This window comes from Sturnus vulgaris, chromosome 17 (genome assembly GCF_052056855.1).
Source record: "Sturnus vulgaris isolate bStuVul1 chromosome 17, bStuVul1.hap1, whole genome shotgun sequence".
NCBI classification, from domain to species: Eukaryota; Metazoa; Chordata; class Aves; order Passeriformes; family Sturnidae; genus Sturnus; species Sturnus vulgaris.
Genome location: NC_142259.1, coordinates 13,238,382 through 13,463,698, shown reverse-complemented (window position 1 = coordinate 13,463,698; position 225,317 = coordinate 13,238,382). Strand labels below are relative to the sequence as shown.

General features: G+C 44.0%; 3 protein-coding genes and 1 long non-coding RNA gene across 8 annotated transcripts in view; 3 read left to right on the top strand and 1 right to left on the bottom strand.

Annotated features, from left to right (window-relative positions):
• The first annotated feature begins 10,026 nt into the window (after positions 1–10,026).
• On the top strand, positions 10,027–45,732 carry BCAS1 (brain enriched myelin associated protein 1). Its single transcript, XM_088175226.1, is given in 15 exon segments — positions 10,027–10,100; positions 10,191–10,266; positions 18,079–18,132; positions 18,135–18,184; positions 18,186–18,385; positions 20,514–20,532; positions 23,440–23,592; positions 24,557–24,601; positions 26,177–26,317; positions 29,558–29,593; positions 29,834–30,034; positions 34,409–34,576; positions 37,509–37,577; positions 41,082–41,330; positions 44,630–45,732. Coding segments are annotated over 15 exon segments (1,605 nt in total). The 5' UTR covers positions 10,027–10,031; the 3' UTR covers positions 44,705–45,732.
• Positions 45,733–71,310: 25,578 nt separating this feature from the next.
• On the top strand, positions 71,311–124,309 carry LOC148221837 (uncharacterized). Its single transcript, XR_015807306.1, has 3 exons — positions 71,311–71,417; positions 124,014–124,098; positions 124,204–124,309. It is a non-coding gene; the product is annotated as an uncharacterized LOC148221837 (long non-coding RNA).
• A 13,394-nt stretch (positions 124,310–137,703) lies between these two features.
• ZNF217 (zinc finger protein 217) lies at positions 137,704–164,974 on the top strand. 4 transcript variants are annotated; one of them, XM_014876101.2, is made up of 6 exons: positions 137,704–137,807; positions 151,650–153,470; positions 155,748–155,873; positions 156,705–158,288; positions 161,548–161,671; positions 162,841–164,974. In XM_014876101.2, the coding sequence occupies exons 2-5, from the start codon at positions 152,072–152,074 to the stop codon at positions 161,655–161,657; spliced, it is 3,219 nt and encodes a 1,072-aa protein (XP_014731587.1). In that variant the 5' UTR covers positions 137,704–137,807; positions 151,650–152,071; the 3' UTR covers positions 161,658–161,671; positions 162,841–164,974. The 4 variants fall into 4 exon arrangements, with proteins under 4 accessions (XP_014731587.1, XP_088031243.1, XP_088031244.1 ...); XM_088175117.1 differs by lacking the exon at positions 137,704–137,807 and adding an exon at positions 138,311–138,489; XM_088175118.1 differs by lacking the exon at positions 137,704–137,807 and adding an exon at positions 139,416–139,506.
• A 9,644-nt stretch (positions 164,975–174,618) lies between these two features.
• TSHZ2 (teashirt zinc finger homeobox 2) overlaps positions 174,619–225,317 on the bottom strand; it is a 209,788-nt gene continuing 159,089 nt past the window's right edge. For both annotated transcript variants that reach the window (XM_088175113.1, XM_088175114.1), the window contains exon 3: positions 174,619–183,661. Coding sequence is in view for 1 of the 2 variants with exons in the window: in XM_088175114.1 (XP_088031240.1) it covers positions 183,660–183,661 (2 nt within the window). In the remaining variant the exon portion in view is untranslated. The remainder of the gene's footprint in view (positions 183,662–225,317) is intronic.

Below are 225,317 nucleotides of genomic sequence, written 5' to 3'. Positions count from 1 at the left end.
AGAGACAGAAAATTCCTTTTCAGGAGGGGGGAAGTGGCTGGGAGTGCCTGGAAAGGTTTGGAAGGCACAAGGCTGCTCCAGAGAGTCCCAAATGGCCAGAAATTTAGAACTGAGGTTGATTATCTTAGCACATCTTCTGGCAGGGAGGAAAAGGGTCAGAAAGTTAAGAGTGAGGTTGATTATCTTGTGGCACTTTCTGCCAGGGAAGAAAAGGCAAGGCAGGAATGTTTTCAGCCCTGGAAGTGGCAGGACACAAATGGAGTTGTGTAAATAATGGCCAGAATGAAAGGAAAAAGGAAAGGAAAGGAAAGGAAAGGAAAGGAAAGGAAGGAAAGGAAAGGAAAGGAAAGGAAAGGAAAGGAAAGGAAAGGAAAGGAAAGGAAAGGAAAGGAAAGGAAAGGAAAGGAAAGGAAAGGAAAGGAAAGGAAAGGAAAGGAAAGGAAAGGAAAGGAAAGGAAAGGAAAGGAAAGGAAAGGAAAGGAAAGGAAAGGAAAGGAAAGGAAAGGAAAGGAAAGGAGGATTAAATTAATTTCCCGTTTTGGGGTAAAACGCTGGGCTCAGCGCACTGAGCATCTCCTCGCTGAGCGCGGCTTAACGCCGCCACCTGCTGACACTGGCGGGCATCTCGGAACTTCCATGGGTATCCCTGAGCATCCCTGAGCATCCTGGAACATCCCGAAGCATCCCAGAGCATCCCTGAATTTCTCTGAGCATCCCGAGACATCCCTGAGAATCCGGAACAGCCCTCAGTATCCCGGGACATCTCTGAGCATCCAGAACTTCCTGAGCGTCCCGGAGATTCCAAGGGTATCCCTGAGCATCCCAGAATTTCCCTGAGCACCCCTCAGCATCCCTGGGCCGTCTCTGCCCGCTGTTGCTGAGAATGTCCGATTTAAAGCTGCAATTGCTTTTTACAAGTGAGTAAAATGAAGGGAAGAATGAAATGTTTTATGGGAAGGGCAAAAGCCTCGGCCATGGAGCACAAGTCAGGTCCTGCTCAGGAGTGGCACCGCTGGAGAGCTGCACTCACACGAGCTCAATCTTCTCCATTTAAAGCTCAAATGTCACATTTGGGGTTGAATCCAGGAGCAACTGCTCCAAGCTGCATCAGCCCTAAAAATCTTCTAACGTTTTTATTTTTTTTTAGCCAATTCTGAGTTCAGATGGGATGAATTAAAATGAGGGGTTTTTAGCTCCTCACCTTCTTTAAGCACAGCTCCCACTTCTGCTTTTGAGGATTACACTTTTAAATATTTAATTGAGTCACGAAGTTCCTACTTGGCAATATTATCCCCTCCAAAACTGTAGGATATTGCTGGATTTGGGTATTATTGATTTTACTGCCAGTGAGTTAGGCTGTAGATCCTCGAATTGCACTATGAATTCTGAATATTTGATATCTCCTCTTTGCCTCTTTTTGCAATATTGACAATTTTCTCACAGTGATAATTATTTTTTTAAACCCAAACCTATCAAAACACTTCTAAATGCACTCGAAGCCAGGCACCACTGAAATCAATAAAACAACAAAATCCTCAGGTGCATAAGTTTTTTTTTCTTTTTTTTTTTTTTTTTTTTTCTCCATGAAACAGTGGTTTCACGAATCCAGGAGGATTCCCAATTTACCCTGTGCTGCCTGAAATTCCTGTTTTGTTTGTCCCAGGATGTGCTGCTGTAATGTCACTGCCCGCCAGGGAGCTGTGCTGAAGGACAGGGCTGCTCAGGAATCCTGGAATTCTCCTGGAATTCTCCTGGGATAAAGCTTTGGCTCTCAGCAATGCAGAATTGCTGAGTAATCCAGCAGAGTTCAGAAAGGGAAAGGGACAGAGCTGGCACAGCTCCTGGATCATATTGCAGTGGCAGCAATAAAATGATATCAAATTCTTATCCCTCACTAAGATTAATGTTTCCTCCCACAGCTTTTATCCCTTCATTGGACTGGAGCAGGGATATCCATCCTTGCCTTTCCACTCGGCTGAAGTTCAGCAAATCAGATTTTCCCAAGAAGAAAAACCGATTCCTATTGCCCTAATTGGCAAATTTCCAGGGCAAAAAATTAGCTCTTAAAAATTGTCCTAATCCTGCAGTGACCTGTGGGCCTCTCCTGTGCTGAAGAGGAGCTTTAACCCTGAGCTCCAGGGCAGCTGCAGGAATTCACAGCTGGAATTGCAGGGAGGCTCCTCCCAGGTGACCCTGGTGAGCAGGGAGCATCAGGGCAAGGTGCCCAAGGCCATCAATGCCTTTTTTTGGGAGAAGTCCTAAGAAAATTGAAGAAAATTTAGACTTTTTCCCCATCCCAAATCCACGAGGGTGGGGAAACAAGGGTTTGAAACCAGCCCGTGGCAGGAGGGCAGCAGTGTGGACGTGGCTTCAGCCGTGCCCAGCTGGCACCAGGGATGTGCCAGGACAAAGCTCTGCTGTTCCCACACCCCATCAGAGCAGGCTCAGCCTGGCTCAGGACAGGACAATATCCTAGACCTGACCACGTGGATCAAACACCTCCCAAAAATCATCATTCCCTTCCCCTGCTGCAGGTCCACGCTCATGCACCTGCTGCTTCCTCGCTAAAGGCAAGAATTAAATACAGAGTTTACAAGAACATTTTTTTTTTTTTCACTTCTTTTTCTTTTTAGTAGCTGCAGCTCCTTAAATTTTCCATATTTCAGGCTTGGTATTGGGAAAGGTGAAGCACTGACAGGGGAAAGCAGAGCCAGCTGGGGAATGTTGTGAGCCAGGATGTGCAGGAGCTGCATGAAGGAAGGGAATATTTGACATAGTGTTGTTATCGTCGCTGCATTTTTGATAGAGACTTAAAATGCTCCTACAGGAGAATAATTGTGGTTCAAATGCCTGTTCCACCCACTGAGGCACCACGTCTACAATAACTCTCTGTCTCAATCCTGACACAGGAACCTTTTATCTGTTCTAGAAGCTCCCACATGGAGAAATAGCTGGTGTAGAGTCTGTAATTCTCCCTCTTTAAAAACAGAAGAATAGTGGCAGCAGGAACCTGGGGGGTTTTTGTGATGGGGGAAGAAGAGACAAGCAGATCAGCAGCTCCCTTCCTACATCAGCACCGTGACTCACAGTCTGCAGAAACTCGAGGCTGAAATATCATTTAAAAACGCTGTTCAGGCATCTCTGGGAAGCAGAATGAGGGAATGTTTCCCATTGAGCTCCAGCTGGAGTGTGTGAGCCAGAGGCTGCTCCCAGCCCAGCGTGGATCTGCAGGGATTCCTCTGGGTTTGGGGGAGGTTTGTTTGCAGAGCCAGACCACAGGAACGGGCTGCAGCCTCACCAGGGCAGCATGGGAATAATTAGGGATGGTGCTGCTTCCCCAGAGCTCCTGCACTGCTGCAATTATTCTCTCCTTTTCATTACCCAGTCAGAGCACATTGGTGAAACACGAGACAGATCCAGCCATGAACGGGAGCTCTGGAAGAGACAGCAGGAAAACCCGACTTGCTGAAAGCATAACTGGGGCAATCCCCAGGAAGCACCAGCTGTAAAGGAGCCAGACCCAATAAAGCTCAGAACACGAGCAGAACTTAAGCAGAAACAGTTTTCCCTGGAACTCGGAGCCAGGCTTTTCAGGTTTGCAGGGACACGAGTTCAGATGTGCTTTCCTTCCTCACCAAAAAGGATGTTTGTGGTGCTGGGGTGATGGGCATGACTTTACCTCTGCACCAGCCTCCCAGCTCGTGGCTCATGGTCCCAGGGATTATGGATTTTGTGATGGATATCAGGAATTTAGGAGTGCCAGCACCTTATTTTGGGGCCTGTCAGCAGTAGAAGCCCCAGCTGTGTAACAGCATCAGTCACTGCACTGCCTGGGATTTTTTGGAAACGTTCTCTAAGTAGGTGGAACCAACAGTGTGACCCTCAGAGGTGCCACTCAGAGAGTTTTAGGAATGCAGGCTCCATGTGAAGAGCCCGACCCTGTGGATCTCAGAGGCCCAGGGCTGGGCTGGCTCTGGGATTCAGGTGGCTCCCACAGCTCTCCCTGCCCAGGATCCAGGATCCATCAACCCATGCAAATGTTGGGAAAAAAATCCGTGATTCACTCCATCCATCCTCTTCAGAGTGAGACATCAAAACCTCATTTATATTTTGTTCCAAACTGTCAGAACTCCACTGGAGTGATGCCTAATTTTGCTTTTTGCTCAGCTCAGGTTCCTTCTGTCCCTCCTTTCTCGTGCTGCCAGGGGGGTTTTGTTGCTCTGCTGAATAAACCTCGACAGCAGCTGTTGGAGTCAATAAGTCAGGAGTCTCTGAATTCTTCAGAGAGAGATCAGAGTGCAGGGATGGAATTAAAGCCTTTAGATCGATTGAAGTGTGTTAAGCCACTCACACATAAAGTAGAGGTTTAAGTTTAAGTTTCAGTATAAGCAAGCTTAAGTAAATAAGTAGAATGGGTTTAAAGTGCATTTAGTCAGTAAAAGGTCTTAGATACCAGTGTAGAAGTTGGAGTTCTAGTGAAGGTTGAAAAGCAGTCTTAGCTATTAGGGGTTCTGTGGAGGCTCCAAGAACATTGTTTTAAACATAATAAAGCTATGGTAAGAATATTGCTTACATTTTTAAAATAGAACAAGATAGACCATATGTGTAGTTTATATGTAACCTGGAGTGCTAAGAAACCAGAATTCTAATAAATAGGTTAAACAATAGTGGTTTGAATTTGTGTCTTAGCCTGTTGGGAAGTTTCTATGTAAGAACATGCACTGGGAGAGCTGCTGCATTTTTGCCATTACATTTTTGCCATTGCTTTTGCCATTGCCTTTTGCTTTTTGCCATTGCATTTTGCCATGGCTTTTTGCCATTGCCTTTTTCTTTTTGCCATTGCATTTTTCTTTTTGCCATTGCATTTTACCATTGCCATTTCCTTTTTGCCATTGCATTTTACCATTGCCATTTCCTTTTTGCCATTGCATTTTTCTTTTTGCCATTGCATTTTGCCATTGCTTTTTTCTTTTTGCCATTGCATTTTGCCATTGCATTTTTCTTTTTTGCCGCTGATTTTTGCCATTGCCTTTTGCTTTACTTTGCTTTTTCCTTTGACACTGTTTGTTGTTTTTGCAATAAACAACTTTATATCAACTATGAGCTGCTTGGCTCATTAAAGAAAACAACCTGACAAGTTGGATTTAACCTCCCAGCAGCAGCCAGATGGGAACCCTCCCCTGCCATGCTCACACCAGCCCCTCTCCAGAGTGTGGCAAAAGCAGATGCAAACACAGCCCAGGAGTCATCTGCTCCTCGATTGTCAATATTTGAATGCTCTTGGCTCTCGTTCTGGACAGCAATAAAAGAAGCTGGTTAATCATTGATAATTGCTCCGTGCTATTAATGAACAGGAAGTTTTATGCAGCTGTCAGATGCACGAGCTGAGCATTTCCTGCAGGGGAGGGAGGAAGATTTATTTGGTGACAGCTTCGTTGGAGATTTTTAGGAAGAAAAAAAATAACATTTTGAGTGCTGAAAACTCAACTGCTTTCAGCAGCACAGTTTCATCTGCTTTGGAGATGATTTTCTGTGGCTGCCACCCAGCTAAATAATTCCCAGTTTGGGAAAACAAAACTCACCATGTGCCACTCTGGTCTGCCCTTGATGAAAACATGGGATGGCTTTGAAATTACTGGAAAAGAAAATTAAAGAGTTGAAAGACACCTCAAAGAATGGACGGTTCATTGTCCACACAACTGGGAAAAATTAATCAGGATAAAGCTCAGTTCAAGGAAAAGCCATTTTTTGAGGAAAAGGAGCACTGTTGTTCTTATATTCACAGCTGAAGGACATGAGAATCCAAATATTTCTTCATTATGAATATTAAGGTTTTAAGGCTGAATTTGAAGACATTTTAGGAGCAAATAGATCCATGGAAGGCAAAATATGGGGCAAACTTACAGTGACTTTAATGACCACCTCTCACAGAAATGAAACATTTCAGAATTAAATATTTACCTCTTGCATTTCAAAATCACTTAACAATAATATTTTAACCAGGGGAGAAAGATGAAAAAATAAAAATAAAAAGGACAATTAGTCCAGCACTATTGCATGGGTGAGTGATTTCCCAGCCAGGCTGGGATTTTGTGCCTCAGCCCAGGGATAAATTCTGTTCCCAGCACAACATGAACAATCCAGAACCATTCCTGAATCATGTTCTGTCCCTGGGTGGGATTTTGAGGCTGAACTCCTGGGATATCACCTGAGCTTGTAGCAGACAGGAGAAAATGAGGAAGATTCATGACCCAGTGCTGGAAAAAATGAAGGAATCAGGATCTCCCCTCCCTCCCCACGCCCTGCTGGGGTGCTGGGTGCAGATTCCTGCTCTGTTCCCACCCCTGCAGGTTCCTCAGCATCCCTGGAACACCTGACACCCTCCTCAGCCAGCACAGCCCTCGTGACAGAGCTGTTTTCCTTGCTTTGTCATGATTAATAACAGAATTATACCCAAACCTATAAAGCTGCTCTGAAATAAAAGTGCCAGCTGGATGATGCAGTCAGGAATCAGATCCCAGGGATTGCTCCTTTCAAACCCTAACTTTGGGAATTTTCTCTTGGTGTTTCGAGTGCCTGTGGAAACCTCCCTTTCCAAAGGCAGGTTTTATTGACTGGGGTGCTGTGAAACAGAATAAAAAAACTTTCCCTGCTGCAGACACCCCCAGTGTGAGTGTAGGCTCTGTGACTCACCTGAGGCAGCACAAATCGTGACAATGGCTTGGAAATATCAGCACTTAGTCAGTGTGCACACTGCGGGGGGATCAGGAACAATTTGACAACAGCGAACAGTCGTGCCAGCAAAAGAACTTCGGGGTTTTTCTGCATTTTGGGAAAACTGCACATTGGGAAGGGGTTTGTGGGTGTCCAGCACGATGTCCCCATCCCGAGGCAGTGTGGTGAGGGGCTGCCCCCCAGGCAGGGATCCTTGGAGCAGGCTGGGGTGGCCGGAGAGCTCAGAACAGAAAACACCTGGAGAGGGCTGGGGAGGGGCACGGGGCTGCTCCACCCTGGCTGTGTTTGCACCCAGTGTTTGTGAGCACTCCCTGGGCTGACTGTGGGGCAGAGCAGGGACAGGGACAGGGACAGGACACCCTCCTGGGGGAGCAGCACCTCACCTGGACCAGCTCCGGCTCCCAGAGGCTGTCCCGGCCCCTCTCCCCCAGGTAACTGCTCCATATTCTCCAAATCCTTTATATCCTTCATATCCTTCATATTCTCCATATCCTTTATATCCTCCACACCCTCCTTTCCCTGATGTGCAGCTCTGCTGCTGCTGCTGCTTTGGCTTTTCCCGTGTTCTGCTTTTGCAAAACCATTTTTTGCGTTTGCTTTTTGCTGCTCTGTCCCAGCTGCCCTGCCCGTGCTCGAGGACCTTGGGAGCTCCTGCAAGTTTTGTTTTCTCGATTTGGGCTTGGCCGTGCCTTTTCCTGCGGGAGGAACAGCAGAGCTTTGGGGCAGAGCCTTGCCCCCAGCCAGACTGGCACAGATTGTTCACCTGGTGCCATTGTGGAGCTGTCCCCTCCCTGAGAGCCCAGGGCGTGAATATTTGAACTATTCCCCTTCTCCCACTTGGCTCCAGTGTGGAGTGGCTGAAAGAATTGTATAAAAGTGTCCCAAGAGCCTCAAGGGCTGTAATTCAGCCCGTCCTGCATGCCCAGCCCCTGCCAGGCTGGACTCGAGGTGTTCTTTTGGGTGTTCCTTGTTTGCCGTAGCTGACTCATCCCGAGCCTTCCTGCTCTGTCCCTTCTGCTGTCCCCTGTGTCCCCTGCTGTCCTCAGCTGTGCCAGGGCTCGGAGCCACCTGGCCCTGCTCTCCCCATCCCCAGCACGTGGCCCAGGAGCCTCTCCCTGCAGGACAAGGCAGAGCTGAGCTCCAGGTAAGCAGAATTTCCCAACTCTGCCCCATTTTCAGTCCTTGCTTTGCTCCGCGTCAATCAGAGCTGAAAATTCTGCTTTTAAACCTGGGTACGGCCATGTCCTCAACCTGGGTTCTAAGGGCAGGAAAATCGATTATTTTCTGTGATGTTTAAATGCAACATATGGTAAGTTTTAGTGAGGAGTTAACTGTGGATTTTTGGCATTAATAGACACGGGTGATTGCAATATTTCAGGCTGGTCAGTGCATCAGGAAGGTGAGGCTTGGCTGCCTTAAGCAGCACACTGCACATCATAGATTTTGCTGTAATTTTCTCTCATATTTTCAAAGCTTTTACCATTCTGCCAGGACCAAAGCAATGATTTTTTGAGAGAGTGAAAAAGGAGGATTTTCCCAAGCCTTGAACTTGGCACGGTACGGTTCACATAACACTAAAACCAATTAAAAATACATTTATTTTCCTTTTGAATTATTTTCTGCATTACAATGGAAGCAGTGAAGCCTAATTTGGGAAAGGGATTGTTTCAGAGCTGGAGAATCTGGTAGTTCATGTTCCTTTTGGAACCAGTTGGGCTGGATTCCAGCTGGCCTGGGGGAGTCCCCACAAGGACAATATCCTTGGAACTTGGTGCAAAACCTACCTAGAAGGGAAGCCCAAGGATAGGAATTATCCAGCTCCTTCTGACTTTTAAGGGCTTTCCTCTCTTTTTGAAAAATGTTCTTGTATCAGAATCATCTCTTTCCCCTCTCAGTCCTCAAAATTTGTCTTCTATAAAAATTGTCAAATTTTCTCTCACAATGTGAGGAAGAATTCTTCCCACAGAGCCCTGGGAGAGCTCCAGGGAGAGCGTGGATCTCCCTCTCTGGTGACATCCCAAAGCCACCTGGGTGAGGTCCAGTGTCACCTGCTCAGGTGACCCTGCCTGGCAGGGCTTGGACTGGGTGACCTCCAGAGGGCCCTTCCAACCAAATTCCTCTGCAATTCCATGATTTTCTAACTCACAAACACGCGTGACAGCTCCTTTATTTGCCACAAAACCTCTTTGCCTTCACTTGGAACAACTTCAGCTTCAAGACACGGTGTATGAAATGAGAGAAAAATAGATCTGGCCGTATAAACACTCGGGGAAAAGCAATTCCATGGGAATTCCAGGCTGGAGGTGCTGGTTTGCAGAGGGGACAATCAGCTGGCAGAGCTGTGACATCACCTGCCTGGCAGCTGGAAACGCTGCCAGCTCCATCCCATCCTCTGTTTTCATCAGCGTTTGCTGCTCTGCTCACATTTGTCTATAGGTGGCAGTGACCTGTCATTTTTCTTTAAAATTGGGCAGAAATAGCACACACATGGATATTTTCTGTATCACTGAGTGGTTTGGGGTGGAAGGGACCTTAAAGCCCATCCTGTCCCACCCCTGCCATGGCAGGGACACCTCCCACTGTCCCAGGCTGCTCCAAACCAAATCCAACCTGGCCTGGGACACTGCACAGCAGACAACAGAGTTTGGTGTTTTGGGATCATATTTAGGATTGTGTAGCAAGTTTTCTCAGTTTTAGCAAAAGAAAGAGAAGAGAAGAGAAGAGAAGAGAAGAGAAGAGAAGAGAAGAGAAGAGAAGAGAAGAGAAGAGAAGAGAAGAGAAGAGAAGAGAAGAGAAGAGAAGAGAAGCCCCAAATATATTTGAAATTAAGAGGAAAAGACAAACCAAACAAACCCCCAGAAGATTTATGTGAATTTGTACACAGGCTGCAGTTCAGGATTTCCATGTGTGATGCCTTTCCATGCTGCCTCTTTTCCTTCTCTCTGCCTTTTATTAAATAAAAACCAAACAAAACCACACAAATCTGCTGTAATTTGTGCAGAGATTTTGAGCCTTGTTCTGCTGCTGTCCCCTGAGCCCTGAGGAGCTCTGCAGGTGTCACTGCAGCCAGTTTGCCTCCACAAACAAGAAAAGTTGGTTGCTTTGTGCCATTTTTGGGGAGCAGCTGTGAGCCCTGAGCACCCTGGGTTTGGATCAGGTTCCTTGGGAAGGCAGGTGGGATTTCAGGGGTTTGAACAGCCTGGCCCCATTGGCTGTCTCTTAACCACAATTAGGCAGTGAATTCATATTAATGACATAAAAAGGGTGATTTTGGTGTTTTTTTTCTCCCAGGAGCTATGGGGAACACCCCGAGTGTGCCAGAGGATGCTGAGGATGACAACACCTGCACAGTGAAGAGCTACCAGGTGAGCAACCCCATCCCACCTCCCCTGGCTGCTGCCAGGGCCATTTCCACCCCCTTGGTGTCCTAAAAACTCTGTTCTTTGTTATTTCAGCCTCTGCCCGAGTCTCCTGACAGTGTTCAAAATGGATCTGTGGTGTTTGCTGGTTCCCTGGCACTGAATGGTGAAGGTAAGGACTGGGAAAGGGGTTGGAAGTGCCCTGGGAAGGTTTGTACTGAAGGAATAATAAATATGAATGCATGGCTTTGAATTAGGGGATGTGCCCATGTTTCAGCTCTCACTTGTAAATGTGCTTCTGCAGAAGCTGGGAAGTTTAAATGCAACAAAAAAGAAAAAGAAGGAATTCTTTCCAAAGTTCTCTGGATGCTGGTTAATAGTTCTGGGGATTTGGTTCTGCCCTGACCCCCCCAAAAATGGATTTACAGAGGGAAGGGTTGGTTTGGTGCTGGTCCCTGCCAGCTTTGTGACAAACTCTGCCCAGGTTCTGGGGGAATTCCTGGTGGGATTTGTGTCTCCAACAAGCCTGGGGGGAATTGTTGCTGCAAGGAGCCCAAATTTAGGCCCTTGGAAAGGACAAAATGCAGCAGTGGCAGCAGCAGGAGGGGGATTATGGACTCTTCTGGAGGTTTGGGGTTTCTGGGGGACACCAGGAAATGTTTTACAAGAAGAGAACAGTTCATGTGTTGGACAGGGCTAAAAAAAAACCCATGTCCATGATAAAGTCCTAGAAACCATCTCTGCATTTTTCTATGTGAACCCAGATTTCTGATCTTCTCAGCAGCAATTTCCAACAACTGAAATTGTAGAGAAGCCTTACTCGTGATAGAATCCTTATCCATCTGAACATTTCCATCTCATTCTCTCTTTTCTGGTCCTGTGGGGCATTGCTTGGACTTAAAACATATTGAGCAGCTCTTTATTAATAACTAAATATATATAGGGAAAATTTTTCTGTCTTGTTTTAAAACAGTGATTGGCTGGGAAAAGCACCAGAGAGTGGCAGGAATTAAAGCTGCAGTGAAGTTGTGAAATCAGAATTATATTTGGCCCCTTCTGATCCTCAGCTGAGCCTTAGTGAATATTTAATGTACAGAAACCATCCTTGCTCTCATTTTGGAGGCTGCAGCCCTTCCTGAAGAGAGCAGGGTCCATCTAAAATCCCCAGGGAGAGCTTCATAACAAAGTTCAGCTATTTAACAAAATTCAGCTATTTAACAAAATTTAACAGAATTCAGCTCCCGAGCTCAGATTCTAGAGAATTTAGAATAAAGCAGAGTAATTTATTCTTTCCCTGCACACGAATGAAATAAATTCAGTCCCTTTAATGGATGAACTGGGTGTGGGACAGTTGATGGGGTGTGAGGAAAGCATTGTTTGGGAGTTAATCCCATTTCAGCCCAGTTTGGGTGGGCTCACAGGGGTTTGCAGCTGAGCCCCCTCCCAGCGCTGCCACCCCAAAATCCTGCTGTGAACTGCATGGCCTGAGCATTAAAAATTCTTTTCCAAGTAGTTCTGAGAAGTTATCGCCACAAATTCAAGGGCAGTCGCTCTCATCCACATCCACGTGGCTCTTGTTGTTTTTCAGCACCTCTTGAATTCCAGCAGCTCCACCCCTGCTCACAGCTCTGAAACTCAGCCCCTCTCGCTGTCACTCCAGTTTCTTTTCTTTTCGGAATAAATAAAACCCAACAGTTCCTCTTCACCCTTACGAGGAAAGAAAACGCTTTATTATTTCAACGCTGAGAGAAATATTTTATGATTTGTTGTTAAGAGAATTCGCTCACTCTGTCACAGGCACTTGAAAAATCTAAATTTAGGTTCAAATCATCAAAAGCTGGTGTGGGGATGTGCAGATGGTTCTGATAACAGCTCAGAATCTCTGTTCCATGGCCCAAATTTCAGTGCCATCCCATCATAAGTGACTTTAAGCAGTTACCTACCAGCAAAGCTTCTCTCTGTGTTTTTTTTCTGGTGTAAATCAGCAGCGTTCTGAGGAGGAAATAAAAGCCAGATGATTTACACTGCCTGAAGACCTAGAAAATACATGGACATTTTATTCCTCATATGTCAAATGAAGCATATGGGACTGCTTTACTTAAATGGATTACCTAATTAATGTAATTGCTAAATCAGTTTAAGTAGCAAGTTGAGAAATTAAACATTTCTGTGTCGATGTTTCTTGGATTTTAAGTTTTTTTCCTGTTTGAAAAGCAGTGTAACTCATTGAGAGACAATTGAAATCTCCATGTTTGTGCAATGTAATCAAAGTTTTGGAGAAATAAAAGTGATAGAAGTTATCACTAGGGGAAACATAGTCGGTAGTATTTCTGAAATGAAATACTGCAATAAATAAATAGCTTTTTTGGGGGCATAAAGTGAGGATTTTGGATGGAGCCAGAGCTGAAAAAAGGGAACCTTTGTATGCTTTCAGCAATAAAAGCACTCGGTGAGCAACAGGTGAAGGGGCAAGGTCAGAGCTGGAGTTTTGTGTCTCTGATTTTCACTGCACAGAGCACAAATGCAGCAGGGGCACAAAGCAGGAACAGTTCCGTGTGGGGTTTGGGTGGTAATTCCATGCAGACCTGCTCCTAAAACCAATTACAAAGGAGTTAAAGAGATGACAAAAGAGAAAAGTTGAGTGAAAATGCAGCTCCTTTGTCCCAGAGGATAAATCCCATTCAGCAACTCCTGCTAGCAGCCAGAACCCAACAGAAATCCTGATTGCAGCAGCTCCTGTGCCTGCAGGGCCTGAAATGTGAAATATTTCAGGGATGTTTTTAGAGAATGATCGTTGCTGTTCTTTCTGCTGGCTGCTCTCCCCCTGTTTCCATTAATTCCTGGAAACTTGTGGGTAAATAACAATGCAGGTGAAATTAGTGAAACAAGATTATTGGAGCACAAACTTGATTTGCAGGGAATGGTAGAGCAAGATGGCAAAAGGATATTAGTGTATTCTTTATTTTATTTTTTTTTTTTAAAGCAGTGGCAATGTTTTATTTTGGATTAGTGTTTGGTGCAGTAGTTCATTCAGGGCTGGCACTGCTGGAATTCCTGGTGCCAAATTTTGCCTTGTAGCAGCCAGAACCCAACAGAAATCCTGATTGCAGCAGCTCCTGTGCCTGCAGGGCCTGAAATGTGAAATATTTCAGGGATGTTTTTAGGGAATGATCGTTGCTATTCTTGCTGCTGGCTCCTCTCCCCCCTATTTCCATTAATTCCTGGAAATAACAATGCAAGTGAAATTAGTGAAACAAGATGATTCTTGGAGCACAAACTTTATTTGCATGGAATAGTGGAGTAAGATGGCAAAAGGACATTTGTGTGTTCTTTATTTTTTAGAAAAAGCAGGGGGAATGTTTTATTTTGGATTAGTATTTGCTGCAGTAATTGATTTAGGGCAGTTGTACCCCCTGTGCTGCCCTGCACTGCTGGAATTCCTGGTTCCATTCTAATATTAGGATTCTTGGAGGAAAAAAAAAAAATTATATTTGCATGGAATAGTGGAGTAAGATGGCAAAAGGATATGGATGAATATTTATTTTGGATTCATATTTGTTGCAGAAATTCATTCAGGGCTGTTGTACCCCGTGCTGTCCTGCACTGTTGGGATTCCTGGTGCTAAATTTTGCCTTGTAGCCCTTAATGGTTTCTTCATGGCCATTAAAATATTTTCTCCATGATTATCTGAAGATCAGGGGAGAAAAAAAAAGTGTTGTGTGGCTCTAATGCCATGGCTGAGCAAAATATTTGTTTGTGGCTGGCTTGTACTCAAAAGAGAGGAATGGGATGAGCTTTGAGGTCCCCTCCAACCCAAAGCATTCCATGATTCTGTGATATTGCATTAACCATTGATCTTCTCTATTTTTTTCCTCCAACCCAAACCATTCCATGATTCTGTGATATTGCATTAACCATTGATCTTCTCTATTTTTTTCCTTAAGTCAAGGAAAAAAAAAATTGGTCTGATTTACCAAATTCCAGAAAAAAAAAAAATTCTCCTTGAGTGTTCTCTTACAGAAGAGGGACTTCATGCAGCCACGAAATTTCCTTTTTAGCACACCCTGCTGAAGGGAAGGGGAAAGGGAGACAACTCTTCTGGAGTGTGACTGCCTTTTGTTAAAGAGTTGAAAGGCAAATGCCCGAGCAGCAGTAGCCTGAGATGCAGTCTGGAAATTGTGTATTGATTTTCATTTCAGAGCAGCTTTTCATCTCAGCCACAACGAGCAGCTTTGATCTGCTCAAAGACCTGGCCTAGAATTTGGGGTTTTTTTTGCTTATCATTGAGATTCTGCCTCTGAATTGGGGAATAAATCTGGGGAAAAAAAATGGCACTCGTGTGTCTTTAAAAACAAAAATATCGTGTGCTTTTCACCCAAATATTGGAATTTCAAGGCTTTTCTCCCTCGGTTTGTGTGCCTGTTCAGTGCAGCTCAGCCCAGCCCTGGTGGGATCTGCTGTGCCTCTGGCTGAGGCTTTGCTTGGAGCAGCTGGAGCTGACACAACACACACGGAGCCCATGGCAGTGACATTGTCCAGGGCTTCCATTCCTTCCATGATAATCAGAGATAAAAGGAGCTCCACAGGCTCACGAGCTGCTGCTTGTTTAGCTGGTTTTCTTAATGCTGAGCTTACATCCCTATTTTTGTGCTGAAGCCACTTTTCCTGTGGTTCATTTGTTATCTGTTACATAAAGCAGAAGTTCAGCATCTCTTACAATTCTTTTCCAGTGAATATTGTTTCTCCTTTCTTTAGCTGGGGAAGTGTTTTTGATTTTTGCTTCCTTCCCAAGTTTCCAACTATAATTAGAAGTTCTTTTTCAAACATTATTACAGGAGGCTCAGGAAACTACAAGAGATCCTTAGTGGCCCCAGCTGAGTATCTCAATAGGTGCTGGAGTAGCTGTAATTTGTATTTTAACTGTGCCTGTCAGGACATTGAAACTGAAACTGGTGCTCATGAAATATCCCAGGAGGATATTGCTGGCCAAGGATTTCTGCCAGTGGAGTTGCTTCCTCACAGGAACAGCAGAGGAAGAATCCAGGAAATAAAATTCTCACGTGTGGCCAGAAACTGGGAATCTCTTTGCCTGCCACAACAGGTTGTGCTCAGGAGCTCTGGTGCCCAAAACATGAAGAGGGAGCAAAAGGCACATTAAAAATGAAACAAGGGGAGGAGCTGGGAGCCAGGTCCTGGCAGCTGTGGGGTGCTGGGGTAACTGTGGGGTGCTGGGATAGCTGTGGGGTGCTGGGGGAGCTGTGGGGTGCTGGGGGCAGCTATGGGGTGCTATGGCAGATATTTGGGTGAAGTCCCTGCAGGTGATGCTGGCACATTCCAGCACTGCCCCACTGCAGCCCCAGCACAGGGAGGAGCTGGAGCTGCTGGAGGAGGCTCCAGGATGATGCCAGGGATGGAGCAGCTCTGCTGGGAGGAAAGGCTGGCACAGCTGGGATTGTTCACCTGGAGAGGAGAAGATTTGGGGTGAGCTCAGGGTGGCCTTGAAGGAGCTGCAGGAAAGATGGAGAGAGAGGATGGACAGGACACGGGGAATGGCTTCAAACTGCCAGAGAATAGGTTTAGATTGGATTGTAGGAAAAAATCCTATTTTCCTAAAGGGTGCTCAGAGAAACTGTGGCTGCTCCTGGATACCTGGGAGTGTCCCAGGCCAGGCTGGACAGGGTTTGGAGCAGCCTGGGACAGTGGAAGGTGTCCCTGCCGTGGCAGGGGTGGGGTGGGATCGTCCCCAAGGTCCCTCCCATCCCAAACCATTCCATGGTCCTGGGCTTTATGGAAAATCCCACTTGCTGCTCATCAGGACCAACCCGGGCTGTGGTGCAGTGGGGACACTCAGCCATGGAATGAAGGTTATGGAAAAAAGAATCTCCTGGCTGAGCCCTGGGCTCTGCTCTGCTGCTGGTGTTCCCAGGAATGTCCCAGGATCCCTGGGTGCTGCCATGGGAAGACACAACCTGACACATCAGCCCAGGACCTGCTGGTGTTTTGTGGGATTGTCCAGAATCCCTGGGGAGGTGGGAAAGGAAACTGGGAGAATTTTTCTGTGAAAAGCCAAGGAGTAGCTTTGAAAGCTGGGAGCTAAAATTGTTCTGTTTTCCTAATCTCAAAGAATTTCAAACTGAAGATCTGTGCTGTGTGGAAGACGTGTTTCAGTCAGGAGTTTTGGTATCTGGGGTTTTCTTTCTCTTAAAGGAAAAAGTGAAAGGCATAATATTGACTAGACTATTACAATTATAATTTGAAATCATTTCAATTTTGCATTGAAACTGACAATTTTCCTGTTTGAATTCAGCAAGCTGGTTTGAGCCTGTCAGTTTTCCACAGTTATAATTAAATAGATCTGAATTCATCCTTGAAATGTGGTGATGACTGACAGGGAAATCAGATCCATATTCCAGTCCAAGTAAGGAGGAGAAGCTGAAGCTCAGGGGGAGCTGTGAGATTTACCTCTGACAAGACCCTTTATTATTGGGGTTTCACACCACATCATGTGTGGTTCTGCCTCCCAGCCACAAAACAGATCCAAGCAAGATTATTTTTCTTTTGTCTCTTGTTTCTTTTGTCTTGTGTAAAGCAGGAGCTGCATTTTCCTGTCTGTGAATCCCAGACCAGGGATTTTCACCTCAGCTGTGTTATCAAAGAACCATTGTTTTATAAAATCATAAAATATACTTTTAAATCAAAAGGGTTTTTGCATCTAAGGTGTGATGGCCACATGTGTACACACGGAGTGATTTGTGTGAGTTTTGGGGGAGGAAATGTGATTCTGAGCCACAGTTTGTGGGTAAAGAGAAGAAATGTAAAATGTAAAGAGAAAGATAAGGATAAGAAACCTGACTGGGATGTGATTTCTCAGTATTCAAATCAGGTTTAAAATAACCCTCAGGCGAAGGAGAAGTGCAGGTAGGAGCTGCACTGAGGAGAGCAGGCAGCAAGGCGAGGAAAAATGAATGAAATCAGTTCTGACTGCACAGAGTTTGGTGAGCCAGGAAATGGGATCAGTCCTGCTGCTCTTTGTTCTTTTTGTTCCTTTAGTTCTGACAGAGGACAGGGTGATAAATTGATATATAACCATCTCGAGTTTTACTGGGCTGGCTTTTATGGCATATCACTAATTTTAATTTGCTGTCCACTGGGTTGAGGAGTGCCAAACGGGGCTGGCAGCTGAGTTTGACACTGAGAAGGGATTGTGCAGGGGGTAAAACTTGCTCTGATTTCAGTGAGGGATGGCAGGGGAGTGAAATCAGCTCTGGGGGATGAGCAGAGGGGAAAACTTGCACCGATTTCAGGGTGCAGGGAAGCAAAAATCAGCTCTGGGGGATGAGCAGCAGCACCTGGGTCCTGAGTGTGCTCTTCCCCATCTCAGAAGTGGCTCAGCACAGCCTGAGCAGCCGTGACTGCTGGTGCCCCACGGCTGGGGGATCATTCCCTGTGTCCCCACGGCTGGGGGAACATTCCCTGTGTCCCCATGGCTGGGGGAACATTCCCTGTGTCCCCATGGCTGGGGGAACATTCCCTGTGTCCCCATGGCTGGGGGATCATTCCCTGTGTCCCCATGGCTGGGGGATCATTCCCTGTGTCCCTATGGCTGGGGGATCATTCCCTGTGTCCCCATGGCTGGGGGATCATTCCCTGTGTCCCTATGGCTGGGGGATCATTCCCTGTGTCCCCACGGCTGGATGATAACTCCCTGTACCCCATTACAGGGGGATAACTCCTGTCTCCCGTTTCTGGGGGATAACTCCTGTCTCCCGTTTCTGGGGGATAACTCCTGTACCCCATTACAGGGGGATAACTCCTGTCTCCCGTTTCTGGGGGATAACTCCTGTCTCCCGTTTCTGGGGGATAACTCCTGTCTCCCGTTTCTGGGGGATAACTCCTGTCTCCCGTTCCCGGGGGATAACTCCTGTACCCCGTTTCTTGGGGATAACTCCTGTACCCCGTTCCCGGGGTCTCCCCTGTGTTGCAGAGGATGCCCAGGCAGCTCCTGCCCGGGATAATGCCGCCGTTTCTTCGGAGCCGAGCACGGGAGCGCTGCCAGGAGGGCTCTGCCAGCTGCCAGCCCCCGCTCCCTGCTGGCCCGTGCCCGGGGCTGTGCCAGGGCGAGCCGAGGGACCAGCAGCATCTCCATCCCCTGCCGTGCCCGCTCCCGGTGCCCTGGGGCTGCGGCAAGCCCCGGCTGGGGGCACGGAGGGCCAGAAATCCCCGCTGCAGGACACCCAGCTGACGGGGACACCCCAGGGACGCCATGTGGCCACCCCCCAAAGGACAAGCCAGTGACATTCCTGGACAGGATCTTCAGGCTGGAGAAGGGCAAGGGGGGAACACGAGGGTGACCCCGAGGGAGGGCAGGCAGGGCTTGGAAAGCGCCCAACGGGGTCCCTGCTGGGCAAGGCAAGTGCTTCGTTAAAAAACCAATTAATTTCATTTTCGCCCATGGAAACTCTTGGAATGTTGGCGGAGTGGGATAAGTCCATGGGGGTAGGGGAGTGAATCAGTGCTGTCCCTGCAGTGACCACAGGTAACACCTCAAAGGTGTGGAAGATGAACCTGTGGCCGAGGAGGGAAGCTCTGTCTCGTGACTTTAATTTCATTTATAATCCCCCAAAAGGTTTGGGCAACACAGCTCTGGCTGCCGGGAGGAACAGCTGCCAGCTGCAAATGAAAACAAAAATACCTGAAATTAAAAACAGCTTTTTGTGCTTTAGGACCTTGGCCTTTGACACTGGGTGATTCTCTACAAGTTCTTTGGTGTGTTCGTGCCGGTTTTTAAAATAGTCCTGCTCCTCCAGCAATAGATGCTGAATAGCCCATTCACCAAAATAAGGAATATTATGCAGCAACAATGTTTGTACTCCAGCTTATTGGGATGTTTCTAGTCAAGGAAAATTTCATTAGAAATTATTTTACAGGATGAGGAATGTGATCTAAGAAATTCTGGATCTTAACTGAATGAGCACTCTGGTCAGAGGAGCTGAAAGTTAATACGAGTTTAGATTTTGTGCTTCCTGCTGAGTCTGATGTCAGTAAGGGAGTTATAAAATTATGTTTCAGGTAATTAACTACAGCAAAAGGAAGGGGATAATGGTGTAACTCTGAGTTCTGCTGGAGAGCTGGAATACAGGAATTGGTGATCAAATTGAAACTCTGTCTAATGTCAGGAACAGGAAGGAAAAAGCAATGTGTAACTAGCATTTTAATAACTGCTTTTATTGGCCAATTCAGGTTTACAAATAAGAGGGTGATCATTGATCTTTTGAGTAGTGTTGTACTTAACTCATGAGATACTCACTGCTTACACTGCCAGCATTGCAAGTTGCCCTGAAATTCTTTTATTTTTAATCTTCGTCTTCTCTATCTTAGACCTTTTCAAATTTAAAGATCACGTTCCTTGTATAAATGTACACATTGTAATATTTTTCTGAGGGTTCATTTTTAAGAAAAAACAGTTGCATTTTTCAACCCTGCCCTGCTCCCATCGCTGGTGTTTCACACAGCTCAGGATGCACATTTAAAGAATCCATAAAGGCATTCAGCACCTAAGCAGAACAGAGGGGATAATTAGAAATTAATCCTCTGTCCAGGGCACACTGGCACTTCTGTGTTCAGCCTCTTAGAATGAAGCTTTTCAACACCCCCCAATTCCTGCAGATATTTTTGACAATCACACACCCACAAGCCTTCCCCGTGGCTTGCAGGAGTTGTCTCTTTTTCCCACTAAATGCCAAATTCTCGTTTTTGTTTTTTTTTATTTCACTGTCACTGCAGTGACACTGCTTTCATTGACAGAGTGGGGAAGGTCACAGCTGAGGGAATGGGGTGAAAGTCTAAGGAAAGAACAGTTTGGAGCAGTTTTAACTAAAATTCAGAGTAAGACATTGCTGGGACAGGCAGTGCTGTTGGAAGCTCAGGTGAGGCAGAGCTGTATGAGCAAGATCAGGCACAGAGCAGAACCCAAATCATTGTCCCCAGTTCAAACAGGGCAGCACTGCTCATCAGATCAAGATTTATTCCATCAATAACTGCATTTCTTATTAATTCCTGCTGATTTGCAGTTCTGCCCCAGTCCCCCCCTTGTACCCATGGACATCCTGGAGATCCCTGATGGAATGACTTGGAAATCCCAGGCACTGCTGAGCCATGGGTGGGGTTGGGTCTGTCTGGGGGTGTCTGCAGGATCCCAGCAGATTTTGGGAATCCAGGAACATTCTGAGGGACAGGTCTGGTTATCAGAAATGCCTCCACATCTCTTAGGGGTGTTCTTAAAGCTGCACATGGAAATCTTTGAGGACTCACAAAATCAGGGACCACTGTGTAAATAAGTGACAGATCTGCATCACAGGGAGAGGAATTTTAACCTTCTGCTTGAATTGTTGGGCTATAATTTTGTCCTTGGTTCTTCAGATATGAAAAGGAATATATGGTGAGGGCAGAGAAGAGTTAAGCACCTTTTCTGGGGAAAATACATCAGCTAAACACTGCAATGTGGTGCCAAATTTAACTCAATCCCTAAAAACAAAGGCTGGGGCTCTGCCTTGCAGCACAGTTGCCTTCTGTTCCTCTGAAGTTCCAATTCTCCTGCTGGATGGGAGAATGACCAAGCCTAATTTAATTACTGTTACTGTAGTAACTACAAACTGTTACCAAATAATCATACTAAAAATCAAGATATCGCTGCCAACAGCTCCTTTTTTTTTTTTTTTTTTTCTCTCTCTCTCTCTTTTTTTTTTTTTTTTCCCTTTGTGGATTATGACTTGTAGTATCTGTAAATGCTAAAAGCAAAGTTTCCCCTGCACTGAGTGCCCAAGACAAAACAAACAGCGTTGCTGGTGAGTAAGAGAGAGGCTCCACAGTTGTAGCTTAAGAGCTGCACAAACATTCTGTGTTTGCTGAGCCACTCTTTATTTTTGTGGTCTACAAAACTACATTCAGAGAGCAGCATAATTAAAACAAGGCAGAATTCATGAATTCATGAAGCATTTACTATGTAAGCCCAAAGAAAAGATAAATTATATGCCTGAAATGTTTCACTGAGCCGTGATTCATGCAAACAAAAGTGCTGGCAGGAATACATTCTTTTGATATGTTTGGGGTTGTTTTTTTTTTTTTCCTGATGACTGAACTGAAACTACAGTATATTTAAGGTGTTTATTACCCCCAAATTTAGCTTTTCAAAGACATGAAATTGAACATTTACATAGCATCTATTAACTCCTAATACTGATCTTCTGTTATTCCTGGGGTTTCTTTCATTATTTACCCCCAGGGCTTTGAGCAGGGAGCTGCCACAGAGGCTTTTGTGATTTTTGTGGCTCAGCAAACGTGATTCTGTGGGGCTGTGCATTCCGTGTGCCTGATTGCTGTGCTCATGGTCCCAGCCTGTGCCTCCTTCCTGCAGGAATATTCCCATGGGAGCACAGGATGGATCCCAGCCCCTCTCCAGGGCCAGATTTGAGTGATTCTCTGTAGCCAAGGGGAGCCTTGGCTTGGGAATCACAGAGAGGGATCCTGGAGCAGGGCAGGGGTCATTTTTAGTGGGAAAAAAAAGAGAATAAAAATGTTCTAAAAGAACCTTTCCCTGTTCTGGGTGATTAAAAACAGCACCATAATTGTATATAATATGGATTTATTTCTGTTACCAGTGGAAGGAATAGGCTTTAAATGCTTTAAAACTTCAGAGGGGTCAGGAGAGCTGGGCATGGGGTGGGCAGTGCCAGCACTGGGGAACACAGGGAGTTAAAGTGTACCCTGAAATGGGCACACCAAATGGGGGCCCATCTCACTGGGAGGCTGGAGCTCAGGGATTTTGGGATGGCCCCAATTCTCAGGATCTGCAGTGCCTTTCTCTTCAGCGTGCCTTTGTGAGGGAGATGTCCTGGATCAGCCAGAGGTGCTGCAAACAGCTGAGTGCAGCTCTCTCCTGAAATGCATCCCAAAGCCAGGGCTTCGGGCTTGTCTAGAATTCAAAAAAAAAAAATTTTAAATCTATTTATTTCTCTGGATAGCACCCAGCACTAAGGAGTTTGTTGGCACCAAGCACTTGGGCTGTAAATCTGATGTTGTTTAGCCCCACACCAGCCCTCCTCCTTGCCCTGCCTCCCTTGTTCCTGGAGCACGTGGAGCAGAGCCAGCATTTTCCATGGCACCAGAGCTCTGGGATGCCATGGCCACGTGTGTCCTGCATGGGACAGATTGTTCCTGGGGCCACCCTGGGGCTGGCAGCTGCACACAGTGCAGTGTGAGACCCTGGAGCAGCCTGCTGGCCATGCCAGCACTGCTCTGCTGCTTCCTGGGCCAGCTTGGACCACTTGGTGGGTGGGGGAATTGCACAAAGTCCCTGCTGGCATCCAATGTACACTTTAACTCCCTGTGTTCCCATGCCCAGCTCTCCTGACCCCTCTGAAGTTTTAAAGCATTTTAAAGTCTATTCCTTCCACTCTTGACATTAAAAAAATCCATATTATATACAATTATGGTGCTGTTTTAATCACCCAGCGCAGGGAAAGGTTCTTTAGAAAGCTTTTATTCGAATATTTCCCCACCAAAAAAAAAGCGCTGAGCTATAATGGGCTGGTTAGGGAAAAAAACTCCTGATGTACCTTAGACACTCTTTGATGTCATTCTCTCCTGCACAAGGCAAAAGTGGGCCAAAAATGGAAGGTAAATTCAACGTGAGAGTGCCAAACTCTCCAAAACTGGTTCAAGAGCTGTTTTTTTTAAAAACCAGACCCTTGTCCAGGTATCTAAACAGAAAACCTTATAATAATTAAGTCTCTTAGTATTACCTACTTGTGAGCACTGGAAAACTTTCTGGGGCTCTGGGAACTGTAATTCCATGAAGAGAAGAGGCAGCTCCATCTGGTTCAGGAGAATTACTTCGATTTATTGCCTTTTTCCTCCTTTTAATGTGTGTCATGTTTGTGTTTGATAATAATAAAATGTTTCCTGGCGTGGCAAACTAGAGAATCAGAAGGCATCTTTGTGTGGTGCACTCGGCCACGGAGCTGGCAGAGCCCAAAATCTCAGCATTTACTCACATTTTTCACAAGTTCAGCCTTGAAAAGAGGAAAAGTGGGAGTTTGGGGGCTCGCCCTTGTGCTTGTTGTGGCTGAGAACAACATTCCCCCCGAGCAGCAGCAAGTGCTGAATGCCTGAGGAACGAGGGGATGGAGAGGGATAAATGCTGGATTGTTCTGAGCCCGTGGGCTGGCCAGGAATGGTTGGAATTGCTGTTGTGACTCCCAGCGAGTCACAAAAGTCACTTCTGCATTCCACGCGGCAATCGGGCAAGCTGGCACCGAGCAACCTCTGTCCCCCCTTTCTTTTTTAGGAGATCGATGAGTGCACCCGAAAGGAGCTCGGGCAGGACTCTGCAGGTGAGGAGGGCCCGGCTGCTGCAGCACCTGGCGGGGCACAGGTAGAGCAGGACAGTCCCCAGGCAGCTGCAGGACAGGGCTCAGTCATGAGCTTCCTCAAAACTCTGGTAAGTTCTGCCCCTTTCCTTTCCTTTCCTTTCCTTTTCCTTTCCTTTTCCTTTCCTTTCCTTTCCTTTTCCTTTCCTTTCCTTTTCCCTTTCCTTTCCTTTCCTTTCCCTTTCCTTTCCTTTCCTTTCCCTTTCCTTTCCTTTCCTTTCCTTTCCTTTCCTTTCCTTTCCTTTCCTTTCCTTTCCTTTCCTTTCCTTTCCCTTTTCTTTCCTTTCCTTTCCTTTCCTTTCTTTCCTTTCCTTTCCTTTTCCTTTCCTTTCCTTTCCTTCCTTCCTTTCCTTTCCTTTCCTTTCCTTTCCTTTCCTTTCCTTTCCTCTTCCTTCCTTTCCTTTCCTTTCCTTTCCTTTCTTTCCTTTCCTTTCCTTTCCTTTCCTTTCCTTTCCTTTCCTTTCCTTTCCTTTCCTTTCCTTTCCTTTCTCCTTTCCTTTCCTTTCCTTTCCTTTCCTTTCCTTTCCTTTCCTTTCCTTTCCTTTCCTTTCCTTTCCTTTCCTTTCCTTTCCTTTCCTTTCCTTTCCTTTCCTTTCCTTTCCTCCAAAAGTCCCCCATGGGAATTGAAAAAATTGTATAAATTATATAAAAATATAGAAATAAATGTAAAATATTCTGTGTCCTGGACACTGGATGAGGTGAGGGATGTGGGACAGTGCAAACTTCATTTCTGATCTCACAGATCTTTAACTGCCTCAAAGAGTTTCTGCTCGATATTCCTTCTGTATCACCTCTAAAAGTTCATTTTTATTAATTGATTATAAGCTTGAATAGTAAATATTCAATCCAGGAGTTTTTCATTTTAGCCATTGTGCTGTTCTCAAGAAATATTTGCATTGTCATTTTTCCCACTCCAGGGAAGCAATATTTGTATTTTCCCTTTGTGCAAATGAAACCTGCTGATTTCAAACTTATCTTTTGGATCCTTTGAAAGGCTGGGTTGAATGAGTCTTTTTTTTCTCAAATTCTTTTAAGGTTTCCCCAAGCAAAGCTGAAGCCAAAAGTGATTCTGAAGACAAGGTAGGCAGTTCCTGGTTCACTGGTCATTATGTGCTTTTCACACAGAGATTTTCTCTTCATTTTGTTGTGGTTTTTCCCAAGCTGATGTCATGATTTAAAGTAATTTCAAATATTTTTTCCCCTGGATAAATTGAAAAGGAAGAGACTAAACAGTGCAGTTCTTAAATCATCTATTGCAACCAAAATCTGTTGTGTTTTCTGCAAGCTTGGTGATGATTGGTGTCACTTTTGGTTATTTCTTTGACTTGTCCTTAATCTAAAATTTCAGTGAAAACGTTGAGTCCACAAAAAATTCTTGTTGCTCTTAGAACAGTTTTCCTTTTGCCTTGAAAAAACTTTATTAAAAAACAAGGAATAAACCCGAAAAATGGAAGTGTTTTTTTCCATGCAGATATTAGCCAAAATCACAACATTTTGGGGTTTTCTCCTATTTTTTTATTCTTTTATCCTATTCAACGATCAGTCTTTGCAGCACTCTTGGTGAGTACACGAGGGATTTAATTCTGGAGAAATCTGAAAATTATTCTCAGTAATTCTGAATAACTCTGAAAATCATCAAAAGGAGTCTCAGGGAGACTTGAACTCTTTCCAGAGGTGGAGAATAATCTGGTTTAGATGGAAATAATCCGGTTTGGATGGAAATAATCCGGTTTGGATGGAAACAACCCAGTTTTCATCCCTGCCCCAGTGCCAGGTGACTGCTGGTGCTGCTGTAATTGGGACACGAATTTTCTGGGTGGGTTTGGTTTGCTGGCACACCTGGCAGGGCAAATAAATCCAGGTGACTTGCAGGATGTGCAAACTCCTTCCAGGAGATTAAATGGGAGTTCTCTTTCCTGGGAATTCCTTTATCTGATATGGCATTTGTACTTTCATAAAGGGAAAATAGGTTTAGGAGGTTGATTTATCAGCTTCCACGTAGAAAAGCTGCAGATTTTTTTGCTGATCTGAAATAGTGTTTGGGTTTTTTTCCTCAAAAAAAAAAAAAACAAACCAACAAACTTAAGTGTGTTAAAGGTAAAGCTTTGCTATGTGAAGTTTTCCCAAGTTTCCCAAGAATTATCAAGGAATAATCCTTCATCCTCCTCCATGCCAAGTAATGAAAAGGATCTTCCTGCTTTAAACCCTGAGACCTTGAACAATTAATGAATTAATTTCAAGGACATTAATGCAAGCTTGAAATATTTTAGGCAGTGAGTATCATGAATATTCACACTGCCCTTTTCCTAAATAATGCATTATATAAAATGTTTTAAAGTCCCTATTATGCTGCAATAAAAAAGACTGAAGGTTCCTACAAAGATTTATATATTTGCCTGTTTTGAAATGATAAATCTTAAATTGCTTCTTCATGATGTGAAAAGACAGAAGTTTGTGGGATTTAGATTTCAGTTTAGTGGAGATTTTAGAGGGAAAGTTGTGATTTAATTTAGAATCAGGTGGATTGCCTTGACTTTTGTTTTGCTGAAGCTAAAAGGGAATATTTTCCTTTAACCCCACGCGTGTGAGTGATGGAATGATGTCTTTGATAAATCAAATACCCGCACTAAACGCTCACCTGCTGTTGTGCACAAGGGCTCCAAGGTGGAGAAGGGCCCTGGGGGCCAGCCTGGCCCGAAGGCAGCGGCAGAATCCCCCCCCAAAGGAGGCAAGAAAAAGAAGGCAGAGAGCCCCAGGCTGGGCCACGGCACCTTTAGCAAACTCTTTAGGCACAAGGTCGGTATGGAGGAGCCGAGCCCCGGAGAGCACAGCTGGCTGCGGGCACCGACACGGGGCAGCTCCCTGCGGCATCTGGCCAGATGTGCCGGGGGGATGGAAACCGTCCTGAGCTGCGGTGTTCCTCCCCCTGAGCCCGCTGTGAGCTCGGGGTTCTGCTGCCATTCCTGCAGCGATTCCTGCAGCGATTCCTGCAGCGATTCCTGCTGTAATTCCTGCCACAGTTCCTGCAGCAATTCCTGCTGCAATTCCTGCTGTAATTCCTGCAGCGATTCCTGCAGCGATTCCTGCTGCAATTGCAGCGATTCCTGCAGCGATTCCTGCTGCAATTCCTGCTGTAATTCCTGCAGCGATTCCTGCAGCGATTCCTGCTGCAATTCCTGCCACAGTTCCTGCAGCAATTCCTGCAGCGATTCCTGCTGTAATTCCTGCCACAGTTCCTGCAGCAATTCCTGCTGCAATTCCTGCAGCAATTCCTGCAACGATTCCTGCTGCAATTCCTGCAGCGATTCCTTCAACAGTTCCTTCCACAATTCCTGCAGCAATTCCTGCCATAATTCCGGCAACAATTCCTGCAGCAATTCCTGCAGCAATTCCTGCAACAGTTCCTGCAGCAATTCCTGCCCCGTTACTAACACTGACTAACCCCCCCCCCCATGCCACTAAAAACCAAAATCAAGTCAGAGGTGCTGACAAACAATGAATTGTGCAGAGCCTGGAACAGAGAGGTTTGGGAGCTCAGCTCAGGTCTGATATCATCAATGCACACCAGAACTTGGCTAAAATTGGCATTTTTGGGGCATCTGATACAGCACAGAGGAGGCTGGAACATGGAATTTCCTGTAGAAATAGGGATTTCTCCCTGCAAACAAGAAAATTAATTTTAGTTTACTACTTTAGTTGGAAGTAAAAAAAAAAATCTGGGTTTGATGGGTATTTTAAAGTGCTTAAAATGCACAGTCAAGCAAATGGTTGTTTCAGAGGATATGAGGTTTTATATTAAAACCCCAAAATCACCAAAACTCCAAAAATCACCAGAACCATTTGGTCTCAAGCTCCATATTTGGGGATTTCTGCATTCCCTGAAGATAATCATGGCAGGGAAGCAGAGAATTGCAGCTTTTTAACCCAGAGAATGCAGAAGCAGAGACCCTTCCAGTGGGGGAGGAACATAATTAATCTTGAATTCTCCCTCCAGACACCCACGTGGAATTTCTGGTGAGTAGGGGGCTTTATATTCAAGGACATAGAACATTCTTTAATACATTTAAAAACCAAAAATGTTCTTTCCACTACTTCATTTTTGAAGGGGGGGAAAAAAAAAGTCATCTGCAAATGACTGAAGGAATAATAATATTCCAAATGAATTAAAGTGTGCAGTTCTTGCCAATGACTTAAATCTGAGATCTCAGCTTCATTTCTTCATAAAATTAAAATATTAATTACTTGTTCATAATGAGTTAAGGCTTCCTGGTAAAAACCAAACCTGGCTGGCATTTTTAAAAGATTCAGTTCCAACAATTAATCTTGCAATAACTTGCAATGAGAAAATTCCTCGGAATATTTACTGGAAATTTAAAGAGTTCTTTGTCTGGAATGACAACACTTACCTTGAAGGAATGCAAGAGCAGTAAGTGTTTACACCAGTAAAATCCTTCTTATAAAATATCACTTTTAAAATAGGTTTTTTCTTGTTTCTACATTTATTCTCACAGGGTTTCTTTCCACATCCAAAATACAAAAGCAGGAACTTTATGACTTTATATCATTTATGGCCTATTAGGAATCAAGGAGAGGGATTCAAATGGTGCCAACAATTTGCTTGTAAGGCTGATTAAAATTGAGAATTCAACTCAGAGCAAGGATGTGACAGGCAGGCCCTGGAGTTACCACTTCTAGTATAAAAAAATAAAGTAAAATATCATTTATATCTTTAAATTTGCGATGCTTTCTGTGCTGTATGAATAGATAACCAATTCCTTTATTTGAAATGATGGTTTCAATAGATATATTTGTGTTTAAACACTTCACTGTCTCCTCTGACAGTGCTTTCTCTACCAAATACCCTTCTCTGCCTAAATCCAGCTTAGATTGGCTGGGAGTTCACAGAAATATTGTTTTTCAGGCTCCTGTGTTACGAATTCCTAACTTTAAAGCAGCTTGTGATGCTCTTCCCATCCGTGCACGTTGGCCCTTCATTCCATGCTGATTTTTGTAACTCTGCTGATGGGTGGAATTTTCCCTCGGAGGAGAAGGGAGAATCCCTCACTCCCAGCACTAACGCTGAGCCCAGCCCATGGAACCCTCACCCTTGTTCTCACCCCCTGTTCTGGATGTTGTTTGTCAGAGCTGACCACAAAAAAACCCAAAAAAAACCCCCAAAAACCCAAGTTCTTGGCTCCTGCAAAATAACTCCCCTGCAGAATATCTCACCTGCCCTGTAAAATATCTCACCTGTTCTGTCGAGAACTTCCCACAGTCTGTGCCAGGCTGCTGGATGATTTTTGATTTTTTTTTTTTTTTTTTTTTTTTTTTTTTTTTGTTTTTGTTTTTGTTTTTGTTCAGCTCAGGTAATTCTTCAGTGTGAGCTCTGCTAGATGAGAGATAACATCCCTGGCCAAGGAGGGATTTAACAGGATCCTCCTGGCTTTGTGATGGAATCAGGAGCCCCATCACTGAATGTTTTTACTGAAGGAAATCCCACCAGAAATAAGAGAGGATGGGTGGAACCAAGCTCCAGCACCTGCAGAGCTGCAGTTGAAACAGTGCAGCCCGAGCTGCTGTTCCGTGCCCTGGGATTCCAGGATTTCGTGTTTTGGATCCCAGAAATCCAAGCCTCCTGCTGGAAGGTGACGGGAGCACATCCCTGATGGTGATGTGGGATTCCCATAAAAACCACCCAGCTCTGCTGTCCGTGAGCACCCAGAAAAATCCGTTCATACCTTTAAATTCTCTGCGATGATTTACCTGAGCTGAATGGGAACGGGAATCCGGGAATCCATATATAAATACACGTATTTGTAAAGGACAAGTTGAGCACTACAAGCACCAGGCTGGTGCAGGTACAAGGATGGGAGCTGGCATCCCTCTTCCAAGGATCAGTTTCCATGGCTGCAGGAGCCAGGACTTGCACTCACATTCACTAAAAAATTAAATAATTGGTGCCACACACAATTCCTGGCGTGTGGAACTGCAGTGCTGCCTCAGACAGACTCATCTTTGTGTTTTGTTTCCCTTCAGGCTGCAAAAGAAACCCAGCAGACAACCAACACCAAAGTGAGTAGCAGGAGTGGAATTATCTGTGCAATGGAGGAAAAAGGGAATTCTTGCTGGCATGTTCAGACTCTTAAGTGTTTTAATTTCTTTTTCTGTGTGCTGGCTTTGCTGTGTCTTTTTGCTCAAGGAAGGGCAGGGATGCAGCTGAGTGGGGAGAGGTGATGCTCACCTGCCCCAGGTGATGCCTGGGAGTGCTGGATTTGTTCCCCATTTTTATTTTATTGTCATTTTTATTGCCAGAGCCCTGAGCAGCCTGCTGTGACCTGTGTGAAAGCAGACAGAAATGTCCCTCCCTCCCAAGAGCCACCAGCCAAGCAGAACCCAAAAATGCCAGAGACCACGGCCCCTGTGCAGGCAGTGGCCACTGAAACCCCCCGGGAGGCCACCAAGGACAAAGGCTCGGCCACTCCCCTGCCCCTGAGCAAACTCTTCTGGAAAAAGGTACCGGGGCTGGGAGCTGGGCAATCCCTGCAGGAATTCACTGAATTCCAGCCCAAGATGCAGCAAAGCAGCCAAAGCCACCACGGGCAGCAGATCCCACCTGTCCCCACATCAGGGACACGGATTTATCTCGGGTATTTTGATTGGTTTTATGGAGTCAGGGATGTTGTTCTCTTCTGTTAAATATCCCCCGGAGATCACAGCGTTCTTTATTAAAATTTATCATTAATAGAGATAAAGCTCTAAAATCTCATTTCATTTCTTTGCTTTTAACGTCTGGAAAGTATCAGATGCCCACCTGGGATCAGCTGGGTCTGTTCTTACCAACAGAAAATGTTCTGTGGCAGAGCAGATCAGCCTTGAAATTCGGGGTCACAATTGCCTAGGGAGGCACATTGTTCCTCAATTTAAAGAATGATTTTAACTAAATCTAGGGCCAGCTCTAAAACCACAGTTCCTGTTTCCACAATCCTCACGTTTAGAAGATAAAGTTTATTCATTCTTAATTTCATTTCACAGAAGGGCTGTATGAAACTTTACTGAGTCACTGGATGTTGAATAACTGCTTTTCTGGGCTTCTGCTCAAGCTCAAATCTCACAAATTTGCTGCTTCCAAACACCCAGATGCCTCTGAGCTGCTCCTGCAGCTTCTTTAGCTGTGTTTTCCCACTGGAGCTGCAGTGGGAATATTGCTTATTCCAAATATCGACTATTTAACATAAATTAAATATTTGGATAATTTATTTATGTTAATAAAAAAAAATTGAAGGTATATTTTGATACTTACAGAGAAAACATGCTTGAAAATAATCAAAGCTTTAAACATTTGCCACTTGGAACAGAATTTCCCAGGGTGAATCAGGTGCTTGGAATGAGAGGAAAGTTGGGAAAAGGGAGAGGGAAGATTTTTCTGTGGTTGTTATTGTTACAGAAACCTTCTCTGAGTAATCTGGGTTATTTGAAAACAGAGTTGGGGAGCAGGATGTGTGCTGAACATCAGGATGAAATAAGGGAAAGCAGAGGCATTCTGGCAGGCTGCTGGGTGTAATTTCAGTGTAAAGCAGCAATAAATCTGGTCTGAACCCAGTAATTTCATCATGAAGTATCAAGGTCTTTGGGAAAAAAAGACAAAACATACAAGAAGGGAAAATTTTCTTGCAGAAAAATAGTGAAAATCACTCCTGAGGGGGAGAAATCAGTGGGGATGGTTGGTTTAAATTATTAATCTGATAAGTTTTGGTAAGATTTCAAAATCTGATTTTGACATTTTAGACCAAATGAATTCTAGATATTTTTAGTACTGTATAATGTAGGCTCTGCTCACAGCAGCTCCTCAAATCTCAGAGCTGAAATCGGGCTTGGTACCTGCCCTGAGCACCTCAAACCTGTGAAAATCTTCAATTCTGGGCTCTCACAGCTCAGGGTAGGAACCTTGGACCAAAATCTTCTTTCACTGCTGTTAGTTGATAATGCTGGGTTCGATTTCTCCTACATCACCCTCAGCTCTTTATGTCAGGGCTTAGAAAGTTTTCTAGGGAATTCTCTACCCCTCCAAGCAGATTTGGTTGTATCCAGCAATATTAAGGGGTGATTAAAGCATTTCCACAAATGCACTGAATTACAATAGGCTGTGAAATCTGAACTTTGTTAAACGAGCTCCTTTCTGCTTACTTGGAACTTCTTGGGTCTGGGATCATGCTGAGACCAAATGTTTTTTGCAGAAATTCCCTCCAGAAAACTGAAGTAGAAAACTGAATTTAGTCCTAAGAATTTTTAAAAAAACCAAAAAACCAAACTCTGCCTGTTTGAGCATTACCTGTAAAAGGCTGATGTTGCTTCATTGAGTTTTCTTGGCAGAGAATAATATTTTATATTTCCTTTGATGAAAGACCTCGGTGAGTCAGTCAGCTCAAAACTAAATAAAATCAGGAGAGGTGAGATTGAGGTTGGCCTCAAACTCAGCTTGGTTTGAAGGTTCTGTGGGATCTTCTGCAGTGAATTTTTTTTTTTTTTCTGGCACATTTAATGCACTGTCCTTTTGCTAGAACAGAGAATCCAAACTCAAATAGGTGCAGAATTCAGAGTCTTTTGAACTCACAAACAGCAACCACAAGACTCACTAGACCCAGGATTCAGCTCCAGCTTCCCTTTCCAGGCAGTCTCTTAAATATCCATCTCCTGATGAGCTTTCACTTCAAAGTGCAGCTAATGAAGTGCCTGTCAACACGTGGCACTTAATGCTGCTGCTCTGCCTGCAGAGGAATAAATATGGAAAGGGAAAATGAAAAATTCCTTATTCAGCTTCTCAGCTGGGAGCCACTTTGTATTTGCACCATTTCCTGATCAGTCTTCACCAGAATTTTCACGACTGTTACTCAAATATTTGCTGTGCCAGCATTTTTCTTGGCTTTCTCATTTTTTTTTTTTTTTTTTTTTTTTTTTTCCCCAGAAGGAATACTAATAGGGAATTACAGTGGGCAATTTCCAATATTTGTGTTGGAAAGCTGCTTTCAAGGCCTGGTAGATATGTGATCAGGGCAGAGAAACATGATGCTCCACATTTATCTGATCAAAGCAGGCCAGGCCAGGGTGGAAGGTGATCAAGGCAGAGTTATTTACCCTGCTCTGGGATCTGTCTTTAAAAGCAGATGTGTTTAGTTAAAAAACTTGAATTTTAAGCAACTCTTGCCATGCAACTGCAGGAAAACCGTGCACTTTTGGCTGATGTGCAAACAGCAAACTAGTTAATGAGTGGGTGAAGCAGAATCCCAGACTGGTTTGGCTTTGGGGGATCTTAGAGCCCATCCAGCCCCACTGTCCCAGGTTCTCCAAACCCCAATGTCCAGCCTGGCCTGGGACCCTTCCAGGGCTCCAGGGGAAGCCACAGCTGCTCTGGAAAACTGTGCCAGGCCCTGAGCACCCTCCCAGGGAGGAATTTCCTCTGGGTATCCAACCCACATTTCCCTTCTTTCAGCGTGAAGCCATTCCCTGCTGTCCTGCAGAATGTCCTGAAGGAATGTGTAAAAAAAATCCCTGATGTTTGAAATAATCTGTGAATAGCTGACTAACCCTAATTGAAGTGGACAGTGCTTTTTGGAGCTTGGCATTTGATCCCAGGGTGCTTTTGTTGGTTGTGCCACCAGTTCCAGTGCAGAGCCCAAACTCCTTTGGGATGCAGCAGAGTGATCCCAGCCTGCCCTCTGGGAATGGTGAGATCCCTGGAGCTGAGCCCTGCTTTTCTGAGCCACTGTCTCTGCTCTGAGCCATTTCCTTCCAGCAAAGAGATGGGGAATTGATGATATTGGATGTGTGAAAAGCCAGAGATCCAGAGTGAAATTATTATAGATTGATTATCTCAAAGCTGTTCATAAATATAAATTAAATCTACAATTCCATGGGGATGTGGGGTGTGCTGTAGCCATCTCAGGGAATAAGGAATATTTATTCCCTCATCATTCTTCTCCCTGCTGCCCCACCCCCAAAATGTTGTTTCTTCCACAAAAGAGGAGTCAGGAACAAAGCAAAATCTCTCCTGCTGCTGCAGGAGTCCATGATGGGTCCCCTTCCTGAATGTGGAGTTCCCTGCAACTTAAAAATATGACAGAACTAAAAGGTGTAATAGAATACTGAGTCAATCTATTGGATGACTTGGACTAAATAAATTGGGATTTTATTTGCTCAGAAAGGGAAATGACAAGAGCACACAGGAAAACTGCTGTGAAGGGGAACAGGAAATATTGTCCACAATAAAAGTGGCAGAGGCCAAACACAAGAATGTGGTGACAAGTAAGAATAAAGAAGTGACAGGACAGGGGTAATGGCTTCAAACTGACACAGAGGAGGTTTAGGTGGGATACTGGGAAGGAATTCTTCCCTGTGAGGGATGTGAGGTCCTGATACAGATTCCCAGAGAAGCTGTGGCTGCCCCATCTCTGGAAGTGTCCAAGGCCAGGTTTCAGCCATTAACAGTGTCCATAGTGTGTTTTAAATAATCTTAATTCTGCTTTGGAGTGCAAATTCCTGAGTATGATTTTCCTCATATTTACTGGATTTACTGTAGCCTCATCTCCTCAGGACATGCATTGCTGTAATTTCATTTTAATTCTTTTGACATTGTAATCAAAGCTAGATTCTTGTGACTGGGAACCAGCAACTCAAGAAAGGTTATTTCTTTCATTTATATAAACTGGTGGGATTTCAACACTTATTTACTTCTTTTCAATTGGGATTAATCAAACTCCTGAAGCAACACGAGGAGAACAGTGAAGCTGAGGATGCTTTTATACCCGGTTTGATTGTAAAATTTTAAAAAACCCAACCAACTCCTCACGGATTGAGCCTGAATGTTTTTTCCCACGTTCTTTCCCAACTCAGAACTCCTCGGAAGAAGCAGAGGCCGTGAGCAATGAGAAGGCAGAGGTGGCTCTCGAGGCCGTGGCTCCCGACAGGGACGAGAGCAAGAGCGCAGAGAGCACCGAGGTGAAACCGCGAGGGGCGGAGAGCAAAACGCCCAAGACAAACCTGAGGAAGTTTTTTAAGCTGGTAAGAGCAGCTCTTCCCTTCGGGAGCTCGGAGGGTTTTGGGGAGGCGAGGCTTGGAAAACACTTTGCCCTTGTCCGGGAGGGCGCAGGGATGCTCAGGGATGCTGAGGGATGTTCAGGGATGTTCAGGAATGCTCAGGAATGCTCAGGGATGCACAGGGATGCACAGGGATGCACAGGGATGCACAGGGATCTGCAGGGATGCGCAGGGATGCTCAAGGATGCTCAGAGATGTTCAGGAATGCTCAGGGATGCACAGGGATGCTCAGGGATGTTCAGGGATGCTCAGGGATGTTCAGGGATGTTCAGGAATGCTCAGGAATGCTCAGGGATGCTCAGGGATGCACAGGGATGGGCAGGGATGCTCAGGGATGTTCAGGGATGTTCAGGGATGCTCAGGGATACTCAGGGATGCTCAGGGATGTTCAGGGATGTTCAGGGATACTCAGGGATGCTCAGGGATGTTCAGGGATGTTCAGGGATGTTCAGGGATGCTCGGGGATGCTCAGGGATGTTCAGGGATGTTCAGGGATACTCAGGGATGCTCAGGGATGTTCAGGGATGTTCAGGGATGTTCAGGGATGCTCGGGGATGCTCAGGGATGTTCAGGGATGCTCAGGGATGCTCGGGGATGCGCGGCTGGGATTTCTCCCCGCATCTCCCCGCGCATTCCCCGTCCTGCATCTCCCTCTCGCGGCTCCTCCCGGAATGTCCCCAGGGCTCTGGTGGCCTTTGCCCCGCCGAGGTGGCCCAGGGAGCTCCAGAGGTCACGACACTGAGGATGCTCCGCTTCACAAGCCGCATCCCCCGGTGGGATGCTCCGGGAGGAACCTATCTCCAAACCTCCTCCAGATCCATCTCCAAACCTCCTCCAAATCCATCTCCAAGCCCTCCTCCAAATCCATCTCCAAACCTCCTCCAAATCCATCTCCAAGCCCTCCTCCAAATCCATCTCCAAACCTCCTCCAAATCCATCTCCAAACCTCCTGCAAATCCATCTCCCGCTGGCCGTGGCACTGGCTGAGCTCCCTGTGCTGTGTCCTGTCCTGCACTCTCTCCTAGGAATTGTTTTTTTAGTGGCACAACTTTTTCTGGCAGTTTCTGTGGGTCCGGTAAACCCAAAGGGAAGGAGGCAGTCACTCCTCAAAGGTCCATCAGGTGGGAAATAGGAAAGGCAGAAAGTGGAATCTAATCCTGCTTCCCAGAGGAAAAAAAATTCCCAAATCATCTGCAGTCCCTGTGCTGCCCTACTTCCCCACATAATCAAACTTTCAGGCAATAAAGAGCATTTAGAATCGAGAAGAACTCTTTTATGTTGTCACAGATGCAGCGGGGTATTGGCTCTCCCCACCCTCCTCCATTTAAAACCATCCCAATCCCCTCTGCTCGCTGCAGAAAACTTTTTGGGAAGCCTTGGCCAGCAGCAAGCCCAAGTGACCAGAGGCAAGGATAAGAGGTCAGGAGTGCTCTGGAGAGAAATCCTTGGGGTTGTTTCATCCTCATCTCACTGGCAGCAAGAGGGAGCTTTGTCTAGACCTCAAGGTCTTTACTCTGTTATTTTTGGTTAAAAATAATTATAATAAAAATACAATGTGGATTAGAGAGGTTGGCTAAAGCAGAGCTATTTTTAGCTGGGTTTGGGGTGTTTGTAGGGGAAAACGTAACGCTGATCACAGATAGACCAGAATTTATTTTTTTTTTTTCCCTAAAGGCAATTGGGGGCTCGCTAAAACACAAATGCAGAGTAGATCTTATCCTCGTGTGCTCTGGACCGGGTTTGTCCCCAGCACAGACCACACTGAGCTTCCTCCCCTCCTTCTCTGCAGCTCGTGCTCAGGTAAAGCACACACACACCGGGCTCAGCAGTGCCACCTTCCCGGCACACCCCCCACAAAAGCCAGGAATTGCCAGGGAATGGTTTCATTTCCATTCCTGCTGCTGCCATGGATTGACTTTTGTGGTTTTATAGGAAAATCGGGGGCTGAGGTGCAGTAGCCCCACGTGTGGGATCAGGCTGGTGCTGTTGTGCTCCACGTTACAAATGCAGAGCAGCAGCAAACCACAATTCCGGCCGAGATAAATTTAGAACAAAAGTCACATCCTTTCATTGTTTTCATTGAACTTCTGCAATGAAAAATGACATTTAAATTTGGGCACTCTGAAATCCTGGAGTTTATTTTACGCTTTGCTGCTGAGCTCTGTGGTTTCTGTGGCACCCGGGAGAACACAATGAACCCTCCAACACATTTTTAAACGCTAATGCTCGTTCCTGTTGTCTCTTTTGTAGCACTAATTGTAACTTAAGCTTAACCTAATTCCCACCAAGCTTGTAATATTTTCTCAGTGTGGTCAAACAGTGGGTTCTCACTTTTCAATCTAGATGGAAACAAGGGATTTTACCTTAAAAAGATATTTCAGAGTCAAGGTTTGCTCTGAGTGACCTTCCAGTGCTGCAGCCTCAGGCTCTGCTTGGATTGTCCTGGCTGGGAAGTGTGGGAAGCAAGGAGAATTATTATTTAGAGATTTAAGGACTGCAGGAATAAACTGGAAAGCAAAAACCGGGATTAAATGGATGCTGATGACAAAATAGAAAAACACCTCCCTAAAGCTGAGTGGGCTTTAATTATTCACAGCACGTGCACTTAGTAGGGTGGATAAATAGACAGCAAATCCCACCAGGTCTTGTAGAACAGATTTAGATCTGAAAAGCAAGGAAAAGTTATTTCCTAGAAAATTCCAGCAGCAGGGTTGAGAGCAGGTTCTTGTTTAGTGGCTGAAATGATCCCTGCTCAGGCCATGGTGGGAAACCTGACTGGTGAGAAAAGAACCAACAAAATCCTCCCTGGAGATGGGAATAATTCCAAATGAAACCTTGATTCCTGTGAGTTTTCATCCCGACTGGATGCCTCAAACAGGACCCTTTGTTATTTTAGTCAGTCAAGGGTGCTGGAGGGACCCCCAGTTCAGAAGAGGGAGATGCTCCCAGCCCCAGGCACCACCACGTAAGTGGAACTTTTTATTTTTGGCCTGGATTTTTCCATCTTCTGGTGATGGGTTCTTGTCACCCCCTTCCACCCAGCTCTGCCTCTTGAAATGTAAAAATCACTGAGAGGAAAGTGCTACACTCACTGAGCTTCATATATTCACACATAACTTACCTGTTTCTTTTATCTATTCATATTAAACAAGATCTTAAAGAGTCAACATCATTTTTTTTTTTAAAAAAAGCTTTTTCTGGGTGTGTTCCTTTTCTTAAAATAATTAGTGAGTTTATGTTCAGTCTTCTTCCTCTCTCTTGCTGCTTTTTGACTTTCTGCAAGTACCTTGGCTCAGGCAGTGGAACTAAATACACACAGAATTATTTTTACTTTGTTGATTTACTTGTGTTCTGAGGAAGGAATCGTTCAGGTGGAAACTCTACAAAAGAGAAATGAAAGTGAGAATGAAAACTGGTCATTGCAATGTAACAAAAGCCATGAAAATATTTGTTTCTTGTTCTGGTTTTTTTTTTTTTTCGTTCTGTGTTCATAAAATCTAAACCCAACCTTTGGGTGTGCTATTTGCATTTTATTCTTCATGGCTTTCAAAATGCTTCAGAAAAATCACATTTTCATCAGAAATACAAAATCTGAGAGCCAAACCCTTATCTGCTGCAAGGGAAGATATTCAGAATTCATCTCTCAGTAATGAGAGATAAAACAAGGTTCTGTGTACAGACAGTTCCTTTAAGAGGAAAGCTGAAGTTGCTTTCAAAACTGACATTTCAGAATTTCCTTTTCTCAATAACTGTAAAATTATTTCTCTCTCTTCCTATTTTCACAATGTCTGATGACACCAAGGTTATTTTTTATGAATTATGTTGCTAAAAGCATCCTAAATATAGAAGGGCCTTGTCTTGTGACACTTAATCCTTATTTCATATACAAGAGTTTTGTGAAATGATGTGGCTAAGGCACCAAAAGCTTCATCCCTGGATCTATTTCATTATTTTCATGAGCAGCCAGCTTCCTTCCATTTTTGTAAATCAATTTATTGTTCTTCCTCCTCCTCTCCCTTGCCCTGGTGTAAAGCAGAACAGTTTTATTCCACAGAGGAGCTCAAGGAAAATTGGATCTGCTGCTGAATTCTTCCTTTTTTGGGGATTTCTTTGTAAAGGATTTCCTTAAATTCTGCCCTAGTGTCTCTGGAATGCTGTGATTCTTCTCCCCTTCCCATCCCTGCCCCTCTGCACCCTCCAGAAATTTCAGCAGCACTCCAAAACTCCTGGGCTTAAAAAATCAGCCTTGGACCGAGGTCTCCTGTAAGATAACAGGGAAAATATTGTCCATTTTTCTTTTTTTTTTTTTTTTTAATTTCAGTGGCACTGCTAATGTTGAGGGAAGACAAAGCAAACTGCCAGGAGCAGCTCCCCTTTGCAATAAGGAGCATTAACATCTTTCATTCTGCATTTCCTGAGCTGCTCCCATCAATATCAAATATGCCAATTTCCTGCCTTTCAAGGTTAATATGAAACACCTCAAAGAGATTATCTGATAGGGTTTGAGTTGGGTTTTTTTTAGTTTTTTGGGGTTTTTTTAGCCTGGAAAATGTATTATGGATATTTTTTAAAAAGTGTTTTGTCTGCCTGACATCAAAGCCCCCCCCCTGCTCTCAGCCATGGGGACCATTCTGCTTTGGCACGTGTGGGGAGGAAAACTCTAAATTTTACACCCACAGAGCAAAGCCACAGATTTCCCAGAGTGTTTCTGAGGGTTCCAGGCTCTTCTGGCCCCTTTGAACTCAGCTCTGTCTGGGCTCAGTCCCAGAGCTGTGGTTGTTGCTGCAGTGGAGGTGAACATTTACAATTCCACCAGAGAATCATTTCACAGGTGAGCTGAGCCAAATTCCAGTGAGAAGGGTCTTGGGTACCAACTGCACAACATTCCATTTGTTTTGTGTCCATCCTTGTGCTGGGAGAGCTCCTGAACCCCCTGGGCACTGCAAAATGTCATTTTCCAGGTGAGGAAAATGTGTCCTGCTCCCATTTTTTTTTTTATTTTATTTTTTTTTCTCCCTAACATATTTATGGACCCCACCGAATCTGCTTTGCTGAAATATAAATAACTGATCCCCTCCTGCACAAAGATTGGAATTTTTTAAGCCTAAGAGCAGATCAATCCAGGTGTGAGGAAATATTTACCCACATATATGGATCTTTGGAAAAAGAAATAATTCCAAAAGCTCATATTTAGTGGAGTTGAGTCTCCTGGTCAAGCCTGAATGCATTAAATGGGTTCTGTGATTTAAACATGGAACTTTTTAAAGACTGGGTAGCAAGAAAAGCTGAATTGAGTGAAAAAGGCAGGCAATAGGATTGTTGTCCCCTCTCATTCTTGTTTCCCCAAAATTAGACAGGCTTGAACATTTTTTTTTATTTTTAAATGCAAGAGGTGTATTTACATTCTGTTTCTCTAGAGTTTCTGTGTTGAGGGTTTTCTCTGATATCTGAAAATGTTTTTGTTTTGAATGAAAGCTAAGCACATAACCCCAGGCCTTCAGAAGAACACCAAATATTTCAAGACTAATGGTAAAATTCCCAAAGCTGGAAAAATACACAGCATTAAGCTTGGGCCACGGCCTGAGGGCAGATGTGAGATTTCCAGCTTTTCAACATGGCAAATTTGTGCTGTTTTAATGATGGTAATAAATAAAGCCATATGGAGGTTTTGGAGGTTTTCTTTGCATAAGAAAAAAGAAAATCCTATTTGCAAACACATTTCCTGGCAAAAACACCCTCATTTACTGCTTTCCAAACAGTGACAATTTCATTGGCTGATCCTCTGTGTGCCAGCTATAATTTTTCTTGTGTGCACTTCAGATATATTCTGAACTTCTCTGAGATCCAGAATCTTTCCCTTTACTCTAGACAGATGCCTTGTGATTGTGGTTTTTTTGGAAGATTTCCTGTCTCTTCTTTTGCACTTGAACATGAAATTTTCTGTGATGTTCTGGCCTTCCACAGCCAAACCCCGTGGTGTTAATTTTTGGGTGGAGTGTTGATCATTCACAGACAATTTCTTTTCATCCTTTGCTTTATGGAGTCTTTTGATTTTTTTTTGTCCTCTCTCAGATATTTCCCCTGCACTTTTTGGGTGCTTTCCCTGTTTGGGGTGCAGACTCTGGGGTTATTTCAGTGGGCAGTGACTCTGTGTGCCAGTTCTGTGCTCCCCCAGCAGCTCCAGCACACACATCAGTGGAGTTGTTCCACTCAGGGATGGTTTGATCTCTCAGTCTTTGCTCATGGAATTCCAGCAGGGCTCCTTCCCTGAGCCAACACTGCAGGAGCTCATCCCCAACCTCTGCAAATCAAAACCTGCTGGGCAGCAGGATTCCTCCCTCCCAGGTGGCCTTTCATTTTTTAATTTTTTTTTTTTTCAAATTCTATTTTTTCCCTCCCTAACATATTTACGGCTCTCCTGAACCCTTCCTATTCCTCACTAAAAATAACCTGTTTGAAACCTCCACAGACTTTAAACGCCACAGAGAAGCCTCCTGCCCCATCTGACAGCGACCCTGGGGGCCAGAGGAGCAAAGAAGGCTCCAAAGACAAGAAATCCACGCTGGAGCTGGGCAAGCAGAAGGGCAAGGAGCAGCCAGAGCCCCGGGAGGGACCAGCAGGTGACCCTGACTCCATCCAGAACGGTGGGGACACCAAGGAACCCCCCTACAAGAAGGCAGAGAAGAGGCAATCCCTGGGAGGCTTCTTTAAAGGCCTTGTACGTTCCTTTTTTTTTTCCTTTTTTTTTTTTTTCCCTCTTTTTGCCATTTCCCAGCTGCACGCAGGGTTTGGTCCGTGGGGGATTTGTGCTTCAGCTTCAACAGCAGGAATTGGGACAAAGAACAGCAAGGTTTTGGGAAAGGAAGGGAAATTCAGGCCTCGAGGTGGTGATTGAGGCAGGATGGGGTTTGGGGATGAGTCGGTGTTCCTACGAATTAATTAATTTGTGTTAATTAAGGGAAAGTGGAGGTGGGGCTGGGATATCCCTGCCAAACAAAATCCCTGCAAGGTCAAAATCAAGGGAGGTGATGAAAATCAAAGCTCCTTCGTGGAGTTGAACAGAAGACACAAATTTAGATTTATTCCAAAAAGGGAGATTTGGAGGAGTGAGGAAACACCTTCAAAATTCATGAAAGACACAGAGAGAGGCAGGAAAGGTGGCTTGGATTGAAAGGGCAAGAAAAACTTTTAGATCAAGGCAAGAGGAATTAAACAGAATCAATGCAGAGGAAGCAGAGATGTTCTGTAGGATTTCTTTTTCTTCTGCTTGCCCCAATTTGCCTGTGCAGTCCCTTATCTTCTGCTGCAATTATAGAGAGTGCTCCTGCAGCTTCCCTCTCCCATTAACTCTTAAAAAAAAAAAGACATTTTTGACCGCAGTAAAGTTGATTTGGTCAGTTTATTGTGCTCCGAAGTGGCAGCAAACCACATAACAATGAGGAAAACTTCCACGGAAAATTATTACCTGTCTTTGAATAACACCAAGAGCTCAGAAACTCATTCTGCAATGCTAAAAAAATCATCTCCTCATCTCCGAGTAATCATTGATCTAAAAGTATGAGATCACACACACGTCAGGATAACGGCTCGATTGTCCGGGAAGAAGTCAGCAGAAAAATTCAGCTTTTTGTTGATAAAATGGGAGCAGGAGATGTTGAAGAGGGGATCCAGCAGCTCCCCCAGCCTGTGCTCACTGAACAATCCTATTCTGTATTTTAACACCACCCCCTCCTGGATCCTGATTCCCCTGGGAGTGGCTCAGAGCAGGAGGATGTCACAGTGCAGGAATGCAGATTAAAACATTACAGCTCCAGCCTCGGCTCCCAGCTGAGTTAAAAATGCTGGAATTTTGGCTACAAATGCAGAAATTTTGGCTACAACTGGAGCCTATTTATGCAAGTAAACAGCATCACTGCCCAGCTGCAGGGCTTGAGCACAGATAAGGTTGTTCCTATAGTAAAAGAGATTAATTTATAAACTGTAGCAAATGTATTTAGGGAGTCTTTGAAAGATTAGATTAGAAAGGAAAAGAAAGGGGAAAAAAAAAGATTAATAACATTGTTTCCTGAGCTGGAATAACTCATAGTCCAGTTGTCAGGAGCTGGGAGTTCTCAGCACGTGGAAAATATTCGGATTTATTCTGAGTATGTGCTGCACTGACCCAGGCTTCTCCTGAGCAAAATCTGGGAAAAAAAATAAATACTCCAGCACCACGATGTTGCTGTGTGTGCACTTTAAAATGCTCTGCCCAAACCAGCACGTTCCAGCTTCAGTGTCACAAACCTGGGGGTGCCTGAGCTCCTGAATCCAAAACCACATCCCGAATCCCAGGGCAGAGCTGGAACCTGTTAAAAACGGCAGAACAAAGTTCTTTCATTCGCACAGGGCTTGGAAATTCCAGTTCAACAAGAACCATGGGCCGGTCTGATCTTCCTGCTTTAATCAGCAAGCACCTTGAAAATGGGTGCAGCAGGAGACTGCAGTGAGCAAATAGCAGTGACCTCTGCAAAATGAGTGCTAAATGAGGCAAAATGGGGATTATCTCCAAGGAGCCTCCTCTCCTGTCTGCTCCCTCCACCCTTTTATAGGAAGAAAGGCAAATTGTATCATCTTATTTATCAATTTATTAATTGTATCCCTTGATCAGTTTAGAAGTGACTTCGTTCATGCCCAGACAGGAGCTGGAGCTGCAGACCCCTCTATTCCTGTGATGTGGGAAATCTTTACCTGATGTGGAGGTTTTTAGGGTTTCTGGGGGAATTTGGAATGAGTAGCTCACTCAGTATAGGTTGGTGGATAAAGGATGAATTTGCTGCTGCCTGTAAATGGCCAAACCCTTTTATTCTGCTCCAGAGCATCCTCCAAACTCAACATCAGGGGAAGGAGAAGCCAAAGCACTGCAGCCAGCTGAGCTGCACGGGGTTACAATCAGTTTTAGGTGGGATTTGTCAGTCCACTGTGATTTTTGGCTACTTGGATCCTCCAAGGTGAAAGATTAAAAGAAGATCAGTGAGGTGGAGCCCTATCAGTGTAAAAACCTTGCTGGTTTTACTTCCTTAAAGGGGATGAGGGAACTGGAGACATTTCACTCTCTGTGTGTAACACAGAGCTGTCCTGAAGTGGCAACTCAGGGTTCCAGGAAAAGACAATTCACACATTATTCTGCCTGGTTCCTATCCCAGGGAAAGCACAAAGTCAGTCACCTTTAGCTTTTGTCATGCTGGATTTTCAGTTTACCATGGTTTGGGCTACAGACAGCACTGCCACCCCACAGTGGTGACAGTGACCTCAAACACTGCTTGTGGGTTTGTGTTGTTGAAGTTTTGGCAGCTTCAAGGCTACCAAAATTAGGCCAAGCACCTTAAACCAGAGCCAAGTTTTTATCAGTTAGTGAAAAATGTAGTTGGTATAGTTAGAGCTACACATTTCCTTCATCTAAGCTGGATTAGTGTCTTGGAGCAGTTCCAAACCCAGAATTAGGTTTGCAGTGTAAAAAAAGCTTTATCACTCCAACATTGTCGAATACCTGTCATGCATAAAAGTATTTAATGTTCCTTTAACCTAGAGCAGAGCAGGGCTGGCTATAATACACCATTCATCATGCTCCAAGGACTCTTAGCAGGGTTGCAGTGAAGCGTTTAGGGCAGGGAAATTTTAGAGAAAGTCAGGCCAAAACTCCAATACTACAGGCACACAACAGCCTGGCTCTGCTGTGTGAGCCCGGGTCCTGAAAACAATTGTTTCCACGCCCAATTGAGACAATTCTATTAAAATAACCCCCACGTTTAAGCAGAATCACAGGCAGGAACTCTGTGTGATTCTCGTGATGCAGATGGTGCTCGTATACTCGTGCATTTTAAATAAAGGGTAAATGAAGAGAAGCGGGGAGATTAAATCAGTGGGAAATATTTAAATCAGTGGGAAATACCTGGTAACAAAAGTCTAAGGCCCAGCTGCAGACCTGGCCGTTCTGAAACGCTCGGCAAGCTTTCTGAACGTGTGCCTCTCGTTGCACAGGGCTCCAAAAGGATGTCGGATGCAGAAGTGCAGACAGACCCCGTGTCCATCCTCCCTGCTGGCAAATCCAAGTAGAGCCCAGCCCTGGCTGCTGGGGGGAGGCTCAGCAGCTCTCTGGCAGCTCCTGGCAGCAGAAATGACTCCTTTCCCTTCCCCTGGCTGGCAGCAAACGCCCGAGGCTGAAGCAAACACCGGGGGCATCCCTGCAGGTTGTGGCTGGTTCGTTCCTCACCTGTGGGAAGCAGCTCTGAAGATTTCCCCAAGGAATGTGTTTAAAGGAAAGGGGTGTGCATGGTTTGGAGCGGGGAGAGTAAGTCAGGGCTGAGGGTGGCAGAGAATTCAATAAATGGCAGAAAAACAAAGCACGTGCAGAGGAGGGCACAGGCAGCGCTTTGGAGAGCTTGAAAGCAGCCGGGAAAACCAGAGATCCCCTTGGTTTAATCCAGGGGATAAATTTAATTTATTCCCCCGGGATAAATGTTCTGCTTCAACGCCAAAACAGCCGAGTCACTTCTGGTGGGGTTTCGACAGAGCTGAGATTGGAGCTGAGCCCTTCAGCCTGGCAGAATCCGTGCTGATCAACCCCTGCTTCCTCTTGGTTATTAATGGAAATTAAAACGCTAAAAATGCAAAGGCTTGACGTGATTGAGGCACTCCTCTCTTGGCCCGGCGGGGTGGGATAACGAATTAAAAGTTATTTAAGGTTCTAATGGGACACAAGAGGGCACCCACGTCCCCCAACGCCGGGCCGTGCCTGCCAGCCGGGAATTAATGTTCCTTAGATCATAGGAAACTTAGTTCTTCATCCTGATACTTGTTTATATCCCTGCTTGTAATTAATCCTAATTAAAAAAAAAAAAAAAACAACAACCAACCAAAATCAAAGCTGCCCAGGCAGCTCTCTGCTTCACAAGACTCCTGTAATAACTGTAGGTAATAAATTTTACAGAAAATTAAGGTTTCTGTTTGTTCAGTCCTAGCCTGTACAGGGAACCAGGGGCCTGACATTTTAATCCACACTGATCTTAATGCTACAATACTGTATATTTTGACATCCTTATCTTTAAATAAACTAATACTTATCATTTGAAACAAAAAAGAAATCAGTTGCTGCTTCAATTTTCAAACAAAGTTTGTTATTTATATCCCTGTGTTCTGGTGGTTGATGTGACATTAAGACATAAATCAAACAAACCTTGCCTGTGGAGGGAATAGTTGTTGTTTTCTCTTTATTTGAGTGAAGATGACACCTGGAAAGCAAAGGAGAATTCTGTAAATTCTGCAGAATTATGTTCCTAGCTAATCAGAGAGGACACAGGTGAGAAGCCCCTGCAGTTCTGCAGGATTTTTGCTCTGGGTTCTGCAAACCTGCAGGTTTGGGGTGTCCAACCAAAACCTGCTGCTGCTTCTGTGCATAGAGAGCACGGAGCAAAGGTTCTTTAGTTAAATTTCTATTTTCTATTCCCCTCCCTGGCACTTTGATGCCATATAAAGGGATACCAATCCTTGGGGATTGCTCACAGGTCTCCAGCCTGAATCACAACCCCCTGCTCGTCCCTCTGGGCAGCACCAGTGACTCCTGTGCATCCCCAGCCTGAAAGAATTGGGGTTGTTATACCCAGCTTTGCTCCACGAAAAGAAAAAAATAAAATAAAATAAAATAAAAATAAAATAAAATAAAATGTGTTTCCATGAGATGAGATTGAACTGAATAACCCCCGTGGTTACCCAGGGGTGTGGGAGTGCCAGATGTGAGACAGGGGCTGTTATTAGAGGAGAGGGAATAAATTATGTGATCAGCCTACTTCATACTGCTGTGATTAACTCAGTAGGAGTACTTAGGAAATTTTCAAATAGAAATCATGATCTGGGTACTCAATTATATTGGTATCATAGAGGTTTTGGGTTGGACATTAAAGCTCATTTCCATCCCACCCCTGGGGACACTTTCCACTGTCCCAGGGTGCTCCAAACCTGACAGGAGAGAATCAGAGGAGTTTGAGATAGTTCAAGAAGATCAACACAGAGGAGTTTGAGATATTTTAAGGAGTTGAAGGAGATCAACACAGAGGAGTTGTGGCTGTGGGGACTGAGCCCATGGAGGGGGAATAGCTCTGAATTCTGTACAGTCACCCACTGTGAGAATATCAGTGAAGAATCTGGATTTGTTATAGACTCCACCTCTTCTGGATAACACACCCTGGGCTTTACTGGCAACTTCATCAGCTCAGCAGTTCTGAGAACACAAAAACAGGAAATTCTGCAGCAGCCCCGACGGAGGCTGAAGATGCAGAAGGATTCCTTAAAGAAATGTCATTTTCTCAAAACCCATTATCAAAAAGCCTCGAAGAAGAACAAACCTCTTATCAGCACTCTTTGCTTTTACTTCATCATTTCCTATGAAATCTCTCACCTGCTGGAGGGCAGAGGAAAGAACCTCGTGCACGGGAAGCACCAGAGATTTGACTTTAAACCGGAAAGGGACAAAGTCCAAATTCCTTCTTTATCACAGCCAGAGGGAGCAGGTGCTGCAGAATCCAGCAGTGCCCCTTCAGCCACCTTTACACCCAGCAAGGTCCTTTATTTATCACGGGGCACGGGGAATAACCGGGACAGACCCTGAACACAACGGCATTTAAACCACAATTCCAATTCTGCAGACTCATCTTTGTTCACCAATTGCAGGGATGTTTGTGATTACTTCACTGGAGTTGTTTGGAAAACACAAGGGAAATGAGGATTAAGCTGAAGAATTTTCTTTTTTTAATTTTTTTTTTTCTGTCAGCAGTTTTGAGTCCACTGGAGAAATGGATTCTGTGCTGGTATATGTTGAAATTTTATTACTTCTGTAAATGAAACTGAAGTAGCCCAGAATGTTGGGACTCTGTCGTCACAGGAAGTTTTTTCTCTGCAGCTTTTGAGCCCTGCCAATGGCTGCCATGAGTGAAGGAAAAGAATTGCTTGTGAAAAAATTGCTTGCTTGTAAAATTGAGCTGAAGCAATCTTTTTTCTATTTTTTTTTTTTAATTAATTTTTAAATTATTTTTAACTACTGCTTCACATATTGAAAAGGCACATAATTATCACATGCCCTGTTCAGGAACCCTTCACCAAATTCAGTACTCAGGGCCAGATAACTTTATTACTCCCTGTTTATTGCCACAAAATGCTGTATCAATATTCACAACCCCAGTCACAGAGCAGAACCAGTCTCAGATATTACAGAAAAAAATTCCCTTTACCCCAAGAACCCAGGATTGAGCCACACCAGAAGGATTTTGGTGCTTCCAGCAGTGAGTGGAGCAGCCCTGCCAGAAACACAAATTTAATTCCAGTGAGACTAAATCCATGCAAAGTCTTTTATTGCCATTGTGACTACACTTGAAAATAAATTTTTTGCTCTTTTCTCCCACTTTGCTGCCTCCACACAGTCCTAGCACAGTAAAACTGCCAAGAAAAAAAAGAGATTTTTGTCAATCTGCTGAGGGGGGTCTGCAGGTGCCCAGAAGGGGTTAAGGACTGCACTGGGCTCAGCCCAGTTGGGTTCATTTGGGAGGTGATGAGAAGGTTTAATCCCCTGGGAGGGATGGGGAAGGGGGGCAGAACTTCAGGAATTTCACAGGAGCAGGTAAGAGCTGAGCCCAGGCAGCTCTGGGGTGGGTTTGGGTGGTTTTTTTGTGGGTTTTTTTTGTGGGTTTGGAGCCTTCTCAGCCTTTTTGTGGCTTCCCAAGGAGACAGCAGGGCTTGATAAGGGTTTATGGTTCCAGCTTTCTCTGGAGTTTGGGGGGTCATTCCCCTGGAATTTGTGGGGTGAATCCTCTGAAATTTGTGGGGTGATTACCCTGCATTTTGTGGGCTGGTTCCCCTGGATTTTGTGGGATGGGTCCCCTGGGGTTTTTGGCGGTGATTCCCCTGGATTTTTTTGAGTGGTTCTCCTGGATTTTGTGGGATGATTCCCCTGGTGTTTTTTGAGGTGGTTCTCCACTGGTTTTGTGGGATGGTTCTCCTGGATTTTGTGGGGTGATTCTGTGGTTTTGTGGGATGATTCCCCTGGATTTTGTGGGGTGATTCTGTGGTTTTGTGGAATGATTCCCCTGGATTTTGTGGGGTGGTTCTCCTGTGGTTTTGGGGTGTTTCCCCTGGCAGTGCTGTGCAGTTCCTTGGCTTCATCCCCACCAAACCCCTCTTTTGGGAAGTGCTGCCCACCTGTACCCCAGCACATCCCTCTCTGCTCTTCCACATTTTTGCTGTTAGCCAAAATGTGGCCTTGGCCACCTAATTCAACCCTGACAGCAAAAATAACTCTGACCTCCTTAATTATCTATTTAAAGGTGAATGGCAGTGCTAAAATGTGAATTTTAGTACAGGGCAACATTTATCACAGAAATACCAGGTTTTTAAAGTTGCCTTTCCCTGTAAAATGTGCTGGGAAGGAGAGGATGGTGACACTGAAGCCTCTGAGAGACCCAAACAGGGCTGGTATTGAGAGTTTGGACGTGAAAAAATGATGGATTTTGGTTCATCAGCATCAGAAAAGCTTTCTTGGTGAAGGAAACTGTGAAATATTCTTTCTTGGGTTAATCTTGGTGGGAGATTGTTTCTGTTTTATTCATTCTCAGCAAACAAAATTACCAGGGTCGCTTAAGTTTGTGACTGCCTTGATTAGTGCAAAGAGATGAAGAAATGGTGTAAAAAACCCTGAATTCTGCTTTCAGAGCACACAGGGGTTGTGGCAAGGTGAGGGTTAAGGGAAATCTCCTTTTTTCCCTGGTCCTGTGAGTCAGTCACAGAGCTGACCTGCAGTGATGTAACATAATATGGACATCGAGGCTTTTACAAATGTCACTTTGAAACAAAGCATGTGCTTTTAGAGAAAGTTGTTTGTTTTAACTGAGCCCAAAATCAAGCATTCATCATCTTGTCTCCTGTACAGCATATTGTTCTAGCTTGGAAAAAAAAAAAAAAAAAAAAGAAACTAAACCATATGCTGAAAGGGGAAGAATTCAGAAAAATTTCCTCACTTTCCATCCAGTCTGTGCCTCTTTTTTTTTGGTTTTTTTTTTTTTTTTGAGCTTCAAGGGGGGGGGAAAATGTAATTGCTGTAGACAGGGTAAAGATGGTAGTTGCTATTCCCAGTCCTTTACACAGAGTAGGTGCTTTCAAGAACTTGGAAACAAACATTGCACTAAAATTACTGCTGGTTCCTGGCAGAATTGCTTGTAAATGTCTGTATTGGAGGCTGGAAATAGAATTTAGGGGTTTGCAGAACGTGTTCCTCAGGCTTGTTGTTCACAGATGTAGCTTTGTTCTTACGGGCACTCGGCTGCCAAGAATTTCCTCAGCAACTACTGATTCTGCAGGCTGCAAATTCGGGGGGTTCTGCTGGTAATTTCTGCAAGAAGTGAGTGTTTTATAAATGCTGATTCCTTGGCATTGAGATGTGCTGGAGGTCACCCCAAATTGACATTGTTAGATCGTTTTTAACTTCACCTTGAATTTAATCCTAATTGACTCTTAGTAAGGCTGTACTGATGGTTCCTATAAAAGGTGAAAAAATATGATGTTAGTTTGGAGTCAAATCATTGTTTTTGTGGGATATTGTCTGTTTTCAATTTATTGTTGGACTCCACGTATCAACCACATTTATCTAAGTACTTTTTTTGTATCTGACTTCTTAATACATTTAGTTGATCTGTGCCCTGCCAACAAGAGAACACAAAGTACTCCTGGAAGATCTCAATTTGCAATCTGAGATAGTTAAAACTAATGTAGCAGCCTAGTTGTTATCACCAACAGCCATCTCAGATATTTAAAGATTTTTGTTCCAGTTGTTAGCCTGAATTTAAAATATGCTGATAACTGTGTGTAGAAAAAAAAAATTAAAATTAATCAGCAGTTTTTGCAAGTTAATGCAGTGTTGACTTCAAATCAGACACCTCCAGGAGGAGAATACTTTATTCTTCCTACACTTATTTATCCTTCTTGGATGCCTTGGAGTTGTTTTTACATTCAAGGCAGAGATATTTAGACAATAAGAGCATGCTTTGTTTAATTTCCCTTTTCCCAGTGTTTATTACACCTGAGCTGTTTCTCAGGCCAGCTTTGAGAAACCTGGTGAGATTCAGGTGAGAGATGCCCACACTCAGGCAAGACAAGCTTCTCCTTTTTTTTTTTTTGCTTTTCCTTTATTATTATTATTTTTTTTTCTTGTTGCACGTGTAACTTTGATCCTCAGGAGCTGTTTCTGGTTTAATATCGGGCCCAAGAGGAGGTTTAGGCTGGGCCAGGTGAGGTTTAGGCTGGGCCAGGTGAGGAGCAGTGTGGAAAAAGCTCAGCTCAGGTGCCCACACAAAACTGCTGCAGAACCATCTGCACGACCTGGTGGCAGTGAAATATTAAAGATCCAGCAGAGGAAACGATGCTGGCTGTTGAAAATCAGATTACTGCTGTGGTGAGTGTGCACTGGCAGGGCAGCCCTGCCACAGATGGACAATATTAAAGGCAGTAATCAAACACCAACATGTGCTCAGGCTCAAAGAGCTCGCTGGTGAACAGGGCAACGCTTGGATTTATTTTTATATCAGAAAGGTGAGCGAGGTTTGAAGCTTTTTTTTTAGGCTGCTCCAATGCTGGTTACCTGGAATTCTGTGGGATTCTCACAAATTCCAATCCATCAAATGCAAAATACAGCTGTTGGTTTGGATTTTTTTTCATTAGAAAGTCGAATGCATGGACCTGGGCTCACACGAGGTCCTGTCACTCTTTCAGGCAGGTTTCAGCGTGTGGCAGGATAATTTAGATGTCCAAAAGTGCCTTGTTTTTACTGTCATTAAATAAGTGTACACCAAAATTCCCCAAACTGAATCCAGCAGAATCCCCGAGTGCAGAACAGAAGCAAAGCTGCAAATCTCTCCCGGGACAATAAAATATTGCAGCCCCTTCCTGAATTACCTGGGCTATGACAATTCTGGAAGTGAGGCTGTGCAGGGCAGGGGAGAGGGCACAGCAATCCCAATCCCTCCCCTCGCTGCTGCCACAATCCCAGGCGATATTGTCACTTCCCGAGCTCTTCCTCGGCAGCTGAATCCCATCCCCTGCCTCTGGCCGGGCACTCCCCCGGCTCCTTTGTCTCGGGACTGTTTGGGCTCCATCCTGGCCTCAGAATCTGAAAAACATCGCTGCTCTTGTTACACCATTGGGAAATTATTCCCCCAGAATTGTATGTGTTTTTAAGCCTCAGTTTATCAAAGTTTGCTGCTTTTTTTATTTTTTTTATTTTTTTTTTTTTTATTTTTTTATTTTTTTTTTTTTACCATATCCCCGCAGTTCGTCTATAGTAATGTTAGTTTGCTTGGAGTTTTATGAAGGCAGTTGAGAGCATCCTGTGGATTACTGAGCTCAATAAAAACTCAGTGCCCTACAATTCTGTTTGACACAGAACTTCTCCATGCTGCAAACTCCATCTCAGCAATAAAATCATAGATGCTGCTTTTCTAACAGGTCAGGAATGAGTTGTTCTATGCAGAAATGTCTGCCTGAAACAGATTTTCCATGAATTGTTTTGTCAGTGTGTGCACACACTCACCATCCCAGCATTCCTGGCACCTCAGGGATTAAGTTCCCATAAGCATAGATGATATAATTTCTTCCAGGACCACATTCATGTGGTAATGTCATTGTTACACAACTCAGCTTTAAAATAACGACACGAAGTGCTAAATAATCAAAAAGATTTCTTCTTCCTTGCTTCCACCACTATTTTTTCCGATGAGAAATGGAAAAGGTGATTTTTACCTTTTTATTTTTTTAATATGTAAAAAAAGAAGAGTGATATTCTGTCCTAACACAGGCATGACATCAAAAAGGGTTTTATCTCCCTTTCCCCGCCCCCAACCAGTTTCACACCCCTCCTGACCCTGCTCTCACACAGCAAAATGTTCTTTAATCTGTTCTTATGTCCTGAGCTTTAGAGCAGCAGCCCAGCCTTTAACAGCCCCGCTGGCTGATCGGGGTTTTCAGCCATCCCCACGTTATTGAGTTTCCTTTGAATATTGCCTCACATCCCTTCCTTCCTCTCCTCCCTTTCCCCCCGCTCTCAGCCCCATCTCTCTCTCCAATGCCAGTAGAGGGCACTTGGATTTAATTTCTTACATGGTTCAGCCTCTAAAACTATTCCAGCAGTTGCACTTACAGGTTTTTTGGGTTATTGTCCTGTCATCCCATCCATAGAAACGTGGAGGGAAAACCCAAACCCCAGGCAATCCAATAATCCCAAAATGCGTGATCCCAGTTTAGGATCAGGATCCCAATTTAGGATCAGGATCCCAATTTAAGATCAGGATCCCCTGTGGAGCCCAGGGAGGAGCTGGGGGATGGCACTGCAGGGCTCACCTCAATTGTGGTGAATTCCAGCTCCTCTGTTTTCTTGGGGAGGATCTTTCTCATCCTGGGGGGAGGATAATGGGAGGCTCCTCCGAGATGTTTTTGGAGCAATTTCTGCACAGCTCTGGGTAAATAAACTTCTGCAACCTCAGCAAAACCAGGGCTTGTGCAGCTCAGCACCCCCCAAACTTCCCTGTCCTTCCTCTGTTTGCTCTTTTGGGATGTTTTGATGTTTTCCAGGATTTACAGTTCAGGCTGGGGGTTGTGCCTGGTAACCTCTGTTCAGGTTTCCTGTTCATCCTCCACTCCCTGATGAAGAATAAAGCAAAGCCCCAGGCTGGTTTAATCCCAATATCTGGCCCAGAACCTTTTTAATCCCAAAACCTAAATGTTTGGCACTGATGGGGCCTCACTGGGATTTCCTTTGGTGCCTTTGTTGGGATCCCACTGGTTAAAAGCTGATGTGGGGCAAACAAAAGCCAAGGAGTGATGGTAAAGGGGAAACGAGAGACTGATCCTTGCAAAAACTGATGTGCTTAGGGCAGAAAAAAGAAAATGCAACTAAAAAAATGTAACTGCACAGTGTGGGAGAATGCTAAGCAAGCACCACAGGAGTGGTTTTAAATTAAAAGGAGAGAGAATAAATGAGAATAAATGCCTAATGTATATAACAATATATATTCCCTGCTCCATTCTCCCTTTGTCTTTCAAATGCAGAAGAAACAAAAAGGTCAGGAGAGATTTGGTCGATACCATAACACGGAAGTGACTTTTTGTGCTGCTGTGAATGTGGTATTGTTCTTCTCTTACTGTCCCGTTCAGAGTCAGAATGAAATTAAAACAATGCTGTGATGAGAGGGACAAAGCCCGTGGTGGAGAGGAAACTGTGCTTACCTGAGAGCCTCAGCACAAGGCTTTGAAGAAAAACTGCTGCTGGTTCTCACCACAAGCTCCTCAGGAAGCAGCTTGCAATCTGCCTGAGCCCTGCAATCTCTCAGCTTTTTAACATTCCCTCCAGCACTGCCAGGAAAGCTGGAACCCCTGGAAATGACTGAAGGGTGTTTCATGCAAAACAGAAATCGTGTGGATGCCTGACAGTGGTACACGGTGAAGCAAAGACAACTATTTGTGATTTAATTGTGATTTACAGGCCATAAATGGATTTATTTCCACTTGTATAGTCAGGTGTGTGCCTTCAGCTCAGGTAGCAGTCAGGGAACTGCAGGGTTGCCACGGGAGATCCATAAATTTCTTGTTATGGATATAATTAATTAGGTTTTGGTGCAATCAGGGAATAATGGGATAACTGGGAGCCTTGAGTTACTGATGTGGGGTCACTGGGATAACTGGGATCTTTTAGTTACTAATTAAAAGGTGCACTTGGATAAACTGGGATCTTTAAGTTATTAATTAAAAGGTGCACTGGGGGAACTTGGATCCTTGAATTATTAATGTGGGGTCACTGGGATAACTGGGATACTTGGGTTATTAATGAGAGGTACACTGGGATAACTGGGACCTTAAATTATTAATGAGAGGTACACTGGGATCCTTAACTTGTTGTGTGTAACCTCAGCAGAATAACTCACATGGAATCAGTGGCTTTTAATAAAAAAGTTTTCTTCTCCTTCAGGCTGCACTGAACCAAAGTCTTCATAGTCCCACCCTAAACTGCAGCTGATAACTCATTTTCCAGCATTTTCCAGCGTTTTCCAGCATTTCCAGTGCAAACTCAGCAGGGTTTGAGAAGCACACTCTGCATTGGCAGTTATGTCCTTCCAGCACAAAGCAGAACTTCTCATCTCCCATATTTGCCATAAATTGGAGAAGGAATTTCTTGCTAAAATATCTTTTTCCCAGCAGTTCACACATCAGGGTTGGAGTTTGAGGCTGTGGTTTGGAGAATCTCTGAGATTTCCTGAGACTGGAAATAGTGAAATACTTCTAAACCTAATTTCTATTTCAGTTTATTAATGGAAAATGTGTATTTGGAACTGTCCCTTTAGAGGAGAGGGATGTTCCTGGTACCAGGGTCAGCATTCTGGTTCAGGCAGGGATCCAGATCAAATTTTGTATAAATGAGGCAAATCTGCAGGTTCTTTATTGGTTCTGACAGGCACATCACTGCTCTGAGATTTCTCTGGTGATAAAAGGCTCAAAACTTTGCTCTTCTTCACTTCAAATCTCAGTGTTGTCTCACTTTACCATTTAATACTTAAATCAGTTGAACTTAGGCACTGGGTAGTTTAGATGAAAAATAATATTTATGGAATAAGACAAAATCAAGCACTTAGAATTGACCACAGCCGTCATGAATAATCTAATTGAACCCTTTTTTTCCATTTAAAATCACCTGATTCAAATTGATTTATTCACAATTATTTGTCAAATAATTTGTGCCAACAAGCCCTGTGATTTTTTTTCTGTAGATGGTCCAGGAGCAGCTTCACATTGCTGAGCTTTTTGTCACATGATCAGCCACGAGTTCACATTCTGTTATTTCTGTTTCCTGTTCGATGACAGAAATAAGAGATTTGCAGGTCTGGCATATTATCTGATCTATTATGCAAATAAACCCCAGCTTCTGAGAACTGACCCAAGAACACTTTCTCTGCTTTTCTCTGCTGCCTGTTCCACCCAAAACGAGTTTGGCTCCAGGAGCTGCTGCTGGAGCTGCTTTTCCTCAGTGCCCTGGAGAGCAGCAGTGCACAAATCTTTCTTCTTTGCTTTAAAGCTCCATCTGAGCAGTTGTTTTGTTTTTTTTTTTTTATTTATCATGTTCATTTCGTGGATCCTGGGCCGGTTTCTTTTGTCTCCCTGTGCAAAAGCAGCTTGAGGATTCCATGGGAAGCAGCTCCGTGTACATTTGGGGATGTTTTGCCACTCAATTCACACACCAGCGTGGAATCAGGGAATGGGTTGGGTGGGAAGGGACCTTAAAGATCTCCTCAACCTGTGACAATATTTATATGTGAAAATCAACTCCTAGAAGAGATATATTTAATAATTCTGCTGGAATAACTCCTCTTTAGGAGGTGGCAGCAGCAGAGCCTGCAGTGGATTTCTCAGGCCTTGGAGCATTTCTGCATTTCAGGATCAAAGCTGTGCTGGGATAAGATCTTTATGGCAAAGCTGGGGCCGTGATGTGTTTGGTGTTGTTTTCTTTATTCTCTCCCTCTTTGGAGTGAGTTGGTTGCACTTGGAGAGCAGAAGGAGCTGTCAGCATCTCCCTCCTCTCCTGCTGGAGAGATTTTTAGGGAACTTTTGGAAGCTCTCGTGTTGCTGCCCAACCTTATTTCATCTTGTGCCAGTCTCTAAGGCTTACACACATCAAATATTTTAGGTTGTTGTCATATCCTCCCTTAGTCATGATCTAATCAAATCACACTCGTTCAACCTTTCTCTTGTTGTATTCTTTTGCTTTTTAATAGCTTAATTTACTTAATTTACTTAATTTACTGTCTATTCCCTGAATTAGCAATAGAGCTCTAGAAACAGATGGGTATTAAGAAGGGGGAAGGAGAAATTTTTAAAATCAAATTGAATTCATATTAAAAGTATTTTTAATTGAAAGTATTAAGACTGGGGCTTTTAAATTCTGTCTAAAGACTGCAACAGTTGTGCAAATTAATATTGGGGTTTTTTTTGGTACGATTTTGTTTGTTTTGTGTTTTTTTAACAATCCTCTCTCTACCCATTCAGACTCCTGGAAAGTTCTAAAATCAATCAGTGACTTATGTTATTTTTTTTTCCCGGGCTCTCTAATGGTGATTTAATTCGAGCACACTTATGATTTATATGAGCCAATAAATTGTCCCTTTCCAACAATGGCCTGGCTTTGGCAGATGATGCTGGAGGGGATGCCTGGAATTTTGAGCTGCTGCTGGGATGGTTTTGGGGCTGGCAGAGAGGTTGCCCTGCATCCCCTCCGAGTGGTGCAATTCCTGTCACTGGGAATTGTTCAGCAGCTGATGGCTCCAGAAATAGCCGGGAAAAGGAAATTCCTGCAGCAAGGAAGAAGCAGAAAGCTCCGAGGATGGAGCTGCGGTGGCTGCTGGCACTTGGTGGTGATTTGGGGTCGCTGCTGGCAGTGATGCGGGTCCCGCTCCCCATGTTAAAAAAAAACCAAAACAAAACAACCAAACAAACTACAAAGTCATCCTTTCTCCCAGAATAATCTTACCACGTTCTTGTCTTTTTTACAAACAGCCAGCTGTCAATTAAAAATCTCAACGTTTCTTCCATCGGTGGAGGAAATGAAATGAGGTTTTCCAGGGGGGAAATGCAGGAAATGCAATTTTCCAGGAGGGAAATGCAATGCAGTTTTCCAGGAGGGAAGTGCGATTTTTCAGGGGGAAATGCAGAAAATGCAGTTTTCCAGGGTGGAAATGCAGGAAATGCAATTTTCCAGGGGGGGAAATGCAATGCAGTTTTCCAGGGGGATACGAGAGGCAAACTTTACAGGCAGGGGGAAGGGAGCGACAACAAAGCACTTTATTCTTCCCTCTCCCCTCCCCCAGGAGAGGGAGGAAGCAGAGGAGTGGTGGTAGAAATAGGGAAGAAGAAAGGAATCAAAAAGTAAAGAAAACTTGAAAGCGGAGTGAGGAGAGGAATTTAAAGGGGAAACTGTGCGGTTTTAGCAGGAGGGCTGAATTCCGGCAGATAGTGACAGCTCCGCGCTTGGCCAGTTAATTTAATTTTAATTGACTTTGATTTTATTGTGCAGCTTGGATCCCGGGGTGGATGGGGAGTCAAGGTGTGGCCAGAAGGTGCGGGATAAAGCACAGGGGACATGGTTTGGATGGTGCGTGTGCCACCCCCGTGTGCCACCCCCGTGTGCCACCCCCGTGTGCCATCCCGGTGTCACACACCTGGCACAGGTAGCTCAGCAGAGGAGCTTTCCCAGCCTCGGAGCTGGGCGTGTGCCGACTCCGAGCGCTCAGAATGAGCCGGGCTTTGTGTGCCGGAGCTGGTTTTGGGGATTAACCCAACCAGCTGTGACTAAAACACGAAACTCGGGCAGCAAAACAACCCCGCACCTTTGGAGAGGCGCAGCTCGGGGGGAAGGATGGAGGGAACGTTTTTATAAGGGAACAAAACTTTTGTGGCTCAGCCTGGAACTTTTTCCCAGCTGCCAGCTCTGCAGTTCCTGTGATTTTTGTGCCCTGCCTTGGTGCACACACACACACGTGTGAGGACACATGAGCACACGCACTGGGCTCAGCCCACTGCTCCCTAATCCTGGCTCTGAGCGTGTCTGTGCTGCTCAGGCTGCTGATAAACAAAGTTTATGTTCCGTGCTTGAAATCACGTGTTTTTCCAGTTGTGGATATAAGTGCAGTTTAGAAAAAAAAATACAATGCATAGTATACAATACATAATATTCGATATATAATATATATTATACAATACATAATATTCAATATATAATATATATTATACAATACATAATATTCAATATATAATATATATTATGCAATGCATAGTATTCGATATATAATATTTAATATATAATATACAATATGCAGTATACAATATATACTATATAGTACATAATATATAATGTATAATATACAGTATATAGTACATAATCTATAATGTATAATATTGACCAGAGTGCTGACCCGGGGCAGAATCTCTCCTGACTGATTTTCCTCTTAAATCCTGGTTTTAAACGCACTCTTGTTTTGTCTGGTTGTAATCACTCCTGAGAACAGCTGCTTTCAAAAGAGAGGTTTGCAATTCACAAGGTTTCCTTTCCCTTTTTTTGTTTCCTCACTCATTTCCAACTCGCTTTGGGTCCTGGGAAGATTAAGGGTTTTTTTTTTAAATTTGGCTGCAAAGCAGCTCCAGAGCCCTCCAGGAATATTGACAAGGACAGCAGGGAAAAGGCAGGAATTGGAAAAGCAGCTGCCCCAGCCCTGGGCTGGACCTGCCCCAGCCTCGGTGCCTGCTCATCAAACCCAGGATGTTTTAAATAACACATCCCGAGCAATCTGGGATTGCCCAACAAAACCTTGCTTTGTCAGAAACTTTCTGCCTGGCTTGACTTTTGAGGAACGTGCTCCATCTGACTCAAGAGAGTAAAATCCTCTTTCTTGGGGCAGGGAGTGCATGAATAACTGATAGTGCACGCCCAAAGTTCCCCACTGCCTTTAGCAGCAGCCCATAAAAGTTGTTTCGTGAATTAGATCTGGAGCCATCATCCAGTTTTGAATAGAATCAAACCTGCTTTTACCACGTTTGTATTTGGGCCTGGATTTCTGTCCTGGGAGCTCTTAAAGCAGAGGCTCAGTGACAAAAGAGCTGAAAACTAAAACCAGGAGGGTTCCTCATTCCTTGTTCCTCCCTGCAGGGCAGAACATTTGGTTTTTGACAATGACCTGTACGAGCATACCTGCCTGTTTACTAGCTGTTGGAAACGGATTGTAGAGCCTTTGTACACGGACTTAGCAGCTGTAACAAGAGCTAGGGGCGTGTGGAAGCTCAGCCTCCTCTTCCTCATTCCCTGGCAAAGCTGTGCCAGGACACACTTGACAGCACAGAGCTGTTAGTGCCTCTGCAGCCTCAGGTTGGCTTTTCCCCATTTCCTTAAGAGCGAGGTTTTGGGTTAAAAGAGGAAATAAAAATGTGCAGCTATTCCTATCTGAAAACCAGACCTTAGCTCCCGGTGGTTCTTTTCCTTTCAAAACACGAGCAAGATTAAAAATAAAGAAGTGTCAGTGTGCTAATGTTTCAGTTTCTAATCAGTTCACAAATGGCAGGAAATTAACTGGCTTTTCATGAACATCTGTTCCACTTCTGGCTTGAAAGGTTGGAGGCAAATGCTATCTGTCAAATCTCATAGTGAGAATCAGCAATAAATACACTTTTCATTTTCCACCCCCATTTATTAGCCATTCAAAATAGTACATTGTAGCCAAATGCATTGGTTTCTTTTCCTCTTGGATTTTTTAGGGGGTGGTTGGTAATGGAGAGGATGATGAGCTGCCTCAGAATAAGGATCAGGAAAAGGTGGTGATTACAGCCCTGCAGTGCTGCACACCTGCTGGAGGTGTACAACCACACTCACCCCGAGTTCCTCTCAGGTGAAATGTGCTTTTTTGAACGTTTCACATGGGCTTGGGAAGCAAAATCTCTTTTTCCTGAAATTATTTAAGTGACTTGAGGAACTAAAGGTCTTGTTGCTGCAGCAACAATCTCTATGGGGATGTCACATCCAAGTGACTTTATTGAATCACCTTTCCATGCCTGGAGTGCCCAGGTTCTCCAGGCTGCAGCAGCAGTGCTCCACAGGACAGGCTGAACTCACTTTGAGCTTTGATATTCTTGATATTCTCGATATTCTTGATGAATATCCAACAAACCACTCTGGGAGTGCCTTTGTCCCCCAGGAGAGGCTTTGCTGCCACACTGCCTCACACTGGGATGGAATGCTGGCACATTATTCTCCTTTCAGTGCTGTCCCCTCCCTTTTAAAACTGGACAAACATCCCAGTTTTCCTGCTCTCAGGTTGATAGGGAACTCACAAGCCCAAATTATCTGGAGTTTGTAACAGCAGGGCTTTTCTTGGTGCCCTGCACAGACAGGGCTGGACAGACATTGGGATGTCTCCATTAAACTCCTGTAACAGCTGATTATTCCTGAAATTGGTTTCAGTAGCAATTCAAAGAAAAGCTGTTGTGGAGAACAGAGAAGCTGAGTAAAACCTTAAGCAATGAATAGACCACTGGGTTTTGAGCAATCCAGAGCTGAAATAGAGAATGACAGCCCAGATAATGCAACAAAATGGCCTAAAGAGCACCAAAAGCTTCCCAGATTCCCTCGTGGGGTCCAGAGAGGAGGACATTAATCAGGCCAGGCAGAGGAATCTGTAACCAAACAGGTTTGGCCATTTCACAAGAATACCACACAAACGTGAAACTGGAGGAAAAGATCTTTATCAGCCTCTTGCATGCAAAACCAAACAGGGAAATTCAGTGTTCTGTGCACTGATCCAGCTGCAGAGGGAGGTGGGACCTTGTTTTCTCTCCTTACTGCCAGCAAATCCTGGTCCCACATGGAACACTCAGTAAAAGTTCCCCTGTTCTCCTGCTCAGCACCAGCACTGCTTTTCCCACCATTCTGGGGGCCCAGATTGAAAAAGCACTGGGGCTCTATGGGGCAGACAGGCTCAAAGGGCTTCAGGACTGTAAATTTGTCTTAGGTAGAATGATAAGGTTTTGGAAAAATTGGTGCCCACTTTGACTTTGATGCAAGGCTTTGATTAAAGGCTTTGGTCTTTAATCACAGGATGAAGTTATTTACTGCTGACCTGCAGGGCTCAGACAAAGGGGCAAGGCTGGTTTGGGGTTTCAGGGTGCAGCAGGTGCCCCAAACTCCCTCTGCAGCTGATGCTGTGTGTGGCACCCATGGGAGCACTTCCCTGATTTGCCTTTTGGTTCTCCTCAGCCCTGTCCAAACCTCACATCACCCATTGGGATGAAACATTTCACTGCTGCTTCCACCCACCCAAATCCACACAGGAGCTGCTGGTTTCCAGTTGGAAAGACTTCCCAAAGAAGCCCTGTGGTGGAAAGGGGTGCCACTGGCAAAAGACACCCCAAAATGATGGGCAGTGCCACAGCCCTGCCCCTGCTGGGACCAAAATTCCACTGGGACTACAGAGGCAGCCATTCCTGTGGCCTTATCACGGTGTCTTATCACTGCCTGGCAGAGGTTTAAAAACAGAGTTAGTAATTTATTATTGCTCAGCTCTCAATTCTCCCAGCTCCCTACAAGGCTGGGGAATATTTGTCCTTGCCTGACTTGTGGGAAAGTGAAGTGGAGCAGATGTGCTGAGAGATAGAGATTTGTTCATGCCACCAGAGTCAGGTTTCCTCAATTTATTGAAGAGTGCCAGGCTCATATTGTTCTATCCTTAACAGTTAAAAAATAATATAAACTTGGTGCTGCATGGCTGCTGATTTATATATTCTTATTCAAACAGCTGCACAGATGTGGTTTAATGAAAGGACAAGAAATATTGTCTATTAATGAACTCTGAATAATTATATCACACTCTAAGCATTGAGTACTCAGTGCTCACTAGGGGAGGAAGAATCATTGGGCAAGAAAAATAATTGTCTCACTAGCAATTACCATTAAAGTATTAAAGAAACTGCTGTACTTCTCATTAAATAATCTCTCTGGAAGCTTTTGTTCCCTAATAAAGTGCTCATCTCATGAAGTGCCATCAGGAGCACAGTAATTTGATTTGATTATGAGCCTTTACCTGCTTACTGGAGAATTGCTTGTAAATATTAATAATGGATTCTCACCGGGGGAAAAGAAAGTACAAGGGACATTCTGAAATTAGGAAAATAAATCATTAGGTGCCCTCCTCATCCTCTCTTCTTGATGTCTTCATGACATGAAAATCACAGTTGTTACAGCACAGTTTTTCCTTGATTGCAGAGTTTATCCCTCTGAAATGGAGCTTTTTGATTTGCTTGTTCTTATCACCACGGGCTGTCTGCAGTTTGCTGCTTACACTGAGTTTTTCCACTCATTACCTTGAGTTTCTAACCTGCAGCTGGAGAATCTCCCACTGTGCTCCCCAGAACCTCCCAGACAGACTGGGTGCATGGGGAAAAGAGGTTTGCTCTGGCCAAAAATCACAAAATCTACCTTTTCCACCATTTTAAAAATCCTCAAGCACTTCAAGCCCGAGAACAAACACATTTATGCAAATCCAAATGCCAGGAGGTTTCTGCAGCTGCCCTCCAAAATGCCAAGGCTCTTGTCCCACTTTCTGAAGGTACCTCTGAAGTCTCCTGTGAGAACAACCTGAGAAACTCAGAGCTCGACACATTTGGTCTCCAGTTTCTGCTGTGTCCCACAGCAACCTGTGAGTTCTTCAAAAACAGCCCCAAAAATAGCAAGAATCTTGTAGTTTCATTTTTCAGTGTTGTAGGTCTGCAGAACGAGGATGCCTTCACAGGAAGCCTCAGAAGGAGAGATACGGGTGGATTTTTTTTTTTTTTTTTTTTTTAAATGTGAAGTGTTTTTTAATATATTAAAAGCTTTGTCTAGAAGGCAGATGACACATCCCTGTCCTTGCACACCCTGAGCTTTCTTTGGACTCTGCTTTCTTTGGACTCTATCTAACACTCAGGTGTTGATATGATCAGCTCCACCAGGAGCCTTTCATCCCTCCCATTTATCTTTATTTTATTGCACTTGGTGGCCATAAATGTGGGATAAGATGCTACATTTGTCCCTAAATTATATCAATTTATGATTTCATGCTGTGGGGGTCAAAGTTTGCTGGCTGGGTCTGTACTCAGTGTGGCCTTGTGGGGCCCTGAATGGCTCCTTTGTGCTGCAGTGGGAAAAACTTACCTGGGAGCTCCTGGAGCAGAAATCAAAGAGACACTGCTGGGTGCTGCTGGTTCTTATTGTGTCAGCCATTTAAACAGCTCTTTACAGAGAGAGAAAAAAAAAAACAAACTTATTGAAAAATAGGCAAAAAAACCAGGAATGTTTGTCTGGTTTTGTGTGGGTGAGGATTTCTAATGAATGTTCCTGGAATTTTTTTTTTGTGTCTTTTCTGTCGATTTTATTTTCTCATCACTTACAGGTGTTTTTTGACTATTAACTCTAACCTTTGTGACACCCACATCCTGGTATGCATCACCACGTTTTGTGTATGAAACACAAGAAAATCCTTACTTATTATCAGAAACGCACAGAACAATAATTTCTATTTTCTTTTTTTTTTTTTTTTTTTGACTGAAAAGGAGGGTGGGAGAGACCTGTCCTACACAAAAAACTTCTCTGAAAAAGAACTGTCCGTGGCACATGGGGTGTTCCTCAATCCATTTAGTGTGGGGGCTTTTCAGATCAAATTCTTCTTTAAAAATTGCAGCTCCAAGCCCATCCAGCCTGGCCTTGGCCATTCCAGGGATCCAGAACAGCCACAGCTTCTGTGGGAATTCCATGCCAACCCCTCCCCACCCTCCCAGCCAGGAATTCCATCCCAATATCCATCCCAAACCTCCCCCTTTTCCTGTCCCCACAATCCCCTGGAAACAGGAACAATTCCTTTATTTTGGTTTCTTCATTTCCATCAATCTTGACCTGTGGGCTTTGTCCTGTTTGCATTACTTTGGGCCAAGAGAATCAGGATTTTAGCTATGAATTTAATCTGCATTTACACCAGAGTGAGGGGGGAATACTATTATGGGATATAGCAGCTGCTGCTGGGCTTAGCTCAGGTAACACAGGTAAAATGATATTAACGTGAAAAGTCAGCAGGAAGAAAAATCCTCTGTATTCAGAATATTTTAAGGCTTTGTTCCTTCCCTTTTACACCTCTTCTTCCACCTGTGTCCTTGGAGTTCTGCTTCCAGGCCCAAGGAAAGAGCCAGGTAAGGCCTGGGGCACGGGATCAGCTCAGGGGGGTTTTCCTGACACTCCCAGCACACAGCCTGGGATGCAGATGGGATAAACGATACAGATAAAAATGATAAAGATAAATATCCAGGTACCTTGCAGGGGTCTGTGGTAAAGTTTTCCAGCTGTAAAATGAAGGCAGTGGAACTTGCTCAGCATTAACCTTTATGCAGGAGAGATGTGAAAACACTTCATGCAATTGCACTTCTGGAATTACAGCTACTCTGCAAAAAGCATTTAAAAAAAAAAAAAAAAGTTTTAAATACATAAAAAAACCGAAGTTACTAAACATGAGCATTCTATGAAACGTTGCAACGCCCCGTGGAATTTCAGAAATTTCATTTTATCCAGAAAACAAACAGAGGAGGGAGTGGAGCAGAAAGAACACAGTTTTTATCTCCACACTTCTCATTTCTGTAAGGGGGAGGTGTGCAGCAAAAACAAACCCGGGCCCTCCACCCTCACAAACGAGAACCTTCAACTCTCATTTGTAAAGCTTTGAATGTTTTGGGAAAGGTGTCCCAGCAGTGTTTTCACTCTGAATTCTGTGTGTGACCACAAACCAGCTGCCCACAAAGAGCACCCAGGATATTTAGTGAAGTCACTCTGCCTGGAGCTGGCAGAAATCCCTGAGGTGCTGCAGATTTTCTAAGAACCCTAAAGCTTTTTGTCAGTAATTCAGCACATACCTGACCCAAAAAAAAAAAAAAAAAAAAAAAAAAGAAAAAAAAGAAAAGTTGTCTGGCTGGTTTTTGTTGTTTCAGCTGTGCTGAAGGGGGAAGCAAACAAAGCTTCAGCATTTCAATTAACTTTCAACTCTGATGATATTTTCAAGTCAATATTTATCAGTGTTGCTGCCCCCTCCAGCAGCTCAGCTTCAGCATTTCATATTTAACAGATTCTTGGTTGCTATCAGAGGTAAGTATTTCTTTCAAGGGGGAAATGTGTCACTCCATCCTTCCCCAGCTCTGGATTTCTGGAATTTGTCCAGCAGGGGAGGTCTCACATCTCTTTTTTAGCACTTGGCCAGATGAATGAGTGGTGATATCAGAGCTCCCCACTCTCAATACAACCTGCAGAAAATGAAGATTCTTTTTTCTGCTCTCAGGAAGTGGCTGCCAGGCCCTGAGCTTCTTTCTGCTCCAATGGCAGCAACAAACACCAGAGGATGTCAGCTCCAACTCTCATCTCTCCCTTTCTACTCCTCTCTTAAGAATAAACTTTTTTCTTTGCTGTTTCCAGCTGATTTTAGCAGAAATCCACCCCAATGCGTCTCAGTGTTTTTCAATATTTTCACGAGATCTCCCAATTAACGGGTAATAATCCCCAATGCAGCACTCGGAGCTTTGGGGTTTATTGAGACTTGGCCACTTCAAAGTAGCAGCAGCCCCGAGATTATCCAATTGCAGTTCCTGGCAGCAGCTGTTAAATCTTAAATTGCTGAAACATTATCTGCCCTGCAGGATGATGGAGCCTGGCAAAATCCCGTGTAAATGTACAGGGACACACGGCAAACTTGCATCCTTTCATACTCCAGCAAAACTAAAAGTTAATTCAAGGGGGGGAAAGGCCTGAGGAAAGTGGTGATCAGCAGACAGCGTGGAGACAGCTTATCTCTTTGATCACAAGATACTGGTTTTAAATCACAGGTAAACAGGCTTTTGAAGCATTGCAGACTATTTAATCTCTAGCCACCAACATAAATTATTATTTTTATTTTTTTTTTTACCCGTTTTAATCAGGAAAAGTGACTATTTCAGCTTCCAGGGAAAGTGTCTTTAGCAAAGGTGACCCGGTTGTGCTGCAGGGTGTTTTACCACACCCTCTGCAGCGAGGCACTAAACACTGCTGAATAACTCCAAAAATACTCCTGCACTCCTATGGACGTGCCTGCAAGAGCTAGGAGTGCCTTTATTGGTATTTATTCAGCCCAGTTATTCAGTTTCTATGACTAAAACACGTGCTCATATTTCTGTATTTCCCTGCACCAGTTTAAAATCTGCATTTCTCGCGGTGAAAAACCAGCCTTGCAGAATGAGGGGTCAACGTGTGATCTTTCCTATCTCTTGGAGTAAATTTGCCTCTTGCTGTCCCCTCCCTGTGCATTCTTTTTGAGAGTGTGATTGTTGAAATCAGGGAGCAATCCTGGAAGGATTAAAGTTTGAGCTGGCCTTTGATTTGCATGCAGATAGCACCATTGAAACCTCTCTTTCTTACAGGTTTTTTTTTTTTTTTTTTGTTGTTGTTGTTGTTGTTTCCTGCTCTAAATCCGTGTCTATGGAAGTTTTAACAGCTCAGGGGAGGTGAAGTTGATTTATTGGAGGCTTAGGGCTGTTATAAATGCAGTTCTCTCTTTCAGGCACTCAGGTTTGAGGTCAGATTGGATGGGCAGCAGTTACAATTTGTCTGGAGTGATGAACTTTCATTATCTGAATATCCCAAGCAAGGTACCTGCTAGCAACAAAACCACTTCCTTTGTATCTCTGGGTGAAAAAAAAAAAAACAACAAAAAACAACCCTGGGTCTGGGTATTATTATCTGCCAGAGCTTTAAATCTGCACTTCCTGAAGAAAAAGGAGCAGAAAATGAGCTCGGTGCTCAGCTGGGCAAGAGGCTGAGTATTTGACAGGTTAATCTCACATTCTATTCGGTAAAACTCTCAAAAGTTAAATCATTTTTTTTTTTCCCCACAAAAGGAATGAAACTTCAGCAAAAAGGTGGAGGGAAAAAGCAAAAAGTAAATAGAAGAAAGTGTCAGGCAGCAGCTTGAGCTGGAAGATTGCTGTGATGGGAGAGAAGTTCTTTGGGGAAGAGGTTCAGGTCTGGCACGTGTGTAATCATTGCAAAACTTCTTTTGCTCGCAGTGAATTGAAATAATTTGATCCAAACCTTCTAAATTTCAAAAGCAGGCAAAAAGTATTTTTTTTTTTGCCTCAGGACATTTTTGCACCCCTAAAAATGCTCTTTGATTAGTTTAAGGACATTTTATGGTTTAGGTGCTGGGGTAAGAGGAGGAACAATGACCATTCTTCTGGCTCTGTGTTAAGATCTTTGTGGTTCTGTTTTGACTACAGCAATTAAATACTGCAGTGCTCAGACTGAAAATGTTATTTAGGATAAGAGCTGGGGAGAAAGTGAGAGATTTTTGAAGGTTAACCATAAAAGCTCTATCTAAAGGCACAGCACAGCAAAATTCTTCTTCCCAGGCTGTCTGGAATTTCGGATTCCCTGCTCAGCTCTGCAAGGACTGAGCAGCAGAAGGCGAATTTGGGGGTAAAAAGCAAGAGCTGAGAGTTTTGCCCTATAGCTTCAGGTGTATCTCAGAACAGAAATAGACACAGAGCTGTCAGTGCAGCAGGGCTGGGTTGTTTTTTTTTCTGCCCACAGATGTGGTGTGCACTGTCAAGTCATCTGTAAAGCAATTAAAAGCTTTTTGTTCCAGCTCAGAGCAAGGAAGTTTCTCCATGTATTTTTAATGTGGGAACAGATCCATTACACCCCTGATGTGGACAGGCACGAACATCCACTGGCATCTCAATATTGATTAAATATCAAAGCACTGACTATTTGTGACTGATCTCACTCGAGGAGCACAAAATATTTTGGTGAGACGGCTCCAATGAGTGACATTTGAATGGATAAAAATGCCAGTACAGCGTGCCTGCCATCACATGTAACACACACATCTCCCAAGTATTTGAATCGAAATCATAAACACCACCCTGCTTGAGCTGCACTGCTCCTTTCCTTTTTTTCTTTCTTTTTTTTTTTTTTTTTTTTTGAGCTGTGCAAACACAGAAGTAAAAACAGCTTGGTAAACGCGTGCCTGTGCTTCTGCAAACGCCTCAGCTCGGGGGCTGTGGAAATAACTTGCATTTTATTCTCTTTTATTGATTGTGGATTCCGTGGAGCAGTGGTGCAGCTGGAGGAGCTGGGGCTTTACATGTGCTCAGTCGGGGGAAAAGAGTGGAAATCTTCAAACAGGGCGGTGGGTGGCTCTGAAAGGAGAGTAAATGTCTTGCAAGGTTTCATTGTGCAGTCACCCATCTCTTTCCCGGGATGTTTTGGATTATTTTGACGACATTAGCTGCACAATGTCGTGAAAAGCACCTGGCCAAGTGTTGCTTTCCTGCTTTTCCCTCCTCCTCCCCAGTGTGCCCAGCCCTGGGAAGAAGCAAGGGGGCAAGGCAGAGCTTCATTAGGCTGCTGTAATTAAACCCTTCCAACGCTTCTGGAGCAACAACAACAACAAAAAAATAGGTTTAAAGCAGGATTCTTATTACTGAGCCCATTCCACACTGGAGGTTTCACTTTGTTCTTCCAGGAGATGCCCAGTCTCTCTCCTTGTAATATTTCAGTGTTTCAAGGGTATGGAAAAATAGGGAATTTCTAAATATCCCACTCAGCATCTTGTACTGTAAAGATTCCACTCAGCTTCCTGCAGTGCTGAGGTCAGAGCACCTGAGGGAAATGGATCCCAGGATGGATCCCACAATTAATCCCAGAATGAATCCCAGAATGGATTCCAGAATGGATCCCATAATTAATCCCGGAATGGATTCCAGAATTGGTCCCATAATTAATACTAGAATTAATCCCAGAATGAATCCCACAATGGATCCCACAATGAACCCCACTGTTAATCCCAGAATGGATTCCAGAATGGATCTCAGAATGAATCCCAGAATGAATCCCAGAATGGATCCCACTATGGATCCCAGAATTGATCCCACAATGGGTCCCACAATTAATCCCAGAATGAATCCCACAATTAATCCCAGAATGAATCCCACAATTAATCCCAGAATGGTTTGGGATGGGAGGGACCTTCAAGCCCCTCCAGCCCCAGCCCATGCAGGGACTCCTTTCACTATCCCACCTTGCTCAGTGCTCACAAAGGGAAGAGCCAAACACCTCCTGCAGGCAGTGACAGATGTTCATCGTGGGTTTTTTAATTATTATAAACTCTCCTTGCCAATTACAAGAAGATTTTATGAAGAATTGTCCCCGAAGCCATTTGTTAGTTGAATAATTTCAAATCAAGTGATTGTTTTTCTCATTAAACGAGGTTTTTCACTCGGGTCTAAAGCTCAAACTGTGCCAGAGCTGGGAGACAAGGGGCAAAGTTTCTCTTTCTTGCTAAAACCAGCTCAGTCTCAAATGTGCAGGGAAAGGAGCCTAAAGCAGCTCAGTGTGCAGTGAAGGAGGAATTGCTTAAGTGCACACAGTTCTTTGGGTCTCACTCGTATAAAAAAAGGAAATAAACCCAAATTTGAATTGTGAACAGTTGAGCACGTGGAGAATTTGATGAACTTTGATAGATACAGGTGGATGTTTGTCCCTGCATAAAATCCAGGTGTGGCTGTCCTTACATACCTGTGACAGACACCCTGCCCATCCTCCAGTGCCCCCAGGGAAGGAATTGCTGCTCCCTGTGCCCCAACTTTTAACCTGCAAACGCAGGAAAAACCATAAATTTCTAATCATGACCCACTGATTGTAAATGGTGTTTGCTGGTTAATTGGGAATAACAAATATATTTCGAGTAATTCAGATTTGTTTGTGATGAGCTAGAGCAGGTAGGAAGGTAAACCACATGCCTGGAATTGTTCAGCTCTGATAATTTCCATAAAATAGAAATGTTATCCTGTGTGATTAAGACATAATTTATTTGAAGCAATCAATCAACTGTAACTAAAACAAGTAACAACAAAACAAACCCCCAAACCCCCAAATGCTGGGCCATATTTGCTGCCATTCTAGTTGGTTGCTGTTGTTGATGATGGAATATTACCCATTTTTTTATTGAAGAAAATGAAATTCTTTTTAATGGAGAAGAGCACAGAAGACCCCAAAAGGAGCAGCTCTGATCTCTAATCCTGCTCTTTGCTGCTTCGTCTTCTATCACTGAAATTGGAATTAACTCCATGAAAAGCCAAATGAAATAAGTTTTTGTGGGTTATCTGAGCCATTCCTTTGTTCCAGGGGGTGCAATCTCAGTGTTTGGTCACTGCTGGCCCTGCCCATCTCCCTCTCCCTGCAGGACCAGACACTTTTTATCTGCACTGCTGATAAAAAAAAAAAAAAAAAAAAAAAATCAACTCGTCTCTGAGTTTCAAAGCTGCAGCTCAACGATAATTTTACAACTCTGGCATTTTCAGACTTGCTCAAGCAAAGAACACAATCTTTAAATCCAGCTGAATTCAACACTTGTATTTATTAACAAAGTGGCACCCGGCCAGAATTCCCAACACAGAACCTGTTTGGTCATAATGCTGCCTTTGTGAGGATATCTGAATTTCTGGAATTCAGACCCACCAATTTGCTCAATGAACCAGAAAGCATTTCTATTTCGTGGCAGGAGGAATTAGGAAAAATTACCAGCCTTGCTTTTTTTTTTTTTTTCTTCTTTTTCTTTTTTTTTTTTTTTCCCCGAGTTCTGTAATAAAATTATTTTTGAACTTTATTCTTCTGAGTATTGTGGTGTTCCTGTACATTCCAGTCATCTCAGGATGACTACGTGAGGAGAAGGAGGAAACAAAAAAAAAAGAACCAAAGCAGTACTGAAACAACAGCAAATATTGTAATTTCCTAGTTTCTTTTTCCTAGAAATAACATCAGAAATGCTTCCGAAGTAAAAATGGAGATTTGTTCAGGAGATTTACACAGTATAACTGAAAATACTCAGCAAAGACTGTCATTTTAGAATTTGAAAGAATAATTTTCTAAAAGTGGCACGAGGAGGGTTGTTGAGCTTTAGTTTGTGTTTCTTTTGAGAAGCAGGCACTTCTAAAAAGCATTTTGTCTTTAATTGTTTCTCTTTTGTTTGGTTTTTGTTTTATTTTCTTTTGAACAGCAACAGGGATTTTATCCTCTCTGAAGAAGTGTGAAAACTTTTCCTGTAATTTCTTGCATCACTCAAAAAGGCAGGAAAGTCTGGACAGTGCCAGAATGTCCCACCATTAACACGTAAGTTGATGACTTATTTTTGTTTAATGTTTAAAAAAAAAAAAAAAAAAAAAAAGAACCATTTCTTGTTTGTTGCTAAGGGGAAAATCCCTTCTTGACTTGAACTTTTGGTGATTGTGACGCTGTTCTTTCACTAGGGCTGAGCCTCTCAGTGTTTGTGTGTAGGAGTTGCATTTGTAAATAAAATTAAAGGATCCCTTGATATAAATATAAATATTTATATCGATATAATTTTTTTAGAAATAGCCCGTGTATCTTTTATGTATCCATGAAAATTCAGAAAAAAATTACTTATTTCAGCTGTCATAATCCTCATTGCTCTGTTCTTGAGGTTTGCTGATAGATTGAGAGGTGCTTGGAGAAGATCAGGGATCTGGAACCCCAAATAACTCAGGCTGACTTGAGGAGATGTTTTGCTGAAGAATTCCCCAATTCCTGGATTTTCTCTGCCAGTCATTCACCCGGATTGTGAAAGGTGTGGGATGTCTTAGGCTGTGCTCAGCCAAGTTCAGGGTTTCCAGGGGCTGTCAGAGCAGTTGTGCACTGAGCTGGGAGTTTCTCACACGAGCCCACAATTCCTGGTGATGGCCAAGCCTTTTCCAATGGTGCTCCCAGGAAATCCTGAATCCTGCTCCTCCCTGAACCTGTGATGACCCCACACTGAGCAGCCACCCCTGAATCTGCACCATTTCCATCTGAATGGCTCAGCAAATGCTGGCAGAGACCAATGCCATGTCTTAATTTTATTTTTTCTTTCGCTTCCTCTTTTGATTTCCTCCTTGGGCTGACTTGCCCTAATACTGGTTTGTTCCTGTGCATTTCACATCCTCCCAAATGTAAACGAAAAGCCAAAGATTGCAGGTGAGGAGCTGGTTCTGAGGCAGTGCCAGAGGTGCTGGAAGCTCAGCTCTTCAGTTTTCTGCTTAAATTGATGGTCATAAACCAGGAAAATCTTCTTTGAGGTGCTGCCCCAACCCAGCAGTCCCTGCCCTCCTGTCCTTGTCATCCTCTCAACTTCTCTAATCTTCATCTCATCTCATCTTCATCTTCTGGTGTCCCTGCTCCCCTTTTTTTCCTTTTTAATAACAAAATAAGGAGAGGGCTGCCCTAAAGATCTGGTGCCTGAACGTGGAGCAGAGCAGAAATGTGGATGAAAGGCAGGAGGAGGGATGCCCAAAGAACTGGGAGATGTTGTCCTATTTAACTGGCAGCAGGGATCTGAAGGAAATCATTGCTTTTTCCTCCTCCCCCCAAACTCATCCCTGACAATTGGTCATTTCATGGAGCCTGGGTGTCAGAGGAAATGGTTTGGGCTTGGCTGGTTCAGCTCCCTGAACAGATCCCTGGTGGCTGGAGGTGCTGGCACAGGGGATGGGAGCAGAGGGGTGATCCAGCTGTAACTGCAGTGTTTGGTAATTTCTGTATTTTCATATGAGAAGCCCTCCCTGGAAAACTGAATTTGTGCTGTTGGGTTGTTTGGCACAGCTCCAGCTGTGCTGATTGTCTTTTATTGGGCATTACAGATTTGAGTTGCACTTGATTAGAGCATCAGTTTGATTTCTTTGCCTGATGCTTCCAGTTCTCACAGGTTTTACTCTGCCAGCTCAGCCAGCAGCAGCAGGACACCGAGTGGCTGCATTTGTTCTTCCTCAGTAGCAATTTTCAAAGCAAAATCCATCTTTGAAGCAACCTTCTCTTGCCTAACCTCATTTCTTGTCTCTGCCCTTCTAAAGGACAGACCAAAATCTGTATCTCAGTGTGGTAGGAGGAGGCAAAGCAAATAATCAGAGTGGGACTCTCAGCCTGGGTTTGAAGTCCAGCCAGGTATAAAGGTGCTAAAGGAGAACCCTGTCCTGCCTGGCCATGGCCAGGGGTCCCTGGGAGGCCTTCAGGGGTCTGTCCTTAGGGATTCCATGTCAATAATATGATTTAAAGCACCACTTAACCCATCTAAAGGCTTATTAATGCAACACTACAAGGAGCAGTTGTTGGCTCCTACCATGGCCATAGAGCAGAGGTCAGAAGTAGGAGAGAGTCAAGTTTCTGCTTTTGATTTCATATGAAAATGTTTTATTATGGCTTCATTTCATGTCCAGGGATCCACAGTTGAATCACACATCATTCAGCCTCTTAATTTCCTGTAATAAAAATATAAGTGCTCAGATAAAGAAGTTCAAAGACCTTCACTTGAAAATCATGGGGACGAGGGAGAGAAAAATCTTCTCTTCTTGCAGCTCTTGAACAGGTCTGCACTGTCAGCTTGTGTTTGCTGGGTGTCCTCCTTTGTCACCACCTTCCCACCAGGGATTTTGAAGTTTGTGCTTTAATAGAATTGCTAATTTGCCAGATTCCACGTGCTGGGCTGGCTGGGGGAGGCACAGGCTGCCTGTGAGGGGAGCTGCCTGCAGTGCCAGGGGATTGGGATGGGATTGGGATTGGGGATTGGAATTGGGAACTACCCCATCCATCCTGCTGGTCTGCAGCCTGCTGGAAAAGCTCTCAGCCCTTCCTCAGCCAGCACTGCCCCTGGGAAATGGGAGATTTATCCCAAACTGCAGCAGCACCCAGCCCTGAGGGATGCTCTGGGCAGGTCTCTCTGTACCTGCTCACCTCCAGCTCCTGCCCCCAGCACTGCCAGGATCTTCCCCGGGACCCAGTCCCGGTGAGCTCTGCTGGAGCCCAGGGATGATCAGGATTTTGCTTTTCCCCACTCAGGGCTGTTTCTCATGGCACTCAGGAACAAATTCCTGATTCCCAAGAGCATCACAAAGGCATTGGAGCCTCTCTCCAGATCAGTCTCATCGAGGCCAGCCAGTCGTGGGGTTTGTGATGCAGAAACGATGAACAAATCACCCAGCCCGTGTTTCTGCAGCGTTTTCTGCTGTGTTAAATCCCACCAAGCAGGAGACAGAGCAGGAATAAAGGGAATAAAGCTGGGCTGCACAACCCTGCTTGATGTGCGGTCTCCTCTGATATCACAAACTTTTCCTATTAGGAAAAAGAAGCCAGAAGCCTTTGCCTACCAAAAAAGAATCTTTGATCTAAGTCTTTTATGTTGCTCTCCCCCCAGCCCCCCCTCACCCGGAGGAGCCATGCCAGCATTATAGAAATAGCATCTGCAAAACAATTTGCAAAGCTGGCGTGGAGTACATCTTGCTTTTCAAAAAAAAAAAAAAAAAATCTTTCACATCGTGTCATGTGGTGATTTTTGTGATGTCGCTTTTTTTTTTTTTCTTTTTCTTTTTTTTTTTTTTCTCGTGGCCTATGTGCAGAGGATGGATGTCAAAGAACATCAACCCAACAAACAACTGTAAATATTTGCCTTGAGAAAGCATGTGGTATATCCTGTAATTCTTGGCTCGGCCTCTTAATCTGGAGGCAGCTTAATTAGTTGTTAGTGGACTAAAGCAAAGAAAATCTTTTTAAAAATAAATTAAATAAACAACATGGGGCCTGATTTTTATTAAGTGCTATAGTCCACAGTGGCTTTTGTAGAACCTAAGTGTGCTCATCACTCTGAGAACTGGGCCTTTGAAAGTTAAAATTTTAGCTGCATTCTTGGCACTATATAAAATCACCCAATTAAGGGATTTCAGAAACCACTGGCAATGCACAGTCCCTTAATTCTATATTTATTTTCCTGCATTTGTGGCCATAACTTCAGAAATACTGAATTTCCTTCTGCTGCTGTTGTTTTTTGCTCCTAACGAGGAGATTGTGATTTGGAAGACAAAAGTGCCACAGAAATCAGTTTCCTTTTGTGAAAAACTCTGATTTTTGTTTTCATTCTAACGATATCTTTAAATATAACTAGTGATAGAAAATATGTTAACAATTCCATTGACATGTGGTTCCACAGAAAAAGTCTCTTTATTTTTTTTTCCAGTGAGCTCTTAAATGTGAAAAAATACGTGAGCATTATTGAGGGCAGTTTAATGGGATCTGTGTTCAGCAGTCGGGATTTCGATTTCTTCTTTAAAACCTTAGACTGTCTAAGGGCTGTGCTAGAAAATAAAATATAAAATGGTGATGCTGTGATATCAGCTGGAATATTTGGCTCAGTCCTATTTCAGCAAGAAATATTTCATAATCAAGGGGGGGGGGGGGGCTAAGAGATGAGTGGCATGTTCAAAATGGCTAAAAGGAATTTGTTTTTGTAGTGCAAGACCAATATTCCACGGGACTCATTATCACGAGATGTTCTGGAAGCCAGAGAGAAAAAAGTGAGATGTGTATCAGGAATAGCCATGGGGCAAGAAAAGGAATTACAGCTTCTCAGGGCACCCAGAGCAGAGGAGGGGGGTTAGGAAACAACTCTGATTTATGCTTTTTTTATCCCATTTTTAATGATTTTTTTAAAATCCCATTGATAGATGGGATATTCGAGGAGATGCTGGAGATGCCAGGCTCTGAACTGGCCAGCTGTAGGGAGGTGTTTGCTCAGGTTTAGCGAGATGGTGACTTCTGCACCTCCATGAAACAGGAATTTCTCCAACAATAAAGTGAATTTAGTACATTTTGAGCCATCTACTCCCATTTAGCTGCCTGGTTTCCCTCTGGAAGGCCGAGAGGATTGGCAGGGGACAGGGTTTTTTATCCCTGGAGTTGGTTTTTTATCCCAGGAGTTGGTTTTTATGCTGGGAGTTGGTTTTTGTCCTGGAAATCTGTTTTTATCCCAGGAGTTGGTTTTTATCCCAGGAGTTGGTTTTATCTCAGGAGTTGGTTTTTATCCTGGGAATTTGTTTTTATTCCAGGAGTTGGTTTTTGTCCTGGGAATTTGTTTTTATCCCAGGAATTTGTTCCCTGCCCAGCCAAAAGGGGTCCAGCTCTCCCCGGTGATTTACGGTGATATTTACTCAGACCCAGCCACTCCTGAGCACATGGGGTTTGTGGTGGTTTTTTGTTTCTTTTTTTTTTGCAAACACACCCCATCACATTAAACCCTAATTTAAGAATTTTCACTGCCGGTTTTGCCCGTGCTGTTAACAAACTGGAGATGCAAATATTGTTGCCGTTGCCTGACTCCTGAGGAGAGAGTTCCATTGATATGGAAATTTCTCCTTTTCTCTCCTTTCCATGACCTAAGATCTGAACAGCCCCAGTATTAGATACAGTACTGGCAGGAAACAAAAGTCATAGATCATTCCTCCTTCGAAACTCAACTTTCTCCATAAATATTTTCTTGAGCAATCATAAATAACGAGGTTTTTTAAATGCAAAGAAATGTAAAATTTACAGCTGTCATGTGGTTATTTCTGTCTTTCCATTCTTACAATTCTTACACTCTTAATCAATTCTTACTGCTCTTGCCATTAAATAGACATAATATAAATAAATAAATTATATCAAATATAAAAACAGAAAATAAATAAATTATATAAAAATATATAAATAAAAGGGCACAAATGTTAATTTTTGCTAGAAGTCCCATTAGTTTGAAGTGTTAATATGTGTGTGTGGGGGAAAATAATTAGACAGAAAATAGGGTGGTCACAACTGCAGAGAATTTGGGTGTTGCAATAAAGAAATAGGGTGGATATTTAGAAAACAGATCCCTGTGGAGCAGATCTGAGCAGAAATGTGGATTTTAGGAAAACATGCCCTGAGTGTGTGACAAAATATTCAGCTGGAATTTGGGAGAACACCCTATTCAGAATAGAAAAAGTGCACTTGGAACATACCAAATCGATTTTAAAAATAGAAACACACTGCTCGACAGAGCTGGTAATTAGCCAGGAAGTCTTTATGCTCCTCTGTGACACTGAGGATGAGAAAATCGCGTTTTCTGTGGTGTTTTTTAGGGCAGTGGTGCCTTCCTGCACACAAATGCTTCCTAAGCAAAGAGCCCAGCACCTTTTGAGGAACTGCTGAGGGCAGAGCAGCTGACGTCGAATAAAAACGTTGAAATTCAGCACAGCCCTGGCCAAAAAAAAAAAACAACAAAACAAAAAATCCAAAACAACAACAACAAAAAAAAGCCCAAACTCCGAGTTTTCATGCTCGCAGCTGAACGAATTGTAACATGGCTGGGAATGACGAAATTTCCTTTCCGTGGGCAGATGCTGGGGATGATAACAACGCTGCAGATTTTCCCAGCGAAAAATACCCCCCAAATATTTCAGATAGTAACAAGTATTTCCCAGTCAGAAATCCTGCCCTGACTCTTGTAACGAATTATAAAGTGCCCATTCTGCAGTGCTTGACACACACTCCAAATATTTTTATTGTAAGTCGTGGCTCCGGGGGGTTTTGTGTGCAAGAGCTCCAAATGAGTCATTAGGATGCTGATGGAGGGGGGGGGGGAAAGAAAGAGAAAAAAAAATATATTTAAAAAAAATAAAATCAAAGTTTTGAGTGTCTAAAAGGTTTCAGACAAGGCGTGGCCGACCTCACAAGAGCACAACAAGTGGAGAGTTTGGTCTGAGAGCATTTCAAAGTTTGCAGGGAGAGCGATTGTCTGCCGGAAATCACAGGGAGACCTTTCTGGATGTTTCTGGGTGGTTTTGGGTGTTGTTTCTGGATGTTTCTGGATATTTGTTTCTGGATGTTTCTGGGTGTTTCTGGATGTTTCTGGATGTTTCTGGGTGTTTCTGGATGTTGTTTCTGGATATTTCTGGATGTTTCTGGGTGTTGTTTCTGGATGTTTCTGGATGTTTGATTCTGGATGTTCCTGGATGTTCCTGGATGTTTCTGGGTGTTGTTTCTGGATGTTTCTGGGTGTTGTTTCTGGATGTTTCTGGATGTTTGATTCTGGATGTTCCTGGATGTTCCTGGATGTTTCTGGGTGTTGTTTCTGGATGTTTCTGGGTGGTTTTGGATGTTTCTGGATATTTCTGGGTGTTTCTGGATGTTTGTTTCTGGATGTTTGTTTCTGGATGTTTCTGGATGTTTGTGGATGTTTCTGGGTGTTTCTGGATGTTGTTTCTCGATGTTTGTTTCTGGATGTTTCTGGATGTTCCTGGATGTTTCTGGGTGTTTCTGAATGTTGTTTCTGGATGTTCCTGGGTGTTTCTGGATATTTCTGGATATTTCTGGATGTTTCTGGATGTTTCTGCCCCAGGTTTGGCAGTGCCAGGGCAGCTCTCAGTGCTGACTTCAGCAATTCTCATTTTTCAGTGTCTGCACCGGAGCTCCTGCATTTCTGTCAGCACACAAATGGAGTTATATAGAGATTTATGTGTAATTATCCACCTGGGCAACCAGTAAAAAGTGTGTTTTAACTGATGTAGAGCTGCTGGGTGGGACAGCACTGCAGGAGTGACAATTTTGGGGGCTGTGGAAGTTTTTTGTGCTGGGGTAGCAGCAGCACAGCTCTGGACAGGTGTAGCTCCAGGGATTTTTATTTAATTAATTTTTTTTAAACAATAAAAACCAGCCCAGGACAAATTTGAGGATGTTGGGATGGTGTTTTATATCTCCAAGTGGAATTTGCCAGCGTTTCAGCAGAGTTCACATGGATGCTCCCAGTGGGGCAGGTGTAGCTGTGCTGGAATTCCTTTGATTTCATCAAAGAATCACTCATGGATATCTCCAGTTTTTATTGCATTAATTATTCCCAGCTTCACTTCCGATATCCCAGCTCCAAAGTTGTGTATCCCAGAACACAATTATCCTTCTGATAATTAAGAATATTGTTCTCAAAATCACTTTATTTATGGAGTGGGCTTTTTCTCTGTTTTCTTTTTCTCTTCTTTTCAGGGAAAAGGAAAAGTATTCCTGGAAAGAAATGTTTGTTTTTTCCAAACTCGTGACAAAAATAATATCCCAGCAAAGTGGGAACCCTGGCCTCCCAAATCTGGGAATTTGGGAGCAGGATCTCACATTTGTGTGAGTGCTCTTCTGCTGATCCCCTCGAGCTCTCAAACCCATCCTGTCCTGCACATCTTTTAAAGCCACCATTGGAAAAAAAAAAAAAATCAGGATTTTCTTGGATCTGAATATTCCAGCCCTGAACCCTCCCAGCAGGAGCCAGGACCCACACAAGGAGGGAATATTAAGAATTCCTATTTCCCAACCTCTTTTTGTTTCATTTTTTGGTGTTTTCTACCTCTCCTTTCTTATAAATAAAAGCCCAAACCCTCGCTGCTCTTGAAAACAATCCCCCATCCCTCGGTGTAAAATAATTGGATTTGTGAATAAATTGCCAGAGGTTTGAGGCTTTGGTTTACATTTATCTTCCTGAGGAATGGCGTTTATCAACTCCTTGGGAGCTGTCATCACCTTCTGGGATCTGCTAAATACACCGTGTTCAGCAGAGGGCAGGAGCCTTGGCCATTGGGATTTACATATTCCTTGGAAATATTTCAATATTTCAATATCACCATTGGAAACCTTTCATACTGTCCTGCTGCCCGGGAGGGGCTCTTGGGATGAGTACTGTAGGAAAAAAAAAAAAAAAAAAAAAAAAAAAAAAAAAAAAAAAAAAAAAAATTATAATTATTATTATTATTTTTTTTTCTATTTCTATTTTTCACTTTTTATTTTTATTCCTTTCCAAACAACAACAACAACCAGCTCTACTGTCTTCGAGGAAATTAGAAAAAATAAGTTTTTTTTAAACTCCCTTTGCTGGTTTATTTATTTATTTCGTACCATTCTTTCCTCGAGGAGAAGAAGCTGCTAGGAAGGAGTTTTTATTCAAATCTCCCAATCAAACCTGGGCATTTTATCATCCGCCCTTGGCTGGGTCCGAAGTGAGAGGAAGAACCCTCAGGACAAAGGGACAGAACAAAAAAAGGCATTTGGAGAATGATTAAACCACAATCGAGCCTAATTGCTTCGTATTGGTTGGAAAAAATCCAACTTATTTAACTTTACCAGAGAGCTGATCTGTGGAACTGGTAACTGGTCTTCAAGAGGGTTTATTTTATTTTATTTTATTTTATTTGTATTTGTATTTTATTTTAAAATTTAATTTTAATTTATTTTTATTTTTATTTTATTTCTTTTTATTTCATTTATTCTTTTATTTCATTTATTCTTTTATTTCATTTATTATTTTATTCTTTATTTCATTTCTTATTTGATTCCATTTCTTATTCGATTCCATTTCTTATTTCATTTCATTTTTTACCACACCCGAGAACGAATATTTGAAAACTTCTGGAGCACATTTCTACTCTGAGCTATGGCACAATAAATCACAAACTCCTCTGGTTTGGGCTTGTGGCTTTTCCAATTCTGTTTGGGGACTTTGTGTTCAGCTAATAAATAGTAGAGCAATGACATTTGGCCTTAAATATGGATTTAAATGAGCGAGCCAGGCTGATTCCAGGGAAGGAACATTTCAGATGATTTTCAGAGGGGCTGAGTTGAACTTTTCTGCATTTCTGGTTTCAGGACTGGAACCTCTTTATGTGATCGGGGTGGACGTTCCTGGGCAGTTTTTGCCTTACAGGAAAGAGCAGAGTGAAAACAGGCACTGCAGGGAGGAGGAAGTGCCTGGATTTTATAGTTCATAGTTGAAAATCCTTCCCCTTTTCTGGAAAAAAAGGCATTTGTGAAATAGATTTTGATCAAAGGAGATTTTTATAAAAATTTCGTAATTCCTCATGCCATCCCATGAGCAGCTCTCCCCCATCTCACCAGGGCTCCGCTTTTTCTTCCCACTAAAACTTAATTTATTCTCATTAATTTGGCTGTCTGGGCCCCAGGTACCACTCCAGAACCTCTAAAATGTTATTATTGAATAATAAGAATGGAATTATTGAGGTGAAATTACAACAAATGAGATTTTTTTCACAATTCATCCCTGCTTCTCTGGGCTGGCACAGCACAGGTGGGCTGAGCCACGCCCACAGAAAGAGAGAAGTTTCTCAATTCTTAAATTTTTAATTTTTTTTTTTTTTTTTAAATTCCTGATAGTATAAAACAATTCTCAGAAAGGAGTTTCAGGGATGGTGTTGCTGTCTCCTTTCCCCAGCAGCAGAAGGGATCCCAGCTGGGAGATTTCCCTGCTGCCACCATTTCACAGCAGCCCCGTGCTAAAACCAAATGGTGGCACAAAGGGCTCTGCTCATCATTCATCCCCCAGCTGTCTTTTTGCCTCTGCCACCCTCCTTGTTCCCCTCCACCAACAAAACCTTTCACTTAGAGAAATTCAGAACAACAACAACAACAACAAGAAATAAAATACAAAAAAAAAAAAAAAAATCCTTAATCCCCCAATCCCTGCAACATCAGCCTCACAGGTTAAGGCACACTTCAATAGTTAAAGAAATTGAGACTTTCTGACAATGGGGCCTTTTTTTAAAAAAAAAATAACCCTCCTGTACATCTATTTATAAACCACCTCATCTCAAAAATCCCTTTTACCTATCGTGTTACTTGAAGTCGTGGACATGAAGGGAAGGGAGGCTCGGCATTCAATTATCCTGCTTGCTTTAACAAGGTGTGTATAATAAATGAGCAGTTCTTAATTGACTTCAATGCAATTTGACACTGCTGGAGTGGGGGGAAGAGGGAGCCAGAAAGAAAGAAGACATGCAGCTTAAAGATGTTAGACAACACAGTTACACAGAGCATGAATTTTGTGACGTTAAATTAATTAACCGGTATTCAAATTAACCATATTTAGTGTAAAAAGGATTGCAAGCAATGCTGTGCTGGTAATTGTGTTTTACGTGGCTTTGTGTTGTCAGAGATAAAGAATCATTGGTTAAAAGGTAAAATTCTCAAGGTTTTAACTGTCCTTAAAAAGGAGTGTGGGCTTAAAAATGTAATTTCCTATTTTATGGGTTGCTTTCTTCGAATTAGGCCTTATAAAAACAGATAATGCAATAATGAAATCCCTGCTCATAAATATTTGATCTGGGCAATGAAAGATGCAGACCCACAATCTCCAGATTTAGATAAATCCAGTTCATTTACAGTTGGTCTGGGGCAGGGCTGCAGGAGGGACATTTGTCAAGGCAGGTGTGACACCTTTGGGTGGCACTGGCAACGCTCAGGTGAGGCTCTGGGCTGTGGGTGAGCCTGGCACAAAGCTCATCCTCAAATCCCTCAATCCTGGTGGCTTCTGTGCCAGGAGGGCCAGGGAGGGGGTGTCCCCATCCCAGCCCTGGGAGCAGCACCTGCAGGGTCCCTCCAGGTGAGCTCTGCTCAGGTGCTGCCACACCAGAGGAGTTCGAATTCCACAGCCAGGGCTGAGGAACTGCCTGGAAAACTCCTGTGAGCCTCAGCAGCTCTGGATAAAATCCCTGCAGGATAAATCCAGGCAGGCAGGGCTGCCCCATGGCCCATCTTTCCCCCACAGCAGCACACAGCTGGAATTGCAGCACTGCTGCAGCTCCCTGAGCAATCCCTGCTCCAGGAATTTCACTGGAAAAGCAGCTCCCTCCTCCTGGCTGTGCCAAGCTGGGATGTTCTCTGTCCTCACTTCAAGCTGTTCTCTCTTTTGGGATAGCACTGCCAAACCCTCTTAGGGGAGGCCCTTTGCCTGCACTGATCTGTTTTCAAACTCATTTTGCTCCCTGGTGTCACCACAGATAATTTTTTGGCACCATTTTCAGGCACAACAGGCATTTTCACCGTCCTCCTCCACCTGCTACCGATTTCCTACCATTGCAACTCCAAACGTGTCTTGGAGCCTCTGCCCTCAGCAGGGCTGGGCCAGGAGCCAGGGTGCAGTCATTCTTATCAGAGGATCACTCCCAAACTTTAACCACAGCAAGAAGGTGTCACAGATTCTTAGATCTGATGAGGAATGCTCTTCCAACCCCAAACTTGAGCAAAGCCAGGCGTGTGAGAGCTCGGGAAAAACGAAATGCCAGGGGAGCAGAGGATTCAATCATGGGCTCTGTCAGCTCTTTCCATCTCTTTAGGTATGATTTGCATCACCATTTCCAGCTGCTGACTATTTACAGTTGCACAGCTATTACGTCTCCCATCAGCTGCTGAATGAACAGGTGTTTGCCATTGTGGGGAGGCAATGATGGATGGCAACCAACAGCCCTCTGATAGGAAAACTGTTCCCTGAAGGAAGCAGCACAGTGCTGGGGATGGATATAAATTTAGCTAAGTTGCCTAACAACCTCTAATTTTATTACTGACTTTTCCTTGGGCTCGGGTTGTGGACAAATGTGCTGCTCGGGCTGGGGCTGGGCTGGTGGATTCCTTGCCAGGGGCTCTTATTCCCTCTCTCCTGGCCACACAAAGCTCCTGTGGCCACTCCCAGCCTTAGGTGGGCTCAGTTTGGGATATTGGGGTGGGGAATTTGAAGATCCCCCCCAAAATGCCCTGCTGAGCTCAGACATCACACCAGGGAACCCCAGGATGTGCTGTAAGATCTCACTTTTGCTTTGGAAGGACAATTTAGGGGGACAGGGTGGCTTGGTCTGAATCAGTGGATTTTCCTTTCACTGCTTTTTTTTGGGGAGCCTCTTCCAAAAGTTGGATTTGAAAAAAAAAAAAGACTTTGGAGGTCTTTTGCAACTTTAATGATCCTGTGATCCCTGTTCCCTCATTTTGTGTGTTCTTCCCCACTCCCCACAGGGCTGTCCCTCAGGAATGTGCCAGCACCAAGCTCCAGGCTGCAGTGGAGAAAATAAACCAGCACTGGCTGCAGCTTCCCAATTAATAATGCTCTTAATGATGGAATTATTAATATTAATTAATCCACACATCACAGATCAGGAGCTTTTGAGTTGGACACTGTAAAATGCTGGAAGGAAAGGAGGAGTCCTCTCCCCAAGAAGCTGTTTGCCAACTCGGGGGGATGATATGGCAGCATGAAAACCACTTGGATTTGCCTACATGGGCAATTTTTCTGCTTTACTGAATTCTATTACACAACTGTCCTGGGCTGACGTTTTCTAAAGTGAAGAGTCATCAATGACTCCTCAATATTGATATAACCTGAGTGGTTTAAAGTCACCACTTGCTCCGTTTCAAGGATGTCACAACCATATCAATTAAATGTTATGATTTGTTTTCAGAAGAGCAAACAAAAACGGTATGAGGGCACGGTCAACATTCTGGGGGAAATTTATGTCACAAAAATCCAGTTTGCTTGTTGCAAAGCCAGAAGCCTTCGGTGTAGACAACGATTGTATTGTAGCTGGTTTGAGTTTAAAGGAACTTTTTTTGAAGTTTTCAGTCCATTTCTGTGTCAGTTCTGTGGTAACACAGCAATCTGTCTCAGCAGCTCTGCCCCTCCAAAGACGTGTGCTGAGCCAGCCCTGCTTCCTTGAGCACTTGAAACACGTGCTTAACTTTAAGCACATGGTTCACTGGGTTTTATTAAATAAAAGAGTAAAAAAAAAAAAAAGAATAATTGGCCCAGTCTCCCCAGTGCAGTTCCCAGTGCAAGCCCTGATGACAGTGACAATCCAGAGTGTGCTCTCAGCTCTGGGCTGGGCTCTCTGTGGGGAGCACACACAGCCCTGCTAGAAGTGGAAATTTATATCCTTGAGAGCTCTTCCTGCTGCCAAATTTTCAGGGGCCCAAGCAATGACAGCCCAGAAATCAGGAACAATTTCAGCAACAAATTTAATGGGGAGTTGTGATCCCATGTGGGTTTTATGCCTTTCAAAGCAGGTCTAAGGTAAAATAATTTCAGAGCTATTTCGCTCTGTTCACTTTTTTGTGCTGTTAAATGAACTTTTTAATTCTCTTCTGACAGCCAGCAGTGAACTTCACAGGAAGAAGAGTTCCCTTGATTATTTTGCAAGAGCTCTGTGGTGTCACTGCCTCTCCCAGGATGTTCTGGGAAAGGCTGGGCCCCACCTGAGCTGATCCCACTGCTCTGGGTGGGAATGAGGGAGATCCTGCACGTCCCAGCAGGACACAGGGAATGGGGGAATTGCTGGGGAGGGGGCAGGAAGGGGTTAAAATGACCCCAAACCCCAGAGTGTTCCTGGTGCTGCAGCCCTGACCCTCTGCAGGTTATTCCTTCTCACCTCACCAGGTTTTGTTATTTCTGCTCCTTTCTCTTCGTGCAGGTGCTGATTTTTTTTTTTTGTGAAATCTCTGCTCTGAGCCTGGCTCCTCACAGCACCTTGGGTTCTTCTGCCAGGCTGGGGGGCACTGCTGGAAAATCATGGATGAGACCCTTGGGAATGGGCTCGTTCTGCACCCAGAGTGCCCTTCACCCTCACTTTTGTTTTAATTTTTAATTTTCTGCCAGATTGACTCCGGAGCAGTCACACCCAAGGCACTCTGACATACCTGGCAGCTGAGTCAGGCTGCACCAGCCCATGCACTCAGTTTCAGTTGTGCAAATTAAAAAACAAAAAAAACAACAAAAAAAAGCCACTGAATAGAAGTCACCAAACCATCTCCCAGAGGGTGAAGAGTCACCTAGAGGAAACACAGCTGAACAATTCTATGTTTATTGTGTTTTTAGTACAAAACCAAGGAGCAACAATAAGGCAACAAATTAATTGGAACAAAGAAATCCCTTGGTGTAATGACTTGGATTCAGATATGAAATTATCAGTGGGATATCTGCAATATCTTAATTTCTTCATGCAGAGCTATATTCCAAGAATTACTTTCATGCATGTGATGAAAGCCAGCCCACACTGGCACCTCCTCTTTCTGCTCCTGTGCTTGTGTACCACTAAAATCTCATAACCAGCTGCAGTAACAGACATTCATTTAGAAATTTGGTTTTCCACCTTTCCAAACAGAAGGCCAAGCCTTGAGAGGAAATAAGGAGTTTTTTTGCAGTATCCTCAGTTTCTTTAGGCTTTTATCTGATCTGATCTTTTATCATTTACTATTTTTCATTATATTTGGGGGTGAACATGTCCTTATGTAAACAGCTTGCTTTACAATGAAGCTCACTAATTAGCCCCATAATAAACTTACTACAATTTTTGCCTGAAAGTAAATCAGGGAGTGTGTCAGAGCATCCTGGTGAGGGATGATGTTGAAACCTTCCTGGGGTGTATTCAGGAAAGTCAAGAGCAACTACCAGTATATGTATAGTTACAAAATGAGTTCTTTTATTTCCTTCTGATAACATCCTGCTAAAAAAAAAAAAAAAAAAAAAAAAAAAGAAAAACAACCTTGATTTCCTGCACGTTCTGGGCTTTGGCAGCTCCACAGAGCAGTGGTGCTTAGGTAAATACCTAGCACACATAAACTCAGGGGTTTATGACCATTGTGTTGACATTTTCCTCTCGAGCCAGCCCAGCCCCAGCTCTGTTTGCCCATGCTCTGCAGCCCTGGCAGGGCTCTCCCCCTCGCCTGTGCTCGCTGTTATTGTTTGCATTGTTTGTGCAGTTCCAGATTGCACAAACTGTGCACCAGGCTGTGAGTAAGGCATGTGTCAGCCCGGATTATCCTTGCAGGGTGTATTTACAGTGCTCAGCTGAGCTCCTCAGCATCACAGCTTCCTCCAGGATGGGGCTGGGATCTGTGGGGTTGGATGAACACGTGGTTTGGCTTGTAGGAACTCTTTGCTTATCTGTCTCCTGAAGAAAGCACACCCCAAGAAGCAGTTTTATATTTAGAGCCTTGGAAACTGCAGCACCTCTTGGCCAGCAGCTCTTTAATCTGGGTTAGGATTCTCACAAGGTCCTGGCTGCCAAGCTGGAAAAGGGAAATTTAGGTTGGATATCAGGAAGAAATCCTTCCCTGGCACAGGGTGCCCAGAGGAGCTGGGGCTGCTCCTGGATCTCTGGAAATGTCCAAGGCCAGGCTGGAGCAGCCTGGGACAGTGGGAGGGATGGAACAGGATGATTTTAATGTCCCTTCCAACCCAAACCTATTTGTAATTCACCACTGGGATTCCTCTGTAGTGCCCAAATCATGTCAGATATCACCACGATTATTTTCTTTCACGTAGGCATTTTCCAGGCTGGTTCTGTGGGATGGCTCATGGGAGCTCTGTATCATTTACCATCATTTTCCTTGATCCCTTTTTGGGGAAGGAAGTTTAAAAAAAATTAAATAAATAAAAATCCCTGTTTCTTGATATGTGCAGCTCTGAGCACTTGATTACAGTGTACAGTATGAATACTTGATTAATAGTTACTGTAAGCATTTGTAAGGAATTCGATGCATCTGGTTTGAATAAATATCACACATGTCTGAATTCAGCTGAAATTTCATCATGCTGGAAATACAGCCCTGAGGATGGAACCTGGCAACTGTGGGGATTGGTCTTTGGTGTGGATATTCTCCCTGTCCTCTCGAAATTAATGAGTTTTGCTACTGATGTCAAAGGAGTCAGGATTTCCCCAGAAGTTCCCATGTAAAATAGTAAAAATCAGGAAATCTGAAATCAGGAATTAACTCCCTGCTGTGTGGTTTGGGGCCTCTGCAGTTCTCACCCCATTTTACCCCGGTTTGAATCCCCCCCATCCTGCTGCTGTTCTGCTACACTGGGGCAAAAGAAAAACGCAAATTTTATTTTCAAGTGATCCATGTGTTCTGCTGGCTGTGGCTCCATTTCTGCTCGTTCCTGGTGGGGTCTGAGCACATTTCCAGGCTGGCATTTGCACTTCTGTGCAGTTGTGATTTAGATCAGGACATCACTGATAATTTGAAATGCTGCACCTGTAAACCCCAGCTTGGTGTCTCTCCTGTTTCCTTCCAGCAAATAGAAGTTTTTTTTCTGCTGAACATTAAGAATTATATCAATTCAACTTATAGCAGACTAATATTTTTTATTTTCTATATTAGGGGCAGTAAAACCTCAGTACCTACAGAAATGAGTCCAGATCTTAATCTTAGTGAAAGAAACCATGTTTGTATTTCCTGAAGTGGAAGCAGAGTTTCTTTGATTTCCACCTCAGACGCGAGGAGAGGTTTTCTGAGAGGGGAAGGGTTTCTTCCTACTGCTCCTTCTCGCCTCACTTCCCTCCACCCTCTTTTGCAATGATGAAATCCCTCCCAGGGCTTCAGTTTGCTTCTAGGATCAATTCATTAATTCACTGATGTGCTTTGCCTTTCTTAGGTGTGGCCACAAATTGCGGATCTAACCCTTGAAAAGTTCTGCTTTTGGTTTGAGAACTCTTTTCCTTTGTTCTTTTTCTTTTTCTTTTTTTTTTTTTTTTTTCCGGATAATGTTTTGTTTGCTGTTTTTCCTTGTTCTATTTGTCTATTAATACCCCAGACAGTTCTAGCTCACTTTTAATATGACATGCAACTTCCTTTTTATGGCTGCCAGCTCCTCCTGCTTTGCCAGAACAACTCAAACACTTTTTGCTGCCTGTAAAACCATTTGAAATCCGCCGCGGAAGAAGTAAAATAAGAGAAGAAATAAAATCCACGCCCGCATTTTCCGTTGACCCTTATCATGGGATCTCCTTGAATATACATAAATAATGTTTTTATCTGAGTTTTCCCTCGCGCTGCAGACAGTGAGAGCAGACACAGATCTGCCGATTCGAAAGGTCACGATCTGATTTCTTTGCATCAGGGCACAGCAGGAATATGCGAGCGAGAATTAACTCAGTCCCCAGCTCTGCCTTTATTAAACCGGTCCGGGACATTCCTCGGCGCTTTTGGGATGCGCTGGGTTGTTTTTTTTTTTTTTTTTTTTTTTTTTTTTTTTTTTTTTTTGCACAGCATCTTGCAAAGAAGTGAAAGATTAAAATTAAAGCAAAGCCCGAGGGGGAGCGATGAGCGTGGAGATTGTTCCTTTAATGGGTTAACTGCAGAAACTCGCCTTTAAATGGGTTAATTCGCTCAGGCCCCAGTGAATAGATAAAAGCGATTTAAGGACAGGTGCCAGCCCATCAGAGCCCTCAGCACCGAGGGTTTCAAAGGGTAACTCACTTGCAAATGTTGCTTTCAATAGGTGAGAAATTGAGAAATCCCTGCCTGGGATCGCTCAGCGCCCGCACAGAAATTCCCTTTATTTTGTTTGTTTATTACCCATCGCAGACTTTATCATTTACACCCCCCCAGGTTCTTTAGCGAGCTCGCATTTCTTTGTTCCGATCAGAGAAAGGAAATGTGTGCGGGGCTGGAAATGTGATTTTGGGAGAAGCCACAAAACTGGCCAGGCTTGTTTAGAGCTGGGCGAGTTTATTGAGTTTCCTGCTTTGCTTTGCTGTTTAGTTGTACTTGAGTGACTTCATTAAAAAGGAGGGCAGTTATTTAATCGTACAATCCACCCGCTGCTGTCATTCGCAGTTTCCTGTTCTATTCTTACTCAGCCAGCTGAACGCCAATTCTTCTCTCAACTTCTGGAGTTTTCATCTGGACCAAAATCTTCTTCTTGTACTGAGAGATCTCCTTCCCATCCTTTTTCTCGAGGGACCACGAAAAAACAGACAAACAACAACAACAAAAAAAAGAGATGCTTTGTGGGGAAAAAAAAAAAAAAAAAAAAAAAGTCACTTTATGTCTTTGTTTTAAGTTAATTAAGTTTTGGTGTGCTTGATGCCACTTTGGGATATCCCTGCACTCTTTGCCATTCCAAGGCAGGCCAGGAATCAGGAATTCCTCTGAAAAGCTGGGATTGAGTTCCCAGGTTCCCAAAGGGACAGCCAGGGTTTTGGGATGCTGTTCCTGCCCCGGAGCTGATGCTGGTGCCTCCCAGCAGAGGTGGAATTTTAGAAAGAATTGGGAGCATCGTGGCTGTTTCTTTTCTCCTTTTAATCTGGGGGTTCATTAATGCATCATTAAAACCTGCTGGCATCACCCAGGCACGGGCACAGGCAGCAATCAGGGCTTGGGGTCTGATATTTGACTTTTCATGCCAAGTTCTGGCCCTGCTTTTCAGGCACAAGCTTCAGTGCAAACTCTCGTTTAAGGAATTAATGTACCTCAGTTTTACATTTAAAAAAAACCCCCATATTCTGCCAATTTAACAGCAGACAGATTCCAATCCACACTCTGGAATAAATCCCAATCCACTGCAATCCCTCCTTTGGTGTCTGGGCAGGGGCACCTGGAGGAGGCTGTGGGCAGGAATGTGCTGATTAATGGTTAAATAAATAAAGATGGAATTCCACTTGCTTTTCCCCTTGGTTTGGGTGCTCCCTCCCCCCTTCCAAATCACCCATTTTTACATAAAACCCCCAAAGGGTTAATCACCACTGTGATGAATTAATCAAAAATCAATGAAGACATTTCAGCAGCTCTGCTAAAAATGATCTGGGGGTTCTGAAACTGTCAGTAAGGGATAGGAAGGTTAAAGTTAAAACTTTTAAAGTTAAAACACTTTGGTTCCATCAGGTGGAGGAGTTTGCCCCTCAAGTGTTGGGGCATTTATAAAATTTAACAACACAGAGGCATTTAGGGAGAGGAAAAGGCAGCACCTGATCGTGTGTAAGAACTTTCTGAGAGTAGAAAATGCACCTGGAGTTTCCTAAGTTATACAAAAATAGAACATTTTACAAACACAGTTATATAACAATAGGCTTAATGCACAGATTTTTGGGCCAGTGAAGCAAAAATATGATTCTAAATTGTCAAAAATACGGTTTTAAACATCCCACCCACATGGCCTGGCGTGGTGTCACTGAGCACCTGAGAGGAGCAGAGTTGTTAAAAAACATCATTTCCATCTCCTGTTCGGAGCTGTACCACTGCTTTCCACGTGCTGATTTATTTTTAGGCTTTAGTTCATGGCTCTGTAAGAAATCACACTTTGCATCTTGCCCCAGCATCATCCTGTGGCGCTTCTCTGTTCGTTCTGCTCTGGCAATTAAAAAGTTGCACGTAATTATCCCACGCACTTTTAGAGTGGCCTGGCAACAAAGGATGCTCAAGCCCTGTGAAAATAACTTTATTTCCATTTAAATATTGTAAACATCGTGTAAAAAAAAAAAAAAAGTTCAGGGTACGTGTGGGGTATGAGAGTCCAGGACAGCTTCATTTTTATTTAATTCATTTTTCTGCAAGCTTGAAAAAAAAACAAACCAAAACAACAACAAAAAAAAACCCCCAAACAAAACAACTCAGCCAACACTTTTTGCTCATAATTGGAAATATTATTGCCTGGTTTGTAGGTGTTTAAATGTTGTCACGAATCCCCCGTAAATAGAAGGAGGAGGAGGGAGGGGGTATCTGTTTGTAAGATGAGAAAAGGAACCACTGCCTATTGTTTGACCTGAACAGCTCCCTGATTGACTGGGAGAAGGAATATCTCCATGGGAACAGATGAATGTCTGGTTTTCATGTGGTGAAATCCCCAATCGAGCTCACAGTGGCTTCACTAACGTGCCCCTCTAAATTGGCTGTTTGCATGCTGCTTCCTACCTTTGGCTCAACTAAATCACAATACTTGTCCCGAACTTCTCTCTCCCAAATGCTAACAGCGAGATAAAACCACGGAACCAGCAACAGCCCCAATTAATGCGGTTGTTTGGTCCTGTTGTTGTTTTTTTTTAATTTTTTTTTTTTTTTTTTTTTTTTAGCAAAGCAGGCAAAATAATTAAATGAGATTAAGCATTCGGCACTTAGGGCCAGCCTTTTCAGCCAGCTCCTTTTGCAGCTTTGGGTGATGGGGAGCTGTTGTGATGCCTCCTCTCCACACAAGAATGCTGCTGGTTTGGGGGAATTTGGAGAACTCCTGAATCCATTGTGTCCGGGGCTTGTTCCAGCCATTCCCAACTCTCTGCTTTCCCTCCTAAAATGCCACTTGACCGCTGAATCTAAAAATAATTCATAAACAGATATTAGAGGTAACAAACGAACCACAGTAACGATAAAATAATAATAATAAAAAAAATCGCAATCCAGGTTGGGTGAAGGAGTGATTCCTAAATATTAAAGCCCCCGTGGTCTTATCTGGACCAGCTGCTTATAATGTCTGTGAGGAATGTGGCACATCAAGTGTGTGAACACTGCAGCTATTGTATCCTAACAGGCTGATTGAACCCTGGATAATTGGCATGTAACCTTCTCTATTAATAGTGCAGACAGATATGTGAATTAGCTGAATGCCTCAGACATATGCCATGCATTAACCAAAAGGGCTTACAATTCTCATAACAACTCGGCTAACTATTACACCAGTAATTATTCTTTAGGACTGGATCATATTCGAGCAAAATCAAGAAATGATTTGCAGTTTCGGGGCAGATTATGGCTAAGCAGTGGCACTGTAACACGATCACCAAGGGCTGGGCTGGGAGGAAGACTCCGGGCTGATAGTGGAGCACTTTGATGTTTGTAAAGGGGTCAGAGTGTGATTCTCTGTCTTTGTTTAGCTCTTGTAACTTGAAGGATTCGATAGGCATGAGAAACATGGAGAATAATCCCAGGATTGCTGTTCTTTCTGTGGTACAGGACATGTACAGACTTTGGAGAGACAATAGATTCTTTTGCTTTGTGAAATACTCTGTGGAGGGGTAAATATGGCTTCTGAGTTGTATTTTTTTTTTTTTTAATTACATTGTAGAGGGGTAAATATGGCTTCTGAGTTATTTTTTTTTCATTACATTGTCTCACAGTTCTGAAACTTCCCATCCTTCCACTGCAGTTGTTTGTCTAGAACGAAATGGCAAAGGCACCTTTTACTTTTTAATGAGGTTGTTCTTTTGCAAAAGTGATGGAGTGTATGATTCAGCGCTGAGTGATCTCCCAAGAATGCAGCATTACAACACTTTGAAGGCAGAGAAATATCAACCATGGGCAGAGAATATTGAAATGTGGGAGCCCCTAGAGCTGCACGACCTGTCTGAGAGTGTGGAGTAACAAAGTGCTCCAACAGAGCTAGGGAGATTTTTGTTATTTGAGAACCTTTCCTTTAATCTCTTTTTACAATTTAGTGGAAAATAATCGGATATTTTAGGATAGAAATTCGAGTTTAGATGTTCCAGCGTTTCCAACAATTGTGCTGTTGTTTTGCAAATGCTTTAGTCATTTAAATGCTCCTCTCAGTAATCCACCTGAGTCGGAATCAAATAAACACCGACATAAAAAGTGTTTTAACCAGCAACAAATACTACACAAACAGACACTTGCATTTCTGAGGAGGTTTTATTTACATTTGCCCCTCTTCCACAGGGGCTGAGCTCAAAACAAAGTGTTTGGAAGGTGTTCTGGTGTAAAGGCCAGAACTCAGCCAGCTTCCCACTAAAACACAAACCCCCGATCTCACATCATTCCTTGGCATTAAAGTCCCTCCATGCAGAAAGGAAAATCTTTATTGCCCTTGCAGTTGTGTCCTGAGCTCCCCAGCCACGGCAGCTCCCAGAGGTGTCACTGCCCTGCACCTGCTGCACCCCTTCTGCATCACCTGGCTCTCCTCAGGACCTGCTGGAACCTTTGTGGCTCTGCAGGCACCCCTGAGAACAGCACTCGTGTCCCAGCTTTGAGAGGAGTTTTCTTCTCTCAGCCCCCAGCTCTGAGAGCCCTGCCCAGCCCCAGCTGCTGGCAGAGCTGGGGGAGCCCCTGGACCAGGAATGTGCCCCCCTGGGCTGGGCAGTGCCAGCGGGGCTGATCCACATCCATCCATCACCCACACTCTGCAGCAGAGCCTTCCTTTGCTCTTGCTTGGGTTTTTTGCTCCTGCCAGCTCAGCCGTGCCTGGGAGGAAACTGAGGCAGCACAGAGGTTGTAAAAGCACCTTGGCAGTGCTGAAAAAAACAAAGAACTGGCATGGCAGGGGCAGGAATACCCTCTGTGTGCATTTCGCTTGGCATTCTTTCCCATCTTCCCAGTGGAAAGGATAAGAAAGAAAGAAAGAAAGAAAGAAAGAAAGAAAGAAAGAAAGAAAGAAAGAAAGAAAGAAAGAAAGAAAGAAAGAAAGAAAGAAAGAAAGAAAGAAAGAAAGAAAGAAAGAAAGAAAGAAAGAAAGAAAGAAAGAAAGAAAGAAAGAAAGAAAGAAAGAAAGAAAGAAAGAAAGAAAGAAAGAAAGAAAGAAAGAAAGAAAGAAAGAAAGAAAGAAAGAAAGAAAGAAAGAAAGAAAGAAAGAAAGAAAGAAAGAAAGAAAGAAAGAAAGAAAGAAAGAAAGAAAGAAAGAAAGAAAGAAAGAAAGAAAGAAAATAAATTAATGAGCAGCCAGTGCCCACCCAGTCACAAAGTCAGGAGCAGCTCCCAGAGCTCAGCTCCCAGTTTGGGCAAGGATCAGCTTAGAACTGGCCCTGGCCCCTGAGCCCTGCCCTGCCAGGGGACATTTCCAGGCTTTGGGGACTCACTGCCATGCCCAGTGGGACCAGTCCCAAACCCTGCTGCTGCAGGGACACAGAGCAGAGCCAGGGCAGCTCCTGCCCACCTTGCCCAGGTGACTTTCCTGGGTTTCAGCTTTGCCAGGCACGGGAGTTGTGGTCCTGATGTCTCACTCCCATTCAGTGCTTGCCTTCTGGTTCAAAAGGCATTTTATTCTGATTTGTTGGCAAGCAGAACAATTTGGTGAACAATTTGGTATGGTCCTTCACCAACTCTTGTGGCCATAATAATAATTTATAGAAATTTTTTTTTCCCTATATCTTGGCAGATTTGGAGAGTGCACGTCTAAGAAGACTTTAAATTATGCTTGCTTAAACTCAAATAGTGGTTGTGGTTTTTTAATTTTTTATTTTTTGATACCTCTTATGCTTTCATATGTCTAAACTGTGCCATCTATAAAATGCACACAAACTTGTTTTGGGAGAAGCATGTATTAAAATGTACATTCTTTTCCATCCTGCCTATATTAGGTACACTTTTACTGTCTCTGTGTACACAAAATACATAACTCAATAAGCCTGGATTTGTGCCTTTCTCTGGGAAATGCAGGAGGACAGACACCCAGCTCAGAAGTTCTCTGTCAGGTTTCATATTTTCCTCACTGGCAGACTCAGCAGCCAGGGAAAGACCAGGAGAAGCTGGCAGAGAAATGACCTTAACTAGGATCAATAAAAAAAAAGCTTCAGGAGCTCTAGGAAATCAAGCACTTTGAAGTAAAATACAAAATTGGATTTCACAAGCTTGTTTGTCACTTTGGGGAGGACTGGATGCTGCATTTAAAGTGTGCACAGAGGAGTTCAGAGTGAGCTTTAAAGATCACCCTGCCCATGAGCACATTGCTTCAAAGGCCCCTTGCTCTAGGAAAAAGGAAATAAACTGGAGATTCTGTGTGTCACAACTGGCCAGTGAACACTGAACTGAGAATTCATGGATTTTACAGCTCCCCTGAGCTGCAGGGCTGGAGCTCAGAGCTGCCTGTGGGTTTGAGCAGAGGCTCTCACCTGTGGGCACCCACCTGGCCTCTGGGCGCTGCCCATGGCTCTGATGGAAAATCAACCCTGTGGGTCAGGATTGTGCAGGTGGCACCTGTGTTAGGATTCAGCATCAGCAGAGATGCAGCCTGTATCTCAGTTTGGGCTGCCTGCTGTGTGTGCTGGGCTCAGCTGAGATATTGGGGCTGGTTTTGCTGGATTATTAAATCAGAGTGGGTGTTGGTGTTCAGGGTTGTGAAGGACTTCTAGTGAAAGGCCCCCATGGCAGGGGACTGCAATGAGATCATCTTCAAGATCCTTTCCAACCCAAACCATTCCAGGATTCTGTGACTTCAGGGATGACAATCCTTTACCCCAGAGATGAGGAATTTTTGCCTTTGTTCCAGTTTGGAGGACTGGGTTTGCCAGGCTGGGACAACCCAAGGAGACTCCTCAGCTGGAAATTGTCTGGTGGGGGAGGAATTCTTTGACTGAGCTGCTAAAGCAAAGGTTTTTGGCATTTGTCCATCAAAGTAGGGAAAAATGTTCCTGTTTTGGCCCTTAATGTCCACCCATCATCACAATTTTCTCTCCTGCTCCTGAGCAGGATTAGGTGAGGGGAACAGCAATCTGTCTTTTATTTAGAGACCTTACACATGGTTTTCTCTCTCTTTAAAGTACTGAGCAGTGATTTGCAACTTTTCTTAATCCTGAGAACACTGAACCTCGGGGTAAAGAAGTCCAAATTGGGTACAAGTTAAAAGAAGCTTTGGCTATATCCCCTATTTACTTTTTTTCCATATTCTACCTTTGGTTCACACTCATGGGAAGCTTTCCTTGGTTCCATTTGATGCTCCAAAGAGCAGAAGTGTGTGTGCCTGTGGCTGGAGAAAAACTGGAACTGATGCTCCTGAAACTGCCTGCTTGGGTCATGCAGATGGGTTATCCCAGGTGGGAAGAGTTATTAATGCAGATTTGGCTTCTGCAGTTAATCCAGATGGCCACTGCAATTAGCCACAATGCAGAGGAAATGCTTTAAATTGCTGTTGACACAGAAAAAAAGCACGAGCTTGCACAAGCTGTGGACCTGTCCCAGCTCAGCTGAAAGGGTGGTGAGATATTGGTGATAAAATCCTTGCACTCTGCACAGGAGAGAGGACAGGAATTGTCTGTGCCAGAGCAGGTTTGGGGGACAGGAACTGCTCAGTGCTGAGAATAATCCACAGCTGGCTGGTTTGGGCAGTGTTCTGAGGCTCCAGTTTGGATTCCTCTGGGATGGACATTGCTCAGGGGCAGGACCCACCTTCAGGTCACTGTTGAGATGTTTGTGCAGGGTGGGCAGGAGCCATTTCATATCCAGTTCCCTCCTGAAAACCAGGAGCCATAACTATGAGGGATAATCAAGAGCCTGTCTTTGTAATTCAGCATCAAAATCAGAAGGGAGACCAGAAATTCTTATTATTATCTTAGAGTCTTAGAGCAGAAATCCCAACGTTAATGGAGATTAGGCAAGGTATTGATTTGTCACAGGCCAGAAGGTTTCCTGTGTGCCTGACTTTTCTTAATTCTCCTGGGTTTGACAACATTGACTTAAACCTATGATGAAGGATAAAACAGCACCATCTGCTAATGCAAACATTTAAAACTTAAAAGAAAAAAAGCAAAAACCAAGATAGGATAGGGATAGAGAATAAAATCTTCATCATGTTTAAGATGATGAACAAAAAAAAAAATCCGAGTTTTTAAATTCAGAGTTCTTTTAAAGCAAATCCAAGAGTAGCTGAGGAAAAAGATGAATGGGTTACAAAGAGAAGTTGGCTCCTGATGAAATGCTAGAACTTGGTAGGCAGCAGGATGCAGTGGATTGAAACTGTGTGTTTTGGCTGCAGTGCCTCTGCCAGGGAGTTGCTGGAGCTGTGGCCCCGTTCAGTCACAGACAGACAGACAGACAGACAGACAGACATGAGCTGTCCCCAGACACTGTGAGTCACAGCTGGTCTCTTCCTCCTGCAAGTACCAGCAGCAGCACTGTGGGGAAGGACACCCAGAGTGAATCACCAGCCAGGTTTCATCACTGATAACATTCTGTGCCTTCACACTCACGGTTTGGTCTGGGGCATTTTGGAAATGCACATTTTGGGTGGCTTTTTGGTAACTGCTGCCAGCACAATTCCTGCAGATGCACATGAATGAAAGTTGTGCTGGTGCTGGGCAGTCCCTAACAAATACTGCTGCAAGCGATTGCTGAGGATGCTCTCCTGTGCCTGGGGGTGCTCCCTTGTACCCAGGAAGCTCTTCTGTGCCTGGGGATGCTCTTATGTACCTGGGGATGGTCTCCTGTACCCGAGGATGCTCTCCTGTCCTGGGGGTGCTTTCCTGTGCCTGGGGATGCTCTTATGTACCTGGGGATGGTCTCCTGTACCCGAGGATGCTCTCCTGTCCTGGGGGTGCTTTCCTGTGCCTGGGGATGCTCTCCTGTACCCAAGAATGTTCTCCTGTACCCACGGATGCTCTCCTGTACTCAGAGATGCTCTCCTGTACCCGGGGATGCTCTCCTGCACCTTGGGATGCTCTCCTCTACCTGAAGATGCTCTCCTGCACTCAGGGATCCTTTCCTGCACTCAGGAACGCTCTCCTGCACTCAGGAACGCTCTCCTGCACTCAGGGCTGCTCTTCTGCACTCAGGAACGCTCTCCTGCATTCAGGGACGCTCTCCTGCAGCTGGGGCAGGGCCACTGGGCTGGAGCACCTTTCCCAAGCCCACCTTAAGCGGATGTTGGAGCCAAGGCTCGGCTCTGTGCCACCCTGGCCCCACCGAGCACGGACACAGGTCGCTCCCAGCAGCAGGACTGGGGACAGGAACAAACTGGGCAGGAACTTCTGACCCTGCTGTGGCTCTATCTGGGCTCATCAGCCCGCAGCCCCGCGTTTTGTTGCAGCTGAACGCGATTGCAGCCTGTGTTGGCACATCTAAGCCGGGCTTAAATTGGGAAACCGGGGTTCTGATAACTGTAAAGATGTGAGAGCTCTGCAGGCCGGGCTCGAAGTGCAGTGGGGCTGCAGGGCGATGCTGCTGCCGCATCTCTTGGTGTTGCATCACTCCAACATGCGCGGGTAAATTGCAATTTAAGCTGCACTTAAGCCAGCCTAATGGCTAAAGGGCATGAGAAAGGATGGACTGAGGCTGCTCTGATTGCTGCATCAGGCTGCACATTTAAATATCCCGATTTTGTAAAGCCAGCATCGTTTGCACTGGTGAATCCTGCAATCACTCACTGATGGGCAAACATCCACTGCTCACCTGCGACTAAACCACAGAATCGCCAAATTTGGGCTGGAAGGGACCTTAAAACTCATTTCATTCCAGCTCCCCTGGGCAGGGACACCTTCCTCTAGACCAGGTTCTGATAACTGATCGTACTTCTGAATAAAAGTAATAACTCTTCTGAAAGTGCCTTGCCCAGTCACCTCAGAGGCTGCTCAGGAAGCAGTTTGTGTGTAACTCGTGAGTAAGAAGTAGGAACTGTTTACAGTGATAACCACAATTAACATCACACTCTTCCCTCGGAGTGAATCCGTGTGAAGGCTGAACCAGCCTGAGTTTATTTGTTAGTGAAAGAGCTCAGGTCTTGGTAAACATCTGCTTTTTTGAGGCTGTTGCTTTTAATTAAAGGAACATTTTTATCAAAAGAAGATGTATCGCAGCATATTCCTGTGATGATGATTCCATCTTTTCCCTGCCTCTCAGTCCACACAGGGCACAGCCTCAAACTCACCGGGGCCAATGGGAATTTTCCTTTGGATCGCAGCGATTGTGGCTCAGGGAAAGCTGCACGGGAGACCCTGGGAAAGGGCAGGACACCCAAATGAGAGGCTGCAGAATGTATTGTCGACATAAAAAAAGCCAGATTTGAGCAGTTCACAGCAGCCTGGGGTGTAACTGCAGGAATTCTTGCTACCTCCACTTCCTGTGCCTCTTGAGCGCACAGCGGAGCGGGAGGGAAATGGTTATGATAAATGAACTGGTTAAAATAAGAGTGAAGAAATCGAATATCACCGAGCTGGCTAATGCACAGACCTCACGCTGATTGCATGCAAAGGAATTAATTTCAGCTGCAGAAAAGAAGCATCTCCAGCCCAGGATGGAGCAGCTCCTCCTCCTGGGTGGGTTCCTGGCAGCACTGCGGGGATGCTCCGTGACGGGATGGCTCCAGGGCAGAAATTGGCTTTAAGGGGTAATTTGGATGGTCCGGGTTACAAAATAACCCTACAGACATTGAGATCTGCAGAAATGAGAGTGGGGAAGGCTGGCCCTGGCAGGAAAGAGGGGAGAGGGTGGAAAAGGGCCGGGGATGTGCTGTGAATGCTCCAGTTGAAGAAAACATTCAGATAACTCTCCACATTAAATATACTGATAAGAAAGCAATATTTAGCCTGGGCAAGTCTTTGGGGTTTTGTTTATTCGGGATAAATAATTATTACTTAGTTTATTTTCACAGTAGGAGAGTAATAATCTATTGTATTATCATTATATTATTAATTAATCTATTATTATGTTATCTGATACACGGTGAATATTAGCATATTATAGTCTAAGAACAGGGGCAACCTTTCCTCTGCACTTGGGAGGAAAAATAACTTCAGTGGGGATTCCAAATGTCCGAATCTGCAGGTTTGGTAAGAGGCAAGTCCAGGGAAAGAAAGAAAAAAAAAAAAAAAAAAAAGGAATGCTTATTTTCAGCAACCTTTAGGAAAATTCTCACAAAGGACGGGAAATAGAAGTCAGAAAATATAAAAAAAATAATTTTTTTAATGCCTTATTTGGGGTTGGGGAGGGATTCTCAGGCTCTGGAGCTCCAGGGCAGTGTTTCTCACACAGCCTCTAAAGGGTGCTTCCCCCAAATGTTTTTTTAATCAGTCGCTTTTTAAACAATGTGAGCTGACAGCAACCCTTTAATATGCATCGCCGAGGCTCTCGGAACTGCGAGCAGAAAGGACGGAGGAGATTTCCCTGGATTTCGGAGCGTGGTCTGGAATTTCATAGGTGCACAGAAAAGGCTGCCTGCCTTTGAAGTTGCCTGCTTTATATGCTAAACAGCGCTGTTGACTGATTTACTGCGATCTCGCGTTCGGGGGGTGGGCAAAAAGGAAAGCCACGACTTTTTGTGGAGTGCCATGAGGAATTATTGACAGATAGGGATACGGGTTCCACTTGCTCGCAAATTTGCTTTCAAAACCCGACAAGTTCACACGAGCAAGGGCTTGTAACAGAGCAATGCAACATTTAGGACAGCCCCGCCACATCTGGCCAGCTGCAAACATCACCTGGATTTCCGCAGCAAAGCTGTGCCAGAGGGGGAAAAGCGGCATTTGCAGGCAGCACAAATATATTTTTTTAATTTTTTTTTTTTTTCTATTTTCCCCCACTCTTTCGCTGGTGGTAGAAAAGCTCTTTTAGCCTCTATCTTTCTAGTGAATGTTTAGGATTCCTGGAATATTTTGTCTCCACCAGAAGATTTAACCAGCCTGATTATGCATCAGTGGCAGGGATGCATCCTCAGCAATAAATTCATATTCATGGGGGGAAATGAACTGTGGAGCATCTGTGGAGTTCCAAGACCAAAAACCTTTGGAACAAAGAAATTCCTCCCAAGGAGTGACCCAGTGAATTGTGCTCTGAACACTTGGGTTAGGAAGGATCTCTTCCCATGATTCAGGAATAAATGCCAGGCTGGATGTGGAAATACCGGGAGCACTTTGTACAGCCTGGTGTCAGAATGTGCAGTGTGGTTAAAAAAAAAAAAAAAAAAAAAAAAAAAAAAAAAAAAAAAAAAAGCAGCAATGATATGAAGCAATGAGCAAGAATTGAATAGAGGTTTTGTTTTAGTGCCTCTGAAAGGAAACTGTCTCCTCCAGGAGAACACTTCTTCCTCGATAGCATATCATTAGTTGCTTCTTTACATGCTCTGGAAAGATGTTTCTTTGAGTCTTTATGTGTGGCAAGAGGCAGAAAAGGGTGGAGGATAAAAGAGAGCTAAAAATAGCAGCAGCATCTGAATGCACAAATGCAGAACTTGTCTGCAAAACGGGTAACAAAGGCAAACATGCCTTAGCACATCAAAATATTACTTTTTGTTAGCGGGTATTTGTGTTCTCTAATGACATTTCTGTTGGGAAGGAAATTCTGCCTCCTCCTCTGGCAATAACCAGCAGGACAAATTTCATTCACTCCATTCCCCAAAGTGGAATTTGCTCCCTCATAGTCCCACTTAACCCAACCCTTCTGTGCTGTGGTTTCCTGTCTATCAATTGAATTCTCAGGATATTATTCGGTCATTTATGTGTTTTTAAGGCACTCGGATATCTCATAAAAATGATTGCATGAAAGTGCATTTACACTGGTACACTTCAATAACCCCAGACCATGCCAGGCACAATTAAACTCTTTTTTATGTCCCACCATGCAAATCTTCCCGTAGAGCTTGAAGTTTAACTTTCAAAGCTCAGCTGAGTTTATTCAACTGATTACTATCTAATCCACCCACCCATCATCCCACACTCCCTCAAAAAAATGTTCAAATCCTGCCCAGAGTGATATTTTTATTTTTAAACTTGAATGTCTAAGCATTCCTCACAGATGTGAGAAAACTTGAGGCTTAATCATTACAGCAAACCCGTGCTGGCATTAGACAGGACACAGCCTTCTGCAAAAATTTGGTGTTTTCAGGGATAAACTGCCCCAGCACAGCCGGTTTGAACACGACAGGAGCGTTGTACCTGTTGGTGACTCTGGGAAAAGGAGCTGCTGTCCCTTTTCCTGTGCCAGCTCCTGCTCAGGGTCGTTTCCAAACTTTGCAGCATCCCAGCAGGTGCTGCAGCCAAAGGAGAGCTCCAAGCACAGCAGCTCTGCCTGGACACTCGTTTGTGGGCTCAAAAGCACAGGAGGGGTCTGTGGGGAAGGAAAGGTGGGGCAGGCACTCACTGGGGACAGTTTTGGGGGGTACAAGGTGCCTGTGCCATTCCTTGTTGGAATTGACCCTCCTGGCACCTCCTCCCTTTCCTTCCTCACCCTCCGACCCTCAGGGCAGCAGCTTTTGGTTCTGTCTGAATATTCCACGTCCAGCACCTTTTTTTTTTTTTTTTTTTTTCCCAAGAGATAATTTCTTTCTTTTACTTCAAAAATGCCTGAGCTGGCTTGTTGGGACGGCAGGGTGACCGTGGGCAGGGCAGGCAGGGGCTGGCACTGCTGGCACAGGTGACTCCAGCATCTCTCAGAGGCTCTGCTGTGCAGGGCTCTGTCCCACCCAGCTGCTCTTTAGGAAATATTCCTTTGCATTGGGCTCTTTCATTCCCCGGGCTGGTGCAAACAAGCAGAACTTGTTGGTGCTCAGGGGAAGCCATGAATATTTATGGCTGCAGAGGATCCCCTCCGTTCTTTTTTAACTCAACTACACGAATAATTGCAGTTAAATATCAGCAAACCGTGCAAAGCCTCAGCATCTGTCAGAGCCAGGGCTGTGCTGGTGAAGGGGTCACACCCTGCACATTTTGGGGTTCAGCAGAACGGTGTTTGTTGTGCTCAGACATGAATTATCAAAGCACAGGCAATCAGCACTTTGGTCTCTCTAGGAAACTGCAGTGCCCGGCCAGGCCATCACAGAGGGCTCTGGGGGCAGCTCAGGGCTCCTGGACATTCCAGCACCTCTGGGGTTTTGTGGCCTGGGAGAGACAAAAATCTTGTTTTAGTGTGAGGACAGAGCAATTCCCAAGGTGAGCTCAGCAGGAATTCTTTAGGGCAGCTCAGTGGAAAACCCTCCTGAGGAAGCTCCTTAGACAAAACTTTTATTTTTATTTTTGTATTTTTGTATTTTTGTATTTTTGTATTTTTGTAATTATTTTTGTATTTTTGCATTTTTGTATTTTTGTATTTTTGCATTTTTGTATTTTTGCATTTTTGTATTTTTGTATTTTTGTACTTTTGCATTTTTGCATTTTTGTATTTTTATGTGTCAGTGCAGCTGTTGGGCTGGACCATCCATCTCTGGGTCCATACATTCAGATCCATTTGCTATAAAAAGGGCTGATTTTTACAGGCTGGAGAGAGGGAAGCCTCTCCCCAGTGATCAATACTCAGTCATTTGCAGCAGCACTGCTGGGTGATCAGCAGGCTCAGGCACTGCACACATGGGGTGTCAGGGGGGATTAATCCCATCTGGTTATGCACAACTTTTGGATCAGGTCCCATAAACCCAATTACAGTGTTCCAGAACTCACAAAACTCCAGGGACCCCTGCCAGGGTGCAGAGCTGGGCTGAGCACCTCTGGTGAGACAGGGAAGAGCCCCTGGCAAAGGCTGAAATCTGGGAAATCAGGGCTGCCACGAGTTAATTACAGGAATTAAGGGCCCATATGAAAAATAACAGATGTGATTGAGCAGCAAGTTTGCAAGCAGCGCTGTGACCAATCAATATAAAGCTGTGTTTAGCAGGAGATTATGCACCAAACATGGCAGGGAGATTAAAAAAAAAAAAAAAAAAAAAGCAAAACTCTTCCCACTTGAAACCAGATTTGAAATGCTGGCAATATGCAAAGCACCCAATTATGAAAACAGCGTGCTACCACTGCTGGGGGAACTCCTCCTTCTTGTTCCTACACAAGGTGATTTTTAAAAGCTTGGCTCATTTTCCTAGTTTTGTTTTCACTCAAGCCAGAACAAAGTGAAGCACAGGTAATAGAAGTGCCTTAAATAGTTACTTTGTTGGCAGAGCATAACTTCAAGTCCATTTTGCATTTCTATACGAGAGTGATTAATCTAAGCTGGAAAGGATGGGAAAAAATAAACATTAGGATAAGCAGATATGATATCAGGAGCTGGCTGTGCTTGAAATTTCTCTTGATTATTGCTGCTAATGCTCGAGACAGACAGGAACTGCAAATAAATAAATACGTTCTGTTAATATTTGCTGAAATTTTTGAACACATTCCCTTTGGCTCTGCTTGGATCCCGGCTCTCTTTTGCTTTTTGGGAACATATGTGTGATTGAGTCGGAGAACAAATGTTTGGAGAAGAAGTTCAAAGTTTCTAAAACTGGCCCACATTTGTATTTGTGTCAGAGATTTGTGCACTTTAACCCCAGCTCAGGATTCCTGCTCAGGACAGCACTGGCACCCAGGTAAATCCCTGTCCCACAGCCAGGGGCTTTGGATGGGGAAAACCTTCTCCCATTGTCCTTGATGACTTTTTTGGGGTTTTAATCCTTCCCCAAAACCCAGAAAAATCAATTAAATCAGTCCCTATTTGGATTTTAAAGGACTTTGCAGGATGCTCTCAGACAGCAAAGTTTTATGTGACTTTGCTCCAGCGCTGCAAACGCGAGGATTCAAAAATTTTGAAGTCGGGACCTGCAGAATTATGGCAAAATTATATTTAAAATTATAAATTTTGTTTTTTCTGCCTTTTTTTTTTCCTTGAACCTACGTGGTTCATCTTTCCCAGCTGCCCTGCTATGCTGGTGATTTAGTGACCCAGCTGCCAACTGCATTTCAAATATCAAATGCTGCAGATTACGATCAGCTGGCAAAAAAAATCTTAATTTTTTTTTTTCTTGCAGCAAGTTTTCCAAAACACTTTAGTCGATCCTGTTGAAGGAGCAAATCAAAACACTGCAGGAAAACTTGACTTTGATTGGACGTTTTGCCAAGAAACAAAGAGTTTAATATGAATTTGTGTTTATACTCGAGGATATTCCCTAGGCTGCAGCTGGGAGGTGTGATGTGAAAAGCCCTGAGTAAGTGTCCATATAAACACTTGGTGAATGCTCTGGATTTTATCCTGATTTATCCGGATTTTATGCCACCTTAGTTTTGGGAATCACAGGATCTATCCCAGGTTCTCTGCCAGGACCTCCCCACCCTCCCAGGGAGGAATTCCTTCCAGTAATGAAAATTAAGGGTAAAATTTGGCTTTGTACAGACTGGCCAGCAGAGCAGCATCACCTTTCTTTATCCACCTTTATCTTGTGATAAACCACACTCAAAGTTTCAGGTGTGATCCAAAAGGACAAAACTCCAGTTCTGGCTTGTGCCACAAGAAGCTCCAACCGTGTGACTTAAAACCTTTAAGTTATTCACCTATTTGTTAAAAAAAAAAAAAAAAAAAAGAAAATCAATGAAAAGTTTTCCTCAGGAGCAGGAAAAAAGCAAAACAAGCAAACAAACCCCGTGCCACAACGTCCCTGAGTTTCAGAGCAGTCCTGGCCTTTGATTTCTGATTTTTAGCTCAGAATCAAACCAGGCTCTGGGATGAGGTCAGGAGAAAAGCTTGGTACAGCATCAGAATTCTGCAGCCTTCTGAGGCTCTATTTAGGATTTAATGTTTCATTTTGTGGCTTTACAGCACCAAAGGGCTGCATTATTTGCAATTTGCAGGCTCACAAAGCTGTAAAATATGGTGTGCTTACGTTTTGGAATTAAAAAGCCATTTTCACCAATAAATCGAAGCAGATTGGAACCGATACAAAAATCTGTTCCTTTTGCCAGAAGAATTTGAACAGAAACTGGGCAAGGGTTCAAAGGCAGAGCACAGCCCAGGGTGGATTTGGGCTTGCAGGGATGCAGGCAGTTGTCATGTGCTCCCTGAGCATTAAATCAGTGCTGCTGAGGGGGCAGGATGGAATCAGCATTCCTCCTCTTTCTGCTCATTGTTCTTATCTCCTGGACAAGTTGATAAGGGGGAAAATCAAGCCAGGACATGAGTAATTACAAGGTCCAAGTGAGCTCCCTTGGCAGTGCTAGGCCAGATCTGTTCTGCAGGGAAAGGGACACTGGCTGAGAGAAAACTGCATTTTTCTCCATCCAAACAACCCAATCTCATTCCAAGAAAATTCCCAAGGAATTTCCCAGGGCCATCCAGCACTGGTTATTAAAAGGAAATGTGCTTTCACATTTGCTTTGGGTTCCTATCATGCCATCCAAGCTCTGCAGCAGGACAGTGACAATAAATGCAGTAAATCCTGTGCTGCACAACCTCGGCCATGGAAATCCATCCAAAGGTTGCATTTCCCCCTGGAATGGCAGCAGGACTGGCTGCATGCAGAACCTAAAGAGCTGATAACAGAAGTATTAGCTGCAAAATGCCTGCTAGGTTCAAATATTGCTTCCCAGAATCCTGAAAGAACTTTAATTCTTATTAAAATTAGCATCTATTTATTGACTTGCTTTTTTTTTTTTTTTTTTTTCTCCCCAGTAAGTTTGAGCATGATAAAGAGAATATTTCACTTGTCCAGGCAGGCCCAGGTCTCCTGCCATAGAGTTTGTTGGTTGATTAATTTTTATACAGTATGGGAAAAAACAAATAAAAAAAAAAAAAACAAAAGGAAGAAGAAAAGAAGTAGGGGAAAAAAAGCCTCCCAGAGATTTTCTGACTAATTTTGTTTCTGCCATCAGGGTGATTGTAAAAATGCTGTTGAATGTGGAGATGAATACCAGTCACCAAGCAACTAACGTGGGGAAAAGGGATGAGTGTTAGCAGGAAAACAAGGATATGAGTAAAGCAAAAGCAGAGTTCTGGTTGTTCCAGGAAAAAAAAAAAAAATCACTTCAAAACAAACTCCAAAACAAACAACACTTTTCACTTAGAAAATCCAAAGCAACACATCAGCATTGGAGTAATTCCTGCCATTGACTGCTTGCCTCTCACCCAGCACATATTCCAGCAGGAAATATCTGAGCTACAAATAAAAGACATCCAAGAATCTTTGTTTTCCTCTGAAATGCAAGGCCAATAACTTATCTCTTATTAACAAGTTCATCTTTTGTTTCCCCAAGGTGCTTTTTTTTTTTTTTTTTTTTTTTTTTTCCCCTCTGTGTGTGTGTGTGTGTGTGTATGTGTGTGTGCTCTTGGCAAAATTGTTTGGAACAAAAAGAAAGCAGCTTCCCCTCCCGTTGTTTTGCTGTCTTTGCAGGCATTTATTTGCAGGCAGACAAAGCTGGGTTTCCTCTATGTTGTGCTGCATGAAACGTCCCAACATTCCTATGAATGGAGGCTGCTAAAGACAGGCTGCTCTGTTTGCAAGTTGTTATGACAAAAATAGAAAAAAAAAAAAAAAAAAAAAAAAAAGAAAAAAAAGAAAAAAAAAAGGGGGAAAAAAAATAAAAGGAGGCAGCTTGTCAAATTAGGAATTACATGAGGTCAGCAAATTTGGGAACAAGCACAAGGGGAGGAGGGAGAAAGAGAGAGACCTAATTAGGGCTGGGGGAGGAGAAGGGTGGCCCTGCTGAGACCCCAGAGCTGCTTTTGATGTCCTGGCTCCCAGGGCACCCAGCACCAGGCTCCTCTGGGTTTGGTGGCCCTAAATGTGCCCCAAAAATTGCATCCTGCTGGCCAGCTGCTCTGCTGCCACGTGCAGGAGCTCCCTGGCTGGGTTTGGCCCTAAACCCCTCGTCCTTTCTGCCTTTTGGGGTTTTCCTGTCACATCCAGAGTGACCAGGGACAGCTCTGGGACAGCTCTGCAAAGGGAGCTCAGCCCCTTTGGGGCAATTCTGCATCACAGCACGATGAGTTTCATGATTTTAGTGCTTGCACCTTTGTCTGATGTCAGTGGGCACGGGAGTTTCCTCCAGCTCAGGGCAGAATTGTCAAATTGCCATCCAGAAATGGGTTTTATTCTCACCAAAATCTCTTGTTGCTCATCCAGGTAATTCCAGAGAGCAGAGAGAGCCCGGGGCAGTGCAGAGGGAGCAGGAGCCCAAACTCCCGTGCTCTGATCTTCTCCCAGTGCCTCCCCTTGCTGTTCTTGCCCAGAATAATTGACAATAACTGTGCTGAGCAGCACCACAGCTCCTGCAGGGCTGCCCAGGCTGCAGGAGATGCTCTCCCTCCCTCCCTCCACCTGTCCATTTTGTAATGCTTGACAAATCTCTGGATTATAGTTGTTGGGTTTTTTTTTTCCCCCAAACCCCGTTTATCAGTGTTCCACAGTTCAGTGTAAAAATTGTATATGCCTTAAAAATGGGAAAAAAAAAAAAAAAGTTTCTGCAGGTGTTATAGGGGGAGTTAAAATTAAAAGTAAGATTTCTAGACAGCCAAGGAACTTAAAAACAAACCAATAATTGTGTTTTCAAAGAGCATTATGACTCCTGGGCCAGCTGGAGGGTGAGGGTGAAGAGTGCCCTGCCTTGTGAACACTTGGGAATGGCATTCCCAGTTGTTTGGCCAAATCCAGCACAATAAACCATAAGGCAGGGGCTTGTTGAGCCTCTGCCTGGCTCCCAGGGCTGCACACAGAGCAGGGCTGTTCTTGCTGCTTGCCTTTGCTCACATGCAGATGCAGAATCCAAATCAGCAGCTCCCAGTTAACTATTTATTCAAATCAAATTCAACCAGCTAATTGTTCCCAAGCTTTGCCCCTGCACTATTTATTATTGGGGATGTACAATCAGTCCCCACGGGCCCAGCTCACATGACAAGGCTCTTTTTTGGGCCTGGGTAATTAGAGTGTGAAAGGATAATAAACAGTAAATAGCAAATTTTCCTTGCAGACACGAGCAGCCTCCTCCCACCCTGATATCTCTGCTAACAATCCCTCAGTCATGCCCACAGACAGCACTGAAATGCCGAGTGGAGACAGAAAAAGAAAAAAAAAAGTGCTTTGCAAATGTTTGTAAATCCTTCCTTGTGCTCTGGCTGATCCCTGTGCAGCAGCCAGGGACAGGGAGGTGACAGATCCCAGGACAGAATCACCTGCAATAAATGTGGCATCACTGCAGTGTCACACCTGGAAGTGGCAAATTTCCAGCTACATTTCCAATCCTGCAGTTAAAAATCTGTCCCAACTCTGCCTTGTCTGACTGGGGAGTTAAAAGTCCAACATTCTGATTTGTTAATTTTTAACCTGGGTATGGAAAAACATTCTGATTTTTTTTTTTTTTTAATGGAGATGTAAAATTAGCAAATCCACCCCCCCCCTCTTCCTGGTTTCTACACTCAAATATAAAAACACTCAGTTAAGCCCCACTGGAACCATCCAGTAATAACTAAACTAGATAACCTATTTGGGCTTAATCCAGCCTGAACAAAGGCAGCAGTTCAAGTTGAAACTGAAAGCCAATATTTAATATCTGAGCTGGTAAAGGCAGCATTTGGTGGAACTTTAACAGAATTGCCAAAGTTTAACAATTGGAAGGGGGCACGTTGTGAATTTTAACCTTCTGTTTATTGCAAACAGAAAGGAAACATTTTCAAACAGCAGCTGAGGAAGCTTACAAATGAAATTACATGAACGTGGCTCATCTGGGAAGGAGGAAGTCCTGCTCACATACATATGTTTTATGCAGCAGAACTGTTTACTTTATTTGTAAACCCTTCCAAACACTGTCCAAAGTTCAGCCTTTGTTCAAGGTAAGAATGTAATTGCACTGCCCTGAGATGCAAGAGAAGCAATAAAGTTAGGATTCACCAGAGGAAGACAATTTGGAATGAAGAAAAAGCAATTTAAACAATCTTAATGCTTCTCCTCCCTCCCCTCCTGCTTAATGACTCTCATCCCCTTAAGAAATCTTTGAAGGAAGGCAAAAAGCACGAGCAGTGTGTTTAAAGGTCGTGTGTGTGTGTGTGTGCTCTGCTCTCGCTGCAATGTGCCTTTGAGAATCCCACAGGACACTCCTGGTTTACATTTCCATCCAAGTTTCATTTTTAGGGAAGACCCAGCCATGCCCAGGCTTTGTACACAGCCTCTGAGATGTGTTTAATTTGGGTAATTAGGCTCTTGTTGGGACTTTCAACAGCAAGGCTTCTCTGTGGAAGTTCAATGGAGATTTATTTTCAAGCACAGAGCGTACTTAGAGAGAAATAAAATTAGGGAAATAGGAAGGCATATTGAATATAGGCACTCCTTCTGCGAAGATAAATGATTTAGTAATGAATAGATTCTTCAGGCCATAAAAAATCCATTTATTTTCTTTTGAATTTCAACCAGAGGTCTTGCACTTCCCCACTCAGTTATGATCAGAGAATGAAACCAGTGTACAGGCACAGAAGGCAACAACCACAATGTATAATAATAAATAGAAGCTAAATTAACCAACATTTCAAAAGAAGCAGCATTTACAGAAAGGTGCTGGTTTATTACCATTCAAAGGGGGAGGAAGATGAGATCTAAAACATACAACACTTACAAATTACCTGCCTCCAACAACAAGCTGCCACATCTCAGGCAACTCATTAAAACAGAGGCTCCACTTGACCTCTTCTGTAATTGTGGAAATGAACCAGAAATATAATTATTGGTGTTGGTAACTCCGAGGGCTGCTCCACACTGAATTTGCCTTATCAGGGAGCCTGACCTCACAGCAGTGTGGGCACAGGACATTGTGCTCCCCTCGTGTGCTGCTGGGTTTATCCTGACAGTGAGGACAGAGCTGGCACAGCCAGCACAGGATGCCCTTGGCTGCTGCCACCCTTGCATCCCTCATTTCCAGAGGGGCAGCTTGGCCAGGCTGCAGCCCCAGGATGGGGATTTCTGCATTTCAAAGAAAATCTTTGGGCAGCTCTCTGGCCTAAAAGCCAAATTCATCCTGGGCAAGCAGAATGAGCTCGTAGGGTTGAGTCAGTCCTGACTGGGTGGCTGGGCTGGAAATCTGCTCAGCTGCTGCTGCAGCATTTCCCCTTCCCCCTTTCATCTCTGTGCTTCTCAGGCTGAGCTTGAACAAGACATCTCTATTTTTTTTTCTGCTTAAATACAAACTGGAAGCAGATCTGGTGGTGCTACTGTTGAGTCCACAGGGACCTGTGCTGTAGAAAAGGTCCCACTGAGGTCAGCAGGGCCATTTGCAGGATTTACTGAAATAAGGCACAAACGTGGAATTTCCATCCCACCTGTGTATTTCACCTTCATATTGTGGTGTTAGGAATGGGTTGGGATGAGCTGGGTGATTCCAGAGCAGGGAGCTGGGACCCAGCTCTGCAGCAGCTCCATCCCCAACTCTGCTGCTGTTTCCTCTTATGTGAACAGGTAAAATGCAGCTGTCTCCAGGTGCAGTCACACCTCAACTCCTCCTGTCTGCTCCGAGTGCTGGATTTGCTTTATTTTCATTATTAGGAAGGAATTCCTCTCTGTGAGGGTGGGCAGGCCCTGGCACAGGGTGCCCAGAGAAGCTCTGGGTGCCCCTGGATCCCTGGCAGTGCCCAAGGCCAGGCTGGATCACCCTGGGACAGTGGGAGGTGTCCCTGCCATGGCAGGGGGAGCTGGATGAGCTTTAAGGTCCTTCTTCTGTGAATTGAGGCAAAAGGAACTGGGATTTGATCATCCAGAGATTTTCTAAAAGTTGTGAACTGTACTGGGATGTTTTGAAACCCTGCAGGATTCAGCATTTCTGCCTGAGCAGATGAACAACTGGGAAATTCTGCATCAACTTCCCTGGAACTGCATCCCGGTGTTCTTACAATAATCCATGCAGTTCAGAGATTAGGACAGAAACAGAAGGGAACAGAAATTGAGCTGAATAAAAGCTCAGTAAAAACTTCAGTTCTGGTTTTATCCCAGGGTTGTTCCCTGTCTTCCTGAGCTGCTCCTCATCTAAATAAACCCACAGCAATGACAGCCACACCTGTGTGTCCAGGTACCCAAAACCCACAGCAATGACAGCCACACCTGTGTGTCCAGGTACATAAAACCCACAGCAATGACAGCCACACCTGTGTGTCCAGGTCCCCAAAACCCACAGCAGTGACAGCCACACTCTGTGTGTCCAGGAGGATTTGGACCAAGATCAGGGCCAGGGCTCTGGGAGGAGCACCCAGGGAGCCTGGAGGCTGAAGCAGTGCTGGGACAGAGGTTGTGGGGCTGTGTTTGGGGTTGGTGCAGCCCTTTGGGGACCCACAGGCACCTCTAGTCCAGCCAGGGCACCAGGAGCACCCAGCCCTGGCCACTGGAGCCGAGGGGATTTGGGGCAGGGATGTGTCCACAGGGCCAGCTCACATCTGGCCTGCATCTGGCTCTGCTCACAGAATCACATTCTGGAAGTTTAGGCTCAAAAAAACCTCAATTTCTGAAACCTGTGCTGTGCCTCAGAAGCACAAGTCCTTTAGGATGGGCTTTCAGAGGAAATTGTCACGTTGCCATAAAAATATGCAGCACTTAATGGGGGAATGAAGATTTGCACCAGTGGAGAATTTGCAAATTAACCTCTTAAGGATAGATCATCAAAGTCTCCAAATACATTAAGATTTTCTACACCCAGCTTGCATTTGGGAGTGAGGAACCTGCTCCAGGCTGAGCTGGGAGCTCCCAAAACACTCATGGCAAACACAAATCCTCACCTCAGTTTGCTCAATAAATATATTTGTGCAAAAGCCACCCCCAAAGAACCTGCAGGAAGAGTGGGAAGATCCCATTTTGCATGTGAGGGGACAGAACAATTTCAATACCAGCTACAATTATTAATAATTAATAGAATTAAGTCTCTTAAAGCCTGGCCTATGCCACCTCCCTTTAAGGACCGACCCCAGCCTGTTCTGCATTGGAGATTTTCACTTCAGCAGGAATTTCACATCCTTAATTTGCAGCTCATTAAGTGCCCGTGAGTGTGGTGAAGAACTGAACACAAACCACCCCATTTATTGCAGAACCACGCTGGACTTTTTTATCCTGGCTTGTGATGAGGGGGATCAGATCCACTCACACCGTGATTTCCAGCAGGAAATCTGCCCAGGCAGCAATGAAATCTGTAACTCCACACACAGCTCAGCCAGCCCTGGGGGGAACCCCTGTGACTTTCGAGGTGTCACCTGAAAGGACCCAAGTGCAAAGGGAAGATTTGGTGGCTGAGGCTGCAGAAAAGCTGTTAAATGACACAGGTGAGAGAACTGCAATTTTCTGTACACCTTCCATGGCATGAGTGACAGTGCAGGTGGATTTATTGGGATGTGCAGGGGATATATTTGTCTCACAAAGGCAAGAGGATTTAAGTCACACATCTAATTTGTCACGAGGGCTCGGGAGCCATTTTAGAAGTGGAACAAGTGCCTCTGTGGTCTTTTTGCAGTGTCTTCTTTTTCTGCTCCTCCTCCTGCCTCCTTGAATCTGGCACTCCTCCCAAAATGCACGCCACATTCAGGAGAGGGAAAACACTAACCCTGTATAATTTGAATAAATGAGCTCTACATATATCCCCACTTACAGTTCAAATTATGCAAAAAAAATCCAAGAGAAACGAGGCTGAGCATAAAAAGGCCCTTAGTGTATAATTACAAATACTAAAATGGTGTATTTTTCCAAAACAAGAACTTTTTTTTTCCTTCCCATTTGCATACTCTGTCGACTTTTGACCCGCAATAAAAATGTAGCACAAGTTGGGAAGTGACTGAGTCAGAAGAGCACCTTCTGTTTGCATCATTCCTGCTGCCTTCTGGAGTCCCAATTTCCTCAGATTTATAGCCATGGACTGAGCAGCTTCAGTGGCTAAGCAAAAAGCCTTTGTGTCAGAACATGTCAATTGTCAGGTTAAAATGTAGAAGTTCCATGGGTCAGATTATAGATAATAATAAATAAGGATGAAACTTTGAGATGTTTTTGGGGCTCTCAGGTTGTGGTTTCTGGTCCAGCCTCGTGTTCCCATCTCCATTTCCTCCTGCACTTCCAGGTCATGAGCCCAGCTGGGTCTCAGGCTCATCTTTGGGAAATTGAGATTTTACAGGTCCACAGAACCCCACGGCCCTGCTCCGGAGAAAGGCTGTGATTAAAAGGATTTATTTTTTTTTTCCTTGCTAATAATGCACTTGTTATGGAAAGAGCTGAAGTTGAACTTCCATTCCTCAGGAAACAAAGCTGCAGTGTTCCTTTTGTGAGGAGATGGCCTGTAGGAGAGAGAAATAGGGGGGGGAAATAAAAATAAAGTAAAATAAAATAAAATAAAATAAAATAAAATAAAATAAAATAAAGCAAAACGAAATAAAAAAATAAAATAAAACTAAATAAAGTAAGATAAAATAAAATAAAATAAAGTAAAACAAAATAAAACAAAATAAAATAAAATAAGATAAAGTAAAATAAAGCAAAACAAAATAAAAAATAAAATAAAATAAACCGAAATAAAATAAAATAAAATAAAACAAAATAAAATAAAATATCAGCCATTCACATTTTACGACATCAAACACTAAATTGCAATTTATTTTTTTTTTTTACTTTTTTTAAGCACAGTCCCTGCTCTGCTTATTCCATTTCAAATTTTTTACCATCCCCTGCCATGCTCACTCCATGTCCATGATGGGCCATGCAGTTTGCCCGGGGGAATCCATGGAAAATTCCCTGTGGGAGCTGCCGGAGGGGCAGCGCTGCATGGCCAGGGCTGTGCGGGCTCCCAGAGGAGCAGAGAACTCGCGGTCCTTTGGGCGATGTTACGGGGCAGCTGCGGAGCTGGGATGCTCCAGAGCTGACTCATTGGGGGGATGGCGTGGAGGAGGGGCCCTGCAGAACAGCTCCTGCAGGAATTAACACGACTCCTAACCCCCAAAGTGGTGCTATTCCACTACAGAATTTCTTTCATTGAAAACTTCGGGTTTTTAATGACCCCCTAATTGATTTTTTTTTTTTTTTTTTTTTTTGGCTTTGCTTTGTTTCAACATAAAATCTATGTCACTCTGGCACAGCCTGCCAGTCTTTTGTCTGATGTTACAAACAAATCCAGGCAAACATTAAGATTCATAAGGGGGATGGGGGGGAAAGCACAGCTTCTTAAAGCCACATCAAGTACGTCAGAGACAAAACATTTAATTTAAATGGTAGAAACTAACACAAAACAGCTTCAAACTCAGTAAGCGGAGTCAGCTAAGCAGAAACACATGTTCTTTTGACATTTGTTTTCATGACAATTAGAAGCAACTAGTTTTCAGCTCGCATTCTTGTTCATCCCTTTGAGGCTTTGGCTGGGACATTAATTCCGAATTACTGCAGAACAGGTGCCGAGTGGAACATGCAACCCCGGAGTTTGCAAAGCACGGGAGCCAAGTCTGCTCCAGGCACGTCCCTGGCCAGCGATTCAGTGAGTCAGGCAAATGAGGAACACAAAACGCTCTCATTTTTCTGCTGCTCTGACCTCTGCGTGTGTTTTGTTGCGCTGTGTTTTGCATGCTCTGATCGCCCCCGATCACATGCATGTGTCTCATTCACTGCCTGAGCACCCAGTTTCTTCCCCTCTTTTGGAAGACAAAGCCCTGTGACAGCTTGCCGAGACAGGAACAGGTTTTTAAGTGCCATTAACCACTTGGGTTTGCTTGCAACAGTTTTAATGTCGGCCCAAAGCCACTGAGAGGATTAAATTGTCAATAGGCTCTTCCTACCTTTCTTTTTTTTTTTTTCAAATTTCTCTCCTTAGCCACTAAGTGAATCCTCATTTTGGTGAAGGCAGTGAAAGGGCTCAGAGTGATTTCAGCAGGCAGGAATTATGGATGTGGGGAGAGGGAGAGCTGGGCTTTCAGACAGCAGATGGGTCTGAGCGCCCTGCTGACAGCAGGGAGGTGCTGGGGAACACAAGGAGCCACCGAGCTGCCAGGGTTCTGCTCTAGGACAACTCAAATAAACCCCAAATGACATCCGAGCTGCTCACCAGCACGGCCTACCCCGGAATTTGCTGCTGCAGGAATAAAGGAGCACAGTTTGGCCAAGGCCAGGCTGAGTTTGTCACAAATGGGGCTGGGAATGGATGGGGAGAGCAGGGAGAGCTGTGGGCACGTTGGGCTGGGGTTCCTGGGTGCCCAAACCAGGTGAGAACACCTCTGCCGGCAGGAATATCAGCACCCAGAACATTTTCCCTGTGCAGCATCCAAATCCTTCCTCTGCCTTCAGCAGCTCCGTGCTGGGTCTCACAGGGAGGAGAAGGAGCAGAAGAGCAGCTGGAACAGGGACATGGCCCTGGGAACACGGACAGGAATCACATTAGAGCCTCTGAATGCGATTTTGGGAAGAGCTGCTGCTCCTGTCACGGGATTTGTCCTGGGAGTGAGATTTTCAAGAAATCCAAGCGGTCAATTATTGCTGTTGGCCAATTAATAATTATTTTCTTTCTGTTTGTTTGAACTGGTTTACCTGCTACTGAAAGACAGGAGTCATCTTCAACGACTCGCTAATGAGTTAGGAAATGCAGAAACACCACACCCTGCTCCTGCTTTATTTCAGTCATACAATGGGCTGGGATGTGATGAAGAATGCAGATGGTGTCACATGACCGACCCTTTATGCATTAAATGGATATAGTTGTGACCTTGGATTGCAGGAAAAAACAACAAAAAAGCTTGGCTTGATATCCTGAAATCTTAAAAATACCATTTTGGCACCCATATATGCCCTTGGGATACAAGCAACTGTATATAGAGGGCTGGCTTTTCTCCCACATAACATGAAAATATCCTAGAGGATGCCACAGACATGGATTGATGAAACTGATGGGTAATAAGATGGAAAGGGACTTTTATAAGAGATTGTAAGGACAGGACAAGGAGGAATGGATCCAAACCGACAGACAGACGGTTTAGATTGGATATTAGGAAAATATTCTCTGTGCCCAGAGCAGCTGTGGCTGTCCTGGATCCCTGGCAGTGCCCAAAGCCAGGCTGGACAGAGCTTGGAGCAGCCTGGGATAGTGGGAGGTGTCCCTGCCATGGCAGGGGGGGCACTGGAGCAGCTTTAGGGTCCCTCCCAACCCAAACCTTTCCATGTTGTCCCTCCCTCCCAAGTGCACAAAGCCAGCGTGTGGCTCCTGGGGACAAAATGTCATTGCCATGGAACACAGAGGTGATCCTACCCATTTTTGCCATAGCAGGGTGCTCATTGCAGAATCAAATGCTTTTACTTTGATAACTTTTAATTCCAATCAAATGCATGTGCTTAGACCACAGAGAAATCTCCCTTCATTCCAATTTGCTAAACCTGCAAAATGCTTCATAGCAACGGAGTGGATGTACATGTAAACACTGCCATCACCACGCTGTTAAATTCTGCCTTTTATCTGCTGATCCCGAGGAGTTTATCAGCACTGAAGGATGCCCTCACAGCATCACTGTGCATCTTGTAAATAAGTGAGATAATACAAAAGAATAGAAAGCTTTAGAACAGCCCCGTGCTTTTTAAACAAGCTGTAATAAGTCGTGCATCATCACAAGGTGCATAAACTCTACACAAATCCTCTCCTTTGCCTCTTCCTGGTGCATACGATTTCGATTTAATGTCACTTATTTCTGAAGTCTATTAAACCAATTGTCTTAATCTCGCTTATTCTGCAGTGTATTTGCTCCGTGTAGCAGGAGCATTAATAAAAATCCCTCTGTAAACACAGAGCAGCTGGAGCGAGCACCACAGGAACTGAGCAGGGTGACCCAGATGTGCAGCGTGAGCCGTGCTCTTTTTATGAGAGATAAACATTTTGTCTGGTCCCTCTCAGGAATGCCTTCCCCCTGTGTCCCACCCTCCCCAGCCCAGCCAGCAGCTGCACTAAATCAGGCTTTTTCCATCCCACTCCCCAGCCCATGAGGAAGGGGAAATTTCTCCTGCCCTCCTCTTTTCTCTGTGTTCAGCCGGAGGTGATAATCCCCACGGAATGCAGCATTTAGCACTTGTCAGGTATATGGTAATTGCTACATTCCCAGGGGATTAAATCCGTGGAATCTAATTACAGTGGAGGGAAACCTCCCCTATAAGAGAGGAGCTTTGCTGGATGGAAGTGAAAGTCTCTGGCAGAGGGCAGGCAGGGCCTTTGCCTCTGTCAGCATCACAGAGGTGCTGGTCCATCCATCCATCCATCCATCCCTTCATCCCTTCTGCAGGTCAGCCAGGGAAAGGCTCTGGACAGCCCTGGATGTAGTTCCTGGATATCCTGGACAGGGCAGCCCCATCTCATAGAATGGTTTGGGTTGGGAGGGACATTAAAGCTCCTCCAGTGCCACCCCTGCCATGGCAGGGACACCTCTCACTGTCCCAAGGTGCCCCAGCCTGGCCTTGGGCACTTCCAGGGATCCAGGGGCACCCACAGCTGCTCTGGGTACCTGTGCCACGGCATCCCCATCCTCACAGGGAACAATTCCTGCCCAATATCCCATTTAATCCTCCTCCCTTTCAGTTTGGAAACATCGCAGTGTGAAACACCCTGTTAATCAGGGCTTCATCCTAAGGCTGCAGAAATGCTTGGAATATAAAGGACAAGGTTGGTTTTTCCCTAGACAGGAATACAGGGCCAGGCTGGGACTGGGATGGGGATGGGGATGGGGATGGGGATGGGATGGGATGGGATGTGATGGGGATGGGGATGGGATGGGATGGGATGGGATGGGATGGGTTGGGGATGAGGATGGGGATGGGATGGGGAGGCAGCAGCAGAGCATTGTGACCTCCCACATCCTCAGGCACCAGGTGGGGTGAAGCCCCTCACAGCTTCCCTCACAAGGGTCATCCACTGGTCCTAATGGCCACAAACCTCTGCATTTCTCCTTAATTATCCCCACCACACCTTTCTCATCTCCAGCACTCCTCACTAGGGCTTGGGGAAACTCCTGCCCAATGCAATGTCCTCCTGGGTGCCTTCATCCTTCTTGCATTGAGGGTGGGGAGCAGCTTTTAGCTTTGGCCTCACTCCTGGGGTGTTTCATAACTTGATTATTATGGATACAGCCCCACTGAAGTCAATGGGATTTTATAATTGACTCGTAGGCCTTGATCAATCACGATTTTGTTAAATCAAATTGTGGAATGCATCCACACATACACCCCTATCCACTCACCTACACAGCTCCATAAAAACTGCTGTTATGGATAATCAGAGCCAGCCTAGGTTGCCACTCCCCTGTCACCCAAAAGATTTTAGTTAATTTTGGTGTGATGTCAGCAGAGCATTTTGCAAAGGGGAACAAGAAAATCCATTGCAGAGAGGGGAATGAAAATTCAAAAGCAGATAATAGGAATATGCTGATGTCTAGATGATACCAGAAGAGAATGAAGGAGGCAGGAATAGATTTCTTTATAGCAGGAAAAATCTCACTCACCAAAGATGGTTTTGTCAAGATACTGAGTGAGATGTTTGCTCTGTTTTATTCAGATTAAAAAAAAAAAAAAAGAACAGATGCACTGCAAGCCTGTCTGCATAAGCTGTTTTATTACATTCATTTTTCCAGTGAATAATTATATTTGGAGAGTGAAAAAAAAAAAAAGAAAAAAAGAAAAAAAGATATATATTAAAAAAACCCCCTTGATATCTGAAATCAAAGCCCCCTGCCATTGTGTGTGTGCCTGTGCTGAGGAAAGGGCTCTGCCTTTGATTACCCACCCTCATCTCCTCCAAAGATGGGGTTCAAGGAGAGCAGTTTCTCCTCTGTTCCAATCCCCACCTGCACACGCTGGAGCTGCCAGAGCACACGTGGAGAGATTTGAAAATGTTGCTGCCTCTGTGCATTATTTGTGTCACACCACCAGGGCTGGGTTGCCAGACAACCGTGGTAGAAATAATCACGGGAGTGATTTTCCAAAGCCTTGGGGTTTAAAAATACTGCCTCCATCTTATTTGTTTGGGATTTTTTGTGACTTTAGGTATTCTCGGTTCATATTTTCAAGCTTTTGTTTTCATTCAGAAAGAGCAAGAGAAATAAAGAATTAACTTCAAGAAAGTACTTGCAGTTCTCATGGAAACACAAGAGAACATTTCTGCTTCCCAGAACTGAATCTTAAAAAAATCCCCAATATTATAAGGCTTGGTGAAATTCCTGGAATTGACACACTATGCAAAACATCGCTTCTGTTGCCTTTGAAATATTATTTATAAAATAAAGAGATGTACAAACCGTTCTGCAACAGGAATATACAGAAAATATCCAATTCCTCCTGCCCGTTCTGAAAATATTTTTCTCCTGATTCTGGGAAATGTTGAGTGTTTAAGTCCCAGTAGCCACAGTTAAACATTAGTAGAAAATGCTCATATGAGAAATGGACAGATAAAATAATTCTTTATTCACCTATTCATAAATTATTGACCCTGGCACACCTATCAGCTGAGCAGCACAAATAATTTGACATTGCTCCACCTGCTCTTCACGATTTTCTTTCATTTTTTATGCATTTTGCCTGTGTATATTTAGAACAACATTTCGAGATGCAGCAGTGTCCTTTTGTGGTTTTGTTTTAAATATTTTATCTTCTTTATTTTCCTGTGGTCACCCTTTGTTACAGAGAACACCAATTTTAAACGAGAGGGTGCTGGGAAAACAAAAATGCCCATTCAAACACAGGCAGAAAATCAAGAGTGTGTCACAACCCAATCTCCATTAGCCCACAAATGACAAATTACATTGCAGTCACCCAGAATTTCCTCTGCTATTGCACTGAATTTTTTTTCTGTTATTTATGAGCTGTTGCATTCGACTCCAGAAGTGGCTGCACGTCCCTCAGTGAAGAATTCAGTGTGCAGTTTTGAAAAGCTCATTAAGTGAGCTCCCCTTAATTTGGTCTTTGCTCAGGGTCGGATTGGGTGTAAAACACAGCGAGGGGCTGGAGCTGGCTGGGATGTGCAGGGGGAAAGGGAGCTTTGGCTCAGAGGTGTCCCACAGGCACAGAAGGGCTCTGTGTGGTGTCAGTGTCACATCCCATGCCCTGGAGAGGGGCTGGGGGACACGGGGAACAGGAATGATCCCATGGGCTGGGCAGGTGGAGACAGGGCAGCTGCAGGAGGGGCTGGGAGGGCAGGAGCAGGCTGTGACATCCCTGCAGGGATGAGGGCAGGAGCAGGCTGTGACATCCCTGCAGCGATGAGGGCAGGAGGCTGTGACATCCCTGCAGGGATGGAGGGCAGGAGCAGGATGGTGACATCCCTGCAGGGATGAGGCCAGGAGGTGTTTGGTGACATCCCTGCAGGGATGGAGGGCAGGAGCAGGATGGTGACATCCCTGCAGGGATGAGGGCAGGAGCAGGATGGTGACATCCCTGCAGGGATGGAGGGCAGGAGCAGGATGGTGACATCCCTGCAGGGATGAGGGCAGGAGCAGGATGGTGACATCCCTGCAGGGATGAGGCCAGGAGGTGTTTGGTGACATCCCTGCAGGGATGGAGGGCAGGAGGATGGTGACATCCCTGCAGGGATGAGGGCAGGAGGAGGCTGTGACATTCCTGCAGGGACAAAGAGCCGGGTGCCACCGTCCCTCCATCAGCCTCCTCTGCCTGCAGGCAGGTGTGCCCTGGCCAGGTGTAATTTTGGGAGTGCTGTCCATGCTGTCCTGGCTCACAGCTCCAGCCCGGTGCCCTGGCCGGGTTTTGCTGGGCTCTGCCTCGGCTGCTCCCTCTGCCCATCCCCGGAGGATCCCGGAGCTCAGAGCAGTGCTCTGGTTTGTGCAGCTGCTCCTCTGCCAGCTCCTGGCATCTCTCACTCTGCTTCCCAGGTCACACCCTCCCACTTCCAGCTCCACACACAAAGCCCTGATTTTATATTCCTTTATAAACCATGGGTTTCATACACTGATTTTGAGCCCTTCAAAACAGAGTAACTCCATTAAGACCTGCCTGTGTTCAGGCACTGAAACTCCCTTTTAATATTGGCACTGTGTTTAACCTGTGTCCTTTCATCTCTCTGGGGCCAAAGCAGAGCAGTGAGAAGTTTTTTGTATTTCTCCACGCAAAAGAAGAGTAAGACTTAGTAATTTTGTGGATATCTTCACTCATTTTTCTTTCAGTGGATGCACAACTATTAAAAATAGTGGAGATTAAAAAAAAAAGTAAAAACACATCCTGAGAAATGATAATTTTTTTCCAGAAATCTTTTGTCCAAGCATCTTTTTTTTTTCTCCTTACTTTTATTGACTACTAAGCTATTGGCTTTGTGTTTGATTGATTTTATTTTTCATTTCATCTGAGTCATGTAACATTTACCAACAATAGCAGCAGAGCCTACTGGGGAAAAAGAACTGCATGTGAATCTAACCCAGAGGAATTCTGATTGAAAATTGTCACCTACTGATGGAATTGGTCTCTTAATTTAGTGGCTGCAGGAATTGCTGCACCTGAGGGCATCAGTGTGGCCAACTTTGCTAGAACCTGGTGAGGAAATCTGGAGATCCAGGAAAACACCAGGATTTGACCTCTCCAGAGCAGGTCAAAGCTGAAAGTGTTCAGTGGTAGGAGGCATTTCCTCCCTGTTCTATTTTTAGAGGAAGAACTTTATTTCTTAGGGTTGTGATGTTTTAATAAGTACTAGGTTGTTGTTTTTTTTTTTTTTTTTTTTTTAGCTTTTCTTCCCAGAGGATGAGCGTTAACTCAAGCAGAAATTTAATATCTGATTACAGATAGCTGGGAAGTGTGACCCAGAATTGTGAGAGCAGAGCACTCTGGAGGAGCCCTACCTCAGATGTGCACTTTTTTTTTTTTTTTTTTTTTTTAATCTTGAGGAAGCACTGGGAATAGGGAGTAAATTCCTGATTAATATTGGGAACACAGAGATGAAATTACCAACTGCCTACACACGGAACATGAATTCCCCACTAGGAAATGAGCAGTTGCTGTTGAGCTCGGGGTGGCTGTGAATTCAGAAGGTAAAATACAGAAAACCTGGTGTAGTCCAAGCCTCATTTACATGGAAAATATGCAGCCCAATGCCTGTCGGGAAACATCTCCAGATTTCAGCAGTTTAGGGCAAATTTGCAATGCAAGCTGTAATTTCTCCTGTGGGGCTGGCAGAGGAGTGGCCATGGGTGTTTAAACCTGAATTTCCAGCCATGATCCTTCACTGGGCAGCCCCAAAAATACCCAAATCTTCCCTCAGAGAATCCCAGGTGATGGAGATGCGTGCACAGCATTAGTGGGGGAAATGATGGGGGTGAATTATTCCAGGTGTTCACGAGCTTTGCTGCTGCTGCCACTGGAGATGGGTGCAGGATTATTGTAATAACCCCGAATTGATGTCACTGTGACACTGCATTTGTGGGGTTTTATGTTCCTGTTCCTGAAGAGTTCACCAACTTCTTCATCTCATCAGGGCCAACTCACAATCCTTTAGAAAATGAGAACAAAGGAAGCTCTTGGCTATTGCCAAACCATTCCACACTCTTGCCAAACCGTGAGACTTCTATTTTTTCAATGCTTGAAAGTGTATTCAAAAATAGTTTTCAATCTAAACTGAGTGGTGGAAACACGAGGCAAAAAGGAAGAATTCTTTTATTTGTCAAATGGAGCAGAAAACAACACCACATGGCAGGACACTGGTTATCAATTCCATATTTTAATAGATTCGTTTGCAGCCATATCACTATTGTAAGGTTATTTATTTATTGGATTTATTTTCCCTAAAACATCTCACAGGCAGCTCTCGTTCCATTCTCTCTCATCACTGCCTAAGTGCTTTGCTGGGAGTACACTGCTCTGTTTGCACACTGTATTTCTGCTGATAAATCTGCTGAGACGTTGGCTCAGCTCTGAGCACGATGCACGAGGAGCTGGATGATATTTCATGTACTGGTTTATATCTAAATTCAGACAATATGACCCTTATGTTCCTAATATTGAAAATGTTTCACAAATGTTCACAGAGTACCTGAAATGAAGTTCATGGCAGAAGTAGGAAAACCTTGAAGCTGAAAATAGAAAGAAAAAATTGCGTGCATTTAACTTCAGGTAGATATTGTGGTTACACTTTTTTTTTTAACAATACCTTAATGATATTATAATTCAATATTATAATTTTTTAAAAAAATCTGTATTTTTGACTTCTTTATTCAGTTCTGAATGGCATGTACCTTTCTGGCAGAGCAGTGGGTATTCACAGCTGGAATTCTGGAATTCTGAGGTGTCCTGAGGCTCCTGCAATCTCGAGCAGGTACAGCACTTAATTAGTCCCCCAGTGTGAAGTTTGCAATCAGGTGTTGAAGCAGTTTCAGTTACAGTGTTGTGGTGAATCATTTCCTTCTGATGCTTGTGGTGATCAATCATGTGGGGCCCTCGTCTCGATTTTCACACCAACTTCAAGACAAAAGACGTTCACAAAGAAAAACAAAATATTATCCATCTCTGGGTGCCCAGCGTGGATCTCGCCTCGCTTTGCTTGTTTTCAAACCATGAGGTTATCCAAACATTCTGCTTTTTGAAAATTTACATATTAGTCTGAGGCAGGCTTCATGAGGAAGTGACCTAGAAAAAAAATATCAGCCTAAAATACAAAAATTATATTTAGTTTTGAATTGGTGATTTGATTTTTTCTGCTGTTGTTGTTTTTGGGTTTTTTTTTAATTGCTGGCCTTTCTGAACATTACATATCCAGCCCATATAACAGTCGGGAAAATATCCTGCTTTTCCAGAGGCAGCTTTGAAACTGCAGAACACATTAAAAAACCCGAAATAATTCCATTTTTGGCCTGAAATAAACGGCAGCACAGGCCTGTGCTTGTATGACCAGGCATTTTTCCCTGCTTGCACAGCAAGCACGGATGAAGAATTTTCACCTGCAGCTATTTTGGAGAGATTGATTTGGATTCAGGAATGCATCCCTGGTGGAGCCCACACTTTGGGAATGCTTCAAGTTGGTCACGCACTTAAATGTGGTCTTGGGGAGGGAAAGTGGCTCTGACTCATGGCCTTTGTCATTGGCACCCAAACCTCCCTGCCTGGCTGCTTGAATGTCGAAAATAATTGTGTATATACAGAATAAAATGGTGTGCTGATGAAGATCTTCAGCCCTGCCACGGTTCAGTGGGAATTCAGGATGGTTGGAGGTGGTGGAACCAACAGCATTTGAATAAAAATGCACATGGGGAAATGAGAACATCAGCTAGATCATAATAACATTCCAAACTATTTTCAGTGTGTTCCCTGTTTTTTTTTTTTTTTTTTTTTTTTTTGAGCTGGCTGATATGTTCAGGGTGGGTTTTGCTAGAAATGTAAATTAACATGTATTTCCAAAGATAACGCTTTTTCCCCCCTTATACCTGATGGTAATAGATAATGGAAACAATTTTTAACTTTTCCCCATTGTTGCCTCCATTTCCCAGCCCCGTACCCTGGGGTCTGGGAAGATTATTAACTGTGAGGATTGCTTGCTTTCCTTTGCTACTTATAATTATCAAACGGTTAAATGAATAAAGAATAAGGAACGTGACCTTGTCACCCTGACTCATGAGTGATTGTCAAGTGAGGGATCCCAGTAGGTCAAACGCTGAAGTCTTCATTTATTTGTTTCATTTTGCCGTGAACTACAAATGGAAATGCTGATGTCCCAAAGACTTCGGTGCGTTGAGACTTTTCAGATTTTTTTCAACTCGGCGTGTCCCAGGAGGGGGACCCCAGGGAATGTGAAGTCCAGGCCGATGCTCAGCGAGGTTTTCCCATGCAGGATGGCAGGATCGGGTTCCTGGGTGACACAAAGAGAATTTTAGGCAGTGCTGGGGGTGGGGGGGGGAGCTCAGTGAGGAAATAATTAAAGTTGCAAGCAAAGTTCCAAACGAGCACTGCTGATAAAAGAGGCAAACTACGCCAAGGAAATGTGAAGGTTCCTGCTCTCCCCTCCTTTAATTCCCAACAATAAAGATCATTCCCCAAAGCAGAGGAGGGGGATGGGAGCATTTGCATTTCCAGGGGTGGGGGAGAGCACAGAATGGTGATGATGTGGATGTTATTGCCCCTGCTACAGGGTTTGGGATGGCTGGATCGATACAACATTGGCTGTCCTTGCAAAGCACAACAGGTCAATAAATAAGTTTGTCAGCATTTTTCTAGCTTGCCACGCCGGGAAATAATACAGGTTACTAAAGAATTGTCACCTTTGATTTATAAAGCTAATTAAACGTAGGTGCGTTGGATTCTCCAGAATCGTTTAGCAAATTAAAAGATACAGGGGAAAAAAATTCTCTAAATGAACCCAAGTGAGCCAGAGGAATACAAAGTACATCTGAATTCTTCTCAGCTCCTGGAGTGAGCTGCCCTTAATTCCTGTGACTGCTTTTAGCACCTGCTTTAGTGCTGCTTACCCCTTGCCTATTGACAAGGCAGAGTTTAAGATTCAAGGAATTCATTACAACTCCAGTCTTGAAACAACAGATATTTTTCCTGAGTGATCTCTTGCTTTTTCTGCACTTACTATTTCCAATTGTTTTACATTATTATATTAATAATACTTGGGTTTACATTTTCATTTCACGTGCAGACTGGCTGAACTCTTGTATTAACAAATAGTTCAAGACACATCCTTAGGGAGGACTTTGGGAATGCTACAGACAGTTTTTGTTGTGTTGTAAATGAGCAGCTCCTGCAAACTTAAGTAGCAGTTCTAGGAATTTATTTATTTATTTATTTTTAATAATGGAATTTCCTTGAGCACCTTCAGCTTGCAAACAATGAGAGAATCCCAGATAAGAGTTTAATATTTCACGACGTTAGGATTGCTTTGTTTCATTTTGATAAAAAATCTGGATTTAGGTTGTCTGCATGTGACTGCCCTGTGCAGTCCTTCCCAAGGAAAACAGCCGGGCTGGGGTTTCCTGAATTTTGCTGGATGAAGGGGTTTGGATATGTTCAGTCTGGAGAAACCAGGACAATGAATGGGGGGAAATGAAGCGCAGTGGTTAATGGAAATTTCTGATATTTCCCTGTGGGATTTGGCATTGGGGATGACAGGTATTGTCTCCAAAGCCATGAGTCAATCTATTCCTGCCAGCAGCTCCCAAATCCACTCAGCCCCTCCTTGGCTCTGAGGAGCTGACCTGGGACTGACAGATTTCTGTCTGGGAATCCTGGACAAACCCAGGCACTTGTGCTGTGGGATGGCACAGGGAGCAAACCCCACAATAAACCTGAGCTTATAAACCTGGGCTGCATCAGACTTGCTGCAGGAGTGTGATCCAACCCTGCACCGTGGGCTCAAAACACATCCAAGCCTTTCCCAGAGAGTGGCACAAGATCTCCACACCCATTCACAGATCAGGGAATTCAGGGTGTATGGAAATTCACCCAATATCACTGCACAGAAATTCTAATTGTGCTGCTCCTTTAGCCAGAAATCCCAGCTGAGGGGCAAATCCAGCCCTTGGATCTTTTTTGAATGAGGAAAGAAAGGACAAAAAATTACTTTCCCCATTTTGGTGAATAAAAACGGAGGTGTGTGCAAATATCCAAACTCGGAGCAGCCCTTCTAATCCCAGGGTTTTGCATCTTCCCATTCTCCATCTCCTTGGGCTAATTGTTTCCAGATCCATGGATTTGGTTCATTGGCTGTCACATGGCCATTGTATGGTATTCTTTAAAGGTTTTATTCCCTGGTTGTGTCCCACACTTGTGTCTTGGGGAAAATCCTGTGCCTTTGCAAGCCCTTTCTCCATCTATGAAATGGGTGTGGTGATGCCTCGCTGTGTTTGTACAGTGGTGTGAACACATCAATGTTTCTCTTGTTCTGTGGCCATCTCTGACTTTTAATTAAATCATGAACAGCTTTCAGTGAGACTCCTGCTACCTCTGCAGCCTGGGCCTCTGTAAGACACTCACTCCTACAAAATGTGGTTTCTAAAAGCCCCACAAACTCACATTGGACCTATTCCTGTGTCAGGCGTGACAGCCGAGGACGTTAACAGTGCTCCACCCTCTGTGAGCCAGCATCAAAAATGGGATATGTGCAGAAATATATCCCATCTATCTTCAAAAAAGTCTTTTTCCTCCCTTGAAAAAATGATCAAGTAGAAACAAAGGCCGTTGAGGTGACAAATGCTTTCTACTGAGAGTAATTTAAATCAGTGAAAATATTTATAAAATTAAGTATAGGTGAGTATAGTGAGCCTGCTGACTTTATGTAACTGGTTATTATATTAAATACAAGGTGCACTGTTACTACAGATCCATTAACATTCACTGTGTGCCTCCTTGTTCAAAGCAGTTAATGCAGTTACCAACCTGTAAAAAGAATTAGGGGTTTTATTGCCTTAGAAAAGGATTCTTCCCCCTTTATTTTACAAATTTACGATTTTATTTCTGAAGCTGAAACAAAGGGAAGGCTGTGCTCCAGCAAGGAGATGCACTGCTCCAGGCTGACAGCTGGAGCACTGGATATAGGATGGCAGCTCTTGATTTGTCAGCATGTTGCTATGGGATGGGAATCTGAGAGTGGAGTAAAATGCAATTGAGATATTCTGGGATCTCCCGGTGCTCCATCCCTCATCTCCACACTGGCTGCAACTTCCAGAAAGGAAAACAAATCCTCTTGGTGAACACAGAAAACACATCCTGCCTTTCCTTTCTTCTTTCTGCCTTTGTGCACGGGGCTAAAAACTGCCGGAGTGAGGGACAGCACTGAAAATGAGTTTGGGAAAGTGGGAATGGGAGGGAGGGAGAGCACAGCAAAGGCTCGTTCCTGGGGGAAGGGAAGGGAAGGGAAGGGAAGGGAAGGGAAGGGAAGGGAAGGGAAGGGAAGGGAAGGGAAGGGAAGGGAAGGGAAGGGAAGGGAAGGGGGGCTCAGCATGCTGGCATGGTCTGGGGCACTGAAACTGTGGGATCTCCTCCCTTCTCCCTCTGTGTGGGATCCAGGCACAGTTCTCTATGGGATCCAGGCACAGTTCTGTATGGGATCCAGGCACAGTTCTGTATGGGATCCAGGGGCAGTTCTGTATGGGATCCAGGGGCAGTTCTGTATGGGATCCAGGGGCAGTTCTGTATGGGATCCAGGCACAGTTCTGTATGGGATCCAGGGGCAGTTCTGTATGGGATCCAGGGACAGTTCTGTGTGGGATCCAGGCACAGTTCTCTATGGGATCCAGGCACAGTTCTCTATGGGATCCAGGGACAGTTCTGTATGGGATCCAGGCACAGTTCTCTATGGGATCCAGGCACAGTTCTGTATGGGATCCAGGGGCAGTTCTCTATGGGATCCAGGCACAGTTCTCTATGGGATCCAGGGGCAGTTCTCTATGGGATCCACAGCAGGAGACAGAAGATCTGCCTGCAGTGGAAATGCTCAGGGCACACACTCCTAGTGAGCTTCTCCCCTCTCTCCTGAGTGTCTGCACAGGTAAAAGCAAATTAAAATTTGCTCAATTAGCTGCTTCCATGTACAATTATCTGGTTTACATACTCGAATTAGAATAATTACATGCCTAAAGCAGCCATCCAGCTCCACACACATTTGCAATACTCCTCGAGTTCCTAATTTCTCTTGAAAATCCACCTTTTGGTCTCTACACCAGCATTATTATTGAGCCTTTCTGCATGAAACAGCCACATTCACTGTCACCAATGTCTGCTGGAGGTATTTATCTAAACCCACAGGCACAACAGCAGAGGACACAGCACTAGCAGGTTGCACATTCTTCTGGACTCGTTAAGGGCTTTAATTCACCTCTCAGCCTGCCAAAGAGTCAAGCCCTGAGCAAAGTGCCCCAGCAGCAGCAGGAAGTGAGCAGCAGGAAGGGTTTTCTCACTGCACAGCTTCTAGTGGCACCAGAAGTCCTTGATAAAGCCACGGTTGCATCTGTTGGGCAAGGATTTTTGTCAGCACCAAAAGCTGTTGTGGGAGACCTGGGAGAGAGGTCGACAATGCCACAGCTCCCCACTGCCCGTGTCCATAGCCTGTGCCAAATATTCTGCTTTCCTCATCACAGGAACCAGCTGTGTTCACCCACATCGTTACAGAAACTTCATTACTATAAAACAACAATGTTCTATAATGCTGGGAGAACACTCTCCTATTAAAAAGCCCCATATCAATTTTTTCTCCTATTTAACCTGCAGTGACACCATCTCAGATGGATAAACTGAAACTGTTTTACATTTGTCATTTCATGTTTGATCGTTTAATTTCTGCTTTTGCTTCCACAGAACAAATCACCTTCCTCTTTGTCTCTTGTCAGTAGTTTAAGCTAAATGTGTCCTCAGTTGGGTGTGTTACTGTCTTGTTTGAAAACATCCTTTCTAACTGGAGAAAAAATTCATTATGTTAATTTAACAAGAAATACTCTCAGCAACTTCATTATGAAGTAAGAGCTAATTTCTTTTGAGGAGGAAAAAAAAAAATAGCCATACAGGAAATAATGTAACAATGGCAAAAAATGAAGCAAAATCTGATTCTTTACTTTGAATAATATCCTGACCCAAGCAGCCTGCAGGAAGATATTCCTGTGTTCCACACACAATACTTGCATTGTGCAAAGCACCAATGTCCCATTTTGAATTTCCACGTGTGAGTGGAACTGTGGCTTGTTGATGGACAGGTTTCAGGGGGCTGCAATGTCCCTGCAGCACCGTGCCCATCACCCCAGCACAACAGGGGGTTTCAGAGCCAAAACTCCCCTTAAGCCACTGAAATGCTGGGCTGAAATCCCAGCTGCTGGAAATTATTGTGGCTGCATTAAAGGCAGGAGTGTGATATTGATATGCACCAGCTGAAGCTTTGCTCTAGCCTCAGCCTTCCCCTCCTCATCCTCATCCTCACCATTCTCCTCATCTTCATCCTGCTGCACCCAGCAGTGCCAGGACTGGGAGGGGAGGCCCACAGGGGAAGCAGGAGCTCAGCATTTCACACATGAATTATAATCTGCCAGGTTTGCTGGTATTTTCTGGCTCTCAGGAGTTGCTGTGTGTGATATTGGCAGTGTATTGAGCAAAAATCCCTGGTGGGATTGTTTGGGAAGTTTTGGCACAAGTGGTACAAAGAGGCTGCACTTTGGGCTCGGTGCTCAAAGTTACTTGAAAGTTTTTAGATCTGGGAACTGGGGGGGTTTGTGTTCCCCTCCCCATTCCACCCAGCCCAGAGATGGCAAATGTTCCTCATCTGTCCTGCCCCAGCACCCTCCTGCAGTTATATAAAATAAAAAAAAAAACATTATTTTTTTCAAGAAGAGGGAAGCAGAAAAATAGAAATCAAACACGAGAAATGCAAGGACAGGGGTCGAGCTATTTGTCAGTGGTGAAAGGGGAAAAGAAGAATGTGTTTGGGAGTAAATGATCTCTTCTGCTGGTGCTGAAGAGTAATTCTCAATCCTGTATGAGGCAGCCCTGTCCCACAGGTCAGGGAATATCCCAGTCCCCCTGAACTGGCACTGGAGACCAGGGAGCTCTGGCACTTTGTCACTGTCATGCTAATTCCTGGTTGGAAACAATTCCTGCTCTCTTTCAGCACCTTTCAAATGCACATTTTGTGCCATAGCAGCTCGGCTGCATTCAGAACCCAGAAGCCTCAGGTTTTTCTTCCTGCATTTCTGATACAAAGAGGAAGTGCTGCTGCGAGTACAATAGGAAGAAACAAATGATGATAACAAAGGCCCGAGCTCAGGGAATTCTTTCTGGTAGCAGATTAGGATGAAGGGAAAAAAAAAAACAAAAAACCAAATAAAAACTATTGCAGGCCTCCAAGAGTGGTAATTCCATGCCAGGATTGATCAATATTACTTTCTATTTATAGAACACCTTTCATTCTGAGGCTCTGTGGTGTTTATAAATTAATAAACACATGTGCCAGAATCCCACCATCCATTATTAATGTTATCAGCACTTTCAGTTTATGAGAGGTAATTATCATTTTTAACAGCATGAAAGTCGTGAAAAGAATCACAAACCCACTTTTTGTATCCTCTTCTCTCTTCTTTATAATTTGGGGAATTAAATGCTGTGGTAGAATTATAGCCCAGAGAGAACACACTCTGAGGTAAATACTTTTGCAAAAGTATGGCTTAAAAATTAACTGAACTGCCACGTTTTTCTGAGGGGTTACACCTGACAGAGTCTGGGTGATCTCACACTAAAACCTTTACAAAATGAGCACTTCCTTAACTCTGAATTAATGTGTCAGATCATAAATAATGTCCCAAGTCTCTCTGTTATCTCAAGGCAGATAATTTTGCTTCCTTGCCCATGAGAAGTTCTTGAGGATCTGCCTCCACATCACAATTACAAGGAGCAGTAACTGGCACCCTTAAGTGAATACACTTGGAATATGCCATAGGAAGTAAAGGAATTAATCTAGAAATGCCTTATTCAGTTAGGAAACATTTAGTGAAACTCCATTTCCATTATTAGAATCTACTTCCATTATTTGGATGACAGACCTTGTAACAAATACTACTGGCTTGAAATTTCGATTTGAGATCAAGACAAAGGGGACAAAAACTTCTATAATTGAAGGCAGAATAGAAAATGGCCCCAAAAAAGAGAAGTGGAAAAAAAGGTGACATTTGAATTACACATACAGCTCAGAAGTGTCAGAACTGGAAAATGGCTGTAAAATTCTGCTTTATCTACACCAAGAATCCAACATATTAGAGCTCACAAGTCTGTAAAACAAAGTTTTTCAAACAAGCCTTTATTTTGTAACAAGCTTGCACTGAGCTCTCTAATGGAGTGAGGAAAATTATATTAACAAATAGAGAATTCAAGCATGTCATCCTATCCAAACAATATATTTAGGTTTCAATTTTAGAACCAGTTCAGTGCACACCTACCTGTGTATGTGAGTAGTCAGCACAGGGTTGGGCTTTTAATATTAGACTTGTTTTTAATTGAAGAATGGTGTCAGGTGCTAATTAGCGTGAGTGAATGTGCTTTTATTTCACCATATCCAAGCCATAGAAAGAAGCAGTTTATAAATTGAGAGTGAGGAGGTTTGGAAGTAATCAAGGAAGGGAGAGGATTAACAGCCAGTCTCTAGATCTAACTCTTGATATTCAGAGTAAAAGCCATGTGATAGTGGGAAGGACAATTTGGAAAGTTACAACAAAAGTTTAAGGCCTCTGGTGCTGATAACTGAGCCATTCTTGGGCAGAGGGTATGAGTTCATCATCCAGGGCTGTTTATCTTCCTGAGCAGCCTTTTTCATAGAATTTGTGTTTCACCAATGCGTTTCTCTGCCCTGCACAGATGCGTGTGAAGCTCATTTCTGTTTTCCACCCTTTCAGAAGGGTTGCATGCTGAAGGGCTCTTCTCTCTCCTGCAGCCACATCTCAGAAAAGATTTTACTTCTCCATGCAAATCTTTATTCTCTCTCTATCACTGAGCAGCAACAACGCTGCTGTTACTGCTGTTGTGATAGAGCCCATCAGACAACAACCCTGGGTTTGAATAAATACCAGGAGGATCCCAGAGATCTTCCACCCCATGAGTTACAAGAAAAGAGAGCATTCACACGGTGCTGTGCTGTCATTTTGAAAAGGATGCATTTGCAGAACAAAGTACAGGAACACAACTGCAGGTTGGGTAAAAAGAGGAAAAAAGTGAGATGTTTTCTTTGAGAAATCTGTGCTGTTGAAGAAGCTTCTGTTTACTTTATTTTCCTACGCTAGTGCGCTGTGATAAGGAAGAAGAAAGGACGTCATGCTCGAAGTCTGTTAAAGTTCATATGCAGCGAAAACAAAACAAAATCAAGGTCAAACAGAAAATCTTTCATAGCTGGACTGTCAATGCGCCTCGCAGGGTTTGAAATCTATGAGTTTACACAGACAGGATGTATAAAACAGGGACAGAACCCCCCTGCGACTCCTTTATCACTACAAAAACAAACTGTTCTACGTTCAGCGTGCTGCTCACACAGCAAATTTTAGAGGGGCATCCAAACACCTTCCAAACAGGGCGGAGGGCAGTTTGGGGGAGAGGGCGGAGGGGGCAGAGCCGCTGCTGCCGAGGGAGGCTGGCACCGAGAACGGGGCTGGGGACAGAGATGCCCTCCCGGGGAAGGGCGAGCCCGCACCGTGCCGTGTCTCTGGGCACACTCGGTCACCCCGGTGGCCCATCCGTGTCTCGGCCAGCCCAGCAGAGCTGTGGTAGCCAAATGGGAGCCGAGCGTGCCGGCGCAGCCCCGGCACGGGCGTTTCCTGTAAACACGCGCTGCCGGCGCGGCATCTGCTCTCAGATCTGTGCGCTCAAAGAGGAGATTTTGTGCGAAGAATCGCAACAACAAACCCAGCCACACAACGCCGATAAAGCTTCTCAGCAGCCATTCCATTTTCTGGCCTCGCTCTCTAACGAGCGTTGCACAAACAATTTGTTTTGTAAGCCAAGGCGCAACATGATCCTGATTTTGCAAAGAGATGTTGTTGTGTAGAAATGGAGGGTGTAGAATTTTATATCGTGGCCCAACAGCCCAAACAGTTCTAAGAAAGGACTTCTCGAGCCATTAGGTCACACTCTGATCGCGGTTTCAAACTTATCTCCTTAAAAGCCTAAATATTGTGTATTTACTTTATTTATCTATTCATGCCAGCAAACAGAAAATTTCATGTAATGACTTAACTGCTGAAGCAGGGGCTTAAAAAAGCCCCCCTAAAAAGGCCAAATTTCGGGAGCCCTGGGAGAAGACTTGCCCGAGATCACACAGGACTCTGTGGCAGAGCTGGGACTGAGCCCAGCTCCCCTAAATCCCATTTGTGCCTTTAACCACACGACAGGCCAGATTTAATAGCTGCCTAAATATGAATCTAAAATGAGAGAGTCCCCGTGCAGAAGAATAAAACTTGGCTGATGTCCTGCTGCCAGGACAGCCCGGGCATTTTGCTGCTCAGGTCAGTTGTTTGAGACAAACACCCCCAGCAACCCTGGAAAGATTTTAAATTTAGGTGAATTTCCTGCTGCTTGCTCAGCTCTGTTTTCATTCTCCCTGACAGCGAGGGTTTCCCTCTGTGTGCTCTGAGAAGAGCAGGACTTGAGCCAGATCACAAAACTTCCAGCCTGGATTTTTGCATAATGTAATTGTACATAATGTAATTTAAAAGAACTCAGATATTTAAGTATGTTAGGAGTTTGGGGACCGCAAGGAAACTTTTCAGCTTTCAGCAGTGTTATTTTATTTCTTTCTGCTGTTCTGGAGGAGATTATCACAATTTTGGGCGTGCTGCCTGGTTCCAAAGTCTAGTTTGGGGCTAAGTTTAATATTGCAAGACTGTGGAGTAACATATAATGCAGAGCAGTAAACACAGGTCTGTCAGGGCTTTTGGTGTAGAAGTTTTTACCTCATACATAAAATATCGACTGGGGAATCCTCTCCAGAAAGGCAGCAAATGTCCTCAACACGGGGCAAAACAGAGGGAGAAGAAAATCTAGGATTTATTTTTTCAAGTTGGCCCTTGCCTCATATCAAACATTTCCAGCGCCATGAGCATAAATCACAGAGGTCACCGTGGCTAATCTGTAAAAATAAATTGGATGTTTTAATTTCACTCTTGTAATGTGATATTATATGATGCATTTTGAGCAAAAGAAGAAAAGTTTTAAGATATTCTGAGCCTCTCCTTTGTTCCTGAAGAAGTATTTTTGGGATTTTTTAATGTTTTCCACCGAGGTCCCAAGTCTCAGTGGATAAAAACCATGCGGCTGCTGTGTTCCCTGCTAAATCACGTTTACAGTTATCCAGAGCCCTGGCTCCAGGGAACAGCCCTTGTGATCAAGGAGGCCAGTAGATTTCACATGGAAAAGTAAAATTAAAAAAAAAAAATGAAAGGAGGAGGGGGCAAATAACGGCCTTTGGTGTGACATGAGAACAAGAAATACCACAACACCTGACTCAGGGAGTCTTTATGGACACGGAGTTAAGAGCAAAAATACAAATTGAATCTTTTAATAAGTTTGCGTGCCTTGAATTAGTTTCGAGCTCTTCAATACAAGGTCTTTCGAAACGCTCCCATCAGAGTTTAACGGAAAGAACACATTTTTAACAGATTGTTAAGAGTCGCTGGGTGTAGCAAAACCTGGTCACTCCCACGCCCATTTCCAGCAGAATTCTGCTTTGTTCTCCTGGCCTCGCTGCCATTGGGAGATAATCAATACTTAAACGGCTCCCGTGCTTCAGCCTTGGCAGTGCTCGTGGGATCACGTTTGGTCACACAGTGCGAGCTGGAGTTCCAGAGAAATACACGGCTCTTGCAAGACAAAGGAATATTTTTGCATGCACGGGTAAACAGCCGGCTCCGATACATCCTACTGCAAAAAAAAAAAAAATCATCACGTTGAACTAGCAGGAATTGTGCAATAAGCTCTCCTGTGTCAATTCAAAACTCCATTCAGGGCAGTGGGAAGGCCAGGATTTAACGCCTGGAAATCAGAGGAGGACCTCAAGGTAAATCCATTTACCTCGTGGTTCACATAGCTGATGAACACACGGAATTTTAAACTTCAGGAAATTAATGAGGCTACCCCATCACCCCATATAACCATTTGAAAGGCCAGGACTTAAATATCTATAATTTAATATTTTTTTGCCTTACCAGGTTTGACCACTTCATGGAAATAAATCTGCTTCAAGTCAGCGTGAGGCAACATTCAAATTTGCCAATAAAGATATTTCACCTTCCAGAATTACCTGGTAAGTGTATTACCTTGTATATATTACACAATCAGTAATGGTTTTCATTAATCTTTATTTGCCACATAAGCGACCTAAATTTCAGCCTGGGTAGCGTTGCTCATTTTAGACTGGGAGAACATTTTGAGAAGAACTTTAAAAAAAAACACATTAAAAAAACCCCAAACCCAAACACATGATTTTAGCTGCAATTATTTTGGAAATGTCCTCCATTCAGGCAGGATGATTTTTATATGGAAGGAAACAAGCCCCTGGGTGTGATGTAAATGTAGTGATGTAAACTAAACTGACTTTAGCAGGTCTCGGTGTGTCTTTGGGGGGAAAAAGCAGGGACCACATGGAAACTCAGCTCCTTCTTATCCCATTTACTTGAGGGAGGTGCTAACCTCAGAGTCGAGCAGAGATTAAGCACTTTGCTAAGGGCACTACAGATTGCATTTAACTCCTAAAAACCTCCTCAGTGCCAAGTGGGAAACTCAGAAAGGGATTTTAAGTCTTTTTGTGCTGCACTGGGTTCCTCTGTAGTGTCCATGCCTCTGGAGCAGAGAGACCAGCTGGGTGTTTGAACAACATAAAAAATAGATGAATCCTTGGCTTTTTTGGGGCAACTTCCACAGTAAATCTGCGTGTTCTGTCGCGCTCCTCCTTGATGTGTGCCAGGCCCATCCCCGAGCGCTCGGGGCTGCAGGCACACGGCGGGAAGGGCTGGGGTCACCATGTCCGCGGTGACGGCGGAGGACACAAAGATCAGCGCTCCGATGTGTGAGGTGTGCTGGCTGTGACCACATTTGCGCGGCTCCGCGGGCTCGTGTTCGCTCCGCGTCCATCGCTCCTTGTCCTGTCTGAGGGGAGGGGGCGTGGCCAGCGCGGGGGCGTGGCCGTGGGGGGCGTGGCCGGTGGTGAGTGAAAGGCGCTGCGGCGATGGCTCCGCCCCCGTCTGGGCGTGTTCCCCGCGGGGGGCGTGTCCGGGGCGTGGCCCGGGGCTGCCCGAGCAACAGCTGCCGCGGAGCCGTTTACAAACAGTGCCCCGAGCGCGGCGCGGCCGCTCCCCCGCGGCGCCTCGGCTCAGGTGAGGCAGGGCTGGGGGGCACCTGCCGGGGGCTTCGGGCCCCCTCCTCCTCCTCCTCACCTTCCCCCACCTTCCCACCCCCCCGGGGGGCACCTGCGGCAGGCGCAGCCCCGTCCCTCGGGCGGCCTCTGCCGTGAGGGGCCGGTTGTGCGAGTGAGCGCGGGGGGGCCGCTGCGCCGCCGCCGGGATGTCTGAAGGGTTTGGGGCGCAGCTCTGCCCCCCGGCCCGGTTTGAAGCGGGGCTTAGAGCCCCTCCCCTCCTTTCCCCGCGGTGTCCCGGCGGCCGTGGGGTTCAGCAGGAGGAGGAGGAAGGGCGGCGGGGGGGGCGGAGGAAGGTCCAGGTGTGTGCGGCCACGGCCGCAGGTAGCGGCCCCTCCGCCGCCCCCTCCCCTCCGTCCCCTCCCCGGCGCGGGGCGGGCGGTGGCGGTCGGAGCCCGGAGCTCGGAGCCTTTGCCCAGCTCCCTCCCACCCAAAGTTGGGGCTGGCCCCGCTCTGGCGCTGCCGCCGCCCCCTCCCCTGGCGCCCCCGGCCGGGGCCGCTGCCATCCAACACCTGGGGGGTGGCGGGGCCGCCCCGAGGCGCCGGGCCGGGCCCGGGGGCTGCTCTCGGCCGGGGTGGGGGTGTGCAGCGACAGCAGACTATTTCTTTGTGAGTCAAAGATGTTCCTGGAAGAAGGATTTGTAGTAAGTGGCTCATGGGGCGGAGGGCGGGGGGGGGGGAGAGGTTGTTAATGAAAAGTTTATTGATCCGTTTTGCCAGTTTTTGTTTCATTTACCTTTGTCTTTCAAAGACCAAAGCTTTCCCGATCATTTCTTTAGCATCGTGTTTCTGATTTTTTTTTTTTTTTTTTTTTTAAAAGGGGAATAGGAAGTTTAGAAAATAAATAAATAAGCCTCAACTGACTTCTTAAGCAACAAAAGAGGTTGCCAGGCGAGGACAATAAAATTCTAGAATATCCAGAGATTGGATTTCATTCCTGTTCCGTGATGCCCCCTGGACTTTCTGTTTTGGGGTGTGGGGCTTTTTTTGTTTGTTTGCTTGTCTCCCACACAGAAAACCTGCACCCAAAGTAAGGTCTGTACGTTCTCTAATGAGCTATCCCATAAAATGTGCTGTGTGACTCCCAGTAAGTATTTGAATTGAAGTGTAATAGTTTTGAAGTGCTGGGGAACAAAAATCTTTCTGTTGGGTTATTGATCTGCTGATGAAAGGCGTTTGAATGTGAAAAGGGTTTAGTTTAGAGGGATTGTGTGTTTAAAGGGTTTTTTTAAGGCAACTTTTTTTTTTTTTTAATTTTTGAAATGACCTTGAGAGCTTTAAAACTACATCAGTTTCTACCAGTGGGTTTGAGGGGGAGGCAGGAGCAGAAGAATCTAGTGAAAATCGAAAATAGAAATAGGAACTGAAGTATAGCTGCAGTGAAATATTTTCTTATAGAAGTATGTGAAAAGGGAAGTTTTTGTAAGAATGTGTGAAAAAGAAGAGAGGGAAATAACGCAGTTTCAGATGGAGGGAGGGAGGGAGGGGGGGAGAGAGAAGGGAGCATATCATTCTTCACATTTTATTAGGCCGTGAAATGCAGGGGTGATATGATCTGGAAGACACAGAAATAAAACGCCTAACTACAAGTTGAATAGCAGGCATTGACTTGCTGACCAACGCTTCCATGCTTGGTGGGGGCTGGTTCTGTGGCTGCAAAGGTAGCAGAGCACAGGGCTATGACAATGGCTTGCAAATGCTTTAACGCCATGTTTTATTGCTCTTAGGAGCTCTTACTAACTGGAGGTTTGGGAATACGACTAAGACTTTAATTTGGGATGTCCACACTGAGGTTTCAGCCTTTCCTTGGATAATAGAAAAGGACAGTTGCAAATAAGTAGGATAAACTGCATTCTTTGGCAGAGGGGGAGGGAAGAGGGAGAGGGTGGAGGAGGGTTTTTTTTTTCTTCCCCTTTACTAGTTCTGTAACTGAGTCAATATTTTAAGGTCTGTAGCAGGAATGTGGCTTTGTGATCACTGATCGTTCTGCAACGTGTTTTTTTTTTAATGAGCAATCTCGTCATGCTGAGCAGAATACTTGGATTTTCGATCTCACAGCTCTTTCCTGAAATCAAGATCTGAGTTTTCAAGTTTTGCCTTTTAAGTTTTTCAGGGTGGTGAATATGAAAAACAAATAACTTTAGAACCATGGTTATTAACAGTGATTATTGATTGGCTTGGCCTTCAGCCAAGCAACTCTTCAGCATGCACCAGAGTTGCTGATTTAAATTCTGTGGATTCTTTTTTTTTTTTTTTCGTAAGTTAGCCTTTTTTAATCTTTAAACAGCATAGATGGCAGTTGAGGAACAGTAGATCAGTTTTTAGTTAAGGTTGTTCAATTATGTCTTCATCGCTTTGGAGTTGGTTGAATGACTTGACATGAGATTAAGCACAACAAAAGAAAAGGCAGGGGAACAACAGCTGCCTTCCAGTACCAGAGCTCCAGATTCTGAGCACTTCAGCGTTTTACCTTTTACTGTTCCGTGGTGTCAGGTTTAAATGTGAGTATTTCTCTTCGCCTTTGCAAGAAGCTCAGGCTTTGCTGATAACACATCAGCCACTCAAAAGGCTGGATTGGTCGTGTTTTGGGGGTTGTTTGTCTGCTGCATTTTGCAGAAAATGATCTGAGGATCTGATACTGAGGAGTGAATTGATCTCATTAACTTTTAAGACAAAAGTAGCAAACAGTCCCCACTAGTTTGTACTTGTTTAGTTACTGTGTGGTAAGAACTTTAAGGTGTGTCCTTAATGGCAACTGACGATTCTTGCTGCGAAGCCTTGTTTATTTTAGGTAGATGTTTTATACAGAATTTCCAGTGGGACAAATTACTCCACTGACTGCACTTATTCTTTCTGAAGGCTGACTGTGAGCATAAGAGAATAATTTTGCCATGCTGCAATCAGGCTATATTTAAAAATTGAAGCCATTAAGTTTTGCTGTGTATTTTAAGGCTTTTCCTACTTCCTTTGTTTAAACATTCTCAAACAGTGCATATCATAGATGAGTTTCAAACATTCTTATGGCACTGTTGGGGCCGAATTTAAAATTAAAATGAATACCGACGTCCTTGTTGATCAAAATAGAAAAAGCATTTCTTTAAATAAGTGGATGTTTTCTGGTTTTGAGTGTGGTAAGGAGGCTATATTGGTGTCTTGTAAACAAAGTTTCATATTAAGTAGTCTTTAGAGAATGGCTGCCAGGCTTTGCATTAAGAGGATTTCTTTCTTTTCCTCTATAAGTGAATAATGTTTTTTTGGTTTTGCTTTGTCTTGGTGGAGGGGTGGGGAGAGCAAGATTTAGGGTAGGGCTAGAAAGAGAGGAAGATAATAAACTTTAGCACCTTTTTATCAGACTGTCTTACACAAAAGGCTACTTGATTCTGGTTTCCCCTTTCATTAGATCACACTCCAAAAATTCCTTTTTGAGCACTTATTTCTAACCTTCAGAAGTATCTCCTCTTACCACTGTATTTTCATTTGGAACTATGCTGATAGATTAATACCATATTTTATACAAAGTGCTAAGTTACTACTGTGATCAGGGGGAAATTATTTTAAAAGGGAACTGTGGCTTTCACTTAGACTTTCAAAACAGTGATTACAGTAAACTTTTAGTTACAGAAAAAATCTGAGAGTTTGCAATAAAGAAGCTCTGGGGAAACTGCTAGGTACATTTTAACTTCCCTTTGTTCTTTGGGACTTTTTGTTGTCCCAGCTCTTTCTAACCTGAATCTTGATTTGGAATGCATTGTCCTAGGCAAAGATTCCATGCAGTGTATATGTAAATACACTCCCTCTTTCCTGTGTTATGAAATGCTGGCATATGGAAAGAGCAGCCCCCCTTTCCCCAAGGTAAAATGGGCTGAGCTTTCTTTTCTTTGCAAGAAGCTGAAAGAAGAGTTTGACCTTTGAACTCAGCCTCACACTTCCACGCTGCTTTCAGGATGATTAAATAACCAAGGATATTTGCCTGTGTCTTATGCTTATTTATCTCACTTCAAATGTTGTAATACTTAACTGTTGAGGTATTGTCTTTAAATATAGCAGGAGGAGCCTTTGGGTTGCAGCAGGGCTGCCATGTGCCAGCTCAGCTCTCACTGGGGACACTCTGCATTTCCAGCCCCCCTCAGAGCCTTCCCACATCTCATATCTGCATTATTTGCAAGTTGCTTTTAACTTTTAACCGACTTGGGGCCATTTCTGATGACCCCCCCCCACCCCCCCCCGCGTTTCTTAAGGTGACTTTAGGAACAAAAAAGTTTTTCTTCCTGGTGCATGAATGTGCTGAGGGGATTCTGCTGACTACTGTATGCGTGCTTTGAGAGAGATGTGACTCATTCCACAAGAGATTTGCAACTGAATGCAAAAGTAAGGAAAAGGATATGACCAAGCTATGTAAGATTCTCAACACATGTTGTATTTTAGGATTGAAAAAAAAGCCTTTTTCAGCCTAAACTTACCTAGGTTTTTATGTACTTCCAAACAGAAAGTTGCTCTCTTGAAATAATTTGCTTTTAGAAATCAACTTTTTTTTTTTTCTTCAGTGAAATTGCCAAATAATCTCCTTTTGTTGCTGATGAAGCTTGTTTATGCCAAACGTGGGTGTATGTCAATGGGAAAAAAATACATTAAAACTTCTACTGTTATAATCATATGACTTTGGTCAGAGCATAGTTTATAGCTTATCATAAATCTAGCACTCTTGATTCTTCCTCATTTTTTTTTTTTTTAAACAGTGTGATAAGAGCAGACTTTGCAGTTTCCAAGTAGAACAGTGTACATGCTGGGAAAAATAAGTTTAAAATTAAAAGATATAGGTGACATACGTGTTTGGAGACACAATGAGAGGGAATTGCTTATCAGGATGCCTTGAGGATTTCTAAAGAAAGTACAAGAGGAAATGTGGGTAGAATATGCAGGGAAATCTATGTAGATCAGGGTGACTTAAGATTGGAGCAGAAAACCATCCAGGCAGAAGTGAATAATTGACTGGATGGTGCTTTTCTATGTGCTGCAGATTTTATGTAACTAAAAGTATCAAAGTCTGAGTTTGTTTATGCGCAATAGGTACACTTGCATTTCTCACTGTAATAAAGGGAGTGCAGTTTGCCTCTGATTGAGCTGCATCAGGGAAACTGAGGCCTTTGTGTTCTTTTATTGTGATAGTAGAGAGCTGGGTGGGTGAAATCCTGGGGGTTCTTTCTTTTGGTACTCAGGAAAAAAACAAATTAGATTTGCATAGATTTGCACCAGGGACTGATGTTTGGTACAGTGTAAGGAAAATGGATGTAAAAGTGGCCCAGAGAAGCCTCAATTTCTGTTGACCTTTCCTGTTCGTTTCTAACTTTTTTTTTTTGTTGTTGTTGTTGTTCTTTTGCTGGTAAAATTGGAATCTGAAGTTGCCTGTTAGAAAACTCAGTTTCTTTCAGATGCTGCCTCTGCTTTTCAGGCCAGCTTGGCCCTGTGCAGCCCAGGCTGTTGGACACGTCCTCACACACATCCCTGCAGCCTAACCCTAAAGGATAATGGAAGGCTGGGGAATTAAAAAGTCTCCATCAGTCTCTGGGAGATGTCCCACCTGCATGGGAGAAAGGAGGCAGCTTTTGGAAGTGTTTGTTTCTCTCACTTCTCTATTTTAGTACCTTCAGATGCTGCTCCAGGGGATGAGGAACTATAAGGAAAAGTCTTTTCCTTGGATTTTGTGTCTTCTTCCATCTTTCAAGACTGCCTTTTTCAAGCACCTAATTGTGGTTGTGTTTGAGAGTGACAACTTCCAAGTGTGCTGCAGAGGACAGGGATCAGATATTGCTCTGTTCTTCCAAGGGGCAGCAGTTTGAGCTGTGCTGGGTGAGAGTTGGATTCGGATTTGAAGCCAGGTGAGAGCACTAGGGCACATTAATGGCCTTAACAAAGGGAGCTCCTTAGAAGTGACCACTTCTCTCAAATTGAGGAGTAGTAAAATAATCTCTTTTCCTGTTATTTCACCTATGCTGCCCAAAGGGATGCAACTTGCCTGTAATTGCTCCAGAGGAACTCCTGGCTCTTGAGTAATAAGGAATTAAGTCTAATTTGGTAAACTGAATTTACCACTTCTTTGTAGTTGTGGCTGTTGGAGAGGCCTTGCATCCCTCTGCCAAGAAGTAAAAAAGTCAAATTTGCTTTTAAGGTCTCTGAAAATACCTTCTTTTAAATGAAAACCAAGACTAAACATACAAGGCAGTCTGTGTAAGGTGAGACTGACTCAACAATAAAAATGTATCACTCATTCCACCGAGAGCCTTTACCTGCTGTGGAGAGAACAATAAACTGTTTTGTGAGGTAAGGGGTCATTGCCAGTTTAAGTGCATGTAACTTCTTGATTTAATGAAGTTGCATCATCCTACAGCAGTGGTGAAATGTGTCCCAGACTTATTTAAAATAGGATTATTCTTGTGTCTTTCAGCTTTTCTACAACAGCTATTGGCCACTTCTGTTGGCTAAAGTACACCTTGGTTTTGTGGTTCCTGAGAAATTCTCTCATAATCAGAGGGGAGAAAAGGGGAAAAAAAAAATCTGTCAGTTTGAGCAGTCCTTCTGAACTTTAAAAGTCAATACTTGTAATGCTTCCTCCTTTAATGCCAAGAATTAGTCTCTTTTATATTTGCTCTTGCTCAGTGGAGGAAAAACATGTGCAAAATGCTGCAAGCTTATACGTTCCCTGCTCTAAAAGGCCTAATTGCATCTTTTGATAGAAGAGGCATTCAGTTCTCTGAGGAGACACACTCAGCTCATCCATCCTCTGCCAAAACCCTGGTAGACATATAGCCTTCAAGAAAAAGGGACTCCACAGGAAAAGGTTTTTTAGAGAAAGAGGATATCCTTTGTTTTTATTAGTATAGATGTCTGAGATGGGGGGAGGGAGTTTTCCTAATATTGTTCATTATTAACTATGAGTTATTTTCCACTGGTGATTAAAATCCTGTTTGCGAGACTTCAGGGGGAAAATGACTCGCATGTGTGTCTGTTTTATCTGACTACAAAAGGGCTTTCAACACAAAATCTTTCTGAAGTGTGTGTGCAGAAATGCTTGGGTAATAACAGTCTCGAATTCTGTGTATGTCTCACTCCGCTTGTGTTTTTGTGAATTGTTCTAGGATCATTGTGTTGGAAATCTCTGTGGTGTTGTTAGAAGGGACTGTAACTGAGCGTCTCTCTTAGAGAGGATAAAAAGGATAAGCCATGAAAACCCTCCTAAGAGTTGAAGTTTAGGATAACTTTGAAATCTTCAAGCCTGAAGGATGAAGAGAGGGACTTAAATTTTGCAGATGGAGGGAGTGGAAATTCCAGTTTAGGGTCATCTTTTATGTTCTCTTTTCAACCTGAACATCTTCGTTTTGATCTTTCCTGCAACTGAAACAAACAACTCTCTTCCTCCCCTTCCTCCCCCTGAATCTCCATTTCCTTTACAAGTGCTCGTGTTAGTTCTTTATCAGGCCCAACTGTTAACAAAGTATTAAAAAACGATTCTGTGCTTGCACACTTGGTATAAAGGGCTCGGTGTGGGTGAGAAGCAGCACAGGGATCACTCACGTGCTCCTGCCCTAACAAACAATGCTCTGGGAAGTTGTGTGAAATGAGCTGCTGTTAAAGATGGGAGTAGCTCTTTCACTCCCTAGAAAGCAGCAGAGTGCCCAGCAATCAGGAATAATTCTTGGCTTCTGTGCTGGCCTGAAAAATCAGGTTTGATCTGGGCTGCGCTTTTGTAACTTTCCAGTGTTGTCACTTGGCTCGTGGGCGAGGGACACTTGTATTCTTTGAGAAATAAGGTCATGGTCTGTGGAGCAAATACTGCATCATGTTCCCTAAAACGAGGGACTGTTCCTGCCTGAGCTTGGGGCGGCAGATAGATGTGTGCCTGGGGAGGAAACCCCTCCTGGCTGTGTGTGACAGGGAGGAAGCTCCGCCATCAACCCCTGCTACCTGCAGAGACAAACCCGACATTTCACGCCGTGGATTTTGGAAATCTGACTCACCTTTTGGGACAGTTGGTGAGTGAGAACCTCACGGTGACACTTGGCTTCACTTTGTGACTAAGTGTGGTGCTTAGGAATGCCAGGGTACACCAGAACTGCTCCCAGCACAGAGCTGGGGGTCACTGGTGGTTTAGGCAGACACTCAGCCAGGACACTGGAGGGGCATCCCAAAATCTAGAATTCCTAAATATTGTTAGGAACTATTTTAGGGTGCTCTTTGTGCTTAACTTTAAGGCAGCTGCACCACACCTACAACTTCATGCAATTATACATATATATATATATTTTAAAAAAGGTTCTAAATAAGTTTTAAGTTCAGCCTCAGCTCAGGTTTTATTTGAGGGTTTGAAGTTGTATTTATTTATGCAAGAGCTGCTCTGCCTGTGATCAGTGTTACACCTGAATACAGCTGTGCCCAGATAAAATAGATAACATACATAAGGTAGTTTTTATTTGTGGTCTTAGTGAGGTGTTGTTAAAAGTGATGTTAACTGGTTTGTTTTATCTGTGGTCGTTAGGTAGGACTGGAACAATTACAGTAATTCTTTGAAATTTGAATTAAAAGAAGGTGTTAATCTTGTGATTTCCAATGAGCAATCAGCAGTGTAAAATCTATTTACCAGCAATCTGTTCTGGGGCATAAACACACCAAGAGGAAAGAACAGTTCATGTCAAATGACTCTTAATACCCTGAAATGTCTTGAAACGTGAGGAAAACTGTAGGCTTGAAATGGAAATGAGAGTTGTGTGCGAGTTTCTCAAGTCCTAAAGACCCAAGGAAAGTTAAGGTGGTTGATTTGCAGCAGCTGGAAGAAGCTGCTCAGCTAAGCAGTGGTAATTTTGCTGCTGGCCTTGAATTTGAGAATAGGGGTTTGTTGAGGTAGTTGTGTCTGAATTTTTATCTGCCAGAGAAGAAAAGTAACTTTAGTGTCCTGGATTTGGCTGTAACTCTCTGAGTTTTTTCACTTCTCTTTTTCACAAAGTGTTGCAGCAACTACTTGAACTTCTGTAATTGTTCCAGGTTGCTTTTAACAGTTTAACAATAGTTTTGCAGCGCAGAATTAACAAAGAATAGTTGTTTATCCTGAGACTTGCCATGCAACTTTTATTCCCAGTGCCTCTGTAATGTGTTTAAAATGGGAAATTCAATGGTTAGACTTTGCTATTCTCCGAAAGGTGTGTCTAGAGTTTTTATTACATATTCATGGAAATTTTGAAATGCAGGAAGTAGAAATGCAATAAAATTACTCCTGATAGGTCATTTCCCAAAGAAATCTTCAAGACTGTAATATGTTGTCTTGGGTTGTGTAATTTAATAAAAATAAATTAAATTTCTCTACAGGCACTTAATTAAACTTTTCTCTGTTTTAATAATCCATTTATATGCAGCAGGGTTTTGGTGTGGTTCTTAGGTTCTGTGGCAAGTGCAATGAAAACAAGATGTTCTCATCTGTCCCGTGGAATCTTTATGGCTGTTTTGTGGTGTTTATAAATATAATATGTATTGCTGTGAACCTGCTATAATACTCAGCCAGGGATGACTCATTTGTGAGCTGAAGTTTGCTGAATGCTCAGGCTAAAACTTCTCCAGTAGTTTTATTCTTTCTTCTCAGCTGAAATATATTTCTAGTTGTTTCAAGTGCACTAGGTGGAACTGAGATGAGTTGGTGACTCCAGGAGAAGTCCAGGGCAGCTGTGCCAGTTCCTCCTGCCCTGCTCACTCCCCTGGGAGCAGCCCCTGGAACCTGTGGGCCCTGGGCTGGGCAGGAGGGACAGGGGAGTCACAAGTGGCATTTCTTGGCTTTCTTTGTAAGGGGAATAGATCGTTCTTTATTTTCAACCTTGAGTTCATGTGTAGCGAGTTTATCGCTTTTCAGCTGTTGGAAGGAAGGATTTCCTGTTTTGTTCTGTTCCTTTACTCAGTATCTCTGATACTGATGTGTCCTTTTGTCTTCTGAAAGTGAAAGAAGGCAGAAGAAATGCAGGTACTGTATTTTATTTGTTGAGCTCCTGCACAGAGCTTCAGCCACAGTCACAGTTGTTGCAGGTTGTCCACTTTTCCAAGGAAGCAACAGAATTGAGTCAACTCTGGACAGTTTTCCTGCTGGCTACAGGGTTTTGAATAACAGGAATGTAATTAATCAGCATTTTTGGTCCTCAAATCCAAGGCATACTATCTTCAGTAGGAAGAAAGGTTTGTTTCTAATGGATAAAATCCTGGTGGGGATATTTGGGTTGTAGTTCTGGCATGTGTTGACTTGTCTGAACAGCAAGAGCATAAAATCTGCCTACTTGTAAAAGCCATGGATCTAATCAGAGTGAATGTGTAATCACCAGATACAGAATGAGACTGGAGCTTTCTAACTCACCTCCTGACTCCAGAACTCGTATTCTTTCTTCTCAGTTGAAATACATTCCTGTCTAGTTGCATCTGCACTTTCCTGCAGAAACGCTACCTGCAGTTTTTTCCCCACTCTGTAGGTGCTCTCTCTCCTGTGTATCCAAGAGCAGGAGCTGCAAAGAGGCATTTCAGATTCCTGGAACAGGAATATCTTGCTCTGTTTGCAGTGCTGCCTGGAGGAGGAGCTGTGGCTGATTCTTAGAACTGTTCAGAGCCTCTGTGAAAAGCAGTGAGCACTGAGCAGCCAGCACCACTTGGTGGAGGGTGCAGAGTGCTCTGGTGAAGTGTCCAAAGGGATTCAAACCTATTGATAGCCACCAAAACCGGCCCCAGGCTCCTGTTGAGCTCCTGTCGTGACTCAGGTGCTGGTTGTGCACTCTGTGTGGTTGGGAGGACGGGTTTTGTTCACCAGACAGCTGAGATGGGATTGAAGCAGCCCTGTTTCCAGAGACTTATCAGACAACACGTTATTGATTGATTGATTGATTGAGGTGGATTTTTCACCCATCAGTGGCCAACCTTGGGGCCTTCCTTAGATGTGATCTTTGCCTGTCGCTTAAATTCTTAAAAAAACCCCGGAGCTGTGGTGTCCCAGTGTTGTTTTATCCTGGGCTGGGTTTGTGTAGGGCCATGTGTGGTGGCCCATGAGCTCTCGTCTCCCTCAGCTCAGCCCACAGTGCCACCAAGGACAGGGCACTGAGGGTGGATTTTATTTTGCTGCTTCTCCTCTGTTTGCTTTCCCCAGTGACTTCATTCTTGTTGCTCTATTGTGTGTTTGTTGTAGTGCCACAAAGTGGGAGCCTGACAAACCTTAATTGGCTTTTTCTGTTTGTAGACATGAGCAAGGAAGCAGTGGCTGATGAATCCCAGCAGTTCACTTTGTGGCACTTCAGGCACTGCCCTTTGGATCTGCCTTCATGCCCCAGAAATGCCTCTGGCCTCTCGAGCATGATTTTGCACTTCTTCCTGTACAGCACTTCCCTATGGCTCTGAAAGCAAATGCACTCTACTCTTAAATTTCTTCCACTTTTTTTAAATCTTGCCTGGATTTTTTTTTTTTTCATTTTTTTATTTCAAATTTATTTTCAGGCAGATACTCACTGAGCTTTGCTGTAGCATGTTAGTTAAAAAATACCTCTTAAAACTCCAGTAGAAATAGAACAAAAAGGCAAGTTGAAACATGAAGTGTAAAACATGCTAACCAGCAGCCTTTGATACGTGTTTACCTGATGTTTTACAAAAGGGAAAAAGTTTTTTGAATACTTGAGCTTCAGACTTTGGTTCTGGCTCCTTCAGTTGCTATGGGCAGTGGGGGAAGGGAGAAAGGCAAAAGCTGCAGTAGAAGCAGAAGTGTCACCCACAGCCTGAACGTGCCTATTAGAGGAGATTTTGGATTCATTCTGCAGAGAGGAAGTGTTAATCATGGCAGAGATACAACTGAAAGTGGGGATAAAGGGCGTAGTTCAGAAAGAGACTTTGGCTGCAGAAAATCCAGGTTCTGTCGCCATCAGCAGTGATTTGTTCTCTCTTACACCCCTCTCTTACACCTTACCCTGCATTTGTGTTTCATGTGGGGTAAGTCTTTGGCCTAGGCCTGAAACAATTTGGGATAAAAAACCCTAGAAAATTCTTGATATAATGAATTGTGCTGATTGTGTAAACCTGGGTTAGAGGACTGAGCAGTGAAGTGACTCGAAGCTTGGGAAAAACAGGAAAAAAAATGAAAGGCAGGCAGCTGGCAACAATAATTTTCTCCTGTTACTGGCATTCTGGTGTAGTGGTGTTTTATTTTCTATTTTATTTTCTATTTTTACCCCATGTTTATTAGGCCCCAGGATCTTGTGGTCTGCATGATGGGAAAGGAGGTGCTGACTTCTCAAATTAAAAGCAAGGAGTGTTCTCAGGGCAAGGCTACAGGAAGTGGATGAAGTGTTTGAGATGTTGGATCCATGACTCCTGCCAGTGTGTGCTGAGCTTTCCTTCCCCAGCTCCTTCTCTTGCCTGGGCTGATTTCTGTTGAAATGGTTTTAAGATTTCATGCCTCAACACCATTTTTTTCTGTCCAACCAGCTCTGATCAGAAATAGCTGAGAGTCATCTGATAATCATCTTTATCATGGAAACCCAACAGCCTGTTGGCTGTGGTTCAATTGTCCTGTCTTTGGGTCAAATTTAACAAAATGCTTCATTTTTTTCCATATAAAAGCAAGGCAGAGGTGGAAATGGAGGTGAATTTTAAACTCCCAGTATCCATGCTGTGTTTTCTGCTCTAAGAGTTACAGAACATAATGTGTTTTGGGGCATATTAATTTAAGTCATGTGGTCACTGGCCAGCTGGCTCTTAGGAAATAATTTGCCAAAGTTTGAGTCAGATTTTGAATGAATTCTTTTCATTAGTTATTACTTTATTTGGAAATGTCTCAGAATGATTCGTCTGCAGTTTATATTTGTCTTGTATTAGTTTGCTAGACTTCACCCTAAAATTTCATCAACTGGAGTCCTGAACTCCACAAAATTGGAATTTATCAGCCCAAAGTGGTGGCCCATGACTTGCTGCTAGCAGGCATTATAACTCGTTAGACTTAGAGTTAAATTGGAGTTGTGATTAACTATATTATAACACTTTTTAGCCTTGTGAAATCTGAAACCTTCCTTTGTGAGTATAATCAATAAATCATTTTTTTGTTTTGTGCCGCTTCTAAAGTAGAAGAATTTTGTTTTTATTACGTAATAGTTGGACTCTTGGATGATTTAAATACTAAACCACTATTCAAGAAACAGCATTAATTCATACAAAATTTTGAGATGTTCTTATATTGTAGAGCCCATTGTAAATGTGTGAGTAATAGGGAAAGCTTTGAGTAGTGGGACTGGTGGATGGTTCTTAATGCAAAGATTTGTGCTGACACTCCCTGTGTACCAGAACTATAAAAGATGTTTCCAAGCTGTCTGATCTTAAAAAAAAAAAACAACAAAAAAACCCCGACAAAACAAACAACCTTTTGCTTAACAGCCTTTAGAGGACATACAAGTGAAGTTGTGCTGTGATTTTCCAGGTTCAAGGGAGGGTTACTTGGGCTCCTGCGTTTGTTATGAATTCAGGAGTGCACTGAAATATGGTTTCAGCAGCTTTATATAACTGGGAAGAGCAGGTTTAGAAGGGACCAAGTGTTGCAAAGAAATAACAGTTGTAGACAGAGGGATGTTCAAAAGCAAATTATTTCAACTGTGGCAGGGAGAAAAGTGACCCAGGTGCTTTCTACCTATCCCTCGTTGGCTCTTAAAAATGTGCTTTGTTCTGAAGCACTCGATGGTGCTCAGCCCTAATATTTTCATTGTTTGGGAGACAATACTTCTGAAAAATCTGACTAACTCTTTTCTTTCTTTCCCAGGTGCTGGAGTTTCTTTGTGGCACTGAACTTGGCCTTGAGTGTATTTTACCCAATGCAACTATTTGAAATATTTGTGCAACAAAACTAAGTGCAACTGACTGTATCTGTAGACTTGAAAAATCTGAAGAAACAATTAAAAAAACCCAACCTCATCCCATCACTGAGCGAGCCTTTGGATACATTTACGGGGATGTGTGAAAGCACATAAAGCTGAAGAAGAAATAATTTTTTTGCTGGTGGAAAAAAAAAATAAAAAAACAAACAAAAAAATTTCATTTTTCTGGCAAAGGTTTTCCAGCTGAGCAGACTTGTTAAGCACATGTTGGAGAACTCCACAAGTGTCCTTACTGTGATCAGGGAGCACCCCCAGAGAAGTGCAGGCTGCCACTGAGAGATGTAAAAGGGAGCAGCAGGGAGGAAAGATGCCCACGCAGCCCCTCCTGGCATACATGGACGGACCCGAGGGAATCGCCAGCGCCGTGGGTGCCCAGATGGAGACCAGCGACGCCTCCATGACCATCAAAGGAACCAACACCATCTCCTACAAAAGCCTGCAGGAGAAATTCCTGCTGCAGGCTGAGGGCTGCATGCCCCTGGACTGCATGTTCTGTGATGAGACTTTTAAGCACCCCGAGGAGCTGGGCAAGCACGTGTTAACTCAGCACAGGCCCACGCTGTGCGAGCCCGCCGTGCTCAGGGTGGAGGCAGAATATCTCAGTCCTCTGGATAAATGTCAGGTAAGGACCAGCTCCCCTTCACCCAGCAACGAGCAGGACAGTGAAGAACTGAGCTGTAAAGTTTGTGGGCAAACTTTTGATAAAGCTTTTGACATCGAGGCGCACATGAAAAAGCATAAAGATTCCTTCACCTATTGGTGTAATGTTTGTGGGCGAAGATTTAAAGAGCCGTGGTTCCTCAAAAATCACATGAGAACGCACACTGGAAAACCTGGTTCTAGAAACAAGCACCAACAAGGTTCTGAAGGGCCCATAACAATAAATGAGGTGGTGCAGGAGCACGTAAGTGAAAACGTAACGTCACCTTACAAAATTTGTATGGTCTGTGGTTTCCTATTTCACAATAAAGAGACTCTAATTGAGCACAGTAAAGTGCACACCAAAGAATCAGTTCCCAATGGTGAAAGCCCCCAAGTGACTGCTGAAATCGATGCAGAAGAAACATCTCAAAACCAGGAATTTTTCCAATTCTTGAATTTAAGACCAAATTCAGTTCCAGAAAAGGACAAACTGCAGAAACTGGCAAAGTGGATCGCTGAGCTGGATCCTTTCACCACGTATCAAGCATGGCAGCTGGCTACCAAAGGTAAAATTGCAGTTGGCCACGGGCAAATTAAAGAACCAGGGCAAGAAGGAAGTACAGACAATGATGAGTCATCTTCAGATAAAGAAGAACTCTGTGAAATTTGGAATGCAAATAAAGGTAGCCAGGCTGAAACTACAGGGAAGTCAAAGGTAAATAAAAACAGCAGTTTCACAGGGAATGGTAACTTAACCCAGGACAAACTGAAACATCCCGCTGGTGAAGTGCCTTCTATGGAGATGGATTCTAAATCATCCCAGAACAAAGAGAAGCCAACCCACTGCTCTGAGTGTGGGAAAGCCTTCAGGACATACCACCAGCTGGTCCTTCACTCCAGAGTGCACAAGAGGGACCGGCGGGGTGATGGAGAGACCTCCGGTGCTGCCAGGACCTACTGTGCCGATATCATTGCCAACCTGGAGGAGAACGGGGCAGCAGAGAGGATGGAAGGAGGCTCTGAGGATGGCTCTGAAGATGGGCTTCCAGAAACTGTTCATTTAGGTGAGTAGCATGGGAGCACTTCAGTTTGGAGTGGCTGTTATTGAGAGTTGTTTAGGAACTCCTTAGGGTCAAAGAATGCGTCGTGCTTTTCTGTTATCTTTTCAGAATGTGATAGGAAATGTTAAAAAAACTAGCTCGGGAATGTTGTGGTGGGGGAAAGGGAACAGAAAAAAACAGGAGGGTGAGGAAGGTTTGGATGCTGCCATTTTGAGGTCTTTGAAGTTGTGTTGGGGCTTCTTACAGTTACTGGAGTCATTGAAGTAGATTTCTTAACAATGAGTTGAACAATCGGAAAAAAATCCCTATTTACTCAGCCCTTATCTCTAACTTTACTGGATGCTTTGGAGTGTTCCATATCCCTTCTCATCCAGCACATGTTTTTACAAAGAGTATTTTATAAGAAATAATTGCAGTTTCACTTACTTCCCCCCTTTATCTAGAAAGGGCAAAAAATCTTCAGTGCTTGACACCAGCAGTTTTTAAGGTTCTGAGAAGTAAAGAATAGTTTAAAACTTTTTTCTGTCTAACTGCAAATTCAGTGTTCGTTTTGAAGAGTAATTTCAAAGCCTAAATGTCAGAACCAGCACGTTTGAATCATTTGTGTAAGGACACAGGCTGTTAATATGTGGACCTGTATGTAAGAGAGGTGTATATTTAACTCCTCTGCCTGGAAGGATTGCTGACAGCATGGATGGGCTCCATCTGTGCATCACCCAGGATTAATTCTGCATGTCACAGTGTCTTAGAAAAGCAAGTGATACCGAATGATTCCTTAATTGAAAAAGATTGCATGTCAGGGGACAAAAGGCCTGGCAGAAAGTCTCGCAGCTAATCTGCCGTTCTCGGTGTGACATGCTTCCAGCCGGCTTTAAAGAACAGACACTTGCATAATCTCAGGGCAAGACACGACGTACAGAATGTCCTGGCACCCACACAGGCCTGACTTTGCCATTTCTGGTAATGTGCAGCCCTTTATTTTGCCTGCAGGAACAAAGGAATGAAACGATTACCTAATGTGAAGTTGCTTATTTTGTTTCTCAGCGCCTTATCCTAAAGCAGAGCAGATTCTGGTGTGAGCTGCTGAGTCACAGCTCTGGAGACACGAGCTGTTTGTTTAAACTCAATAGGGCTGAGCCATGAGCAGCATTTCCAGCACAGAAACTTTCCAACAGGCAGGAACCTCAAAGAACTCTTTGGAGTCTATTATATATCCGATTTCTTAGTCACACCAGAGGTCTCCTTCCTCCTCGTGTTGCAGTCAGCCTTGCCGTGGCTGTTGAGTGGAGCTGTCTGGATTTTCAGAGGGAGCTCAGCGCAGTCTCTGTGGCTGCTGCTGGTGTTTGGGTGAATTCTCTGCCATTCCTCTGTCCCTGCCGCCCTCCTGTGGCACCTCCTGCCTCTGCACCAGCAGCTTGGACATCCCTGGATTTGTTCCTGGAATACCCAGAGCACCCATTGGGACACCCCGGCACTGCCTGACTCCGTGTTAATACAGTGAAATACTGCTCATCAAATCTCAGGAGTTTATAGGAAATTTTCCTCATCCAATCTCAGGAGTTTATAGGAAATATTCCTCATCCAATCTCAGGAGTTTATAGGAAATATTCCTCATCCAATCTCAGGAGTTTATAGGAAATATTCCTCATCCAATCTCAGGAGTTTATAGGAAATATTCCTCATCCAATCTCAGGAGTTTATAGGAAATATTCCTCATCCAATCTCAGGAGTGTCTCTCTACAGACATTCTATTGATTAGCACATAAATAATATCATTATTACAATTAATCTCAAAGAAAAAGTGTATTTGCCTTCCTTCCCCACCTCTCTGTGTTTGGCTGGTGTGCACAGAGCACATTTTTAGGCTGAATCATCCCACTCAGACTGATTCCAGCATTCCCTTTAATAAAATAATACAGTTTATAACCTGTGGGAATATTTGAGATGGGCCATTCTCCATCAGGGTCCTGTAGGTCGATAAAAAGAACTTTTTTCTTCTTCTTTGAATCTTCTTTTGCATCTTGTTTGTTCTCTGGGCTCCTTGGTCACTGTCACAAACCAGAGTGTTCTGGACAGAAACCTTTTTAACTCTTGTGCTCTTTTTACTCAAAGTGCAACAAAACAGAGCAAAAGTTACTTGCAGAGTGTAGAATTTGCCAGCAGTTCATAATTTCATGTTTATTATTTAAAAAGACAGTTACAGTATTAAACAAGACTGTCTGTTTACTGTTCACAAATTTGCATTTGCTCTTCATAATTTGCCTGTATTTTCTCCCAAAGATAAAAATGAAGACAGTTTGGAAAGAACAAAAGTTAAAACCCTTGGAACCTCCAGAGAATGCAGCTACTGTGGAAAGTATTTTCGCTCCAATTATTACCTCAATATTCATCTCAGAACTCATACAGGTAAATGGGGCTGCACCTTTCTGGGAGGGGAGGGAAATCTGCTGAATCTACTTGGATAGAATGTTGGATTTTGCTTATGAAAAACAGAAACTGCCTTCAAAATTGCTGGTAGTAAGAATAAAGTTTCTAATTATAAAGTTTCTGATTCTCTAATTATAAACAAAATTAAGTAATTGCAATTAAAACTTATTTCAATTATTTACTTAAGTGTATTTTTGAATGCTAATTACATTAAGTATTGTTAAATCTATATATTTTTAAAGTTTTAATTTTTTTCTACTTTCAGCAGTGTAGCAAAAGTTCCAAAGGTTTGGTTTTAATTTAAAAACCAGCCAATTTCTCAAGTGTTAGGTTGGTTGTCTGCCAGCTGCTGCTACCTGGGGAAAAGCTGAGTCTCATTTTCAACTCAACTCCTTGTTCTGCATAGCCAGACAAGCCCTCCCTGTGTGTTTTTTTGGGGAGCAGCTCTGTGTGCAGCTGAGCTGTCCCGTTTGTGCTGGGAACAGGACACTTGTGGGGTGATCAAGGGCTGCATCTTGCCGGGGTCACTCAGAGTTCCACTCCTTGCTTTTCTCTGCCAAACACGTCCAGCTCCCATCTCCATCCCTGGCCAGAGTGTGGAAACATCCCAGCACAGCCAGAAGAGGTCACTGTAGTTAGTAAAAGCATTAAGATACGTTGTTTAAATGTTTTAAATGAGTTTGGGACTTAGGAGTGTGTGGAAGGGGTGAGAAAAATCAGTTTTAGTGTTTCAGAGTCCACAATATTCCCTTGTGCTTGTGATCGAGGCTTCAAATCTCAGACTTACTTACCGATAAATCTGTGTTGCAGGTGAAAAGCCGTACAAATGTGAATTCTGTGAGTATGCAGCAGCCCAGAAAACTTCCCTGAGGTATCATTTAGAGAGACACCACAAGGACAGGCACGGTGACGGCGCAGCTGATGGGAAGGGTGACAGCAAAGGTTCCCTGCGGGGTCAGGAGACCGCGCTGTCGCTGGCTGCTGATGCTGCTCCAGAAACCAAAAATCTGAAGAGGCTTTTTGATGGTGCCAAAGATGCTGAGAGCTGCCCACCTGCCAAGCAGCAAAAGGAAGTTCTTTCCTTGAGCAATGCAATAGGCAGCACAGTCTTTTTAAAAGTAAAGAACAATTCCAGGGAATCGAACAAAGGTTCTGTTTGTAGCAGCTTGAATCAAATACCTGAGAACGTGCCTGCTCCTTACCCGGAAAAACTGAAGGCTGAGAAGGAAAGTAAGGAATCTCAGCCTAAAAGAGAGAGAAAGGCTTCTGTGGCATCAGAGGAAGATGATGTCCAGTATATCTGTGCTTTTATTGGTGGGAAAAATGTGAACAATATGCAAGAATGCACTGAGAACTACAAACGCAGACCTGTCGTGGACTGTCACGAGCAGCCCTTGGACTTATCCAGTAAGACTTCCCAGGAATGTTCAGTGGTTGCAAGCAGAGGCCTGCTGGCCCCCAGCACCTGCCCCTTCTGTACCTACAGGACATTTTACCCCGAGGTCCTCATGATGCACCAGAGGCTGATGCACAAGTACAACCCTGACACGGTTAACAAGAACGGCTACAGGAGCAAGGCCGTGGCCAAGGCCCGGCGCACAGGCTGCCCACCAGCCCTGCTGGGCAAGGATGTGCCCCCTCTGCCTCTCCATCCCAATAAAAACAAGGCTTCCACAAACCCCCAGCAAAAACCACTGCAGGCAGGGAAAGCCAAGCAATGTGCCCCTCCACAGAACAAAGCCCCTCTCTTCTCCGGGAGCGAGTCGAGCAGTACAGCCCCGAGTAACCTCAAGTTTCATAAACAGCAAAGTAATGTTGGAGCTCAGGCAAACAACTACAGACAACCTCAGCAAGAAGAAGTGCACTCCAGTTTCAGTATCTCTCCAGTACTGGACAGAGTAAAAAGATCTGACTATAAAATCAAAGCTCTGGGTACCCCAGTGACTCAGTCTGGTCTGATCAGCAGCACCATGAATGGGGCTCTCGAGTCTCACCTCAATGAACCTGGCTGGCCCTGCCACCGGGGCAGAGACTATCTCTGTAGTAAATCTGGGAGCAATGCAACTCTGGACTATGGAGAAACCTCTTCCAAACGGATGAAACCCTCTCTGGTAGCTGTGGAGCACCTGGACTCTCCTCTGGCTAATTACAGGAGATACGAAATGAGCAGATTTCGTGTTGCAAACAGATATGCAAATCTGCTACCTCAGGAATTCCCTCGCACCAAACCTGCATCCTCTGTTCTGCCAACCAAACAAGGGCTCCTCAGTGCAGATGATGCTGATCCTCCCAATGTATTGACTGCTCTCAAACCTTACGAGCCATACAGCTCGGGACCACCTTATGGTTCTTGTGGATCTAGCAATGGCCAAGTCACCAGCTCGACAGGAGAAGGTACAGTCCCTCCTTCCTCCTCCTACACCACTGCACTGCAAGGGGAAAGGGTATAAATCGGTGTGTGTCCACCTTGAAATGTTGGAAATACAGCTGTACTTAGCATTTCACCCAGTCCAGTCAGTGCCTGGATTTTAAACTTAAAATCCAGCTTCAGCTGATTGGGGAATTAGGTGTGGAAGGGCTGAATTTTAAAGAGGGATCTGAAGTTCTTCAAGTTCCCCCTTCCTCTCTGCCGTGGGTTTCTGATGGCAAACATGTATTGTTTGCTCATCAGACCACTCCAGACATGTTGACTAATCCAGGATATGGAATGAGCCTTTCTGCTTAATGTGCCAGAAGTCTTGGACCATCTGGAATGTTAATAAAACTTCCCAAAAAACCCCCAAAGCTGCCATGGACAATTGTTCCCTTCAGGAGCAGAAAAGGATGTATTGCAGATCATAAAACTGATTTAAATCTTAGACTTCTGCTCTTCAATGGGGCTTTTTTTAAATATTTGACTTGTAATGGGAACAGAATACCTTGTTAAGACAACAGATTTCTGCTATTCTAATTACGGTGTAGTAATGTTCTTTGGAAACTTCTGGGCCTAGCAGAGATAAATGATTTGTGCTGTATTGGGAGAACTTTGGTGCTTCTATAAAATACGTGTTTTTTGTGTTTTGTCCTTGGTCAACATTTTCAAACAGTCAGCAGGAGGCAGAGATGAAAAATGCTGGGTGGTATTTAAGCAGTTGTCTGACTATTTGTAGAAGGTGGTATTTATGACTTGAAGCTGAGGTCAGCATGGACTTAGCTACAAATACAGGACTTTGAATTTTGAGACGAAGATCCCATTATAAAAATGAATAGCTTGTGTGGGCTGTGTAGTCTTACAGTCTGTGAAGTTCCTGAACTCTGAATGCTCCCATTCTCTGGGAGCAGTAAAGTTGCTTCTCTGAAGTCGTCTGGGATGGTAACAAGCAGGGTGTGTTCCCTCAGGTCAGAACAAACTGCAAATACCGAATCCACATTTAGTTTTGAGGCAAAAAAAAAAAAAAAGTATTTGCTCACAAAATGTATTTGGTTTTTGCTTGCTTGTTTTAAGGTTGTGGGCTTCGAAAATATATCACATATAAATAATTTATGTTTATATATAAATATTCAGGCTTGCCTAGTGGGTTATAGGGAAAGGTGAGGAAAAGTGTCACAGTTGTGTGCCCAGGCTGGGCAGGGAGTGGAGAAGGAAAAGCACCACAGCTGAGTCACTGGAGGGGTGTGGAAATGGGGTTAATAATTCCTGGTTTCGTGCAGAGCTTTGTCTGTGTGCCCTGAATTGCTGTGAGAAATGCAGAATGGGCAGTGCCTTCTGCACAGGGCTGGCCAGGAACACCAGGTTGTCGTTGTCCTTTAATTTCTGGTGATGTGAGAGGATGAGCTGCACAGAGGGATCCGTGAGTGCAGGGATGGGAAGTGCCAGCAGCGTGAGCCAGGGCAGCTCTGTTTTTAAACAATGACTTCACTGGAATCCACCTGCTTCTCCCTTTGGAGGCTCCACCCGTGCCAGAGAAATCTCCGTGCTGGGCTTTGCTTCCTCTTCCTCGGTGCCAGCCTGGAGACACTGCCCTGCAGTCAAGAACTTCTCGCTGATTTTTGTTATTTAGAGCTCTCAGAACTGTGGCTGCAGCTAATTTGACACCATTGTTGTCATGGAAATGAGGATTTCATTGTTCATTACCCGGTGCTGGCTCAGGGCGAGAAAAGCAACTTTTTATGGCTGTTACCTCCATTGGAAAGATTCTGAAACAAGCCTCCCTCTACTGGGTTTTTGTATTCTATAAAAGCCCTGAGCAAGAAGATGTAGGTTTGTAAGGGTAATTTCTCTGTTTTTCAACCAATTTGCTTAGAATTACCCAACCCAAACCTTGATAGTTACTGAGAAGAGTATGGGGTAACAGCCAAGCAACCTCTGAGTGTTAGAATTTTATTGTGGGGGATTTTTTTTCCGTTCAAAATCTGAAACAGTCAGTTTCTCTATAGACTTTCCTGGAGCTGCGTTGTGTGATTCCACCTGCAGAGCTGTGCAGGTGCAGACCTGCAGCTTTCTGCCCTCTCTCCCTCCTGAACCTTGCTGATTTTTTTTTTTTTTTTTTAATAAACCACGATGTCAAAACCTCCTTCTGAGAGCCCTTGTGCCTTGTGGCAACCTCCTTGAGGTGCCCCGAACATGTTGTGTCTCATGTTAAATGCTGGATCAAGTTGTCAGGAGAATATGTTCCACTTGGCAAACTTGATTAAAGCATGATGCCTTCCCTTATTGCTTGTAAGCTTTGCCATCCCGTGTTGCCCTGAAGAGACAGAAACATTCTGAAACCACTCAGTTTGTGTTATTCTCAAATTAGTTGCCTTTGCAGTGGCAACATGTTATCAAGGATAACCTGTTGGTTGATTGATTTGGCAGAGGCTGCAAATTAAAGACAATTGCTCGTGACACACTCCAATGGCTCCGTGGATCCTGTTGAAATATTAATTTAGCTGTGCCATTTTAATTTAATTAAAGCTAGTGAGTTTTTTTTTTTTTTTTTTTTTCAATGCTGCATTCATGGAATATGGATGGCAGTTGGGCTTTTTGGATCCTGTGGGAGTAATGATCCTGGACTTTTTGCCTTAATTTTATGAAGTGTTTTTGACTGCTTGCCTAAGCCAGTAAGACTTAATATGGAACAGGCATTGATTTCAGATATATAAATCTGAATTAATGGTCTCAGATAAACACAAAACTACCTGAATACCAGACTGAAAATTGCTTAACAAAGGTCTGCAAGTAAATGTGTATTAACACTCTTTAAAGTGTCACGGGTTCCATGTAATCCATGGTGGCAGCAATGAAGTATCTTCAGTTTCCCTCTCAAGTACTCATTGAAAAATCCACTTTTTGAACAAATACAGGAACTGAATTTGGTATTAAGGACTTAAGATATTAGGACTTAGACTTCCTTAGGTGAGGCCTGTGCTGTGGGATGAGTTAAGCAAAGACATTTCTTTCTTGAAAATAAAATGAGTAAAATATGGAGCTGGACATGATTTGGATAAAACTTCGCACAAAGTTGTTAAATTATCTTTTAGTTCTCCTTGTATTTATTCTTGATCCTGAATTTCATATAATAGGAATGTCTATATTCTCGAGGCCTGATTGTGAGATGATTTGTATTTGGATGCTAATGTAGAGCTGAGAAATCATGCTAACTCCCTAAAATGAATTTTTTTTTTTTTCTAGGAAAGAGATCAGTGTCATACCAACACTTACCCAGCAGTCTGCTGCAGAAGAGAAGTTATGAGCCCTTCGTGGGGAACACACCCTTCAGACCCAGTGACAAGAAGAACTGAATCACTCAAGAATGGTAAACAAACCTCTGAACTAATTGTTCCTTAAATGTTGCATGAAGTACTGGTGGCATCAAAGGTTCCTGCACAGCATGAGGAGAGCTTGTGAAAGTCTGAGCCTGAAAAAAAAAAAAGATCAAAATTTCCTCCTCCTCATAAAATCACCAAAAGCTGGGCTGGCAGCACTGATAGTTTGCAGTAGTGATAATGGTTTGTTTGATAGGTAGAGGATGCTCCTTTTTGAAGAGAAATGGGAGGGTAATGCTAGATAAATCTATTAATTAGTTATAATTCCAGAGGGAAGTGGTTAGTGGAAGTCAAAGTGAAGTCAGGAAGTCGAAGTTCAGTCAGTGCTTGAGGCTGGGGAGGGAGATGTGGAGAGGCAGAGCTGAGGGCAGGTGTCACCTCTGTGACCCTCCTGTGGTCCTGGGGGGTTGTGTTGGTTGGGCTCTGTGCCCCTGCTCAGCATCAGGACTCCTCAAACCACCTCAGCCCTGGGGTGGCTGAGTCCAGAGGGAAGGGGGAGCTCCTGGGCAGCTTCTCTTGTCATCCAGAGGTTATTCCAGGTGTTTTTCCCTGTGTTTAGCAGAGGGGAAGCTCGAGGGAAGGCTGCAGCCTGTACCCTGGGAGCTCCCCAGGGCTGCAGCTGGGACCTGAGCAGCCCTCACTGCTCAGCACACGAGTGCTCTGTAGGACTGGAAATAAATGGATCTGTTTGCCTTTTTCTAACCCACAACTACAGATCCTTTCCCTCTTAAGGACAATATTTCAGGAATGCTCTAGCACCTGGGCCAGCACACAGGATTTTTATGGAAAGATTTTGGGAGCAGAGCTATCTGACATGGAGTTGACAACTTCTAAAACACTTTCATTTCTTGGTATTTTTCTACTCTTACTGCTCTTACTGTCCCCCTACTAAGCACAGACGTTCTGGTTGTGTTTTTAACTTGATTTCATGCCTGAAATTCTTCTTGGGGCTGAGCATCTTCCAAAGTAGACCTTATTTGCCAGATAAAAGCTGGCAATCCAGACTTCCATGGCAATATCAATTCTTTAGCAAGGAAGTAGAAGCAATTCCCTTTGTTATAAAGACACTCTTCATAACAAAACCTGTGCTATACTATTTTAGACCTGTATAACTTAATAACACAAACTTAATATTTATTCCTCTTTTTTTTCCCCTTAGGTCTAAGGACACAAGTGCATATTCCATGGAGTTATACATGCAGTTCATCCCCTGAGGAAGAGAAAATGGTGAAAGCTACTGAACTAAGCTGTGATTGTACTGTATATAGAAACACTACAGTTTTATAATATTGGTTCTTTTAACATTTTGTACCAAATAGCCATACAAAGTAGTCTAAACAGTTGGGTTATGAAGGTGTGTGGAGAATGTATATCTTGACCTTGACTTTTGAGTATTTTTCATTAGAATTAATTGACCAAATATTAGGTAGGAGTTCTATTTTTACATACTTGAGAGCTGCTGAAGAGTTTCTCTTGGAAAGAATATATATCGTTGCACCTCAGGTAAACTGTAAATATTGAAGTTGAAAATCCTGTTGGCGTAATGCTCCTTTTTCATAAAAGTGAAAGTTTCTCATCTGTTGGTTTTTTTTTTTTTTTCCCCCTTGTTGAACTATGTTCTTTTTTTTTTTTTTTTTTTAAAGTTGCAAATAAACTGTCTGAAACTGTCCAGTTTATAAATGTTGTGAACATTAAAGCAACGGTGCTGACACTGATCTGCCTTGGCTGGGTGAGGACCAGGACGTGCTGGAGGGCTCTGCTGCTCTGGGGTTCTTTCCAGCATGCTTTGAAATGCAAGCATGAGGCAATACTTGACATTTGGGATTTCCTGAAGTGTTGGTTGGATTCTTCTCTTGGCATTGGTTGCAGTTCTTCAGAGAAGCTGCTTAAAAACACCTCTGCCACCATCCAGACAGAAAATCCCTGGGACTTGCTTGAGAAACAATAATAATCTCTATGTTTCAGATGTTTGGTTCTGTACTAAGCTCCACACAGTCACATTTAGAGGGAAAAAAACAAACAAACAAACTCCTTTGCACCTTTGTCCAAAGCTGTAAAGTGTCAAACAACAGCCTTGAAATATGAATTTGGGTTCTCCATACTTCAAAAGGGATGTGGCTGTGCTGGAGCCTACTTGAGTGTGCTTGGAAGCTTCTTGATGTCAAGTTTTAGCATCTACTGGGTGTTGAAAATGAGTGAGAAATAACCTGTAAATGGGAGAATATCTCCTTTTATTTTTTTTGTGAAGACAACAAGAGTTTTTTCTAATGCACATGCAGTTTAATTTTTGTAAAGGGAAGATGGCCAGTTACCAGCCAGTAAAGCAGAACTGTTGCATATTTTGACTTGCCTTCCTCATTTCTTCTCATGAAGTTGTAGTTAAGAGTTAATTCCTTCTGTACCTGGCTTTGACTTCCATATATTTTAGTAAAACAAAACAATTAAATATTTTGCACTGTTTGTTCTTCTCTCTTCCCTCCTTCAGCAAATGTAAAATAGTAAAACTTAGAAACTCTTGTTTTTTTCATTATGCAACTTGAGATGTTCCAGTTGTCTTAGTTCCTGTAAATGGGACTGGTTTTTAATGTCTCTGTAAACTGGCAATGGAATGAAGTGCTGTGTATCAGGAAATTGTACACTATTGACCTGTTTTCCTGTTCATAAGCTGAGCCATATGTACATAATCTAGATTTTTGTTTTCCTAGTTTTGCACTTTTATAGGCTATTTTTTGAAGTTGAATTCACTTGGAAAAGGGTTAATCTATTTTTGTGTGTGATCTCTCCCCTGTCCTGGAGAGGGTGCATGGCTGGAGCTGCTCTGCCTGTGCCACATGGGGCAGAGCTGCTTTTTAAACGTGTTGCAGCAAACAGACCTAAGGCTTGTTTGTTTTTTAATCTCCCCTTCATGCTGGTACAGTTTCCCTCAAGGCTTTTTTTTTTTTTTTGGGGGGGGTTGGAATGGATAAAATGGACCTGAAGACTCCATTCCATGGCAGCACCACCACACTTTGCCCATCAGTATTAACTATTGGGATACTACTGGTTTTGTATGTTCCTTTGGAAATAACAGTGCATATATAGAGGTACAAATTGTTGATTTTTTTTTCCTTTTTTTTTTCCTTTTTTTTAAAAAAAATGTATTTATTTCATTCCATTTTGTTCTATTTTAATTGTTGGAACCGGAAGTTGGCAAGCAGCAGGCACACATTACTCATTTAATTTATGATGTATTTCACTTTAGTTGAGTATATTATTACATGTGGATATAAATATAGACTTGGTGTTTTGCAAAACTGGTTTCTGTGTCTTGCTTTTAAGGCTTAAAAGGAGTTGCCTGGAATTTCATGTTCACTTGACCTTTCACCATCCTCTCATTGCTGGGGGAGAGGGAGAAGCTGCCAATAACCAAATCCAAATTCATGTTCAGTTACATGAAAATACTGAGTCACTCCCCAGAAAATCTGTCTTGAAATAAGGAAGAAACTTTAGTTTCTTCTCTTGCAGTTATTTTCCTTCGAGCAAGGAAACTGAGTTATTAAATGCCTTTTTTGTGATAATAACTTTGAGAGGAGCATTAATTGTAATTTTTTTGGGTGAGACTTCATAATTTGTATTAAATTATGAATAAGTTTTTTTAAACCAAGTATGTTCTGCAGAATTGTCTAGGTCTGTTGTGTTCTTGGAGCTCTCCTGAGGTGCCAGACCTCACCAGCACCTCTGCCCACATCTCAAAACTGAAATTACCAGCTTGGAAGGCATGTGGGGAGACTGGTCCAGGGCAGCTCATCCTGGGGACAAAGGGAATTCAGCTGGTGAAAGGCCCAGTTAAGGGCACTAATTAATGAGGGGGCATTAATGAGGGGCACAGCTCTTGGATGTCCAGGCTGTGCCAGGTTCCTGATTTAATAAAAACAGGAGTGCTGAGGGGTGAAACCTCCCAAATGTGGGAGCTGAGAGCCAAAACCATGTGAAAATGAAATGGTGAGTCCTGTGCCTGTGGGGCTGGCAGTGTCACTGGGGTCCCAAATAGGGGCTGGCAGTGTCACTGGGGACACATGTGGGGGCTGGCAGTGTCACTGGGGTCTGTCACAGGGCTGAGCTGTGCTGGGTGGCCCTGGCTAGAGGGGACAGTGGAGTGGGTGTGAGCTCTGAGCCCTGGCTATCCCCAGGCTGGGGGTCCCTCAGTTTGGTTTCAGATCAGCCACATCAGACCTTTATTATATATTTATTATATATTTATTATATATTTATTATATATTTATTATATATTTATTATATATTTATTATATACCTGGTTATTCCAGGGACTGAGGTGTTGATGCCCCTCTGTGAGCTCTCGATGTGATAAAAACTCAGATCAAAGATCAGCTCCCAGTGCCGGCTGGGGAGGAGGTGCTGAAGGGAAGAACCAGGACAGAATTTTGTGTGTGCCTGGTACCTGTGAGTGCCAGGCTCTGTTTGCTGCCTCCAAACATAATTTTGGGATTTCAAGCACAGTCCAAAACGATGGAAGCTGAACTCCGGTGGGAATGTTCAGAGCAGCATCACCAAAACTTGTTTGAGCTCTTCCTCCTCTGCTTTGAGCAAATCACCCCTTCAGATCCATCTCGGACTGCTCAGTCCTGAAATTGCAAGGGAGCAACTCGTTCTCACTTAGGAGGAAGAGTTAATATCAAACCACCAAACAGTTTCTTCTCCCCCTTGTGAAAGAGGAAAATATGCAAGTGCTTTCTTGAGCAGATTTCTCTGTTCATTTGCACACACTTGAGAAAAGTGCATTTAATTAGGATTAGCAAGTCTCTAAATTGCAGATGGTTCTCAGGGGAAAAAAATAGTTATGAGTGCGTTCATGACATTAAAATCAGTACATTTAATTCAATTTCATCTTAATATTAATTCATAACATCTTAAGTAGTAGTTCCTACTGAAGATGTTCATGTGATCCAGGATTACTGGGGGAAATGAGATCTGGCAGTTCCAAACATGCTGCAGCATGATTACCACGTGTAATTATACAGATTGAGTAATCACGTGCTAATTGCAAGAATGCCCACTTTGATACGTGTAATCTGGAACGAGGGTCAGGTGGATGATAAGTTTTATTTAGTTTGGAGTTTTTTTTGTTGCTGGGCACAGAGTGCAGGATGGGTCAGGTGTGAAATAAGGCAAAACTCAGGAGTTAGGGGGGCAGCTGGAGCAGAATTCCATGGAGGAGGCTGCTGGGATGAGCAGAACACAAAACGCTCTGGTTTCAGGCTCTCCTTCCTCCAGCATCCAAAGGGAAAGGCGAGGTGTCCTCCCAGACCATCCCTCGCTGTGTCCCAGCTCTGTCTGGGCTGTCTCAGGCAGCCACGGCAGATTTTTATCCTCCTGTGTGAGTATGAAACCAGAGCGCCCCAATCCTCTCCAGCCCTTCCTGCAGGGAAATCTGGATTTTGGGATTAATTTTCCCTCTCCAGTTGTTTTCCCTCTTTGCTTCCCCTCCGTTTATACCTTTTCCCAGCAGGCAGAACTCCATCCTGCAGCCTCCAGGAGCTCTCCTGGGTTCTTTGAACGCCTCTCAAATATCCCCGAGCCCCCAGGAGATGGGGAGAGGTTCCCTGCGCTCCGGGTGTGCTGCATCCCGGGAGAATCCCATCGCTCGGGGGGCTCCGGGGTGGGGAAGGGCTCTGGAGCAGCATTCCCGATGCCAGGGTTCTGGGAACATCATTCCCGGTGCCAGGGGAAGGGGTCTGGAGTAGAATTCCGGTACCAGGGCCTTTGGGAACACCATTCCCGGTGCCAGGGCTCTAGGGCAGCGTTCCCGGCGTTCAACATTCCCGGGAGTATCAGTCCCAATTTTCGGCATTCCTGATGTTCGGCATTCCCGGGATCGGCATTCCTGATGTTCAATATTCCTGATGATTTTCAGTATTCCCGATGTTCGGCATTCCCGATGATGTTCAGCATTCCCGATGATGTTCAGCATTCCCGATGATGCTCGGCATTCCCGGGATCAGCATTCCCGATGATGTTCAGCATTCCCGGGATCAGCATTCCCGATGATGTTCAGCATTCCCGATGATTTTCAGCGTTCCCGATGATGTTCAGCATTCCCGGGATCAGCATTCCCAGCATTAGGTGGCGGTGTCGGCCAAGCAGCGGAGCCGCAGCCGCGGCTCGTCCCGCGGACCGGGACACTAAAAATTCCCAAATTAATCCATAAAAACACAAAAGCAGCGGAAACACCGGAGCAGCCCCGCAGGAGGCGGGCGGGGACGCGCTCAATAATCGGGAATCTCGGCAGCCCCGGGAAGCTCCAGGGACAGGGAGATAACAGGAGCAAAGCCGTCCATCCTCAAAGGTTATCCCTGATTTTCCCTCCTCTCCACATCGATATTCCCTGAAATGTGTTGTCACCGAGCAGATTTAGCTGCTGGCGAACATTATTAGTGATTATTTGTGACAATTAATGAAGGGACACCACCAGGACAGAACCTTTAGCACGAGTAAATTCAGCCGGGTAAATAATCGTGGGGGCACGCTGGCATTTAAAACTCATTTTGCACATGTAAAATGTTTTCGTTAATCCTCTCTGAAAGTCGTGACCTAATTGCTGATTTTTTTTGTCTCGTTGAATAATTACAAAGAACTTTGCTGTGATTTCAATCTCTTCAGTGGAACAAGTGGGAAAGAGTGAATGGACAGAGCCTGAGTTATCCCTGCAAGCCAAGGAAACCACAGGCTTCTCATTTTACTGATAATTCTGGAAAATCAGGAAAAGAGCTTGCACTTAAAGAAAAAAAAAAAATAAAAATCACATTTTGTCATGAAATATGATTTCAGTTTAGGGTCGTTCTGAATTTTTAATATATATATATATGTACGATCTCAAAAGTCTAATTAAACATTGCTAAATAAAGTAGATCTGAGCAAACCCAATGAAATTTTAATGTCAAAGTTGAGCATAAATAGTTTGGGAATAGAGAAGATCAGAACTGAGTGAAATGATAATTAACGCTGAAATACATTTTCAGCAAACGATTTTTTTTTTTTTCCTTCTGTTCCTTTCCAACCCCTTCCCACCAAAACCTCCTGGATATTTCCAGGATATTTCCAGGATATTTCCAGGATATTTCCAGGATATTTCCTACCTCTGGGATGGTTCCTGCTCTCAGCTGGCAGCTCTGGGTTGTCCAGGGAACATTTCCAGGCTCAGATTTTGCTTTTTTTTTTTGTTTTTTTTTTTTTCCTCTTAGTGGAACACCTGCCCCGTGGGTCACTCTGTGTATTCACAGAGGGGCTGAGGATGAGAATTGCCATGATTTAATTTCAGTTTCCTTTAGGTTCTCCCTCAGTGCTGTGTCTGGGGTTGGATTTCTGGTCTCCCTCCAGCTGTTACAGGAGGTTCAAAGGTAATTGAACTCAGCATTGCTCTGCAAACTGGGTCTTGTTAAACTCTCTTTTGGCAGAACTTAAATCTGGGCCTTTGACATTTTGACAGAATCTGTTTTCAGGTTGAAAAATCTCTTTCCTGATAAGATTTTGGGTTGTTTTCCTGTTTGACTCCAAAAGCCTGAGCTGATCATCTTTAAAGCATTAGCACAATTGCTTACAGATGGACTTTTCATATTAAAATGTGATTTCCCCCTTCTCCAACCAGGCATTATTGCTGTTTGCCTGAGCTCAGGGGCTTCTCCTTTTGTTAATTTAACCTCAATATGTTCTGGATGAGTTTAGCCAGAGCTATTGGTGTTTTATTAGTTTGGAAAAACAAGCAAACAAAATTCTTTAACGCTTGTGACACTGTTCAGCTTTTGTCAGTTAAAGGGGAATATTGAATATACTGTGCATGCAATGCTTTGGATTTGGTTTTGGCTCTGGATTTTTATTTTTTTTTAAAGATTTATTAATGATTTTTGGCACTGTATGTATAGAGCCCAGTCTCTATCCCACCTGAGCTGCCCCACACCACTGGCCTGCACACTCAGCCAGATTCAGTGAATTTGCTCGTGAATGTTTTAAAAGTAGAAATAAGTGATAGTTGGACGGCAAAAAGCACTTTTTGGTGGAGGGCCACGACTGATAATCAAGGAATCAGAGCTGTACTTGCATCATTATACATTAAAGTCGAGTACTAATGTAAAGCTGGCATCCATTTCCAAAAAAAAAAAAAGAAAGATATTTAGGGTGGATTTCTCTGGAAATCTGTTTTTTATGTAATTGATTGCTTCCCTGGTGTAGTGCCACCTGAAATGTCCAACCCCAGTGGTGCACCCTGCTCTGCCTGGTCCCTGCAGAGCACCCAGGGGGTCCAAGATGCTCCAGACAGGCACCACAATTCATATTTTGGGGTTTCAGGTGTGTTTTGTAGGACAGCCAGAGCAGGTGGAATAGGCCTTAGCCCAGGTTACCACTCAGGCTGCAGAAAACTCTGCCAAAGTCCTAAATTTTATAAAATGACAAGGACTCATGGACTTTGCTCCATGAGTCTGGTATGGTCTGAAGTGCTGAGAAAATATAAAGGCAGGATTTGAAGGGTGTTTGCCCCAAACACAGCTTGGTTAAAACTGCTCTAGAGCACAGGGCTGGTGTTGAAGGGGAGCTGGGGACCCCCCAAGAGGATTTTATCCCATAGGGATGGGGTCCCATAGGAGCACAGCCCCTTTCATGCTCCCCTGTGGTGCCTGGGGTGCTGCTGATCCCCAGGGGACACGAGCAGGGACTCAGGCCTTGTGTGCCTGCAGGTGAAATTTGGGATGTTTCTATTTGGCTGTTTGTCCCTGCTGGGACAGGTCTGGATCTGTGGATGGAGGGGGACGAGTCCCAGCCCAGTGCTCTGTGTGTGCTGCATCCCAGGAGAATCCCCTCCATCATCATCATCATCCTCATCCTCAGCACTCCACTCCTTCCCTGAACAAAGATCTTCCCAGCAGCAGGGAGGAACCGGCTGCAGCCTGATGTTTAATGCTGAATTTTGGATTGGTTTTTGTGATTTTGTTGCCGCTCTTTCCCTGAGGGCAGCCTGGGGTCTGGAGCTCAGTGAACAGCTTGGTTTGCTCTGAGCAGCCCGAGGAGCCCCTGGGAGCAAATGCTGAGGGGTTTGTTCCTCTAAACATTTCATCTCCCCAGGCAGAAATGTTCCCAAGAAACGTCCCCAGGTGCCAGAGCCCCTGTGCCAGGTGTGTGTCCCAGCCTGGCTCAGGCCTGTGGGGCTCCAACTCCCAGGAAAACTCAGCCAGGTCCTGGCAGCAGCCACGGCCCCACCTGGAGATGTCCTGGGGCAGGGAGAGCCTCACCCATGGAGGGGACAGGGAGGGGACAGGGACTGGGACAGGGACAGGGACAGCCTCACCCATGGAGGGGACAGGAACAGGGACAGGGGACAGGGGACAGGGACAGGGATGGCGCTGTGTGTGCAGGGCTCCAGCTCCAGGGGCACCGCTGTGCCTGCAGGACGCTGAGCTGGGTCACACCCAGCACACCTGAGCAGGTGACACAGGAGCTCATCCAGGTGGCTCTGGGATGTCTGCACAGGGCGGGATCCACGAGCTCGGCCTCCCTCACTCAGGTTCGTGGGTGGATGCCGGGGTGGAAGTTGCTGTGTTGGGTTTATGTTCACTGCTCCTCACCCCATCCCTGGGCACCCCTGGGGACAGCCTGGCACCACCCTGGGCACTCCTGGGACACGTCCCGTGGGTGGATGGATGATGGATGATGGATGATGGATGATGGATGATGGATGGATGATGGATGATGGATGATGGATGGATGATGGATGATGGATGGATGATGGATGATGGATGATGGATGATGGATGATGGATGGATGATGGATGGATGATGGATGATGGATGATGGATGATGGATGGATGATGGATGATGGATGATGGATGGATGATGGATGATGGATGATGGATGATGGATGATGGATGGATGATGGATGATGGATGGATGGATGGATGATGGATGATGGATGATGGATGATGGATGATGGATGGATGATGGATGATGGATGGATGGATGATGGATGATGGATGATGGATGATGGATGATGGATGGATGATGGATGGATGATGGATGGATGATGGATGATGGATGGATGATGGATGGATGATGGATGATGGATGGATGATGGATGGATGATGGATGATGGATGGATGATGGATGATGGATGGATGGATGATGGATGATGGATGATGGATGATGGATGATGGATGGATGATGGATGGATGATGGATGGATGATGGATGATGGATGGATGATGGATGGATGATGGATGATGGATGATGGATGGATGATGGATGATGGATGATGGATGATGGATGATGGATGGATGATGGATGGATGATGGATGGATGATGGATGGATGATGGATGGATGGATGATGGATGATGGATGGATGATGGATGGATGATGGATGATGGATGGATGGATGGATGATGGATGGATGGATGATGGATGATGGATGGATGATGGATGGATGGATGATGGATGATGGATGGATGATGGATGATGGATGGATGGATGATGGATGATGGATGGATGATGGATGGATGGATGATGGATGATGGATGGATGATGGATGATGGATGATGGATGATGGATGATGGATGGATGGATGATGGATGATGGATGGATGATGGATGATGGATGGATGATGGATGGATGGATGATGGATGGATGATGGATGGATGATGGATGATGGATGATGGATGATGGATGGATGATGGATGGATGATGGATGATGGATGATGGATGATGGATGGATGATGGATGATGGATGATGGATGATGGATGGATGATGGATGATGGATGGATGGATGATGGATGATGGATGGATGGATGATGGATGATGGATGATGGATGGATGATGGATGATGGATGATGGATGATGGATGATGGATGATGGATGGATGGATGATGGATGATGGATGGATGATGGATGATGGATGATGGATGGATGATGGATGGATGATGGATGATGGATGGATGGATGGGTGGGATGCCCTCTCTGCTGTCCCTGGGTCTCAGGAAGGTGTCACTCCACCCCAGCTCTGCTCTCTGCCTGCCCCAGTGTTCCCAGTGCTGTCCCCCTGTGATCCCAGTGCCCTCCTGGAACCCTCCCAGCATCCCCCCTGCCAGACCATTCCAATGGGAAAACACTCAGCAAAGGTAGGCAGAATTAAATTTATTCCTGAATTGTTGAATAATGTAATATTCGTGTTGTACATAAAAGAATCACAAACCACCCAGCCTGATTTTCCTATGAAAACATTTAACTTTTATTAAATCAAGACAGTTTTAAGGAGCAGCGGGGAAAAAGAAAAAAAAAAAGGAAAGCAAAAAAACAACTGAACCAGCTTTCAAAGTTGCCCTGTAGCCAAAACATCCATCTGAGAAGCTGAAGGGTGGATTTTATTTGTTTGTTTGTTTGTTCTTCTGCTGGAGTGTATCACCAATAATTAAAAAAAAAAAAAAAACAACAAAAAACCCCCACAAAAAATAGGGAGATGAGTGAGTTCAAACCCTTGGAATAAATCCGAGCTGCCTCCAGCTGGTTTGGGGGCTCCAGGATTTGGGAATGCTGTGCTGGGGGACAGCAGGGCTCTGACACCTGGATCCCTGGGGATCCCTGGGGATATTTTGGGATCTCTGTGGATCCCTGTGGCTCTCTGGGGATCTTTGGGGGTCCCTGTGGATCTTTGGGGATCTCTTGTGATCGCTGCTGATCCCTGGGGATCTCTGGGAATCCCTGTGGATTTCTGGGGATCCCTGGAGGTCCCTGGTGATCCCTATGGATCTCTGTGGATCTTTGGAGGCGCCTGTGGATCCCGGTGGATCCCTGGTGATCTCAGTGGTTCCCTGGGGATCTCTGGAGGCCCCTGTGGATCCCTGTGGATATTTGTGGATCCCTGGTGATCTCAGTGGATCCCTGTGGATCCCTGGAGTCCCCTGTGGATATTTGTGGATCCCTGGTGATCTCAGTGGATCCCTGTGGATATTTGTGGATCCCTGGTGATCTCAGTAGATCCCTGGTGATCCCTGTGGATCCCTGTGGATATTTGTGGATCCCTGGAGTCCCCTGTGGATCCCAGCCCAGCCCCACAGCCCGGGGGGGTCACGGGCAGGTGAAATCCCCTCCCAGCCCAGCAAACCCCGGCTCGGGGGGGCTCTGACACGTTCGGGGCCAGCACTGAGGTGGCTGCAGGCAGGATGGGGCCCCGTCCCCATCAACCATTGCTGGGCCATTCCCGGGGAGGGGCAGAGCAGCCCGGGCTGAGCTCAGGCAGGAGGCGACACAAAGCCCGGGGGAACGGCCCGCGGGCAGCAAACCTGTATGGGCAGACAGCAAGATGGATGGGATGAGCTAATAGTCCTTCTCCATCTCCACGTTTTATGATTCATTTGTTATTTTAGCCATCTATATATATTTTTTATTTTACCCTAGAGGGGTTTCTTGAAATGTGTGCGATATATTCTTTTTTTTTTTTTTTTTTTTTTTTTTAAAGAAAGAAAAAAAATCACTTAAAAAAAAAAAAAGAAAAGAGGTCGATGTTGCAGGGACAGAGGCACTGTGGGGTGGGGATGGGATGGGTGGGGTCCCCACCCCATAAATAACCCCAGAGCCAGAGCAGGGAGAGGGAAAGATTGGGAGAAACCAACACAGGGCAGCGATGTTGTTCCCCCCACACTCTTTTTTTCTCATTTAAGTGATTATTATTGAAGGGACTCTTTTTTTCTCATTTAAGTGATTATTATTGAAGGGAAAGAAGCCTGCGAGAAATCCTGCGTGAGTTTTACTGAAACAGGCACATTCTTGTGGTTTTTTTTTTTTTTTACTCCCACAGCCTCTCCAGGTCAGTCTTTTTCTTTCTCTGCAGAGCAAGAAAAGGCAAAAAAAAAAAAAAAAAAAAAAAGAACGAAAGAAAAGAAAAACCCACACAAAAATCAATCCATCAAATGTCATTACAGATTTATTAAGCCTGATGTAGAAAGACTTTTAACAGTAACATCTTCAGAAAGCATAAAAAGAGCACTTCTGTTCAGTCTTGTGCTTTGAAAATCTAAATATATTTTTATCATATAAATAATTCTTTTCATGTTTTAAGTGCATCTGTTTTTTTTTTTCTTTTTTTTTCTTTTTTTCCTTTTTCTTTTTCTCCCTTTTCAAATTTCCATTTTACAATTGGCCAAAAAAAAAAACAAACCAAAAAAAATCCAACACAAACCTGAAGTCTGCATTGACTGAAATGAAGCCATTTGCAAAGCTAATGATGTTGTGAAGCATGTCTGTGGTGAGCCGTATCAGCTAGATTTCAGAAAGGTAGTTCAATGAGTGCAGCATTAAAATGAGGGACAGCCTCCAGCAAAATCATAATTGAACACACCCAAGTCCTTAATGTCTGCAGTTGGGTTTCCTGATGCAAATTACGATAACATTTCAGATGTGAGCAGTCGCTTTCCAGTAGCTGCAGTGGAAAAGAGACATTTTATGCCACAAAGGGAAGAATTACCATGTTTAAAAATGTAAATAATATATGTATAGAAACCTTTTTTATGGAAATGAGGCATTCAGGATTATGTGAACAGTTTGGGCTATTTTTTTTTTTTCTCCTTTTAAACACAACAGATAAAGATGTGTGATCTATTATTCAGGGCTTTAATTACAGTTCTAAAACTGCAGTGATTTTATTAAAAAATAATAAAAAAAAATCCCTGGGCATATAAAGTAATGTTTTCTGTGGGAAAGTTGAGGGATTTTTTTTTTTAATACAACGTATTTACCGTGGTGAAAATACAGAAGGAAAAAATCACTGTTAATAGATTTCAATGCTACAAAATCATACACAGAAATACATCTTAAATGCTCTGGAATGCAGTCATCTTCCTGTAAATCAGAAAAGGCCTTAGATAAATAGGTTTGACCTGATTTAAATTTAATGAGATACATAGTCCTGATTGTTAATAATTGGTTTGGGGGAACCCAAAACAATAAAAGCAATAATCTCCTTGAGTATAAATTATACGAATTTATTTAGCAATCAACCGAAGGGAGGGGGGGCGGAGGATTAAAAAAAAAAAAAAAAAAAAGAAAAGCCATTAACATTATCAATTCGTTTAGTAGAAGTTAGTTCTAATAAGCAAATAATTGGAAGCCAAATTGCCAGGCAGGCTTGGAGAAAGTGAAAATTGGGAAGATGTGATGAAGCTCTGGGGCCACTAGATGGTATGGTCCTCCCAGCAGAAAGGGCTTTTTCCATGCAAGGACCATTCATAATCATCCAAACCAAGAGAAACATGGTTTTGATTAAAGCAGCCTGTTGGCTCAATAATCTCGGTAATTTTAAAAACATCCTTAATGTGGAAAGAAGAACACTGCAATGTCAGAGATGGCCTTGGGGCCCATTATAAACAGCAACAAAATAAATAAGGAGAAGAAATGAGAGGTCATGAAAACAAAATTAAGCTAATGTTTCAAATTTTGACAATTATGAATTGTTCCTCCAAGAAGACATTAAAAAAAAATAATTCAGGCACTATTAGATAAAATACAAAGAGAATAATTGTACATGTATGAGTTTCCCATGGGACTAAGCATGCCTTAAAAGCAAAACTTGACTTAGATTTCCCCTCTTCCCCCCGCCCCCCTTTCTAGCCAGCAATTGGGCAGGTCTCATGCAAACACAGACTTGCTCCTCCGAGTTCCTCCAAAAACTCCTCTCTAATTCCTTTATGAGCCATTAAAAGATGATGACCAAGAAAACAAACAAAAAATTACAAGCGTATTTTCTATGGGAAAAAAAAAAAAATAATATCCCCCATTATGGACCTTTTTTTTCTTTTTTTTTTTGTAGGAAACCGAAACAAGCAAATATAACAAAATCTGTGTTCATAACATGGCAATATAGTTAATATATACAAATATGTACAGTATAAAAATGCATCAAAGGCGCAACTTTTCATCCAAACAAGCTGCAGCGCCCGAGGAGGAGCAGCTTGGCCCCCTCCTCTGGAAATTCCAGGCAATATGTTCTGTACAGCATGCACTGGTTACAAAATGAGTGCAGGAGCACCGAGACATTCGCCAGGGAAAGTCACCACGGGGCACTCCCGTCTGCGCTGCTCGTATAAAAAAATCGGGTTTAAGCTTGCCTTTTTTTTTTTTTTTTTTTTTTTTTTTCATTTGGAGTATATACATATGGGTTTTTTGTTCGTTTTGTTGTTGTTTTTTTTTTTTTTAAGAGAAGTGAGATTTTGATTCTTTGTTTTCCTTACTGTTTTCGGAGCAGAGTCCTGACACCGCGGGTCACGGATGTGACCTGAGGGTGCTGCCAACACCAAACGTGCGACGAGCGCTGGGGCAGAGCAAACCCATCCGAATTTACCGGAGTGAACGGCCAAATGTGCTCCAAGGCTGAAATGGGGCTGGGTCCCTCCTGACTGCTGCTGACGCGTTCCAGGTAATAAAACCCAAAACAAACACACAGAGTAAAAGACCAACAAAGGGTTTAGGAAGAGGTGCCTGAGCGCGAGACAAAAGGGCGCATTGTACCAGAGACACGGGACACGGAATTACCCTGAGCCAAATAAACTGTTGAGCTTGTCAGCTTTTGCAACCTGTATTGCACATCCCTGGGGGTAAAGCCAAGATCCTGCAGGTTCTGCTGCCAGCAGTGCCCAGCTGCTGCCTCAGCCCCGAAGGGATGCACACACACACACACACACAGAGCTCTGTGTGCCCCAGCCTGTCCGTGTGCACCTGCACATCCTCCCGGAGACACACACCTGAGTGGTACCTGCGCGGGTTTCTCAGTGGAAATGTTGCCCACGGGAATCTGCCACGTTTCAGGCGCTGTGATGTGCGGGGATGGGGGAAGCGTTCCCTGCCTTCCACGTAGCTGCGTTTTTGTAAGATGTTATTTTCATTTTCTTCGTGAAACACTGATCGTTTTCTCCCCCCCCCCCCCCGCTATCTCATCTAAGGAGTCTAATGAAAGAATTTGTTGCCTTTATTTAGATCAAAAAAGGAAAGGAAGAAAAAAGTTTGCTCAGCTCGATGGTGTGAACTGAAGTGGAGCTGTGCGATCCGCCAGGATTAGTGTTTAATCTGTTGTCTCAAACAGGGCTTTTTACAAAGGCCTAAAGACATTTCATGAGCTGAGAGGGATGATGAACTGGAAGTTTATTACTCTGCAGTTAAGCCCAGTGGTACAGCAAGTTCACTTTTAAAAATACTCTCCAAGAAAATATTGTGCAGACACTTTGGTACAAGACATAAGTGTCGTTTGAAACTTCATCTGCTCTTCACATCTCTTCTGGCATGATGAGAGCAAAAAATCCACCCCTAGACTGAAGGACACTGGGATGAAAGTGCTTGCACTGGTATAAAATGGTCCAGCAGAGCAAAAGGAGCTGTACCAGTATAAAGTGCTTTATAGTGATACAACTGGTGTTATTTTTACAAGCATAGTCACATCGATATTAAAGTTTTGCAATCACTTCCCTGACATAACAAAAAACCTTCTGAAGTGCACGAGATTTAATTTGCCTGGAGCTAGAGACTGAAGTTTGCTGGATGGGTTTTCAAAAATGCCTAAATATATGCAGAATCTGAGTTTAGGACCACAAGGATGGCATTTGGAGCTGGGTAGACAAAGGGTAAATGTGCTGGATTTGGAAAGGTGGCTCTGGATTTATACAGGAATAAATGCATCCAGAATCTGGCTTCTGTTTTCCAGACACTGGACTGAAATGGGAGGGAGAATTGCAGGGAGGACTGGGGGGATGTGGCTCAGCACGTGTGGGGTTCAAAGGTGAGTCAGCTCCCAGTAATGCTGCACAGACATTATTTTTATTATTTTATTCTTTCAGCTTCCTTCAGAAGACAACTGGAGAATAAGAATTCTAAATTCGGTGTACTTTCCACTGCAGGAAATAATGAAAGAAAAAAGAAAACCCAGGAAGCATTTCTGGAATAACAATGACTCACCCAGGGCCATCAACCAACAGGCTGATCCTGAGTTCAGGTGCTGACAAATCAAGACCTCATTGATGAAATGAAATTGAAACCTGCCTTTAGATGCATGTCCTTTATTCTTTTGTTATGTTTAAAAATATTACACTTGCTGTGGTCCAAACTGACACAAATAATCAAAGGTTGGACTCGATGATCTTGGAGATCTTTCCCGAGCTAAAGGATTCTGTGTCATAAAAAGGGCTCTGTCTGCACCCACAATGTCCAACTGCAAACTCTTCAGCACCATTATGGAAATGTTCTTAGTTCTACTGAAATTCAAGAACTTCTTGCTGACCATTTCCAGCTGAGGACAAGAAAAGTTGTGACCTGTGGGACAAATTGTGATGGGGAGCAGGAAACCCAGGTGAGGAAAACCAGAGTGTCACTGCCCCTGCTGTGAAACCCAAGGAGAAGCAGATCTGGGGGCTCTTGGGTGGTCAATGCCCAGGAATTACAGCTCCATAATTCCTAACCCAACTTCCTAGGAGCAGAAATGACATGTCAGGCTGTGCTGGGAGAAGATGGGCACAAAGCAGGAGCACTTGCTCACAGTCTCTGGAGGTGGCTCTGTCAGTGCTCCTGCTTGGGGACAGATGGCCTTTAAAGCCTGCTGTAATTGCAACGTATTGATCTGGAATCTGTGATCAATACTGTCTTTATAGAGAGAATTTTAAATATAAATTGCATCGTATATCTGTTGGTGAGGACAAAAGCCCTGTGTGATGGAGATCCCCCCCTGCCAGCCCTGGAGTGACGATGGAATATGGAGAGGGGGACAGGGGACAGCCCAGCCAGAGCCACCTCTTCAATCTCTGCCAAAAGCCAGGCTGACCTTCCTCATTCCCTCGTGTTCTGAACAAGGTTTAATCCCAAAATAACACCCACAGCATGACCCTGAGTGTCTGGGGTGTGGCTGGGTCAGGCACAGAGCCAGCGTCCCCTCAGCAGCTCCCACCCAAAACTCCAAAATTCCTTTTTCCTGGTCACCAAGGGTTTTCCATGCAGATCCTGCACAGGTGCTTCCCATTGGGAATATCTCCTTCTGTTTTAGGAGCTTAACTGTGGGTATGAAGTAATCAATAAATATGGCACTTTATCAAAACATGATTAAGGAAAGAAAAAAAAAAAAGGACAAAAATTAGGGAAACAATCCCTGCTCTGAATGGATGAGAGTTGACTCAATAGCCTGTAAAGCTGGCTTGGAAAGCTTCACCCCCTATCGTGCTAATATATAATTATTGATTTTTAAAATGACTTTTTATATCCTCCCTGATCTCTAAAAAAGCTAGGGAGGTCAGTCTTGTAAATAATTTTACAAGTAGGTAATGAAACCCATGATAACTTGCATTGACAAGTAATTACTGGGCAGGTTTGTTAGCAGATTCTCAAAGATCTTTTCTTTAACCCAACAATTATTATTGTACTAATGACAGTCATTTTTAAAGTTAAGTGTCCTTCTCCCTCTCAGCTTAAGCAACAAAAACCTGGAAAAAAACACCTGAGACTGATCCACTGAAATTCTTATCAATTAGGCCCCAAAGGGATGCTAATTACACCTCCCTGTTTTAAAACAGAACATTTCTTTTTTTTTCAGGTGATATGGCTTATTTTGACATGGATGGTGGCGGGAAGGGAGCTCTGGTTTCTGAATAAATCTTTCAAAGCAGTGGGTAAGGGTAACAATTCTTCCTGCTTTATTTCAGTGCATGAGCATAAACAGCTTGGATATGTGGTGTATCAATATGCCACTTGTTAATAAGCAAGGACGTGAATCATAAATATTCGGCTGTTTGATCACCAGGCTTTTAATTAATGTTTTGATGATCTCCAATAAGAATAAAAGTCAGAACGATAGATATTGAGTAGCGACGACAGAGAAAAGATGCAATGATTTTTTGTGTTACCTGATTTATATGACAGAAAAACTATCAACTCATCCAGGTTTGTACAGAGAAAAGAGAGATGTACATTTTCCTCTTTTTATATTGTATTGTAAAAAAAAAAAAAAAAAAAAAAAAAATCACTTAATTCAAATGTGTACCTAAAACGTTCCCCGAGGAATGTGATGCAGGCAAAATGATCAAGCTTTAGCACCGTGTGGTAAAGGATTGTGGCCAGATTTTTAATCAGAGGAGCTGCTCCCACACCGTGACGGCTCCTGAGCAAAACCTGACCTCCCTCAGGAGGTTTTGCCTTTCCAAAATCTCCCCCCAAAAAAATCTCCGGGGTCCCTGGTGTGCCATGGTCACCCTGAGCTCCCAGCAAAGCCTCTCTCCTGCCAAAATGGAGCAGCTGGAGCCCAGAGAGCCCCAGCTGTGGGTGCTGGGGGCTGGCTGGGGACTCCAGGTCTCCTTTTTTTGGGAAGAGGCTCCCGAGAGCTCCCCGTGTGGGAATTCCTACAGCTTGGCCTTGCCATAGGTGCAAACCCTGCCTGGAGAATCCTTTTAAAATCCAAATTCCTGGCTGTGACAGAACCAGGGCTGGGAGCTTCACCTGCCAGATGCTGCGAGCAGCCCAATATTTATTTTTTTCCCTGCACCCAAAAGCTCAGGGGAAGGAGCCACAAGTACAGTTTCTCCCAGGGGTGATTTTCGTGGCACCACCTTGTGCAACTTCACCTCCTAACTCCAGCCTGGGCTGTGCAATTTAACAGCTTCTGAGGAGCTCGATGCTAATGCATTGATTTGGCTTTAATAGAATTTTGTTGTCAATGGCCAGTGCTCAGCACGGTGCAGGCTTCAATCTTAACCCATCTGAAGGCTCTGCTCGTTTCCAGTTGAGCTCCGTTCATTTCCAGTTGAATAGGTTAAGCAAAGACAGACCTCACTGTTCTCAATTCACTTTATGATCCTCCCATCATAAAAAATAATATCAGCACCTTGCTTTTCATGTCAGAACTACATTTGAGCTGCTATTCCCTATGCCCATGAGTAAATCCCATAAAAGCCGCCCCGTTGTACTGTCGCTATTTTTCCTTGTGGATGATTGATTGATGGATGAGTGCTGACACTTCAATGAAGCTATTTCGACTGCCATCTCAATCCGATGATGTGAGGGGTATATTTTCTGTCCATGCCTCATTACTTCAGAATGACATTCCTGGAACTTCATTTACTTTTTCCCTCCTTCCCTCAAGCGCCATATTTTTTCCCATCTAGGTTATGCATGCCATAAAAAAAGCAATTTGCTATTATATGTGGCATAAGGGCAACACTTTCCCTAGGAGGTAAATAAGAAGGGCTTTTTTTTTTTTTTCCACTCCATGTTGAGTTTAGGGATCATGTCAAAATTTCCTGAGCAGTGCCAAAACAGGCCCTTCTGCACAGGCCACAGGGAATGCAGGGAACAGATTTAGTCTGATTTTGTGACTGCTGCACTTCAATTATATCCTTGAACATCTCAAACAAAACAACAGGAAAAGACACCCCAAAGCCCTTTCTGGTTTGAGAAAGAGCCTCTTCTCCACTTGTGCCTCGCATACTTTGAATATTTCATTTGCCACGGAATAGCGATTTACAACTTGATCCAGACTTATTTTTCCTTGGAGAATAGGGGAAGTTCATCGTTAAATGCAGAGATGGATTTGTCTACTGGAGGTTGTTTGCTCTGAGCTGCGCCTGGATTTCCAAGCAGTGCACTAGGAACAGTGGGACTCGTGACATTGGCATATCCTGGAAGATTCTGGGAGCTGGCTTGGGACCCGATTTTAATCTGTGTAATACAGTATTCCCGTTAATAATAATGTATAATTAAGACATCCGTTAAAAATCCATAACGTTAATTTAATGGAGAAAATCTAATACAGTTCTATTGGAATTTTTACGTTAAATTAACTTTAACGGGCTTTTAATGGATGTCTTAATTAGATCTCATTATTAACGTGAATATTCCACAAATTAAAATTGGGCCCTCGAAGTGTTAATGAAAAAAGTTACAAGCACAAATTTGAAATTGCCATTTTTTGCAGCCCCCTTCTCCCAGGTCGCTGGGCCGGACAGAGCTCGGACCCCAGATTCTGATCCCAGTCTTGGTGGCACAAATCCAAAGTCACTCTGTTGACCCCACAACAGAGTTTCAGATTTACACTCACCTAACTGAGAAAGGAGTTCTACTTTTATTCTTTTATATCTATATATAGATATTTATATAGTGATATTTATATATAGATATATCTATATTTATATAATGTTCAATAATCTAACAATAGTACTTTTGTTTAAAAATCCCTCCATCCCATATGTCTCGTCATAAACCGTAATGGAGATTTAAATATATATATATATCTGAGGAATAAAACAAACTGAAAACAATCCATTTCAAACAAATCTTTGGCAGCAACATGGTTAAGCATAACTATTTGAACAACTTGCACAGAAGATTAACATTGTTCAGAGGTTTTTTGGCTCAGAATCTGTTTTAACTTAATAATTCTTGTACTTACTGTGATGTATTGATCCCTAGTGCAATGACTGGATTGGGCAACCCAGGTGCAACAGTAATAGCTGCACAGAATAGAAACATTTCCTTTAGACAAACTATCCCAAAGGGGTTATAAATAGGAAATGGACATTACCATGAAAAGTAAAGCTTCCAATGTGACTGCATCTTGTGTAGCACACTTGGACATTAAACTATGAAGAATTTTTTTTTTCCTGTCAAGTGTTACAAACTGACGAAATAAGTACATCAATGTTCTCAGTCATTATCTTACTTCAGTGGCACTTTGTTTTAGTGACAGCAAAAAGGGACAGTGGAGACCAGACAGCCCCAGTGCAGTTTATCAATGAAAATCTAATATCGTCCATAAGCAGGGGAGTGGAAATCAATACTTCATTACCAAATTGTTAGTGAGGATGAAGAAGAATAGCAGGAGTTTTTTGGCAGCCTCCTCGGTCCGGGTTGCTGTGGGTTCAATGTCAGGGCCGCGGTGGCGAGCGGGGCCGGGCGGAGCTGGGCTGGAGAGCTGGACTAAGGCAATGGTCCTGCAAGGACGACAACAACAACAACACAGCCACAGTTACACGGTCTGAGCGCTGCCACAGCCCTGCCAGATGAGCTCAGCTCCCCTTGGTGCAGCCACAGGCTCACACCACCCCAGGACACCCGGGTGTGGATGGAGCCCCGGCTCCACAGCCATGCAGGGATCACTGGGTGAGCTCCAGCTCGTGCTGAGGCTCTGCCTGGTCACTGAACCCCTTACTGGGCTTCTCCCCCGTGTTCCTGAAACTCAGAGTTCCTTCCTGCAGCCAGCCAAGAGCATGCTCTAAAATCCTCATGGAGAGTTGGACATCTGGGTACCCACACAGTGTCCAACGACCCCACTATTCCTGTGCCATTCCTGCTTGTTGTGGCACCTCCCCAGCATTAAATTCCGTCTTCCAGTGGACCTTTTCCATCTTGCAGCTGCTAAAAGTGCTAAGTGACTCAAGTTGTGAAGCTACTGCTACACAGAGACAGAAGGGGATTGTTTTATTTAATTTCAAGATGTGGGTTTAAAAGTTCAGCCCAAAGTTGGGTTCTGCTTTGCTTATAACCTGGGAGAAAGATACAGAGGAAAGCAGTAGGGAAAAACCCAACTGGAAAAATAGGGTGAGAAATGAGGCAGGCAATAGGTAGAGTGAAAGTCAATCTGGAGAGAGCACAGAGGAAAAAAAGATCTGCAGTGGGCAAAAAGAAATATGTTACTGAGAAATATATTATCTGTTCAAGGCCATGGATATTTCATCAAACACAACTCAAATCCTGCAGTATGTTCTCTGTGTTCTGGCTAAATCAACTGGAAATCCAGTAGCAGCTTTATTTAAAGTAAAATAAACTCAGCTTTTCAAAAAATTCCATATTAAAACAAAAAAGTCCATTGACTTCATGCTAGTTAGTTTATAATTTGGTTTGGTTTACAATATCTTCACCTTTTCAGTTTTCACAGTGATGCTGAGTTTTGCATTGGCAACCCAGACCTACTGTGGAGAAACTGTTGGAAGGGAAGAGGAGGTTTTGGCAGCTGAACGTAGAGACTTTTGGCAACTGAGGATGCATGGAAGTCAGTTTGAAATTGTGGTGAATACCTTGGATCATTATTCCCACTTAAAAGATATTAAAAGCAACCCATGTTGACACTTTGAGATGTTGCCTTTAGGTTTCAGAGGTAACACTCCAGAGCAATTCTCACTTTGCAAAGCTATTCTTTTTCACTGCAAAAGGGCAGAGCTGTGCCAGTTCACACCCTGCTCAAATCTTAAAGAAATCCAGAAGCATTGCTGATGTAGAGCCTGGAGCTGACACACAGCAGCACCTCAGCCAAATTCTCACTGTGGAATCACCTCTGCAAATGGTCCCAGTGAGACTGTGGGAATGGGAGGGACATTGGGCTTTATCCTCCCAAGAGGTTTCCAGGATGGAAAAGCCCCTGTGACATCCCAGCTGAGTGGGACACACTGCAGCATCTCTGTCCCTGATGGAGGTGGGGACAGTGGTGACCCAGCTGAGAGCAGCAGTGGTGACTCTTCACAAGGTCAGCTCTGCCTCCAGAACATCGTTAGGATAATTAAGCCAAATTAGTGTTGCTGAAAGTGCTAAATCTGGGAAGGAGTCTTGAAGATACTGCAGAGCGCTGGTTGCCTGTCAGTGGGAAATATTTATAAAAGCTTGATTGGAAAAATGAAAAGTCAAACTCCTGCCTCCTTTTCTTTGTGTGCCATTATGAGGAAGGCCCTGAGAGTTTTTAATCAGCATAGCAATATTCCTGCTCACTCCCTGTCACAGAATTGAGGACACTGTCAGCCCTGGGCAGACACTTCAGAGGCACACTGGTCAGAGGGAAGGTCCACGAGAAACTCTTCTGGCTACAAATAAACTTTTGAGGCTCAGTGTCCACCATTGACTAATGGTAACATCTATGCACAAGTCAAATCAATTGGGACTTGGCATTGATTTCCATGGGATAAGTATTTCACCCCTAAGGTCTCTTGGCCAGCTGAAGTCTTCATCCTTGTGGGTTTTGTTGGATTTTTTTGTTGTTGTTGGTTTTGGTTGGTTCTTTTGGTTTTTTTCTTTTTTTTTTTTTTTTTATTGATACCACTGCAGCCTGGGACAGGACTTTGGGAAATTAATTAGTGTGAGCCCTGATCAATAAGGGTCATAGTTTATGTATTTCATTATCAAGTCTGTGAGAGATTCAGGGAGTTTGTGGAGAGCTTGTCACCTGCAGTCAGGGCAGAGCAGCCTGCACATTCCAACAGCACTTGATGGGCAGAGTCTGGTGCTTCCTGGGCATCTGCTGAAATGCAGCTCACCCTGTGCCATCAAGAAAACTCCATCATTTAAATCATGTTCTGAAAACATGGCTGAGAGTGTTCATTACACTGATGTCTTGTACAGCATATGTGAAATATCAGTTGCAGATACTGAAGCTTTCCTTTTATTTAACACTAATTATCGAGCCATCAACAGATGTAAAAAGTCGTATCTATTTTAACGGGGATGTGTCAGGACTGAGCATTCCTCCTCACATTCCTTCCCTCTCCTTGTCCATGGCACAGCTTCCCTCTCCTCATCCCAGCATTGCCAGGAGCACACAGCTGTGAAACCTCTGAAATGGGAGCTCTCAGACCCGTCTGCAGCCCCAGACAACTGTCAAGTGTGTGTCAGCAGCTCATGGCACGCCAGGCTGTGCTGTGACACTGCCTGGGCACGGCTCGTGGAGCTCCCAGGGCTCTGAGCTGGGCTACCAGCCCACACAGCAGTGGCCAGCTCTCCTCCCACACCCCAGTGCTCTTCTGATCCCTCCAGTGTCCCCTTTTCCCCATGGCCAAAGCCCTCCTGGGGGTTGCCTGCTCGTGGGATGGTTCCCAAGTCATGGGATCCCAGGATGGTTTGGGTTGAAGGGCTCCATGATGAGGAGTTTAAAGCTCATCTTGTTCCACCTTTCCACACCTTCCACTGTCCCAGGCTGCTCCAAACCCATCCAGCCTGGCCTTGGGCACTGCCAGGGATCCAGGGGCAGCCACAGCTGCTCTGGGCACACTGTGCCAGCCCTGCCCACCCTCACAGGGAAGGATTTCTACCTGATATCCAACCTAAATGTGCCCCCTTTCAATTTGAAGCCATTCTCCTTGTCCTGTCACTCAGGCTCCTGCTGAAGATCCCCTTCCAGCTTCCTTATCCTGGAAGGGGCTCTGAGGTCCCTCCAGTGTCTGAAGTCCTTTTCTTAGGGATTGCTGTCACCAATCTGATTTTGGGGTTCTGCCATCTCTTCAGTGGCCCAGTGTGAGGTGGGATGGAGCTCCAGAGCCAGGCAGATGACAGCAGCTTTGTGCATTTATGATGTCTTCTCTATATTTCCATATCTTTGCTAATACCAGTTTACCAGCTCCTATTTATGCAATGGGATAACAAAAATGACATTATTCCTCTGTGATCCACCCACTGCAGTCCATGGGAGCCTATGGATCAAAACTTTTCCAGGCTGCAGCTGTAGCTATCACAATAAATTGCAGGACTCTTTAAAGGCCACATAGAAAGACACAGACAGGCCCTTTGTGGTTACCAAACATGTTATCTCTAGATGTCATTTTTGACCTACTTTTGCTAGATTTTTGCAGCAGCACAAAATCTGTTCCTTAAAGAACCACGCCACGTGCACAGTACCTAGAAAGGGGGAAACAGCAAATCTGGATGTGTTTTATTTCATTTAGGACTCCTCTCACCATGAATTACAATGTTACAGGCTCTAAACGCCTTCTCGTTACCCATAATTATAACTAAAATTATATCAATCTAAACAGTAACTACTGGAATGATTCATCCTGATTGGGAGGAGCACGCTCCCTGCAGCTCTGCCTGCCCATCCATTTTAAAGCCTCGTGGCACGAATAGCTTTCCAGAAGGTCATTTAACAGCACATTAAATAAATAAACACGACGTATTTGTTTCAGCAAACACACTCTAATAGGATGGGAAAACATTTTGGGAGAGGTAGGAATAACCCTCATGACAAGGAAATCTTTCAGCTCTCACCTTGCTGAGGGTGCAGCACCCAGCCAAAAGCAGGCAGAGGCTTCGTGTGATGCCACAGGGACAACCCCTCATGTAATTTATTGTGTTAACACCCAGGTGGAAGAATTTAGGGACTTTTCCTGGGATGATATTTTTTTCTTGATTGTTTGGGCAATCCAGAGCTTTGCAGAGAGCTGGGGCAGCGATGGTGCAGGAGGGACAAGGGAGCTAAAAAAGAAAGATGGGAAGAGACAACTTCCGAAGGTCTGGAGTGACAGGACAAGGGAGAATGGCTTCAAACTGGCAGAGAGCAGCTTTAGGTTGGATATTGGGAAAATCTCCTTCCCTGTGAGGGTGGGGAGATGCTGCCACAGGTGGCCCAGAGCAGCTGTGGGTGAGTCAGACAAAAAACTGGGGCTGCAGCTGCCCGTGGTTCCAGAGAGACCCTGTGGAATCCTGGGCTGCTGGGAAGAGGGGGATTTGTGCCACTCGTGTTGAGAGAGGCCAGGATTTCACCCCGAGCCCAGCATGTCACCTCGAGGTGACACGGTGACACAGAGCACAAAGGTGTGACATTCACCTGGTCCCCCCACTTGCTCCTGCACACAAAGCCCAGTGCAGGGGTGCCTGGAAGAACCACAGACTTGGAAAGAGAAAAAAAATATATATACAGGGAGCATTTTAACTTCTATTTCTTCCTATAAATAAAGTATAGCCATCAAATCACCAAGTATTTGGGAGCACATGTTATTGACAGCCTATTCTTGGAGGGGGGGGAAAAAAGTGGATTTTTTGGCAAACTTTCCTAAAGATTAAATTGTTCATTGTACAGGGCACCATCTGCCCTTGGAGAGAGATTTAGTTGATGGCAGCTGCAACCAAAGTGTGGAAGATAGAGCTGAATTTCTGGTTTCTTTTCAACTAGCAACTGTCATTACAGGTCACATGCAAACTGTGCCATTTTCTGTGACAAGCAGGTTCTGTAGGATTGGGTGCTCGCTACATTTTCAAGTGCCACCTGTAAGGATCCCAGCCTTAGAGAGAAACAGCTTTTGGAACACACCTTGCAAAACGTGAATTTACAGCAGATAAGACAAAGCAATTACAGACCAACCATCTGGACTAGGGCTGAGTGTTCCAGACCCAGGTGCACAGGGATGGGGGTCAGGAGGAACTCGAGGGTCACCCAAAGGTGATCCCTCAATTCATTTGGGTGCTGAAAAAGGCTGAGTTATCTGCAAGTGTTCACTCAATTGCCTCCCTGTTTTCCTCGGGGTGTAATTCCCCCTGAGATTAAACCCCACATTTTTTAAACCCTGAAGGGAGTTTCTAAATCACCAAACCAGAGGCTGCTGTGGGTGGGTTTTTTCTCAACCCCACCTCTGAGCTACGACACTAAAATATCTCCATTCACTGTGAGGCAGCAAAGGCCATTTGACAGTGGGGAGATGCTGATCTGTCTCTGCACTCTGAGTTACTCAAATATCACACAAAGCTCGTCCTGGCTTCAGCAAACCCCTCCAGGAGGGAATCTGCACCTCCTCCCTCTCTCCTGAACACTTTCACAGGAGAATGATGTTCCCTTTCTCCTCGGAACAAAACGGGAGGGGAAAAGTTAAGAGCACACAGGTAGATTTTATTAGGACTAGGAAACAAAGCAAAACAAAAAAGCAAACCCAAAGCTTTTCCCTTTCATCCCTGCCTTGCTATGAAAATGCCTTCATATTTGCAGGCTTGCTGACAATATTTCAGGATGGTACATCACACACTGTCTCGTCTGGAACAGCAGACATTGTCAGTGCTGGGAGACAACCACTCTCTGGTTTGTACTTCACAAAGATTCTCTATAAAGCATTTCTATAGAGAAAAAGAAAAAAAAATAAAAAAAAAGGATTTTTGAAATCCGTGAGTCTCTCAGCCTTTCAGACAAGGATGAGCTCTGGTTAATTTTTTTTCTGATGATTTCCACGTTTTCTGCAAGGAGAAACAACAGCTCCCATTGCCTTAAGACAGACTGAACTAGTTGTAACATGCCTAGATATGAAATTCCTTTTTTCATGTGAGAGAATTTGCAGGACATAAATTTCTTGTTCTTAAGTTTATTCTGTTCAGTTTAACTTGTTGATCTTCTCTCCCATTTTATCACAGTAGAAGGGGATCATGTCTTGAAATAGAAAATGCTACCACTGGTAGCTTTTTAACCAGTCTGCTGTGATTAAATCCATGCTTTTGGATAATAAGATTATTTTAAAATGTTTTAAGTATTTAAAAAAATATTGTTTAAATATTTCTAAATATTATTTTGAAATATTTTTAAAATAAAGGCTTTGCCTTTCCAACAAAATATTGCTCATTATTTCAGGTGTCAGTGCCTCTGATGGCTCCGTGATGTGCCCAGATCACCCAAACCAAACCTCCTTGGGAAGGCTCCCAGTTCCACATCTGCTTCTGCAGGACAGAACCACACTCACCCCTGCTTTTCCCCAGGGAAATGCTGCTTTTCCCATCCACATCTGACTGAACCCAAATGCTTTTGGGTTTGGGGCCTTTAGAGAGACATCCAGAAAAAAATGTTTAATTTTTAAGACTGTCTCTTTGGCTTCCTTTTTAAGACTCTGCCTGTTTGGGTTTTACAGAGAGCATTAGTGGGTAGGAGTGGAGGCTGCTCCTGTGTGGGATCTGCTGCTTTCTCCTTTCTTTGTGAGGAAGCTCTGAAAACACAAATCCCCACCTTAAAACGGAACGGGCGCGAGCTGCGAGTAAATCACGGGCTCCGTGGTGCCAGAGCTGCACATGCTCTTCTGCTGCTGATTTGTCTACAAAATATATCACATGCCAGTTACTTGAATTAGGATCATGGGGAGAAGGGAATCATTAGAGAGTAGAAGAAACTCTAACACATAAAGAAAACTTATCCGTTTGTCTCCTCAGCGCCGCCTGCTTTATTTCCTCTTCGGGCTCTGACAGCACTGATGAGGCAAAGGATGCTGCAAAGCCGAGCCACTGCTTTTGGGGGGGAGAGCATCATTAGGCTGGGGAATGTTTGATGCAGAGAGAGCTCTGCATTTCCAGGCCCTTCTCCCTGGTCATTCCGTGGTGTTTAGCGGTGCTGGAGGGTGAAGGCACAGCCTGGATCAGGCATTTCCCTCCTGGAGCCTTTCCTTTGCTCTCCCAGTGCCTTGGAAAGCCGGGTAAATTAGACTTGGAGAAAGGGACACTGCATCTTTGAGTAATGAGGCTGGGAAACAGGGAACACATTTTCCACTAGCTCATGTCTCGCTGTATGGCATTCTGATTTCCTGACACTTCATAATAAATCATTGCTTATCACTCACATGGGAACATAACATGGTTCAAGTTAAGATTCGTTAGTGATTGTAAAGAAGAAACATGAATTGCTCTCTATCAGGGCTTTTTGATCATCTTTCTGTCCACTGCAGGTGTTTTTTTAATCAGAATATTTACAGGAGCCATTGTCTGAGGCATAAATAACAAGGAGAAGAAAGAGCAGAAAATATGAATAATGAAAATGAATTTATTTGTCTTATTTATGTGTTTATGTAAACATTTGGCAATTGCTTTGCACAGCAGCTTGTATTCAGTGTCACGGGCTGCTGCACCAACATAAGTTTGGAAAGCTGGGATTTTAAATATATATACAGGAGTGTGTGCCTATAAAAATCCCTAAATGCCAATACATTCATTTTCTGGAGAAGAAGGTTCTAGCAAGCACAATTCCAAAGCCTGCTTGCCTTAGGATGGCTTCCACAGGGAGAAGAGAGGCTGATCCTGATCCTGCTGGCCCACCTTGGCAACCTCAGAGGCTGAGTGCCTCTGACTGGGATGAGACTGGGATGAGACTGGGATGAGACTGGGATGTTCCCTGCCACCAGGGGTCCATCAAATCTGTGGGAAACAGGGATTCACTTCTAAAAAAGGGAATATCCGAGAGCTGGGACAATCTTGTTGTCCCCCTGGGGAGCTCAGGGATGGCAAATCCTGAGCTTGGCTGGGTCAGGAATTGGGGAAGGAACAAGAGACAGGACAAGGGGAAATGGCCTCAAGCTGTGCCAGGGGAGGTTTGGGTTGGATATTGGGAAAAATTCCTTCCCCAAAGGTTGCTCAGCCCTGGCAGGGGTGGAATCCCCATCCCTGCAGGGATTTAAGAGCCGTGTGCATGTGGCATTTGGGGACATGGTGGCCTCGGCAGGGACAGGGAAAGGTGGCACTCAAAGCTCTGGGTGGCTTTTCCAGCCCAGCTCGATTCCACAATTCCATGCATCCAGCTCTATGTCCAGGCAGTTCTCTGCCTTCTCTGACCTTCAGTGGATGGAATTTTTTTCTGTAGTCACAACTTTCTCCTCAGCAGTTTAGGGAGAGGGGTGGAAAGCTGATGGGTTTACAGATGGTGCTTTAGGGGGAGTTTTGTATAGAAAAAGACCTAAAAACTGAAAAAAAAAAAAAAATGGGAGCTTACTTAAAGAGCTATAACAAATATGCAGAAAATTTTCACAAAAATTAAAAAAAAAAAAATTCTATTCCTTCCCTTGTTTTACAAATAGTTCTCCTTTAATGTCTTCCTTTATTTTTTGGGTCTGACTGTGGGAAGTACCTAAAATTTTGGGTTAACCCGAGAGAAATCAGATAAGGGAACTATTTGCTGCAGCTATGGCTTTGATTATTCCCCCTTCAGTAATTTGCTTTTTACTACATTAATCAATGATATAATGTGTCATTTCTACTGCTCCCTGGCTGAATAATTTCCAAAACTACAAACAGCTTTCAAGATAGTTGCCAGACAGGCGCAAATTAATACTTTCAGAAATTGTTCCTAGAAATATTCCCATGAACAGAAGCTTTCACACCCTCTATTTGTGTAAAGAGTTGGCTCAAAAAAAAAAAAAAAGCCAAATGATTATTTTAGGCAAATTCTTGCATATTTTTTTTTTCTGGTTTTATATATATTTCTATCTAATATTTATAAAATATATGCAGTTTAGAATAAGCAGTCTTGGGAGACAAGATGGCAGTGCAAGTCCATATGGAGTTAACTCTTTGTAGGATTAATTTGGTAGTTACAAAAAGGAGGGATCTGATTGCTTTCATTGAGGCAAATAATCCCCTTGATTTGTGGGCCACCCTGAGTAAAATGGCACATGGCCCAGGGATTGTAAATTCAGCTGCCTCACCCAGCTGATCTTCCTCACAAATTCCAATATTTGTGGTCTGATCCAATATTCTGCCTCTGATCCCCAGCCTGCTCAAACTCACTTTTCCTCCTTGTGGTCGTGGTCCCTGGAAGTGCTTGTAGGACTTTGCCTTGTGCTCAGAAAACCCCAAACCCTCTACAAGAAATGTGTTCTGCACAAAAATGTGAAATCCTTCAGTATCGAATTTTTAAAAGAAAAGAAATTCCTTCTGGTAAAGCATGGCATTGGATGTATTTATTATATGTTACTTTTCACCTACTACCAAGAGATGATTAGAGACAAGAATTAAACCCCTCTACACTTGACCAAAGGAAAAAACCATGGTTTTTCTAATATATCTGAGCCAGGCCCTGAATCTGCACTCACTGGAAGTGGTGTAGTGAATGGGAATATTCTTCATTTATTTTGGCTTACACTAAACAGGAATTTTTGCCCCATAAGCTTCCTGTAATTTTTATAAATGGAACTGCCTTCGTCAGCATTCCTAATATTTCCCCATGGAAATGGTATTAAAAATCAGCACATTTGCCCTACGTTTTGTCCTTAAGAAATGAGGACTTTTGGTAGATTTTTTTGTTGTTGTTGTTCTCTCTTTCTGCAAGGAAATGGCTTAATAAAAATCTCAACCAGAGGCTGGAAGGAGACGCTCTATCTTCGAAATGTTAATTCTCTCTCCAACCATGCCTGGGTTAAAAACAGATATTGAAACAGGGGAATAAATATTTGACAATGCTGTTAAGGCAACTTTGCTAACGATTTTTGAACAACCTCCAACTGAGGTCTAAATGTCTGCAATATCCATAAACAACTCTATACTGTCCAATTAGGGAGACAAAGACATAGAGTCCTGTCAGGAAGATTTGCATGGCTAAGTGTGTGAGATCAGGGAGCCGATGAGGGATCGCTGCCGCTGCCGGGGGATGCACACAACGGATGACTATCATTAGGATATTACAGAGCCTTACACCTTCCCAATTACTGGCAGGATTCATTAGTTACTGCTGCATTTCCCTAATAGAATCCTCTCTCTTGGCTTATCGCTACCTTCCCTCTGTCTACATAAACCCACAACTCAGCAGTCGATCACCTGTGAAAAATTAGACGCCGGAGCCTTCCAGTGGCCTATTTAAAATGAAAAGGGAACTGAAGAAGAAATAAAGAAATAAAGAACAAAAAAACAAAAAAAAAAAAAAAAAAAAAGAAGAAGAAGAAGAAGGAGGGCTGGAATGCAGATATGTGGCATCAGATGGGTTTGGAATTCTCTTGCTATTGAACTGTTTGAGGGGGGAAAAAATAATCAGTGGCAGCTGCAGAGAGCAGCATCGTGGTGGGTTTAAAAGCACAATGAAAGTGTTTTACACAGCCCTACGTACACACACGAGCTGGAGGCAGATTGCAAAGTGACAATTACTTAAGGCCTGCTAGGCTGAAGTTTCCCAAGTAAGATTGGTGAGGATTCCAGGGGCTCGGTGCTGCTGCAGTCGGCTCAGCCCCATTAAAGATAATGGTGTGAGCATTTCCAGGCTGTCATCGTGTTGCTATCAACAGCATTATCACTATCAACTGCTTCTACAATTATGCACAATGCACAATTATGTTCTTCCTGCACAAAGACTTAGCAACCACCAAACTCGTTTTCTTTTTAAATACACTGAAAAGAGTGTAGATTTCAATCCTTCATCTGCTCACAGACGAAATAACATTTCCAAATCATCACTGATAGCATTTTTTTCCTCCCATTCTAAGGATGGCCAACTGTTCTCAGCGATTTCTATTACATTTCCTACCTATTATTTCATGTAATGGCATTCCTTAAATTTTAAATTAGCTTTGAAGAATAAAAATAATTGAATTCCTGCTGTTTTGTGTACATAGAGGGTGACAGGAGCTAATGTGATAATTTAAACTGTAAATGAGTCTTCACTTTGTGTTCATTAATTACAGCTAATTACTGAATTACAAACCTTCTTGGTTAGGCACTGTTATGTATTCATGTAGCATGTTGGATTTCCAGCTGGTAGAAAACTGTTTTATAGACTTACAAGCTGACACACCAAGCTAGCACTGAAACAATTCCGTGGGAGAAATGAAGGGAGGGCGGGGGGCACACGGGCTGCTCCTGCTCTTTGAATCCAGGCACTGAGGAGAAACAGGGCTGAACCTGAGCTCAGGTGAGCCAGGATCCCATGGGGATAATTGGGAAATATTTGCTGTATTTGGGAGGCAGAAATGTGAGTTTGGGCTCACATTTGGGGGAAGAGCCTGCTGTGCTCGCTCGTGTTTTACACCAATTCCCTGGTTTAGGCAGAGTTCCTCCTTCTCAGGGTGCAGCAGTGGGGCAGAAATGCCCCTGGAAACGGGGCCAGTGCTCCCAGCACTGCTCCCAGCACTGGGGAGCAGCAGGATGGGAACGGCAGACCGAGCATGCAGGCAATGTGCATTGTGCTCCCTGTGAGTGCTCATTGTGCCTCACTCAAGGAGCGCCTCCAACGCTCTAGGGCTGTCTGGAGCATTTGCTCAACAGTCTCTGCACTGAATGGCTCTGTCCAAACCTCTCCTCTGGATCCCTTTTGTCTGCTGATGGTTTTTATGGGAGCTGAATGCAGGAGCTGAAGTCTGTGTCCCTGCAGAGTGAGCAGGAGGAGCAGCAGGGTGACAGAATCAGCCATGGTGAGGTTGTGTGAGCCACAGAGGCAGCTGTGGCAAACAAAGAAACCCAAACCTCACCTGCATTTCTGCAAATACACAGACAGAAGAGACAGAGATTTCCCTCTCACTGGCATTTATTTTCCAGTATTTCATGTGTTTTGTTCTCTTTTAACAGCACAGACCAGCAGCCTGTCCAGATTATCCCACACCAGCCCACCTGCCCTGCTACAGGTAACCCAGCAGAAACTGCAAAATCTACTGAGTCAAATCATTGCCTTAAAATTGTTTAATTAAATTAATCTGTCACCCTCTTGGTGCTCCAGAGTGGAGACTGAGGAGACACTAACCAAGGATTCAGTGTTGGGACTGTAGGGCAGATCCTTCTCAAAAGGTCTGGTCTGCACTGGAAGAGTTCAGCTGAATAATTATCAACAGCCAAAAATTAAGAGCCAGATCCTCAACTGATGTAAAACTATGTAGCACCATTAATTTCAAAAGAGTTCTGCTGATTCCCAGCAGGTGAGGAACAGCTCAATAGGTCTGTAATAATAAAGACTCTGATGAAAAGCCCCTGAAAGCAGCAACACTAATGTGTGACTGCTCACATAAACACCAGTTCAATGACAAGGCTTTTCTGCCTAAGAACTAGTCTGTGTCTTCAGGTTTCATGATAAGTACTAGGCTTTTGTCCTTAAATAATAATTTTCATCTGGAGAATGGCACAGTGACTTGTTCTAACACCAACAGAGATTCAGCAGTAGGCTTCTCAATGGGATTTGTGTCATGTCCTATTCCCTCATCACCTTCCCATGCTGCCTTTTTCTCTTTCAGGGTATGAAAAGAGATGGGGAAACCAGGGCAGAAAAGATGTGCAGGCAGAAATTCCTTTTATTCTGTGGGTAGTGACTCTCTGCTATCATATAAAGATAATGACTTTCATTAATCTTCTGTAGGTCTTTAATCAAAGGGTTTTTTCACTCCACGCAGAGACACTACTTAAATGCTGCTAAATGTTAAGTAAAAATGAGAATACTTGATATCACTAGATGCACAAAAACGGTGTGAGAAATAGCACAGTGCAGCACAGAACCCATCCCATAGAGGCTCAACACTAGAGGTGAGTCTGCTGTTCAGGAAGTCACCAGCCACCATTTCCAGGCAGTCTTTGACCCAACTTGTTTTCATGTCTCACTCCTTTTCAATCTCACAGTCTCTGGCATGCAAATCTGCACTGAAACGGAGCCTTCCAAACATGCCAGAGGGAAGCAGGGGCCTCACACCTATTGGCAGATCAGTGCACCTAAAGCCCTTTGGCTTTTTTCCCCTCTTTTTTAACAGAAAGGCTGATTACTCCATTAGCTGAACAACTTGGAAGAAATGACAAGGAACTAACAAGAGGGTAACACTGTATTTTCTATTTGTTTTCTTCCGTTGCAGTGGTGCTAATTAGAGGAGTTCTTGATACAGAGCTCTGGGAATGCTGATGAGAAGCACACAAAAGGCTGGAGTGCAGAGCAGGGGATGCTCAAACCCAGCACCTCAGGACTGTCACTGCCCTGGCTGCCTCATGTTTGGGACATCATGGCACTCGATTTTAGAGGTTGGACAGACCAGCCTTCCTCATGCCTGAATCCTCACCTAAGAGTGAATAATTTCACCTTAACTCGCAGTTTATCATAACAAAATACATTTTCAAGCAGAAATACCAAAGCTGCACTGGTGCAGCGGTGGGAAGGGAGGCAGGAATGAGGTGGGGATGTGTCTCTAGAGGGGACCTGGGCTCTGTGCTGCTCATTACTCACCATCCAAAGCCTCCCTCCCTGGAGCCTGCTGCTTTTCCAGCTCTTTGGGCAGGCCAGCCTCAGAGGTTGGCAAAAAGGGAGACACTGCCCTAACTTCCCGAATGCCACCAACAACAGCTTCTCCTTCAAAGCTTTCCACCCCCTCCTGGACTTGGGAAGGGGTCGTGGGGATGGAGGCTGGCAGGGTAGGACAGCACCTCTTTCCCATTCACCAAGGTTTGATTCCCTTTATGAGCACGATCCGCCAATCCGTAATCAAGGGTTAATTTCACAGCTCACTGCTTCATCTAGCATAATATCCATTCAGACTAATTAAATCTGTCTAATAATGTGAGTGTCTTTGTCTTTGTTCTTTCCATTCTTTGTTTTACACCCTTCACATCTCATCTCCAGAACTACACGCCATCACACTCTGCTTGACAAGCAGAATCCATCCCTAAAATTAAAACATTCCTGACCTATCTGCGATGACAAGGCAAGCAAGCTTCACAGCGCTGCGGCCCATGAAGGGAGCTGACACATTTGTTTTTAATTTCAAAAGAGTAGAAAGTGAAGATCTGACCCTGTCAATCAGGCCCTGTGACAAGTTTAATCATTGCTGCCCCACAAAAATCACGGCTAAATAGGAATGCAAATAATGTATCACAGGGCTCTTATAAATGCTAATCAAGGAGAAGTAATCAACTGACAATTTCACTGATCTCCTTTCTGAAGAAGTCAGTCAACGCACTGTCTCTGGACCACAAAGAGAAGAAAAGACAAAAGGCATAGATGCCGTTTCCCAAAAAAACCTATCCTTTTTCAGGGCTTTCTTTTTCTTTTTTATAGAGAAAAACAGAGAATTCACTCTTTTTGATCCTCCACTGAACTTTAAAGCAAAGCTGTTTCTCAGGAACTTGAACAGTTATATGTCAAGTGTACTTTATTAACAGTACCCTCCCAACCCAGAGACAGCACTTGGAAACTTCTGCTAAAATAAAACTCTTCATTTGTCTTTGTCATTCATCCATCTTCAAAATTCTTCTCCGTCTTAACAACTTCTGTCCTCTACGGACAATATATTTAGTGATATATGAAGTTTTACAAGTGGAAAGCTAATAGTTGAGCTCACATTTTTTTCTACCAGCTCCCCCCTCCTCCCAAACTGAAAAAAGAAATATCATGCTTGGGATTTATTTCAGTGCAAAGGCTTTCTTCAGCAGCAGGATTTTTAAACTGACTCTCCTTTTATGACCTTTTTAATGTGGTAAAAAAGAGACAGCTCAGGTATAATTCCAGTCTTTCACTCACAAATTCTGCATGGCAAGAAATTGTGACTTCACCTGGGTATGGAACAGAGAAAGGCCCAGGACAGGCAGGTGCACAAGCCCTGTAATTTCATTTTCTGTTCTCCCTGGTTTGCTGTGCTGGGTCCTGGCAGGGCCCATCAAACCCGAGAGTCACTGCACTGGCACAGAAAAAATGGAGAGGGTTTGGCCAAGGATACTCAAGGCAGGGAGATGTAAGCAGAATAAAGATAAGTCTAAGAGGTAAAGTTCAAAGAATCTGCTTGTTTGAAGTTTGGTTGGGTTTCTTTTTGTTGTTATTAAACTGCTTTCCTACATGGAGCCAATGGATGAAATAACCTGAGGAAGGCTTCAGCACTGGAGTCTTGGGCTACCAGCAGGGTTTGGAAATAGAGACCTTCCACTACAGCACAACCTTTCCAGCCCAGGACAGTTACCCACAGCAGAGCAGCTTTATCCAAGTCCAGCCTTTGTCCTGGGCTGTGTTTTGTGTTTGCAGGGCCGAGTGACACAGCACGAGCAGCACGGGATGGGCAAGGTGCCACCAAACCCGTCCACACTGCACTCTGAACCACCCAGATTTCCACATGAGCAAATCAAAACGGGAATAATCTTTGGCCAAACCCAAGTTTCCAACTTGTAGAAGCACCGGGGCAGCAGCAGAAGCTTTGGTACCACTCGAGTTGGGAAGGGAGAGCTGGAGCTTTGTCCTGGCTGCCAGCCGGGGATGCTCCAGCAGCAAACTCTCCGTGCAGGAGGAGCGTGGAGGGTGGGAGCAGCAAACAGAAAGAGGAATTGAAAAGCACTTTGCAGTTGTCATGTCACTTAGCAACAACCTTTCCTGCTGCACATCACCGGGGCTGTAGCAGAGAGCACAAAGCACAGAGATCTGGGCTGAGCCGGTGTAGGAGGGCAGGAGGAGCTCCAGCAGCCCCCAGCACACTCAGCTGTCATTTAGCACTCGGGACAGGGCTCCCATCCCTGTCCTCGGGCTTGGCCTTCTCCTGAATAAACCCCCGGGTCCAGCCAGCACTGATCTGCTGCTGCTAGTGCAGAGCAAGGAGGAGGAAAGCAAAGTTCAGCTCTTTGTTTCCCAGGTGAACTCCACTGACGGGGTCACTCTTGTGTCTGCAGTTTCACTCTCAGATAAACTTCTTTTGATTTTCTTAATCACTTCGATTTCCCAACTTCTTCCCTGCAGGATTCTCACTCTCCTCTCTTTTTACATGCTGTATTTTCATGAAAAGGTCCAGACTTGCAAATCCTCAACCCCTAATACTTCTTCCACAAGTAAATGCTGTGGATCCTATCAGCTATTTCTGTCAAGTGGAGAATGTGCCTGGGCCCTGACAAACAGAGGAGTAGGTCCCTTCCTGCAAGGTGAAGTGGCTGAAATTAAAAAACTCTGGCACAAAATTGAGAGACCTGTGCAGGTCACTTGGCAACTTCTGACGAGGATGAAAAGTCAGGCACCTCTCTGCTTTGATTATATCACTTGTCCTCTTTTGTTTAACTTCAAAGAGTTAGGATTTAATTATTAGTTGTCCCCATAGTAGTAGGGACCAGCTGAAGGGCTGATTGTGGAGACAAGACAAGGAAACCTGTGATTCAGGAGTTCCCTGAGCTACTGCTCTACTGCTCAGGAAGAAATGAAGTGGCAGAGCAGACCTGAGGGCCTGTTATTTGTATGGTTGCTGTCTGAATATAAAGTTCTACAAAATGTATGAATGATTACATAAATAGAGCAATAGTATGTGCCAAATTAATAATATGCATTATCCAGCAGCCATGCAGTGATGCTTATTGTACAATCCTAAATCATTCTAATGGGGAGAAAAAAAAAAAAACCAGAATCCATCTCTTTGTGGCCGAGTTCCTCTCCTCACAATTACCAAAAGTGACTTTTGCACACAGAATTGTTTGAGATGTGTGATGGAAAGCTGGGCATCACCAAGAGCCTAGAGCACAGCACTCCCAGCCAGGGGCTCCTGGGCTCTGCTCTGCACGTAAAGCAAGTGCAGCACAGTGCTTGTTTTGGGGTGGAGAGCACAGACAGCTCACCTTCCACCCACACACACCTTCCCTTCAGCAGCCATTCTGCACTGAGCATATCTGAGCATATCACTGGTGCCCAGGCCATGCTGCTCACCAAGCCTGCTTCTGTCCTGCCTGGACACACACACACACACACACCCCAAATCCAAAGAGGCCTTGCCAAATAGACAAGAGACTCTTATTTTTTACAGCTCAGTTTTGTTTTTGCAGCTGCCAAGTAGCAAAGAAAAGCAACCGTGGTGGATCTGGCCAGAGGATGTGTCCAGTGATTCCAAGAGGCTTCCCTGGAGGGGAGCAGTCAGCACCTGCTGCCATCACATGAGCCACTGCTGTAGCACAGAGTGATGTTAATAAAGTTCTGGCTGCTCACTGAGCTCAGCCAAAACCCCAAGGAGATGTCGTGAAGGTGAAGGAGGCTTTGGCACCGTAAGGATCTGGTTTCCATCAGGGCTCAGCCCAGGTGAGCTGTGCTGGGGTTCACTCTGCAGGTCAGTCTGGGCCTGTGCCTGCCCTCTGTCACTTCACAAACATCCAGATGAGCAGATGAGCAGCATTCAGCTTTGCAGTGATCTCTCACCACTCAGTGCTGCTGGAGGAGGGGTCAGCTCTGCCCTGGGTGTGGGCAGGGCTGGGCTTTGGGACCCTTGCACCCAAGAGATGATCACAAAGAGAAGGGTCTTGCTGTTCTGTTGTCTTGTTTGGGCAAGGGACCCTGCACAGATTATTCATGCCTTCAAACCTTCTGGACACAAACGTGACAATGAGCACAGAAAGCAAAACGTGCTCTGAGCAGGGCACAGCTCATGGCAGTGCACACTGGTATTGCCTGTTAAATCAAAGACTTCCTTGCCTGACCTGAAAGAGGAAATTCTGCAGTAAAAATCCAAGTGTAGAGAGCAGCACAAGCTACAAACTCCAGCAAATGAATGCTATTATCTTACATGGAGAATACATTAATATAGATGACCGTTACATAACACACATTAACATAGAGTAATAATATATTTACTCAATATAGGCATGTTTTGACACAATGCAAGCTGTGTGCAGTTGCTTAGAGAATTGGGGATTGTATATTTATACCAATACACTGAAAAAACTTAATTTAAAAAAAAAAACAAAAAACAAAAAAGAAAAAGAAAGAGAAATTAAAAAAAGAGAGGTGGTCTTGGGGGTACTTTGGTGTAATTCTGACAATTCGAAGTAAAATTCAGAGGAGCTTTGGCACTCGTGTCTGGAATAATTGAGCTCTCAAATGTGTGTCTGTCAGATGTCAGTCATGTAACTGCACCTCAGCTGCTCGTGGGGGACTGCACTGTGAGCCAAAGGCTATCAGCTCCAATCTGTGTGTGCCTGAGCTGGCAAATCCATGCTGGAGCAGGGATGGACCCTGCAAAGTGCTGCAAGGGCCAGGCCCTGCTCTGGGCACTAAAGCACAGCTGTTCTTCTGTGTCATTTAGGGACTTGAGCTCCTTAGCTGTGATCTTTTTGTTGCAAATCAAAAGGAAGAACAAAACAATCACAGAAAAAATTAAGACTCTCCTATATGGTCCTATGGGAAACTCATTTGTTGTAGAAATCTGCTGCTAGAACAAAAGTTTGGTTGTTGCCATGTGAGAATGAAAGTGAAAGTTATGTAGAAGAATGTTATGTGATTAAAGGAAAAAAAACAAACAAGCAACAAACCCAAACAAAATCAAAACAAAACAAAACAAAACAAAACAAAACAAAAAAAAAAAAAAAAAAAAGGCAGAAAAAAATGCAAAACCAGTGGAAAAATTACCTCTGCATTTCATAAATCCTGCCATGTTCATTATGGCTTTCCTATCACACCAAACTTTCCACTGCAAATTTATCTTCAAAGCCTGGAGTGCCTCTCCACAAGAAGCTGCCTGGTGCAGGCTCTGCACTGGTGCTGGCCAGGGCTGCAAGGATCCTGCTTTTCAATCAAGAACAGCTTTCTCCTGAAATCCCAGCTCAAGTGACCAATCTGATCTGTGCACTTTCAAACCATGGATAACCCAGAATATTGGTGTGCCTTGAACAAATGCTTCTTTATCAAAACAATACACCAAAAACAATCCTGGGCTTTTTTTTTTTTTTTTTTTTATCCTTTTACTTTAAGCTGATTAGAAAGTTGGTTCTGTAGTTGATTAAGTTCTGCAGAAACTGGGCTTGTGATGAATCATTAAACAAAGACATTTTTTTGTACAGCAATAAAGTCTCAAATGATTAATTAAGGGCACAATGCCAAAACAAGTGTCTTTGTTTAAAACGCAGTGGACAAGACAGGCTTGGGAAAGTTGATGTCTTAAGTAGACGCCACAACATGTTTTTAATTATGTTCAGGAAGAAGAACAAGAATGGGAATTGCCAACTGTTTGGAAAGATAATTTTTTTTTTTTTTTAGAAGAAAGATTAGAATAAAAAATAACAAACAGAGCATTATTGATTTAACACAAATGCCATTTGTTGGGCCTTTTGTAATTTCCTTATTAGTGTCATCATTCTGGAGTTCATATGCTCCCTTCTGTTATAGCATTTGGCACACATTCAGCTCCCAGCAATATGATACAGTAAACATTCAGTGACTGCTCATATTAAAATGTTTTATTTGTTGTAAGAGTACCAATGATCAGGCAGTGCAGGTCCTGAATCAGGCAGGCTCGTGTGGGGGTGTGAGCTCTGCCCAACCCAACATCTGCAGCAGCCAACATCTGTCCCCAGCCCTGCCAGGGCAGGGCACTGCTCAGCTGGCACAGCCCCAGCTCCAGGCAGTGCCAGCTCACCTCTCCCTCCTCCCTGGGTACCTTTGGGGTGTGTCTGGGGACTCCCCAGGCATTGTTTTCAAACTCGATTTTATAGGATTTTGCAAGTTTGATTCTAAAGGTTTTTTAAAACCTATTTTAACGATCACGGAAATGACAAGTCCTACATTTTCAGGTATGGAAAACGATTTTGGATGCTTCAGTAGAGAGGAATCACACAATCATTTAGGATGGAAAATTATTTCCATCCTAAATCCCATTGAGTCTGACCTGTGCCCAATCCCCACCCTGTCCCCAGCCCAGAGCTCTGAGTGCCACGTCCAGGAATTCCTGGGACACCTCCAAGGATGGGGATCCAAACCTCCCTGGGCAGCCCCTGCCAAAGCCTGAGCACCTTTTCCATGGGGAAATTCCTCCTGATGTCCAACCTGAGCCTCTCTGGCCCAGCCTGAGCCCATTCCCCCTCGTCCTGTCCCCTGGAAGAAGAGGACAAACCCCACTTTTCTACAAGTCCAGGAGAAAGCTTAAGAAGTAATTAAAAACATAATCTGGCCCTTCCCACACGTCTGGAGTGGGTGTGTGACCTCCTCATTTGTCCTGCCAGAGGTGGCACAGTGGAACCAGGCTGGAATTCCAGGGCCACCACGTGGAAGTACAGCCTGCTCCTCAGCCTTGCTAGGACCAGATTTACATATTAACACTTCCCATTAACACCTCCCAGCCTTAATGAGACAGAGCCAAGAGCATCTTCAACCTGAGCAAAGAGGAGAGCAGACATCTCAATTTTCTTTTCCCCCCTCCTGCTTATGGGGAAATCCAGACGAAAAATTAATAGGTAATTCTTTCTGAACACACCTTAAAAAACCTAGAAAGTTTTTTTTTCATAAGTTCATATGTTCAGCCATCAAACACCTCTTCTAAGTTGAGGGATGTTTGTTACATCTCCTCACACCAGCTCTCAAGGATGGTCAGGGGAGAGAGCTGAGAAAGGTTTGGAGCAGCTGGAGACCTTTCAGGGTGACCCTGGCTGAAGAATGAACCCAGCAGCAGCAAATTGTCCAGGAGCTATTCCCGTGCCTCTCAGCAAGTCCTGGGCACGGTTTTGTGCAGCTCTTAAAAGCAGGAAGATTTCCACGCTGCTCTACCTAGAATCACTGAGCATCTTAGTTTAGCGTGGCCTTACGTGAACCCCTACAATGGAACCACAACAAACCCTGCTCCTTCTCTCTGTTCATTACAGAGAATTTGCCTTTTCAAATGGAAGTCTCAGAGTCAGCAAGCAGCAGGTTGGGAGGCTCAGCCATCTGAAGGTATTTACAGTGGTTGCTTCCTTTGAAGGCAGAAATGTCCCATCAGAGACAAAAATAACTGAGGGGACCTGAGGCTCGCAGAAAGGTGTTTTCCCCTCATGGGAACAGAATCATTAACTTTAAATAAGTCGTCCTTAATCTCCTGAGCTGTGCAAACAAACAAACAGATAGAAAAAAAAAAAAAACCAACAAAAAACCCAAGGAATGTTTTCCCTCTGCCTTTCAAAAGCACAAACAAAGGCTCGTTTGCCAGATGGACGCTTTCAGAGCTGCAGAGGGCTGGGGAAGGCTGATCACTCAGCAGTGTTTCCTGACGGGCTATGGGGGAGTTTGCTCAGAAGCTTCGTGGTGCTTTCAGATATTCCAAGATGTACGGAGCACAGTGTCTGCCTTGCAGCCCTCCTCGAGTCGGGGTTTGCAGCTTTGGCAATAAACTGCACAATTCTGTTCGGGATGCTGCAGTGCCCAGGCGTGTGCAAAAGTCCGTAAAAAAAAAAGACAAAAAAGACCAAAATTCCTAGCACGTGTTCTGCTGTAGAACAAATAAGTGAGATCACAGAATCATGCAATCATTGAGGTTGGAAAAGACCTCCAGGATCATCCAGTCCCAGCTGTGCCCCATTCCCACCTTGTCCCCAGCCCAGAGCACCCAGTGCCACCTCTAGGAATTGCTTGGACGCCTCCAGGGATGGGGATCCAAACCTCGCTGGGCACTTCCAATCCCTGGGCACCTTTTCCATGGGGAAATTCCTGCTGCTGTCCACCCTGAGCCTGCCCTGGCCCAGTCTGAGGTTGTTCCCTCTCCTCCTGTCCTTGTTCCCTGGATGCAGAGCCTGACCCCCACCTTGCTCCAACCTCTCCCGGATTTTAAATCCAAATTCCAATTTTATTAAACCTCTTGGGATTTATTTGCATGAAGCATGGTCAAGACCCCACCACGCTGACCAGGAACACTGAGCTGAGTAACTGATGGTGCAGGGGTGCACCACCAACACAGAGAACTTTTAATGACAATTTGGCAAGGCTACGTGGCAGCCCTGGGTTCTCACCTAACAAAGCAGATGCAAATTGGCATTCATAATTTACAGGAGTCCTTTTTGTGCACCCCAGCAACACGAGCCGGATGCAGAAGGAAAACGGAAGAGTTTCTCCGGATACAGAGAGGATCAAGCAGAATCTCATTAAGGACCACTTCAAAGATCAGTTCTTCATTTCCATACAAACAAGTTTAAATTATCTTGTGTGAATCTGCTGTTAGCTGTTGCACTGTTCCATTATGCATGATTCTTGACTGCTTGTATCGTGCAAATCTGCACAGGGCTCCATTAGTGATTTTCAGTGTTATGCTAAAGCTTGCAAGTGGTCATGTTATTAGGTTAAAGTACTATATTTTGCATATTTATTCTGCCTTAGCACATTTATTACTTCTGCTACTGCCCAAGCAGAATTTTGCATGCGTTTGACCACCTGCTTTGCATGGCTTGTGTGTGACTGCCTCTACAGCCAGGGACAGCTGGAGCAAGGACAGGCTCCTTGCTTCCACTTCCACTGTGGTTTTGATCCACATCTGGAAAAAACACGATTCCTGCAGAGAGGCACCGTGGATCTATCTATTCCTGCATCTACAAAATTAATCCTTTTAAATAACTCCAAATAAACTATGTGACAAATTTCATTACGGCATAAATTATTGCCTTTATTACAAAGGATTTGTTTCTACACTTTTGGTAATTTAAAGAAGCTTTTCCCGGGATTTTTCATCTATAAAAATAAAAGTGCTATCATCTGGTTTGTAGGTCTTTATATTTGTCTTACTTCTGGGAAGCACCATGTTATTAACTTTCATGGAATACATTCCATTCTCAAATTACTGAAATCATCTCGCTCGCTTCGGGGATATTTGTATTAGGAAAGAGACTTGTTACAAAAATCAGGAACAGAGCTGGTGTGTTACAAAGACAAATATATCATTCATTATCCTCATGAAAATAATTCACTTTTTACTTGTTGGTTATTTTGCAAATCTTTGAGTCACGGGTGAATGCTCAGGGGGCGCAGAGGGAGAATTTGGGCAGCAGAACTCAGAGGTGCCCAAAATCTTCCTGGCAAGACTTGAACAGGTGCCCTGGGTCGGGTTTTTTGTTTTGCTTTGTTTTAATTGAAGGAGAATGTATAAAAGACAACAACAGAATTTCCTTCTGCTTCCCAGACTGGGCATTCCTTTAAAAAATAAAGTTGGATTGGCCATTCAGCTGCCCCTGAGTGACAGCATCTGGTGAAGCCACGACTGAAAAAAAGTGTTCATCTTTTCCAGCAACTCCTCTGGTGTGCAGCTCTGCTGGAACACGCTGGGAGCTTCCCCAGGAATTCCTAAAGGTCAGTCCCACCCTGCTGTGTGCTGAACCAGGCTGGAAAGTTTGGAATTCTGTGGCCACTTTGGGGTTCCTCAACACAAGAGAGAACCGGAGCTCCTGGGGCAGGTGCAGTGACAAAGATGCTGAAGGGCCTGGAGCATCTCCCTGCCCAGGAAAGCTGAGGGAGCTGGGGCTGCTGAGCCTCCAGGAGCCACCTGGACACACTCCTCATCTCTGTGGATCCAGGTGATGCAGGACAGCACAGGAATAAAAATAACAGGAATTATATCCAGTGTCTGAGCAGACACTTCTGAAAGGATTATTATGCTGAGAGGCAGCTGAACCAAAACACTTTTTCCAAACAGTTTTGAAGATGCCAAGTGATTGACATCTGAAACTAAATCAAGAGCCATAGTTTGAAAGAAATCCCTATTTGGTTTTTTTTTTCATGAGGGGCCAAATGAAATCCCTGAATATCAGCCTACCAATCCATCTGCTGCCTCTGTTTGGGGCTATTCAAATCTATATCCAAAATTTTAGGCTTCATCTGATGTCTGATAATAGATTGTCAGCTCTGATGTTTTATCCTCATAAATTGCAGGCTGACACACATTCTTTCTCAGGTAGTTCATTCATCTTACAACATCTTGTGCTTCTAATTTGTCATTTTTCTTCCTGCATCCCCACTGACCACAAATTACAGATGGTGTCTCATCATGGGGCTCCATAACAACAACAAAAACCTCGACAAAATAGTCAGGATCTGATCCTGAGTGATGCTGAATGCCTTCAGTTTTCATGGATGCCCATGGGAGCTGAGACCACCCAACATCTCACAGGCAGCACCTCCCAAGGTGCCAGGGGATCCCTGCTGGGGGTCCAGGATCTCTTTTATCCATGAGGATTAATCCAAGCTGCTCAATGTGTCCCTCTAACACCTTGGAGCTCCAGGCCATGGGGAAGGTGCCCCCGTGCTGGGTACAAAGCAGGGGTGGCTTCAATGCCAAAAGAACAAACTATAAAAGTATAAAACAGGGGACCACAAAGGGATGGGACAAGAAAGCAAAGAATCAGTGAAATTACAGCAGAAAAGGCTGAGGTCTCAGCAAGACAGAATTTAACCATTACCAGGCTGAATTAGCTGTTTTCATTTTTTTCTTTTTGCTTTCTACTTAGCTGCAACTTTAAGAAATGAATTAATTTCCTGCAGCACTCTGCTTTTTTCCTCTGCCAGCCAGGTTTTCAGATAACCCTGCTGAAGTTAAGGATGGGGTTAATAAAAGTGATCCAAGTTTGGAGATATTGCCAATTTGCATGGCAGACTGGGTGTGGATAACAAAGTTTATCTTATCTGTGAATTGACATGGAGAGGAAGGAGGTTCAAACTGTCCACACACCTTTGTGCACTGTTCTCCAAAGCATCAGAGAATTTTGGTCTTGAAAAGATAACAAATTCCTGGCAGGTTTTTGTACCTGCAGCTACTGCAGAGCCAACACCATCCCATGTGCAGATGCAATTAATTAGCTCCATTTACAATCCCTGCAGCTGTGTGTGTACAGTCACAACAGGAGAGCAGCAGCTTCTTCCTATGTGCTGCCTCCCCATTTTCGAGTGTCTGCAGACACCTGTCCCTCCACCCTCACCTCTGTGACATTCTAATGTGCAGCAGCTGAAATATTAAAGTAAAAACTGTCTGCATTACGTTTTAAAGGCATTGAGCTCTTTTTCTTTCAACTCTCAACAGATTTTAACGTTAATCAAGAGCATAAGTGTTGCTAAAAAAATCTTTCCCTGGCACGAAGTCTGTGACAGGTGACGAGGGGCTGGCCAGAGAGGCCACCCACAAACCCTCATCCACCTCCTTCCCTCCAAAACCCCAACGCTCCCAAGGAGTTAAATCCGCAAGCTCCCTCCACTACACAGAAGAAAATAGATGTGATTTTCTTTACAAAAGAGCATTTCATTTAGGGAGAGAAAGAAAAAGGAAAGGCAGAGTTAACATAGCCATTATTCTCCATCTCAGGGAAAGCAAATCCTATTTTGCCTGTCATTACAGTAGGTAGAAAAATCCTTTCATCCAGTCATTAGTTGTAAACATTCCCGCACCGCCTGGGACCAGGCCTCTGTTTCCCATCCCGTGCCGAAGCCATTTTCTAATACTAATGTTTTATACACACATCTCAGATACATTGCGAGCTCCCCCAACCCCAAAGGCAACGGGGCATTCGTTTATACTAAATCAGAAGTGTCACCCTTGGCAACCTGCAGCACTGAAACATTTATTCGGCTTCACATTGCTGGCACTTAGAATTATTTCTTTCATGCCTGATAGCCGAATTACAATATGGCAGGTTTCCCCGGAGCCACTGGATCATTAGTGCCAGCTCACAACATACTTTCAACTGATCTGGCATTTCATGTACAGCTGCCAATCAAGAGCTGGGGGATGCAAATGAGGGTGGGCCATTGGTGTTCAATTACTGTACAGCGAGCGCGGCGCGGCTCCGTTAATGACTGGCAGTTGTTTTGCTGAGTGGAGGAAGAGCAGAGAACAGAGGCAGGAATTCCCTCCGGGAAGCCAGTTGTGAGCGAGAGAAGTTTTTACATTTGATTTCCATATTTATTCCTTTTTTTTTTTTCCCTCTCTCTCTCTCTCTCTTCCTTCTTCTTCCCTCCCTCCGCGTGTTTCTAAACACGAGGCCGAAAAAATACTGATCGCAGCTTGTTTTACAAATACACAGCCTTGTCAGTTCAGTCGATTGCCAAGGCCACATCAGCAGAAGATTAGGCCTTTTTTTTATTTTTATTATTTCTTTCCCTCTTTCTCTTCGAAATATATGCCTCTCTCTTCAGAAAGGCCCGGGATGTTTCAGCCTTGAGGGAGGTGGAAGCTCTATGGAATCAGTTATTTCCGTCTATTTTCGCTGTCCTTTTCGCACACAAGAAATATGATGCCAACCTTTCCGTGACACACATCTCACACCATTTGTGAGCTCTTTCTGTCATGAAATACCTCTTGGAGGCCCAGATCTGCAGGGGTCAGTGGCAGGGAAGGGATGAAAAACAACAGCAATCCTACAAAATCAGGAATTCTGCCTAATGTGTGTGCGCGTGTTACCGTGGGCGCCGCGGCAGGGATGTGTCACGCCAGACAAACCCAGGCAAAGCAAGGATGACAGAAGGGCAGGGCTCGCTTCCCCCCTCCCTGATAGCCAAGTTCAAGGAACAGAATGATACTCAGCAATTTCAAACGGGCTTCACTCCGAGTTCGAGCATCAGTCACGGCGAAACCGTGAAGTGAAACTTGTGATTCATGGGAACAAAAAACCCCACGCAAGCCGTGCTGGTGTGACACAAAACAAACCTGGCTTGCTGTCAGCAGCTGCTGCTGCAGGTTTGTCCGTGGCTGAGCCCCCCAGACTCACTCTGCATGGGGGCTTTTCTAACAAAAACCATGTCTAAGTGGCAAATTCCTGGCTCTGTGCCAAATGGTCCCTGCTAAGGTCACTCTGCAGTGACACAGAGGCACAGAAAGCAGCAAGGGACACGTCTGGAGTTCACGAGCAGGTGGCTGGGAGCTGGATCCTCGAGGGTTTGTTGTTCACTGTCCTCTGAATCCTCCTGCTCTCTGCCCACCAGGCCCCTCCTGCATCCCAGCTCCTGCTCCTGGTCCCACCGAGCCCCCCGGAGCTGGGCATGGATTTCCTGCCTTTAACAGCCCTACCTTTTCAAAAGATGGTCACCAGAGACAGGAACAACCCAGGCCATCATCATCTTTTCTTTCCTCCACATGAATGGAAAAGCAGAGAGATTCTAGTTTGGTTCTATTTTGATGACTGCACTCCATAGACCGCGATAAATTGCAAAAGTTATTGATATAGGGCAATATATTGATATAGTGCAATATTATGGATCTATGCCTGGCCTGCCAGAGCAGCTCTGGGAAGGCACAGGAAGGTGATCAAGCCATGGGAGTGGAAATTTCATCATGGTACTTTGCTGGAAATGAAGGACCTCTTATAAATGTCAAGAACATTGAATCTATACCTGTTAAAATATAATTAAAAAATGAAGTAGTTCTTATGTCTGCACAGTAGCTACTTTTTAATGTTAATCACTGAGTTGCATTTAAAATCCTTTAAAAACAGGAAATTATGTGAATGACTAAATGCCTTTGTTGTTCTTTAGTTATTAAAGCACAGCAGAAGCCAATTAAACTTGTTTTTCTCAGTGCTAAGTAATAAAGTGAAATGCTCCTTTTTTTCTGTAAGCAGACTGCAATCCTCCACATGGCACGAGAGAAAACAATCCCAGAAATCCCTGGGATGGGGTGCCTAATTCTGCATCCTTGAAAATTTTTTTGTGTGATTGTACATAGGGAGCAATCTGTTGGATCTGAGAGCTGAATCACAGGAAGAAAAAGCCATTTATGCTTGGCCCTGATGTTATATTCTTAACTTCAGGGGTTATTTGGGAAGTAATATTCCATGATGCTGTCCACTCCTAAATGACTTATCTGACATGAACTGATTTCTCTGCCCATGGAGAAATAAATGCTTTTCCCTTAAGGAAGGGGGTGAGAGAATTTTGCTGTTGCTTCTGCTCTGTGCAAGATGGCAATCGATGCCTCAATCCTTACAGAATAATTCCAAAAGACAAACTTGGTCATTCCTTACTGATAAGAAGAAAGGTGCTTTAGTGAATACACTGGGGTGGGAAAAACCAGCCTGACACAGGAATAAAAATAGGAAAACCACTCTGATGGTTTAATTTGGGATGGCAATGCAGCTGTCTGGAGTCTGGGTTGAAGATGAAGGTTGGTGCATGGTCCAAAACCCACAGGGAGGTCACCATGATGCAATTCCTGCACACCCAAGAGCTTAAAACTGGAATTTCCCCATGTGCCAGCAGCAGAAACAGATCTGTGGAGCACTCCCTAGACACCAACACCTCAAATTTTCTTGTCCAAGCTAAAATTTAGGTCCTTGAAGTAGTCTGATCCATCCAATGCATAATTTACAAAGCACAGCAAATAATATTTTTAACTTTATACTCCTGTAGCAGTTCTTGCTCGGTGGGCTCAGGGTATCTCACAGGCTATTTTATTGACAATGCCTCCCTCAGGTATTTGTTACCAACATAACAAGGCTTTCTGTGAAGTGCAACGTCTTCATTTCTGACATCCAGCACTGCCCACTACAATCGTGCTGCTCCCAAAGAAACCCTGGCTGCTGGAAATGTGGCCATTGCTCCTCCAGGACGTTTCCAATGCAATTAGCAATTTTCAGATAAGGCAAAAATGCAGCCCAGAGACCACGAGTGAGCTGATTACAGAGAGAGGTAAATCCACAACAAACTGAGCTTCAGCTCTCTGCTGAAACCACAGGATAAAAGTGTTGGGATGATCCTCCCAGGTTTCATTCTGGGCTGTTTTACCTTTTCTTGAGATTCTGTGCCCCACTACAATTTTTTTTTTCATAGTTTCCTACTCTGATGAGAAACGAATGAATGTGTAAAATCCCAAAGTTTTTCCAGAAAGTGGAACTGTTGTTTCCTGGCCAGTCTTGCTGTGGTTTAATATGCTCTGTACAGTCCAGCCTTTTCCTTCAGCACAGCAAAAACAGGGATTTAAGGCTCAACACCACCTGAGACACTCATTTAAAACTCATTTAACCAGACAAAGTTGGGCATCTAGGATAGGAATTTCAAACGTACCAAGAAGAACTTCACAATGAAGTTAAGCAGCTTTAACTCCTGGCAGGAAGTTCTCATTTGAACCAACCACTTGAATATGATGAAGGTGAAGACTCTAGTGCCCTTCAGACCTGTTTGCTCTGAGAAGATGGCCAAGATAAAAACAGCAATAAAAAAAATATTCCAAGACTGATAAAATAATACAAATGTAATAAAAAATATCTGAAAAGAGCCCACATATGCTGAAATATCATTTTACTTTTTTAGGTCAGAATTTCGTGTCTGCAGTATCATGAAATGAATGCGTTGGGAGAAATTTATCACCCTCAGAGCCTGGGGCTATTGGTAATGTGTTCAATGCATTGATCAGTTTTATCCAGATGATATCAGTAGTTAGGCAATTACAACCCTTCAAACTTCAGAAAATGCTTTGTTTGATTATTCTCCCTCCCCTTTTTGTTACAAGATCAAACTTCCAGCAACACACACAGGCAGAAAAACTCGGAGCGTTGCAAAAGAGAGCTGGTAACACCCTCCCTGTTAGTGGGTGTGGAAATTCTGCTGAATTGCTGCCTGAATCAATGGTCACTGTGGTGGCCATTCCACTGCTCCTTCACTGCCTTTGTGCTTCTGCAGCCTGGAAGCTGCACAAACAACTCAGGTGTGCAAATGAGACTGTAGGCAGGAAGATTTGGGTTTTTTTCTCAGTTACGTTAGACTTTAATTTTTTTATGAGTCTCCTGTGTCTAGTTTTGTTTATAATGCCTTGTGGCAGATCCTATTTGTGACTTATCATTTTAAAGCAGTTTTTGTATTTCATCTCTGCAGAATTCCCTCTGGAGGATGCTACTAAGGAGGCTAATCATGCCAACAAAGCCTTGTAGGAGAGGAACTCGGGAAAAGAAGCAGATTATGTTATTGCACATCTGCAGGAATGTCAAATTCACCTGGGCTGCCACAATACATGTCCCTCTTTTTATCTTTTTTTTTTTTTTTTCCTTTTCAGAATGGTGGAAATGATTCACAGTCACTCATGCTGCACCTCACTACTTCTCCTGACATGTAGGATGAGAGAATCAGTGAGAAGACTTGGAACAGGGAACTAAAACTGTGGTTTATGCACTTTTTGTCACAGAATCCTCCTCAGAATCTGTTGAACTGTCCAGCAGGCTGACAGTGCCCATCATGAGGCATCACACCCCAAATCTGTCAACGGATCAAATAACTGCCTGAACACTGCAGAACACCTACCAGGATTCTAATATTCTTGTATTAAAGGATATGAGAGATTTTCTTGTAGAATGACAAAAAAATTGCCATTTATTGTATTCAAGCACCAACTCAGCGCTGGAGTACGAACCCTGGCTTGTCACTTGGATCTAATTTGCCAACAGCCACAGGACAAAAATTAAACCCGGCTCTGGAGTGCTCGATCACTGAAATGAAATTGCAGTTGCAGTCCCACAGCGAGCTCCAAAAGGAGGAGCAGCGGGTGCCGAGGAAAGCTCTGGGAGCGAGAGCCACCCCCGGCAGCAGATCCGGGGCTGATTCCAGTGGGTTCCTGCCAAATCCCCCTCCCTGTGCTCTGCCCACTCCCTGCCCTGCTGGGCACACCCAGGGCTCCTCGGGCCAGGGCTCTTTGGTGGCAGCAGCTCCCTAGGAGGTGACAGTGACACCAGCAGCGTGGGCTCGGTTCAGCAGCGTTTGCAGAGCATGAATGAGAAATATTAAAGTGTGACCGAGAATTAGCAGCGAGTGGGAGGTGATGCTATGAGGAGACTTCGGGATCCTGAACGAGAGCAGAATCCCAAAGCTCCAACAGCTCCCTTTGCACGTCCCCACTGAGGAGGAATCAGTGGATAACATCATTTCCCCTGAAGGACAGCCTACTGCAAAAGTGCCATTCGTTCTTGACCCAGCCTGGAAAGTCAGGCTGCCTGGCAAAATGGGAGAGAGTTAGCATATCATCGTGGGGTGTGCAGCAGTGCAGAAGGATTTGACAGCCTCCTGGATGAGTTCTCTATTTACCAACTCCTCGATAGTGACAGTGTTATGAAAGGGCCAGTAAACACAGCAGTGCTCGAGTTCTGGGGCACTGTTCTTGGCAAGAAGCAGGCACTGGGGCTGAGTTTTTTTGTTTAGTTCCACTCATGTCGATTCCTTCGTGCTTGCCTAAGAGAAGCAGAGCCTGAAAGACTTTCTGCAAAAATGTGAAAGACCAACTTATAATAGTGTCTAAAGAGCCAGGCCTGCCAAAAATATGTGTGTTCAAGAAGATTCTTAGCTGGTTAAATTGGAAAAGCTTTATGCTGAGAGGAGTTGGTCTATCAACTTTTCTTCACTGCAGAAGTATGATATTGTGTTATCAATTAGGTTATGCCTTAGAGCAGGCAAACAGAGTTAAAAAAAAAAAAAAATCATATCTTGGCTTGGCTTGATTCAGCCAGGAATTTGATTTAAAAGACAAACAAACAGCTCAATCTGAGTATGTTCATGCATCTTTTTTACAGGACAAGAAACTAAACTTGAACAGTTATTGAATTCCTTCAACTCTTATCATCAAACAAGATGTAAAAGAAGAAATGATTCCCAGATAAAATATTTTGTATTATTGATGTTAATGCCATTCTACAAAACAATTCTCCAAGTTCTCATGTCTTAATTACAATTTTTTTCTATAGGCTGAAGTACCGGCATTGTTCCAATGAATTTTACAGCTCAGGTTTCCCCTGGAACTAAAGGAGGAAAACTCTGAATACCCCACTGAAAGTTTATTCTCTGCTCTCCTGGTTGCAGACAGAGCCTGGCCTCACATTAAAGGACCTGGATGAAGTTCTTAGAGGTTAAAGGCACAAATGACCCATCTCAAAGCACCCCATGGAGTTTTTCACCCCAAAGGTGGTCCCGTTTCAGCCTCACATCTCAGGGCATGGAGAGGACCCACCTGGCGAGCTGGAGGGTGAATGTTTGTGTGCTTGAGGCTCCTCAGGAATGCAGGGCTCTGCCAGACTGAGCTCTGTGTTTGCAAATTACTTCAGTCTATGAGGAGGAGGAGTAACACACAAGCATTTTATTATTTAACTTACTACTGCAAACTCTCCAATCTAATAACTCATGGCATAATAATTCAGGATCTAGCCAGTCTAGGATGAGATAAAAAAACATCAAAGGCATATGGAGCATAGCTTTTAATTGCTCCAAGGCTCCCCCCCATCTTTTAGCTCTGAGAAATGTCTATTAATAAGTGGCCAGAAATCAGACAGAGGGATTGTATTTAAAGACATTCCTAACAATGTTTAGACCTCAGCATGGTGACTATCTTAAATTTGCCAAATGAAGCCTCTAAATAAAAATCTTTCTCGGTCAGAATCTTCACAAATATGCAGATGTTTGTGAAGAAGAGGACGGGTTTGCTCCTGACATACTATCAATTTGTCAGCCTATCCTTTTGCACTTTGCAGCAGCAAATATGGCTTTGTGTAGCAACAGAAGGACCATCTTTCATTTCAGCTGAAGGCCACATTCTGCAGCTCAGTCAAATGTTTTAGACAAATGCTCTCCATAAAATAAGGCAAATGTGTCTTTTTTTGGTTTATAGGAGGTCAGCTGCTCTTCTCTGTCAATGGATTATTATCAAAGATAAAACCTTAACAAGCATTCTCTTTTTCTACTCATTTTTAGGGTCATATTACGATCCATTGAAGTTTTGTGAATCTGAAGAAAAAAAATCAGCGACAGGACTCACCATCTGTTGCATAATGAAAGAGACATGTGAATAATAGAACGTCAGTTGAAAGGGTTGCAAGTGATCAAATGTTGTTCAGCACCTCAATAATATTTCCTCAGAAAAAAAGGCTTGCTGCAGATATTTCTGCACTGCAAGTTTTCATTTGTTTGTTTTGTTGTTGATTCCGTAGCTGGGAGTGGAATTGAGTGCATGTTATGTTGTATCTGTGTAAATATACGTGTGTGTGGTTGTGGGTTTCTCCAAAGTGGCAGATCTTGGGGATGGTGACAAGATCATGGAGCCACACAGCTGCTCCCTTTGCTTTTGAAGTCCAGGGGCTGTGCAGAATGTGCATTTACAGCTCATTTTTATAGATGTGGGGTGGAATTCTTAATTCGAGCCCCAATGCACTGCTCACACAATCCTGCCTTACTGGGGTTCATTCTTTGCCATGAATAAAGAGCTGTGAGTTAATCCTTCAAAACAGCCCCAAATAAAGGACAGACCTGAGCAGATTCAAGGCCAAACCGATTTTCCCAAAAAGCTCTTTCAGTTTTGGAAGAAAAAAGAATGCAAAGTGTGTTAATATTTGATGAGCCCATCACCTGATGGAGCCACAAACTCTGCTTTGCCAGAGATCCCTTAAGGCTGCTGGGGAAATATTTCCTATGATGTTCATTAGAAGAAGAATCGAGGTTATGTGAGTCATAACTACCATTCCTCAGATGTCAGAGAGCTGATCAGAAAATAGACAATACCAAACACTCCTGCAAACAGCACCACAGCAAAGAGTCCCTTGCAAACCATGGCATGGCTCTGTTTCTATTTTATCCAACTCCCAGGATGTCTTTCCACACTTGTTCTCTCACAAACCATATTGTGCAAAGCCTACATGCTAAATAACCTTTCCACAGATATAAATCCTGGCTTTTATAGCTCCATCAGAAGCAAACGGGAACAATGGAGATTCAGGAATACAGATGCAGTTACGACAAGGATGACTCACTGCATCTATCTATATCTTAAATTTTCCCTTTCCATGCTCCAAACGTTCCTGTCCTCAGCCATTTTGCAAGAAGATGCACCCATCTGCAAAGCACTGAGTGCTAAAAAACTTCCCTTCATACAGCAGTCAGGTTCTATTTATATTAACCACATTTTACTAATTCTCACTTTCCTTCTGTAGAAACCTTGATAAGGAGAAACCTTCTCCTTGAATATTCAATCATTCAAATTAATGGGCATTTTCTGGGAATGTTGTTGTTTTTTTCCCCCTGTGAGTGCTGGCAGATCAAAAGTTCACCCAAGTATTCTGGTGCAATTTGTAGATGAAGTGCACAGAACAGGGGGCCTCGCTCCATTCCTAATGGCTCACAATTGAAATGCTACATTTTCATTTCCCACTGACAATGAAAAACACCAAGTAATATTCTAAGGCCAAAAATTATTGCTGGAACTTATGAGCAAGTCATTTCCTAACAGCTTTGTTCCTTGAATACTGTCTTATCAAACGTGCCCAGGATTTTATTGAAGTGAACTGTTCTAATGAAAAAGAGCATTTGATGAACAGGCATGGCTGCAAACTCAATTCCACTCCCTTCTTTCCAACTGGGTTCATCAGGAAAATAACCAGAAGCACCCAGGTGACCACAGATGAAAGTATCTGGGTAAGATTTCTTCAGGATTCTTTTTTTTTTTTTTTTTTTTTTTAATTGTTCTTAAATTAGTTTCCTAAATATGGGTGAAGGCATCTGATTTCTTTTCAGAAATACTAAGCCTAGAGCAGAATGCACACGAGTCTTGTATGTCCTCAAACTATCTGTTCCAATTTTTTAAACTTCTTCAGAAATAACATTTTAATACCAAATTCTGATGTTCCATATGTTGGAAGTGAGCTTACCAATTATTACTGTTTTATTAGATTTAGCTCCCTCTTTGATCTCCTGCAACACTGTGCACTCAATATCTCTTTCTCTGATCCAGATGCTCAGTTTCACCCCACTGATATAGTTGTACTCCTATTACTTGGAATTTCTGTACTTTTGATCTCCCTGGTAGAGACAGAGACATAATTACAGGAACAGATCAGGCTGCCTGCCAGTATCAATGGTAAATAACACTGAATGACTCATAGTTTCACAGTTATAACGTGGTTTACACATTTTGGGATGCAGCTGCCCAACAGACTTAGCCAGAATGGATACACAAGTGCCTTTTTTTTTTTCTCTTTTTTTTTTTTTGAGAGAGAGAGAGAGCAGAGGATCTGTGAATTAATCAGTACTGGCCTGTCCTCTGGCAAAGAGCTGAAATCAGACAGGAAGGTCTCTGTTGCAAAATGAGGTTTTTTTCCCCAAAATTAAAAAATCACCCACATAAAAAAAAAAAACCAACCCAAAGAAAACCCAAGCCAAACATCCACTTGAGACCCAAACTCAGGCTTGGTGTGGACGAGTGGGATTCCCTGGCATCCATAAATCCAGGCCCAGTCTGGGGAGGTTCAAGTTTCAATTTGCCCATCAGGGGAGGGATGGGGACCATTGGCTCTGCCGTGGTTATGCTCAGCAGGAGCTGGGGCTGCAGGGTGGGGAGGGAAGCACCCAAGGGTGCTGGCTGTTTTAACCCTTGCTCTGCAGGGTTTTCCTCGAGCTCCTTTGTGCTGGGCACGAGGGATGGGAGCCCCTCCTGAAGCAGTTCCCTGCTCCTGGAGTGCAAGGGCAGGGCAGGAGCAGGTCCCAGCCCCAGCTGGGAGAATCCCTCTGCTCCCTGCACTGGCTTTGCCCTTCTCCTCAAGCATCTACTGCTTGCTCAGTGCAGCTAAACACTGATAAGGAAATCTGGGACTTACATCAAGAAGTCATTTTTAAAACTAAACTATTCCATCAACCCCTCAAGAAAGTGAACATGTGTGTCTTAACTTCTTAAATCTGTAGCAAGATGAAACATAAATTCTTAATTTTCCTTTTTTTGTTTTAATGTCACTAGTGTTTATAAAATTCATCTCAACAATGCTGTCAATTAAATATTATTATGCTCTTTACAGTGAGATGCTATCTCTGCTTTTCCCAAAGCAGCAAAAACACACACGCTGAGGCAGTGCAAGGAACTCGGAGTTTATGACCAGCAGCAGCTGTTGTGGAACAGGCAAAGTTAAATCTGGTGCTTCAGGGCAGGGAAGAGATCACTGGGAGGGTCAGGAAGGAGCTTTTTGGTGATACAGAACCCTGGATAATAGGCAGGTACAGTATGAGGAGAGCAAGGAGCTGTCACAGTACAAAGCAATAGGTACAGATCAGCTGAAGTTTCCATAGAATCAGAAAATGGTTTGGGTTGGGAGAGACCTTAAAGCTCATCCAGTGCCAGCCGTGCCATGGCAGGGACACCTCCCACTGTCCCAAGGTGCTCCAAGCCCTGTCCTGGGACACTGCCGGGGATGAGGCACCCTGTGCCAGGGCCTCCCCACCCTCACAGGGAAGAATTTCTTCCTAGATTTCCTCTCTTGTGGGGCAATCCAAAAATTCGCTATTCCCCCCCGAGATTTCCTGCCGGCAGTGTGTTCCCACAGGCACACGCTCACCTCCTGAGCTGGGAGATACAGTTAATGTATTTCACAACATTGGGAGGATTATTAAACCTCCTCTCCAGTGTTTGAACGGGGTATAATCATATATACACAAGCCATAAATTATGTATCTATATCTGCACAGATAATGTGTGTGTGTGTTATAAATGCACACCCTGGATGTTAAACACACACAGCCACCAGGAAGCATCAGACGAAGCTGGGTGAAGGGAAGGAACCTCCAAAAAGCAGGTTACGTTTTGTGACATCTCTTCCAACCCCATTTTGCTGATGCTCAAATGAAAATGAATTAAACCAGGTCCAGAAGCCAGGGCTGGCACTGCCCTGCTCCAACACCACCACAGCAGCCAAGGGAGAAGTTTCCCTTGCAGGAGACTCCCGAGCACAATAAGATATTGCCTGTGTTTATCGCCGAGATCAAACCCACACACACAGATGTCACATTTCTGGAATTCCATCAGTAGAGGAGCAGGCAGCTCTGGAAGGAGGCCACTGGAGCTGGGGAGTTCAGGGTGTGCAGGCGTTGGGGCCATTCCCACCCCGGCTCTGCCCTGCACCCTGAGCCTTTGTTGTCTCCGCAATGCTGATAAATCAATCCATCAAAAAATTTCCTCAGTGAAACTCAATCAAGAAAGGTCATGTCAGCGGGAGAGGAACAGATTAAATTAGCATCAAATTAGACATGGAAAGTGAGTTCTGTCAAAATCATCACAGCGCTCAGCACAATTAGAATATGTTAATTATGCATTTCATTAAGGTAGTGCTCTTTGAATGCGAGATGAAATGTCAGTGGTGTAGGCATCCGAAAAAAGGAAGATTGCCAGGCACAACTTTCTCTAGACAATGTGTGACACCTTCATTAACATCAAGAATCACAAGTCTGTCTTGACTTTTTTGTAAAGTATTAAACCATTAACTGTTTGCTGGCACTCCGGGAGGGAGAGCTGGTGGCAGCCCCCTGTCCCCGGGCTCCAGCCCCCGGTGCCCACCGTGCCAGCAGCCCCGGGCACCTCGGGGTGTCCCCCGGGCACTGCCACAGGGGGCTGGCATTCGATAAATCCTGGCTGGATGTGCCCTGTGGGCACAGCTCAGGTGGGGCTGAGGAGGAGGGGGTGAGATAAGGAAAGGCACGGGGAGGGATGGAAGGAGGGGAAAGGGTGCAAGGATTTTATTTTGCCTCTAGTTCCAAGATATAATCAACCTGAAGGGGAGAGCGAGGGGGGAAAAAAAAAAAAAAAAAAAAAAAGCAGAGATTTGCAAACCTACATTTGACAAACCCTAATTTGGGAAATTATTTTGTATATCAAACATCTTTGATTCTTAATGATGAGCTGTTTTTCAAAGAGAAGAATGATCCCTGGTGAGCTTAGGAGGGAAGTGGAGCTTCATAAAACACTACTTATGGGCTTTATTAGATGTCCTATCAGATGTCAGGTTCATGGAGAATTAAGAGAAATTGCACACTTTCTAAAACATGAGAAAACAGCCAACTTCTGGTGGCCTGCTTGGATCCTCCTGTGCCCTCCTGGGGCCCATGGCTGGGGGACAATTACAGACAGCCAAGATTCCTAAAGATCCCCTCGCTTGGGTTTCCTTGCCTAAATGAGGATAGAAAAAAGATTTGCAGTTTGCTCTGGAAGGAAGGGCAGTGGCTTGCAGAGCCCTCCAGCACCCAGGCAGTTTTTTAAGCCCAGAAATTCCTGTCCTTGTGTTCCCTTCATCTCCACAACCCACAGACTGACTGCCATGGGTGACAACAGGGACAAACGAGAATCCTACAGACTGTGCCTCATCCCCAAGAATTTAGTTTTAAGCCCCTTTGGAAATAACAAAATCCCCTCACTCTAAAAGCACAAATTGACTTTGTGGCATCTCCACCTTTCCTTTTGTTTCATCCAAGAATGTGGTGGAAATCATCCTGTCACGATATTTGTATTTACAGAGCAACAATCGAGCCTGCCACGATGTGCAGCCCAAAGAATTGGTCCAAAATGTGTTGTGAGAAACAAATTTTATCTGTACAAAGAGCCTGTGCCCATGGAATGAGGCACACGTGGTACAGGGACGTGCAAACTCCCCCATTTATTGGTACAGATGCAGAACAGACACCTGGGTGCCCACCTGAGTTTTTGTAAAGCAATCTCACCCTGCCCATGAACATCTCCATGCCTGACCCATCTGTTTCTCTACCTGGCTACAAACTCCAGCTCCATGCTGGCATTTGAAACTCCAGAGGACTGAGAACAGGGTTAGTGGGACCAAGAAAAAAAAAATTCAGCATGTCTTTAATGAGCTTTCCTTTGGTTTATTGTAGCTTTTGTAAATCCTCCCTGAGAATTGGAAGTTGCCAAATCTCCTCCCCAAAGATACACACTGGAGCTTCCAATGCCCCCAGGACTCATTTTCATAGAGCAGGTTCCAAAAGAGGCAGAAAATGCCAGCAAGTGAGTAAGAGCCAGAGTCTACTTGAGCACACTTGGCTGGCCTTGCAGCTCTCTGAAATCTCTGTTTTCACTGGAGCTGGAAAAAAGAGATTTTTATCATTTGAAAGCACAACTCTGGTCCCAGAGCAAGCTTTGAGATGCTGCTGGTTCTGCTCAGCAGCTCAGACACAGCTCTGAGGGTGACCTGGAAGGGCTTTGGTGTCTCCAGTGTGGGACAGCCTGGCCTCACTCAGCCTCCTGAAATCTCCTTTTGCTCCTGAGAAAAAAGTCCCCAGGTGTGAGGTTCCAGTGGGAAATGACTTCCAGGTTTTGAATTTGTGCCACATCAGTGGCCCAGGACAGGGCTGTGCAGAGGTGCCTCTGCTTGCACAGCTCCCAAACCATCAGGGTTTTTTTTTTTGGCTGCTCTCCCTTGATCCCAACACATCCCACAAATCCACTTTATAATGAACCCCAGGAAAATTCAAGGCACAGGCAGAAAATTGACTCTGCTCTCATGCAGGCACCTGGTAACAGCATCTCTCATTTTCCTTTATGGGACTGCCCTAACATTTCATAATCCCAGCCCAGTTCTGGCCATGGCACAGCTTTACTCAAGACAGCAATAGGAGTTCTGGGATAAATGGGATCTAAGCATAGCTATGGACATTCCATTCAATGTCCAAATTATTAGCATTATTATCAGGCTCAAAAATAAAAAATTAAGTTCTTGAAAATGAAAAAGGAACAGTCTCCACCTGGATTTCTAAGAATTGTCCTGTTTGTCCCAAAATTAAATGTATAGCTTTACTTTACAGTGGGATTTTTTTGTGGGTTGTTTTTTTAAGCATCTAAAAACTTTTCTTCAAAATGTGAATTCAGTGTTAAATCCAGAAAACATCATTATTAAGTACCTTGACAGAAGAGTTTCTGGGGTCTGTGGGCAAACTGCATTTCCCATCTGGACACTCCTGGGCTCCAAAATCTTTGCTCACCCTTGGCTTAAGCAGTACCAGGGATCTGATCATATGTTCTGCTTCATCATTTATATGTCAGCACGACTGCTGGGGTTAGAGGGCTATAAATTAACATAATTGAATGGTGAATCAAGCTCATTTATTTCTACTTTCCATCACGATGGGAGGAAAAATAAAAAGCTAAAATAAGTTTCAACCATGAACCCTCAAAAATTAGCTTTCCACCTTTAATGCACATTGGAATCAGAGTTTCTTGCTGTTGAAAATCAAGAATTAAACCAAAGCTGCCACCTGTCCTGGTGAAGGATGGATGTTAATGGATTCTTTTTGCAAGTAGGAGTTGGGCCATTTTGTCCATCTAATGATTTCCATGAAAGGCAAAAATATTAAATATAAATTTGTCCACAGGGGCCTCACTTGCAGCTTTAACCAGGCAGCAGCAAACTTTGCCACAGCATTTGCATTGTACACTTTAATTTACTGCACTCCCAAGCTGGGAAAATCAGTTTAAAAGCCAGGCAAAATGGAAAATACTTTTTTTATACTGAAAAGAGAGAAGTGAAAGGCATGGAAAGGTATGAGCCCTTCTTAGGAGCTGTTTGGTTACATGAACAATTTACCACTGTACACTTACAAATGTTCATGTCTCTTCCAGGTAATTTAAGAATTAACCTGGAATATTTAATTGTTGTCATTAGATTCTTTCCTTTAATTTTTTTTTTTCAAAAGCTGAAAAAAAAAAATCAATGAAAACTTGTTTTGGTTGTTTAAAAGTGTACAGGAAATGTCATGAATTTAATGTTTTGGTTCATATTACAGGTTTTTATTTCATTAGGATGTTAACAACTGGAGGTTTTGTCCTCCAAAACTACACTGAACCCATAATGACAAACAGCAGCCAGAAATTTCCAGGAATATTATTACATGAGAATATTTGTTTGGACTGAAAATACTTCATTTTCTACCCTAATTCCAGAAAAACACCGAATGTTTAAATTAAACAAATTAAACTGAGTGCCTCAAATGCAGTTTCTATTAGAGAGAAACCTCTTGAATTTGCTGTGTCTCTGGCAGAAAAAAAACTGTAAACATTCTCTTGTCCTCAGCCTTGCAGCCACCCCATGGGCTGGAGGGAAGGAAGGAAGGGGGACGTGGCCTCTGCTCCTGGATTTTCCAGCCTGGCTCCATGGGACAGAGATGAGCTGGAGGCAGAGCTGGGAAGGGTTTCCAGGATCCAGGCAGACGTTTTCATGGATAAATAGTTATTGGAGGAAAACATCTCCTTCATTTACACGACTGTGGCAATACTCTTTAAATTCAGCAAATTGCTGTGGGCCGTGCTGAGGGAGATGCCACAGGAATTCAGATCAGGACAAACACAATTGGTTCGGCAGAGTTTTAGGAAAATCCTGAGCTTCCCACAAGAGCTGGGATTGCTGGAGCCCTGCATGGGAGGCACCTGCAGCTGCTGCTGAGCCTGGCACCAAAACAGCCCAGGAGCCCCAGCTGGAGCTCAGGGAGTGACCTGGAGCTGATTCCTGACCCAAAGACCCCAAAACTCAGTGCAGGGACAAACCAGACAGAGAAGTGACAGCCTGCGGGGGGGTGGTGCCATGAGGAGGTTTTGGGAAGGATCAGAGCTGCCACAGCTCACTGGGAATGCTGTGGCCAACCCGAATCAGGAAAACTTGGGAAATTCCCTTTAGGGCAAGCTGACACAAAAACATTTGGAGAAGATGTCTGATTTTTTTTTCCCCCCCTCCTTTGAAAACTTTTTCTAACTTTGCCAATGGAATTTCGATTTTTAA

Coding starts and splice junctions, on each gene's coding strand:
- ZNF217 (XM_014876101.2), top strand. CDS start 152,072: ATGCCCACGCAGCCCCTCCTGGCATACATGGACGGACCCGAGGGAATC. Junction 155,874..156,704: donor TCATCTCAGAACTCATACAG/GTAAATGGGGCT, acceptor TCTGTGTTGCAG/GTGAAAAGCCGTACAAATGT. Junction 158,289..161,547: donor CACCAGCTCGACAGGAGAAG/GTACAGTCCCTC, acceptor TTTTTTTTCTAG/GAAAGAGATCAGTGTCATAC.